Source organism: Acomys minous (genome assembly GCF_964271855.1).
Source record: "Acomys minous genome assembly, chromosome: 8".
In the NCBI taxonomy this organism is placed as follows: domain Eukaryota; kingdom Metazoa; phylum Chordata; class Mammalia; order Rodentia; family Muridae; genus Acomys; species Acomys minous.
Window position 1 is genome coordinate 29,838,774 of NC_140489.1, and position 243,793 is coordinate 30,082,566.

At 46.0% G+C, this 243,793-nt stretch overlaps 4 protein-coding genes and 2 long non-coding RNA genes across 9 annotated transcripts; 4 read left to right on the top strand and 2 right to left on the bottom strand.

Annotated features, from left to right (window-relative positions):
* Nucleotides 1–72,556: 72,556 nt before the first annotated feature.
* On the bottom strand, nucleotides 72,557–170,704 carry ADCK1 (aarF domain containing kinase 1). Of its 3 annotated transcripts, none has more exons than XM_084793200.1 (11): nucleotides 170,681–170,704; nucleotides 161,844–161,989; nucleotides 158,655–158,738; nucleotides 133,897–134,100; nucleotides 105,373–105,531; nucleotides 94,256–94,414; nucleotides 88,769–88,885; nucleotides 79,056–79,205; nucleotides 77,533–77,730; nucleotides 75,086–75,279; nucleotides 72,557–73,268 (listed from the first exon to the last, which is right to left on the bottom strand). In XM_084793200.1, exons 2-11 carry the CDS (start codon nucleotides 161,976–161,978, stop codon nucleotides 73,097–73,099), a joined length of 1,572 nt encoding a protein of 523 aa, XP_084649326.1. In that variant the 5' UTR covers nucleotides 161,979–161,989; nucleotides 170,681–170,704; the 3' UTR covers nucleotides 72,557–73,096. The 3 variants fall into 3 exon arrangements, with proteins under 3 accessions (XP_084649326.1, XP_084649328.1, XP_084649327.1); XM_084793202.1 differs by lacking the exon at nucleotides 170,681–170,704 and adding an exon at nucleotides 170,321–170,392; XM_084793201.1 differs by lacking the exon at nucleotides 170,681–170,704 and adding an exon at nucleotides 169,942–170,299.
* Nucleotides 93,011–97,246, top strand: LOC311603921. The gene is made up of 3 exons (XR_014781327.1): nucleotides 93,011–93,292; nucleotides 94,319–94,466; nucleotides 96,151–97,246. It is a non-coding gene; the product is annotated as an uncharacterized lncRNA (long non-coding RNA).
* Nucleotides 170,703–183,568, top strand: LOC311603922. Its single transcript, XR_014781328.1, has 3 exons — nucleotides 170,703–171,151; nucleotides 175,870–176,031; nucleotides 177,089–183,568. It is a non-coding gene; the product is annotated as an uncharacterized lncRNA (long non-coding RNA).
* Nucleotides 183,569–188,139: 4,571 nt separating this feature from the next.
* Nucleotides 188,140–217,240, top strand: SNW1 (SNW domain containing 1). The gene is made up of 15 exons (XM_084792488.1): nucleotides 188,140–188,206; nucleotides 188,845–189,015; nucleotides 193,995–194,148; nucleotides 199,455–199,616; nucleotides 203,012–203,107; nucleotides 203,198–203,304; nucleotides 205,106–205,210; nucleotides 206,176–206,245; nucleotides 206,787–206,852; nucleotides 208,498–208,614; nucleotides 209,873–210,014; nucleotides 210,938–211,034; nucleotides 212,391–212,508; nucleotides 216,335–216,498; nucleotides 216,578–217,240. The coding sequence occupies exons 2-15, from the start codon at nucleotides 189,002–189,004 to the stop codon at nucleotides 216,774–216,776; spliced, it is 1,611 nt and encodes a 536-aa protein (XP_084648614.1). The 5' UTR covers nucleotides 188,140–188,206; nucleotides 188,845–189,001; the 3' UTR covers nucleotides 216,777–217,240.
* Nucleotides 217,241–217,243: 3 nt separating this feature from the next.
* Nucleotides 217,244–224,837, bottom strand: SLIRP (SRA stem-loop interacting RNA binding protein). The gene is made up of 4 exons (XM_084792491.1): nucleotides 224,715–224,837; nucleotides 219,793–219,851; nucleotides 217,753–217,860; nucleotides 217,244–217,353 (listed from the first exon to the last, which is right to left on the bottom strand). The coding sequence occupies exons 1-4, from the start codon at nucleotides 224,809–224,811 to the stop codon at nucleotides 217,282–217,284; spliced, it is 336 nt and encodes a 111-aa protein (XP_084648617.1). The 5' UTR covers nucleotides 224,812–224,837; the 3' UTR covers nucleotides 217,244–217,281.
* Nucleotides 224,838–224,915: 78 nt separating this feature from the next.
* On the top strand, nucleotides 224,916–238,539 carry ALKBH1 (alkB homolog 1, histone H2A dioxygenase; the record flags this gene model as incomplete). Of its 2 annotated transcripts, none has more annotated exons than XM_084792489.1 (6): nucleotides 224,916–225,098; nucleotides 228,445–228,553; nucleotides 231,050–231,212; nucleotides 234,257–234,347; nucleotides 235,223–235,416; nucleotides 237,449–238,539. In XM_084792489.1, 6 exons carry the CDS (start codon nucleotides 224,916–224,918, stop codon nucleotides 237,876–237,878), a joined length of 1,170 nt encoding a protein of 389 aa, XP_084648615.1. In that variant the 3' UTR covers nucleotides 237,879–238,539. The 2 variants fall into 2 exon arrangements, with proteins under 2 accessions (XP_084648615.1, XP_084648616.1); XM_084792490.1 differs by lacking the exon at nucleotides 224,916–225,098 and adding an exon at nucleotides 226,225–226,379.
* Nucleotides 238,540–243,793: the final 5,254 nt, after the last annotated feature.

Here is a 243,793-nt window from a genome sequence, read left to right on the forward strand (position 1 = left end):
AATAAGATACCATAGAAGACATTGATATTATGTTATCCACCAAAATGAATCCACCAAAAATGTTAAATCTAAAAAACTTCCTGTCACAAAACATCCAGGAAATCTGGGATACTATGAAAAGACCTGATCTAAGAATAATAGGAATAGAAGAATGTGAAGAGTCCCAGCTCCAAGGGCCAGAAAATATTTTCAACAAAATCATACACAAAAATTCTCCCAACATAAAAAAAGAGATGCATATAAACATACAAGAAGCATTCAGAATACCAATTAGATTAGACCAGAAAAAAAAATCCTTCCACTACATAATAATCAAAACACTTAATGTACAGAACAAAGAAAGAAAAATAAAAGCTGAAAGAGAAAAAAGGCCAAGTAATTTACAAATGCAGACCTATCAGAATTATGTCCCACTTCTCATCACAGACTCTGAAAGCTAGAAGGGCCTGGACAGATGTCTTGAAGACTTTAAGAGACTACAAATGCAAACCTAGACTAATATACCCAGCAAAATTTTCAATCACCATAGATGAAGAAAAAAGGTACTCCAAGACAAAACTAAGTTTTAAAAATACCAACCCTATGGAAAATACAAGGAAAACTCCAACCCAAAGAGGCTAAATACATCCAAGAAAACATAAGAAATAAATAATTTCACACCAGAAAAAGTGAAAGAAGGGAAGTACACATACACACACACACACACACACACACACACACACACACACACACACTATTATCACCAACATCAAAAATAACAGGAATTAACAATCAATGGTCATCAACATCTCTCAACATCAATGGACTCAATTCCCCAATAAAAAGATACAAGCTAACACAATGGATGTGAAACAGAATTCATCATTTTGTTGCATTCAAGAAACACACTTCAACAACAAAGATAGACATTACCCCAGAGTAAAGGACTGGGGAAAAGGTTTTCAAAACAAACCTTGAAGCAAACAAAAGTAGTCATTCTGATACTAATAAAAATAGACTTTCAAGCAAAATTAATCAAAAGAGATGGAGAATGCCATTGCATACTCATTAAAATAAAAATCCACCAAGAAGAGTTCTCAATTCTGAAGATCTATCCCCCAAATGCAAAGGTACCCACATTTGTAAAAAAGAAACATTACTAAAATTTAAATCACACATCAAACCCCAGACATCAATAGTGGGAGACTTCAACACTTCTTTCCCACCAAGGGACAGGTCATTGAGACACAAACTAAGCAGTGAAATAATGAAACTATCTGACATTATGAATCAAATGGACCTAACAGACATCTACAGAACATTCCATCCAATCACAAAAGAATATACCTTCTTCTTGACACCTCATAGAACTGTCTCCAAAATTGAAAACAATTGTGTTCTAAAAAAAATTGTGAACTAAGTCACAAAGCAAACCTCAACAATACAAGAAAAATAAAATAATACCTTGTATTTTATTAGACCGTGGATTAAAGTTGGACTTCAACAACACCAGAATCAACAGAAAGCCTACAAACTCATGGAAACTGAACAACTCCCTACTCAATGACCACTGTATCAGAGAGGAAATAAAGAAATTAAAGACTTTCTAGAATTCAATGAAAATGAAAGCACAACATACTCAAACTTATGGGACAAAATGAAAACAGTGCTAAGAGAAAAGTTCATAGTGCTAAGTGCCTTCACAAATAAATCGGTGAGATCTCGTAGCAGCTATTTTAAAGCACAACTGAAAGCTCTAGAAAAAAAAGAAGCAAGCACACCCAAGAGTAGTAGATGGCAAGACATAATCAAACTCAGGGTTGAAATCAACAAATTAGAAACAAAAAGAATAATACAAAGAGTCAATGAATCCAAAAGCTGGTTCTTTAAGAAAATCAACATGATAGACAAATCTTTAGCCAAACTAACTAAAAGGCAGAGTATATCCAAATTAACAAAATCAGAAATGAAAATGGGGATATAACAATAGACACTGAGGAAAGCCAAAGAATTATTAGGTCTTACTTCAAAAATCTGTTCTCCCCCAAATTGGAAAATCTAAATGAAATGAACAGTTTTCAGGATAGATTCCACTTACAAATGTTAAATTAAGATCAGTTAAACAATTTAACTTCCCCTAAGGAAGTAGAAGCAGTCATTAAAAGTCTCCCAACCAAAAAAGTCCCTGGACCAGATGGTTTTAGTGCAGAATTCTACCAGACTTTCAAAGAAGAGTTAATACCAATATTCCTCAAACCATTCCACAAAATAGAAACAGAAAGGAACATTACCAACTCATTCTATGAGGACATAGTCACCTTTATACCTAAACCACACAAAGACTCAACAAAGAAAGACAATTTCAGGCTCACCTCCATTATGAACATTGATATGAAAATAATCAATAAAAGACTTGCAAACTAAAAAAAAACTTGCAAGCTGAATCCAAGAATACATGAAAAACATCACACACCATGATCAAGTAGGCTTCATGCCAGGGATTCAGGGATGGTTCAACATATGAAAATCTATTAGTCTAATCCACCAAATAAACAAACTGAAGGAAAAAAACACATATGATCATCTCATTAGATGCTGAAAAAGCTTTTGATAAAAATCCAACACCCTTCATGTTAAAAGTCTTGGAGAGGTCAAGTATAAAAGGCCCATATATAAACACAATAAAGGCAACATACAACAAGCCAAAAGCCAACACAAGTTAAATGTAGAGAAACTTAAAACACTTCCACTAAAATCAGGGACAAGTGTCAAGAACCATCCTGTTAAAGGAGCTCATTAGGCATGAGGGCATTCTAGGAGGTGATCCAGTATTTTGCAAGGTCTGTACCATGATGTAACCCCAGAACCTCTTCCAGCCTCTGACATGATGTCAAGAGCCATTGATTTGGGGAAGTTCAGTAGCCATGAGAGATCTCTGGAAGGGATCCAGTATTTTGCAAGGTCTGTACCGTGATGCATCTCAGAATTGCTTCTAACCTCTGACAACCCTGCCAATTGTGCACTGCTGTATCTCTCTAAAATCTACCATTAAAGCCAGTCATGGTGTCGCATACCTTTAATACCAAAACCCAGGGAGGCAGAGGCAGGTGAATCACCAATGTGAGTCTAAGGCCAGCTTGATCTACAAAGCAAATCCAGGACAGCCAAGACTACATTCAAGACCAGCCTGGTCTACACAGTAAATCCAGGACAGCCAAGGTTACACAGAGAAATCTTGTCTCAAAACACCAAAAATAAAAAACATCTGGCATTGGTGTGAACTGTTACTTTCTGGGTATTGACCAGCTCTGACTGAGCAAACTTCCTGTGGGATCTTGTTGAGGATGTACTGTTTGTTGTTCAGATGAATTAATCCCTGATTATGGAATTCCTGATTTGATTCAAATAGCTTAAAAGTTCAATTGTTTTAGATCTTCTAAAGCAATTTTAAAGAGTTTATGGTTGCAATAAATACCTTTGTGGGCCTCCAGATGCCTCACTAGGGGATAGCCTTGAAGCAGATTTGTGGCCTCAGATAAGACTTCATTCCAGATGGCACCACGAATCCTGGTATTCACCATGAATATAGTCAAGTTGGTTTAAACTTTCCATAAACCCAAGATATAATGGGGCTACCTAGAGATGTTTAAACTAAGTACAAGTCCTAATGTCTAAATATACAAACTGTTGTTATAATTCCTTATACCTTGTCACTTGGTGGCATCATATGCTATCATTTTAAATTTACTCTGTTTCTTAGAATGAAAGACAGATAAAATTATTGTCCTGAACTCATTATGAACTAAGGGATAGTTGGATAATGTATAGTTAGGTCAGTCCTAATTGATAAGTCATATATTCTTGTAAGTTTTAGACTCTGTTAACCTTTAGGCCTTGTCAACCTTTGTCACTCTGAACTCGCTGTGAACTTATATAATGGATACATAATGTTTAGCTTTAAAACATGTAAGCATGTATTTTAGGATTCATCTGTTTTTGTGATTAATTGCCCCTTACAGTGACCAACAATAAGTGGCATTGAAATTGGGAAGCTTAACTTCAGTTGAAGTTAAAATGCCTAACTTCATCCACCTTTTCTCTCAAACGCATGTGTGTTAGTGGTTTTATTTTCTACCTCTCTCTTATTTCTTATTTCCCTGTAAATTCACAAATAAGTTAGCAGACTCAGGGCTTTACCATCAGCCTTCTAGGGCTAGCAGGTCTAAGTTTACATTAGCTTACTGGAGAGCTCCGCAAAGAGGCCTATCCACAGAACAAAGAGCCTCCTTTTATGAGCCCCCTGCAGTTTCTAGCTAGAAGCCACTTTTACAGGCTCAGCTATAGGAAAATTGTGGTCAGTTTATGTTTTTCTCCTCAGCCATCGTACAGCCAGTCTCTAGAGAAGAAACCCTGCACTTCCTTTTCTCTTTCGTCTTTCGATCCTGATCAGTTGCCTGAGACATCAACTCTGGCTATCCAAGAGATGAAGCAAACTGGAAGGGAATCCACATCCAGCCCCAGATACCCCACCCTGGACCTTCTCAGAGCCACAGCCAGGCATTAACAGACAAGACAGGCTGACCACTCTCGCCATATCTACTCAACGTATTACTTGAAGTTCTAGCTAGAGCAATATGACAACTAAAGGAGATCAAGGGGAATACAGATTGGAAAGGAAGAAGTCAAAGTATTGCTGTTTGCAGATGATATGATAGTGTACATAAGTGATCCCCAAAATTCTACAAGAGAACTCTTACAACTGATAAACACCTTCAGCAAAGTGGCTGGATACAAAATTAACTTGAAAAAGTCAGTAGCCCTCCTATGTAGAAATGTTTAATGGTTGAGAAAGAAATTAGGGAAGCAACACCCTTCATAACCACCACAAGTAATAGAAAATATCTTGGTGTAACTCTAATCAAGCAAGTGAAAGACCTGTATGACAAGAAATTCAAACAAAGGCATTATACAGTTTGCACACAAATGGAGGGAGCTAGAAAATATCATCCTGAGTGAGGTAACCCAGGCCCAGAAAGACATGCTTGGTATGTACTCACTTATAAGTGGATATTACCCATAAAGTACAGAATAACCATGCTACAATCCACAGATCCAAAGAAGCCAAGGAGGGCCCAAGGGAGGATGTTTGAATCTCACTCAGAAGGGAAAATAAAATAGTCATCTGAAGTAAATGGAGGAAGGCAACTGGGTGGGAGGGATGGGTGGTGGGGGTACTGGGCATGGGGATCAGGTGTGAAGAGGGGAGTTGGATGGGGGAGAGGACCAGGATAGAAAATGGAAATCAGTGGGGAGTAGGCATCTTTAGAACAGGGGCTCTATAGGAGTGACCCTATCTGATACTCCTAGCAACAGGGAATATGGAGACTAAAGTCACCCTCTCCTGTAGCCAGGTGAGACTTATAGCAGAGGGAGGGAAACACCAACCCACCCATAAAACTTTTGACCTAAAATTTGTCTCGCCTACAAAAAGTGTAGGGATAAAGATGGAACAGAGATTGAAGGAGTGGCAAACCAATGACTGGCCCAATTTAAGACACACCCCATGGGAGAGAGCCAACCCCTGACACTATGAATGAGACTCTGCTATGATTTCAGACAGGAATCTAACATAACTGTCTTTTTGAGGGGCTTCATTAAACATCTGATGGAAACAGATCCAGAGACCCACATCCAAACAATAAGATGAGCTCAGAGAGTCCTGGGGAAGAGTGAGAGGAAGGATAGAGGAAGCCAAAGTGTCCAAGGCATTGGACACCACAAGAATACACTACAGAGAAAACTAACGTGAGCCCGTGGGGGCTCACAGAGACTGAACCAACAACCAAAGAGTATATATAGGCTGGACCTACACCCTGTACACATATGTAGCAGATATCGAGCTTGGTCATTATGTGGAATATCTAGCAATGGGAGAAGGGGCTGTCTCTGACTCTGTTGCCTGCTTTTGGATCCCTTTCTTCTAGCTAGCCTGCCTTTTGTGCTGCAACTTGCGGTGCCAGGGTAGATTGGTATCCCTTGGAGGCTTCCTCTTCTCTGAGAATAAAGAGTTGGGAGGAATGAAGGAAAGGGGTGTGAGGGTGAGACTGGAAGGAGATGAGGGATGGAACTGGGATCAGGCTGTAAAGTAAATGAAGGAATAAATAAATAAGTAGAAAATCTCAACTCCATGATTCATCATATGAGTGATCTAAGAAAGAATACCAAATAATCCTATCAATTGCTTCAGAAACCCATTTGACAAAATTTAAGACCTAGGCATATAAGAACATTCCTTCATCAGGCCTCAGGACATCTACAGAAAGTATAGGTAGCATCATATATTAAATATATTCAATCAAATTCTCAGTGAGATTCTTTTCTGTAAATTTAGACAGGTTTATTCTATAATGTGTATGAAAGGGAAATAAAATAATAGCTCAAGCAATTTACAAATGAAGAACAATATTAGAGAAATCATACACTTTTAACAATAACTACAAAAAGACAAATTCAAGACAGTATTACAAAGAATGGACAGGTAAAGGAAAAATTCTTTTCTTACACAAGCATCATTGAAAAAGAAGAGTCCAAAAATAGGACAAATATGTCCAGAAGAGTCTTGACAAAAGTGCCAACACTATCCTGTGGGGAGGACAGTATTTTTAGCAAAACAGTATTGTAATAACTGAATATCCATATGCTAAAAATACCAACTTTATGCCACGTGCAAAAATTAAGTCAAGTAGTTCTGGCTCAAAACATAAAATGAAAAACTACAAATGTTATAGGACACCTGAGTGAGAATCCTCGAGTCCAAAATTTCTATCAATATTCTTAGATACGACACCAAAAGCATAAAATATGGTTTTTTTTGTAAATACAAAAAGTGAACATCTTCAAAATTTGTGTTCTGCAAAAAATAATAATGTACTGTTCAGAGGACAAAAAGACAAGCTACAGACTGAGAAAAATGTGTCAAAATCACATATTTAACAAATGACTTTGTTCAAATATGCCAAGGGGGAAAAAACTATACATTAATGAAGCCATATATTTAAAATTTGTAAAAGACTATTACTACTAACACTTCTCCAAAGGGGATATCTGAATTTTGAAAGAATACACACACACACACACACACACACACACACACACACTCTCTCTCTCTCTCTCTCTCTCTCTCTCTCTCTCTCTCTCTCTCTCTCTCTCTCTCAAAGAATAACAAACAAAACCATGATGATACACCACTGAGCATCTATTAGACTGATTAAGATAAGAAAGTTTACACTTAAAATGCCAGGTATAGAGTAAAATATGAAGGAACTAGAATTCTCAGACCTCACAAAATGGTGAGTCCACTCTGGAAAGCCGTTTGGAAGCTCCTTATAAAGTTAAACATACACTTTAGCATATGGCTTACCAATCTCATTTCTCGTTATTTACCATGCAGAAACAGAAACTTATGTTCATACAGAAACCTGACTACAATGTTTACAGTAGCTCTATTCCTACATGCCCAACTGAAAACAACCTAAACACCCTTCATTAAGTGGGTGGATAAACAAAATATGGCAAAACCATATAATGAAATACTACTCCACAATTTAAAAAAGAAAAACAACACACAACTTAAGTGAATCTCATGGGCATTATCCTGAGTGGAAAAAGCCAGACTCAAAGGGTGGCAACCCCTACAATTCCATTTGTATTACGCTCTCAGATTCACTAGCACCTCTTGTGATAGAGTACAGACAAAGTAAGTAATAGGGGTTAGGCAATAAGGAAAAAATGTGACTGCAAACACAGTGTGACGAGCTCTGTCTTGACTGTGGTAGTACATTGGCATTGTGCATTAGCTGCAAAAGGTGTCTTCACAAAAGATTTGTGTGTGGGAGGGTCCCAAGCTGGAGGTATGTCCAACCATTGAGAGGAGATTCGATCATGAGGACACTAATTCACTGCTGACTCCATCTACCGATGAGTTCATGAAGAGGCTGTTAGGAAGTGGGGCCTGGTTGGAGGAAGTTCCTCAGGCATGTCTTTGCAGGTATTTCTAGCCTGGCCCCATCCCATCTGCTTCTTTCTAGTTCTTGGCTATATGAGGTGAGTAGCTTTGCTCTCTCTCTCTCTCTCTCTCTCTCTCTCTCTCTCTCTCTCTCTCTCTCTCTCACACACACACACACACACACACACACACACACACACACACACACACACACTGCTGTTCTTATATTCTACTTCACCAAGGCCCATAGCCATGGAGCAAGTCAGCCATTGATCAAACCATGACCTCAGATAAGTTCTTCCTCTCTTAACTTTTTGTCTCAGATATTTTGTCACAACAATAAGGAACTGATCTATGCATGTGGTTACACAAACCCATTTATGTGTTGAAATCAACACAAATATATATATATATATATATGTGTGTGTGTGTGTGTGTGTGTGTGTGTGTGTGTGTGTATGTATATGTGTGTGTGTGTGTATACATACACAAAAGGGTCAATTTTACTATACAATATTTTTTAATTTAAGAAATATGAACCTAGCTGGGTACAATGGCTCATTACCTTTAATCTCAGCACTCAGAAGCAGAGACAATGGATTGCTATAGGTTCTTGGCCAGCCATTGCTATACAGTAAGGCCTTGCTTGAAAGAAAGAAAGAAAGAAAGAAAGAACCTATGCAATAAGCCATGCCAACCGAAAGCAAACAATATATTCCCTGTATCTATCCCCAACTCCTTGTCCCATTGTTGGAAATAAATTGTGGGCTGCCGTTGTATACCAGTCTTCGAGGTTCAAACTCCATTCTGGAGCAGAGGACTGCCTCTATGGAGAACTAGCTACAGCTTCTCAAAGTGTGGTTCAACTTTGGGTGTCTCTAACTCACAATGGTGTGAAAGTGACAGGATCTTTTCTTAACTAAGGATAGATGGTAGAATATTGCCAAGACCAACAGCAGTGAGCAGCTGCCAGACAGCCACATGATCTCAAAGGGAAACATCCATATTCTACAGTGTTGCGAAACCATGGTGCTTAGTGGGGTCTATGTATTCAATATACTTTTTTATTACGAGGCATGTATTGGAACTTAACCCATCATAAGTCTAGGGACATCTCTATTGGAAGAATTTTAACAAAGAAATTGCCAAGAAAGTGATTTTTACTATCAGGAAAGGGCCCTTCATTCTCTAAAAGATTCCTCTAATAAGAGAACTGCAATGTCAGATTTAATGGAATAAAATAAAATAAAATAAAAAACATAAGACAGTGGGAGTTACTGCTTACTGAACCCAAACTAACATGGTGCTTTCACAGTCCAACATTAGTGAGTAAAACAGTAAGGAAACTGGAACCCCAATGATTGGGGTATTTATAATTTTTTAAAATTCGGCCACTGCCTAGAAGATGTATTTGTTAGACATTCAGTTCAGTCGTTTCTCAACCTTTTAGCTAGACAAAGTGTTGGTCCAGCAGAAGCTATAAGAATGGATGGAGAATCATTCAGATAAGGCCCAAGTTGTCTTTGGGAACCAAAAATGAAAAAGTGGAGTGATGCTGAGCTTTTCTTTCATGCTTATTACCAGGGTTCAGATCTCACAGACTGATGTCCCAACGGCAGAGACACTAGAGGAACTTTGTGATGGTCTCATTTAGTTCTCTCATCACACTCATAGAGAAGGTGCTAGGGATTACTTAGACTACAAGGAACAGAAGGAAAAATTCACAGCAGTTTTAACAAACAGGAGTTCATTTTCTCATATAAAATGTGGAAAAGTTAGCTAGCTTTGTGGTAGCTGTCCTATGAAGGTAGGATCCCAGATAAACATCGCCACACTCTTCTGCTAACTTAATCTTCAAATGCTAAATGGTAGCATTTTGCCCAATTAAGTTCCACACTGGTAGCAAAGGAAACCAGTCTCATGACAGGAAGAAAGAAAGGACATAGGTTATAACTCATTGACAGAGGACCTGATAAGCAGGCATGAGGCTATGGGTTCAATGCCCAGCACTGAGAAGAAGAAGAAGAAGAAGAAGAAGAAGAAGAAGAAGAAGAAGAAGAAGAAGAAGAAGAAGAAGAAGAAGAAGAAGAAGAAGAAGAAGAAGAAGAAGAAAAGAGGAAAGAAGAGAGAGAGAGAGAGAGAGAGAGAGAGAGAGAGAGATGCATGTCTCAGGGGAAGGAAAGCTTCACTCCCCTTGTCTTATCAGGAAAGGAAAATCTCTCACAGAAATGTTACAGCCAAATTCCTTTGTCACCTAATTGGCCAGAACTATTATTATATGTCCACACCTGGACCAGAAGCTAGATCACTACCTGCAAGATCCTCCAAATGGTACCTGGGTATCACTGATGTTATATCGGCAAGGAAGAAAGGAATCCATCGGCCATGAGCACCGTGGTGCTGCTTCCTCCTTAATACAGATGAGGAAACTGTGGCTTATAAAAGACAAGGACGGTCCCAAGTTCACCCACCAGGTAAGACACAACCTGTGTGCAGTTCTCAATCTCAATGCCTCTTTAGGACAAAGTTGATACTATGATTCATCCCTCCCCACAAGGAGCAAGCCACCAGCGTGGAAAGCTAAGGGAGATGCCAGTGCTGTTGAGAACTCAAGTCCTAGAAGACAGATTTATACAAGAACCTCCAGGGCATCCTTCAACCCACTTCCCTAGAGGTGGGGCAGGCCTGTCTGTGAAAACTGTGGTTCTGCCTTTTCTCCCTCTCTTCAGACTTCCATTCCCCTTCCTGGGCTAGCTCACACCTGCAGTCACAGCATTTGGGAAGCTAAGGCACTCGGGAGGATTACCAAGTGTTTGAAGCTAGTCTAGACTACCTAGTGAGAGTCTGCCTCAAAAATAATAAACACATGCACACATCATTAAAGCTGTCCATGGAACAGAGGTGGTAAGGAAGCCTCTGGATGCCTTCCTACCCCAGCCACTCTGAGCCACTCCCTTAGCTCTGGTTCCAGTGTTTCTCAACCTTCTTAACACTGTGACTCGTCAATACAGTTTCTCAGGTTGCACTGACCCCCAACCATAACTGCTTATGCTACTTCATAACTGTAATTTTGCTAATGTTATGAACTGTAATGCAATGCCTGATATTGCCAATGGTGTTAGGAAATCTCTCTGAAAGTGTCATTTGACCCACTAAGGGTTGAGGATCACTGCTCTAGTCTCTGTTCCTGTTAGTTTCTCTAGGGTCTAAGACACCTTAGTAACTCAGAAGGGACCATGTATTGACTCTATTGTTGACCTAGCTTCTGTGACAGTTAAAGTTGCAGACTATATTTCCAGAAAATAAACTATCAAGTAAAAGGCCTTCTTTCTTTCTCTGTGTTTCTAGTGGGCCTTGAACATAGAAAGAACCAAATGACACATTCATTTCACTACTGTGGCCATCACAGAGACCAGATGTAGTAACATGAGCTGGAAGTAAGCAAGGCTGAGCTCCTGAAATGGACCAAGAAGGAAAGAAAGCAGATCTTTTCCATGAATGAGCCACAGATGACAATGTACTGTGGGCTTGTATTTTTCTGAGCTGTTTCCAAAGAGGAGAGATCTGGGACTCTAGAAAGACAAAGGAGAAGGGAGCTGGGGTCAGAGTCTAGATGGTAAAGTGTTTAAAGTGTTTGCCTTGTACACTTAAAGACTTGAGTCCAATCCCCAAAACCCACATTTAAAATATTTTAAATTTTTTTACTATATTTATTTTACATATATATTTATATTATTATACAAAAATAAAATAAGCTACATATAACAAGAAGAATCATGAGACAATTAGGAATTATATAAATATTACATTCATAGTGATTTGGCTATTTGTATCTGGCAAACTTGAAGAAAACATTTTTCCTATCTTGGTGAGTCTAAAATCCTGAATGAAAATCAGTATCTATCATACCTCATCTCTATTGACTTAAAACATCTATCTAGACCTAAGAACATCTTAACCCCTAAACAACTAAGCTTAATTGTAAGACTAAACTATCTGGTCTTCAACCTCATCAGAGACTTGAGAAGGAATAAAACTTCATTACCTGAGTGAACCAGAAGCAGGTTAGCAGCTTCCAGAATGAAAAAAATTGACAGAGTTTACTGTCACCCTGCCTGAACAGTCACCCAAAACTCTATAATGTTGGAGCATCATCTTCAGCCTTCTGTCCCAATATATCTGATAGACATATTTGCGAGGCAGGACTTGCTTACCCTGTCTTGGCAGAGTTTGGCTGTCTGCATCCAAGCTTGCCCATTTTTAGGCAGAATTCTGTCTGTGGCAGAAATGGGGACAGTTTGTACAGTGGCTTGTTTGCCACATTTGAAGCCATCTCCATAAGGAGGTTCTTTGATGCTCATCATCTTCTTTGAGGTAGGCTGAGTGTTGCCAGGTCAGCATGCTGGACGCTGACATCCTGCATCCTTCATGTTCCAGCCCCAGGCACTTCACTTGTTATTACCCATCAAAACAGTAAAACTTCCAGGACAGCTTCAAAGAAAGCTTCTGATTCCTATTGGTCTAGCATTTCAGACTGTTCCACACAGGATTCCTATTAAGCCTGGAATTTCTCAACATTTAGAAATTGGATCACAAATGCCATTTCTGGCTTCTTTAACCATGTTTCCCAATTTTATTTAGGCCCCACAAAGGTATTATTTACCCCAAATCATCCAGAAGAAACCTTAAGAGAACAACACCCCATTTTCCCTAAGGCAGATTGGGTAGGTTTTCAGTTGCTCTCTTGGATCACAGATGCTTATTTTCATCAGGAGTTGGTTATAAGTTATTATTGGTCTTACACAGAGAGAAAACTGGTTGGACCCAAGGATGTCTCACTTTTCTTTTATCTTTCTTTCATAAGTATGGAGGTAGGGGTTGAAAAGAAGAAAGAGGGATAAAGAAATATATAGGGATGATAGAACAAAAAGTAAGTAATTTAATCTACCCCTCAATTTAAGGCCTTAATTGTTACTCACAAATAAGGTTATTTTTAATCCATTAGCATAGAATTTTGAATATTAATACAAAACAAGTTTAATTTTGATACATTGGTATAGAATTCAATATATATATATTTCTACTCTAATATGAGGTATTGTACCCATACAACTCAATTATAATACAAGGTATACTTCCAATACTTTAAAAGTGGTATACAGGCTGTTTAAGATAATTAAATAATACAAGATAATTATTAGTTGATCAAATCATGGTCATATCAATTACTAGTCTATTTATATCACAAATATATATCCTAGGTATAATAGGTAGATATTCTATAGATATATAAGGGAAAATAGTTAGATAAGGTCTTCAAAAGCCTCAGAGACCTACAGAATATGGCATTTAAAAATGATGTTTCTGTTATTTTAAAGATTCTTTGACATTTAAAATAATTTTAAAAATGCAAGTGTGATGGTTTGCACTTGTAATCCCAGCAAGGCAGGCAGGTCCCTGGGACTCTCTGGGCATCCAGTCTAGCCTAATCCTTGAGCCCTAGATCTCAGTGAGAGGTATTACCTTAAAAAAAAAAACTAAGGTGATAGCATAGCTGTCCTCTGAGAGGCTCCACCCAACAGGAGATCGAAACAGATGCTGAGACTCACAGCTAAACATGGGGCACAGTACAGGGAGCCTTGTGGAAGGGTGAGGGAAGGATAGGAGGACCCAGAGGAGGACAGGAGCTTCACGAGAAGACCAAGGGAGCCAACTAACCTGGGCCTAGGGGGGCTTGTGGAGACTGAAGCACCAACCGAGGACCATGCATGGATTGGACTTAGACTCCCTACACATATGTACCCGACGGGCAGCTTGGTCTTCATGTGGGTGCCCTAGTAAAGGGAGCAGGGGCTGACTCTGATATGGACTATGTTGCCTGCTTTTCAATCACTTCCCCCTGATGGGACTGCCTTGCCAGGCCACCATGGAAGAGGATGTGCCCAGCCCTGAGGCTTGATGTGCTGGGGTGGGTTGATGGTGGGCCTCCCCTTTCCTGAGGGATGGGAGGGTTGGTGGGAAGAGGGAGGTTGGGAACAGGAGGAGAGGAGGGAGGAAGCTACAGTTGGGATGTAAAGTGAATGAATAGATAGATAGATAGATGATATAGACCTATAGATCAGAGATAGATAGATGGATAGATAGATAGATAGATAGATAGATAGATAGATAGATAGATTAGTCCATACACACACACAAAAAAAAAACCCCAAGGTTGACAGCCCCTGGGGGACAACTGAGGTCACCATCTGGCATCTGCATGAATAGCTGTATATATACAAATAGTGCACACACACAAACACACAAATAGTCAAAGGAGGGATAAAGAGGAGGCTCCATGGATACACATACTTGTTGCATAAGCATGAGGGCCAAAACAACAACAACAACAACAATAACAACAACAGGTATGGCCAAAGTTAAGCCCTGCATTGGAGGACAGAGACAGACAGATCCAAGAAACTCATTAGCCCATCAGCCTAGCAGATCAACCATCTTATGCTTCAGTAAAAGACCCTGTCTCAAGGGAATAAGGCAAAGAATACCAGATACCAGATACCCTCCTCCAGTTTCCACATGTATACATACACAACCCACACACTACACAGAGACAGAGAGAGAGACAGAGACAGAGGGAGACTGAGTCAAAGGAACAGTGTTACAGTTTGGGCTGTGGGCATGAACATCTTTTCCAATGTGTTGGTCATGTTACTGGACACACTGCTTGTACTTCCATCCCCTTTTTCAGGATGCCTCGTGGGCAAAGAACACCTTGTTCCATCTCTAAGTTGTGTTTTCCACAATCCAAAAAGAATTTCTGCGACATTATTGAGTGAGACCCTCTTGGCAGACAAGGAAGGATTAGCAAGTCAGCGGATTACCTGAGCAATAAAGATATACTGCCATGGGTCTTTTCACTCGGAATTCAGTGTTGGTCAATATCAACATCTTGCAGCAAGTCGATAAATCCCAGTATCAATCGCAGTGGGAGTGTCAGCGTCGGCTGCCGGCGACTTAGTTTATGGAGAATCAAGACCTCAGATGAGGCTTTAAATTTGCTGATTTTTTTTCCCCCTGTGGGGTTTGTCATGGCTCACCCGGCCAGATCGATTTGATGCATCACTCTGGGGAAGGGGGAAAGGGCGGTGATTCTCAGAGTATTAGTGAGTTCATTTCACACTGATGCTGTGACAGGGGCCAAGGGAAGGTTTGCAGAAGCCACATTCATCACGCCAGCTGGTCCCCCACAACACACAGACAAGGAGGGGCTGCTGGCTGGTACTTCATAGGGGGATCTCTAGCTTGTCATAGTAGTGGGTAGAGAAAAGACACACAATGATCTGAGGGCTCAGTGGCTTTCCAATGACTATCATAGAATGCTCTCACGGACCATAAAGAACATCCAGGTGTGGGCAATGAGTGCATTCCCTCAAGTTTTCAAGAGCCATTTGTAACTAAGAGAGTCTTCCCCTCCTAGAGAATTTGATTACAAAAATGAGCCAAGTTCTCTCCATCCTCACCCCAGCATTTGCAATGTGCCCTGGTCGTTCCTCCCAACCACAGCTTCAGTCTATCCTCGGTATTGGAGCTGCCTGATACTTCTTTAACCAAAGGAGTCCGACAGTATGCCCTTCCCATGTCGAGATCTCAACACCTCTGTCCACTAAAACCAAGTCTCAGGAGGACAAGCCAGCATGTGGAGAGCAGCCATGCCATCCTGCTGCGGTTATCCTACCCCATCGGCCTCTGGCTGGCCTGCTTGTTGACCACAGCGGCATGAGCAAAGCCATGCACTGGAGTTCAGCTGAGATTAGCAAGGCTGGACAGCCCGCCCCCAACCACAACTGCAGTCATTGTTTTAAGTCACTATAGAGTAGTGTTGTAGTTAGAGATTACTGGTAGAGGATTTACCAGATTATTTTGTAAGCTGAGAAATGCCCAGGGGAAATCACCCCAGGTCATGGACTTATTCAGTATACACATGCAACAACAACCCAACAGTGCCAGCCCATCCTCTACTCCCAAACAGACAGTTAACAAATGAAATTGCTGCTGCCATTCACCTTTGCCCAATTTAGCTTTTTTTTTTTTTAGGGGGCAAAGGTCATGATTTCCAAAACAACTTCCTACCTTTAGTTCTAGGACTCAGGACAGTACCGTTTTGGCTTTTGGTTTTAGAGGGGTTTTGTTTTGTTTTGTTTTGGGGTTTTTGCTATAACAGATGTAACCTCTGAGTCATTGAACCATTCGTGACAGGGGACAGCCATTCCAGTTGAAAAAAATATAGCCGTGCCTGTATTTATTTTGCTACGGCTATAACAAATTACCACGAAGCTGATGTCTTAGCTAGCACAAATGTATTTATTGCCTGACTACCCTACAGGATAAGCTAATCCTACAGATTCAAGCTAAGAATCAAAACATCATCAAGTCTGCTTCTCTCTGGGGGCTCCAGGAAGGACTCTTTCTCCTCTGTGTTTCTGTCTTCTAGGTTGCCTGTATTCCTTGGCTCATGGCTGCCTCCTCCTGCAACAACAGACCAAGTCCCTACCACACCATGTCTCTTTGACCTAGGCTCTCATCTCCCATGTCCACTTCTAAGGATTCAGGGGATTAAAAATCTGGGTAATCCAAAAACCCCTAATTCTAACCTTATCTGCAAAATCCTATTTGATTTGCAAAGTAATAGATCACACAGTTCATGCCTAAAGCATAGATGTCTTGGAGGACACACCATTCCAACTTCTACCGCCTCATGATTTTTATATTCTGGAGGCTGAGAGACAAGAAACTGTTCTTTTCTCGTACACCTCTATAAAACTGACTGGCCTGCACTCAAAATTCCACAAAAAGGGGAGAATGAACCACAATCAAAAGCATCAAGCATCCTGTCAACGTTCTGTGAAGTCTCGAGGCGTCCTGTCCTCTGAGACCCATCTTCCCTACTGAGGAAGTGGGCTCTGGCTTCCATTTCTAGGGCAGGCTTAGATACCCTCACTGCAGATGGAGTGTGACTCTCCATAATGTCACACCATTGCACACAACTCCCAGAGGTCACTGAGGTCCTCGCGGTAATTCAGGGAAGGCAGTGAGAAGCCGCTCAGATTCTGCAAACAGCAAAGTTATTTCCTGATTCTCCTTCTGCTGAGTCTTGAAGAGATGCAGGGACAGCTCTAATGAGATTCTGCCCTGCAAGGGTTTGCATATGAGAATTATGCAAAACAGACACATAAATAAATGACTATTTGAAATTTTAGAAAGTGAAAAACATCAAAGAAACGGAAGAAATGTGATGAGAGTTCAGAGCAAGAAAGCTGGGAGAGTCAGTGAAAAGAGAGAAGAGGAAAAATAATCTCAAAAGGTTTTCATGAGAATTCAAGAATGCATACTATAAATTTAAATGCTAAATGTTATGGTTTAAGTCAGGACAGATGTGCCTTTCCTCTGTACACGAGTAAATAGGTATTTTAGGCTCTGAAGTTTATATGGCCTCCATTGAGACTTCGTTTTTCTACTGTGGTGAAAAGCAGCCCCAGACTGTTAGAACACCAGCCTGCTGCACTTCGATGCCACATCCTCCGGCCTGAACCCCGCCAGTCCTCCCAGAAGCTCTCTATGGGACAGAGAGTTAAGCAGTCTGTGCTGTGAGCTTTAAATTTATGGTGCCCTGCTCTTCAGTGCTCTTTGTCAAGTACACTATGTTGAACTAAATCACATGATAGAAACTTCCCACCACCTCTGAAGGGTTCTAAAAGGTCAGGTCTTTCCTTTGTGTGGTCTGAAAAAGACTCCTGGGGAGGGGGGTGTGGGGGGTATTTTGCTAGAGAGGTTATCTGAAGTCTACTCTGCACCACACTGCCCTTTCATCATTTTTTTGCTTGTTCTCTTCTTGCCCCTCCCCTCCCTGCCCCTCCCCCATCTCATCCCTACTTTTGATAAAGCTCCTGTCCAACCTCTAAAGGGAAGCTTCTTCTCCTCTTTGAGTTTCCACCATGTTTCAGATCTCCATATATTATATGCTAGCATCTGATGCGGTCTCTCTTCCCTTGAGGCCCGATCATGGCCCAGAGACTCTTTCATGCTAATAAACTTCATTGAAAGAAATTATGTGTCCGCTTCCTTTCCAGATATACTGCTGTTATCTTCTGTTATTCTATTTAACACACACAACGTGTTAGTGCATAAATACAGCTGTGTCCCAGTAAAACTTTACTCGTAAAAATAGGTGGGCCGGATTGGGTCTACAGAGGATAGAGTACTAATCCCTGTTAGGGGCCATGCTATAGACATCCAGTGAAAGCTAGAATAATGAGGGAAAATGCACTGCTTTTGGTGATCTCTGATGGACAGACAGAACTTGAGTATTCAGTAGGAACTGTCAAGAAGAAAGTGAACTAACAATTTTTATAAGATATTGCAGAAATCAGCCCCTATATGTTTTAAATAGAAAATTTGAAATGGGAGAAATTCTTGGAATAGTGCTAGTTTGGGTAGGGTTATCTTAAGGAGATCCTTGATGAACAAATAAAGTGCCTGATATTTAGACCATGGGAATGAAGGAGACAGGGGCCATTTTTAAGCTGGAAAAATAACTGACAAGCAAATATATTTTGGATCACTAAGAGTGATCACCATGAAACTTGCAAAGCAGAAGTCAAGATGGTGATTTCCTATGTTCACCTCAACCAGCAAGTAGCCATGATACCTGTGCCCAAGCACAAAAAAAGAAACCTGTCTAGATTTCACATATATAAGAGAGTCCAGATCCCTGCAAAATTCTAGGTGTCCTGTCAGCTCCGTGTCTGGCTGCCTTGCCACACCGGGCATTGATACCCCGCAGGCTCTACCTCCATCTCTGTGTCTGTGTCTGGGTCTGTGTCTGTGTCTGGGTCTGGGTCTGGGTCTGGGTCTGGGTCTGGGTCTGGGTCTGTGTCTGTCTGTCTGTCTGTCTGTCTGTCTGTCTGTCTGTCTGTCTGTCTCTCTCTCTCTCTCTCTCTCTCTCTCTCTCTCTCTCTCTCTCTCTCTCTCTCTCGGGCCTCTCTTTTCCAGCACTCTCCCATCCTGTGAATCATATGTTGTAACAAATGAGTTACCAAACACTCCAATAAGCTGCTCATCTCTCTCCCGAAAAAGAGAAAGGAAGACCCAACTTGGAGCTCGGGCCTTGTTAGAGTTTGTAATGAGCTAACAGGAAAATGTTTCTGCCTGATTAGAATCCCTAATGACCTACTGACTGGTGAGCGAGAAAACTCAGTTTCTAGCTCCCTCTCACCCCAACCCATCCCTCTGCCTTCTCTCCAGCAAGCTCTAGGCAGAAAGGGTTTCTCTGTGAGCAGTTAAAATTCCTAAGAACGAACACCCAAAATCCCCAGCCATTCCCTGTGGGTCTCCCTCCTTTTCTAAGAAGGATGCCTCCATCCTGCTTGGTGTCTCATATACACCTCTGGCACCTCTGGCACCTGCTAACATCCTAGTGATACCACTTGGACCTATCTATAACTGGTCACAGGTGCCATGTGTGTCCTGTTGATAATGTAAAAGTAAGAGAACACAGCATTGGACCAGTCACTAGATACATAAGACCATGGGCCAAATTCCCACAGTGACCAGTTGTAATGGAGTCCCAGTTACCAGGCATTTTGCTCCAGTTTAAGTCAGAGAATATTTCTGATATCCTCACTGCCTTCCAGTTGACTGGTTTCAGAAACATCTGGATTAGTTCCAGAGTAAATTGATTCACTACAAGGATGAATCGTAAAAGGAAAAATGAAAACTCACAATATATTTTCGAAGCAATTCATGGTCCAGCAATACACACACATGCACATATATGGATCCATCCAGGATTCTGGCTATATTCATGTGCAGATGGACATAAACTTTTAAAACGCATTGAAAAAAATAGTCAGAAAGAAGGTATTTCATAGTGGTTGGAAAAGAAAGTAGAGCAAGAGTTTGTAGAAATTTCCTCTCAGGGTCCATCCATGGGATGCAGCACACTTTTAAGCCCTGGGTCCAAAAGGGCAGTCCCGACTTTATTTCTATATGACCACCCACCACCTCTGAGAAATTCCTCTGCTGTGCTCTTCACAGAAACAGGCTTCCACTCTGTGCTAAGTACAGAAGTGTGAGGCCTCAGCTGCTGCATCGAGCAAACCAAGCCAGAGCAGTGGGCCCCAGCAGTTCTGATTCTTGGGTCTACCATGGGCCTATCAGCTCCCAGGACATGTAGGTGCTGCTGGTCCTTGGATCACTTTGGACATAAAGGATCTAAAACATCATCCAGACGTGATAGTGCATTCCCTGGAAAAGCACATGTGTGCTAGGACTTCACAAATCAACGCAATTGTAATGAACAGAAGTTCAATTCAAATGAATAGTCAAAAGGAAGAAACTGCTAGAACAAATAAATAAGAAGCCCAAGGATGGTTCTAGGTTTAGCTCCATGCAGAGACTCAAATTATGTCACTCGGAAAATTCCTTCTGTCTATTCTGTCTTCCATTTGCTGCATCTCCAGGCAGACTTTCCCCATATGGCAACAAAGATGATGGCTGGTCCCAAGCGTTTCCAAGCTTACTAAATTGAGCCAGATGTGGAATCTCACATCTGTAATGCCAGTACTTGGAGGAAGGATGCAAGAGTGGGAGTTCGAAGCCAGCCTGGCCTACACGGTGAGCTCTAGGACAGCTTGATATATAGAGAATGACCCTGTCTCAAAAGCTAACAACAAAACACACTTAGTGTGCTGGATAGTTTTATGTCAACTTGACACAAGATAAAGTCCTTTGAGAGGAGGGAGCCTCAATTAAGAAAATGCCTCCATAAGATCAGGTTGTAGGCAAATCTGTAAGGCATCTTCTTAATTAGTGACTGATGGAGGAGGGCCAACCCACTGTGGGGGGTGCCATCCCTGGTCTGGTGGTCCTGGGTTCTATAAAAAAATCAGGCTGGCCAGGTGTGGTGGCTCACGCCTTTAATCCCAGCACTTGGGAGGCAGAGACAGGTGGATCGTTGTGAGTTTGAGGCCAGCCTTGTCTACAAAGAGAGTTCCAGGACAGCCAGGGCTACGCAGAGAAACCCTGTCTAAACCAAAACAAAACAAAACAAAAACCTAAAAAATAAATCGGGTGAAGAAGCCATGAGCCGCAAACCAGTAAGTAGCGCCCCTCCATAGTCTCTGTATCAGCTCCTGCCTACAGGATCTGGCCCTATTTGAGCTCCTATCCTGACTCACGTCAATGATGGACCACAGTATACAAATATAAGCCAAATAAACCCTTTCCTTCCTAAGTGGCTTTTGGTCATGGTGTTTTATTACAGCAACAGTAGTCCTCGCTAAGACGCTTTGTACACACAACTAGTCAATCTAAAGAAAATAGGCTTCCCCTCTCTTAGTGGTCTATAGAAAAGGCTCATCTTCTCCAGGTCAGTCACATCCCCTGCTGGGCAGAAATGGAAGGATCTCTGTGCAGAACAGTCACCTGAAACACGGGTATCAGGAATAAAGGTCTTCCCACTAGACGATGCAGGGCAAACCACAAAGGAGCCACATCCCAGCATGTTCTATGTGCATGCATCTATGTACCAGCTCCTCTTCAGGCACCTCCCTGTGCCCTCTTTGCTTGTCCTCCAAGTTCACCCTCCATTACCCACCTGTCCCTCACATTAGATGCTAAGGTACTTCCTGCTGCTGGGCAATCTTCCACAGTCTCTTCAGTCATTCCAGGCAATGCCACACCCAAGCCTGCAGAAGGCAAAAATTAGGACCTTAAAGTCCAGCTACCTCCAAGTGGATCAAAGACCTCAACATGAAACCAGAGACACTAAACTAGTTAGAAGAAAAAGTGGGGAAGAGCCTGGAACACATTGACACTGGGGACGACTTCCTGAACAGAACACCAACAGCCCAGGCCTTAAGGTCAACAATTAATAAGTGGGACCTCATGAGGCTGAGAAGCTTCTGTAAGGCAGGAGACACTGTCAAGAGAACAAAGCAACAGCCTACAGACTGGGAAAAGATCTTCACCAACCCTACATCTGACAAAGGTCTAATATCCAAAATATATAAAGAACTCAGGAAATTAAACACCACCAAACCAAATAACCCAATTGAGAAATGGGGCTCAGAACTAAACAGAATTCTCAACAAAGGAATATCAAATGGCTGAGAAACACTTAAAGAAATGCTCAACCTCCTTAGGCATCAGGAAAATGCAAATCAAAACAACTCTGAGATTCCATTTTACACCCATCAGAATGGCTAAGATCAAAAACTCAATCGACACCACATGCTGGCGAGGATGTGGAGAAAGAGGAACACTCCTTTATTGCTGGTGGGAATGCAAACTAATACAGCCACTTTGGAAATCTATCTGGTGCTATCTCAGAAAACTGGGAATAAGGCTTCCTCAAGACCCAGCTATTCCATTCCTTGGAATATACCCAGAAGATGCTCCAGCACACAACAAGAACACTTGCTCAACCATGTTCATAGCAGCCTTATTCATAATAGCCAGAACCTGGAAACAGCCTAAGTGTCCCTCAGTAGAAGAATGGATAAAGAAACTGTGGTACATTTACACTATGGAATACTACTCAGCTATTAAAAACAAGAAATTCCCGAAATTTGTAGACAAACAGATAGAACTAGAAATGATCGTATCAGTACGAGTTCACCGAGAAGCTGAAAGAGTAAAATGGTATATACTCACTTATATCTGCACACTAGCCCAAGGGGTATGTCTCATGAAAGTCTTCACTTACCAGGAAACTGGGACAGAGGGGAAGATTTCTTATTGGGACTCTAGGTGAGAGAAGCAAGAGAGAATGGGGAAACAGAAGGATCCAGAGAGTCCTAGAAACCTACAAGAACATTATGATGGGAGGTTCTGGGCCCAGGGGTCCTGCTCAAACTATGGCACCAGCCAAGGACAATACGTGCAGTAACTTTGAACCCCTACTCAGATCTAGGCAATGGACAGGACAATCTCCACAGTTGAGTGGAGAGTGGGGACTGACTTTCACACGAACTCTGGTGCCCCATATTTGACCACGTCCCCTGGATGGGGAGGCCTGGTGGCACTCAGAGGAAGGATAGCAGGCTACCAAGAAGAGACTTGATACCCTATGAGCATATAGAGGGGGAGGAGGTCCCCCTCAGTCACAGTCATAGGGGAGGGGAATAAGGGGAAAATGAGAGGGAGGGAGGAATGGGAGGATACAAGGGATGGGATAACAATTTAGATGTAATATGAATAAATTAGTAAAATACATTATAAAAATAAAATAAAAGTCCAGCTTCTTCTTCCTTCTCTGATCTTCATAAACAGGCAGTTCTTCAAGATGGATAGAAATTTCAGAGATGAGGGGCTTACCCCTCCATCTTATAGCCGAGACACTGACGACACTAAGAGTGGTTAGGAGCTGCTCTAAGTAAGAGCCTCTGGGCAAAGAGAACACCACCAAGTAAAGGCAAGGCCCAGGCCCGCACTTCCGCTGTGGCAGCATGCTCCCTCCTCCTCAATGGAGCCTGTCCAGGATGGGCCTCTCCTGTGAGCTCAGAAACTCTTTGAGACACAAAACAAGAAGTGCCTGAGTGGAGCTACCATGCGCTCTTTGGCCATGGTACCAGATAGACTATTCATCTGCTCTAATGCCCTTGCTATCTCAGGGTCAGAGTATGTGAGCACAGATGTGTGTGTGTGTGTGTGTGTGTGTGTGTGTGTGTCTGGGGCAAGGAGAATCCAAGCCCTGAGGGATTTGGGGCTCGGAACCTGACAACCATTCTTTATCAGGCCACATGTTCGTCAAGCTCCTGACTATTGGGAGCCATAGGTTTATTCTCAGATCTATCTGTAAAATCCAGTTTTAACCGAGAAGTTGGCCAAGTTAATGTGGTGCCTCCACCACCACCACCACTCACTCTTGAACGCACATCGCTCTTGATGTCAGAACAAACATCAACTCCCACCATGCTCCGGATGATGACGTCTGGCCATCCTGGCATTCTTCAGTAAGAATCCTGTTAGGCAGGCTTAGCCAGATGTTCCCTAAGCCCTGATGGATGCTCGGCAGTTTCCTATTCCCTGAGGCCGCTCTGCCCTTGGCTATAAATTCCCATTTGCCCTGCTGTATTCAGGCTGAACCCAATCTCTACCCATTCTGCACAATCATTGCTGCAGTCCTTAAACCTATCAAAGTCGTCCTGAATAAACCTTTCTGGCTGCTCCCTTACAAGTACCAGTGAATAGCTGTTTTCTTTACGCAGAACTAAGTAAGGAGGAATAGACTCCTATTCAGAGGAGCTCCTCAGAGCCATCCCTACCCCAGCGCTGAAAGGGATCCCGAAGCTGACGGTTTTCTCACCTCTTAGTACAATTTACAACAACAACAGTAGCAAACATTTTTCACACTCAATAAGTGGCAGGTCTGTTCTAAATGTTTAATAAACTAACACATTTAATCCTCAAAACCCACTCGGGGTGAGGAATTGTTATTCCCATCCTACAGGTGGCAAAACTAAAAGGACAAAAGAAATCAGGGTCCTTAGCACGTCTCTCTGATGATCAATTGTCAGAGTTCTTTTCTGGTCCAGTGGTCAATTATCTGCTGCTCGGCTGCCTGGGTTGGATGAAATAGGTCACCTCCAAGAGTTCAGGAGCAGAGTGATTTATGGCAGTAACCTAAGGGATTTGCTCAAGCCCTCACACCTGCCCTGGCTAGTCCTAAGAAGTTGCTGTAGCTCCCTGCCACTAGGGGGCAGCCTTGTCCCCAGGGCCCATCTCCTTAGCGAGGTTCCCACTTTAATCAGCGACCTTGGAGGAAAGGAAGAGCGCAGTAGGTAAGAATAATCAGAGAGACAGCGTTGAAAAGTAGAACTGCCTAGAGAGCAGTGGTTCTCAACCTCTGGGTTGTGACCCCTTAGGGAGATGAATGGCCCTTTCACAGGGAATGCCTAAGACCATCAGCAAACACGCATCTTTATGATACAGTTCGTAACTGTAGCAAGATTACAGTTATGGAGTAGCAACAAAAATAATTTTATAGGGGGAGTGAGGTGTCACCACAACATTAGGGACTGTATTAAAGGGTTGCAGCATCAGGAAGGCTGAGAACCACTGCCATACAACATGAAGGAAGGGGAAGGTTTTCTTAAGTGAAGGACACAGAGACAAGAACTCATTCAGCATTGTGTGCCTACTATTTACATAAGCATAAAGCCAAATTTGGGCAAGTGGCACATGAGACAGTTCGTATTAAGAAACAACCACAATCCTGATAATTAGACCCATTGTAGGCTTAGCCCCAAGTCATACAATGACTCTTGTTTTCCCACAGAAAGGTAACCACCCGTTCTTTCTTCTGTAACCTCCATAGTTGGTGAAACTGGTTTATCCTGACTCATGTACAGTGAGCTGACTGTGTGCACCTCACTCCACAATGAACTGGGGTTTGAAATAGATCCTGCTGGAGAGATGTGACCCCCACAGAAATGGGCAAACACCGTAAGGCTGGTGGTTAGATATTTACCAGCACGATACTGCACAGCTAGTGAAAATTTGAATCCCCAGCTTTCTTACATAGGGCCTGTGCTTTGAGCATACTGTGCTGCCCTTAGTAAAAACCCAGGGCCAAAGAAGCGCAAAAAGGAATCTCCATCCTTAGGTCTTTAAGAATCACCAACTGTCTGCCTGAAGGTCAACATGACATCCATTGCCTCAGTTTCTCCATCTGTAAAGTTGGGCTTATATTAATATCTATGTCCATAGGCAGTAGGCTAGATTAATACACATATAATTTTAGGCTAATGCCCAGCCCGTAGTAAACACTGAACTTGTTACTTTTCTTGTTGCCATGACAAACTAACTTAAGGATTTCTTTTTGGCTCACAGGTGAGGATACATGTCGTCCATAGTGTTGGGGAAGCCAGGCTGGCAGGAGTTTGAGGCAGCTGTTATTGCATATATGTATGTATGTGTGCATATATATGCAATATATTATATATGCAATAAATATATATATGAATAAATATATATATACATTATATATATATATGTATATTGCATTCATAGTCAGGAAGCAGAAAGGTCCCCCCCATCCCTAACTCAGCACTCTCCAGGCACCCACAGGAGCAAGCCTGGCTCAGAAGTAGCTCAGGGACCAGTCTCCAAGCTGGGATCTCAATGGAATACAAAGAGCCCGAAACATTAATCCTATATAAAATTAACCCACTCAAATCCCAACACCCTGGCTGAGGAGCTGTGCTGGGGAGGGAGTGTCAGTTTTCCTCAGGGGTGTGGTCTCTGAGAAGCTGCCAGTGCTCCAGTGGATGCTCTTACTCCATGAGCATACACGCAGTACTAAGTGGACTCGGTAGGTTTAAAGACAGAACACAAGAAGCTTAGCAATAAATGACTCCCAATGGTGTCCCGCGACACTGGCGGACCAGTGCCTTGCCCAGCCATCAGCGGAAAGGCTTCCTCCTGCAGCAGATGAAAACAAAAGCAGGGACCCACAGCTGGACAATGTGCAGGGTGACAGACTTTGGAACAGGCAGTCCTAAGTGGGAAATCACCGTTAGCTGCCTCCCCTCAAGGCTCAGGGAACCCTGTGGGAGAGGAGAGGAGGGAGGACACCATGCAAACAAGGCCTTCTAAAACTGAGCAGGACCAACACACGCGTGAGCTCACTGACACTGTAGCAGCACGCACAGGGGCTGCACAGTTCTGGGCCAGATGGCATCCTATGCTAAGAGGGGAAGTAGACACAAGCCTCACCCCTAACCCAGAAGTTATTTCCCAGTGACAACTGCTTGCAAGTAAAAAAATTCTTTCTCTCTAACAGATTCCCACTAAATACACAAAGCACCCATCCCATGCCCAAGGGCAGGTCCCATGCCCAAGAGTAGATGAACAATAGAAAACAAGCCCAATGGAATTTTTTTTAACCTTATATGTCCTTTGCATATAATATAGTTTCTGGTTTTGTGTTTTTATGAGATTTCTATGTGTGCCTCTGCATTTATATATGTTTCTTGTGCTTTTTCGTTGTCTCATTTTCCTCTGTTTGTTTGTTTTGTCTTTTTCTGGTTCATTATTATTTTATCTTACTATTATTATTTATTATTATTTTAGATGCCTGTTTGCACTGTAATGAGAAAAGGAAAGAAAGGGTATGGATCTGGATGAGTGGGGGGGGATCTAGGAGGCGTGGGCGAGAGAGAAAAGCACAATCAAACTGTATTATATGAAAAAAATATATTTTCAAATAAAAAAACAACATACAAAGTGGGGATGGGAAGAAGAGGGGAGGAATTAGAGGGCAGGGAATGGGGGTGGTATTTAAGTAAAATATTATCAAACAACAAAAAAAAGAAAAGAATGTTTGTTAATTACTTGAAATTTAATTTTTTTATTTGCTTTATCTAACAACCCTATAAAGCCATAGAAGTATTACCAGCTGGAGGGAGAAGAGAGAGGAGGCAAGAAGTAGGGGAGTGGTGGCAGCTTAGGACAATAAGTCACGCCTCCAGACCCCCACTTGGTGTCACCCGAATCCATCAGAGGCTCTGGGACACAGTGGTGGGCCAGCCTACTCAGAGGGTCTTGGGGTGTTTGGGATTGGGAGCGTGGATGAATATACATTCTTACTTGTTAATACCTATTTCTGTGGTGGAACAGTCGCAGAAACTAGGTCAGCAGTTGACATGGCAGGCTGGCATCTGCAACTCTCCAAGTTCTTCAGCCTCCAGACAGAAGGCAGTGGAGATGCAAGCTCAGAGACTGGGTGCCCAGGCTCACTTCGAGCCCTCAAGACTGTGCCCTTCCCAGCTTAACTACCTGTGACCTCTCTGCAGCTGGATGCCCGAAGTGGCAGGGGCATTCGACCTATACTTGCAAACAAGAGGCCTGGGCTAAGGTATGGTAGCCTGGGCCGCCCAGGTCTGGATGAGGAACCCACTCTGATCCCTGGCAACCTGAGCAGGGGAGGTAGCACTGAAAAAGAAGGCCACAGCTTCTGGGTCTACAGGAATGCATGCACGAGCACACGTGCGTACTCTCTCACACACACACAAACACACACACACACGTACACACACACACGCACACACACACACAAACACACACACACACGTACACACGTACACACACACACGCACACACACACACATGCACTCACATACAATCTCAAGCCCTGACTTACCAATCTATGCCCTCCCAGGGTTAATGATCAGGTCCATGGCAGTGCCAACTCTCCCATTAAAAAAAAAAAAAAAAAGAAACAAAACAAAAACCAGACAGCCCTCAGGTATACAGGCCAGGAACATCATTCCCTAACCCCTAAAAGTGTTCTGCAAGTAGACACAAAAGCATAAGGTCTTAGGGGACATTTCTTACAGGAGAGGTGGAGGCTACCCCTAACTCCTGTTTAAAAAAAAAAAGGTGTAACTTTAACCAAAAAATGGGACTGTGCCATGTAGGGGGTAACTCCCAGGGAACCCAGTGAGGGACAAGCTGTACTGCCCATAAAATGTCAAGGCCAGCTAGCCCTGACTTTTAGGCCTCCACCACTGCCTCTGTCCCCTGGTCTTTAGGCTGCAGCATTCGCTGGGCTAACTCTACTTGACCTCCTGCCTTGCACATCTCAGCACCTGACAAACATACTTACTGTCTGTCTCATTGGCCCGCTCTCATTCGCTGCTTCTCACAGCATTACAATAGCCCCTGGCATACAAAAGCCTGATTTAAAAAAAAAAAGTGGACACCATGACCAGCCTGGGAGCCTCAGATAAACAGAGTCGCCTGGCCCAAACACACACATACACACAAACACACACACACACACAGACACACACACTCCTTTGAAAGACAGGTCCATATCCTGGTGCTCGCAGAGGTCCAGCATTTGGGATCAACACAGAACTACTTTAAGAACAGGTGTGGCTCTAGGATACCCTGGGACATTGGCAATTCCCTCTTTGCTGCCTCTTGTACCTGTTGCTCCTACTCACAGTGTGAGTCCAAGGATACCTCCAATGGCCTGAAAGATAAACTCAGCCTGCCTGTACTCCCAGAAAACCAAGCCACAGTAGTAACCATTTGTGTAGTGGGAGGGAGGAGAAATCAGTTTCCCACCCAAATCTGCCTTCCCTTCACATCCAGTGCCACCCACCACCCTGAAGCCAAAATGCACTTGCATTTGGTGCCCTGTGTTGCCTTTGCAACAGGCACTGGGGCTAGCTACCCCTTTCTTTCCACCCTGTTCTGAGCTCACTGATAGCTGTGGGGAGGTGTGTGGAGAAGGCTGGCAGCCCTTGCCTCTAATGTTCCCCTGCTTGAGGGGCTTCGTCCAGCTCTCTGGGAACATGCTCAGTCCCTCAGGCGCACAGCCACAAGTAGTAGGAGTGTAGCTTCCCAAAGGATGCTCCTCAACCAATGAGCAGAAGAGCCAGTAAGCAGCCATGCCCTTCCTTCACCATGATGCTCCGCTGAATGGGATCCAGTCCTAGTCGCCCTTGGCGCTGACTTGCTCGGCTTAGATCTCCACACGTCCTGCCTCCCCACTGTCCTTATCTCCCCCACCTCTTCCCCTGCACCTCACAATGCAGGGGACAATGACCTACACCCAAGTCTTTCTTCCACTCCCTGCAGTGGGGACAGGATTCTAATACACCAGCCCCCTAAAAACATCCCCCTGCTGCTGCTCTTGCTGCTCTGAGCCTCTGAAACAGCATTAAGAGGACACTGGTCTTCGGTGCCTCAGGAAGTTGATCTCTACTTGCTCTTTCAGTCAACTAGTTGCTGTGGGGGGTGGGGGGGTATTTCTTCCCCACCCCCCAACAACTCACCCTTACTTGCCACTAAAGTACAATACATTATCCTTAAACTGGTCCTACATGCCTTGCCTACATCCCTGTCTGACTTCTGCCAACCTTTCTCACCACACCTGTCACCACTGTCAGGAAACCAAAAGGCAGGAAAAGACTTAAGAAACTCATCTTCGTCAATTTCATAGACAAAAAGGGCCAAGCAGAAACAGACACAGTGATCAGGTTTTACCAGTAATATAGCTGAGGTGACCATAAACTTTGGGCTTGTCCACTGTGCTGTTGTATTAAAAAAAAAAAATGTCTCTGTCGCTGAAAGGAAGTGACAAGCAGAGACACAGAGATGAACAAAGTTCAGTTTGGATCTTCAATACCCCTTAGAGATTAATGTGTCACACGCTACCACCCTGGGGTGGTCCTATGAAGAGGTGGTATACCTCAAGGAGGTAGAGCCTGATAGGAAGCCCATAGGTGGCTGGAGGCAGGTGCCCAAAGGGGACAATGGGACTCCAACTCCTTCTTCTCTTTCGCTTCCTGCCAAAGTACACCATCACAGGCTCAAACCAATAGCACCAACAAATTATGTCCTGGACCTACCAGACTACAGGCAGGGCCACCTTTTTTTTTTTCTTTATAAGTTCATTAGCCCCAGTCTTTTGTTACAGTGACTGAAAGCTGACTGAAAATAGCAGATCACCAAAAACCAGCCATCTACCCGCCACAGGGTGTCCAAGAAAGAAAGGCCCTCAGAAACTATCTTCCTGTCACAAGTGAGAAAATCAGGACTTGGAAAGGTCCCTTCGCCTAGTAAAGATCTTAAAGGTAGTCACAAGCCTCTGAGCTTCTGGCTTGCTGATCTGAGGCAGCCCCTTGAAGCCTCAGCAGTAATCTGAATGTGTGAATCTTCAAAAGCCATGTATTAGAGCTTTGGTTCCAAGGTGGTAGCAATTTGAAGCAAGGCCTTGGGGAAGTGACTGGGACAGGCCATGAGGATGGGGCCCTGAGGAATGGGATTAGTATCCTGATAAGAGTCATCTAGCTCTCTTCCTGCCTTGCAGAGCCACTATGAGGACAAATCTCTGCTACCCAAGAGCAGGTGTAAGGGCTGAAGTTAACCTACTAGCCACACTAGCCCAAGGACAGATCACTTCTTGGAATGCTGAGGGCTGTTGATCACGTAAGACAGCAAGCCACGTGTCTGCACGTCAATAAACAAGGTTGTGCTTGGTCACATGTAGGCAGGAGGTGCATAGGTAGGAAGAACATTAGGATGTATGCTTGCTCCCAATTGGACGAAGGCAGAAAGCACATAGCCTTGGGGGTTTGGCCTTTATAGGCACCTGAGTGATCTCATTCAGCACTATTTCTCTGGGAATCCCAGATACAGACCTGACAAGTGTCCATATACCTGGACAGTATTAAGTAAAGCTTGCTTTATTTGGACATTTCTTTCTCCTTGAACTTTTCAGGTTTGACACAGGCACTCACCAAAACCTGACCATCCTGGTGTCCTGTCCTTGGTGTCCCAGTCTTCAGCACTACAAGAAATCAGCATTCATTGCTCAAGTCCCCAGAGCAGGACACTTTTTAACAGCAGCACAATCAAGGCAAGGGTCTGGACAGAGACTTGCCCTGCCTCCATCACACACAGTTTAGGAGAGAGAGAGCTCTAGGCTGTATCTCACCAACCAGAGACTGCAGGAGGGCTTTCTCTGCCAAATGATGTTCTGTCTTCTGCTTTCTACAACCCTTGCTTTAGATTCTAGCAACCGAACTCTTACCTTTTTCCAGAATATTCAGCACTCAAAGAAGCAGTGTATCCCTAGGATGCATCCCAGCTGTGATTTAGAGAGCAAGCCTCCCCTGAAGGAGAGGGAACCAGGGCTTGCCTGTTCATTTTAGTTTGCTTCAGTGATAAGACTCACCCCAAGCTGAGTATGGAGCCATCTATGTTGACTGGGGCACAAGCCAGGCTAAGGCTTTTTCTACCTGCTTCAGTATATATGAAGAAAAGAAAAAAAAATACAGCAGGCAGGGCAGGAGGAATGCGGGGGCAGCAGAGATTATCTTTTTTAATGGCTTTATTAGGTGCCAAGGCCTTCCTTCCCTCAGCAGTGTGCTGTCACTGTGGTGGCTGCAGGTTATTTGAGGCAGGATTTTCTATTTAGCCTAGGTTGGCTTAGAAAAAAATAAATAAATAAATAAATATATATATATATATATATATATATATATATATATATATATATATATATATATATACACACACACACACACACACACACACACACACATATACTAGGCTGACCTCAAAGTTGTGTCATCTTTATGCCTCTGACTCCTTAGTACGCAGCTATAGCATATGCACCACCACATTCAGTGTGATCTCAACACGATAATCCCATGAGGTGGCTACTTCTATTATCAACCCTGTTTACTTATCATGACACTGAGGCTCCATTGAGGTTTTGACCTGCCTAAAACCACCCAGCTAGAAAATGGAAGTACTAGAAAAATAAACCTCATCTTTTTTTTTTTTTTTTTGGTAGCCTCAACCCACCTCCCATACCCTCCTCCTAGCCTTCTCTCTGCCTTTGCTCCATAAGTGTGCGCTAGAATACGCACAGCATCACTCCTGACACCATTCCAGAGGAATATGGAGTTAATAGTGTGCTATCCCCCTCAGGAGCACTGTTTTAAAGTGGGTCTAGAGGTGACACTACACCAAAGGAGCAGGCGGGACTCTGCCTTTGAGTGTCTCAACCAATTGTGTGGCAATCCATTACTATAAAAGTAAAGGCGATGAAATTGAGAATGTGCTACTTTTTAGAAATCTAGGTCCTCCCTAAAGCAACCTCACACTCACTTGAACCTGACAGGCATTCTTGGGTGAAAGAAACAAGAGGGCACAAGAGACACTTCACTGTGATCATGTAACTAAACCACAACACGGTTTTTTCTGCCCCATAAACCAAGAGTAACAGTGACTGGGGTGTTATTAATAGTTGTGGCATTTAGGAATTATTACAGCATTTACTTTCTCCCAATTTATTTTGGACTTTGCCAAACTGTGGGTATCCTCATGAGAGTCTTCTTCCCCACCCCGGACATGGGAATTTCATCCATCATGAACGCAGCAGCTAGGAAGAGGAGCACTAATGGTAACAGACACAGGGAGGGTGCTTTTCCAAGACACATGCAACACCCTGAAAGACCGTGAGATGCTCTCTCACAGCACTTCCTCCACCTTTGTGAAACTTGTCCCCTTGTAGGCAACACCAGGTAGACTATCAGTGAGCTTGGCCCTCAGAGGGCTGGTGCAAAACTCATTCATTCTCTCACTCATCCACTTGTTTGTTCATTCGTTGAGCTGCTCTTGTTATGGAGTTACAGAACTGAGTCGAGACTTCCCAAAGACTACAGTCTCGATGATGACAACGCCCATGACAACCAAAGCTTGTAGGGAAGAGGATACCAGATGTCAGCCTAGGTCTCTACAGACTTGTTCTTGCAACAAACAGTGAGCACGTACATGGTCCAGGACAGAGAGTTCACGGTCTGGAAATGGAGGCAGGGTGCAAACGTGGCAAGGGAAGCTCTACAGAGTTGAATCATCATGCGGCACTTGTGTGTGTGTGTGTGTGTCAGTGTGTGTGTGTGTGTGTGTGTGTGTGTGTTATATAGCAAGAGAAAGGAGGAGAGTAATTCTCAGAAAAAACAACACAGAGATTCGCCCACCATCCTTTTCCATAGGCAATGTCCAGCACCTGACATAAGCCAGGAAAGTTAAAGCAGTGAGCCTGCTTCAGTTTGTGCAGCCCCTGTGGGCCTCATGGTGTGACCTCACTGTCATTCGTTGGTTGCTAAAAACTCACTTTTTGCTTTCACACTGATTCTCTAAAGTCAAGCCAAGAGCTCATCTGGTGAGCAGTCAGCCATGAGCGCACTGTCTCCTCCTGGCTGAATTGAACTTCATATGTGCTGCAGGGATCGGGCAACTGGACAGCAGAGAGTGAAATGAGGAGCTGGTGATGCTCACAGCAGAACAGGAGGCATAAGATGAAACATACACTGGGCAGGCCAGACACAGGGCATATCCATCACTGGATGACCTAAGGGATCTGTCATTCCTGAATCTGAACAGAGAGTATATTTAAGGAAATGCTATGTTTTGTTCCACATGTGTTAAAATGTGAGAATGTTTTCTATTTTCAAAGTTATTTTCTCAATAGATTCAATTGCACATGATGGAGCTGGGCATGTAGCTCAGTTGGCAGAGTGCTTGCCTAGCACACACCAGATAAACCAGACATGGTGGCCAAGGCTTGTAATCCCAACACCCAGGAGGTGAAGGCAGAAGGATCAGAACTTCGATCATCCTTGGTTGCATAGTAAATTCAAGATCACATAGGTCTATATAAAACCCTGTCTCAAAACTAATTAAAATGAATCACGTTGCTTTTTAATTTAGACTAGTTGGGCATGTATAGAACTCACCTATAATCCTGTGAGACAGAGGCAGGTAGATGCTGAATTGGAGACCAACCTGGGATTTTCAGTGAGATTTTCTCTGAAACAGTTCATGTGATTACTCAAAAGGAATACAGTGAAAACACCCCCACCCCATCCTCTACCAAATCATTCAATTTCCCAGAGACATCAATTCCTGTGGGTCCTTGCAAAAGCATTTTATACACATACATATGTCTGTGCAAGTGCAAGCATCATTCACGGTGCTCTGTATTTCCTCTTAAAAACATGCATTAGAGACCATTTCATACTGACGGATGTGTTTCCTCCAAATACATGATGCCTGCTATATCACTATGAATGTCCATAATTTATTTAACCAGTCCCTGCGGAGGGACACAGATTGCTTCTCATCTTTTGCTGCAATGAATGACCCTGGCCACACATCATTTTGCACAGTGCCGAAATATCTGCAGGACAAATTCCTGGCAGTGGAATTGCTGAGTCAAAGGGCAAATGCATATTTCAGTTAGAATTCTGTTTGGCTACTCAAAACAAAAAAGCCAAAATAACAGTCACTTAAGATAGAGATGTATCTCTCCCTCAAATAAAAGAAGTTTGCAAGTAAGCTGTCTGGAGCAGCTATGGAGCTTCCTAGTGCCATGAGGGACCAGGATTCTGACTTCTTAGTCGGCATTCAAAGCTTATGCAATTACAGGAGCCTTATTTTATTAAGTCAATTCTAAATTATAGGCAGGCATGGTGGCATAGACTTGTCATTCTAGTGCCTGGGAGGCTGAAACAGAAAATTATGAGTTTAAGGTCAGCTTAGGCTATATAGACTCTGACACAAATACATATGTATATATACATACATGTATATGTACATATGTATATATGTGTGTATATGTGTGGGTATATATAAATACTTGGAATGAGACAAAGGATGAATCACAGTATCTTAGAAATTATACAGGGATGGGAAAGATAATGTTTCAACCACCAAACTACTACTTCTTCTTCTTCTTCTTCTTCTTCTTCTTCTTCTTCTTCTTCTTCTTCTTCTTCTTCTTCTTTTCTCTCTTTCTCCTTTTTTCCCTTTCTCTCTCTCTCTCTCCTCTCTCTCTCTCTTCTCTATCTCCTCTCTCTCTCTCTCTCTCTCTCTCTCTCTCTGCCCCTCATCTGTGTGTGTGTGTGTGTGTGTGTGTGTGTGTGTGTGTGTTAGTTATTGAATATTGAACTCAACCTTCCTTTTTTCCTTACCCTCTGGAGTTTTATTCAGTGGGTCTCTGGGCCTAGAAGAAGTGTTGGACCTTTTGGTGGTGAAGTGCCATTTGTGCTGGCATCTCAACATGCAGCATGCTATGGAACTCCGGAACTTGATCTCTGACAAATTCCAGCAGCACTTGCCTGCTGCAGTCTCTTCCACCATCATGATCTGGATAGAGTGTGCACAAACACAGTGCTGGTCATCCATGTCATGGTCGCACTGAGCACTGTGTGAGGGTGCCAGCAATGGTCAGATCCCGGTACTCATGGTGCATGTTGCGTGTGCCACTTTGGGAGTCATGGCACAACCAGGTGTCAAAGTTCTTCCCATGCAGTGGTGACTTCTCAATCACCTGCTGGCAGTACACTATCACCCCTGATGACTTCTTAATCTTCTTCAGCTATGACTTGAAATACCAGAAGTCGGACTTGACCCTCATGTGGTTGGGTATGAAGATGTGTATTCAGTACAGTGGTGGTGTGTGGCACTTCAGGGTGGGCAAACAGCGCCCTACTACCTTGTACTCCAAAGTGTGCAGGAGACCTTCACGGTATTTATCCTTGTTCACCACCACTCACAAAAGATCAGCCATCTTTTTATTTTGTCCTTCAATAAGTTGTTTAGGATGTCCTTGAACTCACTTTGTATCCTAAACAGACCTTGAACCAGGGGTGTTCTTGCCTCACCTCCTAGAGTAGCCAGGATTACAAGTCCTAAATCAACAGATCTGCCTAGAAATTACTTTTAAATATTGATAGATGATGTGTATAGAGCCCTAGAGATATACTAATTATCTGTAGTAAGACTAAAGACTTCTGTCCTGATAATATAAAATTTTGATAAACTCTGGGTTTTATGACATCCACTTAAAAACATGTATCTTTGTAAGTATATAAGCTACATAGGTAAGCATTTTCATGATAAGTATTCTATTTTAACCAAATATCAATAAGTTCCCAATTCTCCAATTACATTCTACAACTAATAAAAATGGAGAAGTATACAGAACAGCTTCTGGCTATGCATCTTAACCTCATTTTTCTTTCCTGCCACCCAAAGACTTCTGATGGTGGACGTGGGATCCATTCTTACGACCGACCGTTGGCCCTGAAACTTTGTGTCACAAAGGCAGCTGTCAGCACTGTGTGCAGTAGGGGGTTTTCATGCAAGCCCTCCCCACCACAGGAAGCCCAGAAAAGGGCAGAAAGCATTCCACTAAATACCACTGAGCACACCCCAGATTCACTTCCTTTCAGCTAGATCCCCAAAACTCCCTATGGCCATTCGACTATCATCCATCCATCCTAAGGGAAGGCATGATACAGGCTATGAGTGGAGACTGACAGCATTTCAACTGTTTGCAACTGAAATCTCTTACACTTGAGACAGACGGACAGAGACAGTTACTGTTAAAAACCTGTGCTCCTACAATCACATAGGCACTTGGCTTGGCTGGGGCAGGTCCATTACCCACATGGTAAATGCCTCTGGCCAGCAGGGTTCTGAACAATCCCTTCCTCATGCAGAAGAAAACAGAAGCAGCCAGAGGCCCTCCCCCTCCACAGTGGCACTGGCTGAGGCTGGTTTCAACAGATGTGTTTCTGCAGCTTCATATTCCACAGTTCGTCACCCACGCCAAGGCCACAGGCTACAGCTAACCATGCAGGCCCAGAAGCATCTTTCCCCTGCTGCTTGTTTGTTTCCCTGGAATTTCAACTTTAATTTGAAAGAGGAAAAAAATAACAAAATAAGCACCCATCCACCTAGCTTCAACAATTATGTATATATACATATATAATATATATATAATTTCTTTGCCAGTTTTTTCCTTATAACTGAGACATTTCATAGTAAATTAAACACATCACGACAGTTCACCCCTTCAATGTGTTCTGTCAATAAATAAGAAAATCTCTCCCGTTAACAACCTCACACCTAACAAAACCCAACATTAATCTCTAATATCATCTAAAGCTCACTTCATATTCAAATTTATACAACTGTCCTAAAAATATCTCAGTGCTGTTTCTTTGAAACAAGAATCCAATAAGACTCATGCAGTGAATTGGTTGATTATGTCTCTTAAGTCTTATCTGATCTAGGACACTCCTCTCCTCATTTTTTTCTCATACCATTGATTCATTGAAGAGACCAGGCCAGCTGTCATGAAGGATGTCCTATATTCTAAATATGCCTGTCTTCTAATTCTGTCACTTAAGAAGCCCTGGAAACTTCTGAAAATTAAGGCAGACCTAAAGCCTTGGTACATGCATTTGTGTGTGTGTGCGTGTATGCGTGTGTGTTTATATGTTTACATGTGTGTACACATATGCCTATGTGAAGGCCAAAGGACATTATGTATCTTCCTCTACCATTCTCCACCTGGCTCTTTGAGACAGAGTCTCTCACTCACCAGTTCAGCTAAGCTGGCTGGCAATGAACTCCAAGGGTCTGCCTGTCTCCTACCCCACCAGTTTATTGTTACAGGTATGTGGCAGGAGACCAAATTTAACTCAGGTATAGGAGAACAGAACTCAGGTCCTCAGGCATGCACAGCATGCACTTTGCCAACTGAACTATCTCCCCAGGCCCTAAAGCCTTGTTTTTCAAAGTAGACTTACTAAGGCATAATTATTATTGACAGTAAACACCTTCTGTTTTGGTGCATAGTCCTGTGTTTGTAAACACATAAAATGGCATAATCTAAAAGCTTGGTGTGACTCTAATTTAATACATGTGATTAGAATACTGTAAGCGATGCTGTGAACTTCCTATCTGGTTCTGTCATATTAGCAGACACATAATAAATATCCACTCATTCTACTATTAATGACACTAATTTTGAACATTGGATTTCAATAGCATTCTGACCCTTGAATTGTCTTTGCTTTCTCTTGTACAAAACTTTATTCTATGCCTTAAAAGAGCACACAACCCACAGATCTGTAGGTTAGAAGAGAGGCTTCCATGAAGGGCATCACAAGGTCAAAATCAAGCAGTATCCTCACTTGGAGTTTAAAGTCCTCTTCCAACTGCATTAAAGGTCATTGGCAGCATTCAGTTGGACAGATACAGATTGTCAAAGGGAAATAAGACTGAATCTGCTTGCTGATGGGCTGGGGAGAGTAGATCTGGGGCCCAGAATTGGCTATGGAGTGCTTACTTGTACCTTGAGATGGCAATTTTATGTCAACTTTACTACAGAAAGGAGGACCCTGTGCATTGCTATTTCTGGGTGTGTCTGTGAGGCTACTTCCTGTGAGGCTAGTATCTGAACTGGTGAGTGTAGTCATGCAGATGTCCTCTGTGAGCAGCCTTCATCCAGCAGAGCAAAAAGGAAGAGGACAAAGAATATCCATTGGCTTTTGCCTGCCTTGCACTGGACCAGGCATGTGCATCTTCTCCTGCTCTTAAATTGAGATGTGTAGCGTCAGTTGTCTTGGTTCTCAGGCTTTCCTCAGTGTCCAGATGCACATGGAAGATGATGAGCTTGTTCAACCTCCAGAACTGAGCCAGTTCCTCATACTTTGTGTGTGTCCCCGCCCCATTCCTCATGTTTCTCTCCTTCCATACTTTATATATGTATTATTGGATTATATTAAATCATAGAAGAGCCCTAATTCAAAAATTCAAAATCTAAAATTTTTGAGTTTCTGTTTCATGCTCAAAACGTTGAATTTCAGAGCACTTGGAATTTGGGGTTTTCATATTAAAGACACTCAACCAATAAAGTCTCTGCAAATATTCTAAAATCTGGACCACACTTAAATTTGAAACATTTCTGAATCCAACCATGTTTGGATAAGATAGTGTGGTGTGTGTGTGTGTGTGTGTGTGTGTGTGTGTGTGTGTGTGTGTGTGTAGATAGATAGATAGATAGATAGATAGAGAGAGAGAGAGAGAGAGAGAGAGAGAATCTATAGATATCTCTGTATCCATGTCTTTTCAGTGTTCTATTGCTGTGAAGAGACACCATACTAAGGCACCTCTTATAAAAGAAAGTATTTAATAGAAGCTTGCCTACCTACAGTTTTAGAAGTTTGTCCATTGTCATCATGGCGGGGAGCATGGCAGCACGCAGGCAGACATGGTGCTGGAGAAGTAGCTGCACATCTCAGTTCAAGAGCAGGAGAAGATGCACATGCCTGGTCCAGTGCAAGGCAGACAAAAAGTCAACAGACGTTCTTTGTCCTCTTCTTTCTTATTATATCTGGATCCACATGCAGCAGAAAGAGACAGCCACTGGACCGCTCTTGGATTTCTGAAACCTCAAATCCCACCCCAGTGACATAATTCTCCAGTAAGGTCACACCTACCCCAACAAAGCCACACCTCCTAATCCTTTCAAATAGTGTTACTCCCTGGTGGCCAAACACTCAAATCTATAAGCCTATGGGGATCATTCTTATTCAAACTATCACAGTCTATTAGCAAATCAGCTGGCCGGACAGCTCGCTGCACTGGCATTCTGTCTCAGACTGAACTGTGGACTGCAGGGCATCAGCATCTGGGTCTGCTAGTCCAGGAGAGACCACAAGGTGTGAACCATGGGTGGATCTGACCTCAGGTTACCCAGCTAATCCACAGAGAATTCATGGGTCCAAGTAGGCACAGGGACAGTCCCCAAACCTTAGCAACACACCAGCAGGTGCACAGCACCCTCACTCTGTGCCTTGGATCAAGCAGTGGTCCTCAAGGTGCCAGTGTCTGGGGCTTCTAAGCCATAGGAGACCCCACAGTGAGGAACACGGATGGATCTGACCTCGGGTCACCTGGCCAATTCATAGAGAGTTCCTGGGTCCAAGAAGGTATAGGCACAGTCTCCAAAGCCTAGCTAGCCACACAATGCCTAGCAAGCAGCACCCCAGTTCTGTGCTTCAGACAGAACTGTGGGCTGGAAGGCACCAGTGTCTGAGTCTTTTAGCCCAGCAGAGACCCTATGGTGTAGAGCACAAGTGGATATAACCTCAGGGTACCTAGCCAATACACAGAAAGTTCTCAGATCTGAACCCAGATCACCCACCTGATCTACAGAAGGGTTCCTTGATCCCTGCAGGTGAGGGGTCTCAACCTATAGCCACTCACCTATGAGATGCTCTCAATGGCCAGTAAAGGACACCAGAAACTACCACCAATGCCAGAGACAGCAAGATGTAAAGGCCAGCATAAAAAACACAAACAACAAAACACAAAATAATATGGCATCTCCAGAACCCAGCTATCCCAAAGAAATCAGCTCTGAAAACTCAAACACAACTGAAACACAAGAAAATGGCCTCAAATCCTTCATAATGAATATGATAATGGAGGAAAAGAATAACATCCACAAACAAATACAGGAAGATAGAGCCAAACAGATTGAGGACACTAGAGAGGCCATGACAGAGACCTGAGGAAATGAAGAAATCACTGAAAGAAATTCAGGAAAATGGAAACAATAATAAAATCACAAATTGAGGAAAGCCTGGAAAGAGAGAACTTAGAGAAGAAAACAGGAACTGCAGAGGTAAGCATTGAAAACAGAATACAAGAGATGGAGGAAAGAATCCCAGGTGGAGAAGATACTATGGAAGAATTAGATGCAACCATCAAAGAAAACGTAAAGTTATTGTGTGATTCAAATGCTGATTTCTGTACCCTCATATCTGGTTGCAATCCTTGTTCTAAGAGTTTCCTGTCTCAATGTTATGTAAACACTGTTTCCCAATTGTCACCTGATACACCAATAAAGCAGCTTACAGCCAGTCACTGAGCAGGGGAGAGAATAGGGCTAGACTTCATACCAGCCAGGGGAAGAGAAGTTAGAAGAGTAAGTAGGGGATTCAGCTATGGGAGAGATCCAAGAGACAACAGGAGATGGAGCTGGAGCAGGAAAGCTACAAAGTGCAAGTGTCTCTGGGATGTATGCTGGGAGGAAGCAAAATTAGAGAAGATTAAGAGTAGAGTAATAACTGCTCAGTTATTGTGTTGTGAAGCTTATTATTAAACAAATATAAGAGAGTCTCAAATATTTGTGTGATAGCAGGATTAAGAAAGAGACTGAGAAACAGTTTTATTAAAAAAAAAAAAAAAAACTAACAAGATCCCAATGGCTAGAAGCATGGAAACTACATTTTCCAGACATTTCCCCCAAATGGAATCTAGGTACAGTTAGCTTCTGTGAATAAGATGCACTCACAAGAGATATGAGACTAAAGAGGGCAGAGGTGGTTCTTTCTCCATCCTGGTGGCCACTCACGAGCAGCTCTTAGTTTCTATGACTTTTAGCAGTCACCATCTACCACTGGCTTCACAGCTATAAGGCAGATAGGACTTTGGCTATCGCTTCCTAACATCTGGGTGGCAACAACAACTCTCAATACCATTTGATGATAGCCTGTGACAGTGTGACACAAAAAAGGGTAGTAGACTATTAACTTCAGTTCCTCCAGACCTTCCAACATGTTAACTGTTAACATTGTTCCCTTGTTGCGCATCTTTCTGCTTGAAATATCTCAGATACCGCCTTTTTTTTTTTTTTTTTTTTGAGACTCCTCCACAGCCTTTACATTGACTCACATTATCACAGGCAGAGCTGGCTAGGTCTCAGAGTGTCCAGCTCCCATTCAGATTGATTTAAAATAAAAGATGGGTGTCCTGTTTAAATCTACATTTAGTTCATTATGAGTGACAGTGAGTGTTTTGTCACATGTCTAGAAAGCCTAGGGGTGTCCTTTTCTATGCATGATGCCTCTAGCTTGCCGTGTCACACAGCTGCAGCCACAAGGCTGAGATGGTAATCCTGGACTGTGCAGGTCGCCAAAGGCCTCCACAGCACCAATTCCAATCAGCCAGCTGCAATTCTTTTTTCAGCAGCATTTAACAAAAATCACCCATGCCTCTCGTTAGATGCTTCCCCCATGCGGCCTTCAGATCCCGCCTCTCTGTTCATCTTACCTCCTCAGTGTTTTAACTTTCAGCTGTTACCGGCCTCAGTCCTCAAGCTTTCCCTATAACTACCCATGCCTGCATAGTTTGGGCCAATCTCTCATCTTTTACCTATTCCTACATCAAGTAACCCACATTTCCAGCTTCAACTCTAACCTATCCCCTCAGAGACTTAAACATCATCTCTAACTCATTGTGTCTAGATCAAATGCCCAACTACACACACACACACACACACACACACACACATACACACACACACACACACACACACACACACACACACACACACACACATACACATGCCAAAGACTTCTTCTCCATTTTCAGTTCATTGCCCCCAGGGGTCCACTGGCTGCTCATACTATAATAATGTCAACCCTTCTCATTGCTCCTTCTATCCTCAAAAATATAACACATCTTCTGTTAAAAATCCATCTGAAACATGATGTCTGAAGATACACCACGGCTCTTGGCTTGATGCAGTAGCCTCTAATAGTCTCCCAGCTTCCATTCTTGTCCTATGAGCCTTCTCAAGGCAGCTGTTGAATGATTTCCTTAAGTCATAAGTCATATCACACCACTTATATGAAATCTCTCTTTCACATCTCTCTCTCTCTCTCTCTCTCTCTCTCTCTCTCTCTCTCTCTCTCTCGCTCTCTCTCTCTCTCTCTCTCTCTCACACACACACACACACAAAGAGAGAGAGAAGGGGGTATTCCCAGTTATAAATAGTAGCCAGTTCTTCAGGGAGCAGAAATGAAGAAAAGCTACAAAATAGAAGAAGAGTTATATATGAGGAAATACCAATTTGCATAGCAAGATTAAATATTGGGAGTCTAGAACTGAGAATGTAACTCGGTCAACAAAGCACTTGCCTAGTATGCATAAAGCTGTGGGCTCCACCCCCAGCAACACATAAATGAGGTGTTAATAACTGGAGCATTTGGTGAATAGAAGAGGGAACGTCAGAAGTTCAAGGCAATCCTTGGCTACATAATCAAGTTCAAAACCTGCCTGAGCTACATGAGATCCTCAGAAAAGGAGGAAGGAGTCAGTTTTTAAACTGAATAAAGAGCCCAATAGGGACCTAATGAATGTGGTGTCAGGCAAACATAGTAAACAGTGGTAAGCAACCTGTGAAACACATCACGCCATGATGGGGGTTCATTAAACCACACAACAGTGGGAGTTAACCGTTAGTGCTGATTCCAGTCCACAGAGAAGCACACAGGGTCTAAGAAGATGCCCCAGTGACCGGGCCCGAAGAGGTTAGAAGCTTCCAGTTGGTTAGAATTGTATAAGGATTACACCAAGTCCAGGCTCCTGTTCCCACCAGCAGATCATAAAGAGACATGGGAAATATGTGTCCAAGGTAAGAGAAGTGGCCTTCCAGGGCCCTGAGACACTCCCAGAACTTTGGAGGAGGACCAACAGGCCTGGCATCCACTGGTGGTTTGCTATTCAGGAATTTAGCCTGGGCACTCACTGCTCACAGGTCTGTTCCACCTTCACTGTGAAGAGGGAGCTGAGTCGTGACCTCAGGGGGCCCTTCCAGCTTGGAAAATGCAGTTTCTAATCACGGCAGCAACTCCACACACACGGGAGGCGGCAGCATGTGAGAGACACAGGCAACGATGAATCTGTGTTATGGGGGGGGGGGTGCAGTTAAATCATTCTCACTTTTCTCAAAGAATTAGAAGCTCTACGGATGCTCAGGGACTTAGAGAGATAGCCACGTGACCAAAATGTGGCCTCTATGGGTTTCCGTTGCTCATCCTGAATATGCAATTAGAAGCAGGATTCTTATTCTTTTTAGTATAATAAATATAATTCTAAATAAAAATGGAGATTTTTGTAATGTGACAAAAGAGAAGCTAGGGTTAAAAAAAAAATTCTCTAGATGGGGGAAGCCTCACTTTCCAAGAGGAAGCAGTTAGTGCAGACACTGCAATCTCTAAAGAAGTTTCAGTGCTGCGGTTGCTTTATGCACATGGCTGCCCACACCCTTGTGCTTATGTGCACATTGTGCACACATTTCTCATACACACACACACACACACACACACACACACACACACACACACACACGCTACGAGTGGCCAGATGTAGGTTTATATGTTGGAGCTTGGTTCTTTAGAAATGGGGGATAATGACACTGAAATTATTCTAAGCTTTTTCAAAGACCTCGGTGACCAAACTGCCGCCTGCTTCTGAATTACATTACCAAAAAGAACTTAATAACATGCTATTATCACTTCTCCACACTGACAGGATCTCTGGGCTGAAAAAGACAAACAAGGACCACATTCAACGTCAGTACAGTCACCTCTGCTGTGCAGGGACTGCTGCTAATTTCAGGTAAATGCTGCCCCAGAGGGGAAAGCCTGGTGATGGTAACTCCACTTGGTCCTTGGCAACTGTTGCTACTGTCATCTGAGCAGAGGCTCCAGGGAGGCAGCAGAGAGTCCCATGGGGTGAAGGACAGTGGAGAGAAACTGCATTATGGAAACAAAAATAGAATTTCTCAGTTCAGCTGAGATAAGGTAGATGAAATTCCTTGTAAATAGTATATAGTGTTCCACAAATAAAACTGAAGGGGAGGGTCTAGCAACTGGGCACTCCTGTCCACCATGCACAACTACCCAGAGTGTGTGCTGTTCAATTTTTGAGTGTGTCATTAATAAAAGAATGAACGGATGGTGGATGAATGGAGCCCCCTGGGGGTCAGCTCCAAGGGAGATGAGGTAATAGTGCTTACAGGGCAGAGCTGAATAAGCGTGAGCTCATATTGCCCGATGTATTCTGCTCCAGGATGCGACTCATAGGGAGCTGCCGTGAGACTTCTGCGAAGGCCATGGGCATGTTGTAGGTTCAGCAAGGTTCTGCTCAGGATCTGCGAGGAGCCTGGTCCAGTGCCAGGTGTCCTGGAGATGGTGATGATGATGATAAACAGAACATGGGCCTTGGCACTTGCCATTATGAACTCACGGTTTATGGTTTCATGAGGGGTATGTTCATTAAAATGTAAAATAAACCCTAATACCAATGGTCTGAAAGACAGAACCAGTAGAACTAAGCTGGAGAAAAAAAACAAGACAGAACCGGTTACAGAGTTCAGACTGAAAGCATAGATCAGATAAGTCCCACTTCACTTATCTGAGCAAATACAATTGAGGAAATTATGATACGTTTTCTCATTAATTTCTTCAAATTAGGGAAGTTATAACTGTGAGAAAATTATTACTATGTGCAAGGTTAGTAAACAGAATATTTTTAAAAACTAATGTATTTAAAGTTCATAACTATAGGCTGGAGAGATGGCTCAGCAGTACAGAGCACTTGTGGCTCTGGTAGAGGACCCAGGCTCCTTTCCCAGCATTCACATGGTAGCTCAGAACCATGTGTAGCTAGTGCCACGGATCCAACACCCTCTTCTGACCTCCATAGGCACCAGGCATGCATGTGGTACACATATATGCATGCAGGCATCTCATACACATAAGTCTAAAATAATCCTGAATTCCTAGCCCTCTGCCTGACACATGATAGATGTTTCCACATCAGTTCCTGTACAAGACTCCACTTTAGGGCCTGCAGAGATGGTTCAGCAGTTAAGGGACCTAACTGCTCTTTCAAAGGATCCAGACTCAGCTCCCAGAGCTCATATTAACCACCTAGAACTCCAGTTCTGAGGAGTTGAATGTCCTTCTCTGGTCTCCCCATACATACACACGAACTCATACATAAGCTTGTTTTAAAGAGTTGTTGTTGTTGCTGCTGCTGCTGCTGCTGCTGCTGTTGTTGTTGTTATTGTTGTTTGAGACAGGGTTCCTCTGCATAATAGCTTGGCTGTCCTGAAACTCACTCTGTAGACCAAGCTCGCCTCCAACTCACAGAGATCCTCCTACCTTGACCTCCTAAGTTCTGGGGTTAAAGGGATACACCACCACTGCCCAAGCTAAGAATATTTTTTTATGATTACAACTTTATTTTAAAAGGGAGAGGGAGGGAGTTCTGTAGTTTTATGATGCCAGGGTACAGCCACAAGTAGGAAGGTTTGAGACACTGCAGGATCAAGGAGCTCAGTTGACATCCCTGGGCCTCTGTCTTTAGCATCACCTTCTACAGAAGCTGTCACTCAAGGTAGAAGGGTTGTCAGGAAGCTAAGATATACCACATCCTAGAGGAGATTCTTTTCCCTGATAATGGGAGTGGAGTCTTAGATTGGTCCAAATCAGCTTATCCAACCATCCCTTACCCAACCAGTGTGGTTAGAATGATGCAATGCTATGATGGAGGAGGCTTGAGTTGTGTCCCGCCCTTAAGCAAAATAGCTCCACCACACCCTATGCTGTTTCCATAAATACAGATAACAGATATAAAGGGCAGAGTGGTGAATTTGGAGATGGTGGGGAGAATATGGGTTTCTTATGGAAGTTGGAAAAAAGAGGAAAAAAAGTGCTTCTGTAAGTTTAATATGACAACGTAACATAGAGTTCCTGGACAAGCTGGCTGCAATTTGGGGCCACTTGGTGAGCAGGAACATTGCAAATCAGGAAATCCCACTGGGATAGAGTTGATGGTTATTTAGGAAGAGGTCAGAACAGAGCCTTGTCTGAGGGGAGACAAATGTCAAGCAAAGGATAGGAGGAATTGGTGAACCCCACCCTACTGACTTCTGAGGCTCAGCAGTTTCTGGATGGGTGAGGGAGGCTCCGGCGACAGTGTCTCTCCGAGGGGCCATTAAAAATACACACCATGAAAGAGCTCCCTGGTGCCTAGGGAAGAGCCAGGTGGAACACAAGGGCTCCAAGTCAGAGCAGCACAACTGACCTTGTGACTGCCGTTGCCAGAAGGTGATGCTTGAGGCATGGTCAGCAATTGCAGACTGCACAGAGCCTGCATCCCTGATGTTTCTATATGTGCTCATCTCAGAAACATGGTGTCCCAGGGGAGAGCTGGAATTGTGGCCTGTAGTTACCAAGCCTTTAAGTTAGAGCAGAGGGAAGAGGCTGTGATTCCAGGCTGAATAAAAAGGTGAAAAGGAGTACCATATGTGTTAGCCAAGATTCTTTACAGGAGCAGAACCAATAGAACGAATCTACACAGACAGAATGGGGATTTACTGGAGTGGCTTACAGGCTGCGGTCCAGCTATCCAAGAATGGCTGCCCCCAAGCAGAAAGTCCAAGAATCCAGTAGTCATTCAGTCCACGAGGCTGGATGCCGCAGTCAGTCTTCAGTACACCTCAGAATCCCTTAATCCTAAAGAAGTAGGCTCTGACGCCGGTGAAGCAAGAGCAAGGGCAAGCGGACAAAGAGTAAACGTTTCCTTCTTCCATGTTCTTCATATAAGCTGCCACCATGTGTGGCCCAAAATTAAGGCGGATCTTCCCACCTCAAAAGATCTGAATTTAGGGAGGGTATTTCCCACTTCAAATAAACGGATCAAGACAAATCCCTTGCAAATGTACCCAGCTGCTTGGGTTTTCATTAATTCCAGATGTGGTCAAGTTGACAACCAAGAGTAGCCCTCACAGTATCATCCAGCTCTCCCTTCCTGCAAATGGTGACCATGCGTGCAGAAAATGTCCATCATATCCTTCTCTCCTGAGATATTTACAACCCAAAGTCTACTCCCCTCTAAAGACAGCTCCTTACCAAGATTAGCTAAACCTGTCCTCTTGATCCAACTGTAGACCACAATTCCTGACTCTGTTGGTCTCAATGTTCAGATGCACATAATTACCCAGCCGCTCTGTTCAACTGTATCAAATAAACGCAATGAACTTCCAGGTGTTGTGGTTTCTCCATCAGAGACCCCAGGCCACTCTACCCCAGGCCAGCAAGATGATAAGTGGCACCTGAACAGGGACAGGAACAAGGACAGGAACATGGACACTGGCTACGAGGAACTCTGATTGGTCAGATGAGGGAATGCTCCCAACAGATGAATGCTGATGCATGCAGGTAAAAGAAAAAATAATGAAAGGGGAATAAATAAAAAGGAAGGAAGAAACAAAAGTAAAGAAAGAAACAAGGAAGAAGGAAGGAAACAAATAAAGGGGAGTACAGTTCTAATCACTGGGTGTAAAACTCTGAAACAAGTAGAATCTAGAGATAGGCAGTTAGAATCTAGAGCTAAGCAGCTATATGTTAAGATTTGTGGGGTAGGTAGAATCTAGAGATAGGCAGTTGGAATCTAGAGCTATATGTTAAGATTTGTGGGTAGGTAGAATCTAGAGATAGGCAGTTGGAATCTAGAGCTATATGCTAATATTTGTGGGGTAGGTAGAATCTAGAGATAGGCAGTTAGAATCTAGAGCTAAGCAGCTATATGTTAAGATTTGTGGGGTAGGTAGAATCTAGAGATAGGTGATTCAATGTTGGTACTTTGGAGGAGGTTTGGGTAAGCCTTGAAGTGAGCTGGAGACACTGCAGCTTCATTAGTTCTTGGACTGTGTTCAGCAGGCATGCCCTTGGTTTCTGGAGAGGGGTAATTAATTTGGCTTTAAAAAAATCTGAGGAATGGCTGGACTGTGGTGGCACACGCCTTTAATACCAGCACTCAGGAGGCAGAGGCAGGTGGATCTCTGTGAGTTCAAGGCCAGCCTGGTCCATAGAGCTAGTTCTAGGCTATATGCAGACTATATGAAGAAACCTAGTCTCAAAAAGCAAAACAAAGCAAAACAAAAACCTGAGAAATGGATACACAGCTGAGGGACACACACATGTTCCCAGTTTTTGCTTCCAGTTTAACTGATTTCATGTTACATTTGGGGGGAAAAAAATCAGTGTATAGGTGGTAGTCACAAGGGACATGTAGGCAGTGGGCTAGCTATGGCTAGGTGTGTGGGCTGCAAGGGCAGGTGCCAAGGAAGGAAAACAATCAATAATCCTACTAATCTGTGATTCCTATCAACCCCAACAGTGACCAGCATGGCCAGATATCCCCAACAGTACAATGAATGTACTTACATATTGGTGGAGTGAACTGCTGTCTAATTGGAATTAAGGCCTGCTTAATTAGGAGGGAAATCATGTCTGGTACTGGAAACCTATCCAGGAATAGTGAGGTCATGGATTGTAGAGAAGAACTTATTACTGGCACTTTTCTAAACAGTATAGTTCATAACTGCATCCTAAATATTTATCTTTTACCCACAGATAAATGTAGCTCTCACTCCCTCATCAAAGAAGCTACTTTTTACAACAAAGACCATTACAGAAAGCCACAACTGGTCAAAATGCAGGGAAGTACTGGTGGGCTGGTCAGCTCAGTTCAATACACCTACAACACAAGCCCTGCACCCAAGGCTCAGGGAACATTGCAGAAGAGGGGCGGGAAGACTAAGAGCCAGGAAGTCAGGTGCAAGACTGTTTCTTCTAGAGAGGACAGGGGATCTATACTCACGGAATCTCAACAATACGGCTTACTAAACAAGACCTGTGCAAGGTGTGGTGGCACACGCCTTTCATCTCAGCACTTGGGAGACAGATGCAGGAGGATCACTGTGAGTTTGAGGCCAGCCTGGTCTACAAAGAGAGTTCCAGGACAACCTGAACTATTGCACAGAGAAACCTTGTTTCAACCTGACCCCTAAGAACAAACAAATAAACAAACAAACAAGACCTGAACAACTCAAACACAAGCTACATCCAACACAGATCAGGGAACTCACTCAGGGATGAAAAGCTACAAGCAATTAACAGCTGAGAGAGAAAGAATTAGTCTTCCAAGCCACCTAATTCTTATCCATTACCAAGCAGTCAGACCTAAAAGCATATGCACACAATTAACACTAACCAGATTCATCAGGTTATATTTATGTTTATAAAACAACAATAATTAAAGACAAAGAGGCCATAGGTTTGAAAGGACATGGGCGATAGGGAAACATGGGAAGTTTTGAAGAGAGTAGGAGGGAGGGGGATTATGTTATATTTTAATTTCTAAAAAATTAGCCACTAACAATACATGCAGTAAACTTCGAACCCCTACCCAGATCTACCCAATGGACAGGACATTCTTCACAGCTGAATGAAGAGTGGGGACTGACTTTCACATGAACTCTGGTGCCCCATATTTGACCACGTCCCCTGGATGGGGAGGCCTGGTGGCACTCAGAGGAAGGACAGCAGGCTACCAAGAAGAGATTTGATACCCTATGAGCATATACAGGGGGAAGAGGTCCCCCTCAGTCACAGTCATAGGGGAAGGGAGTAAGGGGGAAATGGGAGGGAGGGAGGAATGGGAGGATACAAGGGATGGGATAACAATTGAGATGTAATATGAATAAATTAATAAACTATATTTTTAAAAAATTAGCCACTAAAAAAAGGTTTTCTTAAGTTTCAGGTCTTTATTTTATCCCTTTGACTTTTATTTCTGTATAGGATGAGAAGTAAAAACCTTATTTCTCATCACCCATATGTGGAGATCCAAATTTCCCAGCATCACTCATTAGAGAGGCTACCTTTTCTCCAATAACTTGTCTTTGTCAAGAATCAAAAGTTACAGCTTTATAGATTTAATTCTGAATACTCTATTCTTTACCACTGGTCTCTGTGTCTGCTTATTGAGCCAGTGCTATTATTTTTGTTACTATGTCTCCATAGTATAATTTAAAACCAGGTATTGTGATTCGTTACATTTTTCTCAGGATTGCTTTAGTTATTTGAGGTCCTTGGCAGTTCTGTATTAATTTTTGGACTGTGTTTGTACTGTAGTTCAGTGAATGGAGTCATTGGACTTTGATGGGGACTGCTCTGAACTTGTGGATAGCTTCTGATAATATGGCCATTTTCATACTTATTCTCCCACCTCATCAATACGTAACGTCTCTCCATCTTTTGCTTCCCTGTCTCACAGTTTTAATTAGGAGTTCTTTTACCTCCTTGGTTGGGTTTGTTTCCAAGTTTTGTGTTGGAGTCTACTGTGATGTCTACTATCATTTCTTAAACCTATTTTCTTTCTTTCTCAGGGTGCTCCTTTATTGGTATGTAAAAGAGTGACTGGGTTCCATGCATTTATTCTATGGCCTATTACCTTTCAGGAAGCACATATCAGATCCAAGTGGGTTTTTGGTTTGTTGTTTTCTTTTTTTTTTCTTTTCTTTTCGAGTTTTTGAGTTTTTGTGGGGTTTGTTGTTTTGTTTTATGAAGTCTTGGGGCCTTTTAAGATCATATGACCTACAAAGTGATACAGCTCCACTTCTCCATCTGCTATTTATGTTCCTTTTATTCTTTCTCTTACTCTATTTCTCTGGCATTATACTAAATAGAGTAGTGAAAGTGGAAGCCTATGTCTCATTTAGAGACATGCTTTCAGCTGATAACACACAAGACACTGGTAAATTCCCGTGTGAGGGTTAAAGCTGGTTCTGGGGGCAGAATTTGCTCTCCCCTTCCTACTTTGGGCCCAAGCATGTCTCTTTCAACTGTCCTCCAAACCTAGGGGAGGCAATCCCCCCTAATCCTGTGGTAGGAACAAAAGGGAATGAAAAAGAAAACAGCCCAACAATAAAAATACAGTGTCCTTGAAAACAGCCAAAAGGTAAACCATTTTCAACAGAAATTTCTATTGTTTTTCCCATGGTATAAAAATGCCTCCAGTGGGAACTAGACGCCAGAAGTTTATCCATGTGAAGAAAATTCTGGGTTGGGCATCTCAGCCAACTGCCTCAAGTCAGCTTCCCTAGCTGACGGGATGTTATAAGCACTAATTTGACAATGTTAGCTTTATTTGCCCTCTCAGTCCAGCTAGTCCTGGAATCTCTGCTAGATGTTACGAGTGCCTGATTTGATGTTTGTTATCGATCTGCTACCACTTGCTACATTATGAGTAAAATCACTCATTCAAAGCCAAACACAAAGCTATCATGAGTCATTCTCCAGACCCTACCGAACACAATCTCCCCACCCCTGCTCAGTATAGTATTAATTACTGGTTTGTCTTAATAGCATTTGTTAAAGTATGGACTGTCTATCCCTAATTTTTGCTGGGATTTTTATCATGGAAGGATGCTGGATTTTTCTTCCAAAGGCTTTTTTTTTTTTTTTTTTTTTTTGGTCTGTTGAGAAATCATGTGGGTTTTGCCCCAATTATATCAATTATATTTATGCGGTACTTTACATTTATTGATTTGCATATTCTACACCACATTCATATCCCTAGAATGAAATCAGTTTGAAGATGGTCTGTAATCTTTTAAAAGTGTTGTTAAATTCGGTTTCCCAAGTGCTTTACTGAAGAATTTTATGCCTATATTCATCAAGGAAGTCGTTCTACGGTCTGTCTTTTGTGGTATGCTTATTTGGCTTTGGTATTGACAAGTACTGGTTCTGCAGAATGACTTTGGAAGCTCCCTTTCTCTTTCTACTTCATGGAATATTCTGAGTAGCATTGGTACTACTTCCTCTTTAAAGACTTGGTAGGATTCATCAGTGGATATAGTTGATTCTGGGCTTTATTCATTTATTATAATTTCCAATTTATTAGAATGTAAGTATTCATAATATTCTCTATTGATCCTCTGGCTCTCACTGGCATCTATTATAAAAGAATGGATCAATAGTGAACACTGAAGTAATTCACTATGAATGTATCTGAACCTAACTGTGTCTTTAGGTCCAGTGACTTCGTTCTGCGAAATGAATGTCACCAATGTTCAGTGTGTATATATTTATGATTATCTAATTGATAGCATTCTTTTATTAATATGCAACAGCCCTATTCATTTTTTCTGTCATTTTTGACTTGACATCTACTTTGTAATATGATAGTAGAGCTACTCCTGCTGGCTTTCAGATTCTATTTTCTTAGAATATCATTTTCCATCTGTTCATTTTTGGTTCATGCCTTTGCCTCACAGGTGAGTTTTTTCAAGATAGCAAACAAACAGGTCTTTAAACCATCTGTTCAGCCAATCCAAGTCTTTTAATTGGAAACTTGTGACCATTTACAGTTGGTGTTATCACTGAACGTCAGACACTGATGTCTTCCTTCATCTTAGAGGTTTGCTGATTTGCTGAGTTAATAACATTTGCTTCTTTCTTGATCTCATTTGTTTATTCCAGTGAGAGTTAACCTTTCCCAAACACTTGTGTTTCTATGTATCTTTCCCTAATTTCTTTGTACAGCATTCTTTTAAGTGTCTTCCACAGGACTTGCTTAGTGATCAAGTATTGCTCTACATTGCTTGTCATCCATCAGCATTCACCTTCAGTTTTTAAGGAATAACCCTGCTGAAGAGAATCACCTTGGTTGGCATTTGTTTCAGAGTTTCAGACACATTAGTCCATGTTGGCCTGGCCGCTGGGGCGTCTGTTGTGAGGTTTGCAGGAATTGTAATAGGCTTCTCTCTTAAGTAACCTCTCTCTTACAGTTTTCAAGATTATTTCTTTGGTCTGCACTCTTGGCATTTTACCTATGAAATGGAGAGGGGTTTTGCTTTTGCTTTTTAAATTTATTTTATAGTCACATCTACTTGAGGTTCAAAATGTCTCTTGCATTTAGGTGTCCTTATCCTACCCTGGACCTGAGAGATTTTCTTCTGTAGATTTTATTCAATAGGGTTTTCTGTGCCTTCGGTCTTATCTCTGTTTCCTCTTGTACATCACAGGTTCACTGGTTTTTGTCTTTTAATCGTGTCTCGGAGATCTTAAATGTGTGGCCATATTTGATTTTGTTTACTCCTGTGTGACCATCCTCAAACTTTGTCTAGTCTACTGATAATGGCTTTGTTCCATTCTTTCAATGTTATTTATTGAGCTTTCATTTCCAATATCTTTTTCAGAATCTCTATTTCTGCTGAAGTTCTCATCCATATGGTTAAACTTCTTGTCTAAGTCTTGAGCTGACTTCTTTAATTCACTAATATATTTACTTGAGCCATCTTTGAAATATTTATATTCAGTTATTGAGCATTCATGGACCTTTGCAGAAACTCTGGTGCCTTTATTTTCCATATTTCTATTTCTATGTTGCAATTTGCAGATCTGATTGCCCTTGCTTTTTCTAGTCGATGATCCAATCCAGGACCCTATACTAAGCTTAACTCCCATTATCTGATAGGTTTTCAGTCTTTGATGGTCAGATGTTCCCTGGCTTGAACACTTTAAGGAACACTAGCCATTCACCTGGCAGAATGTGCTTCTTTTCAAGCCCATAATGTTTCCTCATGACTACATTTCTATTGTGCATCTTGGGTAAGAACATCTCAATCAGTGTTGTATCCTTCTACGGACATCTATGTCAAAAGGCACATGTGTCCACATGTCTCATGACTGGTGTCATGATGATGTTAACCTACATCAGTAGGATAACACAATGCGTTTCTGTAGTAATGTAATTTTTATTTTAAATATTTTATAAGATACCTTGAAAACACTCAAATACCTACCTATTTTGCCTCATGCATTCCCTGGTATTAGCATCCATTGATGATCTGTCTCCTTGCCAATTTACTACTATTTGCCAAATGGTGATTTTTCTTTTTTCAGACAGGTAATTTTTTTTAAATAAATGTATGAAACTACACCTAGATAAAGACATAGAATATTAAGTGTACTCCAGAGGCTTCCCTCCCACTCTTGCTCAACCAACCCCCCTTCCTCCTCTTGCCAAGGTACCTGCTGCTCTGCCTAATGTTTCCATACACTGGTATTCTTCCGTCTTCTCTCACCCAGTTCACACTGTTTGTATGATTATCCGTGTTGGGATGCATCAGTCCTCCATTACAAAATAGTGATTCTTTTTTTCTGTTTCCATCATTCCTTCTACGCTCCTGTCCAAGTTGCTTCTGGCTGCTAGAGCAGAATGTCAAGAGCTTGACGGCTAAAGCAGCCACCCATTTCCCATAGTCCTTCTGCCTCAACAGCCCAAGGTCAAGACACAAACAGATCCTGGGCATGATGAGGGCTTTCCGGGTGTGCAGATAGCAGTTTTCTTACTGTATCCTCCCATGGCCGACTAGAGAAAGGCATCTTTAGCCTGTCTTCTTAGAAAGGCAAGAATCCAGTCATTGGGCTCCACCCTCATTACCTCCTGTAAGTGTGGTCACCTCCCAAAGGTTCCGTCTCTCAACACTGTCCCATGTTAAGTTCGAACATAGAGATTTCAAAATGACACGAGCCTAGAGAACATAATACAAATTCTATCAGAAAACTCTCTCATTTGTTTGTTCAATCAATTATTTATCATCGCCTGAAATCACTATTCTCCTCCCTCAGCTTTGGAAGAACTGAGATTATAGACTTAAGGTTTCATTGCTTCTAGGCCTTCTTAACATGATTAGGAATTCTATGTACATATATTCATGGATTAGCCTACCTATCTACTTAAGCATTAACTATTAATTACATTGATACCTCTAATCAATTACAGAGTTCATTTTAATATCCCCCTTGCCTCTTTTGTAACATCCCTCTCTGACGATGAGAAACCTGACCCTCTTTGTCCAGAAAGTGTTTACTTGTTCAATCATAATGGCTTCAGCATTGCTAAATCAAACACCCTGTGTAAAATGAGGTTATTAACTGTGTGTGTGTGTGTGTATTACTTTAAGATACATTATCCAATCCTGTTTTTAAACCTCTGCCCACCAGCCTTCAGTGTGGTTGTATTATTCAGTTGTAGAGTCGGATTCATTTGTTCCTGTTTGTATCCCATTTTGACTTCCCTCGCATTCTAGCTGGTTTGAATTATCTGTGGTTATATGAAATGTTGACATGATCTCAAAACTCAGAGCTGTACAGCTAGATTCTGCTTCTGCCAGGTTTTTTTTTTCCTAGCTTTTGACTTTTTATTCACGTGGGGAGCTTTACTCCCCCATGTTGGTCTGAGCCTCTTTAAGTCAGTGTGGAAAAATGTCTCACAGATTTCTTCTCCCTCGTGGTGCTTTATTCAGGGAGTCATTTTTATCCAAAACGAGGCATTCGGGATGGGGTTTGCTAATTCACTGTCCTCTGTTCATTTGGGGAGTCTCGGTACAATTCAGCACATCCCTCCTCCATGGAGCCTTCCTCTGGCAGTGCGGTATACCAAAAGGCAGGTGGGAGTAACGCGCTCCCTGACTGGGGGCTCTCTTCTGTCTGGTGGGGTATTGAATGGTCTCTTTTTGTTTATTACCCCGTCAACCCATGGAGCTCTCCCTACCATTTTCCTACATGCCGGCAGCTTCACATGTCCCCACATCCTCAGCGTAACCTGAAGATGGATGATACCACGGTTTCAACGTAACTAAAAAGTAAAATGAAAAAAAAAAAGTCCCAGTGATCCTTCCCACACATGCTGCTTCAACCACAGAGCATCACTCTGAGCCCAGGCAGGTCTGAGAAGACGGGGCAGGGAACACGGGGACACGTCACAAAACATGGCAGCCAGCCACAGAACGGGGCAGCCAGCCATAGAACGGGGCAGCCAGCCACAGGACGGGTCAGCCAGCCACAGAACAGCGTCCTGTCCAAAACAAGCTTAAAGAGTGCAAAAACAGAAAAGAAAGAAAGAGCAAAACAAAAATCACTAAGGCCTCTGCTAGATGCATGCAGAGCGTGGCTTCTAGTGAAGGGTGGGGGTTAAAGGGGAGGGGGATGCGTCAGGTGGCGGTTGAAACTCCTCAAGCCAAAACAATAGGAGATACCTCACTGTAGAGTCTACAGCAAAGGGGAGGGTTTACGCGTTTATGTCAGGTGAATAGTTTTTCCCTGTTCTGTGACGAAATCCCTCCACTCTCACCGTTGCCTTTTCCATTTCCTTTTTCCCCATCCCAGCAACCAAACTAGACTTTTCCTCACATTCACTTCAGGGAAGAGGTGAGACTATGAGATGCAGAAGTCAAGGGGAAATGGTGGGGAGCAGTCATTGGTATTTGGTATCAAACACCAGGTATCTGGATCTTTCTTAAGAGAACAGGATGTTTACACAATGTTATTAGCAAAGAATTAAGAGAAAAACATTATAGTAAAAGTAGCATTCCCTTCTTCTACCTGCCTCTTCTTACCACCACCCCATTCCAATTTGAACTGAACATACATAAATGACAACAGATAGATAATCGAGATAGGTAAGTGATTGACAGATAATAGGAAGATATGCTAGACCCGGGTAGACTTCTGACTATAAACCAAGCCTTCAGACAACAAATGGTCCCACAGCTCAGATGGGTTTGGGACCTCAGAGCTTCAACATGAGATCCCTGGGTTGTTGTGCATCAAAGTTATGACGTACCTGAAAACACTGAATGGGAGAGAAATGAGAACTGCCACCCAAGCACATGGTGTTAGAGGGTTACATGGCAATTCTCCACCACAGGTAAAAAGTGGCTCCAGGTGATGGAGGGCCAGACTTCGCCAAGGGATGCCTTCACAAGCTGGAGACACCAAGAGCAAGACTCATTTCTAAGGAAACGCTCAGGACAGACTGACAGCCAAGAAATGAGAAAGGGTGATGATGCAACTCCCCACCTCAACAGTCTTGTGTGGGGATCCAAGGGCCTCTCTGGAGGACTTCTGCCTCAGTGTGAAGTACTGCAACCCAAGAAGGGGGCAGAGGAGAGAAAAACTACTTGTAGCTTTTTTTTATTTTTAAGCAGTGGCGTTTATGCTGTGGAGCAGGAAAGGAGGCACCAGCAGAAGGGCCAGCACTCCTAGGGTTCTCAGTCTGATTGAGGAGCACCATTAGACCTACTGGTAGTGACAACACACTTGAAGGATGCTCTTCCTGTTTTCTCAGCCACCAGTCCTTCTCACTTCATGGAATCCCTAGGCGCTACCTTCTTAGGTTTTGCTGAAAGCAAAGGACAAAGGACCTGAAGGAAAGCAGAGGCAAATGGGGAGTCTGGGGTAGAACTTGCAGAGTAAAGTTCTCCCCATTGGTTTGCATGAGCTGGTTCTGAGAGGCCTCTGGCTCCCATCAGACCATGCTACCCCCAGCCCCGATAAAGTGGATGGAGCACCACTGGGTGTGCTTTGAAATAGGAATGGCACAGCTTGTCCCACGGAGAGCGCTGATAACACCAGTAATAGCACAATAGCCTGCCTCTTGATCTCCACCTTTCATCTTTGTTTTTACCCCTTTTTTTCTTCCTTTGTGGGGCCCAGCTCTTCAAGGGTCGACAGAAAGAACAACACAACAAGTCACTCAGCAAATGCCTAACCTGCTTCTAGAACAGGTCACCTTTCTTACCACATCCGAACTCACTCAAACTTTGGTGAGCTACTTAGTACAAGTAACTACCAGAGGCTCTAAGACAGCCCCTGCCCTCAAATGAGAGCACAGGACAGGGACATAATTCCCCCCCCCCCCAGAACAAGCAGACAGTAATTGTCCCCATCTGGGAAGCCGGGACACAGCAATCTCCTTGCTGAGCACCATGAGCAAAGGTCAGGAACATGGTCCGAATGTGTGTACCCTACTCTCCACCCCCATAAATAAAGTTAAAGTCCTAAATCCAAACATGGCCGCATTAGAAAGTGGGGACTGCTCCACCCTCAGAACTGAGATTTATGTCCTTATAAACGAGACCTCAGAGCAAGGCATAATGACATGTCATCCCAGCAGTAGGGAGTACTACATTCCAGACTCGCATGGGAAGGAAGGGTTAGAGGGCAGGGGAAGGGAAAGAGAAAAGAGATACTGACTCCTACCATTCGAGAACAAGAAAGCAGAATTCATGGAATGGAAGCAGGCTCTCACTCACCAGTGGATGTGCTGGCACAGTGATCTCGGGCTTCTCAGCCTCCAGAACTGCGAGAAACAAGGGTCTGCGTCGGTCCAGTCACTCAGCTCCTGATATGCTGTTGTCACCTCCCAAACAAACTAAGATTAAGGAACAATGGCTGAAAGCAGCCGACAACTTCAAAAAAAAAAAATGCTTCCCGTGGGCCAGCTGGGAGGTGGTTGATAAAGAAGACTCTCAGGTGAATCAGGGATCCAGGTGCAGTATGGTTGTGGAAAGAGGTGAGAAATATTTTGGAGAAGGAAGATTAAGGAAGAGATGCAGAGCACCTGGGGTGGCAAACGTTCATTGTATACATTAGTTTTTGTTTTCAATCTTGGGACAGCATCTTAACACTTTACCCAGGATGGGCTTGAGCATCAACCTCAAGTGGTCCTCTTGCCTCAATGTCCTGCATTGCTGGGACTACAGGTACAACCATCAGGCCTAACTTGTGTCTATTAATAGTTTAGTTAATTATTTGAGTCAGTGAAAGTGAAAACCAGAGAGACCTAGATGTTATCTGGTGCCAAGGCCAGCCTGCCCAGACCCAGAGTGTGCTGCACTTGACGTTTTCAGCGTACAAACATTCAGAGGTGACCTCTGCGTCCAGCAGGATTTGTCCAGTTCTCTCTTTCCCCCACCAAATCTTTGACTACAGCCAGCTGTCCCTGGATGGCTTTTCTCAACACCCCCACTTCTCCCCTCTCTCCCTTCCCACGAGAAATTGACCAATTCCTACTTTATTCCTAACACAAAGTAGGCGCTCAATAATTGTGTGCCAAATAATGAAAGTGTTGTGCTAGCAGGGTTGGATCAATTAGTGATTGTAATTGAAGTTGAATGTAATTAATTATATAATTTGGAGCTGTTCAAGTTTAATTCCATTCAAATTGCATCATGAAAACAAGGCATGAGGAAAGACTATGGATAAAAGGGAAGGTGCCACATGCAATGTTGCCATCTATAGAGGACACACACTTGAGTTGGGCACTATGATGAGGTCGGACTATTATAACAAAAATGTCATAGGCTGAGGAGAAGAAACAGACCTGTGTTTCTTACGATCTCTGAAGGTTGAGGGGTCCAAGATCAAGGCACCTGCAGAACTAAGGAAGTCTGTTTCGTGACTTATAGCAACCTTTTCCTGTATCCCCACAAGGCTAGGAGAATTCACCTCTTTTTTTTTTTTTTTTTAAAGAAAGGCACTAATCCTATTGGCAGGATCTAACTCATGACCTAATTATCATTGTGCCCTCAACCAAGACCCCCACAACCAAACATCACACTGCGGACTTAGATTTCAGCATATATAATGAAAGCCGGGAGCAGAAATGTTCAGTCTGTAATACTTAACAATGTTTTAATCACAGTAAAAATACTTACCAATTTAAAAAATCACTGTTACACAACTAGCAGGTTCTGATCCTAATTACCATTTGGAGTCAGAGTTCAAAATTAAGTGCTTCTCTATGGTACCTGGGCTGTAGACCAGAGTTCTGTCGCAGCAATGAACACTACTACTATTTCCATAATCGTGTGTTTTCAGTTCTTCTTGCTACCTCTCAACAGACTGAGAAGGTTTTAGAACTAAAAAGAATCTTTAGACTAGTGGTTTTTAGCCTAATGAAACCCAGTGCAACCTTTTTTACAATGAATATTTGGTAATGTCCCCTCACAATCCTGAGGAGTTATAAAGGTATAAAACTTACAAACTACCCACACACACATAATTGTTAAAAGTCAGAGTGCTATGCACTAGTCATTCAAATATAGGTTCCATGTAGCCACTGGCATCCCAAAATAATGAGGGATGATTCCCAAAGAAACAAACCAGCCCTCTACCCTTGTGGTCACTGAATTCCTGGAAAACTCAATAGGTATTAAAACCCCTCAGAGAATGTTTTGCCTGTAGGTTTAAAACAGAATTAGATATCAACAGGGCTTTTGCTACACGAGTATGCTAAATGGCATCTGGGAAATCACATTGTCGTAGAAAAAGTATCTGTTGGAGAATCCAAACTGGTCACAGAAAGATATCTGGCATCTGTGACCCCCAGCCTGTCAAAGTCAGTAGGGATGGTAAATAATTGAGGTAAACAAACGTGCAGACATATCTCCAGAAAGCTCCTAAAGGGTTACCAGGCTCCACTGGGGGGGCCCACTGATGTAATGTGGGCTCCTTAGTTTGACAGGTAAGAAATAAGAGGGAGGGTGGGGTGCAGACTGTCCCTCTTGCCAGCTGATCAGCATCCACAAGTCTCAGCCTGCATCAGTGTCCCTCCCTGGCCTCACAGGAGATGGGCTCTTTCAGAACTCCTTCGGGCTCCAGTGCGAGTGACTCAGGATAATGTCTTAAGAGTTTCTGCTGCTGTGAAGAAAACATACCATGACCAAAAGCAACTTGGGGTGGAAAGGGTTTGTTTTAGTCTCCAGTTTCATACCACAGCCCATGGCTGAAAGAAGTCAGAGAGCAGCAACCTGGAGGCAGCAGCTGAAGCAGAGGCCAATGAGAAGGGCTGCTTACTAATGTGTTCCCCCAAGGCTCGCTCAGCCTGCTGTTATACATCCCAGGACCACCAGCCCAGGGACCAAACCACACACAGCAATCACCAGTCAAGAAGATGTACCGCAGTCTTGTCCACAGGCCAATCTGGCAGGAGCATTTTCTCAGCGGAGATTCCCTCGAGCTTGTGTCAAGTTGACACAAAACTAGACAGGGCAGATGGGTCCTCGCACCTCGGAAGAGCAAACTCTGCAAAGAGCCAGCCACAGAGTATTAGTGGCAACATTCTCTAAACTAGGGAATGTCACCACGGTGCCTTTAAGTCAATCTCCTCCAAGGCGACTGACTCCTAAGACAGGAATGCTCCAGCGTAGGGGAGAAGTTAATCAGGTCGCTGCCCTTTCCTTTTTGAGAGCCCTAAGTCTATCCCCAGTAGAGAAAGGCTCCAAGTTAGAAAAGCCACCCTGCTCCATCAGTAGCAGGGAACTGGCATGCTGTGATAGGAAGGAGTCTGGGATCACATCCCAGTTTTGTATGAAAGGATCCAATCACCAGACTCTGGAGCCACCATCACCCACAATGGGAAAGGGCAGCACCACGCCGCTATTTATGGGAACTATTTTGGAATCCCAGACAAATGTGGTCTACCTCCCTAGCCAGAAGCTCACACATTCTCTCAGTGCTGGTGGTATATTCCATTCCATCCATGCCCTTGTAGAATACACGAGGCCATAGCTGGCCAGTGGTGGCGCATCCCTTTCATTCCAGCACTCGGGATGAGAGGCCAGCCTGGTTTATAGAGCAAGTGCCAGGACAGCCATGGCTACACAGAGAAACCCTGTCTGGAAACACACACACACACTCACACACAGACACAGACACACACACACACATGCATACACGCACACACACAAAACCACAACCACAACTCCTCTGAGGCCATCTCCTTCCTTAGATCTGTTGCAGCCCAGTCACCTCTTATTGGTTTAGTCCATATAAGTTGAGCACACACATTATCCCAGTCACTGGCGACAACAAACACTAGCCAACTTGCTGTGCTATACACAAGAGTCATCATTTGAGGGTCTCCAAATTCGTTTTGTTTTGTATTTGGAGACAGGGTTTCTCTGTGTAGCAGATCCGGCTGTCCTGGAATTCATTCTATAGACCGGGCTGGCCTCGAACTCACAAAGATCTGCCTGCCTTTGCCTCCCAAGTGCTGGGATTAAAGGTGTGCATTGCCACCACCACCACCACCCTGGCTTCGGGGACTCTAATTCTTAACACTGTGTGAACCACAAAACTCAAGGAAGATATTAATTCCCCCCTTTGGAAATTGATGTGCCCTTTGTTAAGGGGGTTTTATGACACTGAGCATAGAAGTTGATTATAATTAATGTCTTACGTATTTACTGCTAGGGCAGCAATATTCTGAGGAAAATGTCTTTGGGTACAATATTGGTTATCTTTAAAGCTAATGGAAGTAGGTAACCTAGAAAAATATATCCATAAGAACGCGAGATAATCATTCACCAAAAATCTGCACATGTAATAAATACTTGTTAGAAATACAAAATTAAGTCAAATGATCTTTCATGAATTGACCATAAAAATCTTTAAAGTGAAAAAAAAAATAGGCATTAACAAAAAGGTCAAATAACTCTGAAAACGGTCAAAAGTATTTAATTTTAGGTAAGCCGGTCTTCACAAAAATTCTCAAACAAACAGGTTTGGGGTGCTATGCCTATAGGTAAGTAGACCAATTATAACTTACAGCAACTTACATGTCAGGGATCAATTTGTTGGGGAGAGGAATGAAGGTAAGGAGGGGACAATACAAGAGGTGACAAGGCCACAGGGGTGCCAATTCTGGACCACATGGTAGGGGGTAAAGAGATAGTAGAAAGTTGGTAGATAAAAGAGATTTAAAAAAAAAAAAAAGATAGTGTCTATGAGGAAATACAGTGTGCAGGTCAAGAGAGAAGGAAGCCTGAGCCCTGAGCCCTGGCCTTTGGGCAAATGGCTGCTGATGGACCTATTTATTGCATGCCCTTTGATCATAATGAAATTATGACACATTCTCATCCTACAGAGACGAGCTCAAATCTTCCTTCCTGGTAGGGCTGCCAACAGGAACTGCTGGTCCCCAAGACAAGTCAAAATTCCTTTCTCTCCTAATAGTCTAAGACCCTCTTACCTCTAGCAAGGACCAAACCAGCTCCTGTCCAGAGCTCCAGGCTTCTAAGGCAGCATCACATCTGACTTACCTGGTTTCTCCCACCAAGGCCACTGGCGCTGAGGCCAAGGCAAGTGTAGACAGCCACAGAGAAAGGAAGGGCCTCAGGCAAAGCCAACATGATGAGCCTTGTTGTCTGCGGACAATACAGGCAGGGTAACAACTGAGGGGTGGATGACTAAAATGGAGTAGAGGGTCAGAGAGACTGAGATGGGCAGGTCAGAAGGGACAGTGATCTAAGTAGTCCCCACAGAAGGTAGGACTCGAGACTTGTCACCAAAGCAAGGAGCAAAGGGCTTGAACCTACCTAAAAAGCAGAGTCAGGTCATGGATTTGGGGTTAACCTACTACTGTGAGCAAAGGCCAACATGGACAATTTATGAATCTATAAACAAGGACAAAGGCCAGTAAAAAAAGCGTTGACAACCTCCCCCCAACTGAGCTGTACTTAATGCAATCAGACATATGGGATGAAGAACGGTGGGAGGCAGCCTATACACAAGCCCAGTTTCCACACACATGCAGGATCCAGCTAGGCCCCGTGAATTAACTGCCTAGTGCACAGCAGTAGGGCGGCATGGAGTACCTGTGGGAGTCTGTCCTTGTCGTAAATGTTCCCAAGGATGTCTGTATCAAATAATGCGGTGATTAAGGCACCAGCTTCTGCCAGTCTCTAGGGATCAGCTGTGTAGACACCAGCAAGCAAAATCAATAGGGAAAATTAAGCCAGATAGTGAATTGTAACTCCCTTCCCCCCAGAGCCTGGGTTATTAGAAAAAGAGACATAGCCAGCATACAAAGCTGGCATCTACCATGACGAGGGTCACAGATGGTGTGTAAAGCACTCAGTCCATAGCCCTGAGTTGTACCAGCAGCAGCAGCAATGACAGTCAGACTGTGTGGCCACTTAACTGCCTGCTCTTGCTCATCTCTCTACAGAGTGCCCAGCCCGTGAATTCATTTTCTATCTCGTACAAGGCTTCTCTAGGCTGTCTGTTACCTTCCAACACAGATCCAGGTGCCCTAGGAACATGCTCTGGCCTTCTTCCCTCCAAAAACAAATAAGCAACTTAAAATAACTTATATACAATAACAAAGCATCAGAACGCAGGTGGCAGAGAGCAGGTTTATTGGTTCATATGCTTGAGACCCCAAGGGAGGGTCTGTCCTGTAGGAATGGGGAGATCCAGGATGAGTCATTGGAGCTGAGGCCCAGGGGAAGTGGTCCCTCTCCACAGCTCCCAATAGAGTTTGCTCAGGAGCATCACTGGTATGGAAGGCATCTGTGGCCAGAGGGTGGTCGTACATCTACTTCCGTGGCTTGGGCAGAAGCCTGTACACTTCCTTGTGAGGATAGGTGTCTGTGAAAGCAGCAGGGCTCCTGGTAGGCGAGCTGCCAGTGTTGCTTTTCTTTGTTGCCTTTGGCAACTCTGTTCACAGTCACTACAACCTGTCAAGAAGAGCACTGGGGGACAGCAGCTGCCACCCCACAGCAGGGGAGCTGCAGCTCAGAGACCCGGTGACAGAACTAAGAAAGCCAGCCTAGCCGGGTGTGGTGGCGCATGCCTTTAATCCCAGCACTCGGGAGGCAGAGGCAGGCGGATCGCTGTGAGTTCGAGGCCAGCCTGGTCTACAAAGTGAGTCCAGGACAACCAAGGCTACACAGAGAAACCCTGTCTCGAAAAACCAGAAAAAAGAAAAAAAAAAAAAAAAAAAAAAAGAAAGCCAGCCTAACCTCTGGCTCCCTGACCCAGGGTGGTAAGGTGGCCACCACCAGAGTCTCAGAGCCAGACCACAGGGAGACAAAGGACCAAAAGGCTACTCAAGGCACAGCTGCCACCATCTTGACGGATCAGAACTACTCTAAGACAGAACTCGCTCAGCTCCTCCTTCAAGTCTCCTGAGCGGACGAGGTTCCCCTCCTAGTCACCCCACATTCTGATCACCCCTTCCTGAATTCCCAGGATGCGGGGAAAGAATTAGAAAAATTACAACTACTGGTAGTACTACTAACTACTAACGCCCCTTGTGAGAATTTTCTGGAATTTTCTGGTACGCAGTGTTGCAAGAGGCCTGACTAGGTTCCAAGAGCCCAGTGCCTAGGTGAGAAATAACACTCAAGGGGTTATCCACACCCAGCTGTATCCTGGACAAGTGCCCAGCAACCCCAGTCTGAGGAGGCTTTGGAGAGCAGGGAGGACCTCACCTCCAGCAGCAAGCTTAGGTCAAGCTGTGCACTCCAGAGGAGGAAAACAGGAAGTCAAAGCAACGTGTCATGGAACAAAAGGCTGAACTCAAGCCCTGGCTGTGGACGGACTCCGTTTGGTTCCTGGCTGTCTCCCACAGTGACATACACCGTCTCTGTGCAGAGTGTTCATCTGTCCAAAGCTGACAGTGGCGTCCCCTAGACTGTGTAGCGTTGTCACATTAGCCAGAGCCATGCAGAGGCAACATGTGATCATTGCTCAGTATTAGCTATTACTATTATCTTTATTGCTTTCTTAGAAGGTATTTACTGACAGCCAAGTCTTCCCCTAGAAACATCGCTAGCTCAGCATTCTGTAGTGCGGAAGGTAGAGCATTACTGCTGTTGGCCCTCAAAGATGCCCACAAATGGCGCCCAACATGGTCAGAACACTTCGCCCATGTGCTTCTGTTAAGGTTCTGGCCAGTGGCAGATTCCTGGGGGTCAGATGGATGTCTCCAGTGTTCATCATAACAGTCTTTTGGGAGAGACATGGAGGATCAAAAGAGAAATACAATGGACTGATACAGTCACAAATAAGGGGTGCAGATAGCCTCTATGGCCAGAAAAGACCAAGCACACGTTCCCTTCATTCTCTGTCACCTGACCAATGAGTGCTTTCAGACTTCCGGCCTCTGAAGCCAGGAGAACCTGAAGCTGTGTGTGTACGCCATATCCGTTATGGCAGCTAAACAAACAACACCTAATACGAACTGCCAGGATCTTTGAGATCTAACATGGATCTCCTGATACCAACCACAGCCCACAGGCTTAGGGACAGCTGATGAACAGACATGCATGGGGGGTTCTCCTGGTGCTCTAAAGGCCCCCTAGTCCCATTTTCCATGACAGATATGTATCCTATGACTGCTCTCACAAATCGCCATGGTCCCAACCACAGCCCCAATAAAAATCAACCACCTCTGTCTCTCGCACAGGTCCCATTCCGGACAGAGCCCTTTCCCAGGGGAATCCTACCTTGCACACCCTGTGTAATGAGCTTTACTTTAAAGCTATTAGTTCAATGAGGAACTGGTCTACAGGCATCAGATTCTGACATAATGGCTACCCAGCATTTGGCAGAGGATGCTCAGTGCCTGTGCTCACCAAGGCTGCCATGTCTGTCACAGACTTGTTGCTTTGGGATGCTGGAAGTCCAGCAAGGGCAAGCATTGTTGGGGTCCAATGAAGTTACTCTTCCTGTGACTAGCTGCCATATCACAGTCTTGTGTCTTCCTTCTGGGTGGGTAGAGAGGGAGGTCTGGTGTCTCTTTCTCATCTTGTTAGGATACCAGCCCTAGAGGACCAGAACCTCATCTTTAGGACTTTGTTCAGATTGAGTTACTCTCTTAAAGGTCCTACTATCAAATAGTTGCACTGCGGGTAAGGTTCAACTTAAGAATCAGAAGGCGGTACATAACTCAGGCCATAGCAGTATGCCAATAAAATAACATTTATTATGCTCAATCTCAAGATCATAAAATAGCTACTATAGATCCAGACATCCTAAACTACATACCAGCCTCCCATGCTGAAAGGAACAGGAAACATATACAAGTCATGTATTTAAATTTTCCCACTGTCCCAAGATTGCCCTTCACTATTCATGTCAGGAGTCAACCTAGCTGCAAGGGAAGCTGGGAAAGCAAGATCTCAATCTTTCAGCCCCTTTATGTATTTAAATTTATTTATTTACTTATTCATGTAATGAGTGCTTTGCCTACATTTATGTCTATGGACCACATGTGTGCCTCGTGCCCATAGAGGTCAGAAGAGGGCACTGGATCCCAAGACTTGAGTTACTGACAGTTGTAAACTACCATGTAGAGCATTTATTGGGTAGCTTTCTTCTCCAAGAACACTTCATCATTTATATAACCTGATCTTCTCGGTAATTATAAGAGATATGCATTATTATCTCCATCTTTCTTCTTGTTTTTGTTTTTGAGACACTTTTTCTGTGTAGCCGTGACTGTCCTCAATCTCAGAGACCCACCTACCTCTGCCTCCCTACGCCTACATCTAGCTGTATCTCCACTTTTCTAACTGAAAAGTTGTGACCCACACTTATTTGTCCAAGATCATATTAGCAATACAGGAAAAATACATGGAAAACATATTTGAACTTGGGCCAACTCCTGCCCTTGCCTTTGCTGTTCAGTGCTACCCTACACTGTCTGACCTTATGATGGGACAGCCACTGTCTGTAGATATTTACTGTCATCTGATGTGCACGTGTTTGCTTTGACCAGGGAAAGAACTCTAACTAGCTAAAGAGCCCTAGCAACTGAGCTGTGCCTTCTAAAAGCTCTATGAGGGCAGAAACAGCCAGACCCCTGGATTTGGCCCCTGCTCACCAGCTTGGTGAGTCTGAAAGGGCTTCATGTCCACCCAATGTCTGTCTTGAAGAGTCTCTGCTGCTGGCATCCCTCTGATCCTCCCTCTCTGTTATCACTCTGGGGACAGGCCCACCAGTCACCTCCATCACTTGTGACCAGGAGATCTTGATACAGCTGGCCATAGCCCAGGGAAGGCTCTCTTTTGTCCCTGCTAGAGTGGCAAGCACTGAGAAGTGGCTATCAGGTCAGACCCACCCTGCCTGAGTGGCCCATGGGTCCCTATGAAGCTTACAGGTCATTCCATTCTAAAATGCCAATACCCCTGGACAATAAAACTCCCAGCACTGAGTCGGGCTCTTGGGGAGGAAGGACATTAGTGTTTAGGGGTGTGGCAGTGCTATGTTCACTGACCATTACAATTAGGAGTGGTTAATGTAAGCATTAAAGCCACAATACCATTTTAATTACCTTGCGTTTGTTGCCTTACTGTTATCTGTGGTTTTCCTTTCTTGAAAACTTTTTTGATTTGGAAGAGCCTCTGCCTGATGCCTGGAGACAAGCTGTGTCTTCCTTTTCTAGACGGAAGCTGTGGAGCTTGGAAGAGCTACGTTACAATAGCATTGTGTTCCCATGGCAGGATTGGATAATGAGGGCATTTCCCTTATGAGCCCCTAATCAAAACCCCCAACGAACTCTTCGTCACAAGAACACACCACCAGACAAAGCCATTCTACAAAAGCCCAACCAGTGTTCTCCCCAAGAGTCAAGGGCCCAGAATAGAGGAGGGGTTGAGAGGCTGGGCTGTCACATAGCGAAGGACTCAAGAGGAGATGGGACAATAAAATGCAGTAATAATCTAGACAGGATCCCCAACACAGAGAGGACATGGCCGAGGAACTGGCTAGACCAGCACCGCCTGTGCTCTGGTCATTAACATTGTCCATCTAATCAAGGCACCCTGGCCGTGTGAGATGTTACCACTGGGTAAAGGGGAGGTGTTGGATTTGCAAATCTGCTGGAAACCTAAAATTGTTTCACAGTAGAAAATTAACAACAGATCTGGGGATGTGTTTGGCCTGTGTTCAAACTGACTAACTCAGAGCACATGAGGCTCTCCAGGGAATCTGTTGTGCAGGAAGCTCCAAGAGCCACTGAGGTGGAACCAGAGAGGTGAGCGTGCCTCAGAATATCCTACAAGAATTATTAAAGCAACTGGTTGCCTTGGACCAGGGTTTGGTTCAGTGAGTCTGGACAGGGACCACAGAGTCTCTATCCTTAACAAGTTCCCAGGTGATGGACAGGTAGCTAGCTGTCCTGAGACCACACCCCCACAACCACAACTCTACCCTTACAACTCAGTATGGTCCCTGGTAATTCAGCAAGCAGTGTAGTTCAGCAAGATTACAATCCCCTGGAGGCTGATTATCAATTCAGTGTCTTGGGCCCCACCCAGGCTCACAGAGGCAAAATTCAGGATTTAATAGGACCCCACGGGGCTGGCTTACACAGGAAAATCTCTAGAAAAATCATGCCTGGTGCAGGGATGGAACGGCGGGGGCGTGGGGAGCTGAAAAGGCAGCGCTCAGGGGCAGAGGCAGGGGTCCTGAACACCCACCACTATGCTGGTCTCAGCAACCTGATGCTTCCCCAGAAGGGGTGGGGTGGGGGGCGGAATGGGAAGGAAAGTCAGAACTCTGCACCTAGGAACAAGCAGAGTTGGGGGGAGGTGCCTCAGGATCCCCGAGTCTTGGCCAGTGACAGCCACCTGACACAGATGGGAAGCAGGCTGGTGCTGGGCTGCCATGGCATCTCCAGGAGCAGCCAGGCCTGACCAGAAGGCAGTGACCCTGGAAAACAGCAGTGGCAGCCCAGCCCAGGGCTCCCGCTGATTCTTCTCAGGGCTGAGCCCAGCTTCCATCACATAAAGACAGCCTGACCCTCCAGGCTTTGCTTCATGGAGTAGGGCAAAGGAGAAGGAGGGGGAAAGGAACAAAGGGAAACAGAAAAAGAGGAAAGTGTGGGGAGGGGACAGCAGAGGCTGCATGGCTGTATGGGGCCTCTCGTAGTTCACAAAGAGGGACCAGTAGCACCAGGTCACCTGGTGTTCAAGGTCTCCTGTTGAATATGGACCTTCCCATGCAGCCAATGTGCCCCATGTCCCCACTGTCAGGAATGCACCTTACTCTGGTTTTATTCATCCTGCCTGTTCTGAACTTACAGGTCACCATCTCCTGCTCCAGCCACACCTACTGCTGTCATCACTCTTGCCACAGGTGTCCACACTGCTGCTACAAACCTCCCATCAGCCCCGCTACCCAGAATCTGCTTGGGGACCTCTGAGAGCAGCTCTGTCTTTCCAGGGTAGCTCTGTGAGGTGGCAAGAAGCCTCTACAGTCTGCAACGCAGAGGCTGAGCAGCTCTGATCCTGCTGTGGAGAACATACACTGCTGATGTGAATGAACGAGGCCATCCTCGCAGCCCCTCAGGTGAGCGAGCTGGTGCGTACACAGCTTCTCAAACCAAGTTTGACCTCCCTGAGAACCATAAAGCTGGCCAAGAATACCAAAATCTGCATGAACTAACTAAAGGCCAGGATACCCATGTACTGGGTACTTAAGAGGCATCACCCCTCAACCCTAATACTAATGCTAACCCTAACCATAGCCCTAGCCCTAGCCCTAACCCTAATTAAAACCCTATCCTAACCCTTAACTCAAACCCTAACATTATCCTAAGCCTAACCCTATCCTAACCCTAACTAACCCTAACCCTAGCCCTAACTCTAACCCTAACCCTAGTCCTAACCCTATCCTAACCCTAACTCTAACCCTATTCTAACCCTAGCCCTATCCTAACCCTAACCCAGCTAAGGCACACAAGACAACTCTCGGGGCAGGCATAGTCCTCATCTACAGCACTGTGGAAAGTTACTCATAAGTCCCAGACTACTCTTAGATTTTCAAGCTGCCCTGGGTCCCAACCCTGCTTTCATATCTCCTATCCCTGGAGACTGTTTTGGATGTTGGGCCTACAGGCAACATGTTTTTAAATCCCAGAGTAAGCCAACCATTACATCCAAAATGAAAAGCAAGTGACCATTATCTTGAACAGAAAGGACATTTATATTTACTTCACTGGCTTAAAAGACACCATAAAATAGAATACGCAGCATGGATCTTCATGATTAATAACAGAGCTTGTGAATTACCCCCCTGGGTTCCAGGGTACACCAAGAACACCAAGAACAATTAATTCTTTCAGAAGGTAAAAGACTGCAAATAGTCTCTGATCACTAGAAAGTCTAATTGTTGTCTCGTTACCACAGAGAAGAGAATTAAGGCTTAGATTTAGGATAGTTACCCACCTGCAAGCATGTGTGATCACAGAGGCGGGGCCTGCCATATGTGAGTCTCAGGGACCCAGAGACCCTGGTGACACAGGAGCAGATGATGGATCTGGGAGAGGTGAATGCTGCCCAGGCAATAGATTAGAAACAGGATTTGAACAGGTGACGTGGATATATCAGGGTGGACACAGCCATAGTGCTATGGTTTTATCAGGAAGGTTGATGTCTCCAAAGACCAGGAAGGACCTAGTACAACCCTAGACCCAAGACTCAGGTCACTGACTGAGAACCAGAGCAAGCCAGGACCTAACCAGCTGAAGGAGGCAGATGCCCCAGTCACAGGTAACAAGTGGGAGCCCACCTCTAGTTCAAGATTACGGCTTCTTAATGCCTCCAACCAAAGTCTGGGATGTAGAAGGCAGCAGAAGCTTCCATGAAGCAGGATGTGACCCTTGTGACAGCAGGGGGCTTACAGCCTCCATGGCTCATGGGGACAAGGCCCCAGGGTATGTGGCGTTCAGGTCCACTGCGAGCCATGTGGATTTGCGCCCAACCTAGTAAATAAACTCTATAACCAAGCCAGGCTTTGCTCTCCTAGGCGTCCCTGCGAAACCTAGGGGTTTCCCAAGGAAGTGGCTACCAAGAGCAACTGAAAGTCCAAATGGAGTCACTGAGTCAGAAGAGACAGTCCCTGCAACCTTGAAAAGGTTTATTGAAACACAATACATACAACACTGAAGGTGTCCCCATGACAGCACAAACCCACAGCTTCACAGTTACTCTCAGATGCACTCTTCCTCGCTGAGGCGAGACACCCTTGGGAGTGATGTGGCAAAAACACAAGGTCTGTTTTCTAGTGAGTTCCAAGACCTACTTATTTCCCTACAAGCTAAACACGCCCCTGTGGCACATGGGGTTGGTCCATCCTTTCTGACAATCCCATAAAAGTAGGGATGACCAAGCCAATGGCACATACAGGAGATGGGAGGGAGGGAGCTTTATCTCCTCCATAGAGTTAAAAACAAACAAACAAACAAACAAACCTCACTCTGCTGTACATTCCAGGGCCCCCAGGACAACACTGCAGCAGGGGGATCTGATGGCAGAGCTTGGTGGTGCCATGGAAGACCGCCCTAGGCAGACATGGGCCAGTGGGTAGTCAGAGCAACAAGGAAAGAGTGAGGCGTGAAAAGACACTGGGATGGGACGGGGAATGACAGTCACACTCAATATGGAGCCCGAGTCAGCCAGCCCAGGAGCGCTGACACCCAGCAAGCTAGCCTCAAGCCCTTCACTCGAAGCAGAAGTTCGTGAAGGTTGATCTGCCACAGGCTAAAGGCCTCGCTGAAGGATATCTGGGTCCTCCTGAAGAATGAGCAGGCACTCCTCTTCCTGTGCCTAGAGGAGGGGTGAGAGAGAGGGAGGAAAGAAAAGAAACAGGTGAAAAAAAAATTAGAACCATGAAGGAAAAAAAAAAAACACAAGGCAGCAGGTGGCCTGGCCACTTGACTAGCTCCCTGATCCTGGGGAGCACTCGGTTACCCATCATACCACTGTCCAATGAGGGCAAAGAGGGACTCCCCAGAGAAGATTTTCAAAGCAGTAAACAACAAGCATCAAGGTTCTGGTCCCCTCACTCAGGAGAACACTCTGAGGCTTCTTCCAAAAGTACGGTAAATACGTGCCACCCCCAGAGTCCCGTCTCACCCTGACTCAAATATAGTCAAGGCCTTTGTAAAGTTCCTGAGGATACGAATCCTCTGGCGGTCAGGTGATGCGGAAAGGCTGAGCACTTTACACATTAACCCAGCTTAGTCTCTCTGTACCAAAAACAAGACACAGTAAAAACTGGGATTTGTGATAATGGTCTCATGTTAGGGTTTGGGGCCAGGAGCTAATCAAGCCATAGCAGTCTCTTTCTCCCAGCTGCTTTCAAAGAAATGCCACGCCCCCATCAGGAACCTGTCTGTGACCCTGTAGACACCTGACAGACTCCTCAGGTGTCTGGATCCCAGAGGATTCTCAGGCTCCATAATTCTCGTATCCCCAAGGAAGTTTATAAACCCAGGTTACCAGATCCCAAGACGTCAGAGGGCTCATCCTCCATCATATGGGTTTCCCTCAACTAAATGTGTCTCTCTTCCCTCATATCCTCATGGTTACATATCCTTTCCGCAAGTGTAGCATCCCCCAACCCTTGCTGCCTGATAATCAAGGACAGCCTAGGTAGTCCAGACCTGTGGGGTACTGGTCGCCTCTGTGGCATGAAACCTGCCTCTTCCTCTGAAGACTGTAGGGAGCGGCTCCCGCTCTGCTATGTAGGCCTGAGCTCTCCTTAGGGTCCCCGCCATGCAATTCTTGACCTGCTTATCTTCTCTTACCCCAAATGGTCATCTACCTCAGAGAACCCGTTGAGCTCCAAACCCGAGACCTTTCACTACTTAGGACTTGGCTTCCTTAGCCTTCACACCCTGCCCTTCACTGGTTGGAGTATTCTGCTGTAATCTAAGCTCCTATTTGTTAGTGAATACATGATCTATATGGCCAAGTCTGTTAGTTTCCCAGAATGACCCATCCCTTCCCCAGGATGGACAGGCTGGGATGTAATCACAAGCTAGGTTTCCTCCCCGGAGGTGACAGCATTCTGCCAGAGCATTCACAGTACTCAAATGGAAGCCCAGAGCTTGCTGAAGAAACACGGTTCTCCTTATCATCACTGTCTCAATGATGCTAAGGTACCTAGAAAGACCTGTGACCCTAATAATCTAATGGCACACCTTCCCAAGTCACAGCCACATCTCCAGGATAACGAGCAATGGCCTCACTGCCTGGGCTGGTCCTGGCAGCCAAATCCCAGGACCAGATAGATACAGGGTCATACTGGGGGCTTCCTGACCACAGGTCCAGGAGATACCTGGATGGGTTGAGATGCTCAAAAAAACAACTTCCAAGTTTTTAGAAGGCGAGAATCATCTGGAAAGCTGGACTGGGAGGGTGAGATCCCAGATGCTGTCCTTTGGCAAAGTACAGGCATTCTGGGTCACCGAAAGACACTATCCCAAGGCACCTGCCTGCTGACTCCCCTCTGATTCCCTGAAGGGAAAACTAGATCTTGAGAAGCCAAGATAGGGCCCTAAGGACTGAATAGTGGGGAAAGCAGAAGCCATGGGACAGTCCCTGGAACTGGGAGATGGCCAAGGAGGACGGATACTCACTCGGCCAGTGCCCTGATACAACACCGAGACATGTTGAGGAAGGAACTGGCACTGGAGCGGGTGCCCAGGGCGGTCTCAATGCTGCGCAGTAGATCATTGGTCTTCAGGATGAGCAGCATCTGACGAGGCACGTGGTTAAGGAGCTGGTTGATCTCAGACAGGTAGCTGGCCGCATTATTGCGGATCTCTGAGTCCTAAGCAAGGGGACATGAGAACGGTTGGTATATGACACATGAAGAGCGGGGTGCCAGGAATGTTGGTAGCCTGTGACTAAGAGAATACAAATAAGCTCCAAGTGGGAGCTTCTAGAACAGCTGCCTTGGCACCCTGTGGAGCACCCCCAAAGAAAAGAAAAACACTGACTGGGCCCTGTGACCTGACCACCCAGATGGGAGTTCCCCACCTGGCTCCCAGGCAAGCCCTGGAAGCAGCACTAGTGTACACTGAGAAAGGGCCAAGGACTCTCCAAGGCTTCTTGATTGGACACCAATTTCAAGCCAGGCCTGTAAGAAGCTCTCCCAGCTAACCAAGCCCAGCACGATACAGTCCATGGGCAGAACTCCCAAGTCCCACCCTAGCCTCGCACCATATCAGATTTGCTGGTCCCCTGTGCTCTACCACTGCCTGGGTCCTGATGGTGGATGCCTGCCCAACAGCCAGCCCCCTCTCCTTTGTTAAAATGATTTGTTTATCTGACCCCTTGGGTCATGCTCTTTAGAACTGAGAGCTACTTGCCAGCCCCAGGCTGCTGATATCGTGTTCTCTCTCAGGCTTTGAGCACTTACCCCCTTCCTCACTGCACCTCACTTGACAGAATCCCCGCCCCCTTAAAACAACAGGTCTGAGCATCTCCTGCTCAAAGCCTGCCAAGGGCTTTGCTTCCTCCTGGGGGTTGAGTTCAGACCTCTTCCCACAGCACATAAATCCCTGCGTGGCATTCGTTCTCTGTGCCCTTCCACCCTCTAGACCACACCAAATGCTTTCGCTCTGGGCCTTGGTGAGCTTAGTGTGCCAGGAGTGCATCCATGGGGCACTCCCAAGGCTGGAGTCCTTCTCGTCCTTCTCACCTCAGCTCAAATGTCAACCGCTACGCCAGGTCTCTGAGCCAGGCTCCCAACCGCTTCCTCGCATCGCTTTACTTGTTTCCTCCGAGGTACCAGGAACCTGCAATTATCCCACTTGCCTGTTTGTTCAGTTGTTTACTGTCTGTCTCTCTCAACCAAAGTGTAAATTACACCAAAGGCCTGACTGGCTGTTGGGCTGCAGGATCCTTGACACACGCTCAGGGGCCAGCTAAAGCAAATGTTTATTGAATGAATGGACTCCAAGAACCGTGAGCAGGCACTTTACAAGCACTGACAGTAAAACAGAAAGCACGGCTCCCACCATCCCGAGGTCGCCCCTCTTCTAGAATGTACTTAAGGCAGCAGAGCCTGGAATAGCAGGTGCCCAGCACTGCCACCAGGCCTGCTGGAGAACATGTCCACTTGAAGGAAAATAGAGATAGTAACTGGTGGTTGAGAGACTCTTTAAGACATTGGTTTTTGGTTTGTTTGTTTGTTTGTTTGTTTGTTTTATTTTTCAAGACAGGGTTTCTCTGTGTAGCCTTGGCTGTCCTGGACTCACTTTGTAGACCAGGCTGGCCTTGAACTCACAGCGATCCGCCTGTCTCTGCCTCCGGACTCTGGATCCCTCCTTGGCTAGAGGTGCAGCTTACAGGTCCTTGGGTGGCGGGAACACTCAAGGTCGTAGTACCAAGAAGAGAAGGTGCTGGAAGCAATGCCTGGGCTTTTCAAATGTGTCTCTTTCCTCATCTCTACCTACTGTGTGCAGAGGCCTCAGTGAGGCCTGGAGTCTGCTCAGCACTGAGAAATAAGCAACTCAACTCCCGTGAGCCTGGGCAGGCAAACAGGAGTGGACAGGCCTACAGGGAGCAGGAGCTCCCAAAAGTCTGTGTCCTGTGTAGACAGTTTAAGTCCATGAAGGAGGTGGGAAAAGATAAGGGGCTGCTTCATTTGCACAGTGCTGTTTGCAGACGAAGAGGAAGTGAAGGCTCTCCTCTCTCCCATCATGAAACCAGAGAGGACACGGGCACAGCCACAGTGCCCAGTAGGCGGAATAAGTGTAGGAGCTGCGGGAATATTACGCCCCTGGGAGGTGCTGGAGGAAGTGTGGCATCGCTCCAAACTACTGGAGTCTGGGATTTTTCAGTCCACAAGCCTTATCTCTACCCCAGATGGAGAAGGCCCAGGGCACACAGTAGGCTAGCCTTCCCCTGCCCTCCTCACTCCAGCGCCCAAGCTTTTACCCTCCTCCTACTTCTTCATCTTCTGTGGCTCCACAGAACCCGCCCTACAGAGACGCAGCCCACCAATCATGAACCTAGACACTGGCCTGGAAGGGGTTCCCCAGGCCCTGATCCTTGCATCTGGGAGAGGGTCACCTACCTCACTGGCAGTGACTGGAGCTTGGCCGATGCCCCTCTTGACTGAGTCCCAGGACCTGGCTGTCAACATACAGGCAAACAGCGGGTAGAGCTCTGCAGCCCCTAGGCGCTGGCTGTACTGTTTCACCCTCTCCATGTCGGTCCAGATCAGAGACTGCCACAGGTGGCAGTAGTCCAGGCGGAACTCCTCCGTGAGCACCTGTAGCCAGGGCAACACAGGCAGCAGCTCAGTCTCTCTTGGTCCAAGGCCTGAGCCCCAGACTAGTGCTAAGCACTACACACAGGGAAGAGGAGGGCACAGTTCCCCCCAACACTCTGCCACTCCTAGGGGCCCAAGTTGAAAGCTGACTGAGCTTGCATATCATGAATCTGAAAATCCTGGCACCGTAAATGCCGTGGTCTGTCTGTCTTTCTCAGATTTGCATATACATAACATCTTGGGGCTGGATCACGCATCTAAGCATGAAATTCATTTGTTTCCTACGTGCTTTATACACACGGCCTAAAGGTAGCTTTATACAGTGTGTTTAACAGTGTTGTGCGTGAAACAAAGTTACGTGGCATAGAATTTTCCTCTTGTGGTGTCAAGTACTAGGAGTGCAGACTTCTTGATTCGGAACTCCGCCTGTCCTGGCAAGCTTTGGTCCTAACTGGCAGGGATTAAATGCCCTCCAAAACCTATATTGTCATCTCCTTTTCAGGTAGAGGCTACCTTCCTGGCCTCCCACCAACAGAGGCAGTGCTCTACCTCAGGGCTGACTGATGGAATAAAGCAAAAACCTCACTTCCCGCAAAGTTCCCACTCATTTCCTAACCCTCTCCTCTGCTGTGACCTCCTGTGAGTCCTAGGGAGCAAAGCCCCATGGGCTCCACCCACCATCCCCAGGACTAGAAGGTGAGCAAGCCAATGAACTTCTGTCCTGTCTGGGTTATCTGTCACTGGGGCTCCACATAATAACAGCTGACCTAATCTGGCCAGCACCCTATTTACCAAGCCAGTCAGAGGAAGCTGCAATTAGGGATGTGGTATCAAGGCCTGAGGAAGGAGCAGGGGTGAATGAAGAACGTCTTCAGGACCGCCACCTCATGGAATGAAGTCAAGCCAGGGCCCCAAGGTAATAGTGAATGTCCCACTTTTACGGTGCAGGGTTGCGGCTTATTCACACCAGGCCTTGATGCGGACTTCCAGAAGACAAAGTCTGGAGCCTCCAGCCCCCCACAGTCTCAATCCTGGTTTCCACACTAGGGGCTAAATGTGCTGTCACCTGAGGTGGCCTTCGGTCCCCTGGGAGGGCACAGCCACACTGGTACACTCTTCCTACCCGCTGCTCCTCACAAGTGCAGTAAGAGGCCTCAGCAACTTGGCTTTTTTGCAGGGACACTGAGGTTTAGGAAACTCTTAGGATAGTGTTGTACATAAACCAGGGGACGGTGACTCTCCCCAGCCACCTGCCTCCCAGCTAGAGGACTTCCGGAGGGTATCAGTGGGCTCTGACCCACATGAAGGAGCGTGTTTCCTCCTACCTGGTAAAGCCCATGGTCCAAGAGGACTATCTCGGCCTTGCCTGTGTCAGGACGTTTCCGCACCAGCACGTTGCCTGGGTGGGGGTCACAGTGCACAAAGCCATTGACAAAAATCATCTCACTGTACATCTTGCCCAGGTGGCAGGAGATCTGAAAGAGACATGATCCAGTGAGCGCTCTGCCCCACCCACACTCACACTAGGAGCTTCTCTCCTGGAGAGGACAGGAGCCATTGGGCCCGAGTAGCATGAGACGAGACGCAATTCTCACACCTAAGGGAGAAGGTCAGCTCCAACCGAACCACACATTAGAACCACCTGGAACTCAGGCGTGCCGGGACAGACCTAGCCTCCAGTGTTGTCTGTGCTCCTGAGGTGATTTCCTGCAGTAAGGGAGGAGAATGTCTGCTTCTGCATTTCCTGGTGGCTGTGGGTCTTCACCTTCCACACTACCCTGCCCGCTCGGCCCACATCTCCCCTCCCTGCTCTCTTACCAACCCTCTTCCCTCTTTCCGAAAGGTGAGGGTGGGTGGGGTCGTGGGAACAATCCCACCCACTCCTTTGAAGGCCAGGGCAGGGTAAGGAACAGGAACAGGAATGACACTCCTCCAGAGCTGCCCTGCTGCCAGGCCAGCCCTAGACAGACCCAGAGCCCAGGCTCCCTTCTCCCCATCCCCCAGAGCCCAATGCTAATCTGATTTATGATGTCTGTGAAGAAGAAACGACACTGGAGAGGCCATTTAACTCATCCTGTCACTTCTGCGCGCCCTGCCAAGGCAGCCTTCTTATCTCTACTTTTTTTTTTTTTTTTTTTATTAAAGCTAAAAGCCTTGTCCCTGCCTGGGAGCAGCTGCTGAGCAGAACCAGACCTGAGACCCCAGACGATCTGTCGATGGATGTCCAAGGGACAAAGAGATACTGAGCCAGAAGGAAGACCCCCCCCAGGACACCAACTGTCCTTGGCATTCCTTCCAACCTCAGTTGAACCTCACAGTCACTAACAAATGAACAACAGTGAAGAAGGGCTGGAACTCGTGGGCAGGAGGCGGCAAGATTAAGACTCCTCAACCAGTAAGGCCTATGCAACAAGTCCTGTGACGTGAGGTCTTGCCTTTTCTCCCTGTTCTCACCTTAACACACACGCACGCACACACGCACACATGCACGCACGCACGCACAGGCACGCACACACACTCTTTGGCCACATCCGCTTTCTCTCCTTCAATGATCTCTGTGCCTTCCTGCCTCAGGGTTTATGTGCAAACCATTCCTCCACTCTGCTGCCAGAAGCTCTCCTGCCACCACCCCCAGCCCACACCGCCACCCCCCCAATCACCCACCCCTCACCCCTGTGTCTAGGTCCAAGCCTTCCTCTTTCTTATCCAGGGCTAAAAGAATGCTCTCGGCACACACTCCTAGAGGGTATTGGGCTCTTCCTTTCACAGCACTAGTGTGATTACTTGACAAATGACCATCTGGCTCACTATCGTAAACTCCTAGGACAGCAGAGACTGGCTCTGTTTTATTATTAAATGGCTTTATTGAGGTGTAATTGATGTGCTATAGACTGGCTCTATTATGCATGCACTTGCTTGTAACGGGCACCAGCCAGGTACAGTAAGAGTCTGCACCCACCATGTGTGGGGGCTCCCTAGTCTTCTAAGATGCTATGTTCCCCATCTCTAGTGTTTATCCTAGCCCTATCAGTCTCCCCTAAGGCCCAAGTATTTATTATAGTCAGCACCAAGTTAAAAGATCAACAATGACCTAATGGTCAAGTGTGGTGGCATAGACCTATAATTTCCGCACTGGGGAACGTGAGATGGGAAGGGATACAAGCCCAGGGCTAGCCTGGGCTACAAAAGACTTGAGTAAAAGAATAATCCTGCATTTGAACAACAGCTGCCAGCCTTACAATTATGACCCCGGCCCCATTTTGCAGACAAGAGACTGAAAGCCTTGAGGTTAAAGCAGCTCATGGCAGAACCGTTTGTTCGAAGCAGGTCTGACCGCAGCTGCCTGGCCATCCCTTCTATATGGCTCACAGCTACTTCTGCACCTTTCCCTTGAGGCCTTGAGGCCTTGAGCCAGCTGCGTCTACTTGTATTCATTCAGTAAATAGCAACTCTCATGGGTGGCTGCAGAAGTGAGTTAGGGACCTAATGACCTCGTGTGGTTGCCTCTGTGGTAGCCACCGCAGGTTCCTGTGGAGACGAAGATGGGAAGGGAACTGCCCTACCACACCCCAGCACCCTGACTCCTGAAGTCAGTCAGGTGAAACAAACCCTGGGGCTCTGACATTCTCATTAGGAACAGGACTTTGACCCAGGTCAGAGCTCAGACTCATGCTGAGATGGCAGGGGTCCCAGGGCCACAGTTTTCTGTTGCCTGGGAGATGGGCCTCAGTCAAACCAGGTCATGGGTAAGTCAGCCAGTTCTCACGCCTCTGTACCACCAAGAACCCTTTTTGTTAGGCTCCTCGGAGCTGCGCTTCAGAAGGCCGTATCTGACAAACTGATTCCATTTATTAAGTAATCATTCATTTCTATTTGTCAAGGACGCATATAAAGTCCAATCAGGGCTCCTGATCAGCCCAAGATAAGCAGCACAGCCAGACTGAGCCGACGGAGTTCCAGTCAAAATGTGGAGAAGTGACATTTCATTTAGTCTGGGCAAACCTGTCACAGGGAGATGTATGATCTCCCTTAAGCTTTCTGGCATGATGTTAATCGCTCCGGGCCCCTTATTTCTACAATGAAAGATGACCCCCAGGGGTATAGGGGCTCGGGTGAGGGCTGATCTTCCATGGGGCAGATGCCGACTACTACCACATACGTGAGGGGAGCCACCAGAGAGAGCATGTGCACACAGGCACACCGGCTCATCATCTGCCAGCCCGCTGGCACTTGGAGACCTTCCTACTTGGGAGCTGCTCTGGATGTTCAAGCAAGTGTCACCTAGGACCAACAGGTGCAGGAAGCAGAGCAAGGAGCAGGAGCTGGCTGAGGCCAAGAGCTCAGCACTGAAGCCATCTTGATGTTGCCACTTTGGGCACAAGTGGCCTGAGAGATAAGCCACCCTGGTCCTCGATCTCCATTAGCAGTTATGTGGGACCAAAGCCATCTGTCTGACCCCCCCTCACAGGGCAACCCCATGATTCAAAGTCAAACACCATTACGAGGAGAAAGCCATCACTCACTGTTAGACACACAAATGCACACCTATTACTACTAAGTATAACTGTCAGAGTTCTAAACACACACACACAAAGAATGACATGTCCGAGGCTTCTGGCTCAACAGCTGGGAAGCAGGAACGATGGGAGACCTGCTTCGAAAACAACTGTGAGAAAGCTAGGACTTACTCAAAGCATTTCAACAGAAAGGAGAAATCCTGGATGAAATGTGAACTGCTTGTGGTCCTACAAGGTCTTAAGAAGGAAAAAAAAAAACAAAAAACCAACAACAGTTGGGCGTGGTGGTGCAAGCCTGTAGTCCCAGCACTCTGGGAGGCAGAGGCAGACGGATCACTGTGAGTTCGAGTCCAGCCTGGTCTACAAAGCGAGTCCAGGACAGCCAAGGCTACACAGAGAAACCCTGTCTCAAAAAACAAAAAGCAAACAAACAAACAAAAAAAACACACAACATCAATAACAACAACAAAAAACAGTTCTCAACCTGTGGATCAGGACCCCTTGGGAGTCAAAGAATCCTTTCACAGGGTTCACTCACCTAAGACCATTAGAAAACACATATATTTACATTATAATTAATAACACTATCAAAATTATAACTGAAATAGCAATGAATATAATGTTATGGTTGGGTCAGCACAACCTGAGGCACTGTATTAAAGGGTGACAGCATTAGAAGGGTGAGATTCGCTGCTGTGGGATTATCTTTTTTACTGGGCAGTAACTATTTGCATCTCAACTGGAAAGAGCTACAGGCTGATGCAGGACTTCAGTCAGAGCTCATAATTCTTAATAACAAAGACAAAGAGAAGTCCATTTCCCTCGATATCAGAACCCTGGGGGTGGGGGGCACAGTGTTGGTTGACTGTTAAGTGTTGAGAATGACTTGGAAAGGTCATGCCACTCTTGTAGGCCTATTTTCTTTCTTAGTTTTAGGTAGATTTTCTTTGCATCTTGCAAAACTGGGCTGACAAGTCTCTCTGGGAATCAGTCTTTCTCAGGGCATCCAGGGCTTCCTACCTACACAGGCATTCAGGGTCCTGGAGAAGTCCCAGGCCTTCGCTGGGCCAATCACATCCCAGAAGTAAGGCCAATATATCCCAGAGTCCCTCTCTTCCTATTTCCATATTACTTTAGCTCCGTCTTCCATGGAGGAGCACACGCCCACGTCCCCAATGCTGCCTTTGCCCTATTCACAGCGTTGTGATATAAACGCGATGGTAGGCAGCAGCACGTTTATGAAGTAGCCCAGGGCTGGCCAAGCCCTGCTCCAGACACCTACCCATCCACTGCAGGAAACCACTGGAGATGGGGGGTGGGGGGGTTGACAAGGGAAAGGGATGCAAAGACAGGAAGAAACTTTATCACTTGCTCAGCAGTCAGAGACATTGACCTGACTCTGGAGGACAGGTGCTCAATGGCCAGGCCACCTGCCTCTCCCCTCCAGAGAAGCTCTCCTAGGCACTAACTTCTGAGGGACCTTGGCATCCAGTAAGGTGTCCTTCTGAAGGATATTAGTAGAAAATCCAGGCTAGGTGACTCCCCCAGTCGGCACCTCTAAGCCCACACAGGACAGTGTTCTTTACTAAAAAGCCACTGAGAAGTCTGAATTGTTCCTTGTGAAGAGACCGTGCCGCTCATACGTGATTTCACTAATTACGAACGCCTTTATTCTCTAACAGTAGGGAAGAGGGGAAAACCAGGACTCCATAAAAAGGCTGAGTAAAGAATTAATTGGGTAAATAATATTTAAATCAAGGAGTTATTTTGGGACTTTTCTCAAGGCCTGAATTGGCTGAAAGTAGCTTAATTGGTCTATAATTGTGTGAATTAATTCATTCCTACCCCAAGGAAAACTGTGTATGTTCCTGGGTAGGGGTGTCTCCAAAGCAAGGCCAGCGTCTGTGAGAGGAAGGCAAGGCTGCTGTTGTGGCATCTGTCTCCGCACAGACCAGCCTGCTGCCTGGGACATATCACCATCACCCTCCTCCTGTCACCAGAAGCAAACACTGGGATCTGGAGTCTGCAGATGGCCCCAGCTGCCCGGCGCTGCGGTCGATGCATTTGTGGTACCCAGTGATCTCGGGTGAGCAAGCTGTGAGATGATGTCCCCGACCACCCAGCCACTGTGAACCCCTCAGCCTCACACAGTGGCAGTGGGGACAGGAGCAGAGGTGCCAGTGGGTCACAGGAAACTAAGGAGTAGATCTGATGGTGGCACTTGGAAAGCCTCCTACACACACACACACACACACACTCACACACACAGAGTGATGCTTTCGGTACTTGGTCCTCAGCTTGTGGCAATTATTTGGAAGGTGATGGAGAGTTTCTGAAGTGTGGTCTGGCTGATGAAAGTAGGCCATTTCAGATGACACCTAACTCTGGTTCCGGCTGAGACTGCTGCTTTATGAACTGACCACATGAAGACCCACCACTGTCACGGCCCCAGTCAGGGCCACTCCAATCACCATGATGGATGCACCCTTTTGAAACCGTGGGCCAAAATCAACTCGTCCTCAGGTTCCTTCTCTAACGACATAAGGATTTTATCACAAAAAGAACATCAATACCACTTCTTTAATTAGACCTTACCAGGTTTTACATGAGAGCCAGCCACAAGCATCTGTGAGGCAAAAGAGCCTTCATGTCTCTACCAGAGACGCTCTGCAAGCAACCTCAAATCCAGAGGAGGCAAGAGTCCCAGGGGTCATCACCATCAGAACACACGTGTGAGGAAGGAATTGCTGTTGGATTCTGATGTCTGCTCTCCTCTCTATGGTGGCAACTCACCCACACCAACTCCACACCCTTCCACCTTGCTTGGGTCAATGTAAAAAGCCAGGGAAAACATTCATCCCTCCCTATGTCCCCCTGCCCTCTGGCAACACCGTCCTGGTGGCGCCAAGGGAATCAGAGAGCTGGAGTTTCCATGTCGTTGTGTATTTAGCATACACACCAGGAACAGCACCATGCCAAGTGTGCCGGGCTTCGGTTGTCAAAAGACCCTGTAAGCCACCCATGGTCTACCGCACACAGGGGGAAAAGGATTCCAGAAGAATAGAAAGCCCACAGAAGAACAACTGACAAGTGACAGAGCCACCAAAGTCCAAAAACAGCAACTCCAGAAAACTACTTTGGCTCAATCAATACCTGGGCTGTGAGAAAACAAATTCCCAGGGACTCCCCAGGACTCTGCTAACAGCCATGAGCACCCAAGAGTGATGGGGGTTAGAGAGAAAAGGCTGTTTTTCCTCTAGTGATTTAAGGAATCGGGTCTTCGGCATCTTCGGATACCAGCCGGGGGCCAGGAGATTGGAATGATGCTAAGCCAAAGTAGGAAGATGCTCTTCTGTCCACATGGAGTAGTGACAGAAACAAAGGTAATCAAGGGAGGAAAAGCCGTCAGCCTGGCCTTTCGGGAATTGATGGCCCTGCATGCTGATCAACTCCATCCAAAGCTCTACACTCACTGTGTAGGCCAGAGACAGGGGACGAGAAGGCAACAAAGGTTCTCAAAGATTCAAGAGAGGAAGAGATGCCTCCTTGAGTAATTCCCTCATGAAGTATGAATTATAGAACATGTATTTACATGGCCCTATTGTTTATAACGCTCACATGGTGGCATCTGTCCCATAGCAGAAAGGACTTGGACTTCTATCTCAAGTACTTAGCCCTTAACAAGAGGGCACCAGAGCAATGAATGACAGAAGCAGACAACCTCGGGTGCACAGCCTGTCCAGCACCAGGCCTCTTGGAAGCCCCATGCTTAGCCTGGTCCATGTTTCTATTCTAACATACCTAAGTAGTGCCTGCACGCTGTAGGTACTCAAAACACGTGCGGAAAGGTGACTCTGAGATCCTTCACTGTTCCTACAGTGACGGGAATGGATTTTGGAACTACTCCAAGAAGAAAACCCAGCAAGGGCTTCCGGCTGCACAGAGGACAAAGCCACAGGCTCCTCCCCCTTGCAAATCCTTCCAAAATGACTTCAGAGGGAAAGAAAAGGCAACGCCCTCAACATAAGAAGAGCAGAAGAAGTAACATGAGACAGCAGGGCCATGGTCTGGGCACAGATGGCGACAGAGCAAAGGCTGAGGAGCCTTGAGCCAGCTACAGGTGCTCTGTGCCTGTGATCTCAGCTCCAAGGAGGCTCAGTACCTGCCATCTCTGCGGCTCCTAAAAGAAGGCATTAGCTAGAAGGTTTCAAAGGTTCCGCTAAGTCCTAAACCCATTCCCACTCTAACAGAAGTTTGTTCACTGGAGAGTGACGGGACAGACTCCACAATCCTCCTCCTCTTCCTCCTCCTCCTCCTCCTCCTCTTCTTCCTCCTCTTCCTCCTCCTCCTCCTCTCCACCTGGGGATCCTGATAACCAGGGCTGAATCCAAGACCATGTAACTATGGTCCTCTTTTCTAACTGGCTCTCCCTAAGGAAGTACCTTGCTGGTATCTCTCCCCAGGGCCCCTGAATCCAGTCAGCCTTCATAGCCACATGATTATCTGCCCACAGGTCTCCTGCATCTGTCCCTGCTGCCCTGTGCTACCAACTCAGCCACCTTTCTCTGGGTTAATTTCATGCCAATTAAGCCGGACCTCAGCCCAGGCAGGGTCTTCACCACACACTCCCACACACTCCCTGCAATTCAATTAACCTTCGATAAAGGTCTTACAATCAATAGTCCTTCTACAACTAGAAGCAGCCCCGTCTACCTCGGAAGACTCCCACACAACCTTTGCTTTTAATGAGATCAGTGACAATCGCTGTCACCAGCACCTAAAGTTACTAGCAATATGATCCCTGGACATGTATGCTGCCAAGGCTCAGGGACATAAATAGAGGGGCCCTGGCAGGCTGCTGGCTCCTAGAAAGTGAGCAGAGGCGGGTGGGGCCACCTGTGCTGCAGGACGTGAGCACTGAAAGCCTAAGGGCTTTCCACTGGGGTGATATCTGCTGCACACTCACTTGGAGACTCTGCAAGCCTTCCTACCCCAGACTCTCATGTGTACCCTGGGGTACTTCCCAGGAATCTACATAGCTATACACGCTCCCCTAATGGTTTTGAAATAGCTAGCTCTTGAGCCAGTCAGCGGTCACTAAGCCACAGAGTCACTAGTCTATAAAATATCCAAACAGAAATGACCCTTAGAGGTCAGCTGGTCCATCTCCTCCACGAAGGAAACTGAGAACCAGAAGGGTAAGGCTGGTTTATTTCATTGAAGACTCAGATGTTCACTAAGGTCTCTGTTTCGATATTGGTTTCCCCCACACATATAGGAAAGGTGGTAGCAGGAACAAGTGGGTCCAGGTCAGACAGCCCACCCTATCCAGAGTCCACTGCCCTCCAGCTGGCTCAGTCACAAGCAAGCCACAACCATCAGCACACGTGTTTCTGGGTTTACACTCGCCTTGAAATATCAGAACCGCCTCTGATGAGCCCTTCCAGCCGTAGCTTGCTGGATCCAGAGAAATAAATGGATGGAAAGAGGTGGGGCCCCCAGACTGGAAGGAGATGCCAGTGACAAGACAGGGCAAAGACGCTGGATCTCCTGAGTAGCAGGTAGAAAGGCTCTGTTTCGTTCTGGGGAGACTCTAGAGGTAACCTCCCAGTGGGGCCCAGCTGTTCCCCCACTGTAGCCAGCCTCTATGAGCCACCCAGGCACCATCCCTGCACCTGCCCTAGGAGTTGAAAAGCAAAGGGAGCAGTTGGGGGTTGCCAGTGTGCGGCTAATGAAGGGGCCTATTCGGCCCTCCTTCTGCCTACTTCCTGGCACAGTCACTGATGTGGCCATCATCCAAGTGGTTACAAGTTCTACTGCTGACCCACATGAGTCTGTGGGAGGGAGGTGGAGATGGTGGAGGAGAAAGGATCTGGGTTCTAAATCCTGGTTCTAATCCTGAGGACTTAGCTGATGGTGTCTGGCCTGGGCACCCTGAATACCCAGACCCTGCACACACAGCAACTGTATTAACAATGGGTGTGGGTGGAAAAGTACCACTCTCTCTTTCCTAGGGGCCCTGGGATGACCAAGAAGCAGAAGGTGGGGCACAGAACCTGGGCCACTAACCGGTTTCCCTGGTACCAGGGGAACAGGAGGTAAAGACAGCTCCATCTTCTCCGTTGCTCTGTGAAACGGATGCAGGTGACCGCTGCAGTCCCCTCTGTCGTACAGCTTGAGTCCTGCAGTGGTGGCCCAGGAGGGCAGCGTGGCAGTTGATAAACAGGCCCCATGGAGACAGAGAGAGCAAGTCCCTGACTCAGCACTACTACCCAGCTGTACGGATTAGCTGCTGTGAGGAGAGAAGCCAGCAGCGACCTCATGCTCAGGGAGGCTTGCTTGTCCCTGTTCCCACTATAGGCCCAGCACTAGATGGAGAAGCCTAGGAGAACCCTCCCTGGTGGATGCATAGTTCTTTTAAAGGCAGTGGGCAGAGGCTCTAAGGCCTCAGAGCACAGGCCTAGCCAGGCAGCCCCAACCACGCTCTGTCCCTCTGTCCCCAGCACTAGCCCCCACCTCACCTCGTTCACGTCGATCTGGTTCTTCTCCATGTAGGCTCGGTCGTTGACCTGCCCTCCCTCCACAAACTCCATCAGGAGCACCCTCTTGGTGGACAGCTCCCAGTGGATCTGGGGGACCTTCAGGAGGAAAATGAGCGTCAAGTCAGTGTCAGGAGGCAGCGGTCAGGACTGGGCCCTAGTACAGTGCAGGGAGCCAGACACTGGCAGAGAGGAGGGCTGGGGTGAGCACTAGGCAGATGCCGCAGCCAGGTGGCCCTTACAGCAGGACCCAGTCACAAATCCCTCACGAAGGTGGGAGCAGCTTCTTCAGTCTTCCACTGCACCCCCTAAGCCCCTCACCTTCCAATCTTCTCATGCCCCACCCCTATCCCCCACTCCATCTTACCGTAAGCCAGACACTATAATAGAAGCGGGTTCTTGGGAGAGAAATGTGTCCTACCTGGAAGCCGCTATTGTTAAGACTTTAATTGGAAACGTGCACCACAGGCTCATCACACTTTAAGGCCTGATTCCCAGCTGGTGGCACTATTTTGAAAGGTTTGGCAACTGCCTGGTGGAAGGAGGCCGCACTAGAGGTAGGCCTCTGGTACAGGAGCCTAGCCCTGTATCTGGAAGTTCTCTGTGTCCTGGGCCCCTATGATGCAAAGAGCCTCCAGTATTTCCGTCTCAGCCACGAGCTCCACAGTGATTTCACCACCATGATGGAGTGAAACCCTCTGAAGATGTAAGCTGGAACACATCTTTCATTCCTTAGGTTGTTTCCATCAGGCACTATGTCAATGTTGCACACGTAGCTAACAGTGCTAAGAGCTGTTTCCTTCTGTTTCTCCCTCCATCAGACCCTTGCTTGGCCCTAACCCTGCTACCATTTTTTTGCACCTGGGAAATAGATCTGTTGAAGCAATGAACTGAGTTTGGACCAGAGGATAATTTCTGTTGTCTGCTAGTTTCCCACAAGCCTCCTATGGCAGACAATGTTGGCTCTTAACCCAATGTCTACTACCCATCTTCCTCTTCCCCACTCATGAGAAACTAAAACCCCTACCCTGCCTGCCTCATAGTAGGTGGTCACGTGATACAGTTCTGCCCAATCAAATGTAAGTGGCAGTCTGCTAGAGGATGCAGGGAAGGTTTATTTTCTCTCCCACCCTGAAAGTGAATGTGATTCTTGGAACAGTAACAATCATCGTGCAGCCATAATGGGTTTAAAAAAAAAAAAAAGTCAGAGGTGCCAGCTCTGATGTTGTCACACTACCAAGTTCCATCAGCAGGCAACCACTGCACTCACTCCTTCCTGCTTTATAAAGATAATAAACATTTTGTGAATTGTGTGCATGTGAGGGGGTTATGTGCCCATGAGCGCAGGTGGCCAAGGTGGCCTGAGGCATCACAGGCCCTGGAGCTGGAGCCACAGGCAATTGTAAGCCACCTGATGTGGGTGCTGGGAACCAAACCCCAGGTCCTCTGAAAGGACAATGCGTATTCTTAACTACTGTGTCATCCCTCTGGCCCTAAGCATAACCATTATTTTTAAAAAAGGAAAAAGAAAAACAAAATAGCCATAGTTTAATCCCAGCACTTGGGAGGCAGAGGCAGACCCGGTCTACAGAGCAAGCCTCAAAAACAAAGTGAAACAAAACAAACAAACAAAAAAGCCCTGTTGGATTGGGCTTTCAGTTATTTGCAAACAGATTATAAACTAACTGACACATTCCTACTAAAGCAAAAGAGAACAGGTTCTTCAGGAGCAGCAAGGCGTCAGAGAGCACCACAGGCTGCAGGATGCCACACAAGCAGGTGACACCATAAGCACCACCAAGGCCAGGAGGCCTTCAGCATACTATTCCTCCAAAATTGCGATAACTTTTTTTTTCTTAAGGAGAAAAACCAAGGGCAGCTAACTCAAGATGAGTCCTCCCCTGGCGCATCCCCTCAGGACAGGTCTGCGCAGCCCTGCAGTCCAGCTCTACACTTCCAGTTCTCCTGACGGAGCTGTACCATCCAGCATTCTCTTGCCTCTTCATGCCTCGGCTTCCTCCGCTAACCCTAACCCGGGCCCTGCAGGGCGTGGAGCTAACCACAAGCAATGCCCTTATGCTGAGAGCCCAGTGAGCCTAAGCTGGGTTTTCACCATTTGGAAATCTAGGCTGATCAGGAAAACTATACCTCTCTGTTGTTTTAAATGTAAGATTCAGACACACTTGTCAACTCAAAACAAGCCCATGTCTGTGATTACAGCTGTTCCTGGTCTCCAGAGGAAAGGCACTTTACTTGGGTACCTTCAGTTAAGTTCTTACATTGATTTGGAAACCTGAGCTTGACAGTGGGCCTTGGGGCTCTGTAAACATCAGACCAGAGCCCCAGCAGGACCCACTGGGCAATGTGGAGAGCACCAGGTGTGGAGGAGGCAGGCTCTCCGGGCTCCAGGGCGGGGCAGGGATAAGTTGGGCCCTCCCTCCCTCCCTTCTTCGTTTGCTGTGATGTGACCCTTCCTGTCTGACAATCACATGCCCTTGGCCTCAGCAACTCCTGAGCGCTGGAAAGTGGGATGGATTATCACATAGAAGTGGCCACAAAAATCACAAAACAGCAAACTGCTGTCATCCCTCAAGTCCCTGAATGACCGTGTCTCACCACGGCCCATCTACTTCCTCCATCCAGGAAGGGGAAAGTGAGAGGCAAATCTTGGCAGGTGGCAATAAAGAGAGCAAGCTCTGGGAGGCACTGGGTACTCACTGGCCCCAGGAGGACCACCTCTGGCCTATGGGACCATGACCCATGTCTATATCATACAGGATTGCCCCCATATAGGCTCCACCAGGCTCCACATCAAAAGCATCCCAACCCCAAGATGCGGGCTATAAAAAGCTCCGAGCCTTGGCCTCATGGTAGGGCCTGATCTTGAACTTGACTTTGAACTTGACTTTGTCCATGTGTGACTTGTCTAGTACCACAGCTTCCTGCAGTCAGAGCCTGGCCATGCTGTATTGGCTGTGGACACATGCATAGTGTCTCTGAGTCCAGCACACGCTCAGTATGATGGTGTTGATGGTTGTAGAGGGAGCTGCCTCACCTCACTTACCACTGGCATGAGAGAGGACAGGCGCCCCACACAGGACCAGATGCTGACCTGCTGGTCAAACACCGGCTGTCCTGTGACAGCCACACAGTGACTCATGAGGATCCTGACCCATCTCAGAGCTGAATCAATGCAATACACTCATGCAAACTTGTGTGTCTCTGTGACTCAGAAATGTTTCCAACTATTACAGTTTGATATGCAGGCTTTAGGCCATGGCTGTCTCCACCCTGCCTTGGTCCTGTGCTGGTTCACTGTGTCACCCTAGGGATCAATTGGGACTTCTGTTCCCCAACTGATGACATGGGGTTTAAAATGATACCTCCTGCCAGGCAGTAGCAGCGCTGCCTTTAATCCTGGCACTTGGGAGGGAGAGGCAGGCAGATTTCTGTATATTTGAAGCCAGCTTAGGTTATAGAGTGAGTTCCAGAACAGCCAAGAATATACAGAAAAACCCTGTCTCAGGAACAAACAAAAAAGCAAGGAGGCAAACAAAAACCTGCTGTAAGGATTAAAGAGTAGACACACGCGCAACACTTTTTGGAGTGTCTAACACATTAAAAGGTCAGAGGTTATCACACATGTCGCTCATCTTTAAGAGTCTAATAAGCTATGACACTTCTCCAAGAACGCACATGGCCCTCCGGCTCCTGACTTCACTCAAAGGAACTCTGGAGTCACCCTGGCCTATGTGACTCAGTCTCACCCCCAGTCCACCCACAGGGAAGCTCTCATCTCTTCTAGTCCCAAGCCTATGCTTAGGCAGTTTCTCCCTTCCTGTCTACCCCCAGCTCTTCCCCCGGCTAATCACAAGCCTGACTGCCTGGCACAGCCCTGTTCCGTGCACGTTCAGAATCATACTCTTCAGTCTGGCTGCCCTTCCCCTTCTTCAGGCCTCCTCTCTATTCATTCAGAGATGGGCTGGAGCCCAGAGATTGACTGTGAAGGGTTGAGGTTATTAAGCGCCCCCCCCCCTTTCGCACTGGAAGAGGCCTCACACATGAGAGGCAAACTCTTTGCTGAGGCTTAATTACGCACAGATGTTGTGATGGGGTGCCAGCATGCAAGAGCAATCTATCTACAGTTTTAAAAGCTGAGCTGGGTTCACAGTACAAAATTTGCTTCCTGCTTATGATGTGCTTAGGCAAAATTAATTACTCAGGAGCCTTCGTTCCTCCATTGTCTTAGGGATGGTATGTGAGTTCTGGCGGCAGCGGGTCAGATCAGTATGTTAATTATTTACCAATTTGGCATCCTTGTTTCAGAAATCTGTGTTATTATTATTATTACATGTCTTGGTCTGGCAGTTGCTAGTTGGCTCCAGCCAGAGGATGATTCTGCTGTTTCCATGGAAACAGCGGAGGAGATTGTTGGACTTGTCTGGCCTCGGCACTGTGGCAACTCAGGGGCACCCCTGCCAGGTAAAAGGTGGCAGAAACTCTGAGGTGAGTAGCATACACAGAGCCAAAGAGCCCGGGCTAGAACTGGAACTCTACCCAAGACACAGCTGTGTACGGGGATGGGCTGGAAGGGGCCACCATCAGGGCATGTGAGCACTGTTGGAGAAACAGTACCTGACACACTAACACGCTCCCTAAACACTGCTGTCTCCTTCGTACAGCCAGCACTCTGTGAAGGCCCTCTGAGCTCTCTGTCCTGGGTAGATTAAGCACTTTCTCAGGGGAAGCCAAGCAAAACAAAGATAAGTGTCCACTGTGTGCACAACACTTTGTAAGACAGGCAACACATACGTCTTCTTCCTCCCATTAAGAGGGAAGTTTCTAGAGTAGGGGCCAAGCTGCAGTGCCTACCGCAGCAAGAGATGAAAAAAAAAACAATAAACCCTGGGTAAGGAATAAGACACGCAAGCAGACATATCGGATGCCCTGAGCCTCATGCTTCTTTTTCTGCATCACTGATGAGGTTTTGGAGCGTTGTGCCCCATGCCTGTTTCTCTCGTGAGTCCTAAGGTTTCAGCCGAACAGGTCTGCGCACCGTAGTGACAGCAAGAGCACTCCTGTACCAGATCTGTGTGCTACATGAGCAAATGAAATGCGTATCCTTGGAGCAGGGTCACAATACACTAGTGGTAGCTATCACGGTCACCGTCACCCACTGTCACGCCGTGTTCTGTGGAGGCAGCGGCCACGGCACACCGTACCCCAGGGGTGCCCGGTGTCGATGCTGTAAAGAACATCTGTTCGTCTGACTGGCAGGTCAGCAACCATACCAGGGTTCACTCTTTTGGTAATTGCCTTCAAGGGCTTTCCTATGGGTCTCCGATTACAAAGCACTCACCTTAAGTAAGGAACTTTGGCGGAGAGATGTCCCAACTCAGGCCCTCTCAGTGGGGACATCGCCCCCCACCCCCACCCCAGCACTCATGCCCTACTGCCCTGCCCTCCTACCTTTAGGAAGTCAAAGTGTTTGAGCATATGGGCCACTTTCTCTGCGTTCTTCCCTTCATTCAGAAAGTCCAACTCGAGAGGCAGGTTCTTCTTGGCCTCGTCCACTAGCCACATGAATTCAAAGTCTGGGAAGAGTTGCTTCACAGCCAGGACAAGCACCTGAAATCCACCAAGCAAACCTGTCAGGCAGCCCATGGCACCCACAAGGAAGGTAACACTTCCTACCCCCTGCCTGGGTCTCCCTTGAAGCACACGCAGGAAGGGGCACTGTTCTCCTGGCCTCTGTCGCCACAACTGTACTAAGCCCAAGAGGATAAGAAGCTAACACAGCCAGAAGTAACCTTGACGACCGTTGGCTAGGTGCTGCCTGGCTGGGTACCCAGCATCCGCTGAGCTCTAATGTCCCTCTGAATCCACACAGTTATGGGAGACATGTGGGAACGTGTCGTGTCACTAATCAGGGCTCAGAGACTTTTTCCAAATCTGCCCAGACAGGAAGGAAGCCTACGGCCGGTTCCATGTTCCCAAGTGAACCAGGTTCCCAAGGCCTTACTCAAGACAGCCTCCATGACCTGTGCTGTGGACACTCCCATAGTGGTTCTCAGTTTGTCATCACTGTTTTGTTGGTGTTGGTTTGGGTGGAGTGCTAGGGACTAAACTAAGGGTCTTACACGTGGTAGGCAGGCAAGCTCTCAACAACTGACTCCAATGCCTAGCGAGGGTTGTTCTTCACCGACTTACAAAGGGAAGAGGAGGCGCTTCCGCTATGGCTATCACCGTCACGCACTTAAGCCACAAGAGTGGGACTAAAGCTGTTGCAATACAGGCTGAGCATGCAGGACTCAAAGTTCTGGCATCAGAAAGGCCCCAAGACCTGAAACTGCCTGAGTGCCCACAGGACATCACAAATGGAAACTTCCACACCTCATGACCTCATGACAGGCTGCACTCAAAAAATACAAGAGCACTACAATTATTATATGAAATTCACCTTCAGGCTACGAGTGTAAAATGTATATGAGACATAAACGAGTTCTGTCTTCAGACAGGGGACCATCCCCAAGATGCCTCATTATACAGGTGCAAAAATTCCAAAACCTGCCCCTCCACTTCATCATCTCATCACTCAAGAATCCACAGTGAGCTCAAGAGTCAAAAGTCTAAGCCTAAAACACTCCTGGTCCCAAGCATTATTTTTAATAAGAGATATACTCACCCTGCCTTATTTTCTATGTTATCTGCATAAAATAAGACCTTTCATGGTTTTTTAAAAATTGAATAAAGAAACATATAGGTTTGGCAAGACAAAGGTTTGTCCACCTAGATTTAAAAAAAAAAACAAAACAAAACTTAGATTTTTGACCCTTGCGTTCACTGTGGATTCCTGAGTGATGAGACGATGGGGGGGGGGGGGGGGTTAGACGTTTTATCTGGCTCTGGATGTGAGTTTGGCGATGTGAGTTAAGTATCAGAGGCAGAGGCCAGGAGGCCAGTAAGAGGAGCCAGGTGTGCTGGGGACTCAGTGTCCCCCTCCCTCCCCACCTTCCCTTTCCAACTCACTGAACCCCACTGACAGGCTGGTTCTGTACCTCCACTCTTGCTGGTTATGCAGACTGTACTAGACACATGTGAGAAAGAGAAAATTCAAAATCTACGGCAAAGCCATCACCCAAAAGGCATAGGCGGCTTTGTTTTGAAACCCTACGTCCTCTGTGATGCACCAGGTGCTATGCTAAGGACCATCACATGGGGTTACCACAGTCAATTTCTAACAAAGCCATTTTTCATTACATTGGGCTGTTGTCTAATTCCTCTTCAGTCTAGGCTAGACCTGTGACCTTACACCAACTGACTTCAATTGTTGTGTTTCTGTTTGTGTCTCATGAAACAAAAAGGGAGCAGTGGCCACAGCGGGCCAGGGTACGTGCATCAGGCCCAGGCATCATGGACTTACGAGGCTGCAGACACCGTCTCTCATCAGGTATCCTCAGATGACCCTTAGCTGCTATTGAAGTGGGGACAGAGCAAGTACATGAAAGTAAAGGTGGCTGTCTGAGGCCTAAGCCCTGCCTGGTGGCATCAGAGCAACAGAAAACAGTCCAAGTTCAGAAAAAGGAAGGAAGGAAGGAAGGAAGGAAGGAAACAGCACTAGGCACTTTGTTCATGTCTGTACTCTGGGCCTCACCTACAGGCTCAGGAAAGCAGCCCAGTGAGCTCCCTGACTTGTGCAATCAGCACTTGAACTCTTGGGTTAAACCTGGACATACATAGGGAGCCTACTGTGTCTACACAGGTCTACACTGGGGGAAGCTGCTGACCAAGCAACCATTACTCATCGCTTTCTGTATGTTCATGCTATTTATGAAATGTTAATTATCCTTAATATCCAAGCATACTGAAACATATCTGAAAGGTTTTTCTATCACTAATCATTCATATAATTAGTCAATCCTACCATTATTGGTCACCATTAGTACTCTATGCCATTTGTCACAAGGGCAGACACTATTAATATTCATTGCTAATAACTAATTTGTGTATCAATTTATAACCCCAAACCTTCATAGCACTCGGAGATCTGGGTCCCTCAGTGGTTCCCTCCTACCAGGGAAGAATTCAGGAATCCTGTGGGCATCTGAAACTGCAGCTGATACAAGACCCTATATTTTAGTGGTCTTTCTTATACATAAAAACTTATAATTCATAAATGAGGTGTGGGACTCTTCTGGATAAGGTTGAAGTCTGACCTCTCCAGATAGCCATTTTGTGCTCGGTATGTGAAGGTGGACTCCCTTTTCTCAATGGGGTTCCCACTCCACCTGCTCTGGTAACCCCAGATTTGGTAGGAAATGTCACATAGTCCTTAAGGAAGATTACAGGCCTGACCCTTTCCTGATAAGGAACTTATTCAGCCAGCAAAGGGAATTCCTCGAAGTACCCCACTCTATGCTGAGGAGATCCTGGCCTCCAGCAAATGACCTCTAATCAGACCTAGAAGTCATTCCCTCAACCACAGGATAATTAAGTATTATGTTTTCTTCTTCTTGTGATGGGACACCCCTGCGCCCCCCTGCCTGCCCCCCACTGTACCACTGTATGTAGATTAAGTATCCTGGCACCCTTAGCCCTAGTGAATCAGACACATTTACCTCCAAAACCGCTCCCCACTGCTCAAGGTTTGTAAACAAAGGCTGGCTGTTGTGCTTGGGGGGTACTCTCTTGCTCACCATTCCTCCACCACGACCGTCTGAGACTCCATTTATTCCAGGGGGTGGGGGTGAGGTAAACAAACCATTGCTGGACTCCAGTGGTCCGGCAGCAACGGTGAAACTGCCTTTGCAGCCGCTGGGGCCTGCTCCATCTCCACCACTGGCTGGGTGCTGACCTCCAGTGAAGCACAACTGGACCTGCGTCTCAGCGGACCTGCCTGCCAGCGGGTTTTGAGCATCCTCCTGTTTCCTCTGCTGTGCTCGGCACAGCAGCTCAAACAAGGAGCTCTAACACTTTGGTCTTGTCCCTGGCTTGCGGGGCTTGAATCTCTCCACCTCTGTCTGAGACCTGCAGTCTCATTCTAAAAGAGCAAAACTGTAACACTCCATGGAAAACTCATTTTCCACCTCCCCCGGAGAGGCTGGTAACCTGGCTTAGCACCCCACCTCAGGCCTCACCCTAAGTGCTCTATGCTGCCCCTGAGCAAGAAATAGGACCTTGGGACCTTTGGTCTCAAGATCTGTCTGTTCTCATCCGGAAGCTAGCAGAGCCTGGACCACCGGCCCACGGGATGAGGAACCCAGACCAGTCCACTGGAGGCTGAACGACAATGAGGCATTGCAAGTAAGAAAAATAAGAAGCAATTAAAATACACTACAGTAAAAGTGATACAGATGCAGTCTCTCAAAATATTGTGCTAAACTGACCCAGCCACAGATACCTGAAAAACTATGAAAAATAAAACTGAATAAAGGGAGCCTCCATCCTTGAAGCCGAGAGACTTGCAGGCCAGTGAGATGGCTCGGTGGGTGAAAGCACTTGCTGCATGTCCTGATGACTTGAGTTCAACCTCCGAAATCCATAGTGGAAAGGGACAGCCTGATCCGAGAGTTGTCTTCTGACCTCCACACAGTGCCATGGCACACAGGCACCCACATTTACACACACCATATACATCCTTTTTTTTTTTTTAAAGAGAGGAGAAGTCAGCAGTAAAACAGTTATAGGAAGTCACCCTGCCCCTACGTGAGGTGGCCCAACCTTAGATTCTGATGTCAGTTATGAAGCCAAGAAGTGCAAGGTTGTGCCCCTAACTCAGGGAGGGGTTCACCAACCTCTGACATTCATTAGGTGAAAAGGAGGAAGGAAAGGTCATGGGGGTGGCAGGGTTTGGCTTCGGCCATGCCTCACACTTCCTGGCTTGCGAGAGTAAAGAAAGCCCTGCTTCACCTTCCGTGTTCTCTGCACACCCAAATCCAAGAGCCTAACCTAAGTAAATTCATTTTGGTTTCTTTTTGACAACAGATGCAACTAACTAAAATGAAGCAGAGGTTACCTTCTGTTCGCCCTTTTAATCTTTTTCCCCCAAATGCACTTTCTTCATAAAATTCTTCCAGCAGCCAGTGTTTTCACCAGCATCCAGCACTTACTCAACACTCGCAAATATTTATTGGACACTCACATGAATGAAGAAGGGAATAAGCAAATGAACGCATGACTATTTCAGAGTATTCAGCTTCTCCTGAGACAACTGCATGCACAGCTGAGTGATGACAATGGCTAAATTTTGTTCTGGAGATTTGGGTAGGGAAAGGTTACCCTCTGAGTTCCTGAGAACCATAGAATATTTGAGAATTTCCTTCCAAATCTGGAGCCTTATCAGTCAGGTACAGTCAGTAACTAATGCTTCCCTCAAAATAAAGTTTAAAAAAAAAAAACCACACAACAAGACACTGGGGCCCAGGCCTGTGATGCCAGCATGAGGGATGCTGAGGCAGAAGGATTGCTGTGAGTTCACAAACAGCCTGGGCTACAAATTGAAAATCTATACCAAAACGAAAAGAAAAATATAGGTAAACTATTGTCCTATATAGTGACTCTGCCTCACAGTAGAGAAAAATCAATTGTGAACATATAAAAATAGAACAGAAAAAAATAGGATCATGCAGAAATTTGAAAACCAGTGGCAGCTATTTTGTTTATTATTTATTGGCTTTTTTTTTTCAAGGCAGGATTTCTCTGTGTAGCCTTGGCTGTCCTGGACTCATTTTGTAGACTAGGCTAGCCTTGAACTCACAGAGACCCACCTTCCTCTGCCTCCCAAGTGCTGGGATTAAAGGCATGCACCACTATGCCTGGCTTGGCTTTTTTTTTTTTTTTTAAGATAGGGTCTCTCTAAGTAGTTGAATTACTAGAGATAGCTATATAGTCCAGGCTGGCCTCAAACTCAGAGATCCTCCTGCCTCTGGCTCCCAAGTGCTGGGATTAAAGTCGTGTGTCACCAGGCCTCACCATGTTGGCAGTTATTTATAATTGCTGAAGGGGATAAAAACGAAAGTACTCATCACTCAGCACCTCCAGTGAGCCAGCTATGTGCTCTGAGGAACTTTGCAGGCACAGCACACTCATTTAACCGTCTTGCCCACTTTACAAAGAAAGGAAGTGCTTCTGGAAGCCCCGAGCACCCCTGAAACAGTTCATAACCACCCAGCCAGAATCTGGACCCAGGTTTTCCTCCGTTCCTTCTAGAGTCCTGCTTCATGCAAGGCAGTGTGAGCTAATATGACAGGAAGCTCAGGTAAGGCACAGAGAGCCGTGCAAAGGGCAAAGCACAGTGGAGGCTACTGTTACCAAATGCTATAAAAGAAGCAATGCTCCGTGGAAATCAGAGTGTGGGGAGAAGATTTTCACTCATCTGAGGTGCTGAAGATGGGTGCTAGTGACGATGGACATCCGCTCAGGGCCTGGAAACAGCCCGCCACTCACTGGGTTTATCTTTTTCTCAAGTAAGTTATTAAAGCGCTCCTGCCTTTTAGAACACACAAGTACAGAGTGAACACAATTTCCCATGAGATGGCTTATATCCTTGCATATTTTTGTATCTGTTTCTTTTAACTAAAATCAGCTGTTGGATTCTGTGCCAATCCACGAAGTACCTAGCCTCCCACTGTTCAATCGGCACATTTAGAAAAGAAACAAGATGACACAGAGTGTAAACGTGCTACCCAAAAAGTTAGGAACAGGACTGTCACCAGTCATTCTTTTTGAAGACCTTGGGAAAGGCCAAGTGACATCAAGCAACAGATCGGACATTGGCACCCAGGCCGGAAAGTTCTGCCTCACTGCATCAGATCACTTGGGAAGACTATGGCACATGCATGGCGTGGCACTGGCCATGGCTTAGATCCTTAGGGAGTGACACAGCAAGAGCTGTTCTTCATCAGCTACAGAAGCTCTACAGACCATGGGGGGAGGGGGCGGAGGAGGGATTGTAGTGACGACACAAAACTGCTGTGGGAAGTAGGGATGAAGGACTCATCCATCACCAGCTTACAGCCCACTACATCCCATGGCAGTGAATGCAGCCTGCTGAATGCTCACCACTTCGGGTAGGAAGTGCAGCACCAGCCAGCTGGTGGAAAGTTGGTGTCCGTCCCCTCAGCCTTTCCTGCTGAATCACTGTTCCAATCTCGGGGCCCAATTAGCCTGGCTCTGAACAGCCACACAAATCAATAAGCGTCACTAGCTGTGCATCTAGAAGTAGAGTTACCCCAACTACTCAAGGGACAGTATCGGGTGACAATGACAAAGCTGAAAAGCATCTCTGGCTGTGCCTCTCACTTCTAGACAATGTCACCAGTGTCGCCGGGATAGTCAGATTCTGTGCTCAGAGTGACTTCCCTTCCTATGGCATCTCTCTACTGTCCCAGGGACAATCCCTGTCCCCAAAGGTGAGGCATGGTTTGCAGAAAACACCAAACCCTAGGGTGGCATGTGTTCCTGGGTACCAGCCTAGGAGTTACCTCGCCCACCTTTCTGGCTAAACTGATATGAGCGTACCCTTCTGCCCATCAGGGAAAACAGACCTTTGGTGAGAAGGCAAAGCCAGACTAGCCTGTGCCATGAAAGGTGATCTGGTCTCTCTTGCCAGGACAAGCATGCCAAAACAGTCATGGTATCAATTCTTCAGGCAACACCAAATGAAGAGACTCCCAGGGAACTCTCTTTTCAGAAAATAGCATAACGGAAAAAAAAACCTTCTTTGGCATCTGCATGTCACGAGAGCTGGGCAGCTGTTTGGGGCCCACAAGGGACACTATGTTAGAAGGGCAAACCAAGAAGCTGAGGAAGCCATCCACCAACTAAAGATGGGAAAAACCTTGGTCTTTATGGGGCCACGGTGAGGTGTCATCGGACCAGTCAACTCTGGGACAGCTGGTACAGGTGCTTCCATGCCTCAGAGAATATGGGCGTTCCATCTGCAGCATTTCCCTATGGCACTGCTAACCACTGCATCCCAGCTGGGACACCCAGGGATCTTCAACTCACCCCTCTCAAAAGTCTCACTCTAAAAAGCCTCCATTTCCCCCACCCTCACATGCGACATATTCAGATTGCTAAGCTCGCCTTCCTAAAAAAGCAGACATCCAGAGGCTAAGCTGATCGGTCCCTCTCTGTTTAGTAGGAATTACTTTAATCAGATTAACCTTCCAGTGGCAAGAGGCAAGCCTGAAGGCACACCCAGTACTCTGTGCAGAAAAGCCAGACACCTACACCTGTCCACAAGCTTCTGGTACCTAACGTGGCCTTCGTGTCCCCTAGAAGTAACTCATTCTCCTCCTGTCATGCAGGCCGGAGCGCCTTCCTAGAGTCGCCATCCCTAAAATACAGATATCATTTAGATCTGGACTTGAAGAGGGAAAAAAAAAAAAGACATTTCGGAGCAGGAGAGGTGGCTCAGAGGTTAAGAGCACTGTCTGCTCTTCCAGAGGTCCTGAGTTCAATTCCCAGCAACCACATGGTGGCTCACAACCACCTATAATGTGATCTGGTGCCCTCTTCTGGCGTGCAGGTGAACATGGAGATAGAGCTTCATATAAATAAATAAATATTTTTTTAAAAAACTCATTTCAAATATCAAACAAGCTTACTAGTTAAGATCTTCCTGATTTTCCAGGAGAAAGGTAGCAATAACAGGACTTTCTTACCAAGGGCCAAGCCTGGCCCTGCCCCTGCTGATGACGGCTGCCTGGGTAGCAGCATCAGACCTTCTTCATCTGCCCTCCTGGATCTCTACCCGTGCTCCCAACTCTACCCCTCCCAGCCACTGCCAAGAGGACACTGTGTGCTCTGCAGAGGGCCTGCCAGGCACACTTCCCAATGAAAGCATCCGATGCTTACCTCAGGAAGGAAGATGCCAAACCTTTATCACTGTTCATATTGCCATTGGCTTTATAGGCACCATTTCTTAAGGAGCCGCTGAGGATCTGAACAGGACAAAGTGACAACGGTGCTAGCCCATAGGGGCTATGGTACATTGTCATGCCAAGGGAGGCTCTTGTCTGGCTCTTCCCTGGATCCTGTTTTCTCCTGGCTAGGACCATGCCTTCAGCTACCAAGAGATGCTCTGAAACCTTAGGTCTGCAGTCTGTGACCAAGGTCACTCAGTAGACCTGGTCCCCTAGCCTAACAGCTACCTCTGAGAGACACGCAGCAGCTATTCCAAACCTTCACCCCCTCGAGCCTCCAATGCTACCTCCTACCCTCTCACTCTTGGCAGATGGTCTGGCCTCCTACAGCAGAGAAAAAATAGAGGCTATCAGTCTGGTACCCACTCTGCTGCCCACCTTCCCTCCCCTCTCCAGGGCCCCACACGCTCATCCATGCTCAGCCTTACTGCCTTCTACTTTCAGGGCAGAGACTCATCAAAGGCCACTGCCTGTTTGTGCTCTTGGTGCCCAATCTCATGAGTCTCCTCCTGGATTGACGTCTCTGTGTGTCTCCCTGCTGAGTCTGCAGCATCCCTTCCCCACCAGCTGAGACCCGCTTGTGTCCCGGCAGCACTGAATGCTATGCTCTCCAATTGCCCGTGGCTGAACACCAGACACCAAGAGTTTACACTGAGCCTCCACTTCCTTGGGTCTCAGCTCTCCTTCACCCCTTTGTAGCTTCTCTTCCTAACAACTCTAAGATCTCCAAACCCAAAATACCCTTTTCATCAGTGCCTTCCTGGTTTGACCTCCCATTTGACAATGCTAGGGAATTCTAAGAAACTCTATTTTCCAAAATGGCTACAACAATACTCCCAAGCCAATAGCTTCTGGAACCTCATATACTCATTGCTTTTCTAACCTAGAGCAATTTCTTGGTTTTTCCCCAACTGGACTCTAGGGAAAGACACCCAGTGATAATCATTTACACCAGAAATCGAAGACACGTTTCTGTCTCCTCCTTGGCCTCTTCCCACAAACAGCTGGTCACGAAGTCTGGATGACTCTCCAACTTGAACCCAGCTCTCTCCTCTACCCCTGTGATACTGCCTTGCTTCTGACTTTATCTCATGCCCACCAGCACAGCAGCCCTCAACTCGTCTCCCGGCTACACAGACTTTGTGCTTTCCCAATGCATTCTCTGGATTGCCAAACACACTTTGATTTCTGGTGCCTATCTGATCATAACAGATTCCTGATTAGAATTCTTTTTTTTTTTTTAATGTTTTTTGTGTTTATTTATTTTTGTGTATACAATGCAGATGTACATGCAGGCCAGAAGAGGGCATCAGCTCACATTATAGATGGTTGTGTGCCACCATGTGGTTGCTGGGAATTGAACTCAGGACCTCTGGAGAAACAGTCAGTGCCCTTAACCCCTGAGCCATTTCTCCAACCCCTGATTAAAATTCTTATACGGGTCCCCACTGACTACTGAGAAAATCAGATGTTGTCAGTCCCACGAGTATGTCATGTTGACTATGGCTACCGTTCCACACCTGAGTCTGGGATAAGGGACCACTCCTATCCTGCCTATCTTCCCAGTCTCACTCCCAATCACTCCCACCATCTGAGCTAGTGCTAATTCTCCAAGCTCCCTCTGCTCCTATAAGCGTCCACATGCTCAGCTGTCATCCTTGGTCACCCTTGCACTGCCCAGCAGTCTCATGACTCCTTCAAGTGTACAAGGGCACTAACCCTCCAGGGAACCCTCCTGGTCAACTCCACGCATCCAGGCTCAGTGCCTTCCTTCGCTGAGAGCTCAAGGTCCTATTCGACACCTGTTACGTCCCTGTGGGAACAGAGCTCACTTACTCAAATGTCCTCAGCAACCACGTCATATACAGTGACAAGAGACCTTGGTGCATGTGGTCGGTTTAAAATGAGTTGAGAGTTGAGTCTAGATTTTAAAAAAAAAAAAAGGAAGAGAGTCCAGGAAGGAGAAGGACATGCAGGAGGAACAGACTGTTGACTTCCATGTGGGAATACTGGCTTTTTCCCAATAGTTTGAGCACAGACTCTCCCTCCCTAGGTCTAGGCACACATATGGAAGACTCCAGAAGCACACAAGGCCCTCTGGGGCTTTCCCTAGGGCCATTTGCAAGCACCTAAATGTGTTAATTCAAAGCAAATGTCAGATAAGCAAACAAGTCATCTGCATAAATATTTCTAGGTGATGTGCGCGCTATTTTTCTATGCTGTGGCTTATCACATGCTCTCTCTCTCTCTCTCTATGCTATAATCTAACGCATTAAGGTGCAATTCTGTCTAGCTGTGAGGAGCTCTTTGGTTCCTCTCATTTCTGCTGCATCACCCTAGAGGTCTCTCTGTGACTCAGGTCCCCATCAGGACCTGAATCAGCTTGGCCCCATCAGCTTGCTCACTGTGTTCTGAGACATATCCCAAAGCATTTCCAGGACAAATCAAGAACTGACCAACCCTGCCAGGGTGTGATTCCAAGTTCTTATGACACAGCCTTGGTCGTGTCTCAGTTCGCCTCTCTCCCACTCTGCTCCTCAGAGGACCACAGTCCACCCACCAGCCTGAGTAAGAATCTGGGAGGCTGTCTGGCTCCTGAGGAAAAACAAGGCTGAGGAACAGGAAAGAGAAAGGTGGGGGGCGGGGGGTGTCACCCACCTCCATCAGAAGAATGTCCTTTGAGCTTTGAGCCTGAACCTTCGGGTGCTGGACCTTCACTGCCACTGTCCGACCATCGCGCAGCACTGCTTTATGGACCTGGGCCAGGGAGGCTGCCCCTAGAGGGGTGTCATCGAAGCTCAGGAACAAGTCGTGGATCTGTCAGGAGTAGACAGAGAACAGAGTAACTGAGAGGAAAGTGGCCTGAGTCGGTGAGAGGGTGAGCCAGAGAGATGAGCCGGAGCTGCTCAGTGTCCCACAGCAGATTTCCTGCCTTATCAGTTAGTTGTATGGACCCTGCTTGGCCCCTTTGCTAAGGTCAGGGTTCACAGCCAACACATGGACAGAACAGGACAGAAGACCATGCAGAAGGCACACTCCCGTGGGAGCACAGAAGCCCTGTAACTCCCATCAAAGGCCAAAGAGACACTGTGTATCATTTGCCCATTTAATGATCCGCTACCGAGTCAGCTGAACCTTCACACACAGATCATAAAAAGTTAAAAGAGTTGGGGCCGGAGCAGCAAGATGGGCCAGATGGAAGATATTCCAATCCTCCCAACCTAGTGAGCTCAGGGACCTGTAAGCTGGAGGCCTCAGATCACAGCCATCAATTGCCTTTGCCTGAGCAGCAACCTTCACATGAGCCACGGCTAGCCTGGCCACACCCCAGCAGGATCCCAGGGCTGCCAGACACCTAAAGTGAGTCTCTGGAAGTGCCCTCGCCTCTTTTGTGCACACCTGTTTCTTTCTGCATGCCACAGGAAGCGCACTTACTCTTGTGTCTTCTGCTATCTTTCTCCTTTCTCTTTCAGAACTGCCATACTGGTTCGTTCTGAGTAGTGGCTCACCACTACAGGGTCCAATACAAATACCCTACTGGATGGAAGGAGACTCTCTACAAACTTCTCCCAAGCTTGGCAAAGGCTGTGGTTCAAAGCCTCTCCATTTCTTTAAGTCCCTGCATAGCCTCAGAGTTGCAGAAAGCCTGGCCATTTTTGCAGACAAACACACACCCATGTTTACAGTAATGAGTCACTGGCCGCTGCTTCCCTGCTCTCCACAGGCTCCTATACAAGGCCAGTTCAGTCTTCTTCCCCACCCCTTTCCCGCTTTGGTCCTCTGCTTCAGACCTCATTGTCCCGCCCCTTTCTCTCCTCAAATCTGAGGCCCCACATCTACCATCCCAATCCTGTTTGCCAGGCTACACCTGTCAACAGCAGGTCACAATGGCTCCCACCTCCTGCCACCATTCCTGTACCTTCTGCTAAGTTTCATTCCATTTTCCAACATTCTGCAGAGGCCAGGACCCAGGCAGGCATCAGAGAAGGGCCTCGTGTGTTGGTCATGAGAGACAGCTCTCCAATGAACCATTTCTCCCCATGGTGGTGTCCAAATCTCCTTGTTCCCCCAACAGCACACTTGGCTTTCCCTCCTCTGTGAGTTCTGGGCTTCCTGAGGACAAGACCGTCTTGTGTTATCTATTCACTCACTCTGGGTCTCTCAGCACAAAAACTTTCATCATACACTTGCACTTGAGATGGGAAAACAACGTCACCACCTTCCTCAAAAGCGCATGTACTGAGTGAGGTAGGGGCGCGGGAGGGGGTGTGCGACTCTGGTCACTGCTGTGCCCCCTGCAATTTGGACAGGGATAGACCAGTCAGAGTCAAACAGGTATCTGTTGAGTGGCCAAGTCCAGCTTTCCCTCCACTGGAGAACAGACTCAACCTAGTCTTTCCCTTGAACCCACTCGGCCTTCCTGTTCCCACACTGCCACTGCCACACACACTCCCACAGATCGCTATCCAGATGGAGCTTTAACTGGGCAGAGCCCACCTGTTATTCCAAGTGAGACTTCAGCCTGACCTATCAGAGCCCTCGGCGGCCCCAGCTACCGTGATTTGCTCAGAAATAGGCATGTGACCCAACTAGTCCAATCAGACTAATTTTTCCGTGTCTGTGTAAACTGTGGGAGAAGATGTACTTTCTATTAGACCTGAGAAGAAAAACCACAACTCCAGGCACACCAAGGTCACAGGATAGAAACAAAGGAGGCGGAGCCAAGAAATGGAAAATAATCCTGGTTACTTGCAGCCCCTTCCCCTAGCCATCCCTGAATAGCTAGCCTATAATTCCTTTTCTGTTTGTTTGCTTGCTTGCATAAGTCAATTTGAGCTAAGTTTTGTGATGGAGAACAACTGGAGGGGCCCTGACCAACACCACGTGTTCTCAGGTACGTATGAGAAGACTGAGGGAGACACAGGCCCAGGGCCCCTAAGAGACTCAGTGACTATGGGTTTCAGCCCCTCTCTGTCCCCTTATCAGGACAAGAAGCCTTAAACAGTGTGAGGCAGAGCTTCTGCTACTGTCCAGTGAGATCCACACACATCCCTGGTGAGACCAGTAGTGCCTGAAGGACCGACCAAGGAGACCATTTCTCAAGGAGGAGCTGTGGGCCTTGCCCAGTCTCCCTACGACTTCCTTCCCCAACCCTAAGCCTTTGTCTGGGAACGTCACCTCCTTATCTGAAAAGGACAACCAGTTTCAAACCTGTGTCATTGCGGGGACACTGCAGAGTCATTGCAACCAAAGAGTGACATGGCATCTCTAGGGCTGTGTGACAAGCCCAGCTGCCAAGAGCACCCCACAGGGAAGTGGAGGAAGGAAAGGGCTGAGGCAAGCAGATCCTAATCTCCAGGAAGAGAAGAAGCCAGGCCTGCTACTCCACACAGGGACAGGAAGGGCGCCCCCCCCAACAAACTCCTGCCCCCATTGGGGGATGGAGGAAGCCCCAAAGATACCACCTACCCCCATCTGCTAACTGAGTACCTGAAGCAGCCCTAGAAGAAAGGGATTAACCAAATTCTCCATTTCACCAGCAGAAGCAATTGCGTCACGGGGAGGGTACAAGGCAAAGCCCTGTCCCACCCCAGGCCCCAGCAATCCCTACAGCCATCTTTCCTTCTCTAACTAGAAGTAACTCCTACAGTCTCCCATGCTCACACAAACACATACACACATACACATACACAATAATTGATCACTAGTGGATGCTCCTAGCTGGCTTATAAAAAAAAAAAGGTAATTAAAGATCGGTGCTGCAGCCTGTAATTAAATATGAATAAAGTATCTCTAAATGGAACCTTAATTCAAAGTGTTCAGTGAAAGTACTTTATGCTGATAGATAGTAAGGAAAAATAGACCCTGTCCCGAAAGCAGAATTATACGCCCCGCGCAGCTGAAACAAATGCCGCCCCTCCCTTCCAATCGCCAAGGACCTGCCTCGTTCCCAGGCCCTCTCGGAGGAAAAGCATTAGCAGAAGAAACAAACTGCAGCATTTTAAGCAATTAGATTCAAGCAGGGCCCTCGGCTGCCTCTAGTCCCTCTTGGAAATTGGGCTCTTCCTCTGTGGCTTGCTTTCCTGCTCTCTCTCTCTCCTCTCTCCCTCTCCATCCCCCTCTCCCTCCCCACCCACCCCCTCCCCCCCCCCACCCACCCCTCTCTTTCCTCTTGGGTCTGGCAGCAAAATCAATTAAGTAAAACAGCTGGATGACTAGCTGGATGCTTTTTAATTACCATCAGTCTGAGATTCAAATGTATTGGGATGGTCATCTAGGAAAAAAAATGATCAGGGAAAAAGTTGTTCCGGCTCTGTGCAGAAAGAGGCAGACTGTGCGTGAGTGTGAAGGGGATGGTCTTTATGAGGAAAGACATCGCCGGGCAGGAATAGCATCCTCCCTGGGGCCCTCGCCACTTAGGCCTCGGTTGTCGTACTTGGGGAGAAGGCGTCCCAGGACCTGAAGACAAAGGAAGGTACACTGTTGCCTATACAGGCATACAGACAGATTTCCAGTAAGTCAGGCCTGTGGGTCCCCAGAAAGCAAGGCCACTGGGCATCTTTTCCAAAATACCACATGGACTGGCTAAGCACTGGCCAAAAGCCTCATTTGGCCCAAATTAAGATGGCAAGAGTCAGGGTGCCTTGAAGCTAGGAAGTTCTGTTGGGGGGCGGGGGGGTCTGGTGTATTTTGACGCTAACTACTGCTTGCTGTCTCTGACCAACCTTTTGCTTAATAAAAAGCCATCCCACCTAGACAGGGCAGGAGACAGGTGGGGCTTAGAGAGAGAGGAATTCTGGGGAAGAAGAAAGGACAGCCAGGATGAGAAAAAAAAAAAAAAAAGAGACCTGAAGTGAAGAGAGGAAGGCCGCCATGGGTTAGCTGGAGGAGAAGCACATGGCTGGCATGGATGGAGAATCTGGCCCTGATGAAGAACATGAGCAAGTATTTGGGATTATGGACGGGAGGTAGCTTGATAGAAGTTATTAGAAGCAGATGGCATGGGATTGAGACAGGGATCCCATGCCTGCCACACTATGGGAGGCAATTTAGAGGATTGATAATCTGCCCTGCCCCACGTTAACTAAGGCTATTGTAAAATGTAACAAGTGTCTGTCTTAATTGATCACTAGCTGGGCCTGTTGGTAATACAGATAATTGTAAAAACAATACAGTTCTGCCTTGATTCAGTATCTTAGCCAGCCACACCAATGTCTGAAGGCCTGCCAGCCCAAGGCTCCAAGTGGCCACTGGCTCAAGGTCACACAGATTAAGGCAGGGTGAGGATGGACTTTCTAAAAAGGCCCAACATCAAATATCCCACCCCATGGACCTCATACTTTCACATCAGATCAGTTTTAGCTTCGGCATAACGCATCTCCCAGGCCCTGGATACCCTGTCTCAAGCAGACCTAAATACCAAGGCCAAGTATGAGCACCTAACGCAGACCAATGCATTCCGCAGGGTTGTTGGTGAGAGGAGGAATGCAGGTTACCATGGCATCAGCAACCAAGAACATCTGGCTCTCTCTGGTGGAGCTGGCCCGCCTCATGCCTGGCTGGGCTCCAGCTGCCACCCATTCAAGCCTGATGGGCAAAGTCTCAGCCTATGCTAATGGAGCAGCTAGAATGAACTTCAGGCACCAAGACAGCTCCAGCTAGGCAGGGCGGCTCCAGCTAGGCAGGACCCTGCAAAACGCCTTGAACAAAACAATACCAACCAATGCACTCCTGGCATCTTTCATCACCTCCACCTTGAACCCATCCCCCACCTGTGCTCCAGGTAAGTCATTCCACTGCACACACACACACACCCCAGCAGATTGTGTGCAGTCCCTGCGCCCCCCCTAGAACACATCCTTGTTTGTAGCTCCCCCACCCCCACCTTCAAGGCCATGCCTTTGTCTTCTAAGGTCACATTTGACAGTGGCTGCAAGAGGCACTCTCACTTGCCCCCTCCCAAACACACACACACACACCCCAGGGAGGTTTTAAAATATGTTCCAAGTTTTTAAATGTTGCTCCCCTTGAGGAGCCTGTTCCCTTTCCCTTCCGTGTGAGCTGGAATTCATGACCCACTCCTAAGTTACAGAAGCTCTGCAATCAATCTCCTTCCCTCCTTCCCTCTGTCCCCTTCCCCCTCTGGGCGTTTTCCAGGTGGGAACAGCTGTCCTCCCCACAGGGCATTCCTAGGGTAAGGAATAGGCTTTCTGTACACAGGCGTCCCCTAGATACAGAGGTCCAACCCCAGACAGATCCTCAGGTGACCGCAGCCTGATTATTAGTGTTAAAGGCCAGTTTGAGTGGATGAGGGACCTGGCAAAGTGTTTCTCTGACTGTGCCTGCGAGGGCATTTCCAGAGGAGATGACACCTGACCTGGAGGTCTGGAAAATGAGAAGCTCGGCCCTCCACCTAGGTGCCATCCATTTGGCTGAGGGTTCAGACAGAAAAGAATTTTCCTTCTCCATTCTGGAGTTGGGACCATGTCCTCCTCAGGCCCTGTACTCTAGAATCATGGGGCCCACAGGACTTCCTCCAGAAGCCTCCCACAGGTCCCACCCCTGGGTTACTGGGCCTTTGGCCACAGATGGAAAACAGCCCAATGGCTGTCCAGCTCTGAGGCTTTCTGACTACAGAATCCTGGCCTGGTCTCCATCTTACAGGCAGCCTGTCTCTGAGTTCTTATCCTCCATGATCATGTGAGCAGTTCCCCTAATGAATCTTCCCCAAGCATGTTTACTTCTATTGGAATCTACCCAATTGTTGTGTCTCTGTGGAGAGCCCTAATAACTTTGATCCAGAACCATCGAGTAAGCCATACTTGAACTCCTGACCCACAGAAACTTTAAGAAAAGTGCTTATTGTTTTAAGCTACTGGGTTTGGGGGTAACTTTTTATGCAGCGACAGCCAAGTGACACATCGAGCCATAGCTATGCCAGACATCACTAATCCATCCAGCATTTGTAGCCACTATAGCCCTGTGATGACTTACAATCTCTCACACCTCGGTGCTCCAGGCAGCCACTGCCAATGGAGCAGAGTCAAGACACTATTCCTTCACCTACTGCAGACCTGTAGCATGACAGAAATCACGTTAGTGTTAGGTCATTGAGCCAACAAAACAACATCTTTCTGACCCTAAAGAGACCTTGGAAGGAAGACAATCGCCTCTTTGAAGAACATATCTGTGCTTTACTGCTTGCTACAGCAGACAACACTTACCACAGCACCTAATCCTGGAGGCCACACCTGGTGAGCTAAGGCAAGGAGACCTCCAGTATGGCCACACAGACCCTGGGTGATCAAGTAGAGGACATGGCATCAAAGCATCTCCCTCTGTACCCCACCTTCAGCTTCCCGCTCACAGCCACCACCCAAACCTAAGGCAAATCCTAACAGCAAGAACACATAGACCTCCATGGTCTGCAGCATGTTCTCTCTGGAGCTCTGAGGTATGACCTTGTCAGCTCGCAGAGCCCTTAGCTATTGCTATCACTGAACCGGGAGGAAGTGAGGGGCCAGCAGCAGATTGAGGTGAGAGGAGACCAGCCCACGGTGACCCCTGCAGTTGCTGATGACTCCAGACTTAGGCAATCATCTATCTGGCTCTCCCAAGGGCCTCTCCACTCAGACCAAGCATCTTCCTTTTCTGATCTTGTTTGCTCTTCTTTCTGTTTTTGGTTGGTTGGTTGGTCGATTAGTTGGTTAGATTTTTGCTGGTGTGGTGTGGTTTGGTTTCACTTTGAAGACAAGATCTCAGGTAGCCTGGGCTGGCCTCAAACTCATTACCTAGCTGAGGATGACCTTGAACTTCTCATCTTCCTTTCCTCCCCATCTCAAATGCTGAGATTACAGGTGTACCGCTGATGCAGAGGACCAAACCAGGGTTCCTGCATACTAGGTAAGCACTCTGTCAACTAGGCCACATCTCCAAGCTTCTTTCCTCCTGTAGAACAATGGCAAGTATCATGGACCCAGGGGCAAAACCCCTCTATGATGGCTGTGAGCATGCCTCTGAGACATCTTCAACAAGATGCTCAGGGCAATCAGAGCTCAGGAGCAGTGCACTGTGGAGATTCCAGTACAAATGCTGATGAATATGCAGGTCCAAATCTTGATTCCATGATGTACCAGCTCACACAGGTCCCATGCCCCCTGCCTACCTTCTCCATCTATACAATGTTACTGTAAAAGCGATTCTGTAGGGCTGACGCTTGATGTCATACACAGAGAGTATAGATGGTACCCTAGACCACCAACAACTGCAGAAGGAAGAGAAAGGAAGCTCCTGCACAATGGCTCCAGCCATAAGGATACAGTGGTATTATGTAGGGCATGGGACAGTCAGAGACGCTGGTCTCTGTCCTGCTCTGTCATGATATAAGCCACTGTCTTCGTTTACCCAGAGGCTGCACTGGCCTCCTAACCAACTCATCCAGTTAGATTCCTATCTCCTCTGCTCTATCCTCCACCACAAACACAGTTGGGTTGTGTCACTTCTGAGTAAATCACCTCACCTATGGTCCAAATCTCTAGCAAAGCCACCAGGGCTGGGCCTCTCTGCTTCTCTTTTTCAACCTCCTGCCTCTGTCCCAACCAGAAGGCTTTCTTAGACCCCAGAATCCTCCACCCTAGCCCCTACAGCTCTTTGCCCGTGGTACCCCCTCTACTTGGAAGGCTTGCCTTCCCCCTGCCCTGCATCCTTCACCACCACCTCCTCAGAGAAACTTCCTGAATACAGCCTCAGAGCTCATGCGCCCTCCTTGAGAACAGTGGCCGTGGCCGCACATTCACCTCCTCCTCTATTCCCTCAGTCTTCTTCGTTTCCTTTGAACTAGAAGTTTCTGGGTTTGCCCAGCACTGTACCCCAAGTGCCTCCTTGGCACTGGGTATCTTAAGAATTGTGCCTGATGGATCGCTGTGAGTTCGAGGCCAGCCTGGTCTACAAAGTGAGTCCATGACAGCCAATGCTACACAGAGAGCCTTGTCTCGGAAAAAAAAAAAAAAGAACTGTGCCTGAAGAAACTCTAGGGGATTTTTATGTTAATAATTACTAAAAAGCAGATAAACACCCAGTGTGGCTGGCCAGCCTGGGAAGTCATCCCATTAGAGCTGTCATTCATTAGTGGTGGGGGAAGGGCGGTCCAATCAGATCTCCTCAGCTTAAGCAAACCTTCTGTAAATTGTAGGCTGCAGACACTGACATTTGATAAATTATTCTTCATAATCCACCACTGCCTGTCATAAATCTAATCCTTCAACTTCCCCCATCTTAATAACTCTACAGCCTTGGAGGGTGGTGCGTATATGCTCCAGCCTATGTCCGAGGTCTCTGAGATGAGAGACCATAGATCCTAGATAAAGAAGATTATGAAATCGTGACCCACCCACCCCACCCCCCAAGCCAGGGCACAGCCTGAGCAGCTGTCCCCTGGGTAATCAGAAAATAGGCAATGAGCTACTCCTGAAGCCGCAGTGCACCTAGGCAAGCTAAGTGTTCTCATTCCATTGCAGAGCCAAGATGTAGTCCCAATGCCTAGGACCAGAAATCTGGAACTGTCTGCCTTCCAGTGCCAGCTGGCACGCGTAAGGCCTTTCCACCTCCTTGATTCTGAGCCTAGGTATGCTGAAGGGAGAATCGAGATAACTCAGCTTCTCAGGAATGGGATGTTCAAATCAACCACAGGCAACACGTTATATCTGCATAATGTCAAGTGTCCTCAAAGCACTCTTTCCTAATTCCTCAACTCCCTCTGGAGGTTAGCTACACGAGCTATTAACCACACTCACCAAAGGTCATCCTTCTTTACACACACATACAAGCATTTCCTAAGTGACTAACGTGTGCAGGGCACAGTGGTTGTCACTGGGGACTTAAGGGGGAGTAAGTACAAAATGAACCCAGCCACCATCTTCTGATATCACCAACAGGAATGTAAAGGGAAGGGGGAACAGATAAGAATGTATCAAGTCATCACAAATGAAGAGGGCAATGATTGGTCCTTGTGAGCACTATGAAGGGACAGGAACAAGGAGCCAGTGCTCACCATACTGAGCACTGTAGAGTGTGTCCCTGAGAAAGTAACGAGAATGAGACCTGAAGACTGAGGGGTCAGCTCAGCTGCTATGGGGGGGGGGGGGGGGAAGAAGAGGCATCCAGGGCAGAGAACTGTGCGTGGAGCAATGGCATACAGGGACAAGAGAAAGCCAAGGATCTGATGACAAGTTACTCCCAATACAGAATCCAGACCAACTTGGGCTTCCTGGCCCCTCCCCACACAGAGAAGGGGTCCCTGATCTCAGGAGAGCAAGGCCGGGGTTCTGTGCAGTGCATAAATTCTGAAACTTAACAGGCTCAGCTTCACAAACCCTACAGGCCTTCTCCAACCACCTTCAGACGTCCCTAGGTTCAAAATGAGGGGGTACACTAGGAAACATGGGGTCCCTCACTTATAGGCACAGCTGCTGTTGGGACGGGCTTCCTGAGCTCTGGGAAGTAGCAGCATGCCTAAGCTATGTCCACACGCCCCAGAGCCCAGAACAAGGAATCCAGAACATGCAGGAAGACACTTTCTATACTGGCACTGAAGAAGATGCAGTGCCCAGAAATTTGGACAGGAAGAGAAACTCAACTACAGCAGATCTACTGAGGCCACAAGGCAGGAGAGCATGCTCCAGTTACAGGAGGATGCTCCAGTTACAGAGCCAGGAAGACGGCCCCGTGGGTACAGTGTTTCCTGAACAAGCAAAAGGACCTGACTTTGGATCCCCAGGACCTACAGAAAAAAGCTAACCAAATCACCAAATCAGCCAGCTGTTTAGTGAGAGATCCTGTCTAAAAAAAAAAAAAAAAAAAAAAGTGCACCACCTTTGATCCCAGCACTCAGGAGGCAGAAGCAGGTGGATCTATGAGTTGGGGCTAGCTCGTCTACAGAGCAAATGCCAGGCCAGCCAGAGCCACACAGAGAAACTGTATCTTTACAAATAAATAAATAAATAAATAGATGTAGTGAGAGAGATAGATGAAGACACATGCACACATACATATACCACACACGGAGAAAAGCACACATGTGCGCTCACACATATACACAACAGCTATAGGGCAGGTGACCTCCCTGCCAACATGCTAATGGGATATCCACTCACACATCTGCACAGCCCCCCTCATACCAGGCAGAGTTGAGCCACCATGACAAAGAGAATATGACCTGTGAAAGTCAAAATATGGACTTTCAGGCCCGAGGGTAGGCAGAAAAACTAGACTATGTTCCCATCCCCAAAGCTGCAAACGTGACCTTATACGGCAGAAGTGACTGTTCAGGTAAAACGGACTTAGAGATCCTAGAGTGAGGAGAGCGGCCAGGACCCAGTGCTGCAGTAGCTTAATAGATAAAGGCGCTTGCTACTAAGCATGATGACTTAATTTAAATCCCCAGGTAAATTGTCTCTGGTAAATTGTCCCCTGACCTCCATGCATGTACACACACACACACACACACACACACACACACACACATGCACACAAGGAAGTGAGACTATAACCCAGTGGTAGAGGGCTTGCCCAATATGCATGAGGTCCTAGATCCATTCCCCAGTACTGAAGAAAAAAGGAAATAAAAGGGAGAGAGAGGAAGCGGGGGAGGAAGAGAGGATGGGGGTGCACAAAGGTCAGATTTAAAGAGTAGAGTGGAGGTGAGAGGCTGAGCAAGGAATTTGAAGATGCTACTATTTTACTAGAGGAAGGGGCCATAAAGCTTCTAAAAGCTACAAAAGGACAAGAAAGTCCCTCCTAGGGTCTCCAGAAGGAATGTGCCTTGTCCAACTGTGGGACCCTGCTGTAAGGTCAAAGTCTGGTATTTCCGATAGCCTCTGAGCTAACTACACAACAATGGACTCCCTTTCCCAGTGGGGTTCCCTCTCTGCCTGCTCAGGGGAACCCAGACCCCCTAAGGAGAGTCACATAGCCCTCAGGGAAGATTACAAGCCTGACTCTTTCTTGATAAGAAACCAGTTCAGCAAGCACCTGGGATTCCTAGAGATACTTGCCCTATGCTAATAAGATGTCTTGGGGTCTTGGCTTTCAACCAGTGACCTTTAGCTGTATCTGGAAAGTCTCCTCCCCCCCCCCCATAGGATAACTAAGTACTGCTTTTCCTGCTTATGATAGGACTGTTTTGTTATATGTAGATTAAGTAACCCTGGCACCCCTAGCCCCAGCAAATCAAACACATTCCCCCTTGAAACCCCTCCCACTGCCCAAGGGTTATAATGTCCCTGATTAACAAGAATAAAGGCTTGCTCTCTCACTCCACCCTTCCACCACAACCATCTGAGATGCTTTTACTCTGGGGAAGAATCACTGCTGGACACCCTGGGCTTGACTGCCAGTCAGGCAGCAATGGCAGAGATGCCTTGGCAGCTGCTGAAGCTCGCTCTATCGCTGCCTGCCTTCTGGCCAGTTTTGGGTGTCCACCAGCATCCTCTGCCACTTAACAAAAGGCTGTAACCCTTTTTTCATCATCATAGGGTTTTGGAACTTCTCAAGTTTCCACTGACATCTAATTTTTATTTTTTATTATTATTATGTATACAGTGCTCTGCCTGCATGTACACCTGTAGACCAGAAGAGGGCATCAGATCTCATTATAGATGATAGTGAGCCACCATGTGGTTGCTGGGAATTGAACTCAGGACCTCTGGAGGAGCAGTCAAGTGCTCTTAACCTCTGAGCCATCTCTCCAGCCCGCAATCTCATTTTTAAAGAGCTAACTGTAACAGCCAGTGGAAAACTCATTTCCACCTCCCACCACCCCTCCCCCATGAGACAGGGAGCCTCCCCTAGGGCATGGACCTTGCCCTGAGCCCTCCAAGCCGCTCCTGAGAAACAGAACCTCTGAACTCAAGGTCCCTCTGTTTCTGTCCAGAAGCAAAAAGCACCTGGACCTGCCTGCTAGACACTGAACCCAGGCAACCACCAGACACCAGATGCGGAACAACAGCCAAAATCTTAATTTTAGGATTTCTACCTTGCAAAACAGAAAAACAGTAAGCAAGCGTTGACTGAAACCACTAAATGTGCAGACTTGTCACCGCAGCAGTAGGAATCTTATGCAGGCCATTTCTACCTGTCTGCAGACCCCTGGCACACAATATAAGTGCTAAGGTATAAAGCAGTTCTTAGCCTTTTGTCACATTTCCAGGACAAAGATGTGCCAGAAAGCTGGGGACACCTTCAGGGCAACACGGACCAAACATGAATCCCATGATATGGATCCCGGAGTGAGTGCCAGAGCTTTCATGACTCCCACACCAGGTGATGACATGAGCACCAGCCCATTTCCCCTCCCACGGTGTAAGGTCTTCTGTTCCCAGCTGTTTCCTCGGGTTGTTCTTTCCCAACCCCTGGGCCAAGGCCAAGCCCACAGGCCTTTGGCGGCATGTCTCCCCTTTGCAGGAGAGCCACTAACTGCAGCTTCTCAGGTAATCAGCAGTCACCAAACTTAGGCCCTAAGGGAGAGCTACACAGCCCTCAAAAACTTCCTGTCACATGACCACAGTGCTGACAGGGAGGGTCTCCAGCTGTTGCAATGGGCCTCTCCTTCCACACACCTGGCTATGGGGAAACACTCTAAAGCTTTCATGGCCCCAGCATGCTAATGTATTATTTCAATTTTAAATTTCTAGAATCCCAACACTGTGGTCTGTCCAGCCTTAGTGCGTATGTGTGCAAACAGCCCTGCATCATCCAGAGGACAATCTTGCCATTCCTTGGGCACCGTACACCTTTTTTGAGACAGGATCTCTCATTGGTCTGACACTTGCCAAGTAGACTTAGATTGGCTGGCCAAGGAGCTCCAGTGATACACCTGTCTCTGCCTCCCTAGTGCTGGGATTACAAATCCACCACACCTCACTATTTACCTGGGTTCTGGGTGTTAAACTAAGAGCCTCATACTTGCAGGGCAGGCATTGCACTGAGCTTTCCCCTCAGGCCCTTTGTCAGCATTGACCACTCATTCCTACATGAACCCAGGCCCACTCGGACCCTCACTAATGGTTTCTATCCTGCAGATAGGAAACAACTGTAAATCCCAGCACTATAGAAGACTCTCCTCAAGTGGCCAGCTCTTTTGTCCTTTTCAGCACTGGACTCAGTACTAAGGTTACCACTGTTCCGTCAGAACCCTGAGGGTGGATCCTGGTGCCTTCCTCCTACAACACCCACCCCCTCCCCATTTAATTCAGTCTCCAAGTATGCCCACCCACCCTCTCCTGCTCCACTGTCATGGTCCAACCAACATCACCTGTTGCCTGGATGACCATGAGAGACACTTAACTGATCTTCCAGATAGTTCTGTAGACCAGCTACCACACATGAGACCATGCTGTGCTCTTCCTGGGGCCAGTGAATAGCTGCCAGTCTCAGATCTCCCCAATTTCTCCAGCCCCTGCCTGCAGTCCCCACCTCCTTCTGTCCCTGATCAGATTCTTTCTGCCCTTAGGCCTCGGGTGTTTCAGTTGTATGTCACATCCATCCCTTAACTACCCCTGGATCACAACTTCCAAACCACTTCCTCTAACAGGCTAACTTCACCTCCTGAATTTATTATCCAGAACACTGTGTGCTTCTTTCTCCTTGTGACACATACACAGGAGTCACTGAAGTTTTATTGCTGTGATCCCAATAACCAAAAACTGAGCTCCATCACAGAAGCTTGTTCAACTGTATAACGCAGGGCCACACAACGGAACTTCCAGGGCCAGTTGAAGAGTCAGAGAGTTTATAAGCAGACAACAGAAGACCCACACAGAGACCACAAACCCCAGTGCCCAGCCTTGGACACTTGAGCTACACAGATACTCTCGCCTCTACTTTCTCTCCATAGTCACATACCTCCCTGGGGTGACACCTCCAAGGTGACACCCTGTCCTAGCTCAGTTGTCAGCCAGCTCAGGCCGTGCCACCTGTGTACAGGTGCTCAAAAGCCTTTCTGCTCATTCTCCTCTCTACACTGCATCTTGCCCACTCCCTCCTCCAGAAAGTTCTAGCTCATCCCTCTCTGCACACTCCTGTGGGACCCAGGAGTGCTGGAAGCAAAAGCTCAGGGGAACTCTCGTCCATTCTACGCTGGCCTTATATTGTGGCATGTCACTACCATGTCTAGGGCTAGCCAGTCCGAGCAGCTCTTTGTTGTTGTTGGTGGTGGTGGTGGTGGTGGTGATGTGGTGGTGGTGGTGGTGGTTTTTTGAGACAGGGTTTCTCTGTGTATCCTTAGCTGTCCTGGGCTTGCTTTGTAGACCAGGCTAGCCTTGAACTCACAGAGATCCACCTGCCTCTGCCTCCCCCAGTGCTAGAATTACAGACAAACACAACCTCGCCTGGCTCCTAGCAGCTCTGAAAGTCCCTACTCTGACTCTCACCCATGCACTATGGAAGCATGTGCAGCCACCTGAGGGATACAGGAGTGAAAGGAGACCCACACTGTCATCCAGCTGTTGACTTCAGGAAGTTGCTTTACCATTTTGGTCTTCATTCCTAAATTACAAGAGGAGAGTGTTAGAGGATTCACTGACCTTTCCAATTCCATGATGGTGTAATCCTTTCCTTCCAACTTATAATTTCCAAACTATGTCCAAGGCCCATAGCAGCCAATCTAAACACAGCAACATACAGGTGCCCACAGTCAACAAGCATGAACAGACAGGCCTGGAACTCTACCTAGATTCAGTCTACACCTGGTTAAGGGGGTGCACACAGGCACATAAGCTGACACATGAGTACATTCACGTATGCAAACATACATGCACACCCAAGTCTCGTTCTCCATATGGAGTCAGGCTGCCTCCCTGGTTAGAGATGCACACACAAATACACACACACACACACGCACGCACACACACACACACACACACACATGCAAATAGATACATAATATACATGTATATATACAGATATCTTCATTTTTGTAAAGACATGTATACACATACACAAAAACACACAGACAATGTGTATGTGCAATATATGTACATACAAATAAACACAAATGTGTGTGCATGCACATTTACACATAGACACACCTACACATATATGCACATGGTGCATACATTCTAGCATGCACACATACATGTACAAAAACACACCTACACATGCATACACACACACACACACACTCATGCACACTCCTTCTCTTCCCAAGAGGTACAGGCTCCAAAGAGGGGCTCTCCTTAAAGCAGGGCCTCCCCGGCATAATCACCACAGAGGCCCAAGCTAGGGAATGGACTCATTCCTGAAGCTCCATGAATGAAGCAGCAGGCCCACCTGGCTGATTCATAATCAGCATAAAAAATTGATTAGCCCTTTCCAGATTAAACATTATTGTTTCGGTGGTGAACATAAATCAGGCAGACATGCATAGCACACCTCTGTCTGCAGCCCAAGGGCAGCATCAGGTAGAAAGCTGGTGGGAAGAAACAATGGTGGGGGCTCTTCCTGGAAGGGAGCACCCCCTCCCCTCCAACCACAGCTTGCAAGCACAGGGCGGCTGCTTCTCCAGAGGAGCACACAAGAGCCAGGCCATCTGTCCTTCACTCCCTGAGGCCATTACTTAGCCATCAGCTGACTGGCTCTTGAGGTAACACGTCAAAGGCAGCCCAACACTGCAGGCAAGGTTGCAGACCCAGGTGAGATCAGAGCAAGAAGAGCCTCGTGGGCAGATTGGGTGCTGGCTCAGTCTAGCTTTACCAGCTTTTCAGCACAGCCTTGAACCAGGCCCATCTCTTCCTAGGGGCTAAAGTGGGCGGGTCTCTGGAGTCACGTGCCAACCAAGCTCATCTGTCCAGTCCCTGGCTCATTCACTGCTGCGTGATCAAAAGTCTCTATGTTGGATGTACTTTCCTCATCTAAGAACACTGGAGTAAAGGATCACACACACACACACATACACACACACACACACACACACACACACACACACACACACACACCTTGCCAAGCTGCTCTGGGATTAAATGAGACTACATGCTTGAAAATACCCAGTGTCCATTTCAGACAGAAGAAGGGGGTAGAAGTAGCTTAGGCCCAGCTCCACCTCTAATTTCCAGCCTCCAGAACGGAAAAGAGAGAGAGTGTGGGTCGGTCTCTTCAAGGCCCGCCCCCTGGGCGGTTACTGAAGCTCTTACAACAACAACAACAGTGATGTTTCTTCTCAGACCAGGAACTGTAGCCAGAGGAGGGAGTGAAAACCCATGACCACTCAGGGCAAACGCCAGCCCTTTGACCAAGGATTCCGTGGTCTTGAGGGATGGGTGTATGCCAATATATTTTCTTCAAAGTCCACAGGTGACCACAAGGTCTGGAGGGAGGGGGGGAGGCTTCTTAGGACCTGGGTCCAGCCTGATTGTTTGGGACCAGCCTCCCATGAGACTCTAAACTTCCCCCCTAAACCATTACAGAGGAAGAACCCTCTGTAGGATTCTTCCCTACAGAGTAGGGACACATGGCTTTGACCCCACTTTCTACCTTCCAGCTATGCCAATCAAGGCAAATTTCCTCACTTAGGATTTGCAAGGTTGAACCAGAAAGCTTCTAAGGCATTAGGGTGATTTGAAAGGAAATTGGCCCCCTTCGGCACATAAAGAGTGGTGCAATTAGGAGGTGAGGTCTAGTTGGAGGAAGTGTGCTACTAAGGGTGGGCTTTGAAGTCTCAGAAGCTCAAGCCAGGCCTGGTGGCTCCCTGTCTCTTCCTGCTGCCTTCAGATCCAGGTATAGAACTCTCAGCTCCTCTCCAGCACCGTGTCTGCCTGCACACTGCCATGCTTCCTACCATGATGACAATGGACTAAACCTCTGAACTGTACGCCAGCCCCAAATTATATGTTTTCCTCTATAAATGTTTCTGTGATCATGATGTCTCTACACACACACACACAAAAAAAAAAAAAAAAAAAAACCTCAAACTAAGACAACCCTTATAACCCAAAAGCCATGGTCCCTATGGGTTGTTTCTGCTTAATGCACTTGCTTATGGACAGGCAGGGTAAAAAACAGAGCTGTTTGTCAAAGTCCAGAAAGACCCAGGAATTAGGAGCTTCCTGCATATGTAAAGAGGGCTCAATACAGAAGGACAGCTGACAGTTCCGGGCATTTACTCTGCAGCAGGCCATGTGCTCCGGATGGCTGTGTCTTTTTCTTTTTCTTTTTCTTTCTTTTTTTTTTTTTTTGGGGGGGGGGCGGGACATGTACTAATTGTGCATATTTATGAGAGGGTACAGAGATTTTGATACACACATACAACAGATAATGATCAAATCAGAACAGTCAGCAGATCCATCACCTGGAAGAGTCATTGTTTCTTTAGGGTGAAAACATTTGAAATCCTCTCTTCTATTCTGAAATATACGGTATAATACTGCAAATTGTAGTCACCCTCCTAGAAAACACTGCTTCTTTTCCTCCTATCAAACTGCAACCACATACCCACCAGCCAACCTCTCCAGATCCCACGCCTCACTACCCTGCTCAACCCCTGGCTGTTTTTAGGTAGTGAACTTCTTCGGCTTCTATATATGAAAGAAAACAGGCCAGTATTTGCCTCTCAGTGTCTGGCTCATTTCACTTAACACAGAGATCTCACAATGACATGCTGTTGCAAATGACAAAATTTCACTCTTTATTGTTGCTGTATTATCTCCCATGTATATGCATCACCTTATCTTTTGGGCACTTAGATGGGTACCATATCTTGGCTATCATGACAATACCGACGTCTCTTTGCACGCTAATTTCTTTAGAGAGGGACCCAATAATAGGACTACTGAATCATACAGCGGTCTGATCCAAGCGACCTGAGGAAGCTTGACACTGCTTTCCACAGTAGACTGAAAGGTGCAGGAGAGGCACGGAGTGGTGGTGTACACCAACTATCCCGGAACTTGAAAAGACCAGGAAGTTTAGTCTAAGCAGCGAGTTCCAGAGAAGCCAGAGCCACACAGCAAGATCCTATCTCAAGAAGGGGGAAAGTATGCAAAATTTCCTGTTCTCTATAGCCTTGTCTTTTTCCTAAGGGCCATTTTAACTGGCATGAGATATCTCACTTTCAGGAGATGAGCTTTGAAGAAGCTGAGGGTTGAGACCGGGTTTTTCCTATGTATCCCAAACTACTCTTGAGCTTACTATGCATCTCAGGCTAGACTTCAACTTGCAGGGATCCTCTTGTCTCAGCCTTCTGCTGCAGTTACAGGTGGACGCCACCACTGTCAGGTCACATGACTGGACATGCATTTCCCTGATTAGCAATGTTGAGTGTTCTTCTCAAATACTTATTAGCCACATATATGGCTTCTTTTGAGAGCATCGGCCTATTTCTTGTTGTTATGTGTTTTTGCTGTTTTTGAGACATGGTCACACTATGTAGCCCTGGTTGGCCTAGAACTCACTATGTAGACCAGGCTGGCCTGGAACTCATACAGATCTTCCTGCCTCTAACTTCCAAGTGCTGGGATTGAGGGAATATGCCATCACACATAATTCTTTTTTTTTTTTTAATGTATGTATGAGTGCTCTATCTGCATGTACACTTGCATGATAGACGAGGACATCAGATCCCAGTCTAGATGGTTGTGAGCCACCATGTGGTTGTCGGGAAATGCACTCAGGACCTCTGGAAGAGCAGACATTGCTCTTATCCGCTGAGCCATCTATCCCGCCCCTCACACTTAATTCTTAATAAGTCTTTTTTTTTTTCTAATGAGGTGGATGTAGGGTTTTTTCCTTTTGTTTTGTTTCTAATAAACTATGGATATTATTCCTTTGTTGAAGAGCTAGCTTGCAGTTACTTCCTCCCATGCTGCAGATTGTCTCGTCAGTCTGTTGACTGTTTTCTTTTCTGTGTAGAAGCTTTTTCATTCTGTTGGTCTAGTTTTGTTCTTATCTGTGCTGTTGAGGTCTTACCTAGACCATCACTGCCCGGGCAAAAGTCCTGAAGCACTTCAATATGGCGTCGATCTTTCACAGTCCTTACCACAGCCCTATTAAGACACAAGTTCCTTGATCACACCTGTCTACTAACAAGGAAACCAAGGCTAGAAAGATCATACCCAGGATGACGCAGAGCATCTGGAACTCAAGCAGGACTCCAATTCCAAGTCACCTAACAATCCTCTGCTAAGGTTTTTGTATGCAAGCCCTGGGCAGTGTGCTGAGGGAACTCCAACTTATGAGACCACAAGTCAGCACAGAGACAACCAGACAACCGACCAGGCAAAGCACACCCATGTGCTTCATACCCACAAGAGGGTCCATCTAACCTGCATGGAGAGGTCGGTGAAGGCTTCAAGGAAACAGAAGCAACCCAGTTCTAGAATTCTGTTGAACAACATGTATTAACACCTACTATATACCTAGTCCAACTTCGGCACCATGAAATATTCAGTCCTGGAAATTAACTAACAACAAGTGCTGAAAAGGGCCAATGATCCTGACTCGGGGACCTGAGGGAACCACAGAAGAAAGCGTGACAGGAAGCTGCCCCTTGGGACACCACCTGGAATAGTGGCTAGCTACCCCTAGTGGAATAGTGGTACACATACATGCCTGTAGACAAAAGATTCACACACATAAAATTAAATTAAATTAAATTAAAAAGTCTAAAAGTAAGAAAGCAGAGGAGCCCTAGAGGAGCCCAGGAAGGCTAGGCCACAAGGCAGCTCCTGCTCTTCACGTTGTGAGGCCTTCTCCACAGACACAAGAGCCACCTAATCACAGAGATGTGTAACTCATGATGACCTTACAATAAGCAGGGCATGGTGGAACACGTTTTTAATCCCCTCAGAGGCAGGCGGATCTCTACAAGTCCAAGGCCAGCCTGGTCTACAGAGTGAGATCCAGAACAGCCAGGGCTACACAGTGAAACTATGTCTCAAAAAAAAAAAAAGTGGGTTTTTTTTTTTAATTACGAAATTCATAAGGAAGGCGCCTCGGAGACTAGAGCAGAAACTGAGTCGGGAAAAGGAATAGGCTGAGCCAAGGCAAAGCTAGAGAAAGCTAGAGGCTGGAGCAGGGACTCAGCAGCAGGCAGGGAGAGGAAAAGATTAAGCTAGGGTCGAGGGGGTGGGGAGGCATCAAAAAAGGGCCAGCCAGGCTGTGTGGCTACTGCCTCGCCTGTCTCTCCTCTAGTGACTAATGGCAGGCCATCCATTGTGCCTGACGTTAATGCTTCCCGCCATCCGTCTCCTACTCATTAAATTACCATTTTATGGCCAAAATCTTTCTCTCTCATAATTGATAAAAATCTCCTTTTGATGTTTGGCATTATTGGGGGAAAATGTTTTTTTATTCTTCATTATGTTTTTAATATAAATGTATTTTTTTATTGAGATCTGCTGGGAAGGCAGGATGATGAAGACAAGCCAGCAGGAGGGGCTGCTCTCCCTCCCTGCCCGCCCGCCCGCTTCCTCGTGCCAGCTGCGCGGCTACCAGATCCTTCCGTCCCAGTCCCAGAACATTCACTTGGTAGCCTTCTTAGGGACAATCTGTGGACACAAGCCATGTGCCAGGACTAACAGAGGTAGCATTCAGGCCAGGAGAAGCCGGGCAAAGGACAGCTAAAGCTAAAAATGTGATCCTACAGATGACTGCAGGCCAGTGAGGCAAGCTGACGTCATCAGGCCCCCGCCAGAGTGAGAGCACTGGGACCAAGAAGACCAGAGCTCCTAAGAGCATGGAGCCCAAAGGGCTGACACGGTACCTGCAGAGGAGGAGCTCAATAAGTACGCATGCATAAAAGGACAGAGTGAAGCAGGCAAATGGACACAATGTTCTAACACCCCGCTCCTGCCCACCCACCGCAAGCCCACCCTCAACAGCGTCGACAAAAAAGGAAACGGGAAATAGTAACCCCACGGCCAGAAAACTGATAAACCAACAGGGAGTTTGGCTCCTGCCCCTCAGTTCAATATAAATATCAAGTGTCGAGTGAAAACGGGACTTGGGGGTTCCCCTTAAGGGGCACATGGAGAACTGAGGTGATTAATCTACGCACCGTCCTGGCTGGGCCACTGTGCCCAGATACTAGAGTAAATGTTACTCTCGATGGAGTGCCCCCTTTTTTCTTATGGCCGGGGCTGAGGTCAAAGCCAGGGCCTTGAGAAAGCAAGGCAAGCAAGCGTGCTACCACCGAGCTACACTGGAAATCCAAAGCCCAGCCCCTTGGGTTTTAAGACATTGTTTCACTATGTAGCTCAGGCTGGCCTCCAAACAGCAATCCTCCTGTCTCCGCCTCCACAGTAGTGGGATTACAGACCTTCCTATCTGATTTACTAGTATAACAGGTTGCCCTCCATATGTGAGTGGGCCTCGTGCAATTAGATGCAATCCCTGAAGCAAGAGGGGATTGCGCCAGCAGACGGCCTTCACGTCTGCACCTGAACTACAGCCCTGGCTCTTACCAGGATTCTGGCAGGGCCACTCTGCCAGGTTTGGACTTGCTAGCCTCTACAACCACAGAATCCAATTTTTAAAAAAAAAGCAATGTATCTTTGGACATATTTATATGCATGCATGCATAGAGAGATACATATATCTGTATCTCATTAGTTCAGCTCCTCTGGATGACTCAGGGTGACAGTGTTCCCAGCCCTGGCAAAGAGGTGCTGGCCTGGAGGAAAGGCTGCCTGCAGGGGACAGTTTGTCCTACTTCTTACCAAGGTTTCCCTGAGCCAGCAGCAGTGCCCCCTGCCCAGGCTATGCCTTCCCCTAGCTCCCCTTCCTTTTGCCCTTTTTTTCTGGCTGGTTCTTGCACCCCACGGTGCTGTCTTTCTGGCTGGGGCCACCAAGTTCAATAAGCAACTGACATCTTTGAGGGAGAAGCTTCTTATCTTTTCTGAACTTTCGATTCAACCCAGAGCAAAAAAACAAAAAAACAAAAAACATGACGAAGAAACCATCCCCCACATGCTCCTGTGGGTTTGTACAAAAAAGGGGTGCACCTACTGTCACACACACACACACACACACACACACACACACACACACACACACCCCCGAGTCTCTTCTGAATCTCCATAGAAACTCCAGCCATATGTTCGGCCAAGAACACTAAATACCTGCCACATACAACACTCATGGAAACAGAATGTGCTCATCCCTGGGAACTATGGGAAACCTCAAAACAAAGCCAATTCTATACCCCAGCACTCCTGGTAGGAGAGTTCAATGGCAAAAGAGCGACCTAAACATGTCTCAGAGGACACAGACCACACAAAGGTGAGAGCTTCCAGACTAAGCTCTAGCCGTGACCTCATTCTCTTTAGCATCACATAAAATTTCAGCAATGACGATATTAGATGGCACGGCACAACTATATTCCATGACAACTACAAACCTCTATCCGTCATTGACTTTTGCTTGCTCTGCTTTCCCTTCCTTTATTTCAACACAGTCATATATATGTGTGTGTGTATACACACACACACACACACACACACACACACACACATCTCCCAGGCTGCCCTCGAACTCATGATCCTCGGCCTCTTAAGAGCTAGGATTATGGGTGTCCACACTGCATCTACATACTTGGATCACGTGTTGAGATGTATTGTTGCATCCTGACTCACTTGCGTCTGTGGGCAGACATGCATGTGTGGGCGTGTATCTGTAATCAAAGATGGCTGTGCCAGCGTAGCTGACCGTCCTGATCACTTCCTGAGTCCCACCATCCCTACACTCTCTTCCACCTTACTTGCCCACTTATAAGAGATGATCACATCTGCCGGGTTGGTGGCAGTCGGGAGGCAGAGGCAGGCAGATGATTGTGAGTTCAAGGCCAGCCTGGTCTACAGAGTGAGTTCCAGGACAGCCAGGGCTACACAGAGAAACCCTGTCTCAAGAAGATAAGAGAAAGACCACAGCACTGCGTCACTGAGACAATCGGCTCAGTCTTGATCCTTCCCTCCTCCTCTCTCTCTATGTCAGCCCCTTCAGCCTCCCTTGCCCTGGCTCCCCTCCAATTCAGTTGCTCCCTCAGGCTCCCATTCTAAAAAGAACACTGCCGGCCCTTGAAAATGCGGCCTTGCTCATAACCACTAAAGTCTAGTGAACAAAGCTCAGTCACCTCCTAGCTTTTGCCGCTTCCACCTTGCTGAGCCCATGCCATCCACCAGGGAAGACCCTCCTCCCATCTGTAGCCCCGCCCATCTTGGAAGAGCCTGGGCGAGATGCCATGGGTTTCAGCAAGTCTCTATTCGCTTGAACAGGGTCCCTTTCTCGCCTGCAAACTCCTCGAACCCTCCTGTGACAGGCATTATCAGCCTGTCTCCTACCATGGGGTCTGGAATGAAGTCAAACCGTGATTGGCTCCTTTCTCACAAAGTCCAGCTATTACTACAAGCAAGAAAAAAGAAGAAAGGAGGAAGGAAAGGGTGTTGAGGCACAAGTCATGGGTTGTTAGAACTGGTGGGGGGGGCAGAGGAGTCCCCACCCAGGTGAGGAAGATGTAGGCATGGGCCCGTTTGCTCAAAGGACTCATGCATGAGGCTGAGGGCTGAGAGTGGGTAGGATGGGGGCAGGATGCTTGCCTCATGATCAGGAAGCGAAGAGAGACAGCAAGGGGCTACCAATCCCCTTCAAGGGTCCCTGTGATGGTCAATCTTAGTGGTCAGATTAACGGTGTTTAGCACTATCAAATACCGTTTCCGTAAAGAATTCTCTACGTTGGGTTAACTGAGGTGAGAAGAGCCACCTTAAAAGCACTGTGGCAGCCTCACACTCCTGCTACTATGCTTTACCGTCATGGTGGACTGTACACTCAGGACTAGAACCAAATAAGCTCCTCCTACCTTCCATTGCTCTTACCACTCGTTCACCACGGCAATAAGAAAAGTAACTATGACAGTTCCCAGTGGCCTAAGTCCTCCCTGTGGGCTCTTTCCACTACAGGTGGAGCGCCATGACTCCAAAGTCTAAGCCTTTGAAGCACAGATCCGTAAGACGACAATTACTCAAACAATAGGAATAGTCAACAGCATCTTCTCAGGCCTCTACCTGCCCCACTCACAATGAAAAGATGTCAGTCTGGCCTCCTTGGACTACAGCCAAGAGTAAAAAAGAGCCTGAATGTCATCCTTCAGGGCACCCCTTGGCAGGAAAGGACCAGGGCTCCAACACACATCCCTGACTTGTGAACTGAGGTGCCATCTGCTGGCCAAGGTAGGTACTGCATTTGGACCTGTGGCCCTAAGAGTGATCTGGGCACAGAGAAGAAATAGTCAACTCAGTCCAGACCAAGGTCACTTCTGAGACAGCAGAAAAAGTCCCCGTCTCTTTAGGAACAAGCTCTCAGGCCTCCTCCTATTACTCTCTGCTGCCTTTCGCTTAGCCAAGTAGCCCCCAGAACTCTTCTAAGCCAGTCTCTATGCAAGGATGAAGACCTTTGATGATCTTTTTCTCAACACTGATGGTACCACCTGTGGGACTCATCTGGAACCAAACGTAATCATGAGGCAAAGAGTCCAGGAATGCTGTTGCCTCCATCTTATGTGCCATCCCTATAGTGGGGATGCCCTCTCGGGCCAACCTCTGCTACCTCGAACCAGAAATGGCTTGACTTTCAAGGACTCTGGATGAGAAGGGTCCTAAAGAAACACGTAAACTAAGCTGCCGGGGACCAAAGCAGCACCCTAAGCGGCTCCCCCTGCCTGTAGCCTGAGCAGCACCCTAAGCGGCTCCCCCTGCCTGTAGCCTGAGCAGCACCCTAAGCGGCTCCCCCTGCCTGTAGCCTGAGCAGTAGATGCGCTCACAGTCTTTGAACTTGGGATGACCTTAAAACCTTGCCAAGCACTGGAGAGCTAGGAAAATGGTGGTGCAGGATATCCAGCGTCTTCCGACTACATCCCGGAAACTAGGGAGGGAGCGGAGCTGCCACAGGAAGGGCCCACAGCTGCAGGGGTGGGAACTAGTGCAGCCCATCACCACTGTCCTTACAGAGAGGGTTCTTCCCGAGCAGTGTCCTGGGAGGGGCTGCAGGAGGAGGGAGTGCAAAGTGAGTGATTTCCTCCGCCCTCACACCCCCACACTCACCCACCCTGCCTCCCACACAGCACCCTTTCCCCTCCCCTCCACCCACAGATGAAAAAGTGTGTCACCAGAGAACAAATGCTACCTTCCTGCGGTGGCACGACAGGGGGTGGGGGGTTGGGAAGGGGAAGGGAGGGGACTCTGACTGAGTACCTACAGTGCCTGTGATTAAAAAAAAAAAAAAGGTTTCTAGGCTCCCCAGCAGTGAGGGGCAGCCCCTCAGAACTGACCTAGACAACAGCCTCACTGTCTCAGGAGGGCTCCAGACAAGCTGGGCCAATGGTCATACAGCCACGGGGCTGAGGCCTGCTCAGCTGGAGGAGGATGGAGATAACTTCCAACCCCAAACATCCTGCAGCCAGTTGGCTGGGCCCAGCATGGCTGCCGACACCTCCCTCTGCCCTGCCCTGGCCCAGAAGGTGCCACTGGCCTGCTCTTTCCCCACTCCTTACCCCGATGCCTCCAAGGGTTAATCTTTTCCCACCACCCTCACCCCCATCCACCCCTGCTGAGCTGCCACATGCCAGCATGACATGCTCCACACTGTTATTACAGTGACTTATTTCATTTTAGCTTGGGGTGGGGGTGGGGGTGGCTCTCACACTGCTGGAAGCCAGAGGCCAACAGTCTCAGCCTGAAGCAGCAGTTGTGCACACTGGCACCATGCCAACCGTGTCGCTGCTGCCCTGCCTGGGGTTCCTCGGCCCAAGCCCTGCACCGCCAGCCTCCAGCTTTCTCCCTGACTCCAGCCCGAAGCCAATCTGCCTATCATTCCTCCGCTCTCCTTCTGGATAAAATGTTCCCCAGAGCAAGGGAGTCTTGGAAGCATCTGTGCCTGACCCGGACCACAGGGTCAGACCATGAGTCTCTCTGCAGGCTAAGCCATCACTGACATGTAGGATCTCTTTAGCTGAATGCTGGAGGCTTACTATCAGCTCCACATATCAGTAAAAAAAAAAAAAACAAAAAACAAAAAACAAACAAACAAAAAAAAAACAGCAGGGCTGATCTTATCCCACCTCTGCCCATCCTCAGCCTTGCCTTGCATAACCTAGAAAAGTTCATTTGCCCATTAACAAACGCTGGTTCCTACCATATATACTTTCCTATCCCGGTGCTACAGGTCCAGAGAAAATGGACTGTCATGATCTTCATCCCTAATGGTTTTCTGACTTGCAATAGAATGGCCAGATTCCAACCAAGCCACAAGGCAACCGTTGGAGGGTGCTGGGCTATCTGGGCCTGATACAGATGGTCTAGGGAGGTCAAGGACTTCCCAGGGCAGCCGCAGTTTGTATGAGATAACAGCACCTAGCGCTCTGTTTGGCATTTGCTTGATGGATGGACAGATGGACAACTGGCCTAGAATCACTTGGCAGATAGAGAATATAGTAAAAAGCATTCCAGGCAGAGCAGGGACCAAGGCCACCGGCACTGAAGGCTAGGGCTACACAGAGAGAAGATGGCAGGGCACACCCCTCTACTTGCTGCCTATTATCCTCCACAATCCTCATGCCAAGCCTATAAACTGGGCACTTATGGTCTTCCTCACTTTACAGAAAAGGTGAGGTGCCCAGAGCACATAACCTATGTCGGGTCCAAGACTTTGGCTCTAAAGCTCCTCCCACGTGAGGCAGTCATAAAACAGGTAGGTGGTGGAGAGGAGCAGGTGGGTTGCGTGGATGTGCATCAAAAGACTTATGAAGGGTTTTACTTTATTCTCTTTGTGTGTCTGTGTGTGTGTGTGTGTATGCACATGTGTGTACTCAAGTGCAAGCCACATGCATACAGGTGCCCATGGAGGTCAGAATAGTGCAACAGATCCCAGGAGCTGAAGTTAAAGGTGGTTGTGAGTTAGGAGTCCACTGGAAGATCGCAAGCCCTCTCAAGCGCTGAGTCATCCCTCCAACCCCCAGGGTTTTAACCTAAGGACTAGGAAACAGCAACAGTTACGAACCTATCTCAGAAGAGGCATCGGCTGCTGAAGGCTGGACTTTCAGCTCATGTGGCTCAGGAAACTACAGAAGACAAGGCACTGTGTGAGGGGAATGGGGGCTCAGTAGAAGCCTGGGGGTAGGGGTGGGGCTCAAACTGCAGCACATAGTGTCTTGATGTTGGGTCTAACCTGTTACTCAGCCACCTGCAATGGTCACTCCAACCCCTCCCTTTCTCTGGAAGAAGCCAGTGAGGGTCCAAGCAACTGCACACAGTTTAGCACCAAAAACACCCCCCCAAAAAAAACAAAAAACAAAGCCCACATATTGCAAATCATGTTGGGACTTGAGAAGGTCAGTTCTAGGGCCTCTATTCTAAGGAAGTCTCTCCTTCCCTCCCTCCTTCCCTTCCTCTCTCTCTCTCTCTCTCTCTCTCTCTCTCTCTCTCTCCCTCCCTCCCTCCCTCCCTCCCTCCCTCTCTTCTTTTAAAACAGAGTCTTACTATGTAGCCCTTGGCTGTTCTGGAATTTACCCTATAGACCAGGCTGGCCTGGAACTCACAGAGATCTACCTGCCTTTGCTTCCCAAGACAGGGATTAGAAGCATTCCACACCACGCCGCCCGGCAGTAATGGTCAATGGCCACTCACAATAGAACTGGAGCGCCTTGGTGGCAGATACGAGTAAACGTCCCATCCCTGGAGATGAAGCAGGCTGCCAAGGCAGTGAGCTGGGTGGTGGACTGATGGCATTTTAGCACCGTGTGCGTGCCTCCATCCCTCAGCTGCAGAAAGGAGTCAGTAATAGTTCTCACCTCACACTTGCTGTGAGGACCAACTGTGACAGTGTAGCACACAACAGTTAACAGCATGCAGTAAGCCCCAGGGGCTGACAGACAGTATTAGACTGAAGCGGCGAATCCTCTTAGGGTTACCAGCCAACGCTATCGAATACGGACATCTCATATTTCAGCTAACAGTTCTTAGTGATAGTCTCTGAGGCTCCCTCCCTTCTAGCGTCTGGTTAGCACTGAACGTTGCTGAGACATTTGATTCAGCATGAGTGACAGACCCTCACTACCTACCCCGGGCCCAGGCAGCGAGAACTCTGCCGGAGCCATTTTGTAAGGCGCGCTTTTCGCTCTGGTCCCTCCCTGCCCCAGCACAAGGTACCTCCTTGCCCAGGTCTTCTCGGATGACCTGCTGGACCTCTTGCATGCTGCTTTGTGGGGCCTGACTGTGCAACACCTTCAGCGTGCTGGTGTACTCCTCTGGCAGCAGGTAGTCCAGAGCCCCCAGGTGCTGGCCCACCTTGATGAAGGTGCCCCGGTTGGCACAGCAGAGCTCACAGAGACGCCTGGCAGAGCGGAGATGCACCTGCAGGAGACAGATGAGACAGAAAAGTGAGAGCAGCCTGTTCCCTGGACAGCATTCTCTTTCCCTGCCTCTGCCCAAACACCTTTGTTTACCCCCCCCCCCAGTGCAGGCACCCACGGGGGGGGGGGGGGCACGCCTGCCTTTTCACCTTTGGCTTTTTTTTTCAATATAACATTTTTAATTCCCTGAAAGATGTGTCATTCTAGCTTCGAGTCCAAATATAGCCATTTAGAAGCAGGAGGAGGCAGTGAGGAGGACAATGTTAGCAGAAATGGAAAAAGGTGTACCTTCTTAGACTTACTCTAAGCATTGAGGACCCAATCAAATAACACAGTCAAAGGTATTTTAAAAACTGACACACTTCAATGGCATGCAGGCACAAAATACTATGACATGGACCAGAAACTAAAACCAGTTTGGGATTAATGGTACATAAAGCACAAGATCATGAGGATTCTAGCTCCTTGGATCAAAGATAGATAGATGGGGTCAGAAAGGGAAGAACATGCCTATGTGCCTTGACTGAGCTCAAACTAGGACCGTTGAGGATTCTTAAACATTGTTTCACCTTTGGCCTTAATGTTCTCCTGGTCCCCAGTGCAGTCACTTCTAATGCCACCCAGAGGCCAGCCTCTACGCACAACCTGCCGCTTCCAGTCTCCCCCCCCCAGTCCATCAAAGCTTAAGTGGCCGGAGCCTCACCCCCCACCTATGAGCATTCACAGCTATTAATGGAGACTAATGCCCTGACTCATTCAAGTGTATGCTGAGCTAATAATTTTGCCACCTACTCCTCGGCCACTGACAGGATGATGACAGTAATAATAGTTAATAATAATAATAATAACTACTCCATACATATCGTATTTTTTAATCCTCAAAGTAGATCAGGGAGGCAGAGTTGATACCTTTAAAGATGCGAAAATCAGTTGTCCTATTTAGAAAACAGAAATGAATGTCCAAGGAAAGGCTGTAAAACACTCAATCTGCGGCTTTATCCGCATACATGGAGCAGACATCTGGGCAGGTGGTCAAAGACGGGACCCTTCGTTTACGCCCTGATGGGACTCTGTCCTAATAGAGCTGAGAGGTGTCGTGTCCCTACATGCAACCAAGTTGGTCCTCCCGAGTCCTCAGCCCAGCGCAGCTAAGGGTCTTGAGATGAAGTCAGTCTTGCCTTATAGGAACTACGGCTTCTAAGGAAAGATGGGCCTTGCATGTAATTTAGGAGACAAGGAGTCCCAGTGTGTTGTGGGGACCTGTTAGCTGCTTCTACCGACAAAGCAGCAGCAAAGGAGCTAAACAACTGAAGATGAACTTACACTCTCGGGTGCTAAGAAGAATAAGGATGTAATTAGCTATAAAACCTTGTGAAGGGTTAACATGATGGAAGAGATCTCTTCCTGTGCAGTTGGTTGCCAGGTAAGCCACACAGCAACCTGTTGCTTTAGATCAGCAGTTCTCAACCTATGGGTTATGACCCCTTTAATGGGGGTCACTAAGACCATCAGAAAACACAGATGTTTACATTACAATTCAAAACAGAAGCAAAATTACAGTTATGAAGTAGCAGCGAAAATAATTTTATGGTTTGGGGTCAGCACAACATGAAGGTCGTCGAAGCATTAGGAAGCGTGAGAACCTCTGCCTTAGATGGTAAGAAGAAATCCCTGGGGGCTGGAGAGATGGCTCAGCAGTTAAGAACACTGGCTGCTCTTGCAGAGGACTTGGTCTGGTTCCCAGCACCCACATGGCAGCTCACAGCCATCTGTAGCTCCAATTCTAAGGAACCCGGTGCCCTCATCTGACCTCCATGGGCACCTGGCACACACTTGGTGCACATCCACACATGCAGGCAAACACCGAGACACAGAAAATGAAATAAATAAAAATTCCAAAAATTAAAAATAAAAGAACACTGCAGCCCTAAACATCCATATCCCAGCTCCAGGCTGTCTTCAAGCCCACAGGGACCCATCCATTTCTAACCCTGGTGTAAAACTCTAACGCCCATCACAGCCCATTCTAGGGGAAGCCTATGTTCCCACACGCCCCGTGGAGTCCTCCAGCATTGATGCAGACAGGGTCCAAGTGGCACCAATAACAATGTTTCCTGTAGCAGGAAACAGTGAGAAAGAAATGAATCCTAAATTGGAGAGTGACCCCAGAGGAGTTAAGAGCTGGGAGGCAGGGAAATTCTCTTGAGATATGAAAAAAAATGGGGAACTGGGGACGCAGTTCAGCTGGCAGAATGCCTGACTAGCATCCATAAGGGTTTGGTTCAATCTCAGAGCACAAAGAACTGAAACCAGTTCAAAGCTGCCCAGTCCCAGACAGTGGCAGGACATATGGAACATATGGAACAGGACATATGGCCAGCAGTGGCCATAGCTGGCCGAGGCTAAGTTGTGGTTGTGATAAGAGCTGATGTGCTCAGTATAAAGATTAAAACTATTACAGAGGAACAAGTCAGCAGGTGTGAGTACCTGTGGAGGGCAGTGGCCAACATCAGGCATCCTCCTCAGTCACTCTCCACTTTAATTTTTGAGACTGGTCTGTCACTGAGGCTGGACCACCCACTCCTCCAGGCTGGCCGGCCATCGAGCTCCCAGGATCCACCTCTCTCCCAGCTCCCTGAGTGCTGCAGTTACAGATGTACAGCACCATATGCAATTTTCATGTAGGTGACAGGACTCCAAACTCAGGTCCCCATGCTTACACAGCAGGCACTTTACCAATTAGACCATTCCCCTGCCCCTAAAGGTGTATAAAAACAAAAACAACAACAACAAAAAAAAAAAACTTAGTAAATCAAACCCCTGTAAGTGGGACCATTTCCACTGCCTCTCAGCTGTGGGCCCCACTGCTTCTTTGATCCCAAAGCTAGGTATCAGGTTTGGGCAACAGGGGGATTCTATGAGAAGCACAAAGATGTAAGCATCACCCTTAATAGTTCTGGTATTCAGGAGAGGATGAGCAGCTGTCAGGGGTGGGCACTGCTCCCTCCAGGGACCTCGCAGATTAGCAGCGCCCTACACTCTCCAGTCCTTGTAGTCCCTTCTAGGAACCAGGCGACTCCCTCCATAATGTGCTGAGCACCCAAAAGGCTGGTCCCACAGGTTTTGTACTCACTGACAAACTCCTCAGCCAGCCAGCAGGCTGCCCAAGAGGTGGGAAGAACTCAGCTAAGTCGTCAGACCTGGCCTTGTTCCCTGCCCCTTGTCTCCAGGAGCAGCTGCAGGGTGTGTTTGCTGCTGCTCCCATTAGAACCTCACTGGATCTCTTTTAGGAGTTAGCCATCTTTCACTGCTTAATAATTCTTCACATTCAATTTCCCCTGTTCAAATGACTTATGTAATTAGAAGCTGGGTGATACACAGTGCTAAGCCCTGAAATTAAATGTGCAATGATTAAGATGAAAATTGAAGGGTTTTTCAGATCAACAGAAAAATGTAAGCCATGGTTTGTGTGTGTGTAAGTGTGTGTGTGTTTATGTGTGTGTGTTTGCCACTATGTGTGTGCATCCTAAAGGTTGCAGCGTGTGTTGCTGTGTGTGCACATACATTGTGGGGTGCATTGGGTACATGTGTGTGCGTGCCTGTGTGTGCGTGCCTATGTGTGTGTGCCTGTGTGTGTGCCTGTGTGTGTGAGTGTGTATGTGTGTGTGCGTGCCTATGTGTGTGTGCCTGTGTGTGTGAGTGTGTGTGTGTGTACGTGCATGTATGTGTGTGTGTGTATGTGTGTGTGTTGCTGGCAGACCTGTCTATTGTGTTCTTTAACTAGATTTACATCTCCATGCCTCTGTTGCTGTGAGTCTTGGGAAGTACTGGCCTCATTCTGGCTAGCACCTTACAAACGGAAACAGTTTATTGTCCCACACCTGTGAATTGAAACAGTGACAAATGGGTATCTCTTGGCACAAAGAGGTGGTCACCTTCAAACCCTGAGCAACACTGGGGTCCTTGGCTCACCCAAGCCCAGGGAGGTCAGTCAACCCTGGGACATCAATCAGCTCCTGGGTACAGTACGTTCGGTGTGCCTCAGGGTAAGCCACCCAGTCACCAAAAATGTACACTGGGGACAAAGATAGGTGATATACCCACAAAACCAGGATCCAGGAAACTGAGTCAGTACCTACTGCATATGGCACCCTCATTTCCACTAAAGAAACCCTGAGGTCACCTTCATCAGCTTCTAACACACACACACACACATACACACACACACACACACACACACTCATATATACATGCCCATTCTCAACACACACACACACACACACACACACACACACACACACTCAGAGACAAGAAACATTGATACTAAAAATTTAAAGTATTCTGTTATGGTGACAAATACAAACGCCGAATAACAACACTCAGCCCCCCAGGACTCCTGTTCCGCTCCTGCTCCCACAGGCCCACTGTCCTTTTGGATCAGAAGCCAGGCGCATTCTAACACTCAGGAAGTTGCCGACTTAGTATGGCTTCTGCCTTTCCCTCACTCCACTTGGCACCGCATGGTGCTGAGCCCACTGGCAGCTCGGCAGAAGCCATGGAGGACCGACAGTTCTCTCTTCCTGGGATCACCGTCCAGCCGCACATGTACACTTGGTGGACAAAGCTCCCAGGATCTCCTGACCTCTTCGCCCTCTTGACTCTGGTCCTTAAGCACTCATCCTTGAGTACACACACGCATGCACACGCACGCATACACACACACACACACACACACACACACATACACACCACACAAGTACCGGAGGGACGAGCTGATAAATGAGAGCCACCTGACCACACAGTGCCCAGTGAACCTCCTGTGACAAGGAATTGTCCTGCTCTTCTGCCTACAGAGTGGCTACCGTGCGCTTGACATGTGGCTGGTGTGGCGGCGGAGGGACTGCACTGTTGAATCACTGAAGATGGATCGTTACATGTAGTGATTTTTTTTGTTGTTTTTTTGTTTGTTTGTTTGTTTGTTTGTTTTTGTTTTTTTGAGACAGGGTTTCTCTGTGTAGCCTTGGCTGTCCTGGACTCGCTTTGTAGACCAGGCTGGCCTCGAACTCACAGCGATCCGCCTGCCTCTGCCTCCAGAGTGCTGGGATTAAAGGCGTGCGCCACCACGCCCGGCTACATGTAGTGATTTTTAAGGAGCTAATGGCTGCCACAGTACTAAGGCCCATCAACCAGCGGTAGCTATTATAAATGCAAAAGTATTTGTCCAGTGCGCTAGTGTAAATACACACCTGTCCTACAGCAAACACTCAAATACAGATTTATTTTAATCTGCGTATTACTTCTGGAAACTAAATCTCTCCCTCCTCAACCCCATGTCTTTCTCTCTCTATCCCTCCCTGCCCCCCCCCCCATGCCCTGTCTGTCTCTATCTCTGTGTCTTTCTGGCTGGCTCTGTGTGTGTGGGGTGTGTGTGTGTGTGTGTGTGTGTGTGTGTGTATGTGTGTGTACACGTGTGTTTCATAAGACAGCCTCAGGTGTCACTCCTCGGCTGCCTTTGCCCCTTTGTTTAAGACACAGTCTCTTAGCAGCCTGGAAGCTTCCTTCACCACGTGGACTGGGTGGCCAGTGAGCCCTGGGGACCCACCTATCTGCATCGCTCATCTGAGCCTCCCGGGATTACACGCACGCATCAGGCTCACCATTTTACATGGGTTCTGGGAATCAAAAACCTCACACTCGCGAGGCAAGCGCTTCGCGAACCGAGCCAGCTCCCCGGCACAGCAGTCTCTGATCTCTGATATCCCCATAAAGAGTAAGTAATCCAGGGTTCAGTGACAACCTCAAAGCCTCGCAGCCAGGAGATGAACGGTCCAAACCTTCATCCTCCAGACACTCTGCCCTGTATCCTCTGTGCCATGGGCAAGGAAATGAGATTTGGGGGAGGGTTTGTATGTCCTGGGCTCGCAGTGCAGAAGTGCACCATGGTCTCTGCATAGAAAAACCACAATATCAACTGAGCAGCCGACATACGTCCATAGAGCCAAAACTAGCAACATCAGGCAGGGAAGACAGCTGCCCCATCACCCCACGTGACAGGCACTGGATTGTCATCACCAGGTTAGGAAATGAGGTAGTCCCAACGGTTGGATCCAACTCTATACATTTGAGACGGCTACAAGAGATGTGTTCATCCCTAAGCAAACAAGGAGAGTCATGTGACTTGCTAGTCAATGGCACTGACACTACGTTGCTACTTACCTACCATCAAACCTCGGCAAGTTAATAAACTTCAGAACGCTGGTCTCTGCCTGAGCAGAACGGGGACAATAATTATGCTTATCACTGGGCTAAGTAAGGTAAGACATAAAAATCAAGCTTAGCGTGGTCTAGCATACAGCCAGTGCTCAGAAATTAGGAGAAAGAGGCCGGGGAGAAACAAGTCAATCTTCCCAGGAAATGAAATGTCTAAAAATCAATAAATCAGAGAGGTCCCAAAAGATGAAATACAAATGGCTGAATTTTTTTTTCTTTTCAAGATAAGGTTTCTCTGTGTAACCTGGGCTGTCCTGAAACTCGCTCTGTAGACCAGGATGGCCTCGAACTCACACGAGAAACATTTTTAAAATGTTAAACATCCTTAGCCATCAGGGAACTAAAAATTTTTAATACTTTGAGATTTCATCTTACCCAAGTCAGAATGGCTAAGATACTAAATACAGCCGGGTTGGTGGTGGCACACGCCTTTAGTCCCAGCACTCTGGAGGCAGAGGCAGAAGGATCTCAGTGAGTTCGGGACCAGCCTGGTCTAACAGAATGAGTTCCAAGACAGCTAAGGCTACACAAAGAAAACTTGTCTTAAAAAGTAGGGGGGGGGGGGGCGACAGGACAAGGACAGACACCACACCCTCTATCCCCACACCCTCCCTACACTAGGTTCAGTCTAATAAGCCTGGGTCCTCCAACCTAATAGAAACAAAAGCTAATTTCCCAGGCTGTCACCTAGACTGCAAAGCATCCTTATACAAGAAATGCAAATAACACCCGTGGCACACACCTCATAACCCCCAGCACTTGCAGGCTGAGGCAGGAGGCTCGTGAGCTTGAGGCCTATCTGGTCTAACTAGAGAATTCTAGGCTCTCTCACAAAAAGTCAGAAAGAGAGGGAGGGAGGGAAGGGGTAGAAATGCACACAGAAATGGAGCATTATTCTAAACAGACAGACTTCAGGATCCCCGCAGACACATCCCAATTTCTGCTATGACCTTTGACATCTGGTACCCACTTGTTCACTGGACCCCAGCTGTGCCCTTACCCAGGACCTTGCTTCACTGATCAGCTGGCTACGTGGGTGCAGTGCCGCCTGCCTCCCATCCGCACCGAGCTATCACAGAACAGCTGGCACGGTCTCTCTCTGCCCAGGCTCCTTCTCCCTTTTCACTCCCAGCTCAATACCATGCCTTATGATTACCTCATTACCAATAACCTTGCTGTAATGAGTTTTAATCTGCCTCGTATTAATTAAAAGCATTGTTATTAGACAGCTTGGTTTGTGGTTCAAGAGATGGGACGATGAATGACTAATAAGATAAACTCAGCGCCGATTAATTACTGATTTGAGCCAATGAAGCAAAGGCCCAAGCAGGACCACACTCTCTCTTCCTGCCTGAACCCCTGGGAGCAGGGGCTCTACCCCCAACCCCCCCTACCCCTAAACTTGGCAGGAAGGAAGGAACATCAGACAGAATCCACAGGGGCCCCATCAGAACTAAGGAAGGTTTGGGGGTGTTCTGAGACAGAGAAACACAAGCGCCTCACAAAAGATGGGAAGGAGTAGGGGACAGTGAAAGACAAAGCCGTGGGTTCCAAACAGAGCTGATTGTGTCTTGAATCGGATTAAGCATACTGCTTGCATGTTTGGCCAAGCCGTAATAAACTCATTACACCGCACAATTAACATATGCCAAAGAAGATGACAATGAGCACAAAGATGACAACAAGGACAGTGAGTGACAGCAGCAGCACCATGGGCAAGTTAAAGAACCTCTCTCAACTCACTCTTCACTCCAGAAACAACATCCACCTCGTCTCTGTGAGTTCGAGGCCAGCCTGGTCTATAAAGTGAGTTCAGAACAGCCAAGGCTATACAGAAAAACCCTGTCTCCAAAAAACAAAACAAAACAAAAACAAAAACAAAAAAACAATATCTACCTCTCGAGGTTGCTGGGAAGTGGGGTCACATATGTGCTGTTCTCAGCCAAAGCAGGTTATTTATATACTTGTTCTAAGGAAGCCTAAGAAGTATTTTAATCAAATATAGTAAGATCCGTAACACAGACACAGTTATCATGAAGGAAGTTTTTAATCACAGATCCCTGGAAGTCATGGCAGGACACACAGGGCTTCATGGAAAACTACCAGGGTGGGTGGAAAGCATAGGCAGACGCCTTTGTTGTGGGTTCTATAGGAAAGACGGGGTGAGGCAGGACAGGTCAGGGCTGCCTGTCTTGAGTCATTACTGCAGGCTTTGGGGCAAGGGAGCTACGCCTAGCTGTCTGCGGCCTGGTCCTGGACATTTAGAGCTAAGGGATGAGGCCTTGAGTATAGGAGCTGAATGGAGGCAGCTGAGGAATAAAGACTCTTGGCATCTAAGGAAGTCACAGAGCCAGGAGAGATGCCAGCTCTCAGAATCCGTCACTGAGGGGAAAGCCCTTCTCATGTCCACAGGGACCCAGAACTTCAAAGCTTCCAAAGATGCTGCAAAGTTAAGCACTAGCTAATACGAGTCTGTAGCTTTGCTTCCTCAGCAGTCTCCTCCAGTCCCACACACCGAGCGCACACAAACCAGCACCACCTACCCAGACTGCTCCCCTGCCTTGAGCTGGGCAGATGCAATGGCCTCTCTGACATCACACTCGTGTCCAATCAGCGTAGCATGTCCGTGACTATAAAACATCTCCCCACCCGAAGCTTCCTGCCTTACTTTATAGCAACTCTAAACTTGGGAGTCTCCCAGGCCATTAACCTTAATGTCCTAAAAAAAAAAAAAAAAAAAAAAAAAGGGACTTCTTTTACCTTCACATTCACATTCGAAATACAAAACAGTGCTTTTCAAAACCCTGTGCAGCCGCCAATGAAGGCATAAAGAAGGAAGATGAGGGTCTGGAGAGATGGCTCAGCAGTTAAGCACACTGGCTTTTCTTCCAGAGGTCGTGAGTTCAATTCCCAGCAGCCACATGGTGGCTCACCATCTGTAATGTAATCTGCTTCACTCTTCTGATATGCATGAAAACAGAGCACTTATATATATCAAACAAATTAATTAATTAAAAAATACAATACAATAAAAAGAAAAAAAGAAGGTGAGCCTATGGTGGCCCCAGGTTAATACAGTCTCTATGAAAAGGACCCTTGAGTTAAGTCTAGGAAGAGTTCACAGGACAGACTTAAATACTAAATACTAAAATACTAAATCCTAAAGGATAAGTAAGTACTAAAGGAAAAGCTGGCAACCTGCGCACGGCCATCCCCTGGCGTTCAGCTTCAGGCTGATCAGCACGTGCACATGCAAAAACTACCTGAGTCCAAAGAAAGGACAACCCCAAAAGATTAGAATTGGATAGCAGGACTCCCAGGTGACCTATTCCTACCATCCAGACTGGAAAAGCCTCGTAATGCATGGGACATTGTTCACACCCGGGAAGTTCCAGCCTCACCAGCCAGAGATACCCTACCTACTATCTCATTCCCAACTAAGAAATACTAATGCAAGACCTGAAAATAAATCTAACTCTCTCCCCCCAGCAACTTAACAATGCCCCAGCACAAATTTTAAAAACATTCATGACAAAAATATATAACACCCAAAAGAAAAAAATGCAATATCTAACAACTAGTGGAAAATTCACTGGCTCGCGGAGGATGGAGAAAACACGACGCAATGTGTGAGAAGAAAACAAAATCAACCCAGACCTGAAACCGATGCTACCATTAGTAAATGGCATTGAAACCACACCTGGTGGTGCAGTCCTGCATTTCCAGCACTCAGAGGCAAAAAGATCCCAAGTTCAAACCCTGCCTAAACGATAAAGTGAGTCTAAGCCAAGGCAGGATGGTTGGACACGCTGTTTATAATGTCACCATACTTCTGAAGAAGAAGAAAAGGGAGTTAAGACAATTTCCAGCTCAAAGAGAGCATGTCTCCAGCTCCCTCTTTAAGTTGCCTTGGCAACGGTGTTTTATCACAGCACTGGAAAGGTAACTAATACAAACAGACTCACCTGGTAAGGCCAGCAGGCATGGTGCATACCACGTGGACCAGGCTGGCCTCGAACACAGAGATGTGCCTGCCTCTCTCTCCCAAGTGCTGGGCTAAGGTGTACACCAGCACATCTACCTGACTTTCTTTGAACATGGGTCCTAGGGCCTGAACCCTCATGCTTGCCTGGCATGAACCATCTCCCAAGCCAACGCCTGTATCGTAAGAGGGAACGGAGTTCTTCTAGGCTGCAGGAATGACTCTCTAGCGATGGAATTAAAATTGCTGACAACAATTTAGAAAGGTATGAAGCAAATTAAGTTGTCCCACCATCCCTGGAATCCCAACAAATGAGCTGTCATGACTGCAAGAACTCAGCAAGAACAGTAAACAGGTTGCGAATTTAAGAGACTAACAGTATTATTACTGGCAACTTGCGGCTCATCCTGCCAGCGAGTAAGCCTGCCTCCACAGATGCCCACAGGAGTTGGGGACCTGCGCTCTTCAATCTGAAAAGTATCCGTTTGGGAACCTCGTGGCCAGAAGAGCAGTGGGAAGGTGCATAACTAATTTGTTCTCACAGTTGCTCAGAGACCGGAAGAGTGGCGGCACCTCTGGAATGGCGATTACAGACAAGAATAACAAGTGCCATGGCCATAAGCAGAAAATACACCCAGACAGCCTGCATCCCTCCTGTATCACTGTGCTTGTTCAGGGTACCGGCCTGGATGTGGGATGAGCCTCTTCATGTCTACACAGCTTTGCACTCTCATCGCTGATGATAGAAATCAAAACCCCAAGAGATAGGCAAGAAGGTGGATCGGGGCCCAGGGGGTTCTGCTCAAGCTATTGCACTATCCAAGGACAATACAAGGAGTAAACATCGAACCCCTACTCTGATCTACCCAATGGACCAGACATTCTCCACAGTTATGTGGAGAGCGGGGACTGACTCTGACATGAACTCAGGTGCCCCATATTTGACCACCTCCCCTTGGTGGGGAGGCCTGATGGCACTCAAAGAAAGAATAAGCAGGCTACCAAGATGAGACTTGATAGCCTATGACCATATAGTGGGGGAGGAGGTCCCCCTCGGTCATAGACCTAGGGGAGGGGAATAGGGGGAAAGTGGGAGGGAGGGAGAAATGGGAGGATACAAGTGATGGGATAACAATTGAGCTGTAATCTGAATAAATTAATAAAATTTTTTAAAAATTTAAAAAGAAGGCCTCGCTCTTAGAAAGAGGATGAGGCTGGGCAGTAGGTTCAGGGGCACGTGAAGGGCGTTGCAGAGAACCTAGGGAAAACTGACCACAGGTAGCCATTAGATGACGCGAGTGTCAACTTGACTGGGTCTGAAATCAACTAAGAGACGCGCCTTCCCAGAAGAATTATCTAAGGGCAAAGGTCCCCAAAGTGGACAGTACCTTCCAACAGCAGCCCAGATAGAAAGAGATCCGAGGAAATGGCAGTGCTGCTTTTGCCTGCCTGCCTCTGCTTCTTGTGGTGAAGACCACCTACCCTACTGCTGTTGTTGCTGCTGCCACGGCTGCTGCCGACCTTCAGTAACATCAGGACCCAGCTTCTTGGACCTTCCTGGGAGGGCTGAAGACTGATGGGTCTCTGGGAATCTTCCAGGCCTTTGGTGTCATCCATCCTCCTGCAGTGAGAAGCTACGTGGTTCTCAGCGTTTCCAGAGAACACAGCCACTGCTGGACCACCCTGCCTGGCTGGCTCACTCTGTACACATCAACGCGCCTGTTCCACTAGAGCAGCGGTTCTCAGCCTGTGGGTCTCGACCCCTTTTGGGGGTCATGTATCAGATACCCTGCATATCAGACATTTACATTGTGATCCATAGCAGCAGCAAAATTACAATTATGAGGCAGCAACAAAATAATTTTACAGCTGGGGTCACCACAAAATGCGGAATTGTATTAAAGGGTCGCAGCGTTACGAAGTTCAGAGCCTAGGGAATCCTGACTAATACAGATGACATTAACGCTTGCTGGTCTAACTGCATGCACCAATGACACTGCGATTCCTTAGAACTGTTTAGAGGTGTAGACTGAAATTACAGTTTAAAGTTCTTCAGTGGTAAGCAAGCAAAAGAATCATTTAGGTGGAGGCGCCAGGGACAGCGTGCATTTCCTTATTCTCTGGGCTTTATAATGACATTCGGAATTTTTCATAGTGAGACTTGTTTTCTCAACAGATCTAGTAGCAGCTCCCAGCCCTGCAGAAGAAAGCAAGGCTGCTAATGATGCCATGATCTTGAGATGTCGGTGTCGCCAACCCCACCCAGGCACACACTGGTGATCTGTGCAGCCATGGGAAGTGAAAGACAAGGACAGAGGAGCACCAGAGATGTCAGCGTGAGGATTGACCAGATGCTCTTGGCCTTGAAAATGGGAAGTGAGGACCATGAGCCAGGAAACCTGGAGCAGCTCTAAGGCCCAGAAAAGCAGTCAGGGGTTGTCTTAGTTGGGATTTCTATTGCTGTAACAAACAAACAAACAAACAAACACCATGACCATGGCAACTCTTATCAAGGAAACTATCTGCTGAGCAGTGGTGGCACATGCCTTTAATTCCAGCCCTCAGGAGACAGAGGAAGAAAGATCTCTGAATCTGAGGCCAGCCTGGTCTACAGAGCAAGTTCCAGGACAGCCAAGGCTATACAGAGAAACCCTGTCTTGAAAAACCAAAAAAGAAACAAACAAGCAAAAAAGCACAAAAGACAATACAGAATTAGAATGCTGGAGGTCAGAAGCCCAGAGTGACTCTGTGGACAAAACGGAAGTGTCAGTAGGTGGCGTTCCCTATGGAGGCTCTGGGGGAGAAGCCATCTCCTTGAGTTTTCTGATCTCTATTTATTTATTTTCCTTCCTCCCTTCCTCCCTCCCTCCCTCCCTTCCTTCCTTGGTTTGAGACAGAGTCTCACTATATAAGCATAGCTGGCCTGGAACTCATGGAGCTCTCCCCATCCCTGTTTCTGCTGTGATTAAAGGTGTATGCCAGCACACCTATGGTGGTTTGAAAGAAAATGACCCCCATAGGCCCACAGTGAGTGGCACTATTGGAAGTGTGGCCTTGTTAGAGTAGGTGTGGCTTTATAGGAAGAGATGTGTCACTAAGGGGTGGTGCTTTGAAGTCCCAGATGCTCAAGGCTGCCTAGTGTCACTCTTTCTTCCTGTTGCCTGCGGATCTAGTTGTAGAACTCTCTGGTCCTCTCCAGCACCATGTCTGCCTGCACGCTGCCATGCTTCCAGCCATGGGAATAACGGACGAAACCTCCGAAACCGTAAACCAGCCCCAGTTAAATGCATTCATTCACTTTTCAGGACAAGGTTTCTCTGTGTAGCCTTGGCTGTCCTGGATTCACTTTATAGACCAGGCTGGCCTCAAACTTACAAATCCTCTTGCCTTTGTCTCCTGAGTGCTGGGATTAAAGGCGTGCACCACCACTACTCAACAAATCTTTTCCTTTATAAGAGTGCCTTGGCCAAGGTGGTTTGTTTGCTTGTTTGTTTGTTTGTTTGTTTGTTTTTCTTTACAGCAATAGAAATCCCAACTAAGGACAACTCCTGACTGTTTTTCTGGGTTTTATAGTTGCTCAGGGTTTCCTGGCTCACGGTCCTCGCGTCCCATCTTCAAGGCCAACAGCATCTGGTCAGTCCTCGCACTGCTGTCTCTCTCTCTCTCTCTCTCTCTCTCTCTCTCTCTCTCTCTCTCTCTCTCTCTCTCTCTCTCTCTCTCGTGCTCCTCTGTCCTTGACTTTCACTTCCCAGAGCTGCGCAGATTACCAGTGTACGCCTGGGTGGTGTCGCCAACCCCACCATCTCAAGATCATGGCATCACTAGCAGCCTTACTTTCTCCTGGCTCATGGTCCTCTCTTCCCTCTTGAGACTGCCCATCATCAGTGTAGCAAGGCAACACGGACACAGGGAAGGAAACTGGTTCATCTTTTGAACAGATGCCAGGGAACCACAGAGCCAGCTCTGGCTCCCCTGAGAGCCTCCCCTCTCCCCCCTTCCTGGCTCTTGGACAGCTCTTCAGACACAACCCAGGTCAGAGAGCCCTCCTCCACCTCACTTTCAGTTGCTCTTTATCCCGTGACTACATTTCATCTCAGCGAGAGCTCAAAATATCTTGCTCCTTCCCAACAGCTCATCTAAGAATATATACTGAACCCACAGTGCTGAGTGACACAGTGGCAAGAAAGAGAGACCAAGTCCCTGTCCCCTTGGAGCATCTGCTCTTGTGAGTTCCACAACTAATACTCGCTTCTTGTCCCCTCAAGAATGGGTTCCAGGGCAGCCAAAGGAGAAACCCTGTCTCGGGCAGGCAGGGGAGGTGGGATCACTATATACCCAGCATCCCACACATTGCTGGTATACCATAGATGTTCCCTAAGCAGTAGCTGCTTGATTGTCACTATAAATAGCCATACTTGGATACTCTGCCCAGTGATGAGATGTCCCTGGGATGGAAAGGCCTACGGATAGGTTGAGATGGGGGAAGAGGCAACAGCCCAGTTCCCAAACTACTCTGCCTGAAGTTAGGCACCAACATGTGCCACTGTTGTCAGTCAACAGTTTATCTGTATACTTACGCAAAATTATTCTGCTAATTGGACATATGTCTCATGGCTCTACGAGGCAGAGTCTATTAAAAAGCCTTGCTGTAACAGGCAAGAACTCGGAGAGGAGTTTTTATTTGGGGACAGGAAGAGTGCTGAGTGGATTTTAATTTGGTAGAAAATAGCTGCTTGGGGCCACAACAGTGAGAAGAGGAACGAAGAGCAGCCTGTTTGATCACTATTTTTCTTTTTTCTTTTCTTTTTTTTTCTTTTCTTTTTGGTTTTTCGAGACAGAGTTTCTCTGTGTAGCCTTGGCTGTCCTGGACTCGCTTTGTAGACCAGGCTGGCCTCGAACTCACAGTGATCCGCCTGCCTCTGCCTCCCAGGTGCTGGGATTAAAGGCGTGCGCCACCACCGCGGCCGCCACCCCCACCCCCAGCTTCAATCATGGCTTCAATCACTACTTTTAACGAGCAGTCAGGCCACCTCCGCAGCGACAGCATTTTCCTCCGCACTTGGCTAGTAGGATCAGGCCGCCCCCACACTCCTATTTTAGAGGCGCAGCCACTGAGGCAAGAGTCCCACAACCATCAGACCTGCCCAGGTACAAGGCTGTCCTCCTAGCCTTGAGGCCTGACCTCCTGAACTCATTAAGGTACGAGAATTATTAAATCCAAGACGAACACCCCAAAAGGCTTCAGAAGATATGGTCTAGAGCTGAAGTCATGGAGGGTAAAGGGGACAGAGGAGTAACACAGGGAAATCCACGCCTATGTAAGTGTTAGCTTGAGCAGCCCTGGCCGTTCCCAACCAAGAAGTAGTGGGCACATCCCTGAGTTCCTGGTGTGTGCTTAACAGAGGCTTACCTTCTCTCCCCTGCCACTGCCACCCAGAAAAACAAAAACAAAAACAAAAACCAGATGCAGCCACATCCTAGTCCCTGGAACCTACAATTGTAACCTATTTGGGAAAAGGACTTTGGTCAACGTTACTGAGAATTTTCAGAGGTGATCAGCCTAGACTATGTGGGAGCGGATGAAGCTATGTCTAAGCCCAATTGTCCTTAAAAAAAGACAAGGGACGATGGAAGCAGTCACGTGACTGCTTGGAGCTTCCAGGGGAGACCAAAGGGTCATCCCTAGGGGCCCCAGAACCTGCACAGCCCTGTTAGTCCTTTGGTTTTGGACTTCTGGCCTCCAGAACTACAGGAGAATACGCTTCTGTCATGTTAAGCCACTCACTTTAAGTCATTGGTGTGACCATCGCAGGGAGGTAATCAGCAGTGGACCCCACGACAGGTCACTTCACTCACTTGTGCCGGAGTTTCTTCATCCGAAAGGGGGCTGGCTGGGGAAGAAGGAATCAGCTGAGGGGGGGGTTGGTGGGGGGAGGCAAGCAGGCAGGCTCCGTGGGAGGAGGGACAAACAAGAACCAAGCATGATGGCATATGTATGAGGATGACATCGGGAAACCTGGTACTTTGTATTCTAGCCAAGGAAAAAACAGCTCTGAAGTTTCTTTTCAATGAGAACCTTGCTGGCTTGTCGGAGAGTTAAGACAGATAGGAGTCCTGAGCACCGCACCAGCCTTGTAGTTACTGTTCAGTACATGTGAACACCTGCTCTTAGCATCAGAGAACCAACCTGTGTCGTCAGGCTGGGATGCATCAAAGATGGCAAAAGCCAGTAGACTCTGGGTTTCCACAGTTCCTCCCTGCTGAGGGCCTTGTATTCGGGGCAGGCGCTGGGGTTCTCTCCGGGGAATAGGGCCATCACCATCCTCAGCACCCATGGAGACAGAAGACAGGGACGAGTTGAAAGCAGCCCCGTGGGTGCAGGCAGTGGGGCTGTAGATACACACACGCAGGTGCTCAGCGAATACAGAGGCAGCATTCTTACCACCCGAGGTACATGGGCCACAGGCTTCAGAAAGGGATGTTGCTTCAGAGAAGAAGTAAAACCCAGCCCACCAGGTTTCTGTGAGCCTGATGCAGTCCCAGAAAAGTAAAAAAAAAAAAAAGGAAAAGGAAAAGGAAAAAGGTGAGCCAGGAGCAGAGTAGAAAGGAAGTGGCCAGACTCATGAGGGGAGAGGAAGTGGCAGTAGTGGGTGGGTGCCAGCCAGAGTCTGGCCCAGCATCCCCGACAGATGGTTTAGGCTTGCTTCTCAAAAGATGACCCTACTCTAGTGACAAGGCAGAGGGGGCGGGAGGAGCATACAAGAGACCATTGTAGGTATTACACAGAATTGAATGCTATTAGTATTCCATTAAAGAGGGGAGAAGGCCAGCAAGATGGCTAGTAAATGCAATTATTTAAAATTTTAAAGAAGGGACTAGAGAAATGGCTCGCTGGTGAAGAGAGCTTGTTGCTCTTGAAGAAGACATGGGTTCAATACTCAGCACTTACATGGCGGGTCACAGCCACCAATAACTCCAGTCCTAGGGGATGCAAGAAGGCATCTTCTTGCAACCTCAGTGGGCACCAATCACACACATGGCACACATACATAACATGCGGGCAAAATATATACACATAAAATAAAATGAATATATCTTTTGGGGAGGGGGTTTCAAGACAGGGTTTCTCTGTGTAGCCTTGGCTGTCCTGGACTCTCTCTGTAGATCAGGCTGGCCTTGAACTCACAGAGATCCTCCTGCCTCTGCTTCCCGAGTACTGACATTAAAGGCATGCACAACCACACCCAGCACATCTAATTTTTTTTTAAAGAAAAGAAAAAGAGTTCAAAACTATAATTTTACCAATATTAGTTCTTAAATGTCTCGTGTGGTTTAAAATAGAAAGTCCATATGCAGATATGACAAAATAGGGCATGATTAATGGTTTCAGTCCATAGCCACTAATGAGCCTAGACCAAGCAAGAAGGTATTGGCATGTGCTTGGGCCTGCAAGCCCAGTCTCCAGGGGAAATCTGCAGTCCCATCATGCTTTCCCACAGGGAAGGCAGTGGCCCCTAAGTCTCTAAGACTGCACCACGGCCCACTCCTGTTGACCAATCCTAGCATCAGAAAGGCTGCAGGATCAAGGCCACTGCGGAGAACTGCATGTATTTGTGGTACACTGCAAGACCTGGGGACAGAGAGGCCAGAAAGGAGGTACCGGCTCACAGACTGTTTCCCTCACCTCAGAGATCCAATCCTCAGCTGAACCCACCCCAGCACACTGCAAGCAGCTCAGGCTCTGCAGAATTTATCAGTCTCTGAAAAAGCCAGTCACGGAGATAGCAAGGATTCAATTTCCCTTCTCTACGCAGAATTTCGCAGGCAAATGCTCTTGATAACAAGACAGAGCAGAAAAAGGAGGACTGAGGGGCACAGGGCGTGAAAATCCACTGAAAGGGATCCTCTGCAGGTAGACAGGCCCTGCATGTGGAAAAGAACCGTGGAACAATCACACAGTCCTCACGATCCAGGTGAGGCTTTCTCCAGCATGCACCCACCCACCCTACTCTACCCCCATGCAGGGCTCCTGCACCCCCTAGCCTGGAGCCAGCTGTTGATAGGGTTCGGTCAAACACAGTAATTCCAGCCCACAGAACAGAGCTGTAAGAAGACAGAGCTGAAAATTTTAAAAATTAAAATTAAAATTAAAATTAAAAAAAGAAGACAGAGCTGTCTTCCATGCCTGCTTGGCCTCCCCCAGCACGCAGGAGCAGTGTCTGGAGGGCAAACACTGAGCCTCCTTCCGGGCACATCTCCTGAGCCTCATGCAGCGTCTCGCATAGATCAGGTCAGTCCAAGTCAGCTAGAGTGAGAGGCGAATAGAAGAAGGGTTTGGGCAGGACAGTGGCCAAGCCTCAGAGGGTATTCCTGAAAGAACCACACATTGCGACAGCTCCCCTTTGCAAACCGAGATCCTTAAAGTGCATTTTGAATGGCCATCCATTCTCTGGGCTGGAGAGAGAATTATCCTCACCCCAAGCAGAAGCAAAGACCTGGCATCTACTCGTTCTTTTGAGGGTCCACTCACCTGTGGGGGGGGGGGCAGCCCTGGCGATAGCCAGGTCCCACAGAGGAGATAAGGAGCCAGTGAGGGAGAAGTGAGGCAGGCTCGGGAGTTGGGGGGATCTTATAGCCTGAGTGACTGGCAGTCCGGTGCTTCTTTATTTATACAGAACTCAGTAGGCAGGCATGTTGTTCCAAAACATGGCATATTTTTTTTTTTGTCCCTGTTTTTACTTCCTCTTGCTCATAAGTTTGGTCGTCATTGATAAACTGTGACAGAACAGAGTTATCTTTTACAATCATTTTCTCTCATCAACCCCACAACCCAACTTCTAAGAATCTTGAGGCATATTTTACCAAGTCATGACAGCCGGTTCTCAGGCTCTTGCCGTTTCAAGAGCACTAGACAGGAAGAAAATCTCCAAGCCTCCCTGGGCCGACTGTCATGTCCCAAGCAGTGTATAATCAACTTTTAATGTGTAAGAGTGTTAATTGTCATTAGGCCCAAGAAAAAACTCTTCAGCCCAAAAGCTGTTACAGTTGTTATTCAATTTCTGGCATAATGCAATATTTATATTTTATATATTTGTAGAATTTATTTATATGTCTAATCTTGGTGTTCTTTTGTTCCTTGGTCATGTGACATCACAGTGGCCCTGTATGAGCTAACTTGTCTAGGAAAGGGAGGGCGGGATCTTAATACTTCATTCTATTATCATTTATCCAAATCATTCTTCATCCATCAATATAAGCCCACCCCCCACTCCCCCACCCCCTACCCCCCACCTCCCTACCCCCCACCCCCGTGTAGGGCACAGATAACTCTGGCTAATCTAACTTTGTTCCTGTATCCTTTCCTCCAGGGGCATACGACATTCTGGCCACCAATCTTATATGCCACCTAATCACCTGAGCATACAGTAGGAAGAAGCTTGTAGCCTGATCTGCTGCCGACTCCTCTAGCCCACCGAATCTCAGTTTACCTTTTTACGTTGACTTTGTTCTGATTATCTTGTTCCTGAATAAGTACAGGGGCAGATGTTCCAATACCATCTTGGAGCCAGAGTCTCATAAGGAGATCTCTGACATCTATATTCAAGTCACAATCTCTAGGGCACCAGGCGGGGGGGGGGGTAGGGGGGGGGTGGCGCACACCTTTAATCTCAGCACTCAGGAGGCAGAGGCAGGCGCATCGCTGTGAGTTCGATGGTCTACACCCTGGTCTACAAAGTGAGTCCAAAACAGCCAAGGCTACACAGAGAAACCCTGTCTCAAAAAGAAAGAAAAAAAAAGGATATCTCCCTAAAAAATGAGAGGGGTATTATGTTCAGGACTTCTCTGAAGAAACCTAAAAACAGTACACCTGAGAGAAGGCATACAACTCATAAGAAATTTCCAATCAATACAGTAGCTCTAAGTGGTACAAATATTAAAAGACATCCCCCCCCACCAAGCATTGCAACACGTGACAATCAAGACCAAATGTGAAAGATAGCAAGATGGCGATTGCACCATGAGGCTCAGCTTTGCTAGACCTTTGTCAAGCAGCCATGCTGGCTTTATGACTTTCATTCACTGTTTCCGGGAGATACAGCTATGCCACTTGCCGCTTCCCTGGGGAATATAAATGCCAAACATTTGTTGAGTTTAACTGCTTGTCTGATTGACTGGGCAGGAAAGGGCCTTCCAGGGAAGAAGCTCTGTGGCCCTCCCTCCTCTTCCTCTGTGCCCACCAAGCCCACCCCAGCAGCAACCTGGCCCAGACTCAGCCTCAGACCTGGAGGCAGGAGGCAGAGGGGCGACTCCAGCCACAGGAGCTGGTGAGAGTCACCATGTGGCTATCTTGAGTTCTGCTTTCTACCTGGAGCAGGGCTCTCCTCAGGCTGGAAGCAGATCAGGAAACAGCAGTGCAAGGTGTAAAGAGCATGAGACTGGCCATTGTCTGAGTGGTGCTATCAAGCCTGGGATGATGGGGGAAGCCAAAGGAGTCCCCTCACCTCCTCGGTCTTCCAGTCCTGGACCTTACCCTGGAAGCTAGAACTAGCGGATGCTTCCCAAGTCCAAGGAGTAGTTACATATAAGGTCAACACCACCACCCCTTTGTCCATAAGGACCTATCCACTGGTCCAAAAGGGGGCTCCTTTTACACCCAGGCATCCGACTATCTCAGGATTCTGATAGTTAACATCTGACCCCGCCTCTAAATGCACATCGTGGCAATGCCAAATTCAACAGCTCACCCTCTGGCCTGAAGCAGCCTAAGCCAAGGTCAGGCATGACGCTAACCTCTCTCTTCCCTCTCTCTTCCACTTGGGACAGAGGAAATCTCTGATCAGAATTGTGGGAGGCAGCATGTCATCCCCCATGTCCAGTTGCGCCCATCCACAGGCCCGAGTGAGGACGTCTACCCAGTCTGGGGGTGATGTCTAGCAAGCCGACCCAAACCTCATGCTATGACCCAGCATTTATCAGCAGGACAGCTGACACTCTGGTCTCCTCCCTACAGCAAGCATCCTGTGTCTCCCTGGCTCTGCTGCTCAAGTCCAAATACCACAGTAATGAAGAAAGCACATCCTGCTGAACTGAAGCAGCTCACATGGGGCTCAGGGGTCTGCTCAATAACACAAGGGAAGGTCAGCGGAAAGGCTTTGTAGGTACAGTGCAGCCAAGATCAAGGTCCCAGAGAGAGAGAATATGACATGCTAGATCACCAAAGGAAAGTCCAGAAGTTGTTCCCTATGCAGAACCAACTCCATCCTGTCCTGTCACCTCCAATCTTTGGCTGGACATCTATACTAGCAGCAGTGTCCTTCTGGATGGTGAACATGTCCAGTCGCACAAACCTCAGGTATAAGCGTCTAGGCATCAGGAATCTGGCTCTCCGGAGCCCCATCCTTACACCCTCAGCTGCCCAGCAGAGTGCCATGTGCTTTCTCCTCTTCTCCACCAGGATGCAGAGTGAGTCACGAGGCCAGCCTGCCAACCTTGAAAGTGCTTCAAGTCACTGACTAGCCCCATTCGTCCCTTGGCTGCCTCTGCAACCTGGAGACAAGTGACATAATGATGCTTTTCTTTGGGCACTCCTTTATCAGCCGTGATGACGCAAACACTGGCGCAGCATTTAGTCACGCTCTCTGGTGCCTGCCGGATCCCCCTTCGCAGGCCCGACTCCCAGGAACCAGGCTACATCCTGCTATCTGGGACATCCAGCCATCACATGCTGCCCTCTCATCAAAGGCCTGGCTGTACCTTCCTCACCAGATCCCCAGAGCTGTCAGCTGCTGGAGGAGTCGGGTACCACTGCCTCTCCGATCACTTACAAGCTGGAGAGCAAGTCTCTTCACAGCCCGCCAGCTCCTCAGAGTCCCCAAGACAAACCTAATCCTAGTCCTGGCCTGGAAGTCTCTGAAGAAGGTCACTCTGGAGAATTCCAAGGGCCGCAGCTTGAAATAAAAGGAGACGGAGAAAAGTACACCTCAAAGACAAGGGCTTTGAGATATCACAATGAGCCCTTTGTGCCATACACTCATCTATGCAAGGCTTTACTCAGAACCCACTGTGTCCTGGATGCTTGATTCAGTGCTGCAGACTTGGAAACTCACAGCATACACCAGGTCTGGTTTAAGGACGAGGAAAACAACCACTCCACAGGGCTAGATGATCTCCCAAAGCCAAGGCACTAACCCAGGATTTCTGAATATAAACCTTAGCTTCTTTCTGTGGCCTCTCCAAAGGCAAGGGCACAACCTGACACTGAAACAGACATTAAGCCCCCTCCATCCTAGGCATTATTGCTGAAGACTAAATATATAAAAATGAGAGCCTCAATCTCCAATGTAAGAGAACCAACATCTGAGAGAAAGATGTATAACTAACTGTCTGTGGAAGGGATAAAGACAGGGTGATTAAATTATAGGCAGATGGCTGTGGAAAGATACACAAAATATGATGATTGCTTCCAGGCAGGAAAACTGGGTGCCTGAGGAACAAGGGTCATTTTGTCCGTTTCAAATACTGTGTATTTTGAACTGTGAGTCGCTTGAATGTACTTTCCATTAAGTAGCACTTTGAGGGTACAACCAGGCAAATCCTGGAAATTCTACAGGTGAATAACTGAATAAAAAATAAAATAAAATAAAGGAAGAGAGAAGAAATGTTATAGATTCTAAGGGACTCGGGAAATGTCAACAAAATACAATATATATACACCATGTTTGGATCTAGGTGGAAACAAAGTAACTATAAACAGACTTCCTGAGGCTGGGGAGATGGCTCAGTGTCTAAACGAGCCAGCATGAAGACCCAGGTTCAAATTCCAAGATTCCAGATAAAAAGGCAGATGTGGTATCATACACCTATGGCCCCAGCATTGTGAGCACAGTAGAGACAGGAAGATCACCAAAGCGTGCTGATCACCAGCCTCGTTCCAGGTTCAGTGAGAGACCCTGCTTAAGGAAATCAAGCAGAGAGCGGTAGAGGGAGCCACCACACAACGTACACACACACAGCTCACACATACTCATACATAAATAAATATTTTAAAAAGAAGTTTCAGGGAGAAGGGCAATCTGGACATGGACTAGAAGTTACTGTGGAGGGAGGGGGCTACAATCGGGATGTAAAGTGAACAAATTAAAAATAAAAAATAAAAAGAAGCCGGGAGTGGTGGCGCATACCTTTAATCCCAGCACTCAGGAGGCAGGCGGATCACTGTGAGTTTGAGGCCAGCCTGGTCTACAAAGCGAGTCCAGGACAGCCAAGGATACACAGAGAAACCCTGTATTGAAAAGTCACTAAAAAAAATTTTTTTAATTAAAAAATAAAAAGAAGCTACTGTGGAGTTGCTCACCTTGTTACTTGTGACACCAATATCACAGTTGTGGCTTTTCAAAGGTCTTTCTCTGTTAGAGACATAGCTGAAGAACTGACACATGAAGCAACATGGCGCCTGAGGTCCCATTAAACACTTGCAAGTGAGTAAATAAGGAGGGAGCCATCAGTCCCTCCTCAGGCTGGCCAGCCCCACGGGAGAGGGGTGTCCCAGGACCCTGCTCTGCTCTCTACTTTTGTGACTTTGTGCATAGTTACAATGTCCATAATGCAAAGTTTAAGTTAAAACATTTCATTAGCCACTCTACCCACAAAGGATACTGGGAAACAAAGCAGCACAGCACAGAGGAGAGGTGCCAAGTTGAGCCCAGAAGCATAACTGAGCATTCTCTAAGCACAGTCGAGCTGCAGGGGCCACCTGAGCGAAGACACGCCCGTCTATTCCCAAGCTCTATGTTCAACCTTGTGTTCAATCCCTCCAGCTCCCTGACTCACTCACATCAACTACTACATTCTGACTGAGGAGATGTGTGTGATCCACAGCGCCACTCCTACAAGAGGCCCCAAGTGGCCATTAGAGAGAGAGAGAAAAAAATTAAACTCTTTCTGCCTAAGAACATAGCTTAGAAGTTATTAGGCCTTCGGAGGCAGCCTACATCTCTGCTGTCATCAGAAACACACAGTGGCCTTCCCAACTGCGCTCTATAGATAATGGCCCTAGTGTAGGAGACCTGGCTTTATGCAAAATGGCAGCCCCACTCACAGGTACTAAGGCACCTGCATAGGAAGGAAGAGGTAGTCTTCCATTGCCTTTGTCTCAAACACCATGCCAGTGGTCTACCTCAATGCCCACTCTGTCCTCGACTCAGCTTTCCATAGGAAGTAAACTGGCTGTGCCCGCTCTTCAGACATACCCCATCCTGGCCCAGTCACTGGCCCAGTCATGACAGGTTCCATAGGTCGCTTACCTGGGATCGACGCTGCAAATACTCCTCGGAGCCATATGGGACACTCCTCAGGGAGGTGAGGTAGTCATAACTGATGACAGCTGTCTGTGAACCAAGGGAGGAGGAGGCTTAACACTGAGGACATCAGTACCACACCTCTGCCCAAGCCCTGAGCAGGAGACCCACGCAGGAGATGCTGGCTCCATGGGAGTAGCTGGCCCCACCCCTTGGATGCTCGACCACCAGATCTTAGCCTGGATGCTCCTTCCTGGCCTTCAGGGGTGAGCATAGTGACACTCCTCCAGAGAGGGCCAGTCTGAAGTGGTCCTCGGGCACCAGGCGCCTCGATCGTGACCACCCACCTCCAAACTTAGCTTTCCCATTTGCTTCCTTGTTTGTGAACTGTTTGGACTCAAGAGCAGGTTCTTCCTGCTTGTTACTGTCCTCCAGCATCTTCTACACTGCACAGGTAGACCTTCAACACATACTAACTAAGTGGATGCTCTTAAACTTGAGTTTCCATTCTAGATCCTCGGGCCAAACCCCCTCAGTGAGGGACCCTTACCCAGAGTCAGTCAGAAAATCACAGGCTTCTGCCATCTCTCCAGCACGGAGGAGCCCTGAGCTCAAGCCTTCCTTTTCAGAGCTGAGCAACTAAGGACCATAGAAACTAAGTTCTGAGATTTATATTCCAAGATATTCATCTGCGCTCCCCCCAAAGCCTGATTCCATTCCACCTCTGTGTGCTGGGCGACAGCCATCAGCAAGGTTTGCTCACTGAGTGTGGAATCAGGATAATCAGGGCCAGAGGCCTTCAGAGGATGCAGTCACTGTTGGCTCTGCCCACCTAGCTGGGTCAAAACTCAAGGCTTTCCCTTTTTCTACTCTACCAACTTTTTACTTTTGGATGGTAGCCAGAGCCTAAGTATGCTTTGTCACTTAGTTGATGCCCCCCTCTCCTCTCTCCTCTCTCTCTCTCTCTCTCTCTCTCTCTCTCTCTGTCTCTCTCTCTCTCTCTCTCTGTCTCTCTCTCCTCTCTCTCTCTCTCTCCCTCCCTCCCTCCCCTCTTTTCTCTTCTCCTCTCTTTCTCTCTCTCAGTTTTTTGTTTTTCAAGACAGGGTTTCTCTGTGTAGCCCTGGCTGTCGTGGAAATCACTCTGTAGACCAGGCTGGCCTTAAACTCAGAGATCTGCCTGCCTCTACCTGGAGTACTGGGATCAAAGGCATGTGTACCACCACTGCCCAGCCTGGTTTGGTGGGGGGCGGGGGGAAGGGTGTTGTTGTTTTGTTTTGTTTTGTTTTGTTTTTTGGATTTTTTTTCATTCTTTTTCTAATGCGCCATTCCATACCATTTGGTTGACTCGATGCCAGCTTAACTCTTTCCCTATCTCCCTCTTCTGGGTCACTACTGAAACTGGCAGCTTGCCTGACCCAAACTTTCTCCTTTAAACTCTAATAAAACTGTCCTTGAAAAGGAAAAGGAAGGAATGCACAGCTTGGTGGCTGATTCATGAAAGTGCCCACTGATACCTTCCTGGCTCCTTCTGGCTACTCAACCTTAAGAGTGCACTCAAATCCTGCTTCCTTCGGATGCTCATCCTGACTCCCAGGCCCCAGTGCTCACTCCTGCATCTGACCATAGCCGCAGTCCTGACAGGTGCCTGGCTTTCGGCCAGTTCTGAATGCACCCGTATGTGCACTCCGTGACCAGAGGCTCCTTCAAAGCTGGATCTAGATGAAACAGTTTGTTTTTCTCCTCAAAACAAATTAACTAACAAACAAACAAAAAAAAACAGTGGTCCCCAAAAGGCATGGTTTCATATCCCATAGCCTGTTACTCCAAAGCCCATTTGCCTATTTGACAGGCGCCACGACAGTGCTTGATGACACTGGGTTCTCAGAAAATAAACTAAGCAAGCTACATCATGATGCACATCCACGCGAGTGCAAAACAAGAGCAACTGTGAGCTCTGCTCGCCAGCAGCAATAAAGGAGAGAGAACATGATGTGTACGGCTGGCAGTCTATTCTGCAAAGACTGTACAGCAGTCTCTGGGAGGGGAGCTGTCAGCAGAGTTAAAAAACCATGATAGGCAGGCAGTGGTAGCGCATGTCTTTAATCCCAGCACTTGGGAGACAGAGGCATGCGGATCACCGTAAGTTCGAGGCCAGCCTGGTCTACAGAGCAAGTTCCAGGACAGCCAGGGCTGCCCAGAGAAACCCTGTCTGGAAAACCAAAAGGTGGTGGGGGAAATGAGGGGGGTGTGTGAGAGCAATGACAGGGGCTGGAGAGATGGTCAGTGGGTAAGAGCACTTACTTCTCTTACAGAAAGCCTGGTTCAGTTTCCAGAACCCGATGGCTCAGAACCATCTGTAACCCCAACTCCAGTGGATCTGACATCCTTTTCTGACCTCCAAAGGCACCAGGCATGCACATGGTACATATATATACATGCATGCTTACATACATATGTACATACATGCAAGTAAAACATTCACAGATATAAAATAAACTAAATAAATCTAATTTTTTTCCTAAAAAGACACAACACCAGACCAATATTGCTATTGAACCGCCAGTGAAAGCATCTAAAATCAAACATTCAATCAGATTCTCCATTTGGAGATGGATAAAGTTCCCCTAGCCCCAGACAATCCACATAAAAATGACATATCCAGAACTTCTCAGATCAGCTCACTGGAACAAGATCAAGTTGCTGATCTAAAGAAGGATTTCTTTCGACTCAGGACTTCAAAGTGTTCAGCCAGAGTTCACTTGGCCCCATACTCTTGCTGGACACCACGGTGGTGGGAACCTGTGGTAAGGAAGGCCTCCCGAGGAGTTCACCTCATAGCAGACAAGAAGCGGAAAGACAGCAGGCAGAACGGAACTGCCAAAGTCTTCTATCTATCCTTGGCATTTTCCAAGGAACACTGTCCCTCTGAGTCACTGCTACAGTAAGACACGGAGTCTCTACCTCAAGGCTTCAGAAGAGGGACCTGGTACAAGCCTGTGTTCAACTGCAGAGTGGCAGGGGTTGCGCGTACACGAGTGAAGGTCTGTGAGGATGCACACCCAAGCCTACAGCTCTGCAGACAGAGCTGACATGCCTGCATCTCCACAGAGCTCAGCATGCCCACCTGCCGCACCTATGGACCGCCTACAGTGATGCTGTGATGCCTCTGCCGCCCCCAAAAAGAGAAAAACCCACCGTAGCAACAGCTCTGCCCACCCTGACTGCACCGAAGTCATTAGGGTCCAAGAAGTTGTTGCTGTAGAGGTAGACACCCGAGGCAGCAAGAGCCACGCTGGTCCACGAAGCAAGCTTGAGAGCCTTTCTGGCCATGTCCCCAGACCCTATGCACGAAAAGAAGGTCAGGAAAGGTTAGCAATTCGAGAGTTTCGTAGCGGGTCAAATCCAGAATTCAAATCCCAGCTCTGCCACTCACAGACAGTGTAACCTTGTGTCATTTTCTTGATCTCATAGGACCTGGGTTTCTTCATTTATAAAACAAGAATTAATACCTACCTCAAAATTAAGATGAAGTGAAATAATTACATAAAGTGCTTAGCGTAGCGCCAGATACAAATCAACTCCCAATGTCCTTCCTTCAACAGCACTAGCTGCTGTTCTAGCTAGAGTGGAGAAGGTGAACAGCCTACAGTTCTTACCTACGTGACGTTTACACTCTAGGGTAGAGTGGCAGAAAAGCAAAAAGATACATGACCACTGTGAGAGCTTCCAGAAAGTGGTAAGAAGCAGAGAGTCAAGGGGTATAGGGTCCAGATGAAGGGTGCTTCTAAACAGGAAAAACAGGAAAGGCATGCTCGCTTTTGGCTCTTGTAACTAGTATTGCACCAGCCCACAGCCACAGGCACCCTTAGCGTTTATACATAGACAAGCCTCTGTGCCAAAATGGTAGCTGGGCAGAAGCAACCAGTAATTCCTTCATATCTGACAGTCAAAATGTTTATTGCAGTCAGACAGTTTAGCCTGTGCTCCTTGAGGATAACTGATGCTCTTCTGTCCATGTACAGTCCTGGGGGGTCCTACTGGGTACCAAACTCCTACCACTGGGCAGAAAGATCCTGCCCTCCTTACTCATACCTCCTCAAGCCACCAGGTGGCTACCACAGACATTCTTTGGGGACAATGAATCCAATGGGCTACCTCCTCAACAATCCCTGAGTACTTCGTGCAGGTGCCAAGGGACAGGCCCCAGACAGAAAGGTGTGAACACCGCCAAGCCTCCTGTCCGCACTGAGCCTCCAGAGACACAGCAGCAAGAACGCAGGGTGTCGTTTCAGAACTGTAGGCTCTGGTCTTGTCTGTCACTTCATTTCCTCCCTGTGTGGAAGCCACTGCTACAAACATCCTCGTCTTTGCCTTCTCTGTGGTCTATTTTGACTCATGTTTTATTATACAGACACAGGCTTTTCTTTAAATATACACAAAGTACATCTTTTCTCATTCTTTTACTTTCGACTTAGACTTCCTACCATTTCTTTAAAGAACATGTAGTTGGCTTTCTAAATTTATACTCAATATAGCTATGTGTCTGTGCTGAAATTTACCATCTTGTTCCAGCCTTTCCTGTTTTTCCTACCTGTTCTGCTTCACTCCACTCCTTTCTTTCTTTCACGATTTAGTTTATTTGTGTATATATTGTGAGTCGGTACGCACTTAGGTGCCCATGGAAGACAGACGAGGATGTCAGAGTCCCGGGAGCCAGAGTTGCAGGCAGTTACAAGCTGCTAGACATGGGTGCCAGAAACCATGTCCGGTCCTCTGAAAGAGCAGCAAGCACTCTTGGCTAAGCTGTCTGTCCAGCTCCTTTCTTGACCTTTTGTGAACACAAAGATACTTCGCATTGAGTTTGATTATCTTTCCTTTTGCTGCTGCCTCAGTTACTGTCCTAACACTGGGAAGAGGCACCATGACAAGACAACTTATAGACGAAGCATTTAATCAGGGGCTTGTTTAGTTTCAGACGGTTAGACCATGACCGTCCTGGTGGGAACATGGCAGCAAGGACACAGGCATGGAGCTGGGTCAGGAGCTGAGGGCTTGCATTCAGACCCACAGACAGGAGGCAGAGGGTGAGAGAGACTGAGCCTGATGTGAGCTCTTGAGGGTAACCTTCAAGCTTACCCTCAATGACACACTTCCTCCAACAAGGCCACACCTCCTAATCCTTCCTAGACAATCCACCAACTTGGTCTGAATGAACCGAATGTTTGAATGAATTCAAACCAACGTTGAATTAACAAAACGTTGGAATTGATGAGCCTGCATGGGGGATGGGGGAGACAGCCTCATTCAAACCATCACAGCAGCCTTGTTTTCCCAACCTAGCATTTGTAAAGTATGGTCAGAGGAACACCGGATCAAAAATCAGCCTTTGTGCCATTTCAAAAACCAGGTTGCTGGATCCCACCCTATATGGCTCACTAAATTACCGGCTCTGAGGTAGGATCTGTCTGTGAATAAGATAGTGGGTGATTTTACGCAGATGCTCAAGTTAGCATTCTTCTTTACCTACATTCCAAGTGAATGCAGAGGCCAAAGTATTACAGGCATTCACTCCATTTTATTATTAATTTGTTTATTGATAAGCCCGTGGAGGAGGCAGATGGAGGCTACATTGTTAGAGATGAAAGCAGAGTTTAATGGTTAACATCCACCACCAGCTACCTCTCTTGGATGCCTATCAGGTCAAAAATAGAATTTATGAGCACTGTTACATTTTAATAGGAAATGGTCCCCTACAGGCTCATGTGTCAAGCACCTGGGCCCCAGCTGCTGGCCATATTTTGGGAGATTCTAGAAAAGTAAGGAGATGGGGCCCAGTTGGAAAAAGTAAGGCCTTGAAGGTTACATCGGTTCCTGGCCATTTTCTCACGCTCTGCTTCCTGTCCACCAAGAGGGGAGCAGCCTCTGCCATGTGTTCCTACGGCTCTATCCAAGACCCTGAGGGGGGTGGGGGGGGGGGGGGAAGCCAAACAACTCTGTGGGGAAACTACTAGCAAAATAAATTCCTTCTCCTTTCATTTACACTGGACAACATAGGAATGAGAAAAAGAACTATTATGATACAACCTGTGCTGGTCTGAATATGAATGGTCCCGCAGGCTCATCTATTTGAATGTGTGGTATCAGGGAGCAGCACTGCCTGCGTGAGGTTTAGGAGGTGTGCCCTTGTTGAGTAGGTGTGGCCTGATTAGAGAGGGTGTAGTTTCAAATGCTCAAGCCAGGCCCAGTGTCTGTCTCTGTCTCTGACTGTCTGTCTGTGTCTGTCTGTCTGTCTCTCTGTCTCTGTCTCTGTCTCTGTCTCTGTCTGTCTGTCTGTCTGTCTCTCTCCCTCCCTCCCTCCCTCTCTCTCTCTCTCTCTCTCTCTCTCTCTCTCTCTCTCTCTCCTCCCCCCCCCTTCCCGCTGCCTGACGATACGGATAGAGACCTCTCAGCTACCTCTCCAGCAGCACGTCCACCTGCATTCTACCATGCTCCCCACCATGATGGCAATGGACTAAACCTCTAAACTGTAAGCCAGCCCCAATTAAATGTTTTCCTTTATAAGAGTTGCCGTGGTCATACATACTGTCTCTTCACAGCAATAGAAACCCTAAGATACAGACATTTCTCTAAGAACTCAAGACCAATTTAGAGGTAAACATAGTAAATTAGCTATTACAATAATTCTTTGCCCCCAGTGTTGAAATGATTATTAATATTTAGTATCTATTCTTAATTTTAGTATAGTCAGGGGTTACTCCTTATCCACATATACGCCCAAATAACCACAGTGCTGAGTGGCTCAGCTAGTAAAGTGGCTGAGAATGATATGAACAGGCTTCCCACTACAGGTGTTCAGTCAGTCTTTTCTTCTTTATTAAGATTTATTTTGGCCTGTCGGTGGGGGTAGGGGTGTGCTCACACACGTGTGTCTATGTCTGTGTAAGCGTGTGTGTATGTATATGCGTATTTTTGTATCTGTGTGTGTGCCTGTGTATATGTGTGTGTGTCTCTGTGTTTATGTCTGTGTCTGTATGTGTCTATGTGTGTCTACATATGGGTGTGTGTCTGTTGCTGTCTATATGTGTATGTCTATGTGTCTGTATTTGTGTGTACGGGTGTGTGTCTGTATCTATGTCTGTGTCTGCGTGTGTGTGTGTGTCTGCGTAGATCTCCATGTCTATGTATGTGTCTGTGTATATGTATGTGTATGAATATGTATATACATATATACACACACATGTGCCTAAGTGCTCATAAAGGTCAGAAGGGGAACATTGGATGCCCTAGAGCTGGAGACACACTTCTGAGTCACCTAATTTAGGTTCTGAGAACCAGAGCCAACACCTGAATAAGCAATGAGTCTGAGCCCAAATCCACAAGTCATCATCTCGCCAGCCCCATCTTCCCTTTTTTTCATGTCATCTCTTTGACAGGGACACTTGGACTTCAAGACACCAAGGTCCTTAACTGCCGGCTGGAAGTGAATACAGTGAATACAGTGAAGACAACTCTAACCTGCTCCCAAGCCCCAGGAGAGCCACACCTGTGGAAAGCAGTGTCTGGAGCGCTGGAAATCAATGGCGTGTCAAAGATCAAGCAATATTCCTCACTGGAAATAAGCACACGCAAGCCTGGAGCACGGGCATGGCCATTTAATCAACACATCAATGAGAATGAACTCTGTCCCGGGGCCAGAGGAGACGCCCCAGTTCATCGTGAAACCGTGGATCACCTGGACATGTGGAAGTCATGTGGATGGACATGGTCATGGACATGTGGATGGTCAAACAAAAATGTCCATCTCAGGGCCCAGAGAGCTGGCTCATTTGTGAGCTTGCCTGCTCACAACTGTCTGGAACTCCAGTTTCAGGGAATCTGCCACCCTCACACAGACATGCATGCAGGTAATACACCAATGCACATGAGATTTTTTTATTTTAAATCATTATTTTAAATGTCCATCTTGAGCCAGGAGTGGTGGTGGTGCACACCCATAATCCCAGCACTCAGGAGACAGAGGCAGGCAGATCTCTGTGAGTTCGAGGCCAGCCTAGTCTACAAAGAGAGTTCCAGGACAGCCAGGGTTGTTACACAGGGAAACTCTGTCTCAAAAATTAAAATTAAAAAAAAAAGGAAAAATACTCCATCTCAAGATATGAAATTGAAGCCAGGCAGTGGTGGCGCACGCCTTTAATCCCAGCACTTAGGAAGCAGGGGCAAGTGGATCGCTGTGAATTTGAGGCCAGCCTGGCCTACAAAGGGAGTCCAGGACAGCCAGGGCTATTACACGGAGAAATCCTATCTCGGAAAAAAAATTTTTTTTAATTAAAAATAAAAGATATGAAACTGAGCACTTAGTGTAAATGGCCTTTCCAACTACCATCTACAGGCTCCCCCTTCCCAGGCCACACCCTAAGATAGCAGGCCTGAAATTACATCCATGCCCCACTTCACCCCTCAGTGAACAAGAAAGAGGACAGCTTGAGGGAAGTCACTCAGGGTGGAGAGGAATGTTAATTCTGAACATGGCTGCTCTGGCAAGAGATCACATCCAAAGACCTTCTAGGTCTATGTGATCCAGCTGACAAGAGATGACAGCCAAAGATCTTCTAGGTCTGTGTGATCCAGCTGGAATACAAACACGTCTGTAATCCAGGAGACAGAGGCAGGCAGATCTGAGTTCACAGGCATCCTTGTATAGAGCAAGTATCAGGTAAAGAAAAGCTGAGATCCAGGTGTGGTGGTACACGCCTTTAATCCCAAACAAAGGTAAAGTTAGTTTGTAGAAGGAATCACCCAGGTTTGAAAGTGATGAACTCTGGTGCCCCATGTTTGACCACCTCCCCTTGGTGGGAAGGTGCCTGATGGCATTCAGAGAAAGAATAAGCAGGCTACCAAGATAAGACTTGATAGCCTATGACCATATAGTGGGGGAGGAGGTCCCCCTCAGTCTTAGACCTAAGGGAGGGGAATAGGGTGAAAGCGGGAGGGAGGGAGGAACAGGAGGATACAAGTGATGGGATAACAATTGAGTTGTGATCTGAATAAATTAATTAAATAAATAAATAATAAAAATAAATTTTAAATGACTGGGGAAAAAAAAGAAAGTGATGTCTAATTGAGTGGCAGAAAGGGTGACGAATCAGAGAAGATTTGACAGAATAGGACACACCCAAGAGGAAAAGGGAAGGTACTTAAGAGGCACAGAGGGGTGGGGAAGGAGGAGAAGAGAGAAGAGAGAAATGAGAAGGAGAAAGAAAAGAGAGAGGAAGAGAAAAGAGAGAGAGAGAGAGAGAGAGAGAGAGAGAGAGAGAGAGAGCACAGTTTTACCAGGACAGTAATATGAAGATGGGTTGTAGAGAGATAACTCAGGAAATAAGAAGAAGCCAGAAGATTAGAGCAGATCGTTGAGTTAGTTTGAGGCCAAGCAGAGCAATTCCGGGCCAAGAGAGAAGCCAAATTAAATAAGTCCGCTGGGAGTAGAGTTTGAGCCAGAACAGCTGAGTTGAACCCCACCCCCACCCCCCAGCCCAGAGCTCAGACAGAACAAGAAAGGGAGAGATCATTAAGCAGTAAGTCTCAGAGTCTGAAAACATTCTAGGCCTAGGTTAGATTGTACAGAGGCTAGAAGCTTCCAGGACTAGGTCTCGGCTAGCAGAATGAGGCAGTTAGCTTCCCAGATAACAACTGAAAGAGGAGAATAAAAGTTACTTTCACATTAGGGAGAAAATTCTCTTTATCCCTAAAAGTGACTTTTCATTTCCTACAGAAATTATTGGGACTATTTTTTTTTTTCTGGAATGTTCTCTAAACCAGAAAAGACCCAAATATACTCTTGGATGAGTCCATACCCTGGGACAGCTGACCTGAGGAGGCTCACAGACTTCCCCATCCTACAGAGAGAGAGTGTGTGTGGTAGTGTCCAATGCACGGATGAGTTCTAACTACACTTCTTAATGTGTAATGGCCAGAGGTTGCTTGGATCAATACTAATTAAACCTAGGAATCCCAGACCAATGGCAAGGTTCCTCAGCAGATAAGGAAAATAAATCTCACCCAGGCACAGAAAAGAAACCTCCTTCCATTAAGCCCATCTCAGGAAAGAGGGACTAACAACATAAGGCCAAGAGCAAAGGGCGTGCAGCAGACGAGCGGGCTTCCAAAGAGTGCTTAAATAAGCAGCCCGCGTGACGTGCACAGCTGGCTACGCAGGTGCACACCATTGGCCCTTCACTCTACAGACAAGGAAGCAGAAAGAAGCTTGGATCCGGGTGTGTCTGCTGGTTACACCAGCAGAGTAACAGGAGCACACGAACAAGTCATTAGCTGGGTCCTGGAGTGGCCAGCAGTTCTCTGTCACGGACAATGAGACCTGGGTGACTCAGTGGGCTGTTCTACTTGGGGCCAGGACAGGAATGGATGGCTATACCAAACCCATTCACCAGCTCCTTCTCGAACAAAACAAAAACAAAAACAAAAACAAAAACAAAAACAAAAAAACCACAAGGGGACTGGAAGAAGTATTTGGAAAGAAATAAAATGCAAATTCTCTCAGGAGAAGTAAAACCTCACGCTGTAATAAGGCCTGTTGAATGTCAACCAAATAACACAGTAAAATAAATTATGATATAACCCAGGAACAAAATGACACAAGTGATAGGGATACATTGTATGTCAAGTAATGGGCGGAGGGGTGCAGTGTGTAAAGCAATTCCCATGGGTGGAACAACAACAGTGAACCTGGCCAACAGAGTGGGGTGAAAACCCTCAACCGTAACCAGGTGTGAAGAATTTATGGATTTCTTTTCTTATAAAATAGTAGCATTCAAATCATAGTCCCCAGGATAGCAACATCACATCCCCTGGATTCGTGGTTGGACGTGCTGAGTCCAGAGTTCAAACACCATACTAAAACCAGAAGTTTGCAGGGGAGAGGGGCAGAATTCTGTACGGTAACAAGCCCTCAACACAAGTCTGCTGCACACTATCCAGTCTGAGAACTACAGTGACAAGAAGACACTCAAAGAAAAAGTGTGACAAAATCTAATTCCTATCAAATCAGCAACTATTTCTTGAATGCCTCCTAAACGCTAAGCTTCCTCCCCACTTGGTGGCAAGTAAATGCCACTGAAGAACGTCTCCTACAGGCTTCTCTCTTCACACCTGCTGGAAACACCTGAATCTGCAAGGTACCGGGGATCAAATGCAGACTGGCGCCTGTAGCAAGCCTAGGTGACCTAATTTCTGGGGCGCCCCCTGCTGTTCACCACTCCACGCTCACCGCACCATCTACCTCTGCGTGGGAGCTCACGAGGCCAAGGTATGAAGGCTTCTGGGAAGCGGAGCCACTCGCAGTCCCTCTCCTCCTCCGCGTATTCCAGTGCACCAAAGGTTGGGCCACCCGACTGGCCAGACCACGCTAACGACCGCTAAGGCACTGAGCTAGAGAATCACAGCGGAGGGGGCGGGGCACTGCGAGTCACCTGAGCCACGTGGTCGCGCCTGCTAGGGTGACAAGGTCACACGCCCCAGTTTCCTCCCAGCTTCGCCAGGGATACAAAGCCTGAGCCTCAGGCGGCGCGAAGCACGTCTACACCGGATCCCCCGCGCTCTACGCCCCGCGCGATCTGGTGGCCAGGTCGGCCCGGGATCTGTGCGCGGGTGCTACTCACCAGGAGGGAAAGGGGAACAGCCCCGCCGCAGCCTGGAACCCAAACTCCAGGAAACCGTGAATCCGCCACCTAGGCGCCTACTGAAACCGATGCCGCGCGGCCTGCCGGGACTTGTAGTTCTCTTCAGTTCCTTAGGCCACCGACACCAGCCAGGGCCACTGCAATAAGGAGACTACAATCTCAGTCCCTGAGCCAGAGGGGAGCTTTCTTGCTGTCGTTTCCCTGCCTAAGATACTCACATGGAATCTGACTCCGAATGTTTCTTCAGGCGTCAGGTTGTGGATTTCTGTTTACTGGAGGATGTCGTTGTGGATCTGTAGATTTTTAAATAGTAAGAATACGCAGATGGACCTGAGTTACCTGTGATTCTGATGTATCGACCTCCAACGACAGAATGTTGACGTACAAGATGTACTTTGGAAACACAAGGCATCCATTCTATAAACATCAGAAGCTGTTCCAGTGGCCCTTCAAGCTGATCTAAAGATTATATGGAAAAACACAAGATAAAGCATAATCAGACATTATTAAAAAAAGAACATGCTTCGAGGACGTGGCTTGCCATATTTCACATGTACAATCAGGCTATCAAAATTAAGACCATGTGATGTTGACACCGGCGGGAGTAGAGGGATGGAACCTCCTACAGAGCCCAGAAGCCTCCAGATCTCTGGGGAAGCTTGATTCTGATAGTAGGCAGGCATTCCAAAACACTGTGGGAAGCTGGAGGCCTTCAGGTCATGAACTGAACACTAGTTGTCTACTGGAGACTTTAACTAGCTCCACACGCAGAAACTAATTTGAAGTCAAGATTCTAACAAGAAAATTAAGGTAAGTTTTAAAGGAAAATATCCCCATGAGCTCAAGCCAGGCCTTAAGTGAACTGTATTAAATTTAAGAACTTAGCTTCATTGAAAGGCAGGAAAGGCCACATAGTTGGGTGTGGTGGTGCCCTGTGAGTTCAAGGCTAGCATGGGATACAAAGCAAGTTCCAGGACAGCCAGGACTACATAAAGAGACACTGTCTCAAAATATAGGTGGAACACTTAAAGAAAGGGGATGCAGGGAGCCACATAGAGACCGGAAGACAGTAACTGCAAGGGCTGGAGAAATAGCTCCTCAGTTAAGAGCACTTCCTGCCCTTACAGAGGACCGGAATTCCATCCCCAGAACCCACAAGGCAACTCACAGCCACCTGAAAGTTCCAATGCCCTCTTCTGACCTTTGTGAGCACCAGGCACACATTGTGGTGCATATACAAACAGATAGGCAAACACTTATAAAATAAAACGAATAAATCTAACTTTTAGGAAAAAGAGAAGGTGACGTGACGATGGCACAGAGATAGTGATGACAGAGAGGTGACCCAACATGGTCCTCACCAGTTCACTCTTGCAGTTCATACACATTGATAAGGAGATCAATAATGTTGTGGAAGGGATATTAGACCCCCCGGTGGCCCTCTCCACCCTAGCTAGTTCCAAAATAATGGAGACAGAGCCCTTTTAGATTTATAAATAGCTTTAAGGCATAATAACTGGGCAGATATCAACCCTCTACGCTATTTTTGCTGTTTCCCAGCTACATACCCCATGTTACCTGCCGTAACTGTTCCTGCCTGGGCTGCTTCTATTCCATGAGGCCAGTGCTCGCGGCCACACACGTGCCCATGGTCCATCCTGCCCCGTGGCAACTTCCTTCCTTCCCTCAGGCTTCACCTCTTCCTCTCTCTCCCGCTTCGTGGTCCTCATTTGACCCCAAGCATGGGACCCTAAGTTCCTCCTACTTTTCTTCTGCCCAGTCACGGGCTTCTGGCTATTTTATTAACCAACCAACTCTAAATTGGGGAGCAAGGTTTACACAACATCTTTTGGTGTACGTGTAAAATGTGCTTGTCTGGGCTGTAACCAGATCTTGGGGACGCGTAGCACCAGACCAACCCCCAACACAATACTGCCCAGATGGGGCAAGAATCAGTAAGGGTCTATGTGAACAAAGCAGTATAGGGCACAGAAAAGGAAGCATTCATTCTGCCCAAGAAGAAACTAAAAGTTGACTTGTAGGTTAGGTATTAAAAGTAGAGTAAGGACTCCCCAGAGGGAAGGTGTTTGTTTAGGAACAGCCCAGGAACAGAGAAAGTCACCTAAAAGCACTAAGATGAAGCAGAATGAGGCGGGTGAAATGGCTCAGTGAATAAATGTGTCCTTGCCTCACAAACCTGATGACACGTGCTGGGTCCCCAGAACCTACACACTGACAAAAGGAATGACCTGTCTCCACTAAGATGTCCTCTGACCTCCATGTGTGTGCTGTGGCATGAATACACATGCACACAAATATACACAAAATAGTAACAATAAGTAATTTTAAAAATGTTTTAAAAGATGGGGCAGAATACAGAAAAAGACAGAGATAACTTTTTTAGGGTCTGGAGATGGAGGCCAGCTATACAGCACATGTTTAGCATGGCCACGGTCCTGTGTTCAGTCTCCAGGACCACAGGAAATAAATAATAAGCCTTGAACAACAGGTGAGGGCAAATGAATGTATTTGCCTAGCATGTGTGAGGCAGAGGGGGAAAAACACATGATTTGGTTGCTATAATTAAACAGTAAGTTTAACTAAGACATTGTTAGTGCTACAGGCCAGTAGTTATTGCTGAGGAATACAAAGTGAAAAGCACTTTCAATTTATATAGAGAATATGTAAACTTTCATATTAAAATTTAATTAAATTGATTTTTTTAAGTTTTCAGACTTCCAATTAAACATGGTAGATAAAACAAACATGCCTACTTAAATCCTCTCCCTTCTGAAATCCCATGAAAATTACAAAAAATACAGCACTAGGGAGGCAGAGGCTGGCGGATCACTGTAAGTTCAAGACCAGCCTGGTCTACAAAGTGAGTCCAAGACAGCTAAGGCTACACAGAGAACCCCTGTCTCAAAAAGAAAGAAAGAAAGAAAGAAAGAAAGAAAGAAAGAAAGAAAGAAAGAAAGAAAGAGAAAAGAAAATTACAAAAAATAATAATTAAAAAATGCGTCTGAACCAAAGAGAGCACACAGAAAGTCAAAGCAGATAGGAAAATCAAAAGGCCAGTGTAAGAAACTCCAAAGCAGACAGGCAACTGAGGCACCTTTAAAACAAGTGGTGGCTGAGCCCACTCCCACAAGATTCAGATCTTAGAGTCTAGTTTCACAACTGGGCTTCAATAATTTTCCAAAGGCCCATGGGTGATTTCACCAGGCCGGTCAGGAGGAAGGTTCTGGCAAAGAGTCAATGTGCTGTGGTAAAAAGCCACATTGGAATCATCTACAGAGCCCCTAGCATCCTCCCAGGCCATCCCTGGACCTGTTAAATCCAGCTTCAACAGGCAGGATCCAAACATAGTACGTTGTGAAACTTCCCAAGGAGCCTTAGTCTACAGGCAAGATTAACAATGTTAGTGTATGGATAGTCAGTGAATTATGTTTGCACCATATGCCTTATAGCAGATTTTCTAATTTGATGATATCTTTATGTCCTTCTTGGCCCCTACTTACTTATAAAGTTCGAGGTTGTGAGAATCAAGTGAGTGATTTGGCAACTGAATAGTGATGTTCAGAGTTGTCACATCCCATTGAATAGAAAAATCTACCAATGCCTCTCTCCCCTGCCTTACCACACTCCAACTATGGCAGCTTCTTTTTTTTTTAAATAATTTATTTAGTTTTATTTTATGTGCATTGGTGTTTTGCCTGCACATATGTCTATATGAGGGTGTCAGATCTTGGAGTTATAGACAATTGTGAGCTGCCATGTGGATGCTGGGAATTGAACTCGGGTCCTTTGGGAGAGCAGTCAGTGCTCTCAATAGCTGAGCCATCTCTCCAGCCCCAGCAGCTTCTTTTTTATTCTTCAACCTGCCAAGCTGGCTCCTCCTCTTACACTGTTACTCCCCATATCTCCAGAGGCCTGCTCCATCCTGAAATACCTGTGCTCTGGGCTAATGTCACTTCCATAGACAGGCCATCTGGACTGGCTAGTTTTATGTCAACTTGACACAAGCTTGAGTCATTTTGGAAAAGGAAATCTTAACTGAGAAAAAGACCACCATCAGATTGGCCTATGGACAAGCCTGTGGTAGTAGAATTTTTTTCTCACTGATGATTCATATGGGAGGGCACAGCTAACTGGGTGGTGCCCCTCTGGGCCAGTGGTCCTAGGTTTTATAAGAAAGTGGGTTGAACAAGCCATGAGGAGCAAATCAGGCAGTGGCATGCCTCCATGGCCTCAGCATCAGCTCCTGCCTTAAAGTTTCTGCCTTGAGCTCCAGCCCCAACTGACTTGGATAACAGATCCTTTGCTCTCCCAGTCGCTTTTGGTCATGGTGTTTTATTGCAGCATAGAAACCTAAGGCACCATTCCTGTTTACAACTGCCCAGACACACACTCTATCCCCTTTATTAAAGCACTTTTTTTTTTTAAACTTAAAATGCTATCTTTCAGCCAGGTGTGGTGGCACACACCTTTAATCCCAGCACTCCAGCAGGCAGAGGCAGGTGGGTCTCTGTGAGTTCTGATCTACAGAGCGAGTCCAGGACAGCCAAGGATATGTAGAGAAACCTCGTCTTGAAAAAAAGCCAAAGCAAACCAAAAACAGATTCCATCTGCTTCTTCAGACGGCTTTGTCTGTCTACTACTAGAACATAAGTTGGAGGACAAAAAGGAGCTCAGTCCATGGTGCTTGCCGCACAATCGGTTTTCCATGCTAAAAACACAATGTTAACAAGCAGGCAAGTCCCTGCCCTTGTACCCAGAGAGCATCATTTGGCTACAGTGGAGAAGGAAGGAAAGTGACAAAGAAATAACAGGATAGTCCTGTGCTGCGATAAACCCTCAGGAGGGTAGAAGCAGGAGCGCAGACACTGACCCCTTCTTTGGAGAGTGTTGTCAGGTCAGGTCCCTGAGAGGAAACCTCAACCCAGCGGGTGAGGAGGTCAGCCATGGTGGTAGGGAGGGGCCTAAGCATGTCCCACAGAGAAGCAACAGGAAATATAAAGATTCAAGGGTAGGGAGCCGGACGTGACACACGCCTTTAATCCCAGCCCTCAGGAGGCAGAGGCTGTGAGTTCGAGGCCAGCCTGGTCTACAAAGCAAGTCCAGGACAGCCAAGGCTAACACAGACCCTGTCTCGAAAAACAAACAATCAAACAAACAAAAAGATTCAAGAGTAGAAAACAAGGCTGATATGCTTGAGAAACAGAAAGGAACCTGGTGTGACTGAGGCAAAGACACAGTGTGCAAGAAAGTGGAGGTGCCAAGCTAAGCTACACCACATGGAGCTTGAAGGGTTTAGATTTTAATCAACGCATGCTAGAAATCCATTAGAGAGGTTTAAACCAGGATAGGGTCTCTGACCCGAGAAGCTCAATAGAAGCATGCAACTAAGCAACCAAAGCCAGAAAAGGAACGTTTCAGAATCTCAGCTGTGTTTCTGCGGCAGCGAGACCCGAGGCTGGTGATTGAGTATTTAGAATTTCATGTAAGATTTTGTGTCTCTGTTCCAGAAATGAACCATCTGCAAGAAGAATCAAAGCACAGGGTTCCTCTCCGAGGCTGGAAACAAGATCGCTATAGAGGAGGTGATGAGGAAAATCTGTTCCCTGTGTTCAGGGGCAAAGGAAAGGACGAAGAAACAAAGACACTGTGATGGCCAATGGCACCCAAAGGTGAGCAGTGTCCTTCAGGGAGAAAAGCACTGGCTTCAGCCAGAGGGCTTGTGTCAGTGCCTACCCAGAACAGAAGGTCCCAGCGGGAACTTCCGGAAGCTCAGACCCAAGCTGGTCACCACCCAGCTCTCTCAGAGCTGGTGTGACAGACACTTATCAGTCTCCACATCAGCTGTCCTGGTGCGCTAGGGCTGGAAGCACAGGAGCAGGTCCCTCAGAGGGAACATAAGACCTCTTGGATCTGGACAGTTTCTAGAGACCTAGTCTATGGCTATGGAAACCTGTGCTGGGCCTGATAGAAAACTAAAGGAATGTGGTTTTGATATCCGAAAGAAAGCAAATCAATGCAAGTAATCTAGAATGTCTGACCTGGGGCTTGGAGTAGCATTGTAATCAAGCTGAGGAAGCCATGAAAAGCATAGCACTTGGGGATGTCACTGCTCTCATCTCTCCTGAGAAAAAAACTCCCTTGTGAAATACTTCACACACATAGTTATCAAAAAAAAAGGCCATATGGATTCTTCTGTGTGTATACATGTGTGCACATGTGGATGTGTATCTGTGTGTGCACGTGTGTGCAGGTGCACATGTTGGAGGTGAACAATGAGTGTGTGTCTATGTGGCAGCTGAGAACACGTCTTTCCTTACATGCCACCATTAGTTTTGTCTTTGAGACAAGATCCCATTGGCCTGCAGTTTGACAAGTAGGCCAGCCAACTGGCTGGCAAGTTCTAGGAATCCATCTGCGAGTGCCTCTCTGGTGTTGGAATTACAAGCATGCATTGCTGCACCTGGTTTGTTTTTCTGGGGGGGGGGGGGTGTCCAGGAAATCAAACCGAGGTACTCATGTTTGCAAGAGAAGTGCTTTACTCAACTGAGCTATCTCCCCAGCATCTGAGGGAATCAGAATCCTAAACAAGTATCTTGGAGTGGCATAAATCTGTATATATTTGAATACATTTGATGCACTATGCTAATCTGGATGCTTTCAGTGTATTTTTACATTTAATCTTCATGATATATGCTGTGACTGTCATTATCATACCTCATTTTACAGTTGAGCCAACTGTGGTCCAGAGACTGAAGAACTCGTCTAAGATCACCCCAAAGACCAGTGGTTCTCAATCTTCCTAATGCTTCAACCCTTTCCTGCAGCTCCTCCTGGTGCGCTGACCTCCACCCATAAAATTGCTTTGTTGATACTTCGTAACTGTCATTTTGCTACTATTATGAATCATAATGTAAATATCCAGTGTGCAGGACACCTGATGTGAACTGCCGAGTGGGGTCACAACCCACAGATTAAGAACCGCTGCCACAGACACAAAGTTGAGCCCAAGCCCCATAAGCCTGACTCTAAGGCTTCCCTCTGGAATTGGGAGGTCCACTCAGACCAGTGATGGATTCAGGCAAATATCTAAGGCCAAAGGAAGTTACACCCTAGGATCTTCAGCCCATTTTAATGGGAACTGAGTAAATAATGAGTGGTAATTCTCTCTCTTTTTTTTTTTTGTTTGTTTGTTTGTTTTTTGAGACAGGGTTTCTCTGTGTTAGCCTTGACGATGAGTGGTAATTCTCTATAACCAGCCAGTTGTTGACTGCCTCTCCCAAATTAAAGGGCAAGTTGAGATTTAATAATTCAGTTCCAGCCCTGTCCGCATTGCTAACTGACCACTGGGTCTTGGGGCTTCTCATAGGTAGACCTCTGAGGACTCTTCCAACCTTCATAGCCTGTGATTCTCCAAATCTACAGCAAGTTCTGGTCTTCTGTAGATGTCTACACACTGAAAAATTGAGACTAGGTTGGAGAGTAAGGCCCTGTACTGAACATGCTCTGTGTTGGTCTCGGGGGCTCGCCCATCCTTCTCTGCCCTGTGCTCCAGAGAGCTGGCCTCTGTACAAGCTACGTGCCCATGGCTCAGAAGCCTCGGTTTTTCTAAATGGGCTTGTTCGGTGTGAACCTGAGCAGGAACTGGGATGGGTACACCAGCTTTTCTTTGTTGTGCTCAAATACTTAAAAGGGGGGAGAAGGAGCCATTTTGGTTCATGAGTTTGGAGGTCCCCCGTGTAGTGGGCCTATGTGAAGAACATCATGACAAGTGGAGCATATGACAGAGAAGGGCGCCCATCTTGGGGTGCAGGAAGTAGAGGAAGCCAGCCACCTTCCTTCTTCCGCTGTTGCTCAGCCTATTGGATGATGCCACCATGTTTAGAGCAGAGCTTCGCACCTCAGGCAACCTCACCCACAAACTCCCTCAGACACATGGTGTCTGTTTGCTTGTGTCCATGGTGATTTTAAGTCCCATCAGGTTGACCATGGAAATTAACCATCACAGTAACAAAGAATCACTAGAGTGGTTTCTAAAAAAAAAACAACGCCACAGCATATTATGTTCATCAAAAGGATGAGGCGCTAGTGTGGCAGTGGACCACAGCAGAAAGGAAAGGGGAAGAGAAAAGAAAGGGAACTGGGTGAGGAGAAACCAGGCTGTTCCCAGGAGCGGTAGTGCACACAGCTTTGATGCCAGCACTCATGAGGTAGAGACGGGTGGAGCTCTGAAAGTTTGAGGCCAGCCTAGTCTACACAGTGAATTTCAGAGCAGCCAGGGCTAGATGGAGAAACTCTGCCTAAAAAAAAGAAAAAAAAGAAAAAGAAAGAAAGAAAGAAAGAGATAAAAGAAAGAAAAAAAAAACAGACTTTTTTCCAAAGGAAGAAAAAATAGGGAGAGAAAATAAAACAATGCCCGAGCACAACTGCAGTGTGCAATTAGAGAACAATAGATAAATGCTTTCTGTAATTAGAGGGAGAAAACCCATCATGAGTGAGCAGACGCGCTCCGTCTGCGTTGACCCTCTGCACCCAAAGATCTGGGCTCGTGCGAGATGCAAACCTGGGGCTTTGGTGTCTTTTTCAGTTGTCTTGGGAAATTAAATCTCATCCCAGCTCTCTGCTGCCAGGAAAGGAGGGCAGAGCAGGCGGTAAAGACTCTCCCTGGCAAAGACGGGCGATTGGAAACGTGAGTCATGCTGAGGCCCTGAGAAAGAAAGGGTCTGTGTGCTGATGGCTGCCGGTGCGGAGGAGGAAGAGGAGGCAAACGGCCTTTGGCAACATCTCATGCCCCTTTTGCAAAACTCCAACAATAAGCTTGAGTTAGCGGCTAATACATTTGAAAGGGGTGTTAAAATGAACAGTTAAAATCACTCTCATGTCCGTTGCCTGCATCCATGTCCATTTGACCACTTAGCAACTCACAACCATCTGTGACCTCAGTCCAAGGGGGATCAGACCACCTCCAAGGCATGTGATATGCAAACAGCACGGAAGCTTTCTTCCAGGAAGCACATTTTGGAGCCGACACACAGGCCCAGTGAATTAACATCTGTCTTAGGATTTATTCTTGTGATGAAACACCGTGACCAAAGGCAACTGGGGCTGGAAAGGATTGGTCTCACTTCCCACTTTCACTTCACAATTCATCACTGAAGGAAGTCAGGGCAGGAACTCAAGACAGGAACCTGGAGACAGAAACCGATGCAGAAGCCATAGAGGAATGCTGCCTGCTAATGGCTTGCTCAACCTGCTTTCTTATAGCACCTAAGACTGTGAGCCCACAGATGGAACCACTTAGTGTGGATTGGGACCTCCCACATTGATCACTAATTTTAAAAATGTACTACAGAGGCCTCTAGGCCAATCTTCTGGAGATGTTTTTCTCCATTGAGATTCCCTCTTCCCAAATGACCCTAGCTTATGTCAAGTTGACATAAAACTAACCAAAACAACACCCAAAGGCTGAGACCCCATACAGTAGGGCACGGTGGTCCACACCTGGCATGAAAATACTCAAGAAGGCAGGAGGACCATGAATTTCAGGTCTTGCTGGAGGAGGGGAACCAAAAGTCAGCTGATACATGCTCTCTAGATGAATCTTTTCTGTGCCATTAGCCTGAGCTACTGTCCTTGCAAATAAAGTATTACATTATGTATTATATTATGTTTATTATATAAATATATTCACATTTGTTTTCTAAGGCTCACCCCACATATAGAACACTATGTAGAATATAGTGTTTTACATAAGTAAGTTTTCTGAACAGAGTTTAAGGTTTCCTTGGTGGGTGGAGGTCATAGCCATAAGACAGAATGACATGTTGTGTCACTTGGGGCAGAGATGGAGCTGTAACAGCCCCTTCCTCTTCACTCTACTACAGCTGGCACGCTGCTGTGCCTTTCCTGACTGATGCCAAGTCTTCCCTCTGTGATTGGATGTTTCCCCCAACCTGTGGGCCATAATAATGCCTCCTTCCTCTAGGGCAGGGAGGGGCCAGAGGGAGATGCAGGCTTTGCTTCTGAGCCTGTTGAGATGTTATTCAACATGCATGATCAATTTTCTAAAGATTTATTTATGCATTTTATGTATATGTGTTCTCTATTTGCATGTATGCCTGCATGACAGAAGAGGACATCAGATACCAGAATAGATGACTGTGAGCCACCATGTCAGTGCTGGGAATTGAACTCAGGACCTCTGAGCCATCTCTCCAACCCACCAATTAACTCTTAAAAAACAAATGTTTAGCCGAGCATGGTGGCACACACCTTTAATCCCAGCACTCAGGAGGCAGAGACAGGTGGATCTCTGTGAGTTCAAGGCCAGCCTGGTCTACAAATCTAGTTCCAAAACAGTCAGGGCTACACAGAGAAACCCTGTCTCGAAAAACCAACAAATGTTTGGCTGAAAGGTGGTGGTGCATGCCTTTAATCTAATTTCAGCACTCAGGAAGGAGAACCAGGTGGATCTCTGTGAGTTCGAGGCCAGCCTAGTCTACAGACAGAGTTCCAGAACAGCCAGAAGTACACAGAGAAACCTTGTATTGAAAACAAAAAACAAAAACAAAGCCAGGCATGGTGGTGGTGGCAGGGGTGGCAACGGTGGCAAATCCCAGGACTCAGGACGCAGAGACAGGTGGATCTTTGTGAGTTTGAGGCCAATCTGGTCTACAAAGAGAGTCCCGGACAGCTAAGACTCTTACACAGAGAAATTCTGTCATCTCAAAAAACCAAAAAGAAAGAAAACAAAAACAAAAACAAAAAAAGTTTAAATTATATTTGTTTATTTTATGTGTGTGTGCATATGTGTGTGTGCGTATGTGTGTGTGTGTGTGTGTGTGTGTGTGTGTGTGTGTGTGTGTGCATTCGTGTGTGTGCATGTGTATGGCAGCAGGAATACGAGTGCCCTGATGTACATGTGGAGCTCAGAAGACAGGTCTCTCCTGTCACTGTGCAGTTATTACGGATCAAACTCAGGTCACCAGGTTTTACTTACTAAGCCAACTCACTGGCCCAATTTCTTAAAAAATAATTAGGACCAGAGAAATGGCTGAGAGGATGAAACACATACGACACAAGCCTCACAACCCCAGTTCAATCCTCCAGACCCGCTTAAAAGTGGAAAGAGAAAACTCACTTAACAGTGTTGTGCTCTGACAGCCACATGCTCACCAAGGCACACACACAACAACAATAATAAAATGTAAGAAATTAAAATCACACACACATCCATTCTTTCTTTTTTTGTTTTGTTTTGTTTTGTTTTAGTTTTTTCAAGACAGGGCTTCTCCATGTAGCCTTGGCTGTCCTAGACTAGGCTCACAGCGATCGCCTGCCTATGCCTCCTGAGTGCGATTAAAAGCATGTGCCACCATACCCAGTCTCACACACCCTTTCTTACATACAGATTATCCCACCAAAAGAAATAGCTCTCTCCATATGTAGTCATAGAAACATATATGATGATTTCAGCATATTTACTGTATGAATTTTTTATTACTGAAAGGAATGAATGAGGGAAGCAAACTTAAAAGGAAAACAGGCTTCTTAGCTATTAGAGGTTGATAGTTGAACTGTATGGTGACAGCTCTGATGAACACATGTGACACATATGGTGGTTGTGAGAGTGTATGTGTGTCTCTCTCCCTCTTTTTAAAGACATACTTATTTTTACATGTATGGGTGTTTTGCCTGCATGTATATCTGTGAACCATGATGCCAGAAAAATGTATTGTCTTGAACTGGAGTTACCAATGTTTGTGAGCCACCATGTAGGTGCTAGGAACATAAACCCAAGTTTTGTGGGACACAGGCAGTTTTCTTAGCCTCTGAGCCATGTTAGGAGGCACCAGGATCTAACTGTGGGTGCATCATCCTAAAGACCTTAGCTAATCCTTGTCAATTCCAAATGGCCTCCCCTCTAAACACTGTCATCAGGTCAGTTTCTACCCTGTTGTTTGCCATTGGCATATGACTCAGGAAACTAAACTTCTGTCTGAATTTCAGGAGGCAAACCATACTCAAATTATCTGTCACCATCTTGTTTTTACCAGAAAGCAAGGAACCCACTAAATCCTACGAGACTTGGCCTGAGAGGATTCTGAATCCAACAAAAGAGTTTCCCATTCATTAAAGGTGCTGATCATGGGGGCCGCACACCATCAATCCCAGGCTTCAAGATGAAGAGACAGACAGATTCTGAGTTCAAGCTCAGCCTGGTCTACAGAGAATATTCCAAGACAGCCAGGCCAGGGTTACACAGAGAAACTCTGTCTCAAAGATTTTTTTAAAAGTGAGATAATCTGCGTTAAATGAGTTAAAAACATAAATGGACTAAAACTTAACTATTTTTAACTCCTTGGGTTCATTATAATACAAAAATAACAAGTCACCCCTAAAAGCTGCTAGAAACCCATATAATTATTTTTAAAACTGGTTGCTAGGGGTTGGGAATGTGGCTCAGTGGTTGTGATGGATTGTACTGGGAGTTACCTAGGAGATTTGTCAGGCACTGCTCTGGACACATATGGGAGGGAGTTTCCAGAGACACTGGATCGTGAGGGCCCTGACCTACCAATGGTTTAATACACTGGTGGTGGCCGAATTGGAATATACTATCGAGAGGTAGTGGAACTGTGGGAAGTGAGACTTGTCCTAGGAGGCGGTCGCTGGAAGCGTGCCTTCGTTCTGGCCCCTTTCTGTAACTCTGTCTCCTGTCTTAACGAGAGGCAACCGACGTTCCTCTACCACATACTCTTCACCGTGATGTTCCGCCTCACGGTGGAAGGACCAAGAGCTGGGTGACCATGAACCAAAGCACCCCAAACTGGAAATTAAATCTTTCCTCCATTAAGTTGCGTGTGGTAGGTCACAGGGTTAGAAGCTTTAACTACCACTGTGGTGAGTACTTGGCATGCAAACAGGTGAGTCTGATATTCATCACCACAGCAGAGGGCAGGAGAATTAGAGACGCCAATCAGTGGTGCAGCGCTTGTCTGTCGTGTGTAACACCCGGGTTTAATCACCAGTACCTCTCATGCAAAAATATCTATGTATGTATTTTATAGATAATATATTTTACATATATAAATATTAAGACTGTAAGTACTAGCTGGGCATGGTGGCGCACACCTTTAAGCCCCAGCACTTGGGAGGCAGAGGCGGGTGGATCGCTGTGAGTTCCAGGCCAGCCTGGTCTAGAAAGTGAGTCTAGGAAAAATAAGGCTACACAGAGAAACCCTGTCTCGAAAAACAAAACCAAAAAACCTCTATTTAAGACTGTAAGTATTAAAGAGAATCAAAAACAGCCCTTTATGCTCTATTTTGAGAAGCAGTAAAATAGTTGATGAAATGAAAAATTATGTGGGATTCTTCTGATTAGTTGGTTGATTGGCTGTTGTTTTGTTTTTTTTTGAGATAGGGTCTCACATAGCCATGGATAGCCTTAAACTCCTAATCCTCCTGCCTCTGTCTTTCTAATATTGGACTTTCAGTGTGCTACTATATTTTGCTGAAGAATTCTCTTTAAAGAAGTATTTCTGTAATCCCAACACTCAGGGAAGAAGAGGCAGGGGGACCTCTGTGAGTTCGAGGCCAGCCTGGTCTGCAAAGTGAGTCCAGGACAGCCAAGGATATTACACAGAAAAACCCTGTCTCAGAAAACAAAACAAAAATAAAAACAAAAGAAAGAAGGAAATAAATATTTCAACTAAAAAATAACAATAAGTGACAGAATTAGACCATCACCAACTTGCAATTTTTAATGATTGGCAGGTGGGACATGAACTATAAGTGATGGCTAGCAAGACATCTGATCCTTCAAATAGATGCAAACACCCTCCCATTGTTTTCGCCCTGTCTTATCTTGATTCAAATACAAAGCAAATCTCTGAATGTTATCAGGTTTCTAAATCTAATGAAGGATCTATATGAAACATAGAATTCTGTAACAGTGTTAAATCGCATCATGACGTTACATTACTGGCCAGCAAGATGAGTCAGAGGATAAAGGCCCTTGCCAGCCTCTCGGTAAAACTGCCTCCTCTCTCATTCTCTGTGCTGCTCCCTTATGTAGCTTCCCTTTCCTCTCTTTGAGAGCTGGGTGTATCTCAAGCTGCCAAATCTTTCTCTGATTTGTCACTTTTTCTGCCACTCAACTAGACCTCACTTTCAAACATGAGTGCTTCCTTCTACAAACTACCTTCCTTGTCTGGGATTAAAGGCGTGTACCACCAGACTTGAACCTAAGCTTTTCTTTACCTTTAACTTGCTCTTTACCAGGCTGCCCTTGCACTCTGATCTGCTTGCCTCTGTCTCCTAGATTAGAGGCGTGTTTGTATTCCAACTGGATCACAGAGAACTAGAAGGGCTTTGGATGTGATCTCTTGTGGGAGCAGCCACATTCTGAATTAAATTTCCTCTACAAAGTATTTCAACCTGAGCATGGCTTGTTAAGGACTCTGAGAACAATAGGCCCATGGTGAATTGGCCACGCCATTCCCCATAGAGGCCAGGCTCAAGATGGATGGCAAAGCTTTCCTCAGCAGTCTGAGTGTTGATGGCTAATTGATCAGTACAAAACCTAGCAACTGCCGCTTCCTCCTGCCAGAGGTTTACAGCCAGAGGCTCCTTGGCTACAGAGACTAGCTAACCCTACCCCTGGGCAGTACCTAATAAACACACTGAAGTTCCAGGTTGCAGAATATGGTGAGTGGTTAGGGTACCATACATGGTCCCAGCTTCATTGTATGTGTGTCTACATTTCTTCATTCGACACCCCTAGCCAGCATTCCAGGACCCAAACCTCATCATTATGTATCCAAGGCTAGTCTTGAACCTACAATTCCTCTGCCTCAGTTCCCCCTACCCCCTATCCCCACCCTCACCCCCCTATCCCCACCCCCACCCCACCCCGCCTCACCCCCGGTGTTGGGATTACAGGAGTGTACCACCATCGCCTTGCTTGAGACTTCTACTTTTGTTGTGTAACAGTCTCCTCAGAAAGTAAAACATTCCATCCTGTAGGGGAGCTCCTTAAGGAGACAACAACAAAATAGATTCAGGAACTCCCTGAAACTTACCAGATCCCCAAGCCCTCTCCCAGCCAGAGTAAATGGAAGCCAGCTATAAATACTCTGAGTCCAGACTAGCTACCTGGATGAAGTGGAAACCAGCTGAGCTGCCCGGAAGAGATTTAGACCAACTGAAGCATCTGGAAAGGACACTCTCCACCCTGTTGAGTTGCCCTCAGTGTTCAGTATGTGCCAGTTCCTGGCTTTTGTGAGCTGTCACACATGCTGGGGTGGGCCTTGGTGATACAGTTGTCTTTGAGTCATTTCTGCTCCTGTTAAGTAACCCATATTCCTGTAAACAATCTCAATAAAATTCATTGGTTCACCAAAATGGACTTTGGTGGTATCCATACTTGGGTCTCTTGCGGCTTCCGTATGAGTGTGTCTCATCAACAAGGAAGAGCCTGTCACACTACTTTGCACACATTCTCACTTATGCTTGTTATTGTCTGTTTGGTTCTAGCCAACCTAGTGAAATGGTACTGGATGTTCAAGCAGAGTTCCTGACTGGGAATAGAATTTCATCTTGAGCTTCACAAGGATCTGGCCTCTGTCAGTCTCTTTGCCCCAGGCAGAAATGGGCTGCTGCCCAGGTCTGAGGTCAGACTCATGACCTTCATTTCCAGTTGGCTTCCTACCAATTGGGTCTAAGTCTGCTATTTCCTTAAACGTTTTTAAGGGGGGAGGAGGGGGCTCAAACTCAACTCACAATGGAAAAAGTTGTTTTTCTATAGGCTAAGTCTGGCCCTATCCATTTAGATAGAAGGCAGCTCCCTACTCCCGTCAGGTTTCTGGATCCCTCCCAGAGAAACACTCTCGTGTTGAGACTGTTCTCTTTATTGCACTGAGAGACATTTACATTTACCTTCGTCAGGAATAGACATTTAGACTTGTGGGGGGAGGGGGGATTTGTTTGTTTTTTGTTTTGTTTTGTTTTTGAAAGACATAGAGTGAGAGATTCAGGGCTACAGAGAAACTAGCTTCTATTATTTAAAAATTAAAATAAGCCAGGTGCCATGGCGCACGCCTGTAATCCCAGCACTCAGGGAGGCAGAGGCAGGTGGTCACTGTGAGTTCGAGGCCGGCCTGGTCTACAAAGTGAGTCCAGGACAGCCAAGGCAACGCAAAGAAACCCTGTCTCGGAAAACCAAAATAAATAAATAAATAAGAGTGTGTAGATGGGTCTGTGGGTCAAGCACTTGCTGTGTAAGCATGAGAACCGGAGTTTGGGTCACCAGAACCGATGGGTATGGAAGCCTGCCTGTGATTTCAGGGTACTGGAGGTGGATACAGGGAATCCCACAGCAAGCTGGCTAACCAGACTGGCCAAACAGCGACCTGTGGCTCAATAAGAGCCCTTGATTCACTCCGTAAGTGGAAGAGTGATCTAGGAAGGCACCCGGCGTTAACCTCAGACTTCCGCATGCACACGCATCTCCAAAGACATAGGCTCCCACTTACATGCAGACACACATACACACATGCTCCCACCCCTGTGCATACATACATACACATATGCAAAAAAACGCCCTAAAATATCTTCAGCTTTTCATCTGGAGAAATACTGTTGGTGTATAACTAGGTTATGAATGAAAAGGTTTCCAATATTAGGAGCACGTGTCCACCACATTTTGAAGCATCTCCAAAGGAACCTAGAGATTAGCTGGGCTGTGGTGGCACACACCTTTAGTCCCAGCACTTGGGAGCAGAGGCAGGCAGAGCTCTGTGAGTTCAGGGCCAGCCTGGTCTACAAAGCAAGTCCGGGACACCAAGGCTACACAGAGAAACCCTGTCTCAGAAAAGAAAACAACAACAACAACAACAAAAGATTGAAGCCAATGTTCCAAGGAATAGTTAAATCTGGGAAGAAATGGGGTCTGCAGGTCCCTCAGAGCTTGTGAGGAAACAGCCAATAGCAATGTTTCTCCCCTACTCAACCACCCAAAGACTTGCTCATGCCAAAGGAGGTACAGGCCAGCGGAAGGAGACCCTAACTCTAAGGCATCTGCAATCCAAACCTGACTCAATATTTCAGAACATTTTTAGCTAACATAACAAAATTAGTGTTAAACATAGTAAATCATATAAAAACAAATTGCACTCATGATAGCAAAAAAAAAAAAATCACATACTGAGAAATGTATACAATCTATGGAAAGTCAGCCTCAGAATGTTACTAGAAGATATGAAAGTTTGATTTTGGGGGTTTTTCCCCCGTTACTTTGTTTTTGGGTGTTTATTTGTTTGTTTGTTTTGGTGATAGATTTTAATAAAACCTATGCCCATTACTGAGTAAGAGCACACTCAACTGTAAAGATAGTGACACTCTAAGTGAATTTACGGACAACTTAAGACCGAACAAATTCTTACTGTTAAAAAAATTGCTTTAAGTAAACAAAAAAACGATGTTTTTGAGACAGGGTTTCTCTATGTAGCCTGGGCTGTCCTGGACTCTCCTTATAGACCAGGCTGTCCTCAAACTCACAGAGATTTGCCTGCCTCCACTTCTGCCTCTCCCAAGTGCTGGGATTACAGGCATGAACCCTGTTTTGACTAAGAATTGTCTTTCTTGAGCCAGGGTGTGGTGGTGCACACCTTTAATCCTAGCACTCAGAAGGCTGAGGCAGGCAGGTCTACAAAGAAGAGTCTAGTCCAACCAAGGTTACACAGAGAAATCCTGTCTAAAAAAAAAAAAAGAAAAGAAAAAGAAAAAGAAAGAAAGAAGGAAGGAAAGAATTCTTTCTTACCTATCTCTTTCACCCACGCTCTCTAGGTAAGTGCTCCTTCAGCTCCAAATCATCTGCTGAATTAAATCTAAACTCCTTGATCTTAATTTCCAGCACTACTACCCCCCCACACACACAGTTTTTGAAGTAATGCATTCCTGTAGCAGAATGGGTTTTTTTTTTCTTCCTTTCTTTTTTTGTTTTTGTTTGTTTATTTTTCGAGATAGGGTTTCTCTGTGTAGCCTTGGGCTGTCCTAGACTCACTTTGTAGACCAGGCTGGCCTCGACCTGCCTGCCTTTGCCTCCCTAAGTGATGGGATTAAAGGCATGTGCCACCAGGCCTGGCCTCTCGTAGCAGAATTTAAAGCAGATGATTGTTAGGCGAACTATTTACTATATGCACAGAGGCTGCCTTATAAAGAGGGATCAGCAAAGCTTTACATCCTATTCATTGCTCCTAGGTCTAGCAACCTTAAGGTAGGGTTGTATAATAATATTAGCTTCTCAAAATGATGGCTTTATTTCCTATCTTGTATAATCACTACTGATCTGCTAAACTCAGAGACACTCCTGGGTTTTTTGTTTGTTTGTTTGTTTGATTGTTTGTTTTTTAATCTGTAAATGTTAGGAATTTCCTTTGTTAGAGGAGTTGCTGATGGCTCTGCTAACCCACTTTCTCTCCTAGAAAGGGCCGGCATAATTCCCTCTCAAAAAACTACAAACCCCGCAGGGCCTTTCGGCCAGGGCGCCTGCGCAGTGAGCACTTCTTCTATTGTGTTCCTCGTTCCCGGACAAGACCCGCCCCGCGACGCTGTGACTTGCGCTGGAAGAAGCGGAAGAAGATGGCGCTCACCAGGTGGGTTGTTGATTTGAGTCCTCGATACGGAAGGGTCTGAGAGTACCCGTCTTTTCCTTTTTTCTGCCTGGACTGTGCGAACAGTAACCTAGCCTGGGGCGCAGAGGGACCGTGGCCAAGACCATGGCTAGACCCTCTCGCGGGCTTTCTTAGCGACTAGGCCGCGCCGAAGCCGGGGTCTTTCTTAGGGTCTTTCCCGGCTTGAGTTCGCCCCCTCCCCGGGCGGAGAGCCGCGCCGTAGCCTCGCGCAGAGGCGCTCACGTGTGCTTCGCGTAAGCGGCACGGCAAGTTATCGAGCGCCCTACGGACCTCAGGCTGAGGCAGGCGCGATGCATCGGCTTATTTATCCCTGCTGAGCAAAGCGCGCCTGTCTTGTACGAGGCTTCCCAGCCGCTTGTATGCTTTGGACTTTCCCCTTTTTCTTGCTGTTCTCTATTCCAAATCAGGGTCCCCCTCCCCTTGGGGTTAGGGGGAAAAACAGTTGAAAACGTCCCAGAACTGACCAAAAAAATTAAATTGGTATCACTTGGAGCTGCTGTTTACTAAATGCGCCGTTGCCTCGCGCCTTAACTTCGGACCTTAGAATTTCTGTAGTGCAGAGAACCACCTCCGACTTTTGCTGTTTCTGGTTGCCCTGGTTACCGTATGTAGAGTGCTCCCAGCCTTTAAGAAAAAGATGCTAAGTGGGAGATTTCCCAAAAGTTATGTAACTCCTAGTTGCTCCAAGTGGAAAAACTTTTCCATGCGACCTCGGCAGGAAAATCTGATTTTAAAGAAAGTATTCGTTTTAGGACATTGCCTTTCTCCTGTTAAACCCACTTCTCATATTCTTCCTGGCTTGTAACAGTATGACTCCCAAAAATGGTTTCGTTGACCTGCTTTGTCCTAGAGGTTATATGTGTGGAATAAAACGTCCTTTTTGCTACCAGGAAGATGAACAAGTCGTGCAGACAGGAGGATCTCGAGTTCTAAGGCCAGCCTGGTCTGTATAGTTAGTTTAAGGCCCAAAAGAAAGGAAGCAGGACAACACTGTTAACCTTAACCGTCGACCTAGTAAGAAGACATCAGATGAGGAATTGCCTTGATCAGATTGGCCTGTGGACACGTCTGTAGGGGATTGTTATTCTTGCTCATAGATGAAGCAATATCCAAGCCACTGTGGGCAGCACCATTCCCTAGTCATGAACCATGTGAGAAACCTAGATGAGCATAAGCCAGTCTGCCAGCCAGCAAGCAGTGTATATGGTACTTTGCCTGCCTGCCTGCCTGCTGCCTCCTTCCTTCTCTTCAAGAAAGCAAGCCCCCTCTTCGTCGCGAGTGGAATTTCACTAGCTGCTTTGTGGGCTTTATCCTGGGATCATAAGTCAGATAAGATCCTCCTCGTTTAAATTATGTTTTTGCCAAATTTTAATAACAGCAACAGAAATGAAACTAGAGCCAGTAGAAAAATGTCTACTTGCATAGTACCAGCCTTAGTACAAAAAAAAAAAAAATTAGAGTGAGTTATGCAGACTAAATGTTACAGGTAGCAAACATTTGTTCTTCAGACACGGTTGATATCAACTCATAGGACTAGGAGAGGAAAAGTAGAATTTGAAATGGACGCCCACAAGAACAGTACCAGGGGTGCAGTGTGTATTGTATGCTTCAAGTAGCAGCAGCAAAAGGTGAAGTCTCAAACGGGCCTGCTTGGGAACTACAAGCTTTCAGTCAGCTTTCATTTGTAAAGTTTGTTTGGTGTCCTCTATAAAAACTAGTGAACATAGGCTGGAGAAACAGCTCAGTGGTTCAGAACCTTGGCTATTCTTGCAAAGGGCCTGGTTTGGTTCCCAGCCTCAGATGGAAGCTCCCAATCATCCATACCTGCAGTTTAGGAATCAGATACCCTCTTCCAGGCTCTGTAGGCACCATGCGTGTGTGCGGCACACAGATAGGCATCCAGGCAAAGCACTCATACACAGAAAAAAAAATTTTTTTTGTTTGTTTGTTTTTCGGGCTGACCTGGACTCACTTTGTAGACCAGGCAGTCTTGAACTCACCGTGATCCATCTGCCTCTGCCTCCCGAGTGCTGAGATTAAAGATGTGTACCACTACACCCAGCTATAAGCCATATTTTTTAAACTGAACAAATATTGAATGTAGTTGGTTTGGGTTTCTTGTTTGTTTCATTACATTTTGCTTTTTAGGCTCATGAACTGTCCTAGCAAATGAACCTAACCCAAAGAGAGGAAGGCGTTAGGTCCCAGTGGCTTCCACAGTAGCAGAGATCAGCCATGCCTTATACTGTCACTAATAATGCTACACTCAGAGACCTCTACCCTATAAACTTTTTACCCCCAAGGCCAGGGCAAGGGTTGTGGGTTTTTGTTTGTTCTTTGGGTTTTGGGTTGGAGGAAGGCAGTGTTGAGACAGGATTTCTCTGTAGCCCTGGCTGAACCTAACTCACTCTGTAGACCAGACTGGCCTCAAACTCACAAAGCGCACCTGCCTCTGCCTCCCAAGTGCTGGGATTAAGAGTATGTGCCACCACTGTAAAGTTTATTGGTGTAAAGTATTGATTTGTTCTGCTGGTGGCTGCTGTGTCTCTGCTGGTCCAGCTCCTCCTGCTGCCAATGGCTACCTTTATTAAAGGACCCAGCCACCCAAAAGCCATCGCAGCACACCTCTGTGTGCTGAATCTGAAGAGAATATTTAATGTTTAAAACAGTAGGGAACCCCAGTTGGTAGTCAGTGGAACGAAAGTACTGGTGACCAAGTCTCAGCAGTTGTCATTGGAAGAAGAGGCAGTCTTGTACAATTGAGTCCCCAGTCTCTTGGGACTGAATTGAATTAGGGTATGCCTAGCTACTGTCCTCTGGAGCATCGTGTTTGCTTGGCGTATGGGAAAAGCCCTCCACATACCTGCTGTCATGTGTTCTGTTTATTACTTGGGGAGATGGAAAGGTAAGATTCCTGTGTCTTTTTACTCAGTATCTCCACATGGAGCTTAGTTCCATTAGGAGAGAAATTAACAGTCAATAATGCATTGAGGGGGCTGGAGAGATGGCTCAGTGGCTAAGAGCACTGTCTGCTCTTCCAGAGGTCCTGAGTTCAATTCCCAGCAACCACATACATGGTGGCTCACAACCATCTTCACTGGGATCTGATGCCTTTTTCTGTCATCCAGGTGCACATGCAGGTAGAGCATTCATACATAAAGTAAACAAATCTTCAAAAACAAAACAGTGCATTCAGATAATAAGTACTACAGCTCAGAAAGGCATTAGAGCGTAGCATCAAAGTGTGGAGTCCAAGGCCATCGAGAGATGTCTTAGTGGATAAAAGCACCTGCTGCCAAGCTTGAAGACCTGAGCTCCATCTGTGGGACCCATGTGGTGGGAAGAGAGAACTGACTCCCAGAGTTGTCTTCTCACTTCCAAAGGTGCCCAGACATACGCATGTGTGTCGTGTCTGTCCCCACACCATACGCAAGCTAAATAAGAGTGTTTTAGCCGGGTGTGGAGTACAGACCTTTAATTTTAGTACTTGATAGGCAGTGAGTTTGAGGCCAGTCTGGTCTACATAGAGAGTTCCAGGAGAACCAAGGCTGCATAGTAAGACCCTATCTCAAAAATTTTTTTAAAGAAAAAAGTAATTTTGGTTTGGTTTGGTTTGGGTTTTTGTTGTTGTTGTTGTTTGTTTGTTTGTTTGGGTTTTGGTTTGGTTTGTTTATTTTGAGACAGGGTTTCTCTGTGTAGCCTTGGCTTTCCTGAACCTGCTTTGTAAACCAGGCTGGCCTCAAACTCCCAAGTGCTGGGATTAAAGGCATGCGCCACCACGCCTGGCTACATGGAAAAAGTAATTTTAAAATTAAAGTTTGTGGAGCAGTGGCTATTTTGATTTGGACCAGGTAGTCAAAAAATATCTCTAGGACGGAGTAATTGAGTAGACACATGCTTACTAAGGTGTGAACTGCTCAGAAATCTAGAGAAGAATTTTCTGTAAAAGCATGGAAACATTCTGAAGGGGTGAGTGAGGTGGCTCTGTTGGCAAAAGCTTGCCACACATGCCCGACAATGTGGGTTCAAAGCCCAGGACTCACTTAACAGTTCAAAAGAGAAAACCAGTGCCACATAGTAGTAGTCTGACCTCCGTGTGTGCCCCGCAGCATATGTTCACACACTCATAATGAGTAAGTTTTAAAGCATTCCAGGTAAATCACTTTAATATTTTATGGCAAAGGGAATAACAAAAGTAAAGGGTTTCAGAGGGCTTGTGTAAGTAAAGGCAAGAAGGCTACAGTGATGTAAGACCATGAGTGCAAAGGGCAGAGTGACTCTTGTAAACATTGAAGGAACTCATGCTACCAGACAGGGATGGGACAGTTAGGGACAAAAGAAGTGCACGATGCAATTCCTGTCCTTGGGTTCTCAGCTGGTAAATGAATAGATGGTTCCAAAACAGAAAGATAGGTGATATATACATGGCCTAAGAGAGAACTTTAATCTTAGCACTGAGGAGGCAACTGAATCTTACATAGTGAGACCCTGTCTTCAAGGGGGAAAAAAGAATAGGAAAGCACAGTAGTGTTAACATTCATCTATAATCTCAGAACTCTAGAGGCTGAGGCTAGAGGGTGGCAAGTTCAAGACCAGCTTGCCCTACCTAACTAGACCCTGGTAAACAAAATTTAGAAAGGGTTCTTAGGAAACCATGCACTGGAGCTTGCTTCTGTGTAAATTATGGAAGCACAGAATTTGGTAGCTTGTCAGTAGTGTAAAATAATCTGTTAGGTTTTCAGTCTGGATAACCATTTGCCCTTGGAGTACTCAAAGGTTTTTGCTGTGTATCTCTCAGTACTTTGTCCACACATAAGAAAGTGATAAATATTGGTTGCTTGTTTAATCACTGCAAAGCCTTTTCACTGAACAAAAGAAAATCATAGCTGAACTGTGATAATTAATTAAATGTTTTTAAATCTGATTTTGATTTCCTGTAGCTTTTTACCTGCGCCCACCCAGCTATCTCAGGACCAACTTGAAGCTGAAGAAAGAGCAAGATCTCAGAGATCACGGCAGACCTCACTGGTCTCCTCAAGAAGGGAGCCTCCTCCATACGGATACAGGAAAGGCTGGATTCCACGCTTGTTAGAGGTAAATGTGGGCTGGAATTTATTATTGTACACTTGTAAGACAAATTTAAACCCTGGAGGATGATTGTTAACAGCTGTGTGATGCTAAGCTCCGAAAGCACGTTCTTCCTTCCAAAGACTCCCACTTGTTTTTTGTCGGTTTGTGGTCAGCAGAGGGATCACCGTTTTGTTTCTTTTTGTGCTGAACTGTTGAACTTGTACAAAAGGAACCAGCATACCATTACAATGTAGGCCTACAGCCCATGAACAGTAATGGCAGAGTATGGTACAAATACAGGAAGGAGCAGATGGCCCAGCAGGCAGCAGCTTTTGCTGCACAAACCGGAGAGTTTGACTTTGATCCCATAATGGAAAGAGAGACCCTGGCCCTAAAAAAAAATTTAAAGCATAGTAGCATGGGTGTGTGCCCTCATTCCTCTCTCTCCCCATCCCTGTATGTGCACAAGTGCATGTGTGTGTGTGCATGTGTGTGTGGATTTTGCACTTGAGTTCTGTCCACTCTCACCCCACCTCCCAACAATGAAAATAAAACATGTCATGACTCCAAAGAGGTAACTTTCCTTTAGGGAAAACCCCAGTAGTGTCTCAGATTTATCTCTCTATGTGTTTTTGTTGTTGGTTGGTTGGTTGGTCTGGGTTTTTTGGGGGTTGCTTTTGTTTTTTGAGACAGGGTTTACTCTACCCTTGGCTGTCCTGCAACTCACTCAGTAGACCAGGCTGGCCTCAAACTTAGCGATCCGCCTGCCTCTGTCTCCTGAGTGCTGGGATTAAAGGTGTGAGTTGCCACACCCAGCTATCTGTGTGCTTTTTAAATACTCAGTTTGAGAATGTATCATGCCCTGCCTGATCATGATATTACATATATACATTTTTAGGAGTATGAAAGTTAAATTTTGGCTGATTTGGTGGAAGCAAAGAAGAATTAGTAGTGATCCTTTCATACCTCCTGATTTGTCTCCAAAGAACAAATTTCCTTGACAGCCTGTATTTTCCTGATGACTTAGAATCCTACACATAGTTTATTATATATCTCTTTCCCCCAATTGCAAGGAAGTTTTCACATACTTGACCATCTTTCTTATCTAGAGAGAAAAGTGCCTATTTGAGACTTACCCTACAGGGATAGAGAAATAGCTCTGTATTTATACCAGATGGTCTCCCCTAAGCTGGATATGTTGGCACACACTTTAATCTCAGCACTTAGAAGGCAGAGGCAGGTGGAGCTCTGTGAGTTCGAGGCCAGCCTGTTCTACAGAGTGAGTTTCAGGACAGCCAGGCTACACAGAGAAACTGTCTTGGAAAACAAGCAAACAAAGAGATTAATTAATTTTATATGTATGACTGTTTACCTGCATGTACAGCTGTGCATCACATGCATGCAGTGCCTTGAGGTCAGAAGAAGGCCTTGGATCCTATGTAACTGGAGTTACAAGTGGTTGTGAGCCACTTTGTGGGTCCTGGGAACCAAATCTGAGTTCTCTGCAAAGAGCTGCCAGCGCTCTTAAGCACCAAGCCCTCTCTCCATTTCCATGTAGCACTTCTTACATAGTTAGGACATCTGCCTTGCAGATAAGATCTCTTCCTTTTATTTTTTCAGTCTGCCTCCAGGTGTTTTCATAGTGTCTTTGAATAGAACCATTGCTTAGCATCTTGCCCAAAACCTGCACTCTGTCTCTCTCATGTTTGTTGCCCCTGTCCACTCTGTCAGGTCTAGAAACAGCCTAACAAGGCCCTCCCTGCCTTGCTAAAACATAGTCCTGGGTTTTGTTGTTTGGTTGGTTGGTTTTGTCTCTGCTCATATCTGGTCTTTATGAATCCTGATGTGTGAAGGCCAGTCTTCCTGTTGTTTGATAGGGATTTTGTCCTTGGTTTTATCTGTCGGGAATTAGTGACATACACAGCAAGATAGATTATCCCGGAGGCTGGAATGTCTTCCTGTCTGCAGCCAAAAGGTAGTGGTGGCTGGTGTTATATAATTGTACTTAGTGTTCTTTTTGAGAGGTTATAAGATATGGGTTGGGGGACCTGTCCCCTGGATTACAGAGCAGGGACAGCAGGCCTCATGTTCCATGCAAGGGAGCCTTTGAGCTTTATGACATCTGGTGGCTGTTAGCTTTTATAGTCTTAATTGATTATCAGAGGTTTCGTATGTCCTGGTGGATCAGAGCAGTTCATTTGGAAATCAAACTCAAATGGCCAGCTAATCCGAAAATGCCGGGGATGCTTTGAGGGGAGTGACTCTTCTCTGAAGAAGGCATTTTGTTCTAGTTTTCACAGTAAAAGCTATGATTTTCTGGCAGGCTTAATGACCACATAATGCTACAGCTACAGTTCTGAAGTGCTGATTACAGTCGAAGAACTCCAACGAATCAGAGCGTGTGTCAAACGGATGCTCTGAGTACAGGAAGCACTTTTCTTAGGAAGACTTTATTTCTGCCTAATTTACAAGAAAATTCCTTTTTTGCTTTATTCTGTTAGTTTTCAAAAATTTTAACCCTCCCCAGTAAATAAGCATATTTTACCTAGGAATTCACACCCAAGATCTAATAAAATATTTTGTGGAGAAAAAGAATCTTATAAAAATGAGTTTATATTTTAGTAAATACCCTTTTGTTGCCAGTGTGGTGGAGTATACCTTATGTAATTATACTTAGGACCAAAAGTCATTCAGACTAAAGAGATTATGGGTTTTGGAATATTTACATAGATTCTACATAGATGCTACTGATTTAAAATTACTAGGGCAGCCAGACATGGTGGCATATGCCTTCCGTCCTGGCACTCGGGTAGCAGAGGATCTCTATGAGTTCGAAGCCAGCCCTACACAATGGCATGTACATCACACACCCACACAAGATGCAGCTTTTGGAATCCAAATCTGGATGTGCATTCTGCATATATGCTACCTATGAGATCTTGAGGAGTCTTTTGTGTTTGGAAGGCACTATGTAGCCTTGGCTAGCCTGAAACTTGTCCTCAAACTCAGAGAGATCCATCTGCCTCTGCCTCCTGAGTGGTGGGGTTAAGGCATGTACCGCCACACCTAGTACACTTATTATTTGTAGACCTGAGTTTGTTCCTCAAGAATGAGTAGGACTTGATCTACAGAGGCTTTTAGAGATATCATTGGCAGAACATTGTTCTACTTAAAAATTGTACTTCTTGCTGGGCTGTGGTGGTACACACTTTAAATCCTAGTGCTCAGGAGGCAGAGGCAGCCAGATCTCTTGAGTTTGAAGCCAGCTGGTCTACAGATCGAGTTTCTGGACAGCCAGGGTTACAGAGAGAAACCCTGTCTGGAAAAAGTAAAATGATAACAGATGTAGTTCTCATTCCTGTGTGATGCTGAGCCCAGGTGTGGTGTATGTGTCCTCTCAAGCTCAGGAGTGGGGGGTCGTCCTGGCCAGCATAGTGGAACTGCCTTTCTAAAACCTACCTTCTTATGGTATAAATTTCACTCTTCAAATTCACAGAATGTTAATTCCAAAGCCGTTGGCTCAGGGGGCTAGGGCGTTGTAACTCAATGGCCATTAAAGCCACCCCAAGCCAGTGGCTTTTGAGTTTTTGTCTCATGAATTCAAGATGAGATTCACAGACCATAGAGGGTGACTTTTAGAAGCATTTTGTCATACAGCTCCTGGGGAGGAGGGAGCGCACTGTCTGTAGCTATGGAGGTGTGAGCTGCTCAGTCCAAGTTCTCTAGCCATAGCCTCAGTGTGGCTTCCAGGAAAGGAGCACTCGGCAGGGCAGCGGAAATAAGGACAAGCCCGGCTTCCTTTCTGGCACCCTTGGCCTCTGACAAGGACGAAGCTATCAGCAGGCTCAAGGGCATTTCCACCTTTTTGTCACAAGAAAAAAAAACTTGACTCTCTGGGTTTAAGGTGTTGTTTTGTTTGTTTGTTTTGTTTTGTTTGTCCCCTAAAACTTCAGAGCCAAATTCTATACCCTGGTCTTATCCAAAGGAAAGAAAAATGTGCTAACTCTTCCTGGGTCCTGTCTGTATTTATTCTCTCTTATGTAACAGTGGATAGATGATGGGTTAGTAGAGTTTGGTTCCAAGAGCATCTGTTCACATTTCTCCTAGGTTTAGCTCCGCCTGGTGCTCTATGTATGCGTCTGTGTATATTGCTTAAACTAGTTTTTGCTTTGTACTGAGCATTTTGTTTGGTTTAGTCTAGCCAAATAAGTAAACTGCATATTCCTTGTGATAGCCTAGAAGGCCCCTCCGTGACCAGTTGATTTGTCTGTGCAACCTTAGCACCATTTCTTCAGTCCTCCAGGAGTAAGTAGCCCCACACTGTGTTCTCTGGAGAGTTCAGACCCCCATGTCAGGCTGCTCATGACTACATGTAACTCAAGCTCAGGGAATCTGACCCCCTCTTCTAGCCTCTGCACACATGTCCAGACAGACAGACACACACACACACACACACACACACACACACACACACACACACACTTACCTTACCTTACCTTACCTTACCTTACCTTACCTTACCAAAAGAAAAAGCTTTCCTTGTGTCTTAGTTTGGGTTTCATTGCTGTGAAAAGACATCACCAAGGCAGCTCTTATAAAGGACTTAATGGACTGGCTTACAGTTTCAGAGGTTTAGTCCATTATCATGGTGGGAAGTGTGGCAGCATGCAGGCAGACCTAGAGGAAGCTGAGAGTTCTACATCTTTTTTTTTTTTTTGAGTTCTACATCTTGATCCAAAGGCAGCAGAAGGAGACTGATCCACATTGGGCATAGCCTGAGAGTATAAGAAACCTCAAGATCTGCCCTCACAGTGACACACTTTCTCCAACAAGTGCCACTCGCTGTCGGCCAAGCATTCACACACCTGAGTCTATGGAGCCATACCTTTTTAAACCACCACACCTTGCATCTGCCTTTGTTGTTTTTTCATTATTGAGCTCCTGTGTTATTCTTTAGGAAGGCTGTTGGAGCCACTCTACTAAAAGTATGAGAGTGCCTCTTCCCAGGACCTGCTCCATCTACACGGACATCCTACACTCAAGAGTCTGGTTTACTCCGGGCATGGTGGCACCTTTAGCCTTTAATCCCAGCACTTGGGAGGCAGAGGCAGGTGGAGCGATGTCAGTTTGAGACCAACCTGGTCTACAGCCAAGGCTACACATAGAAACCCTGTCTCAGAAAAAAAGAGTCTGTTTTATTCCTTTGCCCACTAAGTTTAGGCCTTGCTTCTGTTTACTGCTGTCACTCATATATAGCATAGACTTGATGACTTGAATGGACTGCTGCTTGCTAATAAATATCTTTTTACTTCTTTTCTTATAATATACAGGATTTTGGAGATGGAGGTGCTTTCCCAGAAATCCATGTGGCCCAGTATCCACTGGATATGGGGCGAAAGAAAAAAATGTCCAATGCATTGGCCATTCAGGTAGATCCTGAAGGGAAAATTAAATATGATGCAATTGCTCGGCAGGGACAGTCCAAAGACAAGGTAATCTCTTGTTGGTTTTGTTTGTTTGTTTTGTTGTTATTGTTGTTGTTGTTACTGTTGCTGCTGATGATAAATATTTTGTGAATTTTTATTACATTTTGTGGAAATGATAAATCACTTGCCATTTTGGATTATACACAAATAGCAGTGGAGTTAGGACTATAGAAGTAGCTCAGTGGTCAGGAACACTTGTTGTTTATACAGAAAAGGCAAGTTCAGTTCCCAGCACCCACATGTAATCCACTAGCAGAGGTTTCATGCCTTCTTCTGACCTCCAGGGATGCACATGATACACATGTGTATATGCAGACAACACATTCATACACCACTGAGCTGCATCCCAGTTCTTATTTGAACAGTTCATTTAGATACAATACCAACTGCTTTTGCCACCTTAAAAAGTAATCCAAAGACCCAAAATAAAACTTAAGATAGTCTTATAACAGTGTGGCTACCCTCAGCTGAGGAACTGCTTTGACCGCCTGCCTTTGTTCTGTTTCCCCTCGTAAATAATAATTGATAGAAGCAGAGGATTTTCTTAGATTTGATGATGTTAAGATGTTGTGAGGAGCCAGGCATGGTTGCCCATACCTTTAATCCCAGCACTCGGGAGTCAGAGGACAGCCAAGGCTACACAGAGAAACCCTGTCTCAAAAAACAAAAACAAAAAAATGTTGTGGAATCAGGTCTGGTAGTGCACATCTTTAATCCTAGCACTGGGAGGCAGAGGCAGGCGGATCTCTATGAGTTTGATGCCAGCCTGGTCTACAAAGTGAGCCCTGGACACAGAAACCTTGTCTCCAAAACCAAAAAAGAAGAGATCTTAGAAGCCTTCAGCAGCTCTTTGACTTTTTCTCCCAGACTTTAGTTTGACCCTCTAGAGCAATGCTTCTTTTTTAGGGGGATGGGGAGCGTGGGGTCAAGACAGGGTTTCTCTGTGTAGCCTTGGCTGTCCTAGGCTCTTATCTGCTGAGCCATCTCTCCAGCTTTCATTACAATTCTTTGGGGGGGGGGACAGTTGTTTTGGGGTTTTTGACACGGGGTTTCTCTGTGTAGCTTTGGTTGGTCTGGACTCTTTGTAGACGAGGCTGGCCTTGAACTCACAGAGATCCGCCTACCTCTGCCTCCCCAGTGCTGGGATTAAAGGTGTGCACCACCACACCCTGCTACATTACAATTCTTAACAGAAAAATTACAATTAAGAAGTAGCAACATAATAATGTTATGATTGGGGGTCACCATAACATGCAGAACTACATTACAGGGTCAAAGCATTAGCAAGGGCGATAACCACTGCTCTAACATCACAGCCATTGTCCAGTGTTAGTGGTAGATACAAAGTGGGGAGGGTGGACTTCATATTTGAGAAAAATCTAAGGCCATTGATCTCTGTGCATATAAAACTACAGTACATAAGACTGATAAGAGAAACCTGGGAGAAAAAGTTTCTTAGGATACATTTTGATAGAATTGTATGGACTTGGTGATGTCTTAAAAGCCACGGCGTATGCAGTTTTCCTTCTGCGATGTTTTTATTTTTACATATATGAATATCTTAACTGCTTGTGTATCTGTGCACCACATGTGTGCCTGGCGCTGCTTTTTCTCTTGATGAGTAAATCTCTTTATGCTCTATCTTCAGAGTATACCATAGATTTCAGAAGACCCCTCCCAGCCATGCTGCCTGCTGAGATATGCTGAGTTTCTCCAGCACATTTGGAGTTTATAGTTAATTACCACAGAGGAATCCTGCTCTTCAGATTCCTTCACTCTGCCTACTAAGATGCTAGAGTCTGCTGATGCCTGTTTAAAGGGTTATTAACTTTGGAATACCCAAATAAGCAGCAGCAAATGGTTCTCATGTGATAAATGAGCATTGACTATATAGAGCATACATGACTACTAGGGAGCCATTTATTAGAATCTCCCTGCAATGTCCATCATCCAAAGGTAGTGAGCTCTTGCTGGTCTTAGAGCTTTCTTCTGTAGTAGTAGAGATTTTCAGTTTGTGGTGGTACAGATTTTTCCACCCTAAAAAGAAGATTTTTGAGGTTGGTTACTAGCTATATGGTCCTCATGTACTGAGCCCTACTTTTCTCAGTGTGTGCTTCCAGGTCCCTTATAAAATGAACACTCATAAAAGATGGCAGTGTTGATGGTTCATATAGTTAGTAGTTAAACCTGTGCTGAATCCTCTCTTTCCCCATCTTTCTCATTCTTCAAAACAGAAAGCTAGACATTTCAGTTTATAGCTCTGGGAAATCAATACCTTGTATAGAAAGGCTGGAGCCAGGCACTCGCAACATACTGTGGTCCCAGCTTACTGGAAAATGAGTCAGGAACTCTGTTGGTCCTGATAGAATTCATAAAGTAGTCCTAAAGTTGAGACTAGAACAAGTTACATGTGGTATAACTCATTTTATTGTTAACTCACTTGGGAAGGGAGCATCAGTTGAGGATTGTCTAAAGCGGGCTAAGCTGTGGGCGTGTCTGTGAGGTATTATATTGATAACTGATAGAAGTCAGCCCACTGTAGGCACAACCATTCTTTAGATGGAGGGGTTCCTGCACTGTGTGAGACAGGAGAAAGCTGAATGGGAGCAGACAGCAGAGATTCATTCATCTCTCTGCATTTGACCAGATAGAATGTGACTAGCTAGCTGCTTGAGTTCCCACCTTGACTTCTCTCAGTAATAGACTCTGACTTGGAATTGTGAGTTAAATAAACCCTTTCCTTCCTGAGTCTGTCTGTCTGTCTGTCTGTCTGTCTGTCTGTTTGTTTTTAAGGTCAGGCTATCTCTCACAAAGACCAAAATGAAACTAGAACACACATATATTTTTGTCTTTCTCTTACTCTTGTAGAAGAAAATATTCTGGGCTTTTTCTTTGTGTCCATGTTCACTTTCCTAGTTTGTGAATAGAGTTAATTTCAGAAAACAGACACATTATAAATAGGATGAGGTCAATGGAATTTTCTAGGCCCAGTGCATTTGGAAATTATTTAGTAACCTGACTTAAATTCTGATGAGTTTTTAATCCAAGATAATGGTGCTGTAGGCAATTTATATCATCATTAATTTCAAGTCCTAGTGAGCCTCAGAAATAGAGATCACTGATGCATAAGATTTTGCTGGCAGAATGTATTTGGATACTGACTTGATTAGAAGATCTCAAATAATTTAAATGTGTGGGGTCAAGGGAAAGTGATTAGCTTGGAGCCAGGGCAGCAATTTGTGTATGTATTTTAAGCTCCTTTAGTGCTAAAATCTGAATGACAAAACTGGGAATCCTAAATGTAAATATGCTGAAAGGACATGTTGACATCAAGAGTGATTTAATGAGGTTGCTTCTTCCCACTCTGTGCTCCTAAGCCTGCTTGTATTTGAACACTGTAGGTCATTTACAGCAAATACACTGACCTGGTTCCAAAGGAGGTTATGAATGCGGATGACCCAGACTTGCAAAGGCCGGATGAAGAGGCAATTAAAGAGGTAACTGGGAGTTGATACATGTGACTATTTTAGATGACTTTATGTCCTTAATATTTTTCAAACCACTCAACACAACACTTCTCATTTCAGATAACAGAAAAGACAAGAGTAGCTTTGGAGAAGTCTGTATCGCAGAAGGTTGCTGCAGCCATGCCTGTTCGAGCAGCCGACAAGTTGGCTCCTGCTCAGTATATCCGGTAGGGGCTGTGCTGGAACAGTTAATTGTGTGTTGATTGGTGGAATTTTGATGACTCTGTCTTCACCCTGCAAAGCCAATTACAAACGCATTGTCTTTAATAATGATTTTTTTAAGCCTATTGGCTTGTTTGCAGAAATTAAAATACCCACATTTAGATGTTAACTGCTAGCCAGACAGTGAATGGCACACATCTTTAATCCCAGCACTCAGGAGGGAGAGACAAGTGAATCTCTGTGAGTTCTAGGACAGTCAAGGCTACCTAGAAAAGCCTATCTCAAAAAACAACAGCAGGGCCTAGAAAGATGGCTTAGAGGGTAAGAGCACTGTGCTCTTCCAGAGATCCTGAGTTCAATTCCCACCAATCACATGATGGTTCACAACCATCTATACTAGAATCTAATGCCCTCTTCTTATGTGCAGGTGCACATGCAGATGGAGCACTCATACATAAAATAAATAAAATCTTTTTTTTAAAAAAAGCAAAAAAACATGTTAACTGCTGTAAGCTGGGCTGGGTGGCACATGAATAGGCAGTCATGTGGCTCTCTGCATACTAGGCCAGCCAGGGTTACATAGTGAGACCCTGTCTCTAAAAAAGATGTTAGCTGGGGGCTGGAAAGATGGCTCAGTGGTTAAGATCACTGGCTGCTCTTCCAGAGGTCCTGAGTTCAATTCCCAGCAACCACATGGTAGCTCACAACCATCTATAAAATGATCTGAGGCCCTCTTCAGGCATGCAGGTGTACATGCAGTTAGAGCTCTCATATACATAAAATAAATAAACAAATTTAAGAAATATATACTGGGCATGGTGCGCACGCCTTTAGTCCTAGCACTCAGGAGGCAGAGGCAGGCAGGTCTCTGTGAGTTTAAGGCCAGCCTGGTCTACAGAGTGAGACTAGGACAGCCTGGGCTACACACAGACACTCTGTCTGGGGGGTGGGATGTTAGCTAATATGACCTTCAAATGGTTGTTTGGGGTTTTAGAGATTTTGATTTTCAAGTTTTTAGAAAATAACCATTACCTATGGTATATGGTCAAAACCACAATTGTTTATAGTCTCCAATTATACTTAATAAACTTTTATAATGCTGCCAAATGTTGAGGACCTTCACTAGACTGTCTGAAGAATAATTGGAACTACATCCTAAGAGAAAACTTGGCGTTAGTAGGGCTCCTGCCATGGTGTTTTTATAACATAGAGTTAGTCAGAAACTGCTAGCTGTATGTTGATAGTGGGCATACTATTATGGCTATATTTTTTCCTTTATAAAAAATAATTTTACTTATTTATTATTTTATGTGTATGAGTGTTTTGCCTGCATGCCCAATACCTAATGAGTCCAGAAGAGGGAGTCAGATCCCCTGCTATTGAAGTTGCAGGCTGTGGTGAGTTGCCATGTGAGTGCTAGGAATTGAGCCTGGGTCCTTTGGAAGAACAGTCAATGCTGTAACTGCAGAGCCATCTCTCCAGCCCTGGTAATTTTTTTCTGTAATGCAGACTTAAAAGGAGGTGCTAGTTTTAGACTTGCGAAGCTGAGGAGCTGTACTTCCTAGGCAGGGTATGGAGAGGATGAGAAGGAAGTAACTAGCCATTTGGATGCACATTTTAGTTGTGATTCAGTTTCTGTTCGTTTTCTGGTCTGCTTCTGGCTTCCCTGCCTCAGTGTATGGTGATTTTATATGAGCACTTCCTGAAAAGACTAGAAAGCATAGTCACTTGGGACTGTAATGGAGGATAAATGCCCACCAAAAGCTTGAACTAATTGCACCTTTACTTTTCATCCACTTTCTTTAGCTACACACCATCTCAGCAAGGAGTAGCATTCAACTCTGGAGCTAAACAGAGGGTTATTCGGATGGTAGAAATGCAGAAAGACCCAATGGAACCTCCAAGATTCAAGTAAGTATGTGACTTCACAAGGATAAACTGCTGCTATTCTTAAAGTATCAAACAAGGAAGTGTCCCACATGCTCATCAGCAGGTGACTAGATAAGCAGACGTCAGCTCATCAGTACCTGGAATATTATTGGGTCAATGAAAGGAATAAACTACTACAACAATAGATGAGTCTGAAAATAATTATGCTACACGAAAGAAGCCAGACAAAAGCAAGTCATGCCGTGTTATGGTTCCTGTGTACACGAAAACGCTGGGATATCGGGTCGGCGCAGGAAAGCTCAGAGGTTACCACCAAGTCCAGTAACGAGAATTCACATCCTGGGACTCACATGGCATCAGGAGAGAACCCAATCCTAAGAAGTGTTCTCTGTCCTCTGTACTTCCCAGGGTTCCTGCATACCCCCTCTCACACAGACAACAAATACATTTAACTTCTAGGATTCTAGAAAATGTGGTTATGAGCTGGGCGCAGTGGCACACTCCTATAATCCCAGCACTGGGGAGGCAGAGGCAGGCAGATCTCTGAGTTCAAGGCCAGCCTAGTCTACAAAGAGTCTCTAAAACCAAAAATTAAAAAAAAAAAAAAAAAAAGATGGTGCAGGGGTTGTCCTTAGTTACAGTCATCAGTGGTTGCCCATGGGGAAGAGAAGTTGTTGAGGTGGTGAGGGTGCTCGCTGTCTAGATGTGCGTTATCCAGGTGCTCTGTTGGATTGGATGCTTCCTGTTTAATTAATTGTGTGTCAGTTCCGTCAAGCCGGGAGTGCATTGCATTGTGCAATGGTTACTGTGAGGTAAGCAGTGGCAGAGCCACATTTTACCTACTGACAGAACCAAGTATGAAGTTTCCCATGAGCACTCACCACAACAAAAAATTAAAATGAGAAGGGAAGACTTGGGACCCGTTAGCTGAAAAGCGACTGAGACCTCGTGCTGATCACTTGTTTTTACTTTGATTTCTTCCTCAGGATTAATAAGAAAATTCCCCGGGGTCCACCATCTCCTCCTGCGCCTGTAATGCACTCTCCTAGTCGGAAGGTAATCCTTGCTCTAGTCAAATCTTTTTTTCACTCATGATTTTTAGTTTTATAAACAGCCCTATAGGTATATGTGACCATGATGATTAAGCTTTTGCTTTTAAGGTTTTTTATAGGGGCAAATATGGACACAGTTAAGACTAGAAGCATAGTGTGTTATGAGACTATGTAATTGGTAGCTGTTCTACCACCACTAACTTGGCCTCTGCTTTCAGTGGAGTGGACAGGATCTGTTTGATTTGCGGAGGTGTGGGTTTTCATCTAAAAGCTGCCACATCGCCCCACTCTCCAAGCCAGACATGTTTATGGAAGCGTACTGTCCAGCATTTGTAATATCTGGAATATTCCCCATCCTTCACGTTAGCATCCCTGTGGCTAGAGTTCATGTTGTGAACACTGCTAGCTGCATGCACTGCTAGCCGGGATTCTACTGCAGCCATCTGCCCCTGTGCTGGTGCACTGTAGAGCTATCCTTGGGGAGGGTCATATTTGGGTTTGCATTTGGCTGTAATAGAAACACGTCTCCCTCACCTGTTTTTCAGATGACTGTAAAGGAACAACAAGAGTGGAAGATCCCCCCTTGTATTTCCAACTGGAAGAACGCTAAGGTAATTATGTTGTCACATGTCTGTTAGTGCTGTCCGGGGGGTTGCTCAGGAAGGAGCTGCATCCTGGGGACATTCCGTGAAGCCTCAGCCCCTCACTTAGCTAGACATTCACAAGAAGAAATCACAGCTGCTGAGAGCTGGGTGCCACCAAAAAGTAGAGAGGCAGCTTCATGAGATGGCAAAAATACACTAGAAATGCTGCTCTGCCAGGCCCTTGAGTGCCATGTAAATCTCTCTGGCATATTACAGCTATCAGAAGCACATAAGAGCAAAATACCCTATTAATGGAAGATATAATTCTTCATGAAGGTCAAACAATTATTTCCAGAAAAAATTAAACCAATCTCAGTGTTCATATGAGAAAGGAGAACAGTGAGTATTGGGGGGCGGGGACTGCTATATTTCCAACTATTCTGTGTAGCATTGCTGTTCACTGTTGCCAGGCATGGTGAGGCACGCTTGTGATCCTTGCACACATGAAACTGAAGCAGCAGGATAACAAGTTTAAGGCTACTCTGGGCTCCATAGGAAGATCCTGACTAAAGAAATAAGCCCTAAAAATAAGACGTATATATTGTAGAGCATGGTGGCACTCTTGAGGCAGAAGCAGGCAAATCTCTGTGGGCTTGAGGCCTGATTTAGCAGAGAGTTCCAGGATAGCCAGTGCTACATACGGAGACTTATCTCAAGAAACAAACAAACAAAAATTCTATGTATCTCATCTGCTGGAGCTTCCAGAAGTTAGTAAGAATTTGTAAAATATGGGGTACGTTTTCTAATTCCTATTCTTCACAGGCTTGGAGTCATAGCTCATGCTTCACTGATAGGTGAAGCAACTGTAAGACATGATTTAGATAGAAAGTTACGGATTCATCCTCCACTTGAAAGGCTATTTATTGGACTCTTACAGGGGTGATTTGTATCTGTGTAACCCAGTGATGTGCTGAGGTGATTCTGAAACACTTTTGTTTATTTATAGATCCTTTTCAGATGTGAGGTTCTTTATATTTTTGGTTTGGGAGCCGAGGTCTCACTCTGTAGCTTAGAACTTGCTATGTGGGCCAGGCTGGTCCTGAACGTGTACTCCTGCTTCGAGCCTTGCAGGTGGGGTTGTGGACGTGGCGCAGCACACCTGGCTAACATGGATTTGTGTTAGGAGACAGTGGGCTTAAGAGTAGTATTTGACAGACAGTTAGAAATCTGGGAAAGCCTCATGGATATACAGCATATTCCTGGGTGAGAGCAGTTTGTCTGCATTCTTATGACTTGATTTTACTCCAATTTGACTATTGGACAGTGATTTCCTTTCACTGTGATCCACAGTTACTAATGCAACTGGGCTCTTGCAGCATACTGTTGGTGCTCCAGTGTTAGTTAGTCCACACGCTGACTGAACTTGCCGCCGTCCCCTCAGTACTCTACCTCATCTTCATGTGAAATGGGGAATGTTGTGTTTGCAGCCTCGTGTAGCTACCAGCACTGTGGATCCTCCATCCAAAGCATTTATTGTTAGTTGTTTTCCATAATTGTGGAAGAAATGTGAGAAATGGAAATTGGAGTGGTTCTCAAAATGGGCATGTGCTAGTTAATGTTACATGGTGACTGTAGCCCTGCGGTGCTGACTCGTCCTCTGCTTTCACTGCAGGGTTACACGATTCCGCTAGATAAACGGCTGGCTGCTGACGGAAGAGGACTCCAGACTGTCCACATAAATGAAAATTTTGCCAAACTGGCTGAAGCGCTCTACATTGCTGATCGGAAGGTTGGTTCTCTATAGTTTGCAGAATGTTCTCGCATCTTTGAGTCCACACCAGTTGACCTCGGGTACTAGAGAGACACTACCTTGTGTGTACTGATGCCAGCAGGGGCTAGCTGCAGCTTTGTACAGAGCCCCGCCCAGCACTGATGATCCCCCTTCCTTCTCTGTGTGCCAGAGGAATGCTTTCCTAGCTGACTTCATTTTGTGAAGATTACTAGGTACATATGTATATCTCATAGTCTTCTATTTTAGATGTAGATGTTCCCCAAAAGGACAGCTGTAGGGAAGGGTAGGTAAAGAGCCTAATTAAATGCTGCTGGCTGTTGATACTACAGGTAACTGCTGTTTTAGTATGTACACACATACAAATAAGTGGGTTTGTTGTTGCTTGTTTGTTCACTGAAGTCGAGATAGATGTAGGCTAAGGTTTTGTGTAAGGTGAAGTGATAAATTTTTGGTAAGTTTTGGCTTTTTGAAACAGGATTTGGTTTCAAGCTCAGGCTGTGCTGGCACTCACGCTGTCCTTCTCCCTCAGCCTTCTGAGTAGATTGCAGGTTTGCACTACCATGTCCAGCTACATTTATTTACTATGTACTTATATTTCTAGGCTGGATCTCATTGTGATTCAGTCTGGTTTGTTCTCTCTTGTTTTTGAGATTGGGTCTCTCTACATGACCCTGGCTATCTTGAAACTCACCGTGTAGAACAGGCTAGCCTCAAACTTACAGAGCTCCACCTGCCTCTTCCTCCTGAGTGCTGGGATTAATGGTATGCCTCGCCACTCCCAACAGGCCGTAGTCAGGCTCTGAGTTTGTGGATTCAGATGATCTTTGTGCTGGGTACTTGGTGCTGTGCTCAGCCATTATTTCACTTTTAGGTTGTTTCTGAGAAAGCATTAGTAACATACTTGACTTAGAAAACCAATTGGAGTCACTGTGGTTGCAACCATTAAAACAGTCCCTGGAGAAAATGGCCAGCCTGCCAAAGGCATCATGGAGTATGTGTAATTCTTTGGCAGGGCAGATTTTATTAAAGAGTTCAAAAGTCGGGCATGGTGGCGCGCACTTTTAATCCCAGCACTCGGGAGGCAGAGGCAAGCGGAGCAATGTGAGTTTGAGGCCAGCCTGGTCTACAAAGTGAGTCCAGGACAGCCAAGGCTACACAGAGAAACCCTGTCTCTAAAAATAAAAAATAAATTCAAAGATGGCTATAAATCCTTGTCCCTGCCATGCTCCGCTTGACATGTCACCTAACTAAACAGGCTCGTGAAGCTGTGGAAATGCGAGCCCAAGTGGAGAGAAAGATGGCTCAGAAAGAAAAGGAGAAACATGAAGAGAAGCTTAGAGAAATGGCCCAGAAAGCCAGAGAGAGGAGAGCTGGGATCAAAACCCATGTGGAAAAAGGTATGACATTCTCATCCTGAAATCTACTCTGTGAACAATGTATATCTTATTTTAGAAAATCTCCATGTACTGCTGTGTCTATGTGTTCCTTCCTCTGTGTGTGTGTGTGTATGTGTGTGTAAAGTAGTATGATGTATAAGAAAAATTTAGATATTTCAGAAGTAATGTAGAAGTGAGGTGTGACCTTCCTTATCAAACCGGGGGGGAAAAAACCCAGCATGTTGGCTGCAAAGCGAGGACAGCCAAGACTAAAAGAGAAACCCTGTCTCAAAAAATAAAAAAATAAAATGGAATACATATTTAAAATGGGTGTTTATTGTGGTAGTGTACTAGATATTCTTAGTTTTAAGAAACAATACAGTTGATCCTCTGTATCCCTATAAGCCACAGCCACAGACTGAATCAGTTAAGAATTGCAAGTATTTAGGTTGGGGAATTGGCATCTACACCTAAATTGCGCAAACTTTTTCCTGCTATTATTCCCTAGAAAATATGGGCTCCAAACTGCTGAACCATCTCCCCAACCCCTGTGGTTAACTTTTTAAAAACATAGCATCCCTGAATTTTCTTCATTACCTATATGCTCACCTCCCCACATCAGTCCAACTTTCTACCTAGGTGCATTTCAAATAAATTGAAGGCAGCTGACGTAGGCATCTATAGTCCACAAACTTGGATTTAAACTGACTGCAAGTAACCTTAAAGGGCTGAGCGTGACCACAGAGAAGTGGTGGTGCACACCTATAATCCCAGCATTAGGGAGGTAGAGTCATGAACAGCCAGAGAGAGGCTAGCCTGGGACAAATAGTGATACCCAGTCTCAAAAAATAGAAAAGTGTGGCATTTTCTAAGGTTAAAAGGTCTCTTGTATAAAATATGAGTAACTAATGCAGTGACGAAGTAATTTTCAACTGTGTCCGCAGAGGATGGAGAGGCACGAGAAAGAGATGAAATCCGTCATGACAGGCGAAAAGAGAGGCAGCACGACCGGAACCTTTCCAGAGCAGCTCCTGATAAGAGGTGGGTCTCTGCTTACATTAATGTGAGTTAGGAAGAAGGACCTTTCTTTAGCTTGGTCATAAGTTAGCAATTAACTTTGTCACGCTCCACCACTTTATCTTAACAGAGTTGGCTCTCCCTAGAAGGTAACTTGTTTGTCCTTCACCTTGTAGGACTAGTAGTGAGAATGGCGGGGATAGGAAAAGGAGGAGAGAATACAGTTATGTGGTGTGTGTTTTTACTACTCCATCGTGGATAAGCTGGTTGAGTGCCTGTGTGTAGATGGAAAACCAGCCGCCATAGCTTTAGTGGCATCCTTTCTATGCCATGTACTGTGCCTACTGCAGTGGGACAGAGAGTAAGTTTTAAAGGAAGATTCTGGAAGCCCATGAGTCGTTTATTTTAAAATTCAGAAAAGAACTTTGTATAATGGGAAAGTGAAGTGGTATAAAACAAACTAATACATGATTAGGGGCATGAAGTAGAATCAGGGAAGTTTGTGATTTCAGCAGTAGCTGAGGACTGCGGTTGCTTCAAAGTTCAGAAAATGCTGTGCTGCAGAGGTGTAATTCAGGGTTCAGGCTAATACAGGTGTGAAACACTATCTTCCCTGTGAGCTCTGGTCATTCTGGGAGCTGATCCAACCCAGTTTCAAGCTTGTATCTTAAACAGTGTCTACCAGCGTGGTTTCTCCTCTCTGGGTAAGTTTAGTAGGGGGTCAGAAACTGAACCCATGTAGAAGAGAGAAGAGTGAAAGGAGTATCAGTGTGGTCAGTGAGTTGGGGACTTGCTATGTTGTAAAGTGACAGTGGCTCTACAGAAAGTGGGGCTCTTAAAACCAGTAAAGTAGATGTGAGAATTGACATAGAAAAGCTGTGCACTTGTAATTGGATAAAAATAAAATTGTCTACAGAAATATTTTAAGACATGAGTGTCTTGTAAAGTGGTGACAGTTACCATGGTTTCATTGAGAGGTTGATTGCATTTATACTAAAACAGCAGAGGAATTAATATGGTGCCAAAAGTCATACAGAGTAATCTAGTCATTGTCATGTTTTCCTCAGAATCCTAGTAGGATAGAAATTGCTACATGTAGTTAGGTCAGAGCTGAGTACAGCCTGCTGAAAAGGGTTGGTAGTGTGGGGTGCATCCAAGTACCAGTCTCTGGGGTGTTCTTTTGAGCTAACAGGTCTTAACTGTGATCCTACGTACTACCTTCTCTAATGTACATCGAAGTGTCTAAGGGCTGATGTGATTGTACATTGCCAGGAAGTATATATTCACGAGACATAAGATAGCACACTCACTTCTGAATTTAGATTGCATATATTCACCTTGTCTGTGAACTGTGTTCATATGATTGTGTATTCCAAATAGGTCAAAACTACAGAGAAATGAGAATCGAGATATCAGTGAAGTCATTGCTCTTGGTGTGCCCAACCCTCGAACTTCCAATGAAGTTCAGTATGACCAAAGGCTCTTCAACCAATCCAAGGTATGAGGAATTTAGAAAACAGCTTTATCTTGTGTGTTGGTAAGGCTATCTTTCTTCAGGCTAAAGTACATACTTTGGATTTAGATTAGCCAAAGGTATGCCAGAGGATGACAAGAAAAATTTGGAAGTTGTATGTTTTTACTTAAAGACAAAATGAAAGTTGGACATACTGGCCCATGCCTATATGCCACTTGAGAGGCTGGACAGGAAGATAGTTTGAGGCCAGCCTCACTTCTGATTGTGACCTTTTTAAACTGGCTGTGATCTGAAGCACTAGTTGAAGATGAAACTGGATATTGCTATGTCTGTCTTTTGGGTTTTGTTTTGTTTTGTTTTTATTTATTTATTTATTATTATATATACAGTGCTCTGCCTGCCTGTACACCTGCAGGCCAGAGGAGGGCATCAGATCATATCATAGATGGTTGTGAGCCACCATGTGGTTGCTGGGAATTGAACTCATGACCTCTGGAAGAGCAGTCAGTGCTCTCAATCTTAGAGCCCTCTCTCCAGCCCCCTGTCTTTTGTTTCTAAAACAGCAATTTCCTATAAAAGGGAGGTTGTGAACCTTCCTATGCTTTGACCCTTTAATATAGTTCCTTATGGTGACACCCCTCCCCCATTATTTCATTGTTACTTCATAACTGTAATTTTGCTGTTATGAATCATAATGAAAATATCTGATATGCAACCCCTAGAGGGGTTATTCATTGTTAAAAAATTAAGTTTTTCAGGCCAGACATGGTGGCACACACCTTTAATCCCAGCACTTGAGAGGCAGAGGCAGTGGTATCTCCTTGAGTTTGAGTCCAGCCTGGTCTACAAAGTGAGTCCAGGACAGCCAGGGCTAACACAGAGACACCTGACTCAAAAAAACAAAAAAAAAAGTTTTTCTTTTCTTTCTTTCTCTTTCTTTATTTATTTTGTCTTTTTCCATTTTTTCCTTTTAGTTTTGTAGAGCCATCTATTTGAAATCTTTGTAACATGAAGCTTTAGAGCTGGGGATACAGCTCAGTTGGTAGAGTGCTTGCCTAGCATGCTTCAAGCACGGATTCAATCCGCAGTATGTGATGGTGTACATTGTTAGGGTTCAGGAATAACCACACACTGACCACTCCAACACTAGACTCAGATTGATGGAAGTTTATTTGAATGCTGAACAAGAACTGACTGCTCAGGGCCACTGGCCTGTAAATTCAGACTGTGACGTTGGTAACAGGAACTAGTTAATCAGTGCCACAGTAAGAACTTGGGAATTAGGCCGTGACATGGGTCTGCTTCTAAGGCAGGCTTTTTATAAGAAAAACTGTAACCAGGTAACCAGGTGGGAAGCTTTGATTAGCTAAACATAAGGATTGATTGGTTTTTTGTTTGTTTTTTCCTGGTCATAATGTACCCAAGTGGCTCAACAAAGCATTTAAAGCTGATTGGCTGGAATTTAGGGTAGGGAAGCTCTTGGAGGCTTTCCAGCTCTCTGGGAGAAAGGACCATAGCAGGATGCTGCAGTCTTAACTCTAATAGAATATCATTTATCTTTAACCCAAGCAGAACATGCACTTATCATCTACTTCTTAAATTCTAAGCAGCAAGCACTGAACCTTCCTGGTTTCAAGCATGAAGGGCCTGAAAACTTGAACTTAATTGCACCTTATAATAAAAATGGAGTCAAAATGGTTTCTGATATGCTAGGAGCTGGTATTAACAGAGGAGCTGCAGTCATGCTAGGAATTAGAGTGGGTCTCAATGGAGCGGCTACAGGGTTTAAGCAGGTTAAACAGGTTACAGTAACATCTGTAATGCTAGCATTCAGAAGCTAGAGCTTGAGGTTCATGAGATCCTATCTCAAAAAATAAGCACATATTAAATATAAATATAAATGAAGCTATGGAACTGGATTATTAAGTACTATACCGATTGTAAGGAAACCTCATTTCTAGTATTGGTGGTAATTAACTTGCCTGGAGCAATGTAATCACCTATTGTTGATTACTAAACTTCCCAAAAGTCAGTGAGATCAAAGATACCTGTTCTTCTGCCCTGAAAGAAAGAATACTCTTGACTGTGAATACAAGCACAGGGAGAGATGGGGTGACAATGTAGTTTTGGCCCTTCCTGTGGATACAATTCTGACTTGATTTTAGAAGATTTGGAGATAGCATTTGTGTAAGTTACTCCAAGCAACAATAGATTTTTTTTTTTGATACTATATGCCTGGCTTTGTTCCAAGTCTATTCATCTCACTCTCTTAAAAACAAAAAAAATTGGAGTTGGAGGCACAACAGATGAAGCCAGACTATTGGTTTGTTGAGGGAGGTTCATTTTTCTTTTTTCCCCCCATTTTCATTTGTATGCATGTTAGGTGCTCCTGTGTACATGCATATGTTAGGGTTGGAGGTTGATGTGGGGAATTCTGTATCACCCTTCCTTCCACCTTATTCACTGAGGCAGGTCTCAGTCACTTCCAGAACCCACTAAGATCGTGCCAGCCTGAGTGCTCTGAGATCTGCTGCTGCATCTTCAGAGGATGACATTGAAAACAAGCTTCCACGCCCACCTGTCAATTTACATGGTCCTAGGGATCCAAACTTGGGTCACCATGCTTATGCAGAAAGTGCTTTAACACTGAGGCATCTCCCTGGCCCCCTATTATGTTTCATATATAATTGAAGACAGGGTTAGGTAATTGATGGAACCGAGACTCAGCCTCAAATGCTTTGATACCAAAGTTTTTTTCTTTTCTTTTCTCTTCTTCCTCTTTTTTTTTTTTTTTTGTTGTTGTTGTTGTTGTTGTTGGTTGTTTGTTTGCTTTTCAAGACAGGGTTTCTCTGTGTAGCCTTGGCTATCCTGGACTCTGTAGACCAGGCTGGCCTCGAACTCATAGCAATACACCTGCCACTGCCTCCTGAGTGCTGGGATCAAAGGCGGGCACCATCATGCCCAGTTTCAAAGCTTTTTTCTTAACTGTTGTTCAGTGTCAACTAAGCCTGAGCAGGAGTCAGGATGAAAGTTCCACATAGGGAAATATTTTCAAGATGGTCATCCCTTATAACCTTAAGCTTAAACCTTTCAAAGGCTGAATGAAAATTTTTAAGATTTCCATTGAGAGCCTTATGATCTTGTGCTTTAATTAGTAATGACATTCTCAAGCATTTGAGATATTTCTCATCATCACTGTCAAGTACCGTAGTAGAATCCTTCAATTTTAATGACATTGTTAGTCAATTTTTTAAAAACTAGTTTTTGAGAATTTCTTAAAATTACGTTTTGGCCATATTCACTCCCTCCCTCCAATCCTCTCAGGTACACCCAGCTTTGTGTCTTTTGTTCTTGTTTTTTGAGACAGGGTTCCTCTGTGTAGCCTTGGCTGTCCTGGACTCACTTTGTAGACCACATGGGGCCTGAATTCAGAGATCCTGAATGCTGGGATTAAAGATGTGTATCACTACACAGGGCCATGTGTCCTTTTTATGGTTAATCAAATGTTTGTTGTTTGAGACAAGGCCTATTATGTAGCTCTGGCTGTCCTGGAACTTGATATTTAGGCCAGGCCGATCTCAGACTCACAGAGATCCACCTGCTTGCCTCACTACTGCTGGATTAAAGGCGTGTACCACCACACCCAGCTGAATCAAAGTTTTTAATAAATACCTTAATCTTAAATCTCTATGTAATAACTCAAATGTGTATGAACAAATTTATATATCTTTTAAATGTTGCAATTTTTATAATTAGCTGTAAACATGGAAGTGTTAATTCCTGTTAAGTATTTAAATTCAACTTTGGATAAGTATACATTGTTTATTTGGTGTCATTCATTTCTCCATAGGGTATGGACAGTGGATTTGCAGGTGGAGAAGATGAAATTTACAATGTTTATGATCAGGCCTGGAGAGGTGGTAAAGATATGGCTCAGAGTATCTACAGGCCCAGTAAAAATCTGGACAAGGATATGTATGGTGATGACCTTGAAACCAGGATAAAGACCAACAGGTACGGAAACAGACAGTTGACAGTCCTGTGTACCCAGCAAAACAAAAGTAGCTCATGACCTCTTCTCCTCTTCCCCTAGATTTGTTCCCGATAAGGAGTTTTCTGGTTCAGACCGTAGACAAAGAGGCCGAGAAGGACCAGTTCAGTTTGAAGAAGATCCTTTTGGTTTGGACAAGTTCTTGGAAGAAGCAAAACAGCATGGTGGTTCTAAAAGACCCTCTGATAGCAGTCGCCCCAAGGAACATGAGCATGAAGGGAAGAAGCGGAGAAAGGAGTAGATGGGCTTCTCTTCAAAGCAAATGAACTCTTACCCTAGTGATGCAAGTCACTGGGAAACCCTTTGTAAATGAGGAGGATAAAAACCAAATCTGGGTGATAGAGCCCAGCACCACTTTTTATTCCGGGAGATTGGGGGTTGAATATTCTACTTTGGATTAGTTTTTTTTTTTTTTAAAGAATGGGCTATGTCTGTGCTTCTCCCATCTTGCAGCACTTATAGAAAATACCGCCCCACACAGAATTAAGACCATTTCCTTGTATGTGACACTTACTGGTCCAGGGGTAATATTTTGTGTAAGAACTTTATGAATAAAATTATCCCAAACAGTGAGTAGGATAATGTCCACATACTGGAACTGTGCTACCAAATGCATTTGCCCTGTTGTGCTGTCTTACCTTGCAGTGGGGAAAATAAGGTCTTGCTTAGTGCAGCTCTTGTTTCAAATAAAAACATTTCGAAAAAGTCTCAGGTATGTTTATTTAATGGGTAGTACACTAATCAGCTCAGAAATCTTTTTCTTCATCAGATGTTTGAGCCCCTTGCAAACCCTTTGGTTTCTGAGCTTGAACATAGATCTGTAGGGAAAAGGGAAAAGCACTGTAAGAAAAGTGTTTTTTTTTCCTAGAAACATTAAAAGCAGAATTTACCTGTTTGTACAACCAGTGTCTCAACTGGTTGTTGTCTTCCCTCTGATCATCAACTAAAACGTCAGTAGGAAAGCCAAGATTTCAGCCCCCGTTTGCCTACACTGCTCTTTGTACCGTTCTGCGTTACACCCTGACAAACCAGCAAAGGGTCTTCCCCGTGGGGATGTAGCTCAGCAGAGCATGTGCTTATCATATGCGTGACACCGTGGATTCAATCCCAAGCACCAGAAATAAAAAGTCTTCATGAATTTTCCTCATCAGACCATATAGGACTTCAGCTACTCTTTAAAAATTAACATGGAAAACACACCAGACAGAAAAACTTACCTTTACTCCATCAATAATATGACTTTCCTGTTGTAGTGCATTCTGAAGTTCTTCCTGTGAAGAAAACTGAACCCAACCTATGCCTTTGTGAAAGCCAGTCTCTCTGTCCTAAAAATGAAAAGATTATAGAAAAGGATTAACCATAAGTTTCTATGAGCTCTATCCAGATAAAACTAGCAACTTTTTCATTTGCCAAAATCGGATCACAGACAATATGTATCAGTACCCCTTACTACATACCCTCCTGGTTACCCAAGACCAAAGCCTATTCTGCTTCTTGCTGGCAATAGAGGAAATGCCAACAAAGCTTTCTAGGGGTGCATCTGTTGTAGTTAAAAGTCCAAGAAGCAAGCCACTGATGGTTTTAGTCAAAGGAAACTGACCATTGAAGTACTTGTTCCTTTGTTGTTGTTTTGTTTGTTTTGTTTCTTGTTTCTAATGAACTACCTACTAGAAAAGCCCCCAAACCTTGGTGTATGTGGTCATTTCTGAGACCAGCGAACCTCATCACCACTACCACTGTCATCACATGCTTTGATGTTTATGCATCTGTACTTAGGAAAATATATGCCATATGTATAAGGGTAATCAAGGAGTCCAGCTGAGGGCATCAGATACTATGAAGCTGAAGTGAGAGGTGGTTGTGAGCCATCCCATGTGAGTGCTAGGACTCATCCTCTGGAAGAGCAACAAGGATCTTCCTCACCACACAACAAGTACATCCCTCCAGCACCCTCACTGAAGACCGAGAAATACGAAACCTTCACTAACAACACCAAACTTCAGGCGAAACAGTTGTGCTACTGTCCTTGTGGAAGGGGCAGAGCACTTATCATATGGCCTAGGTATTAGGTACAGAAGAGGCTAGCATGTTCTTGGAAGCACTCTCTCACCCCTCCAGCCCTCTTAAAAAGACTATAACGTTTATTTAGTGAAGTTGGATGTTTGGCTCCTATTAGTCTTCCTTACAAAATATGCCATGCCAAGAATCAAGTTGTTGGATATAGCTCTGATACTTTAAAGGTAACTTTACTAATATAGTATGCAGGAAGAACTTCTGGTGACCCTGACAATGATTCAGTCCCATACATCTGATGTTCACGTGACCATTTCCACATGTCAAGGCATTAAAAGTTTGTGTTAAAGCCAGGCAGTGGCCAGCACTGGAGAGGCAGAGGCCGGCAGATCGCTGTGAGTTTGAGGCCAGCCTAGTTTACAAAACAAGTCTAAGACAGCCAAGATTACACAGAGAAACCCAGTGTTGAAAAACAAAACAAAATGTTTGTGTTAAAATAGAGATGACAGTTGGGTGTGATGGCACACATCTGTAACCTCAGTATTTGGGAAGCAGGCAAGATCATTGATTAAGATCAAGGAACCCCTGCTAAACAAGCTGGAGGCCAGCTCAGGCTACAGGACTTCCTGTCTGGGCTAGAAGACTCCTTACTAGCTAGATCTCATGATGCCAGCTGGTACTATGCAGGCTGCTATGAGATAAAGGCATTGATGGGCCAACCCAGCTGTGAACTCTGAACACCAATACCAACAGGTACATGGGACGGTTGGAAGGGGAAATTATAGCATAATATAATCTTTTGTTGCTTGATTTTTTCAAGCCAAGGTTTCTCTGTGTAGCCCTGGCTGTCCTGGAATTCGCTCTGTAGACCAGGCTGGCCTCAAATTCAGATCTGCCTGCCTCTGCCTTCCAAGTGATGGGATTAAAGGCGTGCGCCACCACCACCATTAGCTAAAACAATTTCTAATTAAAATGAATAAATATCTATGACAAATTTTTATGTTTCGATGCATTATCATTCACGAGTTTATCAACAGAGGTTTTGGGGACTGCTTCATTCCACTAGGTAATATATTATCTGATATGCTGATAAAAGAAAGCAAGAATTTAAAAGATAACATTTTTTTCTCTTCTGTACTCAGTCTGAGGATCAAACCCAGAGCCTCATACCTACTAGCAAGTTAGTGCTCTAGCAGAGATCTATCCCCACACCAGTAGTTTTTTGTTATTGTTTTAATACTCACGAAAGGTAGAGTACACTTTTTTATATGGCCAAACTGAGCGAAATGTTGTCTCAGCTCACCTGTAAGAAGGAGAAAGCGTATTAAAATAAGTGCACGTATCTTGCATTCTCTAGGCTGTAGATAAAATCAGAAAGATTCCTGCATTCCTGAATGTCTTCTGAACAAGAACTACTTTGCATTTCCTGAGTCTGAAGATTCCAAAAGCAGCTACAGGACTCAGCGTTGTTATAAAGAACCGGATGTGGAGGAGGGAGGGGAGCGTGGACAGATACAGCGCAGTTCTGTCTGTAGCACTCTCACCGCACCGGGAGCTGCATACTGAACTGGGTGCGTAAATGCAATCCCTGTACAAAGAAGGCGCAAATCTTCACAGCCCAGTGTCCTGCCAGATACATCAAAGGTTTTCAGACTAAATCTCAACTTACTGGTCTTTCATCAGTCCTACCTATGCTTCCTGCCTTATTTCCTATTGCTGGCCTAGTTACTGTCAAGTGCAGCAAAGTCAATTCTCCGTCCTATCCTGTGGATTCCCATCTTTGTGTATGTGGGTTCTCTTCCATCTGCCAGTACTTTCATCTCTGAACTAAGTTAGAAAGTTTTTTTTTCCCCAGGCTGAGCTAATTACATACACTGAGTATTATTTTATTGAATTCATACTAGAATACAAAACTCTTCAAAGGTTTACAGTACATGATCTTAAAGATAAAGCTACATGGTCTCTTTCTCTTCTACAGTGGTTCTATTTTACAGGTTTACATTTTAATATTACTTGCTATTGTCCCTGTAGTGGTTTGAGTAAGACTAGCCTTATAGGCTCATGTATTTGAATACTTGATCCACAGTTGGTGTAACTGTATGGGAAGGATTCGGAGGTTTGCCCCTGCAGGAGATACGTCACTGGGGGTTATAAAAGGAACTTTTATTTACCTGTTTTAAATATCATGTTGGAGGCTTACTGCCTCCGTCTGCTAACCTAGGCCTAGTCTGGAAGCTTCTAGCCTACATACAACCTAGTCTAGGCCTAGAATGTTTTTAGCCTCTCAGACTTTCTGCTGAATAAGCTCACCCTTTCTAGCTCTTTCTGAACTCTGGTTGGCTGGTTCAACTCAGCTGTTGTGACCTAAACTCCTCTCCAAGATGACAGATTCAATCTGACTTCTCCCAGTTTCTCAATGAATTGCTCTGCTTGGCCTCACTCTAGCAATCATTCTAATCTTCTGGCTCCTTCTGTCCTCACCTGTGTCTAGCTTGTTTTCTCTTCAACCTCTCTCTCTGTAAAACTCTCCCAGTAAATACTACTTCTAAATCCCACAAACTGAATTGCCATGAACTCAACTCCACTGAACTGCCTCTCAACTCACTGACTCAACTAAACTGCCTGACAGCACTGACTAGAACTCCGAGATCTGCAAGGCTCAGGCTCCTGAGCACTGGAACTAAAGTCATGTACCACCATGCCTGGACCTAAGCATTTCTTTACCTGTAACTTGCTCTATACTAGGCTGGCCTCTGACTCCTGGGATTAAAGGTATATCTGTATTCCAGCAAGAGCACACAGACTTAGGTCTTTGGACATAAGCTCTTGCCAGAGCAGCCATGTTCTGAATTAAAATTTTTCTACAGGGGCTACCGTTGAAGTTTCAAAAGCCCACACAATTCCCAATTGTTCACTCTGCCTCATGGTTGTGTCTCAAGGTATGAGCTCTCAGACATTGTTCCCATGTTGTGCCTGCCTACCTGCCTGCTGCCAAGCAACCCACCACGATGGTCATGGACTCACCTTCGCAAACTGTAAGCCCCCAATAAACTCCTCCTATAAACTGCCTTAGTCACTGTATCTAACGACAACATTAGAAAGGAAGGCAGTTCCAAGTTAATCTATGCTCCAATAGCCCAACTGTGTACTTATTGTTTATAAGTCTCCTCTTACCACTGCACTACAAGCTGAACAAAAAACACCATGCTTGCCAGGTGTGGGGCACATGCCTTTAGTCCCAGCACTCAAGGGGCAGAGGCAGGTGGATCGCTGTGAGTTTGAGGCCAGCCTGGTCTACAAAGCGAGTCCAGGACAGCCAGGGCTACACAGAGAAATCCTGTCTCAAAAAAAAAAAAAAAAAAAGGAAAAGAAAAAAGAAAAAAAGAAACACCATGCGTACAGTATGTTGCACAGTAAGGCTTGAATTGTGGCTAAGTGAATGAGTAAACATCAAACAATCCTTCAATAATTAGAGGCTAAATTTCCAAAAGGCCCATGATTGGCAATCATAGAACATAACAACTGGAGATCAGGCAAAATAGCACCAAACATACATGTTAAAATTAGACAGTAAAAGTCCTAAGAAAGCCCTTCCAGTGTTATGAATTGGCTATTTAATGTCCCTCATTTGGCTCCTATGCTAAAGGCGTGGTTACCAGCCTGTGGTGCTACTAGAGGTGGGAACCTTTTAGGATATAGAGCCTAGTAGAAGAATACTAAAGCAACAGGAGGCGTGTGCGCTTGAAGGAACACTGGAGCCCCTGACTCTCACTCATCCTCTCTTGAAGTAAACAGCCTTCTTTCACCTTCTGTCCCAACATGATACACTATCCCAAGACAAACACAAACAAGACTAGGTAAAACTGGACCTGAAAATGGACTAAAGGTCGGGCGTGCTGCCACACGCCTTTAATCCCAACACTTGGGAGGCAGAGGCAGGTGGATCACTGTGAGTTCGAGACCAGCCTGGTCTACAAAGTGAGTATCCAGGACAGCCAAGACTACACAGAGAAACCCTGTCTTGAAGAAAACAAAAAAATTTAAAAAGAAAAGAAAATGGACTAAAAATATTTCTTCCTTTAAACTATGTATGTCAGATGTTCTGTCGCAGCAACAGAAAGCCAGCACATAAAAGGAACCACGACTAGAAGGTAAGCTTCTACCAAGTCATTTTAGGAGAGTGTGTTACAGATACTAGAGGTAATGCATAAATATGGTTTAAGTGTTTGCTAGATGAAAGAACAAACTAGGAAAAAACCTGTTTCGAGGTTGCAATGTTATAGAGTTTGAAAGGCTTCAAATTAGCCCCTATGGTATGGTAATTTGAATTTACTAGATGCTGGGGCTCTCTACAAAATTTAGCAGACTGGGAGGAAGAACACACACAATAGTGGGTTTAGCATTCACCAAGAACGGGGCACAGACCCAATTTCCAATCCTACTACTCCATGTGAACCACAAAAACTCAGAATCACTATATTCTATACTTTAAAGGATCTACAAGTATGTCCCCCTCAAAAAAATGTTTAAAATAAACTTAAGATTTTAAGTTTAGGTGAGCAAATTTAAAAATCATAGCTTAGCCGGGCATATTATCTTACTTATAAGCCCTGCATTCACTGAGTTATAGTAAGACAGCCTGTTTCAAAATAAGTAAAGACTGGAGCGACAGTTCAGCATTTAAGAGTACATAACGCAGGCGGGCTTGGTCGCGCACGCCTTTAATTCCAGCGCTCCAGAGACAGAGGCAGGCAGATCACTGTGAGTTCGAGGCCAGCCTGGTCTACAAAGCAAGTCCAGGACAGCCAAAGCTACACAGAGAGACCCTGCCTGGGGAGGGGAAGGGGGAGAGTACAGACTGCTCTTACAGAGGACCCAAGTTCAGTTCTACAGATGCCCACGTCAGGGGGGCTTACAACCAACTGCCTATAACTCCAGCTCTTATGGATCCAATGCCCTCTTCTGTACTGCGTGCAGCACCTTCATTCACCTGTACAGATCCACCCAGACATGCATTTTTACATATTTAAATAAAAACCTTAAATCTAAACTGCAGTTGACAAGAATGTAAGCTGGCCAGTGGTTTTAGAACTAAGCAAACCTCCACCACCAGACTAGTCTTTTTCCCTGTGCATCACTTTTAACAACCATGCAAATGGAAGATCGCTTGCTGAGTACTTATGCTCTAGCATAAATAAATCTACCAAGTTTACATAAAAATTCATTTATTATTCCTCTCCCCAAGTTTCGGGGGAGGTATTACTGATTCCACATTTTAGAAAATTAAACAGGTTATCTTATGAGACTCTTTCCCATATTAACTTCAGTTATTTGGGATTATACAATTATGAAAATGACTAGTTTGGAATTCTAATCCAGGTAGTCTGACTTCAGAGTCCACTTCGCAACCACAACCTACAAGCTCTGTCCACACGCTGGAAAGAGATCTCACAAGCAGCTCAGACTCACACACTGCAACTTTTACTCTTCATCTTCTCTTGGTTTGCGCCTCCTAAATTCTAAATCGCAGGTCATCCATGCTGGGAATCTGGAATATACACCTTACTCCTCAGACCAGCACGAATACCGTCGATTTTTATCTTGAAAAACTATGTGACTCCGATCCCTCCCCTTTACCAGTTCCTTGTCCGAGTTTTGTTTTGTTTTGTTTTGTTTTTTTGAACTAAATGAAATTTTCCTTACTCTCATCTCCACCCGTTCTTGCTACTTTAAAGCCAAGATCCCCTGAGGTCTATTAGCTCCTTCTGAATCGTAAATGTCCAAGTAAGCAAATAATAAATCTTTCCACCAAAACCATTCCAAATCTTTGGGTACTGTCACTTCGCACCCGAATTGGGGGTTGGGGGAAGGGTCATCCCTAAACAATTAACCAGAAGCAAAATTTTCCGCGCAGTGGCTTACTCAAGAGCAAACCACCTGTGCTCAGTCAAAAGGAGACCAAGTATGGCCTACCCATCGACTGTGCTGATTTCAGTTCTCTACAGAGATCTTTTAATCCCAGCACTCGGGAGGCAGAGGCAGGTGGATGACTGTGAGTTCGAGGCCAGCCTGGTCTACAAAGCAAGTCCAGGACAGAGAAACCCTGTCTCGAAAAAAAAAAAAGAAAGAAAGAAAAATAGCGCCCTTCCTCATCGTCATGACTCACTCGCCGCCGCAGTCCAAGGAATTTTTCTGATAAAAGCAATCGGCCGACCAGCACGCGAACGCAGCGCCATGGCTCCCCTCACAGCGGAGGCTGCCATGTTAAACCCGGCTGAATCAAGACCTGGGGTCGTGACCCCGGAAGAACCTGCAGGATCCGGAGCTTGGAGTTCTGTTTCCGGGTCAGACTAGTCACAGCCACGAGATGGGGAAGATGGCGGCGGCAGTAGCTTCGTTGGTCACGCTGGCGACAGAGCCCGGAGAGGACGCCTTCCGGAAGCTTTTCCGCTTCTACCGGCAGAGCCGGCGGGGAACCGCAGACCTAGGGGCGGTCGTCGACTTCTCAGACGCTCACGTGGCTGGAAGCCAGAAGCCCGGCGTGCCCAAGGTACGAAGGGAGGTGTAGTGTGCGCTGCTCCGCGCGCCTAGCGTTTTGGTAAGCCTCTGAGCGTTATCCGCCTCGGGGTTGGTTATGGAGGGAACTCTTGTTGGGCCTATGCGACGAGCTGTCCCGCCAGTCAGCTAGTTCACTGCCCCCGTAGCGCGGGGCCGCAGCTTCCGCCCCGCCGCCATCTTACCCCCAAGCCCGGCGTCCTAGCTCTAAAAGGGCGCGGGGGGGGGGGGGGGTAGGGGGGAGGCTGCAAATTGCTCGTACTTCTTTAACTGTTCAATACATTATTTAATGTACGTTAGGATGGCGCCACAGCTTCACATAAAACCAGTCATCGAATAAGGCTCAGACTGTTAATCCGTTGAGCCTAAGACTAGACCCTGTCTTCTCTGAGATTTAGAGAAAGGTCTTTGAAATACTCCACACAAGGTGAAGATAAACGTCAAATGAACATTTAAAAAAAAAAAAAAAGAATCTAGGAGCCTGGAGAGATGGCTGCGGTTAAGAGTACTTACTGCTACAAAGTGAGTCCAGGACAGCCAAGGCTACACAGAGAGACCCTGTCTTGAAAAACAAACAAACAAACAAAAAAAAGAGTACTTACTGCTGTTTCAGAGGACTCGAGTTTGGGTCCCATCTTCCACGTGGCAGCTCACTCCTGTGCCACAGGATCGAGCGCACTCTTTTGACCTCCACAGGCAAAACACTCAAAACACATAAAATATTTTTTAAATGAAATTGGGTATTTTTTTGTTTTGTTTTTCGAGACAGGGTGTCTCTGTGTAACAATCCTTGCTTATCCTGGACTCACTTTGTAGACCAGGCTGACCCCGAACTCAAAGAGATCCTCCCCTTGCCTCTGCCACCAAAGTGCTGGGATAAAAGTGAGTGCCACCATTGCCTGGCTTTAGTCACCTTTTTGAAAGCTTTGTCTTGTTGAGACGGGCTCATTCTGTAGCCCAGGCTGGCAGCTAGTTGAATCACCGTGCCAGGGTTTCTTTGAAGTCAATTTTAATGGGGACAATATGTGATCCCTTGTTTGGCTTTAGTATAGTGCAGGTGTGTTCACATCAGAGTTTTGTAGTTGGTTTGTTGTTTGATTTTGGTTTTTCCGAAACAGGGTTTCTCTGTGTAGCCTTGACTGTCCTGGACTCGCTTTATAAACCAGGCTGGCCTCGAACTCACAGAGATCCACCTACTTCTGCCTCCCAAGTGCTAGGATTAAAGGCATGCACCACCATGCCCGAGCCACATCAGAAGTTCTTAACAAGCACAGAGGTAAGTAAAATTGGAGGCTAGAACTCAGCTTTTCAGAAACTTTTAGCAGAAATGATGTTAGAGTTATCTGAATTATACCAAGAAAACGTGTGCCCTGAGACTAACATTTGATTCTCAAGAGTCTTTGGGACATTCAGCTCCATTTATCTCTGTTTTACCATAATGCCTCCTGAACGTGCACATATTGTTCCACAGTGCTCAAAAATGCAGTAGAACGGTTTTTTGTTTGTTTGTTTGCTTGTTTTCATTTAAGGCCTACTTAATACACCAGTAATTTCTTGCTATTTGTCAGGAAATCTCCACACTTGGAAGTTGTTTGGGGAGGGGGGGGCTGGGTGTAATGGCACATGCCTTTAAACCCGGCACTCTGGAGGCAGAGGCACGCAGATAGATAGCTGTGAGTTCGAGGCCAACCTGGTCTACAGAGAGTCCAGGACAGCCAAGGCTACATAGAGAAACCCTGTCTCAAAAAACTGGGAGAGGGAGAAAAAAACAAAAAAAAGAAAAAAGGAAGCTCATTGTTAAAGTCAGGCATGTGGCACACACCTTTAATCCTATCGCTCAGGGGGCGGATCACTTGAGTTAGGAAGCCAATCTGGTCTACAAACCAGTCCCAGACAGCCAAGCCTACACAGAGAAACCCTGTCTCAAAAAGCAAAAGAAGAAAAGACAAAGGCAGGCCGATCTCTCAGTTCTGGGACAGCCAGGACTACATATCTCCAGAAAACATCAGGAACAACCAGAAAAGGAACCTTGTTTATCTTTGAAAACAAGTCACATTAGTCACTCATGGAAAAATGAAGTGGTTTTATTGTTGTTGCCTCCCTTAATGTTAACATGGGGTTGTTTTGTTTTAGTTTTTGGTTTTTGAGATAGGGCTTCTCTGCACCCCCAGAACTCACTTGTAGGCCAGGCTGGCCTCAAAATCACAGGTCTGCCTGCTTGTCTCTTAACCACTGTAATGACTCATCTTTAAGATGCCCTTATATACAAAGAATACTAAACTTGATGATCTCCTAAATACTTAATTTTGTAATAATAAAAGCAAAGTTTTAGCATTAGTATTTCATCAGAGGGTAATACTTTCAGCAAATGGGACCCCTGGTGTTTTATGGAGATAATATTTTCTTTGTGGCCAGAGAACGCTCCATTTTCTCAACCTACTCCTGCCTGATATTTTCCTATTGCTAACTATAACAAAGTGCTTCAGAAACAGAGTTTTAGCCCTAACCAGACCAAATAACACTGTGTCCTGAGATTCCAAGATAGCAAACACTTTCCATGAATCCCCTTAAGAAATTACTAAAGAGAGCTGGAGAGATGGCTCAAAGGTTAAGAGCCCTGACTTTTTTTCCAGTAGTCCTGAGTTGAATTCCCAACAACCACAAGGTGGCTCACAACCATCTTTAATGGGATCTGGTGTCCTCTTCTGACATGCAAGCACACAGGCGGGCAGGTAGATTACTGTATAATAAATTAATAAATCTTTTTTTTTAATTACTAAAGTGTGTTCTCATAAGAAAAGGTTGTCTTAAGTCAGAATTAGGTACTAGAGAGATGGCTAAACATTAAGAGCGCTCACTGCCCTTCCAAAGGGCCTGGGTTCAGTTCCCAGCACCTACATGGCAGCTCACAGCCATCTGTAACTAGTGCCAGGGAAGCTGATGCCTTCTTCTGACCTCCACAGGCGCCAGGCATGTACATGGTGCACATAGCATGCAGGCAAATGACTCATACATGTATGTGTGACGGTATCCAATCTTGGAGCTACAGATAGTTGTGAGCTGCCATATGGGTGCTGGGAATTGAACCCGGGTCCTTTAGAAGAGCAGGCAGTACTCTTAACCGTTGAGTCATCTCTCTGGCCCTGAATAAGTCTTAAAAATAAAAGAAAGCCAAACCCAGTCTAGCTTAATTGTCTTAGACTATAGATAAGGAAAATGAGGTCAAATAGGTGGAAGGTTAGTATTAAGAACCCATAGCAGGAATGTCTTTAGAGGTCTCAGCTGCCCAGAGTTGACCTCTAAGATACCTTGCCCCCTGGCTTAAGTTTCTCTCCTTCCAGGTGGTCAGATTTCATCTGAATGTGTCCTCAGTGAGTGAGCATGATGCCTGTAGGGCAGGACTTCAGCCCGTGAGCAAGTGGCGGGCCTATGGGCTCGAAGGCTATCCTGGTAAGTGCCCCTCAGAGAAAGTGAAATTACTCAGTCATTTCTTTAAATTTTATTTTTATTTTATTTATTTATGTATTTATTTATTTTGGTTTTTCGAGACAGGGTTTCTCTATGTAGCCTTGCCTGTACTGAACTCACTTTCCAGACCAGGTTGGCCTGAAACTCACAGAGATCCACCTGACTCTGCCTCCAAAGTGCTGGGATTAAAGGCGTGCACCACCGCCCAGTATTTTTATGTACGTTGGTGTTTTGACTGCATGTATCTCTGTGTGAGGATATGTTCTGCCTACATGTGTGCCTGCCCTCCAGAAGTGGGCACCAGATCTAATTATAAATGGTTGTGAGCCACCATGTTGTTGCTTGGACTTGAATTCAGGACCTCTGAAAGAACAGACAGTGCTCTCAATCTCTGAGCCATCTCTCCAGCACTTGCTTTGTTTTTTGAGACAGGGTTTCACTGTGTACCCTTGGCTGTCCTGGAACTCACAAAGATCCAGCTGCCTCTTCCTCCCCAAGTGCAGGGATTATAGGCAATGTGCCAGCACTCTGGTTTTGTTTCCTTTCATTCCGTTTCTTTTTCTTTTCTCCTCCTCCTCCTCTTCTTCTAAGATTTATTTATTATCTATACAGTATACTGCCCAAATGTATGCCTGCATACCAGAAAAGGGCACCAGATCTCATACATAGGTGGCTCTAAGCCACCATGTGGTTGCTGGGAATTGAACTCAGGACCTTTAGAAGAGCAACCAGTGCTCTTAACCTCTGAGCCATCTCTCTACCCCCTTGTTGATTTTCCTAAAGGTGCATTTGTCTTGTAATTTTTTTGTATGAATGTTTTACCTGCATATATGTCTATATGCTATGTATGTCTGGTGCCTGTAGAGGTCAGAAGAGGGTGTCAGATCCCCTGGCACAGGAGTTAGATGGTTGTGGGCTACCATGTGGGTGTTGGGAACCAAAACTGGGTCCTTGGGAAGGGAATAAGTGCTCTTAACAACTGGGCCGTCTTTCTGGCCCAAGTTGAGAACATTTTTTTTTAAGATTTATTCTTATAATGCAGGGTGGAGAAAAGGTACATGCACATGAGTGCATTGGAGTTGTGGGTGTCAGAATCACAAAACAATGCAAGTTAAAGAAAGGCAGTTTTGTTGTTGTTTGGTTTGGTTTGGTTTTTTGAGACAGGGTTTCTCTGTGTAGCCTTGGCTGTCTTGGACTCACTTTGTAGACCAGGCTGGCCTAAACTCACAGTGATCTGCCTGCCTCTGCCTCCCAAGTGCTGGGATGGCACTCAGCTGGGACGCCCAGCTGAAAGGCAGATTTTTTAACCCATAAAAGAAGCTCAGAGACATAGCTCTGGTATAGAGTGTTTGTCAGGCATGTACAAGTCATACATAGTTCAATCCATTACCAAAAATACAAAAGAAAAGCCAGGAAGAGTGGCGGGACACATTTAATCCCAGCAGTTCGGAGGCAAAGGCAGCCTGATCTGTGTATATATAGCAAGTTCCAGGATACCCAGAGTAGCATAGTGAGAATCTGCTTCAAGAAAGAAAGGAGGCCAGGCGTGGTGGCGCACGCCTTTAGTCCCAGCACTCGGGAGGCAGAGGAAGGTGGATCACTGTGAGTTCGAGGCCAGCCTGGTCTACAAAGTGAGTCCAGGACAACCAAGGCTACACAGAGAGACCCTGTCTCAAAAAACCAAAAAAAAAGAAAGAAAGAAAGGGGGGAAACATACTTACTGAAATAGACTGCCTGCAGAGGCATTAAGTTTCAAGTTAATCTGTTATCTTTTAGAAGTGTTAGAATATTATTTTCGGGGGTGGCAGTTGCCAGCACTTAGTCTGTACCCCACATGTATGCAGTGCCTGTCCAAGCACAAAAGGATGCTCTGAAATTGGAGTTGCAGATGCTTGTATGTTCAAGAAAGATGGATTTGATGCTGAAAAACAAAACAGACTAATAACTAGTATTCCGTTTACTAGATGAAGATCTACGGTTAATTAAATGAGTGTTTGAGGTAGCCTTCTGTGCCTGCTGCAAATAAGTGAAACAAAGACTGGGAGGGGTCTTGTGTGGTTGTTGAGGGTGAGCTTCTGTTCTAAAGTTGCTTTAGGATAGCACCACTGACAGCTAACCTTGCAGATTATTCGTTACTCTTGGTTTTTCGATACAGGGTTTCTCAGTATAGCACTGGCTGTCCTAGACTCATTTTGTAGACCAAGCCGACCTAGTGCTCAGAGATCCACCTGCCTCTGCCTCCTGAGTGCTGGAATTAAAGGCGTGCGCCACCACACCCAGCAGTATTTGTTACTCTTAAGGATATTCCCCAGAGTCAAGACATTTATAGTGTCTCATGTTCATGGGAACTTGGTTTTTTCATTAACTTTAAGCAGAACCAAAGGAAATGACAGAGTAGTAGATACAAAAATATGAAAAAAGAAATCTAAACAACTTCACATTTTGTATCTCCCCACCCCATCTTTTTTTTTTAAATAGGATTTATTTTTATCCCAAACCCATTCCTCCCGGGATTCCAGTGGCACTGGGTAAAGCAGTGCCTTAAGTTGTACTCCCAGAAACCTAATGTGTGTAACCTGGACAAGCACATGACTAAAGAAGAAACCCAGGGTGTGTGGGAGCAGAGCAAAGAGTGCCTAAGGTGAGTCCTACAGCCAGAGGGAGGGCCGCACAGACCCTTGAGGAAACTATTCCAGACAAATACCATGAAAGTGGCTGCACTGGCGTCTGGTTTGGTTTTTCTCTCCTCATTTTTATACAGCACTATTCTTTTCTTTCTCCAAGAACATTTGGACAGATGCTTTGACAGTTATATTAAACTGAGTCCCATTTTAAAGATTCTTATCGTGGCTTAGAAACTGAGCTCATTCACATTCATCGTCACATGATCTGTAAAGTGTTCCTTTAAAGGCTTGTAGGAAAAATTACAACTGATAGCACTTTTCTTGTGTTTCATGTGGAGTTGCTACTGCTGGCTCTTTTGTGATGGGTCAGCTGTTGGAGAAGAGCTAATGTTTAGATCCTGGTGTTTCAGCATTCACTCCACAGATACTCATCGGAGAATCAGTTGGGTAGCAGGCATGATGCTAGGCATGGAGACACTCTTCTTACACTCAAAACTGAGGTCTGTCAGAAGAATTATCTACAGGAGTAATTATAAGGTGCTGAGAAGGTGTTATAATACTGGTTAGGAAGACACCAGGAGAAAATAATTCTTCCAAGCATGATGAAAGTATCTGAGAAGAAAAAGTGATTTTTTTTAAATACAGTTTTTTATAATGTATCTATTAATCTTTTTTTTCTCTCTCTCTTTCTCTGACCATTTTAAGTATCTCTAAAATGATTAAGGAATTGCCATTCAGAATAGTGTAAAAAAAAAAAGTCTGTCTGGGAGTATTAATCAGCGTGAGCAGAGATGTGGTATTTAAAACAGGATGTTCTGTGAGATAGGAGCACAAAGCGTGTATGTGGGCATATTAGAGAGTCACAAGACAGGAAGCATTTCCTAGGCATATCCGTAGACCTTGCTTGACTCTGCCTGTGGCCAGGCAAGGGGGACAGCGTATGCAAGAGCAATTGGAGTTCATGCAAGTTCTAACCAGCTTAATCAGTAGCTGGGTGAATTGCAGTACTCCAACATTCTGTCGTCTTACAGTTGTAACGCTGCGGGGCTGGTGGTATTTAACCTGTTCCTTTATTTCAGTTCTGAAAAGAAAAACAGCAGTTCCTGTCTTCTGTGATTTTTATAAAAGTGTGAAGAATAAAGACGTTTAAATAGATTCATTGGCAAATACTATTTTAGAGTTTACACAGTATCATGAGAACAGTCACTTGCATGTGAGCTTAGAATAGTTTATAGTAAATGCTTCGTGGAGGTCACAAAACAAGGAAAGGGTGTGGTGGCTGGAGTGGGGCCTAATTGTACAGGGTTTAGCAACCTAGAGCGGCAGCTCTGGGGTCAGGTTGCTTGTCTTCAGAGCCTTGCTCCGTCCTGAGTGCAGAAGCTAGGGAATCTTGAGCGCGTTCTTAACATTTCCTTCTTGGGTGCGGTGAATGTAGGTGTGGAATCCTTAGAAGATGCTGGTAGAAAGTATATAGCATGGTGGCCTCTCTGCCGTTCATGCCGAAAACTGCCATGTTAATTCTGATGGGGAAAGATAGAAGAGTTTCTTTGTTGAAAGGGGAAAGAATAACTCATGATTGGTGGTTTCCTTTAGAGCCTCCTTGGTGCTCAGTTTAAGGTATGTGCAGGAGCGCTGTGGGGGACGTCCCTGCTCTTCAGCGTTTAGAGCTACGTGACTGTAGAGATCACCTCAGATGAGCCTCTGTAGTAGGTCATTCAGTAGACAGTGCAGAGATACTTTTTTTGTCTAATAAGCAAAAATAAAAGGTGGTAGTTGCTGAGTGATGGTGGCGCGTGCCTTTGATCCCAGCACTCAGGAGGCAGAGGCAGGGCGTCTCTGATTTCACTTATGATGAAGAGACTGGTTGAGAAAGATAGAAACCTTAATACTGAAAGAGCATGGCCCTAGGGAGAGGAATTAAAGAATCAGGTTAAGCCAGGGCTAAAGTAATAGCTCACTTTCTATTCTTCCAAGGGACCCAGGCTCAATTCCCAGAACCCACGTCATAATTAGGAACCATCCATAAATCCAGTTCTGGGCTATAAATTTTAAATATATATGTATGTGTGTGTTATATATATTTATATTTTTTTTTAAGATTAGATTTATTGGAAATATGAGAATGGATAAAAGAAATCTGTGTTCTCTGAGGAAATACTTAGAGAAAATAATTGCCATGGCTTAAAATAGAAATGGGAGGTCTAACAGCAGGATGCTGACATCCTATCATGGGCTGGTGGCTTTCCAGCAATTCACCACAGTTGGTTGATTGGGTTGGTTTTTCAAGACAAGGTTTCTTGGTGTAACCCTAGCTGTGCTGGAACTCCTCTGTAGTCCAGACTGGCCTTCAACGCAGAGTTGTACCTGCCTTTTCCTCCTGAGTGCTGGGAATAAAAGCAGTGTGCCACCACTGCCACACCACTATTTTTTGTAGTCAAAAAAGTAAATGTGATGCTATAGGACCCAGACTACCCCGCTGCAGAGTGAACAACTGGCTGGCTCATTTCCACACAGCTAAGAGTTCTCTTGAAAGCAGTAGTATTATAAGATGAGTGCTGAGAGAAATGCCTACACTTACATAAAGCAGTTAGCCATAACAAAAACAGCAAATTGGTGTGTGAGCACATTGACCAGGGGAAGGGATGGCCAGCCCATCCGTGGAGGAAGCATCGAGGGCAAAGAGCATAGCGTGTTTGCTCTGAAAACCAGTAATTAGGACTGTGCGTATTTTAAAACATTAAAAATTATTTTGGAGTAATTGGATAAGGATTTGAAGTTGGGTTGGATGCCAGTGCTATTTCATGCTAGGAACAGTGGTATACACCTTTAATCCCAGCACTCGGGGATAGACAGATTGCCATCCTGTCTACCTAGTGAGTTCTAGGCCAGCCAGGGTGGCTACATAGTTAGATGCTGACTCAAATAAAAACAGAAATCTCAACTCCAGTTTTAATACTCTAATGGTGGCCTTTAAATGCATAGACTCATGAGCCATAGAAAGGGTTGTTGCTGCCATTTACAATGACTAAATTCTAAATTCTCTTGTTGACAATCTTTGCAGGTCTAAAGAAGTGAATAAACGGAGACCACGGAGCTTACTAGAGAAACTGCGCTGGGTCACCCTGGGCTACCACTATAACTGGGACAGTAAGGTATTTGCTATATACATTTATAGGCTCTTGGGCCCCCGTATTTGGATTTGTTCCTGAGCAAACTTGAAATACCACTGCCACAACAAAGGCTGTCTGAAACATGGACCATCCATCTAGAAGAGGGGCTATGATTTATTGCCTCCTTTACATCTCCCTGAGAGAACTGACAACGGTAGCACACATCTCTAATGTCAGGAGGTGTGTACTAGTTCAAGACCAGTTTGGGCTGTGTAACAAGACCCTGTTTCAAAAAGTTAAGTTTGGAGCTAGAGAGATGGTTCAGTGGTTACGAACACCTGTGGCTCTTATAAAAGACCCAGCTTCCCATGGTAGCTTATAACCATCCTTTAGTTCTAAAGGATCTGCTGGCCTCTGGGGCACAGGCATAAATAACAGGCAAAAATTCATACACATAAGTGTTTTTAAAAGCTTAGATTAGCCAGGTGTAGTGGTACTACACCCAGCACTCAGGAGGCAGAAGCAGGCAGATCGCCATGAGTTTGAGGCCAGCCTGGTCTACAAAGCCAAGTCCAGGACAGCCAAGGCTACACAGAGAAACCCTATCTTTAAAAGCCCCCCCCCACACACACACACACAAAGGCAAGTGGGGCCACACGTCCACGATCCAGCACTCAGGGAGGTAGAGGCAGGTGGACCTGAGTTTGAGGCTAGCCTGGTCTACAGAGTTCCAGGACAGCCAGGGCTATGTAGAAAAACCATGACTCAAAAATACCAGAAGAACAGGAAGAAGTGGGGTGGGGAGCTTGACAGATGGGCACCTTTGTTAACAGTTAGTGAGTTAAAGGATTTGATGCCAGTTTCCTACGTTCTGAGATCATTGTTTATTTTTCCTATTTTCTCTACTTTTACCAAAGAAATACTCAGCAGATCATTATACACCTTTCCCTTCTGACCTGGCTTTCCTCTCAGAGCAAGTTGCCGCTGCCTGTGGATTTCAGGGTTTCCGAGCAGAAGCAGGCATCCTGAATTACTACCGCCTGGACTCCACACTGGGGATCCATGTGGACCGATCTGAACTAGATCACTCTAAACCCTTGCTGTCCTTCAGGTAACTTCATTTCAGGAATTTCAGATTGTTTGTTAAGTTTTTCCTAAGGAATATAAAGGCCAAGATTAGTAAAGATTTAAGTTTTATAATGAGAAGTGCTATCATCGCTATGTGTCGTAAACACCTTGGAAGGCCATAAAGCAAGCTAAGCCAGCTCTTTTTGAAATGTGGAGCAAAATACAGAGTAAAACATGGAGCCTAAGTAGTTTAACTTCTCTGTCCCCTAACTGAAGGTTTAGGATATGCAAAGAGTGCACAGACTCTCAACAGGAAAAGGACCTTTCATTAATTGTCTTGAAAATAAAGGAACTAAGCCAAGAGCTGTATTAAAAAAAAAAGAAGAAGAAGAAGGAAAGAATTTTAAACATAGTAAATGACTCCTGATTTTATTGAAATACTGATATTTTGGGCTGGTGAGATGGCTCAGCGGTTAAGAGCACTGGCTGCTCTTCCAGAGGTCCTGAGTTCAATTCCCAGCAACCACATGGTGGCTCACAACCATCTGTACTGGGATCTGAAGCTCTCTTCTGGCATACAGATGTACATCCAGATAGAGCACTCACATACATAAAATAAATAAATAAATCTTAAAAACAAAACATTTTTTTAAAAAAAGAAATGCTGAAATTTAAAAAGATGCATCAGTAGAATTTAGATGATGTTGAAATTCCTTGCTTTGCTTATCTGCTGTATCTCATTTTGCAGCAGGTGTGTGGGCTGTCATAGTAATGTATGGGGTGTGTGGGGAGCAGATCGTAGGTTGGTCACTCAGAAACACAAGCCAAAATAGTTTGAAAGTGAGTTGCGTGCTAAGGATAGGTCAGTTGGTTAAGTAACTTCCTGCACAGGCATAAGGACCTGAGTCCAGGGCTCCACAACCCATGTGAAAATCCAGGCGTGCATAAGCAGCGCATGCTTGTAATCCCAGGGGTCCAGAGCCTGTCCCCAGAGTCAGTCAGCAGAGCCTGTCCCCAAAAAGTTAATGTGAGACCTGTGAGATGGCTCATCAGAGAAAGACACTTGCTGTTAAGCTTGATGACTTAAATTCGGTCTCAAGACCCACATGGTGAAAGGGCAAAACCAGTTCCTCCAGGAGTTATCCTGACTTTTCACACATGCACTGTAGCACAAGCATACCCACACAGAAAAGGAATAGATGTAAGAAGATGGCTTAGTGGGCAAAAGCACTTCCCTAGCAAGCCCGATGGCCCGAGTTTGATGACCAGGTCTCACATAGAAGCAGAGAGCTCCTAAATGTCCTCTGACTACGATGTGTGCTCCATAGCACATTCACACACCTGTTAGATGCATACACAGACATAATATAAAGTATAAAATTAAAAGATTCAGAGCTAGCTGGGCGTGGTGGCACATGCCTTTAATCCCAGCACTCAGGAGGCAGAGGCAGGCAGATCGCTGTGAGTTCGAGGCCAGCCTGGTCTAAAAAGTGAGTCCAGGACAGCCAAGGCTACACAGAGAGACCCTGTCTCAGAAAAAAAAGATTCAGAGATAGAGGGATGATTTCATGGTTAAAAGCTCTACTTGGCTGCTCTTCTAGATTCCTGAAGTTTGATTCTCAGCGTCTATATGGTAGTTCATGACTGAAACTCCAGCCCCAGGTGATCCAGTTCCCTGTTCTGGCTCTGAGTACACTAGGCACATATGCATAGACATGCATGTGGGCAAAACACCCGTACACATTTTTTAAGGGAAGAGCAATTCTTGAAGACATCAGCATTAACTTGGCCTCCACAGAGGCGTACACAGATGAGAAGTAACTAAGGATCATGGGGTAGCTCAGCAGTTAAAGGCACCTGCCACCAACTCACAACCTGAGTTAACCACTGAAGGCCGTGAAGCAGACTCCTCTGACCTCCCCACTGCCACAGATTAAATAAATGTAAGGACTTAGAAAGAGTGTCTGTCTGTCTGACGTGACAAAAAAAATGCAGTGGGCAGTGGTTTTTACAAGTATAACTAATAGCAAACCTCTATTTACCCTATTTACCTTTTTTTTTTTTTTTTTCTGTAGCTTTGGACAGTCTGCCATCTTTCTCCTGGGTGGCCTCAAGAGAGACGAGGCCCCCACAGCCATGTTCATGCACAGTGGTGACATCATGGTAATGTCGGGTTTCAGCCGCCTGTTAAATCATGCAGTTCCTCGAGTCCTTCCGCATCCTGATGGGGAGTGCCTGCCTCGCTGCCTGGAGACTCCTCTCCCCGCTGTCCTCCCCAGCGACTCACTGGTTGAGCCATGTTCTGTGGAAGACTGGCAGGTGTGTGCCACCTACTTGAAAACTGCTCGAGTCAATATGACTGTTCGACAGGTACTGGCCACAGGCCAGGACTTTCCTTTAGAACCCATGGAGGAGGCCAAAAGAGACATTACTGCAGATGGTTTGTGCCATCTGGATGACCAGAGTAGCCCAGTAAAACGGGCAAGGTTAAATCCTGACAGCTAAGACTTGGGGGCTACGTTCTCTTACTCAGGCAGGCTGCTGCCGCCATGCCCTCTAGCCCCAGACAAGCCGCACACTAGGGCAGGAAAGATGTCCGTCACACTGCTGCCTTGGGCCCATCTTGGAGAGTAAACTGATTCCAGTTTGTTCTGGGAAGTTTATAATACCATGTCAGTATAATGCTCTGCACATTCTCAGCCTCTGTTGTTATCTCAGAGGGAGGAAGAAGTGAGTTCATGTGTCCCAGTGTGTCAACAGCTCAGCCTTTGTTATTGGAAATACAGTGTCTTCCTCAAGGCTATGTGTGATCTGTGAAGCAGCCACCAGAATTCCTAATGCTTTGAGCTCTTCACTCTTCTCTCACAGAGGAATCTTAAGCACATAAAGACAAAACTGAAGTATCTCCTAGGAAGCCAGAGTTGTCGCTTGATTGATAGAGCTCTGAGCGCTGAGCCCAGTACCCAGGCCCACATAAGTTTGGTGTGGTGCGCTTGATAGTTCCCTCAGCACTCCAAGGGCAGAGGGTCTAAAGTTCAGGGTCATCCTAGATCTCCAGACTCCCTGGTGGCGTTTTTGTATTTGTTTTAATGGACTAAAAGTCTCTAGGGTGTTTTGTTAACTGTTTTCTCCAAGAATAAACTTACTCCATTTTAAATTAAAAATCCGTACCTGTCTTTGGGGATTAGTGTTGGAGATTGCTTTCTCCTTTTTATATACTATGTTGTTTCTGTTGTTGAAGCCTCTGGGTGTTTCTTCTCTCATTATTGTACCTGTCACAGGAAGAATGCTCCTTGACAGTCCAGTCACTGCTGTCTTTCTGATGTCAGAACTATGGTGCTGTCTCCGGGGGAAGTTTGGTGCTCCTTCCTAGGAACTGGGTGTGCCTGTTGGTTTGGGAGGCTCGGGCTGACTAGAAGCCCCCTGCTGCCCACTGGCTGCCCTTCTTCCTCCCTCTCCTTACTTATCTGAGCTTGATTATTGAGTTCATTTGGTAACAGCAGGTATGGTGGGGTTTTTGGCAGGAACAAAAATTAACACAAATCTCTTACATGAACTGGATCCTAAAATGAGTGCTTTATGGGAATTTTTCCATGTGTTTTCTTTAATGTTCATTAAATGTGACCCATCTGAAAGCATCAAGCTGTCATTTAGTAAATCCAACAGAAAGTGTATCAATACCATTTAAAACAGACTCCTCCCAGGCATGGTCACACACACCTTTAGTCCCATCCTTTGGGAGGCAAATCAGGTGGATCACTAAGTTCAAGGCCAGCCTGGTCTACAAAGTGAGTTCAGGACAGCCAAGGCTACACAGAGAAACGGTCTCAAAAGAAAGAAAAAAACAAAAGCAGACTCCTTAGAGTATCAGATACAGGCATTGGCCTGTGTTTGCCAGCAGGTGGGAATAGGCTAGCCAAGAGCAGGAACCTGTCTCTATCCCAAGCTCCTGAAGGGAATATGATCAAGTAAGTTACAGGTCAATACACTGCAACCTGGCAACCAATTTTTTGCTGTTTGCTAGCCATTTCTAGGAGACGGGGTTGTGGGGAGAGGTCATAAGAATATACTGTGACACAAAAATTTCTGTAAAGTTCCAACATCCAGAATTAACTTCTTGGGGGAGGGGCAGCTCATGCAGAGGACTGGGGTTCGGTTCCTAGCACCCATCTGTAACTCTAGTTCAGGGGAGCCAACACCTTCTTTCTTGCCTCTGGTCTCCAGGCGCACGTGACATGCATTCATACTTGAGGCAAAAACCTCAAAAACACATAAAAGTGTGTGTGTGTGTGTGTGTGTGTGTGAGAGAGAGAGAGAGAGACTGAGAACAATTCCATTTAATTGAATTTAAAGATTATGTGTGAATATAAGGTTGGAAAGTTGCTACAGAGCCTAAAACATAGGATTTGCACCTTGAAAGAACAAATCTAGCCTCCTAAAAAAATCTGCCTCTGACTAGAGGACCCCAGAAACAAGCCTAGCACCAAGGAAAGAACGGGAATTACTGTTTTTAAATTTGCTACTTATCAAAGGATACAATTTAATGCAGCATAGTCCCTATGCTATTGATGCTCGGACAGTAGGTCTAGGGAAACTGGCACCATGTAGTGTTGCCTCCTGGGTGTTTGCTTTGTGGAACATAGTTCCAGATTGTGTTCTCGTTTCCTCTTAGATGTCGGTCGAGAAATTATGACCATTCTAAATGTTTTCAGAGATGTGTGCTTGGGCCCATTAAGTTTCATTTCTGAGAAGTGAGTCTACAGAAGTCATCAGAGACATTCAGGAAGGACTTTGTGGAGGAATGTTATCAGAGGGAAGATTTGAACCCAGCCCGGACAGGGTCCAGCAGCAGGAAGTAGCTGCTCAGATCTCACTTCTCCGTGAGTGGCTCTGGGGCTCCTGCTGACAGCTGGGCCCGTGTGCATGGACAACAGGAATGTGTGGAGCTGGTTACAGTTACTTAAGGTAAAGCCTGATCGCTAACTATGCAGAGCAATGTTTTATACAGAATGTTACCTATTTCTTAATTATTTAAGTTTTATGTTTGGTGTTTTTCCTGTGTGTATGTCTGTTCTGATATTCCTATTCACATATTTTGAAAAAAGAAACGTCAACAAAATGTGAATGATTTTTGTGTTTCCGTGTACTTATAATTTACATCGAGAATCTTTTTAAATCCATCCTTATTTTTTAAAAAAAATAAAGATTTTATTCTTTTAAAAGATAGTAATTTAATTTTACTTATTTTACCTGTGTGAGTGTTTTGCCTGCATATATGTCTATATATCACTTGCTTGTCTGGTGCCTGTGGAAGCCGGAGGAGGGTGTTGGATTCCCAGGAGTTGTAGTTAGAGATGTTTGTGAGCCACCATGTGAGTGCTGGCAATCAAACTCCAGCCCTCTAGAAGAGCAGCAATATGCTCTTTTTTGGGTTTTCGAGACAAGGTTTCTGTATGTCACCCTGGCTGTCCTGGCCTCACTTAGTAGACCAGGTGTTTGGCCTGCCTCTGCCTCCCAAGCATTATGATTAAAGATGTGCTCTACTATGTCCAGCTCAGTAAAATGCTCTTATGGATGAGCCTTGTAGACAACCTGAAAAGCATAGTTCTTCTCCCTGGCACTTCTGCCTCAGTCTGAAATTTAGAATGAAAATCTAGGAACAGCAGCAGTGAAATTAACTTTTAATAATTTATTACTATGTATACAGTGCTCTGCGTGCATGTACACCTGCAGGCCAGAGGAGGGCGTCAGATCATAAAATAGTTGTGAGCCATCATGTGGTTGCTGGGAATCAAACTCATGACCTCTGGAAGAGCAGTCAGCACTCTTTAACCACTGAGCCATATCTCCAGCCCTGAAATTACCTTTAAAATACCTGCTATAGTTAACCATGCCTTTTTAAATCCCAACACACGGGAGGTCAGGGCAGAGGGTCTACATTGTGAATCCTACACCTTGTCTGAGAAAGTACCAGTAACTTTTTGTGGGGAATATTTAACATGGAATTTTGGTTGGTTGGTTGGTTGGTTTGGTTTTTGAGATGGTTCTCTTTGTATCCCTAGCTGTCCTGGCATTCACTTGTAGACCAGGCTGGCCTCAATCTCACAGAGTTCTACCTCTGCCTCCCAGGTGCTAGGATTACAAATGTGTACATGAAAGGAATTCTTTTTCTTTTTTGGGGGGAAGTGGGGTTTCGAGACAGGGTTTCTCTGTGTAGCCTTGGCTGTCCTGGGCTAATGTTGTAGGCCAGGCTGGCCTCGAACTCACAGAGATCCACCTGTCTCTGCCTCTCGAGTGCTGGCTGGGATTAAAGGCATGCGCTGCCACCACCCCGCCCTTGGATATTTATTTTATGTGAGTGTTTTATCTTCATGTACACCTGCAGGATAGAAGAGGGCATCAGGTCCCCATAGAGATGGTTGTGAGCCACCATGTGGTTGCTGGGAATTGAACTCAGGACCTCTGGAAGAGCAACCAGTGCTCTTAACCACTGAGCCATTTAAGAGGGTATGTGCATAGGGAAGGTATATATATTCTGTCTCTGTCTGTTTCTCTCTCTCTCTCTCTTATTCTCTTGCTCTCCAGCATTAATTGCTGATTTGAGGGGTTGAGCAAGGCGTATGCTGAGCTCAGCACCAGTGGTATTGTGAAGGATGTCCTTCCCAAAGTCTCCCTGCACAGTGTGACAGTGCCTTTCCAGGTCTTGGAATCTTAGCACAAAAACCTTGCTAAACAGTTCTGATAATTGCTCAGTTCCTAAAAGTGAAATGTATGTCAAAACTTCTGAAAACAACTAGGAAGGTAACATGGTTAACTGGATCCTCTGTGCTTTCTGCCTGTTTCAGTGTAGCCTCTTGCCTACTGCCATGTTCAGCCCATGTCTGGTTTTCCCTAAAAGGGTCCCAAGGCCTCTGTGAGACACAGATATATTGCAAAAGCAGGCAGACTCAGCAAGATTTAGCTTTACCGTGTTCCAATTTTCTCCGTTCCTTTTTCACTGAGATAAACTGGTCTTATCCCTTTCCCCTTAATCTCAAGGCTGTTTATTAGAGTTGAGAAAAGGAAAAGAAAAGCCCTAATACCCTAGGTGGACTCAACTGAGGCAAACTCAAATGGTAATGAGGCTGCAAGGAGCTTGGGAGTGACAACTGATCTCAGCAGGCCCCAGAGGCTGGAGGAGCTGGGCAGGAAAGACCCCTCCTCTGCTTCAGGCATCATAGTGTACAGTGGGAAGAGCGCGGGAAGTCTTATTGACGGATGCTTTTATTGGTTCTCAACAAGAGAACAGCCTCTTGGTTTTCTGCATCCCAAGCTCAGGGCATCTTGCTGCGCTCACCAGTTTTGTTCTGCCACCCTCCCCTATATAAGTACTGATACTAGGTTTTGCTTAGTAGGGCAGCAGGTAAGTCATGTTTGAGGTTTAGCCATTCTGTATATACTACCCTGAAAATGAGTGCCTGTGGCACTGAAGACCGCAAAGCCGTGAGACTTTGCATCTCTGTGAGCCCCATGTTAGTGACGGAAGAGAGGAAAAGTTAAACTCTCTGCTGTTGGTTTGGGTTTTGGGGGGGTTTTTTTTTTTTTACATTTATTTATTTATTTATTATGTATATGAGTATTCTGTCTTCATGTACATCTGCAGGCCAGAACAGGGCACCAGATCTCATTATAGATGGTTGTCAGCCACCATGTGGTTATCAGAATTTGAACTCAGGACCTCCTGAAGAGCAGACAGTGCTCTTAACCACTGAACCATCTCTCCAGCCCCTGCTTCTTTGGTTTTAAAGAGGTACTCAGCAACGGAAAGCGATGGCACATGCCTTTAATCCTAGGACTCAGGAAATAGAAGCAGATGGATCTCCGTGAGTTCGAGGCCAGCCTGGTCTACAGAATGAGTCCAAGACAGCCAAGGCTACACAGAGAAACCCTGTCTTGAAAAACAAGCAAACAAACAAAAGTACTCATTAGAGGGGCCCCAGGCTCAGCCATGGAGAAAAAGTGAACAGTCTGCTCCTTTGTTTCTGAAACCAGTCATGTTCTATCTGAGCCATTAACCACCTCGTCCTATCTCAGGCAGGGTCATATGTGAAACAGCTGTATAAAAACAGAAGTGTTGCCAATCAGGCATCCAGGCCTGGTGTTTATTCTTCCGGCAACTATGGAACTATTAGTGAAGGGATCACTCACTGATTTGAGGGTTGGCAGGCTACCCTCTGGCCTCAGAGGAAGTGTGGAAGACAACTGTGTGACCATGGGGATATGGTGATGAGCCAGGCACAAGGTTCAATAGGAAAGACCTTTAACCTAGAGCTGAAGGCCCACCTTCCTGGAGCAATTGATGTAAACGCTGACAGCAAGTAAAACTCGGTTTCACTCTGCTACTATTTGGGTCAAAGGGCACCTAGCAACACTTGAAGACA

What these genes read in the sequence shown, in the direction of transcription:
- ADCK1 (XM_084793200.1), bottom strand. Translation starts at nt 161,978, where the DNA reads ATGGCCAGAAAGGCTCTCAAGCTTGCTTCGTGGACCAGCGTGGCTCTT. An exon ending in TGGACCATGGGCTTTACCAG is followed by an intron (nt 77,731 to 79,055) that starts GTAGGAGGAAAC and finishes CCCTGGCTACAG; the next exon opens with GTGCTCACGGAGGAGTTCCG. An exon ending in CTCCAGTCACTGCCAGTGAG is followed by an intron (nt 75,280 to 77,532) that starts GTAGGTGACCCT and finishes CCCCTTGCTTAG; the next exon opens with GACTCAGAGATCCGCAATAA.
- SNW1 (XM_084792488.1), top strand. An exon ending in CCAACTGGAAGAACGCTAAG is followed by an intron (nt 206,853 to 208,497) that starts GTAATTATGTTG and finishes CTTTCACTGCAG; the next exon opens with GGTTACACGATTCCGCTAGA. An exon ending in TCTACATTGCTGATCGGAAG is followed by an intron (nt 208,615 to 209,872) that starts GTTGGTTCTCTA and finishes CTAACTAAACAG; the next exon opens with GCTCGTGAAGCTGTGGAAAT.
- SLIRP (XM_084792491.1), bottom strand. Translation starts at nt 224,811, where the DNA reads ATGGCAGCCTCCGCTGTGAGGGGAGCCATGGCGCTGCGTTCGCGTGCT. An exon ending in AAAAGTGTACTCTACCTTTC is followed by an intron (nt 217,861 to 219,792) that starts GTGAGTATTAAA and finishes TTTCATTTTTAG; the next exon opens with GACAGAGAGACTGGCTTTCA. An exon ending in ATATTATTGATGGAGTAAAG is followed by an intron (nt 217,354 to 217,752) that starts GTAAGTTTTTCT and finishes TTTTCCCTACAG; the next exon opens with ATCTATGTTCAAGCTCAGAA.